Here is a 288,358-nt window from a genome sequence, read left to right on the forward strand (position 1 = left end):
CACACACACACTGTTCTTAATTTACAAAAATGAAATGACAAGTTTTAAAAAGACATTAAGACATGTAAAAACCAAACAAGCTTTGACTGTATATGAAAATTTAAATTTGTTGATTCCTGATTAGACCTCTGACTTTTTTTTGATAATTATTTTATTTTATTTTATTTTATTTTATTTTATTTTATGATGTTCTTTATTAATATTGTTCTCTTAAGTTTGAAAATGTTGCTCAGTCTGGAGAAAATAAGAATTTTTGTATGAAAATGGTGGAAAGGTTTAACCAGAGTTTGATTAATAAAGTTGGGAAAAAAAAAACAAAAAAAAAAAAAACTTGGTCTGGACAGGGACATAAAATCCAAGAACAGACCTTTGTCAGTTTAAGAGCTAAAGATACATTTGGTGTCTCCTCTTTTCCCAAGCATGTAAAAAAATATTGATATTTTTCCATGATACTGATTTTTACTGCTATAAAATCACTGCACACAGCATCTATACTACTTTATGCTTCTTTTACTACATTTCATTTCATTTTGACATTTTCACCACTACACTCTCAAAAATAGAGGTACCAGCTTGTACTTAAAAGAGTACAAATGCTTGTTGCTGGGGGTATACTTTTTTCAGAGACATTTCTGTACCCTTTCAAAATGGTCCATTTTTGTACCTTAAGTACTTTACATAGAAAGAAAACTCATGTAGTTGATAATGCCATGATGTTTGAAGTTTGAACCGGTGGCCTAATTGAGACAAAAAACAAAAAAAAACAAACAAAAAAAAAAAACAGCATAGGCAAGCTACGACATCAAGACATGGAGGTGTGAATGAAAACCTGATAAAACAGAGATTATGGCAATAATCAAAGGTTCTAATAAGCTAAATAAATTATTAGGCTATTATCATTGAGCTAATTGGGCTTTTAAATTAAAACACAAATTATTATTAAATATAATATAGAGTAATTACAGTATGATATATAATAAATAATGCGCTAAGCCTAATGTGTTAACTATAATTAGTCCTACAGTTCAGTTCTCCTAGCCTATAGCCTATTCTCATGGTCTACACACATTTTTTTAATGCTGCAGGGTACCTTATAGTACAAATTTGTACTTTACATAACTTTGGACCCTTTTTCATAGTCTAAAGGTGCAATTCTGGCCTCCTAAAGACCAATATTGTACTTTTGAGAGAATATTCTTAAAAAATGTACTTATAGGTACATAAATGTTCTGATCTTGTACCTCTATTTTTGAGAGTACATTTATTCAATGAAAACATTTTTTTTTTTTTTTTTTAAGGAGTTCTATAGAAATGATCAAAGACTCCACATGGACACTACAACATTAACACACCCTTATATGCACTTGATAGTCATAAAACTACTACTTTTTTTTTTTTTTAATAATTTTATTTATGGATTTTCAACAGCATAACATGGATGCATCATACAGTGTGTACATTTTTGCTGTCCTTCTTAACATAAGTCCCCACCCCCAACTTAGATATAAACATAAACATGTAAATATATCTACCAAAAGACATCAGGGATATGAACAGGAGGGACACAGCATTCACACAAATTCCAGATGTGAAGACATAGCAAAAGCATAAATAAATAAATCAAATAACATTAAAGAAATAACAATTACAAAAAACAAAATTAAAAAAGAAGAGAAAAAAGAAGACATAACAATAAAAGACTTAAAATATGTACAATACCTACAGTTATCCAGGTGATGAGTGGCGATTTGATGTTAAAGTCTTGATAAAGTGCACATTCTGTAAGTTTCTGTTTATATATATATTTTTTTAAAGTTGCCATGCTTTATAGAACTTTGCAGTTGGTCCTGCTAATGTACATCTCATCTTCTCCATATGTAAAAACCTCATGTCTGCAATCCACGGATCATGTGTGGGAGGGGTTTTCTGTTTCCACCTCAAAAGTATAAGTGCAAGTAGAGATACAAAAGCAATAGCATTTGAATAATATTTTAAAAAAAATATGAATGTTTGGAGGAATCACTCCAAAAAGTGCTGTCAGGGCTGATGGTGTAAAGTTAATGCCATATACTTTTGAAAATGTAGTAAATATAGATGTCCAATAGTTATGAAGATTAGGACATGTCCAAAAGATGCATAAAACTACTTTTATTATATTTCATTTCTTCTGTCATATCAGCCACTGCGTTTGCATCAGTCAACAAGACAAATTACTCTCTACTGTACCTGGGGATAAAAATTGTTCTGATTCTGATTCCAAAGTACTAGGTATAAACACACTAGTTTGACTACTGAAACTTGCCTTTTCATGTCCATTCAAAATCTGTGAAATACCTGAACATGGGAGCTGTAGATTCTCAAAAAAAGAATAAAGATCTGCAGATAGATTTAACAGTAAATTCTAATGTTGTTGGAATTTTGCTGAAATCGCTCTGCATTTTTAATTGAGAAATATTTTGAGTTCAGGACTTACTTGTTTATCTGTATACATAATGTGGTGTTTTTGCTTGTAATTTAGTAAGAGTTTCAGTGCTGAAGAACACACCTGGGAGTGGGTGCTTCAGTGGGTCAAAATACACAATACAGAATAAATGTGTATAAATGAATCAAGGGAGAGATGGGGGGGAAGGCATGAAAACAAAAGGCAAATCTAGCTGATTCCAGTCATTAGACACAGCAGGTCTAGTTTAGCAAATAAAATTATATGGTTTACATTTGGTAAAATTAATTTCCCGGCAAATATGATGAATGCTTGCTCAGATAATTTTTAACTGCTATGCTAATACAGCAGCCAAACAATGACTGACAGAGTTTAGGATGGTTGTAAAGTGTTAGAAGCCTCCCCCTCCAATGAACTAACTCAGTGGTTCCCAACCTTTTTTGGCTCGTGCCCCCTTTTTAACATCACAAATTTCTGGTGACCCCAGACATTCAAAACGGAGACTTTTTTTTTTTTTTTTTTTTGCTAAAATTAATTTGTTTTTGATCATGTAATAGTTTGCTATACTAGGTTGCAAATAAACATTAATTTTAGACAACATTCAGTCTATATAATGTATATTATTATGGACGGAGGCAGAAAAGCCAGGTGTAGATTACTGCACAAAGTGAGAATTTTATTTTCCTTGGTCAGGATATGTACAGTCAGTCCAGCTTGGATTTACAAGGCTGACAATTAATACTGAACAAACAATAACTCAAACTATGAATTATGAAAGAGCTGCAGCATCTGAAACTGACCACAATGAACATTTGAAACATAAATAGTACCACAGTGCTTCAGTTTCAGCTTCACAGTTTGTCATGTCTTTTATAGATTAGGATTATCTCTCTGAACTCACCATATATTTTCTATTAGTAAGCTTTATTTATTTTTTTATCAATTACTAGAAATTTCAGGCAACCCCATTTGAATTTCAGGCAACCCCACGTGAGGTCCTGACCCCAAGGTTGAAAAACACTGAACTAACTACTTTTTTTATTTGGATCATTTTACTGAGTACAACCTCACAGAGACACACAAATGAATGTTTTATGATTCATATCATTTTGTATTTTATATCTCTTTAATCTTTTACTCAGCATGATTGCATATGAGGGTCAGTACTCAAGGATGTTCAAGTTTGCACGTTTATTAAATTGTGTTTTTTACACAGATAAGCCCCTTTTACACAGCACTTCTGTTATGGGAATCTTTCACCTTTATTCCGAAACGACGTCTGTGTAAATGAAATGGTGGCTCATTTGGCCCCACCTCTGTCACGGCTTTGTAACGCCTCTGGAGGTAGTAACAGAGCTGTGATAAAGGTGGAATTATGATTCTAGAAGGCTATGTATAAGGAACACCTCTTGTTCTGCAACCAAGGTGTGATGTTTTGATGACGTAATGCGAGTGCGACCCCTGTGCTGGAGAGATTTAAAAATGAGCGCGGGCCATGTACAGTAAACAAACATATCAACATGACCAGAAAGATGTTGAACTGGGGAGACGTCAAGATCCGCGAGCTGTTGTCACTATGAGCGGAGGACTCTATCCATGCTAACATTTGTGGAACAGTGAAAGACTCTGGAGAGGTTAGCAACACTGCTATGCTCGGGGTATTTACACCCAAGTTATACAGTATGTCACACTATATGCTGCGCTGCATCACCGCCCCTTTGATTCCAGAACGCAGGTCCGATGTGTAAAAGTCCAGCCTGTCTCACCTCTGTTCCTCCTTTGTTTTGGCTGTGGAAATTGGTCAGTGGTGGAAAAAAGGTGGGATCATCATCTCTCCTTTTTTCCGGGATCTCTGTGTAAAAGTGGCTGTATACTGTAGGGCTGAACAGTTAACTCTTTAAAACCTGATGCATCATTTCTGACACACCCATCTTGCAGAATTGGTGCCATTGTTGTTGTAGACAAAATATACAGTCGCGGAAAAAAATATTAGACCACCCCTTGTTGTCTTCTATTTTCTTGGTTCTTTTAATGCCTGTTACAACTAAAGGTACATTTGTTTGGACAAATATTATGATAACAACAAAAATAGTTCATAAGAGTTTAATTTAAGAGCTGATATCTAGTCATTTTCCACGGTTTTCTTGATAATAACCAAAACCACTTAAGTTCTTACATCAATAGCTATGGCATCGTACTGCCAAAAACAGTGCTTTTAGACATTCCATGTTTTCTTTTCTGTCCGTTTTAGACACATGATCCCCATGTACACCCTGAATTACATGTTTTTAGCCAAGTACCCCCATCTCTCGCTTCAGCATTTTTGACTGAAAAAAAAAAAAAAAAAAAAAAGAAAAGCAAAACGGACAAAATTTGTTCCTGAGCCAAAGGTGTCCGTTTATATTTTCAAAACTTTGTAAACAAACAACATATATTTAACTGCAATATACTGTGTATAAAATAACACATTTTTTAAAGTACATTTTGTGTGCAAAATATAAACTGAAAAGTGCCATTGTTCATTGACAAGAAAAATAAATAAATTGGTCAATAAAAGAACCTTTCATAAAAAAAAAAAAAGAAAGAAAAAAAACAAACAAACACTTAGCTACTCAGTTAAACTCATTTTAAATAATATAAAATAGAAATGTTCTTAAAATGTCACCAAAGCTTAAACCAGGTGATTGACAATAAAACTATTATATGAATGTATTTATTGTGTTTTATATTTCAGCATTAATTCTCATTATTTGTTTTGTATTCGGTACATGATGACTTCTTTAATGTATTTTTTCCAAAAAATGTGAAGTACCCCTGGGGGTATGTGTACCTCACTTTGGGAACCCCTGGCCTAGAGCATGTTGTGTAACCTTTTGTCTTTTATTTTGCTTTTATCAGCTGGCTTTGTCTAATGAATTCTATTTTGCACATATATTTTCCTGTGTTATTTCTACAACGTAGGGACTAAGTGTTCCTAAAAGGACAGGTGATGATGCAACAACATGACCAGAACAGAAGAAGGAGATGACTGTGAGGGAATAATGTACCAGTATGAGTCTGCATCTTCTGCAGACAAAGGCCTGTTCATCAAAGGAGACATTGCAGCTTTGTATGTACATAATACTGTGAGAGATTTGTGTAACAAGTGACACATGAGTGAGCTTTCAACCACCTTGCAACAGGCGCCACCATAAGCACTTATTATGTTAGTGGAGAAGAGCAAAACCGCTAAAAACCCTTCACCTACTGGCTCCCCCTGGGGTCGCCTGAAGAAAATGCAGCTGAATGCAGTTCTAGTGTGGAAAACATGACACAGCATCCACATCTTGTCATTATGTGTTACAATTACGGTCAATTCCTTGTGTGATTGTAAATAATTGTGATTCTACACAGAGAATATTAGTTGAAATAGTAACCAAATATTCATTAATACCACTTTATTCCTGTTAGTACATGCATTAGCCTCTATTTGGAGCCATATCAAGGTATTTTTTATTGTAATGTTTCAGCATATTCACATATACTAAATATTTTGGCTATTTTTTCAGTTCTATGTTCATGTCATATCACTGCAGACTTTGGGGGTTATGCTCATCAACATCTGTCTAAGGGGCCCTGGGTCATATTTCTGAGTCATAGACTGTATGATCTAAATAAAACAGCCTTTTATGACGTTGATCACTAACAAAGGGTATCTATCTGAAATCCCTGTACATATACATACATATATATCTCCATTTTCAATCCCAACATAGAGATTGGTTTAATGTTTTTGCTAGTGGAGGTTTGTTTCAGCTTTCCTTGTTGAAGCCCAGCTGCTCAGTCCTGCTGAAGGCGCTGCAGTAATGCTGCTTTCAAAGAACCCAAAAATGTGGGATATTTCAACGAGTCTCCAAGAGTAGCTTGAAAGATGCATGAACAATATGTACCAGAATGAGAAGCTTGATGTTATACACAATCTACAGCAGATATATAGAGGCACATAGGTAAAAATATAATATATAGTAGATGTAAAAACAAGAGAAGCATGTATGCGTTAGATGTCAGATAGATAGATAGATAGATAGATAGATAGATAGATAGATAGATAGATAGATAGATAGATAGATAGATAGATAGATAGATAGACAGATAGATTTAAAATATTCAACACAATAAACATTCATGTAGGCAACAGAAAATACAATGTCAATGAGAAATGGCAAAAAGAGCAAAGAACTGCCCCTGACAAACAAACAAATAAATAAATTTACAACAGAATCATATTTCATACAACATTATTTCAGTAGAGTAACATGATATCCAAGCTGTTATTATCAAGTAGATGCAATAATGTAAACCACAGAACGCAAAAGCACATGTTAACGCAACACTCCTTCACTTTCATTGTAGAAACGGTGGAATCCGTGGGAGTCACTCGCGTATTAAGATTTCCGAGCTTACAGACAGCACTTGAATGCGTCATAAGCCTGCCCTTCTGAGCAGCAGTCCGTGATGTGTTTACTTGCTTTGTCAGCGGTGTCTGCGCAGTAGATAGCATATGTATCTCACCTGCTGCTGATCACAACCTTGGACTTTTATCTTAAGGTGATTTATCACATCCTCAGGACCCCTTATCAGCAGTTTTCTCCTTCGCAGCAGTTTTTTTTTTTTTTTTTTTTTTTTTTTGTCCAGCCTCTTGTGGACTTTGAGCGGGGGCACATCGGGCTCACAGGGTTTTTTTTTTTTAAGCTAACAGGCAAAGATGACGTTAAAATCCAATAAAAACGAACCCGCTGTCATACTGGAGCCTGTCAACAGTGTCCGGACAGCCCTCTCCGATCTGTACCTGGAGCAGCTTCTTCAAAACAAACCAAAGTCTGAAAAGGTACAGTACACTTCTACCTTCTTTCCCCCCTTTATATTTTGGTGTAGCCTATACATTTGCTTCCGGGAAGTAGAGAGGGGGCACATGACTGTTGTTTATTCTTCTACAAGACTTCTAAAAATAACTGTGCAGTGATTAAATGTGTGGATTTGTCAAAGAAAGACAAAGGACATGGAGTTCTCTTTGTAAATCAGGGCTTGGAACTCCTCTGAATGGAACTGCATTGCACAGTCAGCCTTTGGAAACCTGAAGACACTGCACTGGCAGATTCACTTCTGCAATATTTGGACATTTAGAGAAGCAAGACCCACAGCATGAGATCTATGTATGAGTCAGGAGACAGCTGACACTGCACACACCTATAATGTTATCATGTCAACAGTAAGAGATAGAAATAGAGTTAAAAGAAGCCCAACCTGTAAACAGTGTAATGCAGTTTGACTCTTGCAGAATGCAGGGCCTCAGTGGGATTAGTTAACAGTCAGCTGAGGATGGTAATGGTAAGGTTGTTTACTACATGTTTTTGTTTTTTTTTGTACTGATCTGCCACTTGTTGTTCCAGGATTTCACACAGTGTGTTTGGAAATATGTTATGAAACTGGGACAGAACAGTGTTGCCTACAAAGAAGCTCAACAGCCTCTTATTCAACAATCTTTTCTGTTGTCAGTAATAGTGGAAGAACTCTTTGTACTGCTCTTCTTTTAATGTGATAAGTCAGCACTGAGCCACTGGGGGGAAACAGTGAAGGGAGGAAACTCCATTCCTGACCTCAGCATTTTTTGCAGTTTCGTAGCCTCCAGCAGGAATCTTGCCAGACTGTTCTCCTGTTCAGTGGATCTTAAGTGGGGGCTCACGTGGTTCTTTATCATACTGTGGATGTCCATGTGTTTTTATGTGCGTGCACACTTTAGTATATGGGTGATAATGGGTGATTAACTGTACTTTATGGATTTATTACACTGGGTTACAAAAAAATGTTTTTTTGAAAGTTGTCTAGGGTTTTTCAACTGAATTAGGACCATTTTACACCACTAAATCCAAAAATAACATTTGTTTTTCTCAATCAGGTGACGTTTTTTTGCTAATTTGATTTTGAAAAATTTGATCTTCTCACAAAATTGATTACATTTTTGTGACTTTATCAGTTGATGTTTTATGTAGTTCTCACCCAAAATAGGTTTTAAGAGAAAAAAAAATCATTTGATCACTTGATTCCTGTTAGGTACAGTGGTGTATTCACCGCAGATGTAGCAGAATACGTCAGGCTTATTTTTGCAAGATCTTCTAGTCGAAGCCATTTCATTCCCCTGTAATATTGAAAAAAACAATTATAAATTGGCAAAAGTAAAATCTTCAGAACTCGTTTATTGCAAGAAATATGAAAGAATTTTCTATCATATGATGTGAAAATGCCCATAAATGTAAGCAAAAATGTTAAAAAGCCAATATGTAGCATAGTTCAGAAAGTTGACCTGATTGAGCAAAGTTAATGTGATTTTTGGATTCAGCACACCAAAATTATCCTAAATCAGCTCATAAAACTTAAACAATAAATTTGTTGTTGACCAGTGTTATCATAAGTGATTACAGGCAGTGGTAGTTTGACTCTGTGTGTTCCAGCTCAGTTTTAATGGAAGATCTTGACTAACTCTGGCAACACAAATCCACATGTATCCCTCTGTGCAGCTTTTTTCATATTTCACCCATATCTCTTTACTCCCTTAACTCTTTTCTTTCATACTAACCCAAATTTCACACGCAAAGCAGGTTCAGGCAAGTATGGCTTCAGGGATTTTAAGCCTAGCACGAAATACAGAGTCTGGGTTTCTCTTCAGGCACATAGCTGCTGTCATTAGCCCTTCTCGCAGCCCCTGGATCATCTATTTAATCTGATTTACAGTTTGTGTTCTAAGTAGTTTGTGATTGCCTAACAATGCTTCTGTTTTCTCTTTTTCCTTCTTAAAAGACAGAGTCCAGTAAAGGCAAAACATTGATTCCTCCTTTTGTGCTGTGTTTCAGAGATCAATAACTTTTGTTTTTGGCAGTGCACCCACCCAAATCCCTGCAAAGACAGTATTAATAATTAACGTGCCTTGGCCTGAAAGGTCAATCACATTTATTTCACAGAGAAGAGGCACATTGTAGTGTATTCTAATGTAATCACAGCAGATCATGTTGTGTTAAATGTATTATCTTATCCACAGGTTATTCTTTTACATACAGTCAGCATATCCTGTTGATCGACTTAAAGTGCCTATCTCCAGAAAAGGAAACAATCAACTCTTTCCTGGATATGTTTTCCTTTTCAGACAAGCTGTTTGTTTATCCCGCTGCTTCCCCACACCCAAAACTTCCCTTGGAGTTGAAAGGGTTTCCTGCCTCCCACTGATAGAAACATGGGTGGCTTTCTCACAGAAGGCCAGGAAATTTGATTAAAACAAAGTGACAAGCAAGACGTAAACCCTAAAAATACAGACCTTTTGGCTCGCCTTACCTTTAATCATGTTGCACCTTGATATCTTGAGGAACACAGTGTTATAATCTATTGTGAAAACGATGAAGAGATATGTTGAATTACAAAAAGCCTTAAATCTTATCATGCAAATGTTTCTGGCACTGAGTGGTGGGAAAGTTCTTCTGTTGATGCATTCTAATGACCTCAGTAGTTATGTGTAAAGCAGATCATTCCACTGATAATCTAATCAGATATTAATCTAATTAATATCTGACCTTTTGAGTTAACCTTTGTTACTGTCATTCAGACTGAATCCAATGTTTTGCAGCTCAAGGGGAAAAAAACAGATCTCTTGACGGAGAACAAACTAATGATTGTGCATATATCTATCTATCTATCTATCTATCTATCTATCTAATGTCTGCATATGATCATTGCCTCCTCTAATGGTCTGATTGTTTTTGCATAATTTCTACCACAATTTCAGCATCCATAAAATCAATTCCTGGTTGTCCCTGAAAGACCCTCAGACTCAAAGGTTTCTTTTTTCTCTGGAGGTCACAGATAAATATCTGTGTGTGTCAGAGTAGATCCTATGATGCTGTTTTATCATCTGTAGTCAGATTGTTGGATTGCTGAACAGACTCCTTTTCTAACAAGTTGTAATATCATCTGTTTACCATGGGAGCCCTTGTCAAATAGTCCCTCTGGGTGCAGCCTCACAGTCTGGTAAATAAGTGTCATGTTACAAAGAATAAGCAAGTGGTTAGCTTTCACGACCCCTGCATTCAGCATTTGTCAACTAACCATGTAGACAGACTAAAATATGTTAGTTTGTAAGGTTCTTCAGAAGTCAGGCAAGCTAAAATGATATGTACAAAAAAACCTCAGTCATTTTCAGTAAAGAAGACATGGGTCAAAACTCTTATGGGAAGTGACTTTTGAATCTAAATGTCTCTTTGCATTTCATTCATAGTCACTGTCATATTGGATAGAAATTACATTTATTGGTTCATTGTAGTGCTGATGCTGGAAAACGTTCTTTTTTTTTTGGCCGAGGCAGTGCTGATGTGTCATTTTCACACACAAACTTTGTGCTGATGCTGGGAATCTTTTCTGTGAAGTCAGTGTAGTGACTAATTTATGAACTTTTTGTTATTACGCATTTATTGTTCTGTCTTACACAAGAGCGCTCCTGCCCAGAATGCCAATTTAAAGGATATCTTATCTTGGACAGTTGTACTGCGTGACTGGTGTTCTTTATTTAGTCATCAATGACCTTCTTGACATTAGTTAGAAAGTGCAGATCTCCTGTTTGAGTTGTTCTACAGACTGCAACACTAAGGTCAGCTTTGTTGACACTATAGCAGTAACGTGGACATTTCATGGAAATAGGGATTTCCTATTTTAAACACTTAATTTGGGTCATTTTAGCTGAACCCACAGAACACAAATCATCAAAATCTGCCTTAGGCCTCTTATTTGTTTGTTGACTAGTATCACAAACTCCTGCAAAATCAACAATATGACTTTCTGCAAGATTGTCCAAGAACTAGTTTCCTCACATCTATGCTGTTCTTTGATGACACTGGTGGTATCCATGACCACATTAACCTGGTCGACCAGATCACTGAACGTGGTTAATCAGGTGTTACAACACGGGGTTAATTTTTAACCTTAAACATATGTTGAAACTGCAAATTTAACATAGCTGTTGGCATCAGTGAAAAGCTTTTACTGCTGCTATTGGAAAACCAAATTAGAATATGATCTGAACTGAAGAAATGAACTGATAGTAATTCTTTGTATCTGTTTATTTCATTATTTCCAGATTCTGTATTTTCCTTAGGTATATGATCTAGTAATATATCTTAATGTTTCTTTCTTTTTTAACAGGTAGATATGCAAACCTACGAAAACAAGGGGGCTGAGGTTTACACCAATGGCAGTGCTGGACATATGAATGGTACAGAGCTGACCAGGATGAAAGAAGTAGCATTTCAAAAAAATCCCTCAGAGCCGATGGTATGTTTCTGCATTTACACACACACGAAAATGCTTAACTTGCAGATTCAGATTGGTCATTTCCTTCTAATTCGGTCTTTGTCTGCAGGGGGTCACTCTGAAACTGAACGACAAACAAAAATGCACTGTGGCCAGAATATTGCACGGGGGAATGATCCACAGACAAGGTAATTCTGTACATATTTATTGGATTTAAATGGTGCTGAGTCGTATGCTTCCGTGGCAGGGATAAGACAAGTCCTGAGCCTGATGTGGTCTTTAAACGTACCCGCCACTGAGCACCTGTGGAGGAAAACAGATTAGAAACTATAGGATAAGAGCATCAATAAAGTGTCTCAAATGAATTCAGTCAGCAAATATTTTATCAGTCCAAAGTCCAGCTGTGGTGTCTAATAGTAAGTTATCTAAGTTCATTAGTTATAAACTAGATTTCTTGTATAGTGTACAATATACATATACATGAGACTAAAGTTTTTGTCATTTTAAGTTGTAATCTGTATTAAAACAATTTCCTTTGTATATTGAATCAGAATCAGCTTTATTGGCCAAGTATGTGAACACATACAAGGAATTTGGCTTTAGTTTTTCTTTGCCCATGATGTACAATTTTAACATCAACCCAAACACACTTAAACATAGACCTAATATAATCAAACATTCGACTAGAGACAAAGACAACAATGGGTTGAGATTTACAGTGGATTTGTAATATGTACAGAGTGCAAATTGGAGTTTTATACAGTGAGTGGATGTGTACAGGGATCCTGTTTATTAGAAATATATGTTTCTGTATATATTACTATAGTGTATTGATGCCCAATTGCATTTTATTTCTTGTTTTTGAATGCTTCTCTTGCCTTAAATTATGACATTATTTGCTAGTACTTTATAATATAATATAAGTACACATTTGAGGAGGTAACTTCATGTCTTCTGATTTCCTCTTTCTATAGGATCTTTACAAGAAGGCGATGAAATAGCTGAGATCAACGGAAAGAGTGTGACAAACCATACTGTAGATCAGCTGCAAAAGATCCTGGTATGATCATAACTAGTAGTTGTTTTTCAAGGAACACAGATATTGATTGCTCATTTTTCAAGATAAATAAGTCTTTGTCATCTTAACATACAGAAAGAAACAAATGGAGTCGTCACGATGAAGATTATTCCCAACCTGCAGAGTCGATCTCGAGCTTGTGAGGTAATGCCATGACTAACTGACTAACTGTATAGCCTACGGCTGTTTGCAGTTTGGTTTCTGTGTTTTTCTTTCCTGTCTGATTTGTCTTGAATTTGCATGTGTAAACAGAAAAGAAGCTGTTTTTTTTCAAACCAGATTCTAGTGTTAAACTTTTTAAACAATATTTTGTTTTTTATTAGGTGAATCTTCTGTTAATCAATGACCAAACAAGGTGACTATAAATTAGTATGAATGTAAAGAATATCACATACTCTATATTAGGTTGAGTTTTTAGAGGTGAAACACTTGGGTAGTGTGTTTCATTCTGCCATCCATTGGCCACAACACATCATATTTTGCAGCAAGCAGCCATTTTTGGGACTTGAAAATGGCTGTCGGCAACTCCCAAAACAATACACAATTACTATATGCATGCATTACTATATAATAAATTATCCAACAGAGTGTTTGGCTGCATTAACCACATGGATCAGTATTATAAAGTATGCTCTGTCTATGCTGTGGTCACTGATGGCAGGCTATTTTAAAGCTTGTAGTCCATTAAGATGTAGGTCTAGTTAAAATGCTTTAAGTAGTTTAATACCAAGGAACATTTTGGTCCCCCAGATCAGCCCACTGGGTTTACTTACTGGTGTATTGTTGGAATACACCAACAGGATGATTTGGGAAAACCACAAATGTTCATGAATGCATTACTAACTATATGTTAATTTACCCAGAGGAGAATATACACATGATCAAAGTTTGTACCAAAACTAAATTGTTCTAATAGTAAATGAAAGACATAATGATATAGTACAGTATAGTATAAGCAGAATGTACTTTATGCACCAAATTTGGTGTTTTAATATGTTTTGTATTTTCTTTATGAAGGACTTGGGCTTAAGTTATAAATACTTTGGCCTGTTGCAACAATCGATTCTACATACTTGCCCATATAAAAATAAACTCTAAAATGAAACATAATTAATGTAATTTCAACTGAATAAAACTTCAGCTTCAGGAAATCATTTCAACCTTTTTCAAAACATCTTTACATAATTAATTTAGCTTCACAATATCATATCATATTATGACTGTGTATATTCTTTGTAATGGGTAACTTACTCAGTTAACATTTGCAGAATGTGAATGCACTCTGCAAGTGTCAAATTGAATATTTGTTCTTGTGAGTGTACTTTTCTCATAGATCTGTTGGCTTTCTGATGATGGTCAGTGGTGCTCTGAGACACTGGGATGTGGAGTTTACGATATACAATAAATAACTAAGCCTAATAATTTTTTGTTGGTTTCAGATATTCCAGAAATTAAAGGTTAACTCAGGAAACTCAGTCTATGCATTTGACACATCCTAATACACACACAGCACCTAGCACTAGTATTAGCGTAGCACATAGCATACACATTAGGAGCAGTGAGCAAGGCACAGCATTAACCTACATATATGCACTTATTTGTGATGTTTTCTTATTATTAGACATTAAAGCAACCTCAAACAATGCAAATGCACAGTCTAGCTACATTCTACATATTAGTAGTAGTAGTAGTTTATTTCAAGCACATAGAATCATCAGATAACAAAGAATCATACAACATGGTCCAAAAAAAAAAAATAAAAAAAATAAAAATAAATGAATACAATTTTTCTGCGCTCGAAAAGGAGTGGGAAGAAGTAAAACTTATCGACTCCCACCCCCTTTTTTACAAACTAATTATCAAATTAGATCCGCTTCCTTTGCTTTGTTAACACACATTTTCCTCTGTATATTTTTTACAATAACACAAAACATCCATATAAACCATTCATATACACTTTTTTTGTCACCTCATACACAATCCGATTTGCATAATCAACCGTTTTTAATATAAACTATAATATTTATATGCACTTTAAATATTTTCTCCAAATACAATGATCAATAAATATGATAGCATCTTCTTATCATGATAACAAATGAACTACAATAATATCTTATTTTGTGCGTACTTCTATAATGTTCTAAACTTTGTTATCATAGTGAATTTATGCATCCTTTTAAATGCACAAACTGAAGAAGACATTTTTAAGTTTTGCTCCACATTATTCCGCAGATGTGCCCCTCTAACAGAGATACACTGGCTTTTTATGTTTGTTCTACACTTAATTTTCTTGTAGATTTCAGTTCCCCTTAAATTATAATTACTTTGCCTGGGCTCAAACATCTCCTGTAGACTGTAGGGGAGCATATGGTCATGGGCTTTATACGTTATAATAAGAGTATTAAGGTCAACCAGATCGTGTAGTTTTAGAGCATTTAATTTGATATATGGTAAGTTTGCATGTTTGTTAAACTGGACTCGTAAAATCATAGATACCAGACAGTGTTTTCCAATTTCTCCAAGAATTGTGGAATTATTTATTAGCTGTAAAGGTTATTAATGTTCATATTAAGAATACGTATTAGCTCTTTTACAATAACAAGGGAATTTACAGCATGTCCTTTACCTGTAGATGTACATGAGGGCCCAGTTTGAGTATGACCCGACTAAGGATGAGCTGATCCCGTGTAAAGAGGCAGGCCTGACGTTTAAAACTGGAGACATCATTCAGATCATCAATAAGCAGGATCCAAACTGGTGGCAAGGTAGAGTGGAGAGCAGCGCTGCAGACTTCGCCGGACTCATACCCTCCCCAGAGCTGCAAGAATGGTAAACAGTTCAGTCATATTGTTCCTGCCGATACTTCATGTGGTGTGAATCCACGCTCACAGTGAAACATGTTACATCAGCTTAGTCAGAAACTGTTTTGAGCTCAGCCAGAACTTCTGTTTCCAATGCAGGAGGGTGGCAAGTAAAAGTAAGGCCAGAGAGGGAACTCCATCCTGCAGCCCCTTTGGAAAGAAAAAGAAGTGCAAAGACAAGTACTTGGCTAAACACAGCTCCGGTGAGTATAACACTGCATCCATGCGTTGTGGATGTTACCTGAATAATGACGCCTCATGTTTTGTTACCCTGCCCCCCAAAGGAGAGGCAAGGGGTATTGGTTTTTGGTTCGATTTGTTTGTTTCTTTGTTTGGGGTTTGTTGTGCCTGGGACCACTTGTTTTATTTATTTATTTATTTATTTATTTATTTATTTCAGTTTTTGATCAGCTTGATGTCATTTCATATGAGGAGGTTGTCCGGCTCCCTGCTTTCAACAGAAAAACATTGGTGCTGATTGGTAAGTTCCCTACTTACATCTTTTTTCTCTGATATCACCTTTTTAAAAGCATTATGAATCTTATGCTCAACTACACATATTCATATATAGAGTGTGCCTTGGCCATGGAAAGGTTTCTGCTTGAGTAACATGAAAAAAATCTAAAAATCTGTCCATTTAGGTGCACCTGGTGTAGGAAGGAGCCATATCAAAAATGCTTTATTGACCAAATACCCTGAGAAATTTTGCTACCCTGCACCACGTGAGTAAAACCACCTTCATTTTCAAAGGAGTATCTCACATCTCACATGAAAGCGTCCACTGACTCAGTCTGGATCTTTGATTCTTTACAGATACCACAAGACCCAAACGCAAGGATGAGGAAGACGGACAAGAGTACTATTTCATCTCCAATGAAGCCATGACCAAGTGCATCTCTGGGAATGAGCTCCTGGAGTACGGCAGTTTCCAAGGAAATATGTTTGGTACCAAAACTGAGACCATTCATAAGATCCATGAGCAAGGCAAGATCGCGGTGCTGGATATAGAGCCACAGGTTGGTTTTTCTACCTACTCTAAAAACCATAATTCTGTTGTTCAGACAGTGCAGGCTGGACACAAAACAAAAAAAGACCTGTATGTCCGTGTCAGACTCTGCATAATTAGATGGAAAACTTAAAGCTGCGTATGACTTCCATCACCAATTTTACATCAAATCTGTAAACCCCAGTCATAGCCTAAGTATCACAAATCTGTAAGTCTTTCCGTGATTACGCACCTGAATCTCTTCCCTTGTGGTGAACAATTTCAAAGTACACTCCACCATAAACAATGAACAATAAACATTATGGCCGCAGCGGCAACAAACATGGAAACGGTTTCATTGCCTCTTGCTACTGCAGCTGCGTGGAACTCCATTTCCCACAGTGCACATCGCGACAAATATCCAAAATGCCTGAGTGACCTCCTGGCTCTGTTTGTAAACTAATGGATTGTTTATGGTGGAGTGCACTTCGAAATTGTTTGCCATGAGGGAAGAGATTCAGGTGCGTAATCACAAAAAGACTTATGGATTCATGATACTTAGGCTATGACTTGGGTTTTACAGATCTGATGAAAAATTGGTGACGAAAGTCATATGCAGTTTTGAAGACTTCATTCAGTCATGTTATAGGACTTAAAATAAAATACTGCATTAAAGCTGTAGGAAACACCAGAATGTGAAAATACACACTTCCCCTCTGCAGCTCTCAGTCCAAAGCTAAAAACGTATTATAAGTACAGATGATCTGGCTGCATTTCATGCTGTTATGGAAAAATGAAGCCACTTTTCTAAGCTTCCATATTAAGATATTGAATTATAGGACCATGTCCAGGCTGCATCTGACAGAATCTGATGAGCAACTTGTAATTACAACTATAAGTCACATATTAAACCTTCCGACCTGCCTGAAAAAATGTGTGATTAGACAGAAACCTGAAGAAACCAGAGTAGATGCTAAAGCTTCATGTCCTCAGAATACTTGAAAGACGATATGCTGTAAGGTATTTATGGACTTTGTTTTTGCTTTGTGATGCAAAAAAAAAAGTCAAGCACCACAGCTTTAAATACCAGTTTGAATTCAATACAGTTTTCAAAGGTTCAAGAATGTCATTAAAAAATGTGCTTTATTACCCCCCACATTCACTGAATTTCTATAAATAAATGTGGACCTTGTTTATTTTTTAAATTTATCTGGTCATGAATATTTTCTGCTTCCCTAAAAGTCAACTTTAAATCTGTTAAACACTGACAAGTTTAGATTTTCATGCAAGATCAGATTTGGATCCAAAATGTCTGTGCTGCAATAAATGCTGCTTTATGATGAGCACAAAGAAACAGTCTCTCTTTAGCAGAATGTGAATGTGAAAGCATTATCAGACAACTTTCCACAGATTCAAAATCAAAGTTTGCATTATATGAAAATAAAAAAAAACAAAAAACCTGCTTTTGACTATATAAGGATGGCATTAATTCCCCTTCATTATTTTGCCCCCGGAAGGGGAGGCAAGGGGTATTGTTTTTGGTTTGGTATATTTGTTTGTTAACAGTCTAGCAGCAAAACTGTTTGTTGAATTCATACCAAATTGGGTTTATAGATTGCCAGTGACCCAGAATAGATCTGATTACATTTTTGGAACAGTAGGTCAAAGTTAAAATTTTTTATGAATTTTTTAAAATCTTTTTTTCTCCCATTTACTTATAATGGGCGAAATTTCAACTGTCTATAAAAACATCCATTTTGTTTCAATTTACTTGGAACTTGGAAACATATATAGAGGCAGTTGATATGCTGACATCACCACATGCATGATGACGTCAGCTGGATCGATGCCAAAATAAGCTACAATATGTGCGAGGGGCAGAGTTTGTTGTGCCTGGCACCACTTGTTTATTAATGTATTTAATTCCCAAAATCAATGTTTATCAATCACAGATTCTGTTTTTGTTTTTTTTTCTTGCATGCAGACGTTGAAAGTAGTGCGGACTGCTGATTTTGCACCTCTTGTGGTGTTCATCGCTCCCACCACCACGGCTCCCCAGGTGAATATTCTCTGTATGAATATTAAACATGTTACAACCACAAACTCTACATTTCGATAACTGCTAATGCTGGCTACTGTTTCTTAGACGGAGTCCCTGCTGATGATCCAGAAAGAGTCTGAGGCCATTTTGACCACGTACGGACACTTCTTCGATGTGGTTCTCGTCAACAATGACGTAGATGAAAGTGTGAAAGGTGTGGAAGAGGCCATGGAGAGTGCCACCTCCTCCCCTCAGTGGGTTCCAGTATCATGGGTGTACTGACACATGTCTGACTCCAACATAATACCTTTTGTTTGCCGAAAAGCAGCGCAATATCACTCCTTACACAAAACCTCTCAGTTAGTGATGTCCCAGATGTGTATGCGTTTACTTTTAGTAAATGTCATTGTCATTGAGATTCTTTGCACAAATGTAACCTGTATATGTGTATGTATCTGAAAAAAAAAGCAATATGTAGAAAGGTTTATTTCAGAAAGTAAAAAGCCTCACCAGGGATGTTTCATTTGGTTCTTTTGACATGTGTGCTTCAGGCTTTTAGGTGATTATGGAATGCTTTTGGTGCCACACACTTTTGTGGTTGTTTGAATGTGAGAAAATGCAAAACAGGACCACAACTGTGAATGAAATCCACATTTTTAAATGTAAGGATTTCATCATGCACAACACTGATTCTGGGTTCATCGTTGTTTTTCTGTTCTCATTTGACTGTGCCATGCATCTGAGACTCTGTTCATGTGTGTTATTTCCATGGAATGATAATGTCATATTCACAAAAACAGTCACTGGCAACCTCTATTGTCTTGTTTTACCAAAATTGTATACCTCATGGGATACTGTAAAGGCACTTTTAAACAAAAATTAAATTCCCTTGCTCTGTTGTGGCCTTCTGTCATTACTTTGCATTCACTTGTGATATTTTATACAGATCTACATGACAGGCCCATAGGTTACCAACCTGAATTGAGAAACTTTACCTTAAAGAGAAGCAGCAGTTTTGGAATTTTGACATGTGACAATAATGAAGAGTAACGAAAGCATGACGCAAAGACATTTTATTTTCATCGGTTGGCTCTACTAACACCCAAATATGTAAGCATTTTGGACTTTTACTGTGGAGCAGAGTAATTGTGAGTGCAGAGTGTTCATGTACATTTAAATTTTTCAGAGTGAAAGACTTTGATCAATTATAGATAAAGAAATGTCTACATGGTACGGTGCAAGTAATGTATCTACATCTCCAGCATTTCTATTCTTTCTTCATCCACAGGGTGGGAGTAATTGGCACAGGTTATACGTGACGATGCATTTGTTCACATTCTCAATGAACAAAACAGGTCATTGGACTCTGTAGGAAGTGATGAGTTCACAATATATCCTCCTCACTATAATATTTTAAAGTGTTATTTTAGTTAAGGGTTGAATATATTTTCTCCCAAATATCTGAGATTGTTCATTGTATATAACTTAATCATATCAAAATACATTACCATATTTTGTAAAACTTGAAAACTAACTATCAGACGCAGGGGAAGACAAACTACACATTTCTGCCACCCATGGAGATGTAAAATATTCGGAATCAGAACAACAGTAGCAAGGCACAAAAGCACAGAGTGATAATCCTTTAATAATCCCTTTTTTGTTCTTTTTTTCATTCTGTAAAAATAACATCATCATGACCAGAGGACTGAACATGATTTACATGTTTGCTGCATGTAAACACCAGCTCTGTTTCTAAACAATAAGGCAAAGAGAGACCTGATCAAAATAAAAGCTAAATCTTGAAACTGAATAAAATTTAAATTATCTTGCTAAGAGGGGTGTTGGCAACAAAACAAAGTGGTCCTTTGGCACCATCATGTGGTGCAGGTAACACACAGAAAAGTAGCAGTTATGAACATTTTATTTAAATTGTGGTTAAAACATATTGGTATGATTATCACCCTATGGTTATGAACAATGAAAACAAAGAGAAAGAAATAAAAAATTCCACGTATATTAAGTGATCATGATATAAGTTCTTCAGCGTGTGTTGAATGTGTGGAATATTTTTTACACAAGAAACAATTTTTTGTCTATTCTATTCTATTCTATTCTATTCTATTCTATTCTATTCTATTCTATTCTATTCACAAACAATTTAACAACATACTCTTTATTTATGTCCTCAACAGTCATCAGTAGAGAGTATGAGACATTCTAATCCAATAGCATCGGTTTTAAGAGACTGTGCATAATCAAGGAAATCATGTAAAACACATTGCATGTTTTTGTAAAAAGGCAGGGCAAGTATATTTGTACATTTGTATAGCATATGTCATGTACAAAACAATTCAAAATGATTTACATAAAACATTAAAAGCATTACAGCAAAATGTGAAAGAGAAGTTCATTTAAAAATAAAATTAAAGCAAACAGGACATAGGACATGAACATAGGAGCAGGTAAAATACACATTTTTTCAACTCTACATTTAAAAAGCTCAGAATAAATTAAAAGGCTATTACATCAAAACAGAGAAAAACTGAAGAAAAAAGGACTTTTAACAAAAAATAAAAATAAAAACAAGCATCTACAACCACAATCACTTGTCAAACAACATGTTTTATTGATGAATCAATGTTAAAGAATATGATGGTGTTTGCATGTTCACTACAGAGCCTCTGATCATCCAAAGAGGTCATATCTGATGATGATGAAAACATGACAAACTGCATTTTATCCAAATTATTTACATGTATTAATAGGATAAGTGGATCAACAGATATTAAACATTTTAGATCAGTAAATGCATTTTGTCAGGGGTGTATATTTAGATTTTTCCTGTTTGAATATGATAAGTGTTTCTCCTCCTTATTTGGAAATCTCATATTATTCTTTTCCACCCACAGATTCAAATGACATAACATTTTCCCACTTTATCCTGACAAACCCCTCTTGAAACACTAGTGGGCCCCATGTCCCAGGGGCCATCTTGAGAACACACTCCTTAAAAAAAGGTTCATTTTTTCAGCCATCCAACAAAAGTGTTAGAATTTACAGGAAAAACCTCAAACATAAAATCTTGACACTAGTTGAGCTCAGTTTATCTTTACTACAGCCCATATTTACTATGATAACTAGGCATTTAATACGCGGCTGGCCACACCCCCTTCCGACAAACGCCATTTTGTTGACATACAGACTTACTATCAAAATAAGGTTCTTTACAGGCGCTTTAGACCAAAACGTGCTCATGACATTCAGCGTCTGTGAAGACAAACACTCTCAGAGCCCTTATGAACATATTTGCAGACACAACCACACCATCTTGACCCTTAAAACGATGCTTTTGTGATGTTTGGCCACCCATTCCAACATGAAACTCTGCGATTGACGTCACCGAGCCATCTTTGTCCGTCTAATCCAGGCTGGTTATTACACCTTCATTACTGTAGGGACTCTGACAGCGCCGGGCTCTTGTCATAGCCTGCAGGTGCCGCATCGCCGTAGAAATAGGAAGAAGAGGGGGGTAGAAAATACAAAAAAGAAAAAAAAAAAAAAAAAAAAAAAAAAAAAAAGCTTTTATAGCGACTGGACAGATTGAAGCCAGTGCTCCTCCTAGGATATATAGGCAGGGAAACGCCACAATAACCAACGCAAGGGTGCCAGAGGGTAGAGAGGAGCGCACAAGGCAATCCACATCCATCTGCCAGCCACTTACACGCGCTAACATTTCCAGTCCGGATTTCGGCACAGCTGTCCAGCCAATACAACCAGGAAAATGTGAGTACAGCATCTATTTCGTTCTGTATGTGTAGATCTTTTATTTATTCACATATATATTTTTTTCAAATAAATATACTCGGTCCTGTCTGACTATAAGCTCCCTGAATGGATTCGTGCGTTTCGTTGCTGTTAAATTCTAACATCCTAGTTCTGATCATCTGGTCGTCAACACCCACAACATATCTCAATTATATATATTCCTTATATTTCATCTTATTTATTTATATATTTTTAAATTCTGATAGATAATAAATAACCCAGGCTGTGGAGGCTAACATGTCGGCCTAACCTTGGAGCAGAAAGAAGCGTCGGATTTATCTCATATTAAAGTCATTATTAGCTGTATTTGTGCGTTTACACGATAAAGAAGCACCGTTTTTCACCTCCTGTCTTTCATTTTTGTCTCTGGGTTTTTCACTGAAGCAGACACGCACGCATTTTTCCAGTTTGGACTGGTTTGAGAAGGACATCCACTCTCTGTGCTATCACCTAAAGGCTAATTATAATGTATTTAAGAGGAAAACATACATGAGAAATAAAAAATACAAAGGATGTAATGGTGTTATTTAACGTTTCCAGGTTCCGGGTTATTTTTACGCAGCCTAACCTCAGGTGACGATTAGGCTAATTCATTCAGCAAGGGCATGCTGCACAAATCATAAGCACTTTTACAAATGCAAGGCTGTATATGCGCATAGCCTGTTGAATTGAGGAAACATCCACATTATTCGATGAATGCTGCGTAAACCTGCTCATACACGGTGGTATTATTAGCTCTGACTAAGGCTCAGGCCTAGTTTACGTGATATTTGCAACCTACAGCGGGGGGTGGGGATAGCCTAGCCTCCTACTGTATGTCGTCGATTGTCGTGCGAGGGCGGACAGCTATATATCTGACTATATTTCAGGCCGCCCGCTCCTCCAGGGCCGGTTTAATGGCGTAAAATGTCTCCTATCCAGTCCCCGACTCGCCCACCTTGTGTTTCATGCAGATCTGTGAAAGGTATTCTAAAGGAAGATGGCCGTGACAACCTCGTCTGTCTTGGTTTAAAACGTTGAAATGGCCTGTCCCCAAAACACGCAGCCCATCTAGAAGCTCTCCTCTGTGGCTTATAACAAGGATTAGTCTGTAAAATATGTTCTGATTGTTCATCCAAGTGATTAAAATCCCTCCTCAGTCCGGAACCTCCCCACCCTCGACGTATATGCTTCCACTGTTGTTTTTTTACAGGCCTGCCGTGCTAGCTCTGAAACGTGATGTTTTTTTTTTCTTCTTTATGGTACCACAAGAGGCTTTGTGTGGTCAGAAAATGAAAGAATGAGTCATGTGGACTACGTTTCAGTTCAGTAACATCAAACAGACTGTGACAGTGAGACTAGGATCACACGGATTCTGGCCCAGGCTGGTGTGGCGCTGTCCGGTACTGAAATGTCGCTGTCCAGTGCTGAAAGTCAGACAGGCTGCTTTACTATGACAGTGACCACCCAAAAAGACACGTGCCTGCCTGCCTATCTATCTATCTATCTATCTATCTATCTATCTATCTATCTATCTATCTATCTATCTATCTATCTATCTATCTATCTATCTATCTATCTATCTATCTATCTATCTACTTCGCCAACTTTGAGTCACTAATTGAGAAAAATTCAGTCAAAAAAGCCTAGAGTTTCCAAAATGCAGTCTTGGGTCAAAATCTGAAATTGTGGGGGTTAATGAGAACATTGTTTTTACCTAAAAGGAATGTTTGTCTGAAAGCTACCAGATCTACATCTCTCTCTGTTTCCTTTTATTTATTTCTTTTTGCTGCCTTATAACCCACTATGCTTACACCTGTCACCAAGATAAATTCCTTGCACTGTAAAAGTGCTCTTTACTGTACCTAGCAATAAAAACTATTCTCATTCTGATTCTAATTCTGACAAAACATTTGCTTTCAGGTTCTTTCTAGTAAGGGATTTATAAATCTATTGTTTTTTTTTTTTTTTCATTCATTCATTTATTTGTTTCGACCAGAAGAAAAAACAAAACATTTGTATGTGTACAAGGAACTAATATCAGAGCAAATACATTAATAAATAAAGGTGATCAAGACAATATAGCAATTGCCATGTACACTAGTAATAACATAAAGTATATCTGTATTGCTCTAAAAGAGTGGGTATAAGTGTATATAAACCAATATATATGTTTAATAACACTTTATCATATACATAGAAAACATCAGCTGATCAGCACTTTTGTCAGTTGTTTCCCAGTATGTAAGAAATCATATGTATGTAAGATTTAGCACATTTAATCTCCGAGGCAGATAATTTCTTCAAAATGGTAGCCCAGTCCAGGAAGGTGGTGAGAAATCAGTCTCTTTGGAAGGAGGCTCGAAGCTCAGTTTAGTAGTGTGAACCTCTTGCATATAATACACACTGTGATGCTCTGATTTTCCTTGTTAGCAAATACACTGTATATGAGCCAGTTAATGCGGGTAGTTCCTCCCTAATATAGAAATCACTCCAGTCATAACAAGTGAAGTATACCAGCAGTGCCATCAGGCCTACTATTTCAAAAGGATTTGTTGTTGTTAGAGGATTAGTTATGTGTGAGCGTGTAAAGGTGACCTTTATACAGAGTTTTGTCCCCCACTTGTAGAGTAGATCAGTCACATGGAGTACTACCATTCAACTTATCACGGAATGTTGATTATGTCATATAAACTTATGGTTGTTTTCCTTAAATATCTTTGTTTTAGTATGAATAAGTAAGTATTAGTAAAGATCAGTCTATTAATGGACACACAGAGCCCAAAACAAGTATCATAATGTAATTTTCCAGCCTAAAATCTATAGAAACAAGCTCAAGTTTTTTGGTTAGCCTTAGAAATGTATAATGTTGTAAAGATACTTTTTGCAAATGCTAAATTCTCTGCATGTTTTGATATTTATGGGGTATAACTGTCTTTCTTGTTGCAAAGAGCCCAAGTACCAGTAGATGTATACATGACAGCGAGGCATTTTTCATGGACTGTTCATTTTTCAGTGTAAATGACATGCTCAGTTAAACACTCTGTCACTCACTGAGGTTGTTATTGCTGCATGGAGCAGCTAAAAGAAAAGGCAGCATGGAAGAAACATTATAACATGACATGAGAAACAACTAGATTTTTTGTCATCACTGCAAATCTGTGAACTTGTGTTACAAGAACTGGATGATTGAGGAAAGAGTAAAAATGACAAGAAAAAAAAGAGAGAGAAAAAAAAAACCCACCTAATTGCTTGGAATCTTCTACAACATCTGGCTGCACAGTATTATTTCTGAAAAATCCTGTCCTGTACAAAATACATTTGTATTCCTGTGATTAAGGAGTGTTATCTGCCTGCCACAGTGTTAACCATTGGTGTTAAAATCTTGTTATAAATAGAGGAGATTACAACAAGTTAAATTAGCGTTCCTGTCAGAAATTAGCATGCATTGCACATTTAAAACTAACTGAAACTGAAAGCAAATTAACTTTATGTGTTAAAATGACTGTGATTAGTCTAATGTATGGAGGCTTTCTTACATTTACAATTACAGCTTTCGACGTATGCAGTACTATATCTCAACCAGTGAATGTTTTCACCCTTAGGTCTGCCCCAGCTGCTGGAGCCCCCGCACCAGAGGGAGGGAATCAGCCCCCTCCCAACCTCACCAGCAACCGTCGTCTGCAGCAGACACAGGCACAGGTGGATGAGGTGAGTAAAGCTTCCCCTACAAACCCAATGACTTTGTGAGGCTTAAGTGTTACGACTGTTTTTGGTGAATGTCTTGTAAGCGAGTCTCTTTTGCATTTACTTTCCATCTAAGTGAGACTAAAGACAGCTGAACTTTATCCTAATGGGCGTCCGCAGACAGTCATCCTGCGTCCACAGCTGAAACAAAACTCCAACTGCTTTGTGTGTCCCTCCCCAGGTGGTTGATATCATGCGTGTAAACGTGGATAAGGTTCTGGAGCGTGATCAGAAGCTGTCAGAACTGGACGATAGGGCTGATGCCCTGCAGGCTGGAGCCTCTCAGTTTGAGACCAGTGCTGCAAAACTGAAGAATAAATACTGGTGGAAGAATGCTAAGGTGAGAATACAGACTTGACTTGTACATATGCATTTGGATGTGTATAAAAGGGAGGCCGTTGATGCTCCAATTTACTGAAAACTGAATATAAAAAAGATTCTGTGATCTTTACCTTTTGAAGCTGTACTCAAATCACAACTGGCTCTTTCAGGTTTTGTCTTTGTAGACGTACCTGCTTTTTGAACCACTTTGTTATTAGTCGGCCTTTGTTGTATACACAGATTTCTTGTGTTTGTGTTTCTAGAATCTTACATGTATTATAAACCTGTCGCATGTATTGTTCACAAAATGACATGCTGTCTCAACACCCATTATGCTCCCACTGCTCTGTATAAATATATGTAAAGAGAGTTTTAAGATGATTGGGCTGTTGTTTGTGGCTAACCGTTCTTTGTTCAGAAGGTTGTTATTTTCTAAATTCCTGTTTGTTTGCTTCAGTCATGGTTAAAAGTGTCAAACCTGTTGTATTTGGGCTTTTAAAAGTTGGTTTTACAATGTTAGCACAGATGGAGTGAATTGAATATGGATCTTAAACCAGGATGTTCTGTAATGCTTTGTTTTTCTAATGATTTTTTTTCTTTCTGTCTTTTTTTAATCTGACCACAGATGATGATTATCCTGGGTGTGATATGTGTGATTGTCCTCATCGTCATTATTGGTAAGAATCCACTCTTGTTACTCTACTTGAAGGTGCACTATGTTAAAAGTTAAAATTATTTCTTATGGCAAATGTCTCTTATCAGTGATATTGTCACTGTCACTTCTGCTCCCACTGACTATAGCATAAAAATCATATATCATTGCATTTCATGTCCTCTTTTCTCTCTGTTTCCAGTGTACTTCAGCACCTAAGAAGAGTTGCTCCTACCCCAGTCTGATCCCAACTTCCTTGCTACAGAAAAACCCTCAAATTGATGATGAATTGATCACTGATAGTTAATTTATTATATATCTCCCCCTGGTTAGCCTCGATATAACACCCCTAAACCCTTCAGGGCCCCATGGCTCCCCCACTTCCACCACCTCGCCTCTGGACCCCTGTCAATATTTGTCCTGTGAGTCTGTGGCCCTGTCTCCTTTCTGGGTACTCTTGGCTTTTCTAACATGCCATACTGAGAACCAAACACTTGTGACGATGCAACAACAGAAAAGGAAACAACGATTGGCGATAATTGTTACATAACTGATATATATATATAGTTCTTTGTAGACTTTTATTCTGATATATACTGTTTTTGTAGGTGTGTGTGCGTGTGCGTGTGTGCATTTTGTATTTTTTAATTTTTGTATTAATTTCACGTATGCTTCAGCGTTAACTACTGCCTATTATTCAAAGTGTGTATCTTGCATGTTCTCATCATTTGTCTGTCCCCAGCTTACTCTCTATTTTTGGTGTATTTGCACAGTGGAGTAAGTCATTTAACTAAGGAAACAATGATTGATTTTACCTGTGACATTTCTGCCTCTTAAGTCAGTCTAAATTTAGCCAGCGAATTAAAACCTTAACTGAAAGTATCGCAGCTTAAAAGTGGAGCTGACTCAGACAAAAACTGCCCGTAAAATTCCCCAAAGTTAGTCTATCCATCAGGTCTTTCAGCTCCGTATTTTTATAGTGTGATATTATCAGGAGTTTTAGTTACTTGCTGGCTTACTGAGAGATTAGATTCTCACTGATGTTGATCAACATACAAATAATGCATGAATTTTTAAATTAATCTCTAGTTGTCATCCTTCCCAGTCCTTTCTATTTGATTCAGGACTTGTTTCTATTTTAACATTTCTGCCCTCGAATAACTCTCAGCTGTAGTCTCTTGTAAAAGCTCTAAACTCTTCTGCCTCTCAGCATGCTTGAACACCTCAATAACTTCTGATAATTTAAAACTGCCATAGTACAGTTGGACCAATGTCTGTAGATGTTTATTTTTTTGTTGAAATATTACGTAGTGTCTTATTTCGAAAACATTCCTTCATTGCAGTGTAGTGCAAAAGCTCTTACTGTAGCACATGTAAGTGTAAGTATCTTTTAAAAAAAGACATGCTATGAAACTTGTGTCGAAAATGTTGGTCTTACATACCATAAGAGAAAATAGTGATACTTAAATATCTGTAAGGGTAAGTTTAGGATAGACAGGATTAGAATTTGACTCTGTCCAAATGATTTTATTTTGTAATCTCAGTGATGTTATCTTAACAAACACTTACAGTATACTGTGGCGATGTCACTGTGGACGAGGGTTTGATAAGTAACTAATGCTAGGGGATCAATGGTATTGTTGCATTAATTATGATACATCTGTTTCCATAACAAAAAGGTAAATTCTCACCGGCCTACATGGACACAAAAAGCCTTAGTATCCAGTTACACTCCTGTTCGATAACGTAGATTACTTCCAGTTAAACACACCCTTACACTTTCAATTTGTGTAGGGAGAGTGGCTGACTGCAGACAAGGAATCTGTTTAAAATGCACAAACAACCTTGTTTTTGATGGCGCTGTCTGGCTGGTCAATAGCCTGGCCAAAGGAGATCCTCGTGCAGCAAACACTCTCCGCATAAAGAGCACATATGTGAACGGAAGATTCCGCCTTATTTTGCAAATCCAGGACCAGGGACAGAGGCTGATGAGGAAAATGAGAAATTCACAGCTTTCTGGGGTTTAGTTAAGCTGTCCACGAAATTTCAGCTAGTTCGAAATTTACACCTAAAGACAAGAGGCGATTGCTCTAAAACTAGTAGCAAACTAACAAACTAGTGTTTAGCTAGCGCAGTGGTTCTGTCTCAGTGTTTCTCCCTCTAGTTAAGGCCTTTTTCTTTTTTAAATATGATAGAATATATTTTTTATTATAGTATATTTTTGTGTCAAACAGACAGGTGAAGAGGAAGGGTACAGTCAGTACCTTTTGCTGCCAACAGCAGTCAGCTCCTCTTTACCTCTGTCTGCTGTGTTTTTTGTAATTCCGCTCTATGCGTTATACACTGCCAAGCAACAAGGGAGAGGCTGTTATTGCGGTTGTTTCTTTCATTGGTGTCCTCGCTGGTTTGATCTTGAACTATTCGACTATACTTTTCCACATCTTTTCCTGTGTCTACTAAACTTTTAGCTGCGTCTATCAGCGAAGCAATGCACTTGATTTATGGACTCTCAAATGCTCTGTCGCACTAAGGCCTTGTGCACACAAGCTGATAATATTGACTATACAAACAGGTCTGGCTTTTATTAAACTGAAGTATGTAGGCCTGCATTGCTGCATAATTATCAACTCAGCTCAAGATTACTATTTATAATCCTGCGATGTTAAAATTTAGCTTCTAGATCTTGTTAGAGTGTAGGCTACAGTTTCTGAAAAGCACTAGAGACCACTTACAGTATTTTAATATAAGTGTGTGTAAAGCCTTAGTAGCCTTGTCTTCTTTCAACATGACTTTTTATTCTCCCCACCAGCTGAATAGACCAGCCTGCCCCCTTTTGCTCAACTCACTGATACAGAATCCTACAGTGTGTGTGTGTGTGTGATTGTGTGTGCTCAGGTGTGTGTTTATGTGTGTGTTAGAATAGCTCTGTCTTGGGAATATCCCCAGTTTATCCCAACAGATTAGGTCGCTTAAATCTCAGAGTGCGGGCACGTTGTTTCCTTGACCACTGAATTACACAAGCAGAGAGGTTACAGATCTGCCGGTCAGTTCTCTTTGGAAGATCCCCAATTGTAACAAACCTAATCCTACAACCTACTCCCACGAGTTCTTCTTCAAAAGTAAACTGCAGAAGATTACCAAAGACCAGATTTTAATGCTTAAGCTGCCAATTGCCATCAAAAACAAGCGAGTAGAAACAGGTTGTCCAAACAGTCCTAGTCTGTTGAAAATATCTTCTACCCTTACCCTGTCTGTCACCGAGTACAGGACCTTTGAACTCTTACACACTGTTTGTGAGTGTGCCATTCTAACATATGCAAGTTAAACCAAAACATGAGGACCGCATGCTTCAAGAGTCAAAAACGGTTCCCCCCAACACATCTATCCAGGTCCTGAGAATTTCTTTAATCTGCAATGACTTTGTAGACACATGATCCTATAACTAATAAATAGCACAACTCTTCTTTTTCTGTCTCCATAGAGCTGCCAAGTTTTAAAATCAAAACACGTATAAACTAGGTAATAGACATAAACTAAGAAAAACGCTTTAAAAAAAAAATCTGCATTGTTTGGTGTTGTAATATGGGGGTGTTTTGGGGGTTAGGGGGTCCTATATCCTCAGATTTAAGGTATTAGCAATTTACCAAAATATAGGACAAATATGATCAAACTGTAAAATTGGGTTTTATGGCAATATCAAATAATCCTAGGGTTACAAATCTTGTCCTTTTAGCCATCCTGCAGGAGTTAACCACACAGTGGACTGAAGTGACATAACACTACTGATTGGGGTAGGACTTCTGTGTTCTCCATAAATCCAACTGTTGTCCTGTGAGTGCTCAGCCAATTGGTCACAATGGTGAAAATGAAGTGAGTGCTCTCTTTTTTCTGTTGCTTTATTGTCTGTATGAAAAGAAGTGCGCCTATATTTTACCACCGTGGCACTTTTTCTGTTGTGATTTGTTAATTTGGTGGGATGGGAACATGAATTGGTAGAGAATATTGTCTTATGTCAACCTTAAGAATTGTTCAGGGATCTCAACTTAATGCTATGTTCAAGTCATTTGGGGGTGAATGAATATTTTCAGAACCTCTTCCACGTTTCAGTTACAACTTAAGAACTTGTAATTAAGACTTGGAGTGAATAAGCCAGAATGAAATGGACTATCAGCGGGTGAAATCAATAGTCAATCTAAAACTTATACAAAGAATTAAATATGATGCAAAGTGGGGTACATACTCCCCATATTTTATTTTTACCCCCAAATGGGCTGAATGCAGCCACAGGAGGGAACCCTTTGAGTCTCTGAATGTTCACTGGATGATGATAATTATACAATATTCTTCGTAATATATGTTAACATGTTTTATTTGAACCAAATATTGTGTTTTTTTTCCTTTTGCATCAATTTAGTAATAACTCCAGATGTCACAGAAATGTTTATGTGTAAGCACTGATGGGTAAAGGTAAAGAAAATGGGATGTTAATGGAAAAAAGTATTTTTACCTTAAATTGTCCAGAATGCTTAGAATGATTCTGCGGTTTACATCAGATTGCCGTTTGTATCTACAAGATATATTTTTTTGTTTAAATCTGTTTATTTTTGAGGAAAGATTTTCATTTCTCTTCGGGACTGGGGTTTCTGGGATGAAGGCCCATATTGCCCCTGTTCTTCTGGCCTTACAGGAGGGACGGGACTGGAGGATCATGGGCAATGTGCTCAGTTTTCTTTTCTTTTGTTCTTTTTGTTTGCTTTTATTTATTGATAGATTTATTGTGCTGTCATTTGGTATGGGATTAGAAATTACACAAGGTTGACTCAACTTAAAGGAGAGGAAACTGAATGAAAAACCGAAGTACATAAAATAATTGTAGTGTAAATCTATCAATGTCTTATTATATTGATGAACATCATGAAATATATGTATATTGGAAAAACAGTCTCTACTCAGTCTTGTACTTTTGTGTGTACTTTTGTGTGTTTGTGGGTGTGCGACAATGGGCAGATTACAAATATGGGATCTTAAATAACAAGTATGAAATATGCAGACATTATTTACAAAACAAAGACCTGAAGCTACACTTATGGACATTTATGGATATATGGACATAAAAACAACAAAATAACGTGTGCACTTAATCCCCTCTGTATGGCATGCAAACTGCTAATCCATGATACATTGCAGGTCACGACAGCAAAACTTTTAAGTGCATCACATCTCAGTAAAATATTATCTATCAGTAATGTTACCACCAGTTTAATATTGTTATATACATGTGTAAGGAGTTAAACTTGATTGTGTAATGGTGTAGATCGAACAAAAACACTGTACTGTACCTCTAATGCAGCTCCAACTGTAAGTATGGGTTAAAAGTAGACAACAGGGTTAATTTATTCTTACTTTGGTGGATGCAAGGACTTCATTTAACAGTGATTTTGATTAAGTCTTCTACAATTGCAAAGATTAAATAATTTGATCTTGGGTACATTATCATAAGAATGCATAAATCCACTGTCACGCAAAGTGATGAAAAGCTTCAGCCATCACACAGCACATTACATGTAAAAAGAGACATGCCCCATCAGGTATAGATGTAGTTCTAAAAATCACCAGTAGGTGTCACTGCAGGTGACTTTAACCCATAATGAACCAAACCAGGTACTGATCTAAACTGTTTAATACCTGTGGATCCACTAATCCTATTCAATACATGTTACAATGTTAATGTACATGTTAATACAACTGAGGTAAAAATGCAGTTTCTCAGATTTAAATTATAATCAGATATGACCCACTTTGATGTTCAGAGGCTCTGTAGAGAACGTGGAAACACCGTCATCTTCTACAACACAGGTGTCAAACATGCGGCCCGGGGGCCAAAACCGGCCCGCCAAAGGTTCCAATCTGGCTTGTGAGATGAATTTGCAAAGTGCAGAAGATATTGACAGTCAAGGGTGTCAAAGTCGAAAATACTAGCATAATAATCTAGAAATAATGACTCCAAATGTTCTTCTTGGTTTAATAAGAAAAAATAATGGCACTATGCCTATAAATAATGGCAACATCAGTTCTTTCTCTTTGATTTATTGCAAAGAACATTGAATTCTGATATCCTTTAATAATAAAACGTCGATAACCTGAACAAATATGAACAACCTGAAATGTCTAAAGAAAAATAAGTGCAATTTTAACAATATTCTGCCTGTTTTGTGTCTTGGTAGATCTGATCTGTAATGTACATGTATTAATCATAAGTTGAGGCATAATATGGATCAAATTTTTCTTATTATTTCTTTTTATTTTTCTTCAGAAATGTCAGTTTTTTCAGGTTATTCACATCTTTTTTGGTTTTGATAGTTTGTAAAATGTTAATGTTTTCCTAATTTAATGTTATTTTTTGCTTATAAAAATTTGGAGTTGTCATTATTTTAGGCTATTAAATTATTTGACCAGTCCGGCCCTCTGGAGGTCAAATTGGGCTGAATGTGGCCCCTGAAAGAAAATGAGTTTGACACCACTGTTCTACAACATTGATTCACCACTAAAACCCATGGAGTTGGGTTAATGACAGTGGATGGAGACACTTGTTTTTACATTCAGTTGTTGATATCTTTGCTGAAAAGTTTACTTTTTTTCTTTTTCTGATATAATAACCTTTGGAGTTTTCATGAACATATCCATGATCAGTGAATTAAATATAGAGAAATACATGATTTACTTGGAAAAATACAAAATACAGAGGATAATATTACCACAAATGGTGATAAATCACTTAAAAATGGTTGAATATAGAGAAAAATTTATTTGGAAACAGTCACAAAGGTAGCACTGGGTCTTTAAGGGTTAATACTTGACCCTTAACAAGAACTTCTTCCTTAACTTATTCTTTTAGACTGAAACAAAACTTATACTATCAAACATGCAGTTTAACACAAAAGTAAGATTTTTTTTAAGGTGACTTTGTCACTGTGGTACCGTATCCTTACTATATTTTTTTCATTCCTCTTTTCACTCACTGCTGAACTGATCACTCAATATGCAAAATAAACATGTCTACACCACTATGACAATATGTAAAGATTAATTTCAATTAAGATTTGTCAGTGTTAACAAACATGACAGCAGAGAACTGAAGGTACCATGCCTACAGCTCTACACCAAAGAATATAGTTCCACATTCCTCCACCAGATGTCGCCATGATATTGTGGGCACTAATCCATTTACACTATGAACCTACTAACAGAGGAATATATCAGACTTCAAAGAGCAAGACTCTGATAGATGACATGATGTCCATTCTCCATGCCTGTCAGAGGTTAAAAGTGAAGAGGAGTGAAGAAGCCAAATCGCACTGAAATAAATGTTACTGTTATGTAATATAACTGCAATGACTAGTGAGTATCATTTCATTCATTAAATATAACATGATATATATATTTTTTATCATTCTCACAAGGGGAAATTCCAAATTTACAGCAGCAAGAATGGAGTACAAACACAGCACACAAGAGCAAAAATAGAGCAAAATAAAAAAAACCAAAAAACTCTAAATACTATTTACCTCCGCCAAGGAGGTTATGTTTTTGCCAGGGTTTGTTTGTTTGTTTGTTTGTTTGTTTGTCTGTCTGTCCGTTAGTGTGCAACATAACTCAAAAAGTTATGGACAGATTTGGATGAAATTTTCAGGGTTTGTTGGAAATGGGATAAGGAAGAAATGATTAAATTTTGGTGGTGATCGGGGGTGGGGGGGCCCACGGGGGGGGCCACTGATCAGCCTTGGCGGAGGTCTGCGCTTTTCGAGTGCTTCTAGTTACAGCTGTGCACATGCTGAACATGCCACAGGTTGGATAACGGAGATACTCATACATACACCTATATGCACACATATCTACACACATAATTATATATATATAGTCATGTGTACAGATTATACGTATGAGTTTGATATATTGCACAGATTATTTGGAGCAGTATCTGTAATTTCCATATGAATCTTATACATGACGCCAATGTATGCAGCTCATACACTATGATGTTATTCAGATAATGCCATTTTTCTGTGTGTAGTATTAAAGGGCTGACTTCTTGAAATACTATCTTATTGAAAAATTATGAGATGTTTCTTGGGCAATTGCCACAAAAAAGTTATATATTTTTTTGTATTTTCTCTGCTTGATGCAATTGTGTTTTAGAAATATAAATTTGCAGTGTCTAAACTTCTGTTATTCCAAGACTAAGCTTATTTTTGTTTTTATTAATATCTGGTGATAATGGTAAGATAATATGTAAATGGGTATTATTATATTAGTGTATATAGGAATAAGGATGTGTATTATTATTATTATTATTATTATTATTATTATTATTAAATAATTGTTATTATTTATATAGCGATCACTGGGGGTAGGTGTAAATAAGTTTTTACTTTTTCCTGCTCCTTTTGTGCATTTTTATTTTTATTTTTTATTTTATTTTATTTTATTTTATTTTATTTTATTTATTATTTTATTTTATTTTATTTTATTTTAATTTTAATTTTAATTTTAATTTTAATATTTTTTATTTTTTCTCTTTTCCCTTTTGTTCACTTGTCAGTCTTTTATGTATCATTACGACATTTTGTTGGTTGGTTTTGTTTTGTTTTCACCGTCTACATGTTCAAAATAAAGATTTCAAATCAATTCAAGTCAAATCAAAAAGCTGAAGTGTGATCTCTACTGAACGCCATGATGTGTTTTCAACTTTTTACTCACTCCTTAAAATCTATAACATCAGTTGAATATTGAACTATCTTTCACATTTGCTGCTGTTGTGTCAGCCAGACATGAATTTAAGTCAACATTACTCTTCATACTCATTGTTTAGAGTTTTTCTAGTGCCTGGTTTCATCTGTAATGCCTTGTAGGAGTATATGGTGATTAAAAGCACATTACAGCTATTTGAAGTGAAATCCTTATATTTGCGCATGTGTTTCTGTTTATTCCTGAGGTAATGTGTAATTTGGCTAAATGTGCTCTACTGCATGATTGGAAGACAGATCTTTCTTTTAGACTGAGAGAAACCACAATTACAGAGGACAGATGGATTTACAATTGTTATGAAAACATCAGATTCGGTCTGTTACCTTCACAGGCGGATTGACTTAACTGCAGGCATTAATTTTCTCTCTGTTTTTCACCTCCTTTAACTCCCTTTATAGTGTTTGCACGAGCCATATTTAATTGTATTATTGTAAATCTTTGATATTAACTTGAACGTAACAGGGGGTTCATTTACTAAAGGAATGTGTGGAGCGATAATATAATCGTGTGTTGGTCTGACTGCAGGGTGCATTTAAAAACAACTTTTCACCTTGTTAAACTGTCCCACTGTCAGATCAATTTAAGTTTATTTTCCATTTTTCTGTCCTCCCCTCTTTTCTTACTGATGTATATCTCCCCCTTTCACTAGTTGTATCCTCCCCCACTACTCCCCTTTGACTCAACAAAAGGAATGTACGTTCAACTTGATGGATTCGTAAGGAGTTATTGCAGAAACCTACACCCTTGGCTTGGATTCCTGCTAAGCGAAAAGGTCACTGTTACTCCCACACTGCGGTTGCACAGTTGTACACAGACTTTCACCCCCAGCAGATGCTGCGCGTCACCGCATTCCTGTTTCTGCTGCCTCTTATCTGGACACAAACGCAGCGCAGCAGGACTGTGAAATGCTCCCTTCTGCAGCTCACCATGTCAAAGTTCTCATATCCTTACCTGTGGCACCAAAACAATTTAAAACAGGCCGTAAAAATAAGTGTCAGAGGAAAAAGCTCAGCTGAAGTCATCACACACATGTAAGCTGAGACTGTGGAAAGTCTGCTTTGTGCTTTTACAGGCTGTCCATCCTGCTCATTCCAGACTTTGATCAAGGTGTTGCACGTCTGTGGTCCAAAAGAGTGGCAGTTTTTCTAGTATTACAGAAACAGTGTCCCCTCCATAGGCCTCAGTAATCTAGGCCAGAGAGTTGGCTCTTCAGCAAATGTCAAAAAGAAGAAAGAACACTCCCCCCTCTATGTGTTATTCTTGCTTTAGGAGATTCACAAGGGGGGGGCAAATAGACATTCTGGGGCTCAGATGTCACGGAGCCAAAGGAGCCCATGAGACAAAGGGAGAAATGGTAAAAGGACAGAAATCCTTAGTTTTTTGTGTTAATGTTTTTTGAAGCTCTTTGTAGGTTTGTTTTTGGCTTCAGATCATTTCATTAAGACAGCAGTCTCACAGATTACAGGTGTCACATCTGGCCTGCTGTGGAATGTGAAGATTTATGGCCGGACTTGTTGAGTGCTTGAACGTATGATGCCTCAGGCTCTTCCTTCACCTGTGTAACCTGTGTAATAATCAGCCAGACCTGAATGGATGTAAAACATGTAGAGCCAATGACTATCCTGTTAAGATTTTATGATCCTTTTACCTTTAAGTTGCAACCAAATGAAAAACAACTTTACACTGCTGTTTAAAGAAACAACTTCCAGTGAATCAGCCACAACTACTCCTGACTCACCCCTTATTCTTTTTCCTAGATACCATGTCTGCTGTATTGAAACCAGCATTATTATGGAGAAAACATCTGGCTCTAATTAAAGCCTTCAGCTCACGTCATCCCCCTCATGGCTCTTTCTCACCGTTGTTGCCCTTTCAGCATCCGTCCCCATGTCTTTACCATTCTCAAACTCTCTCTCCCCCTCTCCAAAACCTCCCCAGTCGTTCACTCTCTCCGCCCATCCTTTGCGAGAAGCCTCCTCCCCACAGTCTTTCACCTCTTGCCTCCTGCTACCATTTCCCCTCTCTCCAATAGTCTGTAGCCTTGTGTATACACTGCATCATGATGCACGTCGACAGCATTTGGGGTTTCTGCTTGTTTTTGTGTCTACATTTAGGATGGACGTGGGCTCAGCAGACAGAAAACACCAAGTAAGTTTATAACGCATGGAGAAGAAGTTTTAAAAGCTGTCATGGAATTGTGAGATGAATGGCAATCAATCATCTGTTATTATAGGTTAGGATACCAGCGTTAATGAAGGCTTTGAAAATGAGCAAATTGGGTTAAAAAAACAATTTTTTGCAACGTCAGAGAAAAAAAATGCATGGTCGAAATTCTTTCCTGTCCCTGTAAGTAAATTCTTTCCACTGTGCTGTTTGACTGGGCACAGTGTTGTCTTGATGGTTTTTGTGAAGCTGAATGTGCAGTGGCTGAGCTGTGCAGATGTTAATGCTTTTGGTTCTGCGTGTGGGGTTGAATCAGAGTTACTTGGCGCCAACTCTGGACATTTTGGCTCTAACGAACAGGCGTCTGACTTTGCTGGGGTTATGCTGTCTGGACATTCCTTTCCTAGTTTGGGCGCCCTGTTTTGCAGCTTCATTCATCCATCCAGCAATGTTTTTCCCTCCACAGAATGGATGATGAAGAACAAATGTTTTGTTTATGTTCTCTTGAGCATGGATTTTTGGCAAACATTATTTTCCCTGCTTTCCATAAACAAATTATTTTTGACACTCTACATAACTAAACAGACTATAAAACAGCAACAAAACAAAAACTTTAAAATGATAGGCACATTCTTTTTGGTCAACATGAACCTTATCCCATCTCATCAGAACTGCATGTGAAACAAGTTTTGACATTAAACAATCTCTGAAGATGTTTGTTTGGAAAGAAACGCACCCGCTGTACGTTATGACACAATAAGGCCTGGCAGCTATGAAATGTGCTGTCAGATCCTTTGGAAAATTAGTAGCAACAACTAAATCTCTTATTTGTTTTTGAGAATTCAAATTTTATGCCCCAGTTTTTTTGCTTCAGAATCCTCAGCTTATCAGTCAATAACCATCAGATTTCATATATTTTGTCTTACATCTGTTTTTTTTAATTCTAAATCAATTCCAGCTCAGTAGGCAATTGTCTGTTTTACCATCTGCAAAAGAAATTGACTCAAAGATGCTTTTTCTAGTCTTTAGTCACAGCAGTCACAGCTCATATTCCCCACCCTCTCACTATAGTCGCAGACCTGTGTTTAACTGTGGAGGAGACCTGGTTGCAGACTCAGGCTTTGTTGGGAGTGAGGGGTTTCCCAGCTTCTACAAACCCAACAGCAAATGCACCTGGCGCATCACAGTGAGTCACTCACGCCGCCACATATCCAAATGTTGACTCCTTTAGTCTCTGCCTGTTTGACTCATATGACCTCTGTGGTTTTGCAGGTCCCAGAGGGGAATGTAGTCACGCTTTCCTTCCGCATTTTTGACCTGGAAGCTGATTCACAATGTCGCTACGACTATCTGGATGTTTATAACGGCCATTCCATCTTGGCGCAGAAGCTGGGTCGCTTTTGTGGAACTTTCCGGCCTGGCAGTCTTATTTCTACCACTAATACAATGATGCTGGAGATGGCGGCGGATGAAGGGACGCAGGGCAGAGGGTTTGTGGCCTATTTCAGTGGCACCAAGCCATATGTAGAGGGTATGTGTTTTGTATTTGCTCTTGATGACAAATCTTTTTTTTTTTTTTTTTTTAACAACATCTAATAAATTGCAAAAAAAAAAAAAAAAAATGAATGTGATCACTGAAATATTTTAGGAATAAAAAAGACTCCAGACACACTTCCTCCAGTGTCTGTTTCCCTGCTGGATGAATCCGAATCTGCCAAAACATAATAACAAGGGAAGGATAAACTGTCCTTTGTTATGTGTGATTTGAGATGTTCAACTTCTGGACAAACTGGTGGAATTTCTTTTTCATCCTCTGACGTCAGTTGAGCAATAACATATCTTCACCTTCCTAAAATAAATGTCTATGTCATTTTTTCAGATTTTTCATGAAAGACACACAAAAATTTAGTCTTTGATGACACATGAAAAAAAAAAAATATTTGGGCAATTATTTTAAGAAGGTGATGATATGGTAATGAATTCTGTTTTAACATTGCAGTTTAAAAGTTTTAGAGTAAATGTCTTTGGCCTATTTTTTTAATAAAGCAATAAAGAGTTAATTGAAGTCACACCGGTCCAGGTATCCACACATGACAAAAATCCTCGTATCCCTGGTGTATCATTAAATATACAGGGTGGGGAAGCAAAATTTACAATATTTTGAGGCAGGGATTGAAAGACAGTGTATGACCAATTAGTTTATTGAAAGTCATGAGAATTTATTTGCCACAAGAAAATTTACATAATAGAAAATATTTTTATTCTATGTGTCCTCCTTCTTTCTCAATAACTGCCTTCACACACTTCCTGAAACTTGCGCAAGTGTTCCTCAAATATTCGGGTGACAACTTCTCCCATTCTTCTTTAATAGTATCTTCCAGACTTTCTCGTAATAGTTTTGCTCATAGTCATTCTCTTCTTTCCATTATAAACAGTCTTTATGGACACTCCAACTATTTTTGAAATCTCCTTTGGTGTGACGAGTGCATTCAGCAAATCACACACTCTTTGACGTTTGCTTTCCTGATTACTCATATGGGCAAAAGTTTCTGAAAAGGTATGAATAATAGTGTTAGGTATGATTATGACATCAATATATGTTTGGTTTCAAAACAATTGATGTAGTGCCTGCTGAGAAAAAACAACTAAATGTTCATTGTAAATTTTGCTTCCCCACCCTGTAGGAGAAACACATGCTTCCTAAAGTTGTACATATGGTGATTACCCAGGTGTTAGAAAGAATTTGATGTGAGTTAAGATCCCTCCCAGCAGAATCAGCAAAGGCTTGCATGTCGTGAACACACCCAGGGGAAAAAAATGGCGTGAAGGTCCAAGTTCTTGTATAAAAACATGCAGTACTTTTTACTCTTCAGTCTGTCAGCTGTTATTTTCATTAATCATCCTTACTGAGCATGCCTGTGTTTCAGATCAGCAGTCCTGTGGGGGGAAGATCACAAAGTCCCAGGGAGAGATCAAGACACCCAACTGGCCTGACAACAAATACCCACCAGGAACCAGCTGCTCCTGGCTTATTACTGTGGAGCCTGATATGGTTGGTGGCACTCTCCCCATCTCTGCATGTAGGCTTGTTATTTTGCAAGCTGTTTTCATGTCCAGGGAGGAGAATAAAGCAGCTCCTGGTTTATTTTAATGAAAATGTCTGTTTGTCTTTGGGTACCAGGTGATTCAGGTCAACTTTGACAAATTCTCCTTGGAGTCTGACATGTACTGTCGGTTTGACTATGTGGCGTTCTTCAACGGTGGGGAGAAAGATGATTCACGTCTGATTGGGAAATACTGCGGTGATGAAGCTCCACAGTAAGTCATGAAGGTTTTTATTTTCCTCTGGAGGTCTTTAAAATGCTCTCACTGTAACTCTACTGTCTTGTGGTGGTTCCTTAGGCCCATTATCAGCAACGGCAATGAGCTACTGGTCCAGTTCATATCTGACCTCAGTGTGACGTCTGATGGGTTCCTGGCCTACTACACCAGTGTCCCACGTGGGTCCCAGATCCCATTAGTAGACTCAGGGGCCGGAGCAAGATCAGTCCCCTCAAAACCTGCAGTCCAACCTGTTGTGCCTGAAGTTATAGCCACCACTGCACCACCACCTGTCCCCACAACCAGATATGTGCCACCTCCTCCACCTGAGCCCACTGAGAGACCAAAACCAGTCAAACCCACAAGAGGCCGTGGATCAGGCACCACAGGCCAGGACAGAGTGGTGCCTGTCACAAGGCCAAATGGAAGGAGACCAGGTGAGACATAATTTCCATTTGTATGTACTAGTGCAGGGGTGTCAAACTCATTTGAGTTCAGTTCCACATTCAGCTAAATCTGATCTGAAGTGGGCCAAAGCAGTAAAATAACATAACATATATAATAATATAACATAATAATATATAAATAATGTAAACTCCAAACTTTTCTCTATGTTTCAGAACGAAAAAAGTAAATTCACATTATGAAAAAGTTTATATCTACAAACTATCCTTTCAAACAATGTGAATAACATGAACAAACTGAAAAAATAAGTGTAATTTTAACAATATTTATGCCTTAGTTTATCATTTACACATATACATTATAACTTACAGATCACTGTGGATCAACAAATACACAAAACATTTAATAACAGACAGAATATTGTTAAAATTGTATTTACTTCTCTTAAGACATTTCAGGTTGTTCATATTTGTTCAGATTATTCACATTTTTTGCAAAATTGTACTTTGTTTTAGTGTAAATACATGAAAATATTTACATTTCGAAAGAGAAAAATTTGGAGTTGTCATTATTATATGCTATTATGATCATATTTTACTGGTCCTTCCCACTGGAGATTGAATTGGTCTGAATGTGGAACCTGAACTAAAAGGATCGTTAATATCTTCAGTGTAATTTTTGCATTTCACAAATTCATCCCAAGGGCCAGACTGGACCCTTTGGTGGGCCAGATTTGGCCCCTGGGCTGCATGTTTGACACCTGTGTGCCGGCGGCATTGTACCCATGGTGCCATTGTACAATAGTGCAGCAGCGGCATTGCACCCGTACGCCCTTCCGTGCTGCAACATCAGGACATGCGTCGGACACGTGTCCGACAAAGACGCGCCGGACACAGAATGTCCATTTTAGTAGGATGCTCATGTTGTTTATATTGAAGGTCTGATGTGTATAAATCGTGTGTTTTCAGTTCCTCAGAATCCACTGTGTGCCAAAGCTTGTAGAAGAGATGGAGCAATCAAGCCCAGTTTCTGTGCCAGTGAATTTGGTACGACTGATAAACAAAAAGCAACATTTTTAGTCCAACCAATCCAATGTTGAGGTCTGATTGAGCTGTCTTTTTTCTAGTGTTAACTGGAAAGGTGACCTCCATGACCCCTGGGCCCCGTGGAGTTGTCAACATTGGCGTGTCCCTCATTAAAACCTACAAAGCAGGCCGCCTGATCATCACACAAGTAGGAGAGACCATGTCAGTGAAGCTGGTGTCACAGTGTAAGAAGTGCCCACTGCTCCGCAAAGGTAATGCTGTCTTGGATTACACATCACATCTTTTTGTGTTCTGAGACTGTGAAGCACAACATGCTGATCATTTAATCTCTGTCTGACAGGTGTCAACTACATCATCATGGGTCAAGTGGATGAAGACGGACGTGGCACCCTGGCACCTGGTGCATTCACAGCTCTATACAAAGCCCAGCATCACAAATTATTAATGAACATCAACAACCAACCCTGCTAACCTCACACATCATGCACATAAAGCTGGGAAACCCACACAACACAACATATCAATGTGAACTCTATTAAAAGCACAATATTACCATAAAACAGCAATTTTACCCATCACATTAAGTGAATATTCAAGCACCTCCAAAACCTTATATTTGTAAGTTATATATAAATAAAGGCTTTTATATCTCTTTCAGATGTAATGTCTTATTGTCTGTAAATGTGGTTCTGCAGTTGTTACACTCAAACATGGATGTGTCTTCGGTACCATCCAGTGGTTATACAAGGTAATAACACTCACACTTAAGCCGACAATGCATCTGTTAATAGAAGGCTCAGCAATGAACTGCTGAAGTACATACAAGTGCTAATTTTGACACTATTTGACAACTGTTTTGATTTTACTTGAATATACATACTTTGGGTCTCACAGCATAGTACCAGTGTTATAATTAACATCAAGCACCAAGGATGCTACTGCCTGCCTGATTTTACTATATGTATAACTTAACATTAGAATACTGAATATGAAATTTGCAAAAACAATTTATTGTAAACATTTGTCCTTTGAACCACATGATTTTTAGAGAAAAACTGTGTTACTGCAGTTCCTATGAGTCACCAGTAGAGGTAGATAAAGGTTAAAATGGATTTTACAAACCAGTTATGCCATCTGGTTTTCCTTTCTTCTTCTTCTTCTTCTTCTTCTTCTTCTTCTTCTTCTTCTTCTAAACTCAGATCATTGACATCTTTATATATCTTGGTACTAACAATTTACAGTTCAGAGTAATGGTACCAGAGAGATGAAAACAACACATTCATCTATGTGTTAAACCAGTGCCTTTCAACCTTGGGGTCAGGACCCCATATGGGGTCACCTGGAATTCAAATGGGGTCGCCTGAAGTTTCTAGTAACTGATACAATATTGATATTGAACAAGTAACTTACTAATAAAAAATATATGGTGAGTTGAGAGAGAAATCCTAATCCATAAAAGACATGATTAACTCTGAAGCTGAAACTGAAGCACTGTGGTACTGTTTATCTTTCGAATGTTCATTGTGGTCGGTTTCAGATGCTGCAGCTCTTTTATAATTCGTAGTCTGAGTTCTTGTTTGTTCAGTATTAATTGTCAGCCTTGTAAATCCAAGCTGGACTGACTGTACATATCCTGACCAAGGAAAATAAAATTCTCACTCTGTGCAGTAATCTACACCTGGCTTTACTGCCTCTGTCCATGATGATATACATTATATAGACTAAATGTCATCTAAAATTAATGTTTATTTGCAACATAGTATAGAAAACTATTACATGATCAAAAACAAATTAATTTTAGCAAAAAAAAAAAAAGTCTCTGTTTTGAATGTCTGGGGTCACCAGAAATTTGTGATGTTAAAATGGGGTCACGAGCCAAAAAGGGCTGGAAAGCACTGGATTAAACAGTGTTAGAAACAGTTGGCAACTTGGTTTGGTAGCTGAATTTGGTTCAGTCCACACATTTCTGAAGAAGAATCACTTAATTTTATAGTTCATTCCTGTTCCTCTGGCTCAAAACACAAAGTTCGGGTTTCAATGTGAGATATACTTTATTATAAAAAAAATAAACAAAATACATCTGACTTGTATACAAACAGTATGACAATAATCAGTATAAAAGATAATGTAAGGTTTATAAAATGAAAATATGATTTTTACAATGGCTTCAGAAAAGAAATACGATACAATGTTTGGAATGCAGTCTAAAAAAAAAAAAAGAGCCAGACAAATGTCCCTGGTGAGTCGTCAGGAGTATTATAATCATTTGATCTTCTACACCCAGACGCTGCCTTTCCCCTCCCGTTCTGAGGGTCCCTGCTGGCTGCAGCAGCCTCCACCCCTTCGGCGAGAGGCAGGCAGGTTCTTATACACCGCCCGGCTGTAGGGAATGAAACACATGCCCAGCTGGAGGTGTCGGGCCAAACGGCAGTAGGCAGCAAGTGCCAGAACCAGCAGAGGGGTGAGCAGCAGAAAGCCCACGACCAGCAGAGCCACACAGCCGGCATCTTTCAGAATGTCTGAACAATACAGAGACGTTCCATGAGGCCGCACCTGGAGAGAGAGAGGGAGGGAGAAAGAGAGGGAGAGATAGAGAGGGAGTCAATAATGGCCCTGGTTCTAGTTTAAAGTAAATCATCAAATCACAAAAACCAACCAAAAAAATGACAAAATTCAGTATAATTTGCAAAAATGCTGGGATTTTTTTGTATTTTTTTGGTGTAAGCTCTTGTCCTACAATGGCCTGCAGAAAGGATGCAGGCCAGTGCTGTCACAGCTGCAAAACATTAAGATAAAGCTCCAGGAAAATCCAATAAGATCTTTGAAAACAGTGTCAAATGTTAGGAAAAACATTTGCCTTTCTCTTTGTGTAGTTAACTGAGACTAACATTCCAAAGCAGCAGTTTAATTAACACTCAGCTGCACAGGCGTTACATCAGTTCATACAATATAGTTAATGTAGGATGATTTCTACTATGTCAGTTATACAATTCTACAGAAAAATAATTATAACAGTAACAGTTTCCCAGATATGGATGAAGAGCTCCATTGAGGTTCTTGTGTGTAGTCTTAGTCTGTGGGCTTAATCTATGTCTGGGCAGCTGGACCTCTAAGTGTATGAGTGTGATTCTACAAAGGGACTCACTGTGGAGTGGCAGAGGAAGCCAAATAGGATCATGGCAAGAGCAGGGGTGAGGATGATGCCGAACACAACACTGGCCAGGATGGAGTTGATCAGTGCTATAACCATATTTTGAGCCGTGACCAACACTGAGCACGCCCAGCAGTCCAGAGAGCCCCTCAACTCCAGGGGGGTGTCAGCGGCTTCACTGCCTCCTAGAGAGTAAGGAGGCGGCACCACGACCCCTGACCCCGCTCTGGAAGGGGATCTATGCTCAGAGTGGCCATGCTCAGATATCGTCTTCTCCAGGGTCCCGCTCCTTGACAGACTCATCTTACTGAGCCTGAAATAAAGCATAAAAATAGTGAAATTCCATGAGTGAGTTTGTGCTCCACATGAAGTTTATGTTTATTTCCTTTCATCAGAGGGCAAAATATTGTTCAGAAAGGACAATGAGATCTAATTAGTGTATGGGTACATGCACTAAAATCATCGAAAGCTTAATCTATCGAGTAATGATTTTCCTTAAATAGTGTGGTGAAAGGTGTGGAAAGTTGCCACAGATAAATGCACTGCTCTAAGTGGAAGGAAATGGGCTCCACTGACCCCACCTCCAAAGTCCAGGATAACCACCAGCCAGAACAATGAGCTAGAAACAGATGGAAAATTCTGAAAAAAATTCCCGTAATCACTTATGACATTGATAGACAAAACGTCACACCACAAGTTTTGCCCTCAATAGTGATGGAAGACACAGTGGGAACCTGTTATCCATGCCACATTTTCTAATTATTTTATTCCTATGTAGCTAAACATTCCCGTACAGTATCTAATAATAACATAATGAGAAAACAGACTGAGAAAAGTATTACTGGTTATCTCTGATGTTGGATGAGTAAGCATCTACTGTATTGTTGTTTAATGTGCTTTTACAAGTGAACACATGATTTTCATCTGGTATGTCTTTTACTTTCTTTTTATTTATTTATTACCGACATTAGGAGGAAATTACAGTACAGTTATGTCATCAGATATTTAATTGCGATGCTGTTTAAGTGAAAACCAACATAAAAACAGACTCATATGTAGACACAGTCCACTATGGAACAGTAAAGGATGGATAAAAGTCTATAAAAATCTTCAATACCTAGGCTGTGTTGTCAAAGCTGCGGCTTTTTGGTTTTATTGTTTGGTCTTCAGAGGGTATGAATAGAACTACATAGCTTCTGGTTATGATTATCTTCTGTAATATCTTAGCTAAAGTCTTTACATTTACGTCTTTGGGTTTTAGAGTGAATATCAGCCATTTACATTGTTGCCCATAAAGTTGGAATAAAATATTTCTCCTTTCTTATGAAATTATTGTGACAATGTGATTTATTCTTGATAGATAAAGTGTAACTGGGACTCCGTATGTAATCATTGCACCTAGTTAAAGGTGATTACTGATGTGTATAAATAGGAATAAAAAGACGAATGTGTCTGAAAACTAAATTATTCTAACTTTATGGATAACAGTGTATGTCCATCTCTTCAGCACCGACAGCATCAGTACAGTGGTTACTTTTTTCCCCATCAGACTGGACTTGATCAAGCTCATAAATCAAATTCAGTTTCCAGAATAACAGCAGAAACATGTACGGAGTGTCTTTAAGTAAGTGCAGTTTTGAGAAGTTAGAATTTACATTGTAGGTGTTATATTAAAAAAATGATAACTTGTGTTTTTACTCACTTTGTGTGCTGATTCGTCCTCTTGCGTGGTGGTGGTGGTGGTGGCGGCAGATGATGGGACTCTAAAAGACCTGAAGAGCGGTGAGTGGTCAGAGACAAAGGGAATGTCAAGAATTCGTCTCTGTTTCAAAGTCCTGATCTGAGGGTTAAGCTGGTCCTCCTGAGCAGAATCTGGAACCTTCTCCTTGATGTGTTCTAGTCTGTAAGATCATCAGATACTTGTGTGGCTCTCTGTGTGGATCTAGACCTCTACCTCAGACCTGTGAGAGTGAGTCACAGAAGGGCTTTGCAGACTTCAGGCAAATACTGCTTTCCTACTGGCTTCAGCGCTTCCTTCCCTGACATTCTGTTTCCTCACTCTGACTCCACTTTGAGATATGACGGAGTGTGTGAGTAGTTATAAGTGTGTGTATGTGTGTGTGTGTGAGAGTGAGTGTGTATCCTGTGTGCTGCTAATGCAAATGCTGGCTGGGCTGCAGTCTGAGCAGGGGAGCAGTAGAGGGTTTCTCTGATAACCCTCAAGCCTGGTGTGGAACCAGGGGGAGGGAGGAAGAGTGTTTATTTGGACAGATTAGAAGAGGCAGGGTGTGCTGCTCAATCCCCTACACTTTACACCCGCACTGACCACTTTCTCTATTTCAAATACTGATAACAAGGTAGGTTTCAGAATCAAAACAATTGCGCCAGCTCTATTTTGAAACCAGTTCTCCAAGAAATCATAAACTACTAATAAAATGCATTTCAGGGCTTTTGAATATACTGTTACATACGATACAGGCCATGCTACATCCATCACTGTAGTGTAGGTAATAAGTCTATGAACAATTGGACAGACTCCAGCAAAAAATCGAAAGTGCTGAAGTAAGAAGTTAAAGGGCATACCAGAGTTTGAGATTTGTTTTAGAGGCAGAGTTGGCAGAGGATTGACCCTTGACCTTTTGATGAAAAGCAGAGCTCAACTCTCAGAAAACATAAGGAAATGAGGATGGGGGAACGCTGACTAATTTGGCAGGGAAAAGAGGCTATCATGGGACTGATAAGAAACCAAAGGGGCTCAGTTCAAAGAGTGAAATTAGTATTTTGATATGAAGTCTCATTTTTTCATCTCTCTCTGGGTAACTTTGTTTATTTGTTTCTTTCACAGGACAGATACATACTCTCCCATGAGAATAGGTGGCACAGAGAATAGCCATGTGTGATCAAAGAGCTCGGCGTCAGAGTTGTTGATTGGGATGGCCGTAGGACGTTGGAAAAAAAAAAAATCACAAAAATGCCATTAGACTTTGTTTTTTTTTTTGCGTGTCATTCTGCAGCTATCCCACACTAAGTTCTGCTTATACGTCAGTTTGTCCGTATGTCACTGTCTTGGGGGGTTGGTAGAGGAAGAGCAGTCTTCCTGTCCTTGGAACCGGGATATCCGCTGCTGTGTCCCCGGTATACGATGAGATGTCCCTGTATACGCAGTTTTGACCAGCTTGTGTCCTCTCACCCCTGACCTGATGTAGAAATACATGTTAAGAATAGCAACCAGAAAGGAAAGCAGTTGGCTTTGAGTATTCAAAATAATACGAAGCAGTCTGATTGCCTGTTGCGTCCTGAAGAGTTTTTCCCAAGCTGCCATTCACTACTCTATTCTATTATGACACAATATACACAACAGAGCAGGACCACAGTGATCTAAACAAGTCCAGGCCCCACTTGTGTTACTTTAGTCTAAGAATTCAGGAACCAGTAGGAAAATTAATTGTGTGTTTGAGAGATTTCTGTTATTGTTGAATTGCTTTGCCTCTAAATGGAGCAGCTGCAGCCTACAGCTTTGACAAGATGGTATCAGGAAAATGTCAGAGGGGGAGGAAAATGAGAAATGCCCCCTTTCCTCCCTCAGCATTTACTCTCAAGTGTTTCAGGACAAACTGGTCCAATGGTGCCACTTAGTGGCCATCATCTATAACCTGCAGCTGACAAGTAGTGAGTTGAAACTGGGAAGGTGCCAAAACAGAAGAGTGAGTGTGTACTAAGTGTTACTTCAGTCTAGCTCTGTACGTATAGTAGTGTTGAATCACAACTTCACAACCATATGAGCCACACCTCTGTGTAGTCACACCTTAGATTATATGAAACTCCAAAGCCCTTTCCCTCCAAACCAAGAGCAAAGAGGAAATTGAGAGCAAAGAACAAAATGGAACTTGTAGCTTAATGCCCTATTTGTGCTATATTTAATGACTTAATATTCATTTGTTTTTTGATTGTGCCCTGCTATGATCTGGTGGCATGTCCAGGGTGTACAGTGCCTTCACACGTTAGTTGCCAGCATCAGTTCATGACAGATAGATGGATAGCTGGGTGTTTTGGTGTTTGTGTACCTACAGTTTTTTTCTGAGTTTAATTCGTATCTAACATTAGATTTAACTATATTTCTTCTGAGTTTGTCGTTTTGGTTTTTGTGTTCCTTTTCTGAATTTAACAATAAACCTTTGAAGTGAACAGTAAATGTGCATAAAACATTAGACATTCAATGTTTGAGCCAAATTCACCCCCACAGGTATAGTTTTTTCCAGTACTCTATATTTAGCTCATCTCATCACTCTGCTAGTAATACATTTAATTACCTGCCGCAAGTGTCATACATTGCACGTTTCATTACTAACATGTTTAAATGAATAGTTTCTAAAAACACTGCCAACATTTGTTCCAGCTGGAGAAACTGGGAGCTTGTTTAAGAAACAGTGTGCTAAACATTAATAATAATAATGCAGAACAAGTTTTACAATGAAACTGCTCATGTGAGAACCAAAGTGAATACATTTAGCATTTTTGGTTTGAAAGGTACGGTAGGACTCCTCACACTAGAGAAAAATAATGAAAAGGCAAAGACTTATTGCGGCATAATTTATCAAAACATTTTATTTTCTTGAACAACAGTACAATATGTCACAGAAAAATCACAGAGGGATTTAAGACAGGTCTGGCTCAGGTTTTCTTCTATGTGAGTTCTTTTTGAAACAATAAGTGCAGCATGAATCAAACAAGTAAAGAGGAAAAAGAGCATTATTACATCAGTCAAATAATACTAATGAGGACGAGACACGAAAAGAAACAAAACCTTGACGCCATTACAAGTCACATCCCTAAAAGTCTCTGCAAAAGTGTCAAGAATTACAACTACTGCTAATGTTCATCATGAAACCACTAATGCCTCACAACTTTATGAATATCATACAATGGAAAAAAGTTGAAAAATCATCTCATCTGTTTGATACAGTACAAAGACATCATTCCATTTCTGTAACTAGTAAACTGTATTGAAATGGTTCTAAGCACCAACCGGTTGGTTTGAGTTGTATCACTTCTTTCCATACATCATTATATGCTGTTTAATGAGGGGCACTGAGGCAAGGAGGGGTCTAGCACCATGAAAATTAAACCACCCCCTGATTGCACTTCCCCTATCCACACTTTATGACCAGAGCACATTTTTAAAATACCTTGTAGCCCCATTATCAAGTGAAGTACCTTTGATATGCAATAAATATATAAGAAAACAACCATGTACAGTATAAATAATGTCACAATTTACAATTTCTCATTTTCTCTGTAATCCAAAAAACAGGAATTGACAACAAAAAGAGGTATAAAAGTGGGAAGAAATTCCCATTGCGGTAATTTAAACTCGAGTGAAACAGGATATTTTAGGGTGTATTATATCATAGCAACAAGAAAAGCAAATGACTGAGGTGTACTAATTTGACCATGTATAAATTAGACTTTTGATTGAGAACAAAACTACATAGGTTCTTCTAGTAAACCTGAAACAAATACATTATGTACATTACATGGTGTGCACCGAGTAACGGTGGCAGGGGGAAGATCTGAATTGAGATTTAGGGATTTCATTCGAACAGTTATACACACATGAACCTATAAATATGGAATAATTACATCTTCTGAGTGTAGTTTGAATCAGTGTAATGTTTGCTGCCCTTGCACTGTGTGCTACATAAGAGGTAAAAAATGTAGAATTCAAAGTATAGATAAAAACATTACATGATATATATATATATATATATGTATAATAAAAAAAAAACAAACAAACTGCTAAACAACAGTAGATGAATGTGTTCAGTACTCCGTTCGGATCACAGTAAATTAACACAGTGAAATAAAAAAAGATAAAAATGTTGGCTTCTGGGTTTAAATATCTTTAAAAAAGCTGCTTTCATAAATGAGAAAACAAATTTACTGGGCTTTACTTGTGATGTTTTGAGTCACGCACTGAAGTAAAATATGTAAAAATATGTTAAAATTTGGGGCAGTGCACAGAACTGACTTTGGGAGAAAACAATTAGACATTGAGGTGCCCTGCAGTCTGCTCATTTGTTTGCTCTCGATGGCATTATATGATTGTTTGTCTCTTTGGACATTATTACTTAATCAGACCTAAATGAGCACCGCATCAACCCAGTCATCGAAGATTCCCCCTTCTGTACCCTCTCCATGCACACCAGTGTGTATCCTATAAATTAATTCACAATTTACAATTATTTATTTTCTCTGTCATCTAGAAACAAGAACATAGCAACAAAAGAGGTATAAAATTGGGAAAATACTCCCATTCCAAAAATAAAAACTGACACTTTTTTTTTCTGGGTGTATTAAAGAAACTACACCAACCACATTTTAGTTCATTTTAAGAAAAAAATCTAGTTTTCCATTTATATACTGAATTTCCAACTAAGAATGAAACCATATTAGTCCTCTAGCAAACCCGTATTTTAGAGAAACTGTTAAAATTTTTTGATTTGTTTTTACAGTTACATAAAACCTTATTCGTTCGTGTTTGATCCTCTAATTACCTCTCCTCTAAATACAGTTCACAAGGCCAATGTGGTGTACTTCTAGGCTGGTTAAACTTTTTAAGTATCTAAGCAGAATAAATAAGATTGGAATAGCACCTCAAAGAGTATACAGACAGGAATTACAAATGTCAGAGTTTTACCTGAATACCAAACAAAAACAGGAACCAATACAATGCCAAATGTGACAATCAGCTACTTCTCCTTTGAAGCGATTCCCCTGCTGGTACAATAGAATCACAGCAAATTCATGGACATATAGAATAACTAGATTGGTGTAAAAAAGTTCTACTGAATTTGCATAAAAGTACCTGAATTAATACACAAAAACCGGCTACTTGACGCTTTTGAATCACAGCAGTGTCCGTTGAAAACATATAACCTGATTTTCAGTGCTAGCAGAGTTCACTTTTTTTTTTTTTTCTTTTTTGTGAAATGTTTTTCATGAGAATATACCAGTCTAGTCATTCTATTTCAAAACACAAAGTCCAATCAGCAGTTGGGGAAGACAGTGAGCTATTGTTGGATTGGCTGAGTATCCATATCTTATTTGTGTGATGTAAACAATACCGAGTAAACGTGATTGGCTGATTTAGAAACCGTTTGCAGGAATAGATTGCCTTGAGGACAACATTTGTGCTGCCATTAGAGTTTTGGTTATGGCTGAAAGACACCAGGGAGGAGTTCTCACTTTGAAAGTGATGGCGCCTGCGAGTGAGAAAAGACAATGAGTTAGTAAAGCAGATGAATATAAACAGAAATAAACCTTTTGACATGAATCCCTCTGAACTATTAGTTTGATATGAATGCAAAATGGCTTAAAAATTACAGTGAAGGTACAAGGCTCTCAGATATCAGATGCCTCAGTAGAAAACACAGTGCATTACATACTTTGTTACTGCCAGTTACAAGAAAGTACCATTACATTAAAACAACCAAAGCTTTTAAGTTTAAAATTCATTTTGACTTTAAAACCATGTACCTCAACAATTTAGAAGAACTCAAGTGTGTAAAGAGAGATAAATGTTTATTGAGACTACTGCTAGTAGCAAGCAAGAAGGCTCTGTCTGACCAGAAAATGGCTGAAAAGAGACTATAAATGACTGGACTGATGTTGTTTACAGTATAAACATTATAGAGAGAATCACATTTAAACTGACATGTAAAATTGATATTTTTGCTGAAAATTGGTTAAAATGGCTCACTTATGTTTCAACTGTAAGGCCTGATTTTGCATATTAACAATGTGCCTCTATGGGGAGCATATCCTCAAACTTTCTAGCAAAAAAGAAAATGAATATGAGTATATGAACATCATAATGTGTGAGTGGACTAAATGTTAATTGAATGTTGGATTCTCCCCCTGCTGTTTGTTCTATTACTGTTTATATTTGTGTTATGTTTCCTCAAAAAAAAAAAAGTATATTAAAAAAACAAAAAAAAACAAACAAAGCTTACATTATTAATATTGACTTTGAAATTGATATTGACCCTGAAGTTGCCTGAGAGAGTTGCCTCGGACAATTTTCATCAGAAAACACAAGTATTTACTTTTTAAAGTGGATGACCTTCCAACCACTAAACTAAGGGCATTTTCACACAGCGTACTCAAGTCCATATCTGAGTACGCTGGACCCCAAAAGTCCGCTTAATTTTATCCATGTGAATGCAAACGTTCCGTGCTCGAGTACCATGCCCAAGTCCAGTTGAGAAGGTAGTCCTGGGTATGGGCTACCCGTACTCCAGCACAGTATGCTGCCCTGTGAATGCAATCTATGCCAGAGACCGGAAGTGACCTAATCACCATTCCGACAACAGAAGTGGGTTAAGTACTATGAGATCATAGACAGCGCTCCTGTTGTCTCCTGAAAAAGCCTCAGATCCGTGTGGCCCAGGCTCGCCTTATCAACCGAACCACTCGGTGATATATCAGGGACAATGAAGGTCGCTCTGCTTCTGTTTGACCTCAAACAGGCTAACAGATAGGTAAAGGTTTGTCTTCTGACTTCCGTGTTTGTAGGATAGTGACAGAATTCCCTCCACACCGCCACCTACACAACATCTGCAGGAAAGGTGTGAGCATACCCAAGTACGGTACGGACTCGAGTATGCTGTGTGAAAATGCCCTAAATGCCATGCCTGAAGTGTGATTTGTGATTCATTTCTCACTTTATTTTGAGTATTTATATTGTGATTACCAGTTCTAACCTAAGGAACTTTCACATTGATGTTTAAGTGACATAACATTTTAAGTATTACTTCAGGAAGTACACTTATGTGAGATTTAACCAGTTCTTACTGAATGGCACACATTAGCGTGCAGTGGTGACTCTGCTTGAGTAATGCCCTGAAACAATCTGAACATGCATGACACAGATGGTCACTGAGATCACAAACCCCTGAGCAAACCCTGAGATTCACATAATTTGGATGAATGTATACATTATGAGCAAATAAAGCCATTTAGCTAATGCAGGAGGAGGTGATTTGTGGATCTCTACTAGAGAGTGCAGCAGAGGCTGACTGAATGACTACAGCCTCAGTTATAAAGCATGTTAATTGGAGTGGGACAGACTGAATGACTGGACAGAAAAGGGTTTCTGACTAGATCTCACTCTGGTCCGGCACGAACGACCGCAAAGCACTAAGAAACTCTCTCAAATTGGACTGACCAGTGTGAAGCTGTCGTAAGTTCTCATGAGCTCCTCTATCCGATACTGTTCCAGCACCACGACTCCTGCCAGAGTCGGGTTCTTAGCTCGGGCGCAGTCCTCACAGTGCACCACATAGGTCTTCTTACTGCTGTTTTCACTGGTCACAAACAGCAGGTCAAACACCTCCACCTGCACAAACACACAATTTGTACAGATGGTTTAGAACATGCGTGTAATGCATCGAGGCAATGCATGTGAACAAATAACAAATTCACATCAGTACTAGTCCAAACAGACAGCTCACATCACACTCATTGCAGTAATAAGCCGGCTCGTCCTTCACACGACTCTGGTAACAGATCTTCTTCCCTGCAGCCACCAGCTGGTCTCTGAGAATCTGGATGTGCTTGATGGACTGCATGAGGCAGTGTCTGAAAAAAGGGAACAGTCATAAATACAAACATGCAAAAACACACACTGATTCTTGCTACTGGTAAACAAGCATCTTACTTAATCAACTTGAATGTATCCCGGTCGGTGATTTTGATGGTACGAGCCACATTCCAGGAAACATGGATCATGGGGACAATTGACTTAACCTTCTTCACCTCGTTCCACTCAAAGCGCTCGAGAGCGAGTTGGTATTGGTATGCTAGGAGAGAAAAAAACACACACAAATGCAGAGAGACTGTAGGAACATACCGGCAGCAAGTTAAAAATCATATTATAGTTTTAATCTGAGATGAAAAATAATGCTTGGCTTTTTCACTAACTTACAGTTGAGTGGTCCCACATTCCAGGCGATGTTGTTGCACCAGCCCACTGCCTGAACCCAGTGTACAGTCCCTGCATTAATCCACACCAGGTCACCCGGCCTCTGTATGAAGCGGTAAACAGGAATATTGGAGCTATAGAGGTCTTCAAGGACAGGCCACCAGGACCCTGTCAGGTAGTCCACACCGTGCCTGAAGGGAAACAAGTTACATAAATAATGTAATTGAGGGGTTAAAGAGCTAACAGGGTTACTTCACATTAGAGGCATTCACACTCACTTCTCACAGAATTTGTTGATGTCCTCCCAGTAATTTTCATGGACAGCAAACCACTCACAGTCACCAGGCCCAATGTTGATGTTAACTGAACAGAAATTGTTGTTTTCTTGATGACCTGATGTGAAAAATAAACTTGATTAATTCAAAATGCCAAAACCCCCAGGGGTCTAGTTGTGCTTTTGGTCAAACACTGACCTGGTGTTCGGCTGCCTGGCACCTTCATGTAGAGCTGGACGGTGTTCATGCCCAAGATGGTGTGGCCAACGTGACTGAGCATGTTGTTGCTGGATTCCACTCGCATAAAAGCTGGCAGCTTCAGCAGTTCCTGCAGTTGGGGTTTCCATCTGATAGAAAACACAACAGATACAGTGAGTTCTATTGGACAAGGCAGAAGTTCATTATTACAGGTAAATATTGAAGTAAAATCCCACCTTTTAGGATCAGAGAGGTCAATGTTGGTCCCGAATTTAATTATCTTTCCTACAATTTTCTGGTCTGAGCTGAGAGAAACAATGAAGTCTCAAGTCAGTATTGTTACAATAAGAGACAGAACAGTAAATAATTCATACATGCATTAAAGTTCTGGCCAACCTGAGGGAGTTGGTGACATGAGTAGGATGGCCTTTACTGGAGACAGAGGCTGAGTTGGCTTTGGTTGGACCAGCTTTTGCGGTGGCTGATGTTTCTGAGGGCTTGTCTTGCTCTCCTTCCTCTTCATTCTCGCTCTCCTTCTCATCCTATAACACATCTACATGAGCTTAGCTGACGGTTTGGCCAAGAGCTGAGAAACAATTAATTGTTACATAAAGCATTTGGGAAAATATGGCTGTATAAGAGGAATTCTGAAGGACTAGCATTAGATAGGTGTTCAGTGTGAAAATGTGTGCCATATGGGAAAATGTCTACCTGCAGGCTCTCCTGGAAACTGGAGGCTTGGTATTGAGCGTATTTGGCAATGGTGGTGTGTGAACGGCTGCTTTCACAGGGCCACGTCTGCGAGGAGCCGCTGGGATCCCAGTTCTCATCAGCAGGCTGTTGAACCTGAGTCCTCACTTCCACTGCATGGTCTGCATTAGCCTCCACCAGGGATTTGGTGGAGAACAGACCAAGATCTGACACAGGAGAAAAAGAATAGAACACAAATAATTATCATACAATTAAAGTCCTATGAGATCATCCAGTAAAATTATAGATTCACAACAAACTCCTTATCATTATTTTAATCACATCTCTCCAGTCATTGGAGTTTTTATCCCAATTGAAATGCCTTAATTTACCTGAACTCAATCAACAAACTATGATACAGAACGAATTGGATCAGGAACAGAAATAAAATGTAAGCTTATCTTCAAACAAAAAATAAGTGCAATATGAAAAAGCCCTGTGGTGAGAAAAATTGTGACCAGATGAATACTACACAGTATGTGACTTATTTTCCTTTTCCTTTTATGTTTTTCAGTGGCATTTATCACTAAACAACAAAGCCAACAAGAAGTTTGCAGTTTCATTACTAACCAGGCATGTACTTAAGAATGAATAAAAACAGCTAGCTTGGCCAATTAGGATAACTAAGAGTGAATAATTATTATAAATGTGTATGCAAACTTACTAAGGCGGAGGGAGCCAGCAAGGCCTCTGATGACAGTAACAGCATTCTTGGGATCAGTGCAGAACTGAAGTAGAACCGGAGAGAAGGCATCTCTCTTGCTCTCTAACTGCAGGAACCAAACAATATAATTAAAACCGTTTTTCCAAAAGGAAACAAGCTAGAAATTTGTCTCAAAAGTAGGTGGGATATCTTGAATTAAGTTTACTAGTTAAAAAACCTGAATATTATGTTCGAGGTTGTTTACGGTTCTTTTGTTTGTGTGCACTCACATAAATACTTGGTGTTGGAGGGTTAAGTTTTTCCCGAGGAATGGGGGTCTTCATTCCAATATTGGGTTTGACAGAAAATGCAGGGAGCAGGTAAGACTCCTTGAATTTCCCTTTCACCCGAGTTCCCCTAAAAAAAGACATAAAAACAGAAATAAAAGACCTGGCTCATCTAGAGATGCAAAGATTTATCATTTCCTCTGAAATCTTGCCAACTGTTTTTTTTTTAAATTCATGTATCTATTTTTTACAGTACTTACTTGCAAGCTCTGATCACTTCCGTGGATGAGTTTTGAATGTTGATCACGGACAGTGGGATTCTTTGCTCCTGCACTTCTGATATGTTGAACGTTTGTCGTCCATCACTCTGCACTTTAATCAAGAGGATCTTCAGCTCCTTAGACAGGCCCATGGACAGTGCTTTCAGTTTCAGAGGGTCCATTGGAGGTAATGAGCAGGGGGCTTTACTTGCTGGTGGAGATACACATAATTTAGATGTGTTGATTGTTATAGATGACCTTGAGTTCGAGGTCTTGTTTCCAGCTGCCGGGGATTTCTTAATCTCAGACTCACTTTCGTGTTCCTTTTTCACTGTTTCTACTTTTACTTCAGTGTTACCAGCGGGTACCTTTTCAGCCTGGGTATCTTTCCCATTTGAAGTTTGATTTTCCTGAGGAATCTGGCCCTTCATACTTTCTTTGAGCAGGTTTCTGCAGATGACTGGTACTGAGAATGAAACAGAGGTTTTACATTCATGTTTTTCTTCCAAATCCCTAATTTCATTTGCTTTGTTTTTATGGCAGACAACTTTGCTTTCTTCTTCCTTCTTTCTCTTAGCCTTGACTTCTTCTTGTTTTCCATCCTCAACATTACATTTCCTTTTTCTTTCTGTGCCAGGGCATCCTAACTCTTCACTGTTTGCTATTTCGGTCTTGGTAGGGACAGATAGGAGGCTTTCCAATGCGGCTGTATGTGTGGTGGTCAATCTCAGCTCAGCGCTCAGAGATTCATCCAAAAGAGAGGACTCTATTCTCTCAGAGTCACTAGTCTGTATGTCTTTAACCTCTTGTTCCAATTTTATGCCTTTCTCCTTCTCTTTCTGCTTATTCTGCATCAGGGTGTCAGTGAAAGGCTGACTCAGATCTGTGAAATTTGGAGATTTCAAAACAGTGTCTGAGGTAGTATGAGTTGATAACTGGGTACTGGGTGTAAGGGGTGGAGTGGGATGTGTTTGGGGAGAGGGATCCTGATGGTCAAGACAGTGGATCTCTGGTTCCAGTGCGAGAGACGAGGAGTATTTGACCCCTTTGGTGTCGATGGCAGGAGGTCTGCCGAATGGACCGCCCCGACACGTGATTCTCTGGCCTCCGAGGAAGGTGGCCAAGCTCTTGAAGACGTCATCCATGCCTGTTTTATGATGCTGAATCTCATGACTGGGCAAAACTGATGTGTCGTTCCTGCTGTCTGCTTCTTCTTCTTCCTTTTCTTCCTCATCAGCTGTAGCTGGACAGGGACGATCAGACACGCTTGTGCTGCATAAATCAACCAGTCTTTCCTCACAGGGTTCTTTAATGATTTCATCGACAATTTCACTGTCTCCGGGAGAAGGAGAAAAGCACTGGGTAGGGCTGGGCTGCAGGACTGGTCTACTTAGCACTCCTTTCTCGAGCTCATCCTCATCTTCAACTGACACCGGAGAGCCCTGCCAGCTGAGGACAGGTGGGCTGTTTGCAGGATTGTCCCCCGCATCTCTCAAACTTCCCATCACTGCCACGGGCTGTAGATCTGGGGCGCTGAGAACCCCTCCGTGCCCACTTTCTTTGCCATGTACAGGCAGCTCTAAGCTAAGTGAGCACGCTGTACTTAGTGGTGCTAAGGCTTTATACAAAAGTGAAGGGAGTGTTTCATCAGAATTCGCCTTTGGCTCGTCGTCTGATGGAGATGAAAAAACAGTGGGCTTCCCACTGGTTTTGTTGGGGTTGCTGTTTGAGGGGAAATGTGGCTTTACTTTTTTCTTGACATGGAGTTTTGCTGGGTTGCCATTCTTTTTGAGGATTTTGTGATCGTCAGTTTTAGAGGATGGCTTTGGTGAGGTGTATCTAGTTTTACCCGACGGAGGGTGAATCTCTGAAGCACTTTGAGCATTTATGGAGGTTCTGCGTGGTGTCTTCTCAGCTCGGTCTCTTCTCTCCCTGTGCTTGTGTTTTGGTAGGCTGGTTGGAGGCTGGGTGTGATTCTCCGGCATCACATTTACTGTCTCTGATTTATTCATTTTGGCCTCTCCTGAAGAACTGAGTCTGGAGACAGAAGCTACCACTTCCTTTTCCGTGACTTTACTGTTTGAATGTAACTTACACTCCTTCTTTAATCCTTTATCCCTTTTCTTTTTTCTCTCACCCACTATTTTTTCTTCTTTTTTCTTCCTCCTTTTTCTTTCCTCACCTTTTCTGTTTGTCTTTTGTACTTCACCCTTTCTCTCCTTTTTGACAGGCTTTTCTTTTTGCTTGCACTCAGTTTTTCTATGTTCTTCCAGCTCCTTCTCAGGCTTGTTTTCTCTTGATCTGTGGGTCGATTGTTGAGAGGAGAGAGGCTGAGTGGTTTTTCTGTATTTGACATCTGAAAACCTGCATTTGGGGCCTGCATAAGAGGCAAGAGCTGTGCTAGATGTCGGACTAGATCTTGGGGTGTGATTGGGACTTCCCTGGAGTTTCTGGTGTCCACTTTGGCCTGGACTGCTCAGGTAAATGACTGGTGAATCTTTTTTACTGCTATGTGAAGGGGGACTAGAAGGAACAGATGGACTGCTGGCAGTGGAAGTGCCGTCTTGAGGACTGTAGTGGAGGGATGAATAGGGAGGAGAAACTGCAGCAGAGGTCTTAGAGGGAGCTGGATTTCCTCTTTGATGATTGCGCTGAGGTTCCTGTGGAGTTAACAAAATGTTTGTCAAGACATTAGTCCAGGAATAACAGTTACAAATTACATGGAACAACTTCCACATACACAGAAAATGCTGTAAAAGCAAGTTCAGTTCTTGTAAATTTACAAAAAAAAAAAAGGGATTTTCATTCCTAATCTCTTAATGTATTTGATTAAAACTCTCAAAGACCTAATCAGCCACAAGCATCTACTGATCTAAAATGTTTAATAACTTTTGAACCACGGATCCTGTCACTGCATTAATCTAATTCATGTAACATGCAATTTCTCAGCTTTTCACCAGCCTCAGATATGACTCATTTGAACGTTCAGTGGCTTTGTAGTGAACGTGGAAGCACTGTCATTTTGTACAACACAGATTCAACAGATAAACCCATTTAGTTTGACAAATGTCAAATGTTTTGTCTGCTCTGATATTTAAAAAAAAATCTCTGAATTTACACTACATCTACATGATCAGTAAATTAAATATAGGAAAATATTAGCTTTTGACAATGATAATAGTTTTAGGTTTTTAAAAGTTAACTAGTGCATGAAGAATAAGCAACAGGTTCTACTTATTAATTAATTAGATGCACATTGCAGATGTATGACTCTTAAATGTTTTGCCTCTTACTGTGCTTTGTTTGTGGTGATGACTCCGGGAGTCTTTTTCATCTGGAGAGTGTGACGAGGGGTTGTGCTGAAGGGCCCTGGGGTGGCCAGTGTGCCGCTGATGGTGGTAATGATGGTTTTGGTGGCTGTAAGGCACACGGGTGTGATCTGCTGGTGAAGAGGGGATCTTCCGGTCAACCTTCCCTCTGCTTCCGTGATGGGGTGGTCTGCTGCCACAGTTCTGGTTCAGAGCTGTAGGGTTGCTATTAGAGAAGCTGTGTCCTCCAGCACGTAGTTTAGAGGTTTCCTGAAAAATTTTAAAGCATTAAGGGAAATATTGAAGTTTAGTAGTAATATCTGTTTAGTAGTACATATATGAGTAAGAACATGTTCATACCTGTTGCTGTGTAGATGAGGTCCTGTAGTCAGAGTGTTGGCAAGGACCTGCCCTGTCATTAAGAGGCTTCCAGTCATCTTGGTTGGTACGGTGGTGGCGAGGAGGTGATGGAGGATGGGCAAGTAAAGGTAAATGTCTTGATCCAGGATGAGATGACTGAAAGGAAATAGATGAATACATCTGCTTATAGAACTAAATGGAATTACACAGTAAGGTATACAGATATGAAAGTGCAGAATAAGTTTAACTCTTTAACCCCTGAGACATTATTTCAGGTAAATTTGCAACTGTGAATTTGTGTCTATTTCAGTGTCATAAAAGCTGCTGTGAGTATGTGTTTGTGTTCCTTTAGTGGTTTTGTTTTACTGTGTGTTTTAGGTTCAAAACGTGGTGGAATAACAGAAAAAGACAGAGAGGAACTGAAGTTTGACGGGTTTTTACTAAGTAAGGCACTCAGAATGTACATCAGTAAGAGATTTAGGATGTTGAACATGAACTGTGAACTGGAACACACTGAACAGCAACAAGTATTTGCATTTTAGTTCAGTAGTTTTTGTTTTGGGGCTCTTTTTTTACAAATCAGTGCAGCTGCTTTTTGGCACCTGGCTAAACTCCAAAAAGCAGTTACGTGGTCAAAACTCAGTAAAAAACACAGTAAAAAAAAAAATGAAGGAAAATCACCACAACACTGAAAACAACAGTAAAAACCAAAGAAGAAAAGGAAAACTGTAAAAAAAAAAAAAAAAAGAAGAGCCAAAACCATCTATTTTTATAGCGAGCCATCTCACTCACTGCTGTGTTTTGCCCCCCATTCCACAGGGAGTGGGGGGTGCACTGAGCATGCTCAGATGTCTATGCAAAGCACAAGGTCTATTCTATCAGCACATTTTGAATGTTTTCTTATTGAACAAATGGTTTAATTGTTTATGAATGTTTTAAAATAAATCATACATTCAGAATGCTCACCAAAGACACATCAGGGGTTAAAGGGTTAAAAAATAAATAAATAAATTGTAATGCTACCTGATCAGAGTCCCTTCTCCTCTTGACTGGACACTCTTCTCTAGGGGATAAAGGGTGTTGTAGAGGTGGACTGTGCTGGTGCAACTGGTCTCTCCGCTGGTAGGGGGCTGGTCGTTTCCAAGGCCCTGGTCTGTTGTCTATCATTCTACCTGGGAAGCTCCTTCGACAGTCGGATGGGGCCCATCTCTCCGGTAGGGATTGGAGTTCTCTGCTGCGATGAGCCCGAGGACCTCCATGCTAACAGTCATGATTTAAAAAAAGAGAAGTACAATCATTAACATCTAATGATGATGCACTTTTACCCTGTTTCAACAAAAATATGCTTTTTCTTGGACCAGACTTGCAGGTCTCACCACAGAGTTGTTGACATTGTTGTCCCAGTTTGCGTAGCGCTCTCCTGGTCCTGTTAGATAACCACTGCTGCTGCCAGCTCGATTTTGGAATGAGCGTGTGGAGTTGTGATGCCAGTTCTGGGTTTCAAATGGCTGCTCTTTACCATCCCAGAGATGTACAGACTGTCTGTGCCCCTTCGAGAGACCCTTGTCCTGGACATGGCTGACTGGTCTGTCCTCCCTGTGCAACGAAAGAAAAGACAAAACAGAGCAACAAGTGTCACCGTGGAGATAACGATCAGAAAAAACGATGACATGGTACAATGTCAGGATGTTTTACTCACCTGTCATAAAGACGACTCGATGGTGGGTGATGTGACTGGTTGCGCCCCCCTTGGCATCTGTAGTACAGAGAATGTTGCAACTATTATCAACAAAAACATACAAAACTTACTCAAGAGGGTGAAAGAGCTGAGAGATGCATAGTGTAATTTTAAAGCCATATTTCCTTGTCTTTCCTGAATTAACCGGGAATCAGTTTCTACTTCAGTACTCTAAATGGATGTTGCACCACAATTACAATAGTGAACATATTCAGTATTCGCTGTTTTCAGTGCAACAACTGAAGCAGTGAGGACCAAAATGTCTTAGTCAAAGACAATGAATTGCTGACACCCAAACTTGGGATTTTAACTAAACAATATTTTTTCGTAACAGCCCAATAAACCATTAAGACATTACTGAGGAAAGAATTTGAGTCTTACATTTTGCACCTACATAACCTCTTATAGTGACTTTATTTACTTTACACCTAGATTACTGGCATCCTTTTCTATTTTCCAACTTTGCCGCAGAGTTACAATGCTGCATATGCAGAGCCACCGGCATTACCACTGTTCCCTCCTGCAGTTCTCTCACTCTGTTTTCTCCCATGTAGGCTGGCGAAAGGTACAGGAGCCTCCACACAAGAACCACCAGGTTACTAAACACATTTCCCCCAGGTGGTTAGCAACCACTATGTTCCAACCTCCCCTCCAAACACTCACACTCTTCTTATTAACCCCCTTCGAGAACCACACTTTTTTTTTTCCCACTGTACTCTCACAACTAATGTTATGTTCTAGTTTTATCATTATGCTCATTTTCATTACCAGTAAAAGATTCATGATTTAATTAAATGTTGAAGTTTCCCTTTTTTTTTTTTTTTTGCATAATTTTCATTTGGCTTTGGGAGGAAAGATATTTAAGTTTTTTGTAAATACAGAAAAAATACATCAATGGCAATGTGAAAGAGGGATTTACATTTTTTGGCTTTTAATAACTGACTGTAATCCATAATCTGCATTTTTCTGAGGTTTATGAACATGTTATGACCTTAATTTTTCATTTCTACAGCCCACTAATGCAGCTCATTATACTTCAGTATTTCATGTTTTATTTGATAGAGTTCAGATATATGCATACTTAGCAGTCAACTTTTCTTACAAAGTATGTCATTTTGGCCATCAAAGAGTAAATATGGCTCTAAATTCTGATTTGGACTGTATTATATTCTGATACAAACATTTTTTTTTTTTTACGTTATAAGTCACACTTTTTTTTTTTTTTTTAGTATCAGCATCACAACTGTTACTATTGCCAAGAGCTACAACCAGACACACATAGCTCCAGTCCAAATCATATTCATTACAGCCACAATCAACTTCTTCATTCACCAGAGACTTGCTTGTTTAAACTGCAGATGGATTCAAGTTCACAGCTGCAGCCAAAGTAAGAGCTTTTCATGAATATGCTCATTTCAGTTGTAGTTAATCAGTCAGCCTATAAAGTGGTACTTATCCTTAATCAACCCAGACAACAATGGCTGCTGTCCCACCTGCTGGAATGACCTTAGTTAGGGGAGTTCAAGCCTCAAGTTCTTCCACTATCCACTCCCACTGCCTTTAAATTCTCTTCAGGAATGTGTTTGCCACTACTTCAAGCCCTTTGGGTGCGAGAAATGTTTATTGTGTCTGCTGTCTTAACTATTACATGCTAAAATGCCCTTTAATTCCACTAAAACTTACTGTGGTTTAATGAGAGGTTTTCTTTGGTCCCGACTACTGAAAACATGAACTTGATATTCATTTTCCTAGACTATATCAGCAGTAAACAGTCTCAAGATTAAATAAAACTAATGCCGGTATTGCTGACCTTTGTGTGTGGCTCCAGGGGCGACTGTTTACCGGAGCCCACTTTCCTCTGTTAGGTCCTCCAGCTGGATGGGAGTCCCATGTGTTACGGCCTGAGTACAGCTCTGCTGGGTGATACATGCAGCCTGAAACAGAGGGATTTCATACATATGGAGTGGGTATAGTGAATAAGTATATGAGCAAATGAATAAATGATAACCCACGGATTACAGTGTGTAGAAAAAAAAGCATATTGTGGAATTGCAGAAGCCACTTTCAACCAGAATAACGTCAACATATGCGATTACAAAGAGGATTTATTATAAGAGCTGATGACATTTTGCATCCATCTACAATGTTTGATGTTTGCAGTAACTGCTAAGAAATGACCCAGCAAAAACCTATATATTAACAGAAGTGCACAACTGTGATGTATTAATGCTTTACTACGTACTACAGTTCTGTGTGCCCTACTTATCATCCTGATTTTAAATAGTCAAACACACAGTACAGAAACAAAACAAATCATTTCTAATTACCAGTCTTGGTCTGTATTGGGGAGGCCCTCCACTTCACACCTGAGAGTACAAGGGATAAATTTAATGTACGACTAGAAAGACGAATCTGGCTTAATATCAAAAAAGCTTTTTAACTTCAGTGCTCTCTGATTAACTACATGATCAAACTGTCATTTTGTGTATCTGTGGCAGATATAATGTTCTCATGCTGCATTTTCCGCTGCACTGTATCTGTTCAGTGGACATATCATCAGTCAGCTAGAGCTGCACTGTGCATTCAGCCTCTCTCTAATCACTACTTCCCAGCAGCCACCACAGCCAGTGGCCATCCAGTGACAGAAACATGGCACTAAGACGAAAGACCACAGCAACCTGACTATAAGAACAAAGAAATGGGAGGGGGGGTCACAGCAGGTAGTGTTGCTGTTAGTTCTGCTAGTCCTGAGTCCTTTTTTCCCCACATAACTGGTGTTGATTTTAAGTTAAATCAACAGCATCTATCTTCTAAAGGGGTCTTAGTATTTAGACCTTAACATCTGGTAATTCATGGAGCACTTCCTCCCTTTGTCTGTTTTCTGTGTAAACTATAAAACCTGTTCAGGTAGTTGTAATGACTCTTCCAGAACATATCACTTTATGATCTTTTTATTGCCACTGTCAACATTTTAACACTGAGTACATTGTGTTGAAATGAGCTCACACAGATCAACTTTGCATGTTGAAGAAGACATATCTTTACATCAAAGCAGACGGCGGTTGACATATCAAGTTGTTCATGCAGATCAATTACTTTCTCACAGCTGTTTAGAATAGAATAAAGACACATAATGCAACATTTTACCACTTCCTTATTAGTATGGTTTGTATAAATTTGTTCCACATAGAGGTTTGTTTGTGGTAAAACAGATGCAGCTGTGCTATAATAACCTCACTGAGAGCAATGAATGAGCTAAGTGAACAACTTCTTCAAAAGTGCATTTCCCCCTTTGTTGAGCTGAGCAACTGAAGCCAGACAGTACTTTCTTCTGTGACTTCAGGCTTTTTACAGTCAACAGCAATTCAATTTTATCATTACAGTAGAAAGAGGACACAAAGGGCTCTTGTGCACTTACAATGTTACACTGTAAATATAGGATTTCCTAACATGCAGCCGTTGCTACACCAAGCTGTGCAACTTGTGTGGCAACATCCACTCCTGCTGTACATTATGTCCTTTTTTATTGAAATGCAGCTTTGGAAGGTCAGCATCTCACAAGCTGATCTTCAACACTTCTCTACTAATGCTAAAATGACCTCACTATCTGTATTTGTTTGTACAATAATGTACTGTTTAGATAGCTTCACATATTTAAACACTGTGTTGCAATTGCTTTGTTTATCTGACAAGAAAAATGCCTATTCCTGCTTTTAACCCTAAGCATGCTACATGAGGAAGATTATAACAACATCAGGGAGACCATCTGTTTTAGACCCTCCCTGTTGCTCAGTGGAATTCACTCTTTTTTTAACAGTGTTGTAGGGGGAGCTGCCAATCAACAGCAGTATGAATTTGACTCTGCCTAACAATGGCTCTGTGCTTTCACTATTAAATCCATCTGTGCAGGGTTCATTCAAGACATCTGGAATTGAGCTCTGAAACCAAATGATGTCATGTGCAAAGGGGTTAAGTTGCTGTTGGGCAAAAGCCTTGCTTTACAATAAGGTGGCCTTAAGAAAAGAATGTGCAGTGCAAGCACACGTGCAGCAATTAAGAATGAATTGTGTTAAAATGCTAACTGCCAAAAACTGTGGTAATACTTCTGCAACATTCAACCTTCCCTCTTGTCACCAAGGAAGCCCTGGTCATCTTTCTGTCAGCACAGACGAATAGCCATCCATTCATTCATGTCTCTGCAGAAACCCCCATTTGGCTGCTGAACCCTCCTTGACAATTTTGCTACACAAGTGAAAATTAAAGACATAAAAATACATACTACTGACTGTGTGTGAGTGTATGTTCAAAAACATTTATGGAAGCAATTTTACCTTAAAATGAATGTTGAGAGAAAAAAGGGGGGCAGGCTTTCTGGTCCAAATTCAATGATGCTGTCAGTCAGGGATAGCAAGACAGCAGACCTGTGCAGGCTCAGATCCCTTTAAATAGACATGCTCTCTCCCGCTGGCTGGTAAACACACACAGGGACACACAGCAGATAGAGTGAGGAAATACCCCAGTCAGTTGGTGCACAGATGTACGAGACAGAAAGGATTTATTGTAGCTAATCAAGTTCAGAATCTCTCCTCCCTTCCCCAGGTATTCCTGTCATCTCTGACACTCTCTGCTTGTTTTTTAATTTCCTACAACATATGCCTTCAATGCACATTTACACTGTATTCTAGACAAAGAAAGACAATGAAATGTGAAGTGAGAAAGAGAGGGGGAGAGGAAAGACAGGCTAATATCCTTTGACAAGCTTGGCTTTCTTTTCCTTTGCCTTTCCTCTTCATGACCCTCCCTTAGTGCCTCTGCTACCTTTGCTATCTTTGCTACTTTTTCCAAAAGGTTCCTTTATTTTCTTGATACCCAATATCCTAGCCTCTTCCTTTCTCTTTCAGGCTATGTGTATGCCTCTGCCTTTGCCTCACCCTCCCTTTTTCTCTACACGCTGTGTCCTTGTATCCGTGGCAACCGATGATATCATTTAGTCCAGAGCTGAGAGCAAGGCCTCAAGCAAGGAGGGGAGTGTTTGCATTTGTGTGTGACAGAGAGTGGGGGGAGACAGGGAGAGTTAAAAAATGTATAGACATATTTTTTGAAGTGTCAGGCTTGTGTGCAGCTGTTTTTATCAATTGATCAGGAATATTCAGTAGCAGAGAATTTCCATAGTGAAATAAAAGGTTCTCTAAAGACTCCAGTTTTAGCTGGGCAATCTGTCACTTTCTTACATGTCTATCTGGTGCTTCTTGTGAGCTGCAATGAACCACTGCAGATATGCATCTCTTGTTGAGATTGTATGTGTGCATGTGTGTATGTACTGCAGGAAGGATACTGATCCTATACCATAAAAGGAAGGATGGGCTGCACCAGACCAGTCTTGTCTCTGGTGGCTTCTACAACCAGGCTAACTAACATGAGGAACAGAGACATGGAGGAAACAGATGGATGGACTGTGCAGGCAGACAGCAGCTGGACAGACAACCCACCCTACATGCATGGACATCATACTGTATATGATTTCATTGGACACAGGACTGAAATAGCGTCACAATCAGAGAGAAGAAACATACAGTATCACATTTCTAAAAATAACATCCCCGCAGCCCCGCTTCCCTAAGCTCCATCCCCTTCTCCCTTTCCATAATAGCGGCTTCGCCCGGTGTATGCTCCATAAAGCACAGCCCTCTGAGGGGTACTGGAATGTACCAAGGCAAGGTCAAGAACAAGAAAGAGGGGTGTCTTTCACCAGACAATGCCTCATATACAGAATTTTATTAACAAAAGCAGTGGATCAGGTTAACAAGTTCAAAGAAGGCAATGGATGTTGGTGTATGTGTATGCGTGAGTGCTAGACAGCTGCCTTGTGTGGAAAATGATAACCTAGAATCATATATCCAGGTGTTTGCCTAGGCTGAAGATAATATCAATGGATTCTCTTGATAATATACAGTAGGTGCATATTATATGTTAGTCACAGCAACCATTTGCTCTATTTCAATTTCAAATTACTCAAGAATGAGAAAGTCTCCGTGTAAAATGTGTCAGATAAACTGAGCTGAACTTTCAGGCATCCAAGTACAGTATGTGACATAGTCTAGACATGATTCTAAATAAAGATTCATCATTTCACTCTAGCTGCTTACTACTGTCCACCCCCAAACACACATAGGCTGGTATTCAACAGTTAAATGGTCCAGACGAGCACAGTTGTAACCACAACAGAAGCGTAACCGCAACAGTTCCCCTTCACTACATTCATCATTTCAAATTCCTGCTCTTACACTTTGTGTCTGCACGTGAGCATTGCATATGTGCTTGTGTGTCTGTGTGCTTCATGCATGAATGTGCAGCACAGTCTGCAGACACATACTGCAGTATGTTCAACCAAGACACAAGAGAACAATGACACAAAGAAAAGACAGAAATATACAGAAAAGCAAAACACAACCTCACACACATACACACACACGCACACACACACACATACTACCACACTGTATGTGTATGCAGTACATTTCCATTTAGCCATTCAGTTAAAAGCCAACAGCAAATCAGTCAGATTATCTGCAGCGTGTTTTACCTTATTTGTCTCTGCTCTTTGGACCACACGCCCCTCTGCTCCCCTTTTCCCCTTTTCCTCCCTTTCACTCCACACCACCTTGTCTCTCCCGATCCTCTCCTCTGTCTCCTTTCTTCCCCCTTTCCTCCTCTTCCTGTTTCCACTCCACTCTCTGATGCTTAGGCTCTCACATCAGACTGATCCATGTGAAGAGAAAGAAGGGGCGGGCCAGCCTGCTGCCAATCACAAGCCAAGAGCCAATGAGAGAAGAGAATATCTTATCTATTACATTTAGCAGTGAATAGGAGAGGAAAGAGGAGGGGAATAATAGCAGACAGGCATGGAGGGGCTCTTTCTTCTTCTCTCTTCCTGTGTGTGTGCATACAGTATGGATGTGTGTGTGTGTGTGTGTGTGTGTGTGTGTGTGTGTGTGTGTGTGTGTGTGTGTGTGTGTGTGTGTGTGTGTGTTGAGAGTAAGTGAGAGTTGGAGCATTGCCAATACAGTAGAGAAAATATTTTACATCTCTCCACAGCTGCACAAGAAACTTTTTTTCCCCCCTGAAGCTTCATGAATATAACTGGCATATTCACTTTGGATTACTACTGTTAAGTGTTTTGTTTATCTTTACAACATACCTAAATATCACCATTGTACACTTTCTAAATATAGCACGGTGTTTCCTAAAGTACAGAAAGGGGAAACAGAAAAAAAAAAATTACATGTGGGTTAAAGAACTAATAAGTAAACATGAGGAATAATGAACCATTTCTGCATCTTAAATCAAATATCCATTTAGACATCAAAGAATATATAGGAACAATAGAGTTTCTTTCTTTCTTTCTTTTTTTTGTTGATCTGGGAACCGTAAAGCTGAATATCCAGGTGTCTTTCTGTATAAAGTGAGAAGAAAGGCAGGGTGTTATGGTGACAGACTGCCTGCGAGTGTTGGCTGAGCTCAAATGTCAAGTGGCAGGATAACCAGGGGAGGAGGAGCTACGGGGCCTGGTTCATGAGGGAGGGCCCAGTCTTTTGTGGCTTAAAAATGCAAAACCACCAGTCACTCCTCTGCTCTTTCCCCCCCATCATGGGCCAATAAAAAGCAGGCAGAGCTGATAGATGAACCTGAGTGCACAGAGAGGAGGTGAGAGCTAATGAAGGGCCCACACAAGTAAGCAGGAGGGCTGGAGTGAAATGGTGGAAAGCAGACAGCTGACAGCTCTTTACCTCCAAAGTGCCTTAGCAACAGCCCTGATCAGGCGAATCTCTATTGGTCACTGCTCAAGCCCATGTGGTTATTTAGACCAATCAGCAGGCTTTGGTGCAGAACTAAGAGAGGACAGCTTCATGGGCCAGAAAATCTGCTAAATTATGCCCCCTGGTGGTATAGTGTAGGCTCTGGAAGCAGGCTCCTGTAGTTTACACAGAGGGGTTTGTGGTGTAAGGCATCTGTTCTCTTTCAACAGTTCCAAAAAAAAAAAAAAAAAAGCGTCCATGTTTAACATTTCATAGTACAGCAATGCAACCGTAAATGTTTAACCACCATACCCCTGAACTTCAAAAGTATTTATAACTGTTCTCATGTAAAATTTAGCCAAAAAAAATGTCAGCTAATCTAATACTTTACATTCCATTTATTATTAACCATAACAAGACTGTTTAGTGATCTAAAGCAGAGGCAACATATAACATCAAACTCCAGCTTTTTCTTTACTTATTTATTTATTTTAATCCAAGATGAAGTAAGCCGTGTGAGGGAAAGCAAAACATAATGAGAACTTTTATGAATACAAATGCATACGCATAAATAGAAAAAATATGGTAGAAGACCTTTAACTGAAAAAAAAACAAAAAACAAAAAAAAACTGATTCAGTATATCAGGAAAGTAAAACTGTCAGAACAATATAATGCCCAAAGCTTAACACTGTGTCTGTGAAGAGTTTGTCTCTCATAAAACATTAACACAAGTGAATTATTTAATGCACAGTACTGGATTAATGCTTAATGGGAAGAGAAGATTATTTCTAAAATGAAATTGACAATGATTGATAGAAATAGTAACATTAAAAGTAGTGTTGCAGTAGTGTTTTGATGGGTTTGTAAAACTTTTAATGTGGGGGTATTATGCATTCTTCCTCATAGTTTTACACTGGATATTATAAGCAGGATGGATGTCAAACAACAAACAAGCCTGCATTGCCTCCAAGTGGGTGATATGTCTTACTACACAATGATTTACTGGATGCTAGGAACGTGCAGAAAGTCATGTAAGCCTGCCAGGGACAGGGACAGGGGGGCGTATGTATACAGCACTGTATATATTACTTTTGCAAGAACTGTGTCTGTGCATAAATCTCTTAACATGGCGGCACATACCGCACATATCTTACTCACAGGCTGCTGAGCTGAAGCAGATGTGAGTTTTGAATGTATTTTCTTGGAATTACGCTTTGACAACACATTGTTTTTGTGTGAAGCATTGTAACTGAACGGTGGCATTTATAATCATTTCTTATGTAAATGAAACAATGACCCAGACAGATGGAGAGTGATGAAAATGTCATCTTTGTTTTAAGGATGCTCCTGAGGAAAACAATTTTGGGCTCAGATAGCTCCCTGTCAAATGAAATAACTGTAAGGATTTGTCATGTCTGAAAATCATTAAGATGCCTCAAAATGCTGCTCTGAATAAATCAAACTGATAATTTAACTTTCAAATAGTATCATAATATGAACACCGCCGTAACATCAGGGATCTTTTCTCTAAGCGGGTATGTACTCTATTATAGAATTGAAACTTAACAGTTGTAAAATATTCTTCTTCTTTTGCAGAAAATGAAGCAGGAAGGGGCAGCTGCAGGGTTGATTTAGATTAGGCATCATTTTAATTGGCATAAATGCTGACAGCTAGCTAAAATAAATGCCCGTTCACATAATTGTGTCATCAGCCTCAGCCACATAAGTTATGATTGTCATAGCTCAAGATTACATCAGAGCGGCGAGCTGGTCCATCGATGAGTCACAACAACACTCACTCACCACAATTGACTTATTAGGTCAGTGAGGGATTGCTGCTCAGGACTGTATGACAAACCATTTGCATAAGAGATGACCAGCATTTGTCTTTACAGCTCATCCACTGAGTGAAAACTACCCTCTGCTGTAACTGTAACAATACGTCAGGACTTTGACAGAATAAATGGTTGTTGTGGGAACCGATCTGTGGCCTTTTTGTCATGTTGTAGGATGGTGACTAAAACCATCAGGCCACCCTGGCTCCTTTTAAAGTGGACTTAACTGCCTAGTGAACAATGTTTCTGGAGAGCATGGAAGAGAATTTTAAATTGATTTATTTTTGCTCTCAACATAATGAGCTGCCAGAAATAGGTCAAGCACCCATTTTGGCAGAACAGTGAGCCATTTTTCATGAAATGCATCCAATTCATGTCAAATAATCTTCCTCAGTTGCCATGATGTACTTGTGCTCACTTTTTTTTTTTTTAGCATGCAGCTTCATATTATTATCTAGTCATAATTTTGCATACAGTAAAACAGTTGGTTTCCTCAAATAATCTACTTTGACCTTTCACTTTCCTTTTTTTTTGTTGTCCGAAAAATCAAGCTTTAACAACAACAACTATTACTTTTACATGATTTTAAGGGTAACCATGTGAACGACTGTGCACATAAGCAGACATGTTATGACTTGTCCACCACGCTGTGTCAGCAGCTCATCTTTCATTCTTTATCTTCAGGCTTATACTTATCCACCATTCAAAACGAGTACCATAATACCTCTGATCAGCACTTGTCTCTTTGAGCCTTTTGTTCCTTAATGGTGACAGATTAGAAAGTTTTGCATTTTACTATTTCACACTACATTGATAGCATACTCATAATATCCCATTCTCTACATTTAATATTTGCATGTAGCAGAGGGCTTATAGGTCTTTCCACATTGTGAAAAATAGCGTTTAAAAACAAGCAAGTAACTAACATGCACATATCAGATAAGAAAGAAGACCTTGATGACCAGAATAAAGCCTCTTCAATTGGTTAACTTCAATGTTTTTATGATGGGGATCTCCAGAAAAGGTGTATTGGTTGGTATTAATGATGTGAAAGTGAAGCATAATGACATGTTTTACTTTTAATGTCAGCATTATTTCTTTAATTGTGATCTCATGTGGCATGTGATACTATATATCAGGGGTGTCTAACTCATTTTAGTTCAGGGGCCACATACAGCCTGGTATGATATAAAATGGGCCAGACCAGTAAAATAAAATAAATAATAGGATAAGAACTTTTGAGTGAAAAAAAGTAAAATTCCGTAATGAAAATGTTTACATCTACGAATTGTACTCAAACATAACATGAACAAATACACTACAAACAAAAAGTTAAGGATATTTCTTTTTTTTGGGGTCTTTTTTTTGGTCATTTTTGCCATTTGTAAATAAAACTATGGTCATTAAAAAAATGTGTTTCAATTCAGTTCACACAAAAAAGTAAGAAGCGCTGTGCAAGAGTCCCAACTGGAAAAAAATTGCCCAAAAATTAAAAATATCCCTAACTTTTTTTCTGTAGTGTATGAACAACCTGAAAATTCCTAACAAAAATAATGTTAACAATATTACGCCTTAGTTTATCTTTTATACATGTAAATCACAACACACAGATCACAGTGGATCTACAAATGCATAAAATATTTAATGACAGGAAGAATATTATTAAAATTTCACATACTTCTCTTTAGACATTTCAGATATTCACATTTTTTATTAAAGGCTAGTCTGTAAATGTAAAGATTCTTGTGTAATGTAACTTTATTCACACTTAAACAAAGAGAAAAATTTGCAGTTTTCATAATTTATAGGTTATTATGATAGTATTTTACTGGTCTGATCATTTTTAGATTGAAATGACCTAAATTGATTTTAACATCCTTGATTGTTCATACCTTCAGTGTAATTTTTGCATTTCACAAATTTATCCCAGGGGCTGGATTGAACCCTTTGGCGGGCCGGATTTGGCCCTTGGGCCACATGTTTGACACCTGTGCTATATATGAAATCTTGGTGCTGGTCCATTTGGTTGCAGCATCAGTATATAGTCGTGGAAAAAATTATTAGACCATCAAAAGTCATCAAAAATCACAATTATGCAATCAAGTACTAACTCCTGTGTGTATCATGTGACTAAAACAGACTGAAAAGAAAACATGGAATGTCTAAAAGCACTGTTTTTGGCAGTACAATGCCATATAAGAACTTAAGTGATTTTGGTTATTATCAAGAAAACCAAGAAAAATGGATAGATATCAGCTCTGAAATTAAACTCTTATGAGCTAATTTTGTTGTTATCATTATATTTGTCCAAACAAATGTACCTTTAATTGTACCAGGGATTAACCCTTTCATGCATGAACTATGACAAGTTTAATCAATATTTTTTTCCTTAGTGTTTTTATTCCTCTTTAGGCATTAAAAAAATCAATGGAATTGAAAAAAAAAAAAAATTATGAACCTATTTGTCATGGAGTTACAAAAATGTCCACTCAGCTGGACACCATGCATTTAATTTTTGAAGCAAAGAAACATATATTTACTGATATACTGTGTGAAAACTATGAAATAAAAACATGTTTAATCCTGTTAATCTGATATTTTGTCACATTTTAACATGCTCTAATGCTAATTATTACTTACTTCATGTAGATAATATGCAAAAAACCCCACATTTAAAAAAAAAAAAAAAAAAAAAAAAAAAAAGTTAATTACAGTCTAATAACAATAACAAACAATTGATTTACACTTAAGCATGTCACTGCAGATCAAGTTTATCTAGAACAGTAAATTTACAATAACGGTATGAATGTCAGTGAATGGGAAGATGCATAAGCGTCCACTGTGTTGGCTGATATGGAACTAAAACGAAAAAATCCATGAACATATAAGAGAACAGCTGTAGAATAACTGTCCACTGGGGTGACCACTATGCATGAAAGGGTTAAAATGGCCAAGAAATTGAAGAAAACAAGGGGTGGTCAAATGTTTTTTCCACGACTGTAATTAAGATGACACACTTCAGAAAGGTCAAGCCATAAATTCACAGAGGCAGAGGGTCATAGTAATTGCTAAGATCATTGTGTGACCAAACTACAACACATTTGTCACTTGTTTAGCAGTAGCTTTACCTCCAAAAAAATAATATAAGATGAAAAATATATTGTGAGCCAGTGCAAGAGCATGACCTGCACAGCCACACCCACACTAACTGTGAAGCCTTGTCTTTTGGTCTGGGTTCATCTTGCTTTGCATATCTACTCTGCAATATTTAAATCGTTAACTGCTACATTTCTTTCAGTGTTGTACTGAACAGTACAACAGCAGCAAAGGAGGTTTTAACAATGAGCATGTCAGGGCTTTCAGCTTTTTCTCTTAACCTGCTTGTCTATTTTTTGCCTATAACTTCGGCAATCGTTGTTCTAGATTTTAACCGCGTGGAGACATGCAAGGATTCCCTGTACATGGGAACTCCACCACGGGGGATCATTGACACCAAACTGAAGAAGATCTGCCAGTGGTACGCAGACAAACCTCGCTATGTGACCCTGTACGACCCCGTAAAGAGGATCCCAGTGTATTCAGCCTACACATTCAAGAAAACCGAGGCGGACAGACGTGTTGACTATCCCTGGATGTATGAACCACAGGTCAGGAAAATACTGTTTGTCTATTTTTTTGATCATGGTCAATATTACATATCAAATGCACTTTTAACTATTATGTAGCAATCTGTTATTACACTAAACTTTAGCCCATATAGACCCAAACAGCCCCTGGCAACCAAAAGCAACTACTGATCTAAACTGTGAATAATTTCTGAACCACTAAACCTATCAATACATTGAAACTATTTCAGTAAAATGCAGTTTGTCGTCTTTTCACGATCATCAGATATAACCCATATGGACGTCCAGAGGCTCCATAGTAAACATGGAAACACTGTTGTCTTCTACAACACTGATTCACTAGTAAAACCCACGGAGTTGGATCAATGACAGTGGGTAGAGACACTTGTTTTATGTTCAGTTAATGATATCTTTGCTGAAAAAGTCACTTTTCTTAAGTTTTCTGTTTTTTCAATAATAACCCTCAAGTTTAGTCTGAGTTTTTATGAACATCTACATCAGGGGTATCAAACTCATTTCAGTTCAGGGGCCAGATTCAGCTAAATTTGATCTGAAATGGGCCGGACCAGTAAAATAATAACATAATAATATATAAATAATGTCAACTCCAAACTTTTCTCTATGTTTTAGAGCAAAAAAAGTTAATTTACATTATGAACAGGTTGACATCTACAAACTATCCTTTCAAAAGATGTGAATAACATGAACAAACTGTAAAATAAGTATAATTTTAACAATATTCTGCCTCAGTTTATCATTTACACATGTGCATTATAACTTACAGATCACAGTGGATCTATAAATACACAAAACATTTAATAACAGGCAGAATATTGTTAAAATTATACTTGCTTCCCTTAAAACACTTCGGGTTATTCGCATTTTTTGCAAAATTATACTTTGTTTTAGTGTAAAGACATGAAAAATATTTACATTTACAAAGAGAAACATTTGGAGTTGTCATTATTTTTATATTATCATGATAGTATTTTACTGATTCCTGCCCATTTGAGATTGACTTGGTCTGAATGTGGAACCTGAACTAAAAGGATTGTTAATATCTAAGAGTAATTTTCTCATTTCACAAATTTATCCCCAGGGCCGGACTGGACCCTTTGGCGGGCCAGATTTGGCCCCTGAGCAGAATGTTTGACACATGTGATCTACATGATCAGTAAATTAAATATAGGAAAATACTTGAAAAGCTGCAAAATACACAGGATAATATTATAGTAAACGGTGATCAATCTTGTAAGAAAAGTTAAATATAGAGAAAAAAATTACCACAAAGGTAGCACTGGATCTTTATGGGTTAAAGTCTGAATACCTAACAGTACCTGAAGTAAGCAATGGTTCTACTGATTAAGATTGAGGATTAGTTGATGCACACTGAAGAGGCGTCAAAGAAAAGACAGGCTCTGTGGTATTTCACAGATTTTCTGTAAATGCTCTTCCATGTCTCCCCAGTTGGCTGAAAATGATGGAAATGGAAATATGCAGCCCTTCCCTACTGGGTACCTGCACATGAAGTTTGAGGACAGCCAGGCAGTGCTGGACGACTACTCTGACGTGGTTCTCTATGAAAGAGGTCATTTAAACCCAGACCAACACCAGTCCACCCCACAAGACCGTGCAGCAACATACACCCTGACCAACGTGGTTCCTGAGATACGCGAGTTCAACATTGGGCCTTGGCGTGAGTACGAAGAGCGAATTCGAATTCGCCTCAACAACTTCTGCCGTGGTACTGCCTACATAGTCACTGGAGTGACCACCAGAGGCAACATGATCCGTCGCAACAACCAGGACCGTGTGGCCATCCCTGAAGATGTGTGGTCCGCCTACTGCTGCACTGAATATGACCGCAACTCACCACATAATGTTCGGATCCGCTTCCCATCTCATGCTGCTTTGGCCAAAAATGCTAAAGATGGAAACAGTGTCCATGAGATGTCACTCCAGGAGCTGGAGATCTATCTGAAAAATCATATGGAAGTCGACCAAAACTTTCAGATCTTCTATGACAACTGCATCTCACCGTCACCACTTCCTATTTACCTGCATCACATCATCTGAGAGCTTACCATCCCTCCTGTGAGGATGCAGGCGTCTGTTTAAAATTAAGTAGTATTTTCTTGGCCAGAAATGAAATAAAGTAAAAGTTTAATCACTGACATTATGTATGATTTACCGTGTATGGTTTTGCATCTTATTTTATTAATCATCAATTGTCTTTTTTTTTCAGCTGCTTGCCTTTTGCAAAACAAATTGATAAATTAAAGAACTGTCTGAAAAGTTATAAGAACTGGCTATTTGGTGGATAAAATATCTTTTTACTGGCCAAAATATTGTCTGTTTAACATGTTATTTACACTCATATTACACTCACTTTTGGTTTGTTTTTTCTCTCATTTTTTTCTTTAGTCTTTGACAATATTTACTAATGCATGTTTACAAATAATTTCTGTGATATAACTGCAACCATACATGTAAAAGTGAAACTGGGGTGGGAGTAAATAGGTTTTACTTCTTCTCACTCCCTTTCAGGCTACTAGGGGCAGTGCTTGAGTTGAGGGGGAATAAGGGGAGATGCCATCTCCCCTGAAATATAAATGGTCCAAATCATCCTCCTTCTAAAACTGCCATCTCCACTTTCCATCCCTTATGTCATGAACGTGGTGTTACTGCTGTTTCAGCATTTAGGGTGATTTGCGCATATGGGTTTAAACACTGGGTGAGAGGGCACGCACACATGCAATGACAAAACAGGATTTCTTATTTTCTTCCTATTATTATTCTTTGATCGATATTAGCAATCATCATACCAAGGTTATAATCGTTAACGAAAACTAACGAAATGATGAAAACTACAATTGTAAAAACATTTTCGTTAACTGAAATAAATAAAAACTATAATTAAAAGAAAAAAAATGATAACTAACTGAAACTGTATTGTGTGTTTGCAAAACTAACTAAAACATAAAAAAATTATGGATAAAATTCCTTTCATTTTCGTCTTAGTCAGTGTCGGATTGATATAAAATTGATTTATATCCCTCAAGCAATTTTAGCCGCCGGCACCATATGATATTTAACGGTCCGTCACTTGTGGTCACTTGTGGTTCCCAGTCGTCTTCTGGTCCCCACTCTACCTGGAAACATGGAAACTAAAGTTGGGAGACAGTAACTGTCTCCCAACAGAGTCCTGTCTGGGATTTATTTGAATACAACGGAGAAGAAAAGATATTAAAAAAACTAAACTAAAACTAAGCATTTAGAAAATAACAAAAACTAATAAAAACTAGCAAACCTGCTCTAAAAATGAATTAAAACTGAATTAGAGAAAAAAAAGTCAAAACTAAATAAAACTAAACTAGAATGAAAAATCCAAAGCTATTAGAACTTTGCCTCATACCAACACGTGCAGGTGCAGTTTCAGCGCCATGGCTAAATGACCAGGAGGACAAAGCCCTCTGAGGGACTTCTGGTTTTCAAAAAAGTCAAAGGATAATGTTACAGGTAAGTCAAAAGTCAGGAATCCCAGTCATTCCTTTTATTAGCCTTATGGCAGTCGCCAAAGGTAGAATCTCGTGATACAACAACACAGCTAATGTTTATGTTTGTAGCTTACATTTTCTGTCATGTTAACTAATCTTAGCTAGCTAACAACTTCATTAGCATTGATGTAATGTTAGGCTAGGCTTGACGTTTAGGGGCTGTTTACACGCAGCTATCTGGCAAAATAGATTTTTCTCTGCATTTGCTCCTATCATTTAACGACAAAAATGGCCGCACACGCCAAAAACGAAGGTTTCTGAAAACTCCAGCCAAAGTTTTCCTGTTTGGGTGTATTCAGGTGGAAACAGATTGACAGGCCTTGAGCAGAGCCCTTGTATAACAGTATTCTACGGCTCTGGCTGCTCACTGTGAGAAGGAAAGCTCATTAGTTTTTTGTCTTGCATTTTGTATTGTGATTGGCTAACCAGGCCGAAGTTTCTTGTTTCCCTGCCTTCCTGGTTGCATGTAAAAGAAGATTTTTGTATGAAGGGGGGAGGTCGTCTAAACATGAGACTGGGCTGCTCAGCAAACTAGATAACGTCAGTTGAGTCTTGATTTTTTTTTTTTTTTTTTTTTTTTTTTAATTTTTTACAACTTGAGTACTGACTAAGGGTGGATATTATAGTGAATTATTATATATACTTATGTATATAATATGTGGATGTTATATTATCTCTGTCTTATTGTGAAACTGAAACAACATTGTACATAGAAGTACACAAGCTTAAAATGACCAATAAAAAAAAAAAAAAATCAGAAGGTTGACACTTTTAACCCTGTCCCTAAAATATTATAATACAATATGACATTTCAATATAATCAAGATAAGTAATGAGGTGCAGAAATATTGTAATTTTATAGTAATAATATACTAAAGTTTCTCTTTTCTCTGTTCTTGAGTGAATGTGAACTCAAATGCTTGATCAACTCTAAAAACTAAATATGACTTTCAGGGATGTCAGATACTATTAATGTCTTTTAAAATTGTGCTAATTTGTCTAATAAATGAAGTCTTTTCCCTAAATGTAAGGACAAACATGCAGCCGGATATTTTACAAAATTTTCCAGACTTCATGTATCATGAAGCTCAGTGGCCATCCTTTAGTTTGGGAAATTTTTACCATCGGTTAATTGGCAATAAAAACCCAGCAAAAAGCTTTCAAACCTTTTATGAATGATTTTTTAAAAAACATTCATTTTTACAAGTATCATAAATTTTAAAAATATTTTCTGGATTTATGTAGCACTGATTATCACATCAACATCAACCATAAATCTTAAAATGTGACTGTAAGGGATGGTCCATTTGGGATAAAAGTGCTCAGCCATCTCAGTGAGTTTTCTAATGCATCTACTTTTGCAGACTGTGCCCCGCACTGCCATCTAGTGGCAAATGTGAAGAATTTCCTTTAACTGGTCCTTGCAGGGAAAGGGAATGGGAAAAACACTATATACTCTAGAAACCTAATGGAAATCTTGCCTCCTTCCCTTAGCAACCTGTTGTCTGCCTATTGCAATGCTTTATCTTTATTGCTTTGCCAAAGTAATTATCTGTAGCTTATGTGTGATATTTAAAATATCTAAAATGTCATCAGTAAAAGCATGATAAATAGATTTCAAGGATAAAATATGACTTAAGGGAAAGGAAGATGCAAAATTTGTTTAGAGGAGCTTATTTTCCAGTGATAACACAAAGGCACATTTATATGAGGCATAAAAAGTATTCAACAGCGCTGACATGAGCAATGGGGCATGTATTAGTAACAACTGGTTTATCCAGCAAGGCCAGTGAATTAGTCTTTTCAATATATTTGGTGTACTATTGATTTAATGCGAACAACAGCTGAATACACATTGCAATCAGAGGATGGTTCATTTGCTTATGCGGCGTGCAGCCAAGAATTATAGGCTTGAAATGAATGTCCTGTAAATAACCTACTGTAAAAAAGCTTGTGTAATGAAAGTCAGAGCTCAGTTCGTGTGGCTGTGGCAAAAGAAAACAAAGCTGATCATTATGCAGAGTTGGATAAAAAAAAAACAAACAAACAAAAAAAAAACGTGTTCAGTAACGTCCTGTTCCCTTGACATCAGGCAAGATGACACACAAATCCTCAAATACCATCCTGGATTAATGTCAGTGGTCATGAACATAAATTGTTAAGATAATGCATTTGTTTTTATAAAAATCTTTCTGTGTTGCCCTGCTGAACTCTCTTTGAATCACATCATCTTTTGATTAATTCTTGAAAGAAAGAAACTTAAAGGTTCAGTGAGTCATATGGAGGCATGAAACATGGAGTCGCAGATTAACCCATAAAGACCCGGTGCTACTTTTGTGGTGGTTCCCAAATGACTTTTTCTCTATTTATAACTTTTCCCAAGTGATTTGTTATTCTTTATTGTAATATTATGCTCTGTATTTTGCTTTTTTTTGTGTGAAAATTGCCTATTTCCCCAAATTTATTGTACTGATCATGTAGATGTTCATAAAAGCTTAGTTTACAGTTGAGGGTTATTATATCAGAAACAAAGAAAACTGATGAAAAAGTGACTTTTTCAGTAATTCTGTCATTAACTGAACATAAATCAAGTGTCTCCACCCACTGTCATTGATCCAACTCCATGAGTTTTACTCGTAAATCAATGTTGTAGAAGATGATGGTGTTTCCACGTTCACTACGGAGCCTCTGAACGTCCAAATGGGTCATATCTGATGACCATAAAAAGACAACAAACTGCATTTTACAACCATTATTGACATGTATTGATAGGATTAGTGGATCAACAGGTATTAAACAGCTTAGATCAGTAAATGATTTTTGTCGCCAATGGATGTTTGGGTCTTTATGGATTAAAGCTGCAAACACTAACATTAAATCTAATGCTAAAAACACAAAAGGTCCTTCTTACAAATACCTGCTCAAATGGCAAAAAAGGACTTATTCACCAGAAACATAGCAGTGCAACACCCTACAGCTGATTATACACAAATCAAGACACAGTCATGAATATTATATGTCATTTCTGCAGGTCTGTAATCACACACACTGAACCTTTAAATTAAATTTATAAAATTTGCATGAAACCATAAACAGTTTAAATCTCCAATTGTATTTCTGCCCTCACACAAATGACTTTGGAAAAAACTGTTTTTGTATTTCCACATACTGTAATTTGCAACTACTAGAGCACATGGAACACTATGGGGGTCAATTTGTTTTTGTTAATTTACAATAAAATGGAAAAAAAAAAAAAAAAAACTGTATTAAATGAAAGAAGTATTTACTTCTGGTTCATTGTTTCCTACTGGCGTCTTGTCTATTTTGACCAATCCCTTCTGGTCATGTGGCAGTGGCATCATCAACCAGACAGTATCCCTCTTGATGGTAAATGATGGAAAATTAACAAATAGACTGTGGTTGCTTAGATTTAAAGGCCGGTGACCTGTTATGAAAACAAACCAGTCCCCACTGGGCACCACTGAAGACCTGGTCTTACAGAAGTCCACATGCTTTCCTTCCACTGACTGAACAATGCAATTTAGCAGCAAGTCTGCACTCCAACGTTTCATGTCAGAAACTAAAAATGAATTTTCCCATAAGTAAATGTAACAGTTCATTCTGCCATAGTCACAAAAACATAATGTTGAGCTGAAATGGGGGCCAATCTGGAAGTAACTGACACCAAGTGACTGTCACTGTAGCCATAATAGGTTATTACTGACAGAATGTAACACTAAAGCTGTAATAATAATGTCTGGTGTAGTTACTGAGTATTGTTGTAGAGTAACTATATTAATATCACTGATGATTCAAGTTCTGGATGTCAAACAGGTAAACATGCATCATGGTTGTTAGGTTAGAAAAAATGGGAAAAAAATTATAAAACCAACAAAAAACAAAGACCAACAACCTGGCTGTCTCTGCTACACCACAAGAAAAATCATATCTTCTCCTCAGCTTCATCTCCTTAGTCTAACACCAATCAAAATCACACTCTGCCACATTATTTTGCTATGCAATACAGAAGACCATTTCTGCTGCTATGTATTATGGCCAGATGTTTAGGTTAAATTTACCTTTAACTTTTTCTAGTGGTTACACCAGTCATAACTGATAAATAGGAGGTTCTTGGTAGGACTTTCTTACTTTTTGTCATACTGTAATTAACTGCAAATTATGATTAAAAAATACAAATGATATGCTCCATTGTTTTAATCTGCTTTGACTGGGTAGAGATTTCTTGCTTGCAGTACCAAGGTTTCATCTTATTCGATTGCATCTTAAAAAATGAATAAATAAATTGACCCCCACACATGTTGCCCAAGGTCTACAGTGTATACAGGAAATTGCCTGCTAACAAAAGCCAAATTAACTTTGAAAGGTGTGGTGACAATTTCCTCTATTATTTCTGTCAGGTTGCTGGGGTGTTGTTGTGCCCCTATGGATGAAATTCATTAAGCTTTAATTTTAATTTCAGATTATGTGACAAAATTGAAAAGAATAATTGGGAAAGCAGTAGGAGGATTTGTTTAAGAATGTCTTTTAATGTTTTCCAGTTCAGATACACAACATACAGTGTGTAATAGCCTCTATTTGAAATAGAAATATTAACTTTAATTCTTTCAACCCCTCCTAGTCATTATGCTCTCTCACAGTATCTTGAGCTTTAAGCAGATTACTGAAACAGACTAAATGAAACAGACAAACAGGTGCAAGCCTTCACTTTACCAGCCAGCATTTGTAATAAGAAGATATTTGGATCCTTGTAATGCTTTTTTTTTTTTAATTATATATATATATATATATATATATATATATATATATATATATATATATATATATATATATATATATATATTCAAGTTTTTCCTTACCTTAGCCTAAGCCAACATCAAAACTGCAGTGTAAACATGTAAACTTGTGAGTGTGCTTCCATTATCTGTTGGCTGACCAAAACCTTGATTCACCAAAAAAAAGAAAAAAAAAAAAAGAAAAAAAAATGTCTTTGTAATGCTGTGTTTTAAAAGCATGGGCAACTCAAATTCACATCAAACAGCTGGGTCAATAATCCCAGAAACAGAATGCGCAGACAGAATTGCAAAAGGGAGCAAAACAACCACCATGATTAGTGTTTGAAATAAGACTACAAAAGTACAAAGGATTTCACAACCTCCCAATTACAGATTATACTGTATGACAATGCTCAAGACAATGTGAGACACTAACAATTAAATCCAAAAGCATCACAGGTAAAACTCCTTGATTTGTGGTTTGCTTTGAGGCCATTTTTTTTTTTTTTATACCTCGGTTCTCTATCTCTCTTTTTCCTGCCTCGTTTTTCAAATCATTCCTGTTTTCCCTGTCTTTGTCTGTTGTCTTTGCTGCTGTTCTTTGGCTTTTTCACCAATGAAAGGACTCATTTCAAAAGCTGCCTTCATGATTAATGGGCTAGTGTCAGGTGTGTTATGCTTCTGACAGCCATATATGCAGCAAGAGCATTTATATCACCACAATATCTAGGCTAACCTGAGCCGTAAGCATTCCTTTCCGTGTTTATGCTGACCTTAACCATGCTGTGATTTTTTTTTTTTAATTAAAAGATTATTCATGTATGTATACATGTGCCCATAACCTACTCGAATTTGCCCTTGAGATCAAGGAAAAGAAAGAGAATTAAACATACGCATGAGTGCTAAAATCATGTAAATCATCTAAACTTGCACCTGTTGTCACAAAGAAAAGATCTGGCCAATCACTCAAACCAAACAACAAACAGAATATTTACAAATTTCCAGGTTGTTCTCTTACACTTAAAAAATGTACAGTTTGTTTTTGTGTGTTGGTTTTGTTCTTTTGTCCTCTTAGCTCTCCCAGTCCAGTGTGAGGGATGGCAGTCTGGCTCCAGAGTGTCGGTATCATAAGAGGACAGGATACAGAACATAATTGATCCCGCGTGTCTTGGTTTTGTGGTATATGGTGTATGAGTAATGTCTGTCATTAAGGATTTTTTTTTTACTCATGTTTTTTAGAATGCATCCTCTGTGCACTGACAGATCAAAGTTGACGATCTACTTTATCACCACCACTGAACCACTGTCTGCATTTGTCCAGTTTTGTCCTAATGTCACTGGGTTGTTTCATAAATGTCCAGAGTGCGGCCCGTCTCTGTTCAATTGTGCGAAAGATGTGAAACGCGCATACCAGGCTTTCTCACCTTTTGGCCATGATAAATATATCTCATCCTTTCTTCCACTGTGTAGAAAGGAGAATAATAAAACAACAAAAGAGCAGACAAGAAAAGATAACTGTCAGGCAGTCTTCAAACACTTGAAGCATGTGGGTAATGTCAGTCACAGACAAAAACCTTATTTAGACTATTCATGTAAAGTAGTCGTTTTCTTTTTTGTAACTTAAAAAAGTGCTTTCTTCCGGTGAGATTGAGAGATGGTGACTGTGCAAAAGATAAGAGAAACAGCAAAAAAGAGGGGGAAGAAAAAAAGGCTTTCATCAGTCTTTCTGGTAATTTGTGGCACAGCCTCAGTGTTAGGAAATGAAAAAAATAAAGAGGAAATATTTACTCTCTTTGTTATCATAGTTTTACACAATATTCATCTCTTAATACTTTTTATACCATTTGAAGTACCACAAAGTGCAGCTGATTTTAAAATAGGAAATGAAATGATACTCAAAAAAGAAAAAAAAAAATTAACAAGGCAAAACATGAAAAATCAAAATGACAAACGTCTCTGTCCACACAGTTAAAGAAACATGCAAATATCCCAGACAGCAAAGTAGTTAATAAAACGCTATATTTATTTTTTTAAAACAAGGATATATTGAATCTGATTTCCCTTAAAGAAGAGACCAGCCACAGTGCAACACTGAGTGTAATTAAAAAATTAAAAAAACAAAAAACAAGAAAAACGTGTGGATCGAACAGAAAAATGAAGGGGTTGGCACTTTTTATGATGGTAATTCCTTTTGTAAGATACAGTCAGGATGCACCTCTCCAGGCAGTCCACTGGACGCCAGTGGGAGAGGAACTTTATCACAGTACTTGGCACCAAGAATGCTGGTAAAAACGAGATATCAGAATATCTTTTTTTTTTCATTCATATCCTTACAATTTATTAATAATACATCATTTACATTTGTGTTTTTGTATAAAAGACTCCAAAAGGAAAAAAGAGTCTAGAAGTGATTGCGAGAGAGAGAGGAAAGAAGTGAAGATGGAAATGGATTATGCCAATGGTTTAATAAAAAGAGCTACAAGGGCAGATGTACAGAGAAAATACTATGAGGCAGCAAATGGAGAAGCAGTTAAATGGACTGAGATGAGGACACAGACAGAGAGATAATGAGTGAGAAACAAATAAAGTAATGGACATGATTAGCGCCTGTGTGGCCAAGATGCAGCAAGATCTAATGGGCAACCTGGATTCCAGGTTGCATCTCACAGACTGAGTATGATTCAGTTATTTCCTGTAACGCCCAGTAGTAGAAGCCCCAATCTGGAAATGGTCTAAGACATTTGGTTATGAGGATACATATTTTTATGAAGCTAACTTCTCTGATTTGAATATCATTTACACTAACATCTTAATAGAAAAATACATTTTATAATTAAGGGAAAACTCTTGCTTATCTCTCAGATTCTTGTACTGCAAACCAGACAATACATTTCTGACTTCAAAAGTTTCCAAATCAGACACAGAGACAGCTGTAGGGACATAGTGCTCAACACAGGGTGCCAAATTTCACTTCCAGATTGGGCCTTTAAAGCTGCAATTTGTAAGTTTCAAGAAATCACCGCTTTATGACAGACAGCTTGTTGGGGCATATGCTGCCTCATTCAAAGCTGCTTGCTACTGTATTATCTTTTTACTAAATGATAAATGAAAATGAATATTTGTATTCTATGTTAAACATAGTTTTACACTGACACAACAACACATGCGCAAAACAACCAAGCTACACAGTAGATGCCTGATTGACTGTGATTGGCTCTATACCTCTCTGAGAGTGAGCTACAAGCTTAAAGCTGCATTTTTGGTGTCTCATCAAAGCACCAAATACTGAAAGCACTTTAATGAGGCAAAGCACTATGTACCAATGATGACAAGCTGTTGGCAAAGGAGCTATTTTAATCAACTCCCCTTGATTTATGATTACATTTTAGAGGTATTTCACTGCTTAAAAGCTTACAAACTGCAGCTTTAATTGAGGGCTTAATGAGAAAAGACAAAGATACAGAGAAGAACAGTAAAGAATAGACGGTTGTGATAGTGAGAGAAAGTTTGTATGGAGCAGTTTGTGTGGTGTGTCTCTGTAAGCCCATAGTGGGTAGCAGAGGTTGTGCCTGGTCCTATACACGGGTGGTGGAGTGTTGGTGTGGCAGGGCATTGTTGCTGTGGCTGGGGACAGGTGTAGTGGAGGGGGCCGGGACTGGGGGGTAAGTGTTGAAGGGATGGAGGGGCTGCATGCTGCTGATGGTGCTGGGGATCATGGTGATGGTATTGGCTGTCATCAGTGGCACATCTTCCGGTGCCCGCCGCAGGGCCAACGTGTAGTCAGGTGGACACACGGGAGGCCGAAGAGGTTCCAGGTCACCATGGACGCCACGGGACGGGAGGGGCGTGCCGTGCTCCAGCTCCACTCTTTGCTGCTTCATCTGCAGTGACATCAATTCCTCCTCCTGACTCAGTGCCAGGTCATTGTGCGGTGGTGATCCCACGACTCCCATGCCAACTCCCATGCCCATTGTGGTGCCACGTTGAGGGGACAGTCGGCGGTGGCGTCTCTGCATAAGTTCATGGCGCTTATCCCGTTTATAGTAAAGCGCTGCAAAAGCCAGCACATTCAGGAAAAGGAGTGACGCACCCACAGCTACGGTCACACTCAGCTCGGTGGAGTAGTCCCGGGTCTCGCTGGGAAAGGGATTATACCGGGGTCTCTCTGAACCGTCAGGCCCCAGATCGATTGGAGAGGGGGACGTAACAGGGCGCCGTGTAGAGGGGGTGCCAGGGACGTGAGTGATCTTGTGTTTGGGCCCGGGCGGATGTCGAGTTGTAATGGAGCTAATGATTTCCTCATGGAGGCTGTGGAGATGTGGTACCAGCTCCAGCCAGAAGGCCACCTTGTTGGCCCGATAGTTATCTCTGACACGAGGCTTGAGGCCAATATGCAAGTACTGTTTGTCTTTGGAGCTGAACTTGGTCCAGACGACCTCCTCAAAGCGATTAGGCTTGGTGTGGATGAAAGTGGTGTCCTGAGGAACAGGAAAGTTAGGATCTCTGAAAGAAAGAAAAACACCAGAATAGAATGATTTTAATGTAAACAATGTCTTATTAGCACAAACGGCCAGGAGCAAAAACTGTGTTTTGGCCTTTAAAAAATGGACCATCTAAAAACAATCAATATTTGTTCAAGTGTATGTTACATTACTATCATTATTCTTATTTTCACTGCTTTACTTCCAATCAGACAGACCGGTTTATTCAGTTTAGTCAGTTTGTGAGTTCCTCCAATATGGAACAGACTGACTAAAGATAAGTACAACGGACAACCTCACTGCAAAAAATCTGAACTATCCTTTTAAATTCACAGTATACAGCATTTATCTAAAAATGACTGGGCCTATGTTACATATACTTTGGCTCATGCAGTCACATCAAGTGTTTCCAATGATTCCTAATTCACTGTAACGGTTTGTGGAGTGGATGTGTGAAGAAATCTTTGTATTTTAGAATAAAAGACGAGTGCACTACAAACAGAAGGGAGACGCCTCCAGGCTTCCTACAAGGCACCTGTACTTTGGCCATATTTGCCAAAAATCTCTCTTAACTTCAACAGTGTAGACATAAGAGACGGAAATACAAAACTTCATATTCTCTTATTAAGAATAATCCTTACCATACCTTACAATTGTTCCATTTAAAAAAAAAAAAAAAGAAAAAACACTAAACGCACCCTGTCTTGGCGAAGTTGGTCCAGTATGTCATGACTACAGCGCTGAGCATTACATCATTCTTGCTGAAGTTACATGGAAAGAGGTCAGTGGCTCCCACCATGGGGATCCCAAACACGTAGGGGATTTCATCTCCGTGGGCTGCGTCTGCCCAGTCTGGCCTCGCTTCAGTCTGACAGTGGTGGTGGAACGTGTAGAAATAGACAGGTGACTGGAACTCAGCGTGCAGTTTGGCAGTGGCAACAGCTGGGGCCACCCACTGATGGTCTGTGAACAGAGCCAGGAGGGTCTTCCTACGCATGTCACTGTTGTCCCTGTCAGCCCAGTCTGTGTACATGAACTTTATAGTTTCCCGTAGGATATCTTTACCTTGGAAGAGACACCAAAGTAATGTGAGTACAAATATTTAAAAGTAACATTTTTTTAAATGTATTTCTTAAACAATAAAATGCAACAAAAATAATTAATCTTCAACCATCAATTTTCAGCTATGCTTAAAATGACTTTTGAAAGTAAAATAGGGTTTTGCCTGACCGTCAGGGTATCCGTACAGATTATCCACAAAGTTGGAGATGGTATAGTCAAATGAGGCTGCTGATATTCCGTCCTCTCCTTCGCTGTCATCAACAAACTTCAGGCCCTCTCCTTGGTTTACACCCAGCAATATATCGTAGTTGAGGAATTCGCCCTGGTGACACAAAACAGAAAGCATGACAGGAAGAAATGCAGCATTGCTTATCTATTCAAACACCAAAGACAGGCTATTAAAGTGGATTTATATACAGTATATGTAGACAGTGAGAGAGAGAGAGCTATTATAAAGGGGATATACGGTGAAAAATAAGGTTTTCGTTTCTTTTTCCATTATGAAACAGATCTAGCTATAAATATATTATATACAACCCCTAATAAGAAAAAGTTGGAGTAGTAAGAAAAATGCACATTAAAAAAGAATGCAGTGATATTAAAATTTATTTTGACTCATATTTCATTGTCGACAGTGTTAACACATTTTCAGTTCTACTTCATTTAAAATACATATAAATATACATCCTTTTTTTAAGTCAGGCCTGCAACACATAGAAGAAAAAAAATCAAGAGAGAGTGACCTCAACAGGGTACATTATGTCACCTTTAAACATTCAGTAATATTTTGGTAGACTTATGGGGAACCTCACTGCACATATTGGAATGCAATTTTCATAATTTGTCTCATCACCTAAGATTAAGAATTGTCATGTTTTCAATATGTGTCAAATGAGCTGGTTAAATCTCCAGCGGGTATACTCCACCAAGTGGTTTGTGGGTATGTCTTCCCTTGAGAATCAGCTGGTTCTATGTCCACTTTTTGCAGAAATGGAGTTATGCATATCAGGACATTATAAAATCATTAAAGTTTATGTCCCAAAGTGCTTGGCTCCAAGCTAAACATCTACACACACTCACACCTAGAAACATTTAGTTCTATGTCCTGAGTGAACCTCGTTTCAAATCAGGTAGTTCTATGTCCAAGGACCCAATCAGGGGCCATACCTGGATCATGTGACATTCGCTCAAAATGGCCATGGAGCACATGTAAAGCACAAAATGAGAACTCCTCAGAAAAAAACATTCTATTTTGATCCCTTCTGAAAGACTTGAGGATTATTTTAATGGGTAAATTGTTCAGTGATAATGTACAGATATTGTAAATCTTTATTTTGTCGTGTTAGGGGGCTATCATGTAAATAGTTTTGTTTAATGTTTGTTCAAAGTAGTTCAGTGTTCAAATTTGGCATTTTTAGACGGGCAAGGCTGTCCCAGAGTCAGGTCTGAGAGGGTGGCTCATTGATAAACTTGTGTATTTGATAGTCATTTTATATTTGAGTGTATGAGGCATTTTGACACAAAATTTGGCATTTCTGGATAAGTTTTATTTTTCATACTTTCATTCTTTCATACTAGATTTTGGTCAAGTGGCCAATATTGTCCTGGCCTCAGGTTCAAATGAGAATTTGACTCATTTACAGACTTGTCACTGATTTGATATAATCGTTTTATCTGTGAATGTATATTTAATTTTGATGCAATTTTTGCATTTTATACAGTTTTTCTCATTTTTATTTTTTATGTTATAGATTCTGGTCAAGTGGGCAATGTTGTCCGGTGTCAGGTTCAAACGAGAATGTGGCTCATTCATCGACTTTTATCTATGAATGTATGAAGAATTTTCAATACTCATCAATCCTCAGTCTTAAAAAGGTCGTTCATTGTGTTACACATCATTTGCCTACATTCCACAGCTAATTCTCCTGCCTTTGAGGATTGAAGTATGGCTGGAAAATGGTTGTTTGCCATGAAAACTGAGTTAACACAATTTGCTCAGGTACTCCAGGTGTCCTAACACGTTTATTCACCATTGTATCTTTAATGAAAAAGGATAGAGGTGCTCATTTTAGTTGTCAACCTTAAATACATGTGGATTGGAAAACACTCGCAAAGGATGGTTTTAATGTTGCATTTTGTGACATCAGTATAAAATACATGTAATCACTGACTAAAATATTCTTAGTTTGTTCATAACTTTTTTAAAAACAACTCTGGTGGACATAGAACTTCCTGATTTCAATCATAAGTGACACCTGTAAAGGCACCAGGTCCTATGTTGGACATAGAACTTGCTGACCAGGGGCAACTTACATACCTTGGAATCAGAAAGTTCTATGTCCATTTTTGACTTCTTATATCTCTAAGCCTATGGAGATTTAGAACATGCTAACAATATGTTTAGGGTACCTTCCACAGTCAACACTATTCCACACAAAAGATGATTGATAACTCTCCAAATATCAGAGATCAGACAGGTGAAATTTTCAAACTCCGTTTTCTCAAAGTGAGGAAAAGTGGACATAGAACCAGCTGATTCTCAAGGGACGACGTGGTATTGTATGTTAAAGGTGAATTACCTGGTATGTTTGAGTTTGGATTACGTTTGCATGTTCCCTAACCATACCTAACCAAACACTGGGTCTAATGAAAGCTTCTTCTTTTAGTTAGATGCCAATAAACATTTTACATGGAGCCTTTAAACAAGTGGAGTCCAGTGCTGTTTCAAAGAACAACGAACATCTGGGTGAGCGGTAGGCGCTGACCTGCTGCATGAGGATCTCAGGATCATCCGGAACCACGTCCCCATCTACGACAGGGCCAAAAGCGATATGGTAGCGTGCAGGCTGGATGTCCTGGTCCACCAGCTCGCGGAAACTCTTCCTCCTCAGGCAATCCACCAGCTCAGCCATATCCCCCAGAGAGCAGCCAACTTTCCTGGCCAAGATCTTGGTGTACATCAGTGGTCGGTAGTTGACTGACCAGCTGGAGATAGCGGAGCCACTCTGAGCAATGGCTCTGTGGAACAGGCCTAGGAACAGAGCATATACAGTATTAGCAGAGCATGAGTGCAGGTACAGATAACATACAATCACTTATTCTCTCTCAGTTTAGCACAATTTTCCCTCTGACACACTTACAGTGCCTTAGAGGGCCTTAGAGTGTGAGTGCTTTAAATAATGCATATGTTGGAGGAGGAGCAATTGTAGAGTATTACATACGAAGCAAGATGAAGAAGACACCCTGCTGCGTTGCATAGCTGAGAAAAATTTTAGCGAACATTTGGATGGGAAAAAGAAATACTTCTAACACATACAATGAGAGACAGCAGGAAGAAAAATGGTGACAACTCTACACACAGCAGTGGGCTTGATGACCAAGGTGGATAACACAAGCGAAGACAGAAAAAGACAGAGGGAGATAGATGAAGAGACACAGAGAAAAATAGAAATCTGCTTGCACTGTTGCACCACTGCACTGTTATGTAAAGTGGCTTGCTGTCCCTCTGTTTTATCTGCAGATTCTGTCATTAATAATTAAGCCCCCCCATATTCTGCATGTGCCCCACCCCCGCTCCTCTCCCTGTGAAATCAATTAAGAAGCTTCTCAGCTGCAGCTCCAGCTCATCTCCTCATCTCATCTCTCATCTACACATACAGTACCTTTAGAAACTGTTCATCCTCCAACTTTCTCGGCACTTTGTGGTGTTATAGCCTGGCTTCAAAATGGAGGGGATTTCTGACACTAATTCATATGTATGTAGTTGAGGGGCCTTCAACTGAGTGCACACCTCTGCCATGGTACGTACAATTCTAGAAAAAGTGAGGAAATGATTGCATCCACCTAAAAAGTATAATGGTTTCTTCACTGGACCATGCCCGACCCTTTCACCAATTCCATGAACCAACATCGATGTCGCCATGTTGAATTTATAGAGACAAGTGGATGGAGTTGGAGAAGAATGAAGGATGAACCCAGAACTTGCTGAAAACTCTGACTACATCAACTAGCCTAACAGTGTAAAAATAAACACCATCAAGTAATTTTAGCTACTTAATAAACTAGAAAAGCACTCGGAGAGCGCAGACCTCCACCAAGGCAGATCCGTAGGCCCCCGTGGCCCCCCCACCCCCGATTACCACCAAAATGTTATAATTTGTTCCTTGTGCCACTATCAACATTTCCCGAAATTTTCATCCAAATCCATCCATCACTTTTTGAGTTATCTTGCACACAGACAGACAAACAGACAAACCAATGCTGGCAAAAACATAACCTCCTTGGCGGAGGTAATTACAACCCATACACTTGCGTTTCATAACAGTAACATTAAAGTGAGGGAATGTAAAAACTCTAATTATTGCTGCCTAAGCTAATTAGCAGGCTAGCTAGCAGACTATATAATTCAACCCATATTCATGCTAACATCAGCTACCGCAGCTAAGTTACATTAATTATTGTAATGATGTATCATTAAACTTCATGACTGAGTCCTCGAATGGCCTTGTTTGTATAATCTCTTAAATACAACAACAGCAGATCTTATATATCCTTTATTTAACCAGGTAAAAAAAAGCCTCATTAAGATTACAAATCTCTTTTTCATGAGTGACCTGGCCAAGAAAAGCAGCATAACACACAGTTTCTGACAAGACAAGACATTATCAACACATAATACAAAAACTTACAATCAATAGTTACAAAACAATAATTTGTGGAAGTTTAAAAACAGTTACATTGACCTAGCTCATTGATTTCACGCTCCTTTAAAACAGCTTTGAATTCACCTATAGTAACAAGTTCAAATAGATTTAGGCTGTTTTGCAGGGCTTTCCATGCAGGGGGGGCAGCATATTGAAATGCAGTTTTACCCAACTCTGTTCTGGCTCTAGGAACCACCATCAGTATGTTTTTTTTTTTTTTTGCAAACGCAGAGCATACTATTGTTGGTTTTTCCACATATAAGTACAGAGGTAAGATAGGAGGAGCCCGAGAATACATTTGTATGTGAAAATTAACAATCAATCAATTTATTCAGTAAGCAAGAGTTTCAAATGTTCACCTCAACTGATAACACTTACCAATCAATCACGATGGCCGTTTCCTAATAATATATAAGTTTTGGCTTTAGATTATTATTATTAAATGGGTGGGTTATATAACCCCCCCCTCCGCCATACAGTTGTTATTGAGGGGGTAAATTAACTATCAAGTCCAAAACAGCTTATAAACATGTTTACTTCTGCTGTAAAGTCAGTCATTATAACATGGGGATCTATGGGGATTGATTGGCCTTTGGAACCAGCCCCCCAGTGGACGTTCAGCTTGCTGCTGATTATTACCCCTGCGGAGGTTGCTGCTGGGGCCAAATCTTAATCATGTTATTGACTAAAATAACCATACCGAAACCAAAAACTGGAACCAGAAGCTGCAAACTAGGTCTACATTTTCACATCGTATAATACATTTTTACCACGACTGTGTATTACATGTCCCCGCTTCCACTGACGCAGACCCACACTGCATGTGTGGATGCAGATCTGGGGAGCCTGGACAAAAGTAATGCTGTTCAAATATGTGCATGTTTGTTATACGGCTTTGTAACTCATGCAATTTGGTGTGCTATCACATCGATTGCAGTTGTATGCATTTATTTATGTCTGTTGAAAGCATGAAATTCACCTAACATTACATGACAACTCGAGACCATCTCGGCCACTACTATTAAATAATTCAGTGTTTTTTCATGTCTACCTGAATATTTGCTGACAAATAACCAACACAAGACAAAGATGTGTTTGTTAGCGTGCAAAGTTAGGCTTCTGTGGTTCATGCATTTAAATTATCATCTGCTCAAAGTCAATTCAAAAGTGTCGAGGTTAACAGTTTAATACTAGCATAATCTGAATTCTTGGTAAAGTATAAAGTGCCATTCACCTTTTGGGCTTTACAAAGGAAGATCACATCAAAAGGATTAGTGAGCAAACATCTGGTGACTACTTTAGAAACCTCCCTAAATATATTAACATTGTGATATCATACTGTATGTATTAATGCCTAAACTATAACAACCAAAGCAAGGTGATGTTTTTTTTATACTTTTTTAATGAGATTTTAGGATTTTTGTGTTTTGTTTGTGACGTGAATCTCACTGTAATTTATAAAGAGAGCTGAGAGAATAGAACATTTCAACTGGCTGTCTACAGAAACAATTTTAAAATACTACTCATACAGAACATGGTTTTCAGTTTTAGAGCTCTACAGTACGAGCACACCAAACAATAACACATGTGCAAAATCCTTATAACATTCCATTTCAGTTCACTGCATTTTGTTAAGCCTAAGTCAAAGATATGAAAGTTAGTATCATATATATATTGTATCTATTTCTAATGCCTTGTCCAGACGGGATTAGTTTTATTGGAGAAAGACTATTTTATCTGTGCAGTTCAGTGATTTTAGCTCCACGTGGAATGACTTTATTTGGGATTATTATGGGGCATGTGTCCCAAGGTGAGTAATGGTTTTGTGGTAAATAACCTACTGTTTTCATCCATCTGTCAACTCACACAGTCCAGACTGACAATCTGGTTTTCTTTCAATTTACTGAATCATTTTATGTTGTTTTTAGGATACATACATTTTCCATATATATTTACACACATAAGCAAATGACTCATTCCTGACTGTTGCCTCTTTTAGGGAAATAAGATATCCCAATAGATCTATCTTTATCTCTGCTCTTGGGGGGGGAGGGGGGACCTACCCACCCTGTCCTGAAATGTTAATCCCTTTTGTGGAGGCTACGTGACATTGACAGTGAAATCCTTACCCTCAGAGTGGTGCGAGAGGATGAGAAGGTTCACACAGGCGGCACCAGCTCCAGAGCCAAAGATGGTGATTCTCTCTGGGTCCCCTCCAAAGTGGCCAATGTTTTCATTGAGCCAGCGCAGGGCCTGGATCTGGTCCAACAAGCCATAGTTCCCCTTAGCAGACTGGTCCCCTGTGCTCAGAAACCCTGCAGGGTAAATTAGAACAAATGCAGAAAGGAAAAGAGAGGGAAAGTACAGATTATGCGTATGCGAACAGAGGGTAGGAACCTAAGGGCATAGGATACCATTAAAAGCATTTCTTTTGTAAATATCCCACCACAAACAGAAGATGGCATCCTGTCATTGTCAGGAACTTCTCGGCCTCCAACTCATAGCACATCTGATGAGATTTCACACGGAAAGCTTGCCAAATTACTCATTTTAAAATACCCACGCTGGAAATACAACACAGTAAAGACAACTTGTCAGCAGAGAGAGGAGGAGAGCAACAGAAGGCATGTTTCACCTACTTCCAGGACACACATTTACACAGTAGGTGCACACCCACAACAAGATAAAATAAACTGAACAAAATGTCACACATACACATGCTCACACACGCAGAATATTTTGTTCTTACAGTATTTAATCACAGCGCAGTAGGCTTGTACAAAGTAGCACATATTTCACAAAGTTTTCATTTGCACCTCCATTCTGGGAAAACATTCCAACTTTATTCTAGTATTTTATTTGGCCTTCTATGTCAGGGCCCTTGTTTCTTTTCTTCCACACCAATGCGAGAAATTACTAGTTACGAGACAGTAAGACAGGTAGAAGGACATGGTAAAATGGTGGCCTTTCACAAAGTCACTTGGTGCACTTTATTTCACAGTTGAAAAGTATAGATTGTTAATGAATAATAAATGTATGTACAGTACTAGTGTCTATATTTATCACTAACTGTCTGTATATATTGAGTAGTACTAGTATCAAGTCCAAATGTGATTCCCCCAATTTTTTTTTTTTCCACTAAGTATTTGTACGTATGTTTACATAGAAAAATATGTGCATAACTAAGTATTGCTTATTTCATAACACTGTTTGAAAGAAGCAAACAGACAAAAAGAACAGTATAAGAAGATGGCAGGGGCAGATGGTAGAAGAGGAGAGTCAGCAAGCTTGTGAAGTGTGTTGAAAAGCAAATTAAATTTTATTGTTAGTGATTATAATGTGAATGATGGTGGTGGTGATGCTGGAAACAGCAGTGCTGATGGTGATGCTGATGGTAGTGATTACCATCACCACTACACTGAACAGCAACAAAAAGTTGGAGTAGTGGGGAGAAAACATCCTGGCTTTACTATTAATCATATTAAATACTGCTGTATGTATTTCATATAAAATATATTTAGCAGGACATTTTTGGAAATTTTCTAAGGGATGACAATAACTGAAGCACACAATGAAAATGATGATGATGATGATGATGATGATAATTGTCATTAGTGGTGTTGTTGTTGTTGATCTTTTTTTTTTTTTTTTTTACTAGTGTTAAAAAGTCATTTTTGGAACATTTTAAAACTAGAAAAACATTACATTTATTTTTGAGCTCTGCAGTTCCTTAGTGCAGTGGACTACAGAAACTAAAAGGTAGCCAACTTTGCTAATGCTCATTAGATTCATTTCAGAACCACATCGGTAAAAGTTTCTCTAATAAGCCATAGTCTTGCATAACAAACGTATGAAAAATTATGATTTGATTGTGATCTGGAATTAAAAGGAAAACTACAGTCTCCATGGTGCTAGTTATTAAATGAATATGAATAACTTGGTGTATTTTAAATTTGGTTGTATTTGTATTCCTCAACTTCCTTTGATAGAATTACTTCAGGTATTAAAGGTATCCTACTATAAGTATGGATGTGCAGGTATAACTGTATGATCCTTAATTCATCCCACCAGTTGACTGGGTCTTATCCTGATGTGACTCTGACCTGGTACCATATCAGCTCTAACCTGTGCTGCCTATCAAAACTATAGGCATGAGGAAGTGTGTGCTTCATGGCTGCCCAGCCGAGTGCTGAACTGCCTGACAGTGCCACGGTTGCCTGGCAACTGTCCAGAGCTTCAAGCAAAATGATATGGACAGACACTCACAAAACCACTTGCATACACACATTCAAGCCCTTACATATTCAAGTACACAAACTGATTCATGCAGACGCACATAAACACACACAAAATAAAGTCAGTGTTCTCTCAGGTGTGCATGTGATGCTAGCATCATACCGGCCTGAGCTGTCAGTCTCTCTGCAAGGGCATCATGAAGGAACGAGAAAATTTGGTTTATCTTTCTCCATAGAAGATAAATCAAACACGGTCCTTCTTCTCCTCTCTGTCTCTTTCAGTAAGTTTTCTTTCTGATTCTCCCCATCTGCTGAGTTGGGCTTCCTACTGACTTTAGCGCTGAGAGCAGCAGTTTATGAGGCTGAACTCATGCATATTCAACACTTGCTTTAGGTAACAGCCAAGGAAGTGTGAGGAGATTCTTCCACCTCTAAGTAAAGATGTAGTCTGGAGACAATGGAGTAAATGGATGAAAGACAACAAGGAGGGGTTAGCAAGCGATGGAGGGAAACTTCAAATAGTAATATTTAGAATAGCACTGTAAATATGATGGAAAAAGAGATTTCATTTACAGAAGAGGACACAATTTATACCATGTCAACACATAATAAGTGCAACAAGTTAATCATAGCAGTGGACAGTGTTATGAAGCCGGCGTATTTTATTTCTCTGGAAAATCCCAGACCAATTCCTGAATTCACATTTCACAACTGAAGCCTGGTCAGTCATCAGAGTGTTTGACTGCTGAGATGGGAGCAATCATCAGTACAGGGATTTTTAAGACTGAACAGAATGACTGCAGTGGGTCACTGAACATATTTCTGTGAACAGAGTAGAAAGAACAAAACTAGAGGGGGGTGGGGTTAAAAACAAAAACAAAAAAACATTAGACAGGTATTAAACTGAATATTGCCCAAAGCTACTGCCAGATCAAAAATGACAAAGTGGTGAAAGGAATATACTGAAGGACATATTATATAATGTCAATGCTACGTCACATAAAAGATGATGAGAGGCGCTGAAAAAACAAGATATTACCTTCAAATGTACACGGCGAAGGTGATTAAAAACAGGTAGAGAGACAATAAATGTTCCTGTATGAGTCAGTATATTAATAAAGCAAAAGCAGAGGCTCTAATTGAAAAAAAATAAATAGAAAATAAAAAGAATGGAAAAGAAAAAAAAAGGTGAAATGTTTAATGACTTCTGCATAATAAACACTGAAGGATTGACTCATATTTTGAATAAATTGTATAAAGTATATTTGATGATTCAGTACTGTACTTAACCTTGAGGATTATTAACAGAAAATAAATGTGATTATGTTTGAAAATGACAACACAACAACCCTGCTTCCTTTGTGTCATTTGCAGAAGATGTACTGAAAATGCCACTCCAGATACAAGAGTTTTCACATCATTACAGAGACACTGATTTATGTTTATTTTGGCAAATCTTTTAATCTGCAGCAGAACACACCTAACAATGTCACATTTATTAAATGCCCGGAAATTTGAAATTACAATTTGTCACAACAGTAAGTCGTAACTGCTTGAAAAAAACTCAATAATGAACATAATCCTTCTCTTGTGTGAGAGTATAAGATGAGAGAAGTTCTAAAATAACCTTTTTCATGCTTTTTCTTACAGCCTTAAGAAGAAAATATACTTTTTCTTGCTTTGGGGAGGGGGAAGGCTGCTTAATGTAGTTTGTCCAGATGATATGGGTAATAACATCTCAATAATTCAATAATATCACTTTAGGCTCCACCACTTCAATGCCACAAACCCTAAAATCACACTGTGCAGGCATGGATCAATATTCTGCTTACAATAGGTTTTACAAGGTTTTGTGCAAGATTGATAAGAAAGGTGCAGGCCATATTTTACAATTTAATAATATTTTTAATGATAACAGTATTTTTTTTTTTTTTTTACACTGATGTACAAATACAAATAAAATTTAGATTTACTTTTGGATGAAAGAGGCTGCTTGGATTTCATTCTTTTTTTCTGCCAAGAACAAAGCAAATCTAATGCATAGAACAAATATAATTATTAGCATTTTGTGACACCGATCTTCTTTTATAGTGTATAGGTTAATAATTTTTTGAAAAACAAGTGAAAAAGTAAGCAGCGCCTGGTCACACAACACTTTGGCCCTCCTGCAGAGTGACACCCTGCCTACCCATGAATTTATTTTGAGCCTTAACTTTCAATCTTACGTGTAAATCTTGAAAATAATCAGGTGAATAGTGTCCAAGAAATCGGTTGGACAATCATTAGGGGTGTGTATCGGCAAGAATCTGGTGATACAATACAAATCACAATACTAGGATCACGATACGATTTATCCCGATAGATCCCAATATAACATGATACTGTTAAAAAGGCAATTTTTTGTTTGTTTCTTTTTTTTAAATGATTATTTCCTTGAAGAACTGAATTACACCAAAAATATGCACAAATACTAAACACATTATTATTTGATCAGAACAGGATCTAATGCTATATCACAAAATGTTCCTGCGTTCAAACTTAAATGATGTTTTACAGACATTACAGTTTAAGATTCTGTTCAAATGTTCATATTCTGTTAGTTCAGAACTAACATCAGAAAGGAAGGAACAAACATTATTTAATAAAGCAGTGTTAAATTATAATAAATGAAAGAAAAAAAAAAGAAAAATGAACCTCCACAATATCTGCATTTGAACTAATATTTTCTTACACCCTCACACCCTTTCAACCTTATAAGTTGAAATTTGACTTTTTTCTCATAATAATAATAAAAATAAAAAAAAAATAGAATTTTTTTTTTTTTCAATGGCCCGAATCCTCTTCCATAGGACTGCACCTCACCTAGTGGTAAAGAATATGTGTGTCAAATTTGAAAAGTTTCAGGTGAATAGTGTCTGAGAAATTGGTTGGACAAATTGTCTAAGTTGAAAATTTCAAAAATGTGTAAAAAAAAAAAATCCAACAATTTTAATTCAGCCATCAAACTGTGGACTGCACCTCTCCTAGTGGTAAAAAAAAACACGTGTCAGATTTGAAAAGCATCAGATGAACAGTCTTTGAGAAATGGGATGCACAAAAATGTCAGATGGACGACCAGAAGGACAGACAGAATTCTTTCATTTTAAATTCTTTCCTCCTATAAAAAATGACTAATGTTCTTATAATCATTATCATTTTCTCTCCCTTAAGGCACCCAAGCATACAGGAGTAGCATTGCCCATGAACTTCTGGTAATTTTTAATAATTCAAGAGGTCATCTGCGATCATAATCTCTGTGAATCAGCCACGTCATGTCATTTGTAAAGTAAAAATTCCATATAAAATTAACACCTACCCAATTTTAACAAAAACAGAGCTCCTGTGATAATATAAGTGTCGATGTGCAAATTCATTCAGCCTATCTTCTAGTTGAAGATGATGGAGGCTGTGCTGGTGATGATGAAGTCAAGTTTAAAAAGTATTTTGGGTGGAAATTCAGGAGGCTCATGTCACTATAGGATGGATATTCACTTAAAGAGCAAATGAAAGACATCTTGAAATATGATGAGATGGATGATATGCATGACAGCTATAATACAGAATGTTTTCCTGTTTCAATAGTTTTCTGTAAGTGAACCTGCCCTTGAGATCAATAGTGAGGAATAAAGCCAGTACATTTGAATAAAAAAAAAACAGACTTTTTCCATGTGAATGTACTGACGAAACACAGACATTAGGGGTTAATTTCCAAATCACCAGAGGTCCACTGGACATGTGGGTCTTGTGAGAATTGGGCTAAAAGTACAGACAAACATTACTTCAGATTTCATTATTTAAGCCCTATTTGCATTAAATTAGCATTACCTGTAGAACTGTGGTCATTTGTAAAAATTGCAAAAGTCATCCATGAGCTTAATCCCATGTGAATTGGTCATGTCCGTAATTTGTAAAGTAAAAATACTAATGCAAACTGCTAACCCTATTTGAACCTTTTTTTTTTTTTTGTTACTGTTGTACATTTATTCTGCCTATTTTCTGGTCATGTAGTATGGAGGCTGTAATAGGGATGATGAAAAGAAATCCAAATTTCAGAAGTTTGTTGGAAAGAAATTCAAGAAGCTCATGACCTAATATCCTTTTGAGACCCAGCAATGCATTTTTGTCCTCTGTACAGGACAAAATAAAATAAAATAAAACAGAAGAAAAGAAAAGAAAACAAAACAAAACAAAAGAAAAAAAAATGCTGTCCACTGCAACAGACATTCCATAAAAAAATGAAAAATGTATCTGGAAAAGACAATTATTATCATTTAATATTGAAAAAAAACCCCAAACTTTTGCTTTCCTAGGTCTCGGGAAGATATGGCATGAACATTAAGGCACGATGAGATGGATAACATGTACGATAACATGTACAACAGCTATTTCTATATTTCTACAGTTATCAATGCGTGGGGAGCCTGTCCTTGACATCTGAATTGTGGAATAAAAAATAGATTGTGTTCATCACTTGTAACATGGGGGATGATTATAGACTATACTAGTATTGTGCATATAAGGTTGAAGAGGGTGGAAAAATAGTCCTTTCTATTAGTTTTTTTGTACAAACTCATCATCTAATCATCATGCCAATTGTAAGGTTTATCTATTATGTTCAATTCAAACTACACATCATGCGTGAAGGTCATACTACAACACAGTTTTTGTATTCTTTCAATGTAAAGATCTGACATACAGTTCAATTACCAGCATTATTATATCAGTGTGTTAAGTTGCCAAGCTGGAGCTATAAGTTCACTCTGAAGCCTCGCTGACAGGTCAGTTTCAATTATGTATCACTCCATATGTCAAGTATACCCAGAAATGAAATTATACTGTAATTGGGCTTCCTCCTGCTGAACTAATGTGATTTTAGTACACCGCCCATAGGCTTCCAATGACATTGTATTTATTACCTTACTTATCTCACTCAATTTTTACTCTCAAAGGTCCATTCAGCCAGGGCCAAGCTGGGCAATAAAACCAGGCTGTCATGCAAATTTGAAAAGCAATGCTTCAAATGTCACATTGACACAAAGATGTTTTAGAGCTTTTCAAAGGGAGTTCAATTTCAGATGCAACTGATCCCAGATCAAAACCAACAGCAAAATCAACAACTGTCAAATTTAATGGGGTCATATTTTGCTAAACCCACTTTTATTAGTCTTTGGTACATTTATTTGTGTATTTGTGGACCCTAATAGTTCATAAAGTTTGAATTTGAACCCTCCTGGTGCCGCAAAGCTATCTTTATATTCATTTTGAAAAAAACTGAATGCATTTCTACAACATGTTTTAAGTTTCTTAATTTGTTATGTTTTATAAGTAGTTACATCATGACGTTTGCACATATAAGGTCAAGACTTCCGACCAACATTTCTCAGAGTGCGCCATAATTGTTTGGCAGCAGCAGCAGTTGTAGTCCACACTGAAAATATGTACAAACTTCGAGCCGATTACCTAAAATGTTCAGTTGCTGCTTGAACAGGACAAAGCAGCACAGTCAACAACCCGGAAGGGGGTGGAGTCATGTGCATTTAAAGGGCCAGTGCTCAAAACAACCTTTTTCGTGTCATTACTCAAAAATAGGATTGAAGATGGACCTGTGGAGTTGAATTAATGAAGAATTCAGACCCAAGCATAGCATTTACAGTTTATGTAGACCACAGGGAAATGTTTTAAAATGCGTAATTCCATTTAAAAAAGGAAGGAAAAAAATGAATTAAAATAACATAGACAAATAACACCTACAGAAGTAATATGTGTTTTCACATTTGTTATTATACCAATCGCCAATTCATTGCAGGGCGGTCATATACAGACCAACAACTACTTACTCTTACATTCACACCTACGGCTGATTTAGACTGACCAACTCTTAGGTGCATGTCTTTGGATGGTGGGAGGAAACTGGAATACCCAGAGAGAACCCACACAGACAAACTGTGCACTGAAAAGCCCCCTTTCTGCACTGAGACCAAAATATTTTACTGTAGTGTCTTACTGTGCATTTCAACACTGACACTGTAGTGACTCCTACACTCACTGGTAAAATAAAAGCAGAGGTTTGTAGTTTCTGAATGTTAGCAAGATAAACAATATAGTATTTAAAAAGATTTGGTTACAGTTATCATAACCTAAAATAAGGATAATAATATTATAGCTAGAGCTGTCAAAATTAACGCATTAAAGCGGATTAATCCATCATCATGATTAATCTGATTAAAAATTTTAACACAATTTACCAATCTGCAGTGCAAAATGACTCTGAACGTCTCTGCCAACACATTTCGGGCAGTTTGTCCCAGTGGAGTTAGTGTCATGCATGGGCAAATGGGCAGTTAATCCAGTAGTGACAGGCAGCAGAACCAACCGATAAAGACTGAAGATGCTAAACAGAAATTTGAGTAAAAAAAAAAAAAAAAAAAACAAGACGGAACAGTCGACCAACATATAGTATTATGCACACTCTGCAGGAAGGAGTTTCTTTTCATCAAAGCACTTCCATCTTAAAATACCACATTAACGCGAAGCATACGTTTGTCGGAGATTCTGCCAGCACTTCAGCTAACATGTCGACCAGTTTGCGACAAAAACATTAAGTGTATAATATTCCCTTCTTCCTTGAGTTTGTTTGCTCATACAAAATGAAACACGATGAATACAGATTAAAAATGAATGATATTTAATCTTAATCCACCACAACCCTGTGATTAATCTGATTTAACATTTTAATTGTTTCACAGCACTAATTATAACACAAACTTTATTGAACATCAGGGGAAATTCAATCATTCATCAGTTAAACAACTAAACAAAAACACAATTAAACAAGTCACTTTCCACATATTAGTCATCAGACCCAGGTACTATAGAGTCTGTTGGCAGTGGGGCTGAAAGATCTTCTGTACAAACAAATACAGTTGCCTAAAAAACACGGTAGATCCTGTATTATTGTTCCGACTGGACTGGAGGAAAAACATTAAGCTGTATTTGATTAATGTTGTAGAAACCAGACATCCAGTATGACTTGCTTTGGCATGCATTAATCGTCTTCCTTGCATTTAATTGGTCCGGCTGTGCCTCTGGCTGTTAGCCTGGGAGTCAGGTCGGTGCCAGTTTCAGTCAATATACCTATAAGTCATTAGTGTTCAATGTGAACTCTGCCTGTGTGAGGAAAGCAACTGTCCTTGGCATTGCAGTGTTTATGCCAAGACCCTCAAAAACCTCATTACATTCTTTACACTACTGATTAAACTGGTTGTGTGACAGGACAAACTCATTCTAATATTTACATCTTAAACAGCACATGAACAAGTCACAATCATGACACTAGAGTAAAAATATTTTGGCTCTCAGTGCAGGCATCCCAGGCGATGGGGTGGGGGGTGGTGGCGGTGGTGGTGGTGGGGGTTCACTTTCACTTGGAAGGAATGGGAGGTGTGTTTCATTTGTATTTAGGGACGGCCAAGTTGAGAGGAGGCAGCAGGCTAAAATCAAGTGACAGCAAAATCAGTGCTGGGCGTCTTTGTGTCACATTTAAAGAACAACAGGAAACACAATCTGAACTGACTCCCAAGGCTGGTTCACTTAAATAGCAGAGTCGTAAATGTGCTGACACTCCAGTTCATAATTAGACCCGTTTTTTAGTGAGTAACATGTTGCTTAGGTTTGTGGTGTACATTCTGAACAATATACCTTTATCCACAATTAATCAATAAAAACCAATAAGAATAGAAAACTAGGAAATATATCACAGTAGTGTTAGTAGTTATAGTTGTTGTATTTAAGGTTGCATTTTTTATGTTTAAAGGGATTATATGTAGTACTAATATTTCAAACTATTAAAAGCAGGAGGAAGTTGTGTACCAGAACACACTTATGACTAGTAATGTCTCGATCTGGATTTTCTTTTGCTTCCGATTCGATCCTATTTTTTTAGGATTAGTTTTGCCGATACCAGTCTGATACCGATCCGATACCAATCCGATACTGAGTTTTTACAATGAAATTTTGATTTAAATTTGGAGTCATTATTTATAAGTTATTATGCAATTATTTTACTTGAGATCACAATTGGGCTGACAGTGGAACCTGAACTAAAACAACTGTGACACCTTTGACTCTTAATAACTTTTGTAGAATTTTTGCACTTTCCAGATTCATACTGTGGGCTTTGTATGTTTGCCACTGCTGTAGCGCATCTATGGACAGGTGCGTCCGGGTATTATATGGGGGTGCATTTAGTGCTGTACGTTAGTGATGGGCGAATCAGCGGATTACTCGTGGGTTGGGTTGGGGCGGGTCATAAGAATGTCAGTATATTTGTGGGGCAGGTAAGGTCAGGTCAAATAATTCCACAAGAGCCCCGCGGGTTGAAAAAAGTCGAACTTGCGCATCACGTAAGTACCTCACAATGAGTACACGCAGACCATAAAGTTTAAGTGAAACTTATAGACACTTTACTAATTCTTCTGAGCTTCATGCTGTTGTTGTGCAGCTCATGTTCCTTTTCCCTAGCTTCGGAAACTTTAATTTGAGGGGGGAAGACATTTGTTTATCCCCCCTCCCAGACCGGCCCGATATCGTGACTAAATCCAATCCAATCTTCTAAAAAAGGTCAGATCAGCAGCTGATACCGATCTTTAGATTGGATTGGGATATCCCTGCTTATGGCGATCAAAAACATCAACAAATCAACACTATCACTGAATAAAGTATGAAGCTAATTGTTTAGACAAATCTGTATTACGATATCATCAAGTTTTCTTCAAAATACAAAAAAAAAATATCTCACCGTTGGTTATTTTAGCAGCTGATCACACTGTTAAAGGTTAGTATGAGCTGTAGATCACCAAGCAAAGATAATAACATTACATAATAACTTTATAGCTTCATAAGCCTCATAACCAAACTTACCTGTGTTGAACAAATGCTGCGATTTCATTGTCAAACTCCATTCTTTTCATTTTCGAGTTGTGTTCAGTGAAAACACCATTGCTTTCTTTGAATCTATAAGTGTTTTCTTAATGGTTCTCATCCTGTTTAATCACTTTCTGACACTCTACTAAAAGGGCCATGAGGTGTTAGTTTTCCTGATCATATGACTCACTACTCCCTCTAGTGGTCACATAAATCCCCTGAACCATGTGTATGAAAAGATTCAGTTCATATCTGTACAATACCCGGGCATCTCTGGCATAAATTCATAGCTCTTTATACTATACACGCTAATGATATAGTAAGGTGTTTTTTTTTAAATGTGAAAGTAGAAATAGTACATGAAGCCCCTTTAACGAGAAAAAACTTGGAAACAACAAAAAATGCATACTTATCATCACAAACATTCTTTTGTGCGTCAGTCATTCTGAAAATAATTTCCCATACCTTCAGACATTTCAATTTATGTTCTTCCTACAATTATTTAGAAGTCACACACCAATAATATAGCCTTTTTATGTTAAAAGTGGTATTTCTATACATTATGTTTCTGAATTACATTACATATTAATTTCTAAAGGCTTAAGCATCTGAAGTGTAAATATAGCCTCTCCTGTATTCAAACCAATCTTATGTGTAGAGCTGTTTTTTTTCTTCTAAGCCAGATCTATAGTTATCAAATGATAGGGTTCAATTACACAAGGAGGTAGTTACAGCTAAATAGGTTGCCTTTATTTACAAGAAAAAAAAATGCTAGAAAGTGCAGTGCAGAAACGTTTCCAGGAGAAGCGTTTCATCTCTCTTCCTGAGGTGAAAAATGTTCTCTCTCTCCGAGCCCATGACGGTGGGCCTTTCCCCAGAGTTCATTAATTAGTTAATTAGTTAATTAGTCAGAACAGATGGCTATGCAACACAAATCAGAAGGCTCTCTGGGCCTGGAGCAGGAGGAAGGTGGGAGAAGGTGAGCCGAGCAGCAATCTAAAATCTCAACTGTCACCGAACCTCTGAACCAAACTGTGTGCAGCAGACATTTTCTCCTCATTCACCCATTTTATTCCACAACGACAGGGCATATAATAAATTAATAAGAGAACCCAGAAAGTATAGAATTTGCTGGGAATGTACATATGTATGTGTCGCGCTGGGGTGAAAGCATCAGCCGTAAACCCATATGTAAGGGCGCTGTGGTCACACCGCAGGAGTATTTATTTGAATGAATACTTTGCATCACTGCAGATTTAAAAAAGCATTTCTGACGGTTTATTTTTAGCCTGTTCCCATCTCCCCCTTCTGTTTCTTTTTTCCCCTCACTGTCTCTCTATGATTCTCCCTCGCTCATCTGTCTCTATTCCCTGCTCTCTCGTCTTCCCTTATTCCTGACTCCCTATCATTCTCTTAAAGGCGCAGGCATTGTATGAAATGAGGTTGGCATGTGCAAAATTCTGTGTGTGTAAGTACGGCATAATACTAAAAATTTAGAGCATAAAACTGTTAAAAAAAAAAACCACGGCACTCTTATGTTTCTTATTTTGAGTCAAATTCACAGTGTCAGAGAGGACCGCTATTAAAAATTCAGATGGATAGTGCATTATTCATATATATATTTTACACACGGCACACAACCGTGCAGAACACGCACAGTCTTTACACACTGTACTGTATATGCACAAGTGGAAATTAGCGCACACATGGAAACATGCATGTTGATGCCACACAGACATACTAAACACACATACTCACACACACAAGGATAATCGCCTTAGTACAGTAACCCATTTAAAGCATATCTGAACAAGAGAGTGAGAGAGAGAGAGAGAGAGAGAAAGAGAGAGAGAATGAGAGAGAGAGAGAATTCGCCCACATACCAAAATTTTAACAATGTTAAAGGAATCGAGGACACTGCGTCATCCCTCTTAATCACTCAGCGGGATCGCTCTCTCACACCTCTATTTATATGTATTTTGACACTTTAGTATATACGTGGTGCAATATAGATCCTGTACAATGCATGAGTGCTCTTCAGTTATTTCAAACATCAACCCCAGCAACTGTGTGAGTGTGTAAATTGGCAATCTCTAGCTTTGAAGAAACATCTTTAAAAGAAGCAGACAAAGGTACTAGGGAAAAGCCTTTAGATTAGCATGTAATTTGGTAGTGTATGTAACAAACCAGATTGCGAGCTGAACCTCACACTCCACTCTCTAATGGTCACGATTTGTCTGACAGCTGTGAAGACCACATAACAAGCTCAAATTGAGCCGTATAAAGCTGCAGGTTAAGGTCCTTCTTTTACAAACTCTCAGTCTGTCCTTGTGCCTGTGCCTCTCCACTGGCACTGTCAATAGTGGTCTGGATCATGTTACCCTCTATTGCAACTCTTGGACAGCATCCTAAACTACTCCCATTTCTCTGTTTATCATTATTCTGATATGTTGAAACAGGCATGGTGCAATAAACAAGATTTGATTACCCACCCTGGCAACCGCAATGACTGACAAAGATAGCCTGTATGCAAACACCTCCAAAAGTTGACAGTGAATGTAAATACTTGACTCTACAGATTTCCAGCAGTAGTATAAGTTCTGTATGTATACACACACATGCACACACACAACTCGGCCCACACTCACAGGCCATGCAAGCACTGCAAAGCCCCAACAGAATGGACAAATAGAATACCCCTTAATCCAAAAATACACTGAAAGCAACAGACACATTTCAGTTTTGCTTTCAATGGCTGAATGTACACCAAAAGCACTCAGTGCTCTATGGAACCTCTGAAGAAGTGAATCAAACCCTTGCAGCTTTCTTTACAGACGCATTTATTATTACGACAGAAAATAATCTCAGATATTACATTTTCGGCTAAGTGAACACAGTAACTATAAAGGGTACCACTTTGTGCTTAAACATACAATCCCAGCTGCATAGGAATAACTCAACATAGTGTAACAGCATAAATTAGTCACAATGCAACCCCGCTCTATGTCTTTTTAAGTGTTCTCAGTTTCTATATTATCTGGTTATGCCAAATGTACAGGATGCATTCATGTATGTCATGTGCTGCAGCTGTATTCAGTCCCTAATGGGGATAAAAAAAAAGTCCATCACATTAGCCTGGAAAGCAAATCATTCAATGTTAAATAGGCTGTACGTCTGTACTAGATACTAATGGTTTAACACACTGAGGTTTCTTTCATTTTTGTATGGAAAACTATACTATACTATACTATACTATACTATACTATACTGTACTATACTATACTATACTATACTATCATTAACATTATTTGGTTGGAAGATAATTTGCCTTTGTACATATTTTACTTTGGTATATATTACATGTACTGCACATGTACTGTAATCATATACAGTACATGTGTTGTTAACTGAATGTATTTGTTCACTTTCTGAACCCCTAAATCCTCATGAGGGTCTTGGGGTTCACTACTGACATATACAGACGAATGACCATGCACTTGTATATTCAAACCTTTGGGTGATTTTAGGAGGTTTTTTTTTTTTTACTTATTAGGGTGCATGTTTTTGGATGGTGGGAGAAAGCTGGAGTACCTGGCGAGAACCCATGCAGACATGGGGAGAACACGCAAGCATAACACAGAAAGGCACATGTTGACAAACCCAGGACCTTCTTGCTGTGATGTGACAGTGCTGACCCCTGTGCATGGCACCACCATTCCACCCAATAACTGAATAAATTGTCTAAATATAGATTGGTTAGTTTTATGCCTCATCCCTACTAATATGAATATTTTCATGAGCAGATATTTTTTTCCTCAGTATTTTAAAAGAAAATTCTGTCCATATGATAGTTATTTTACAAAATCTCTGTCCAAACACTGCAGAAATGACTATAAACTGATACAAATGCTCAGACAAACCATTGGACTTTACAGTGTAAATACTGTCGATAATATTAGATGTAGCAGACTCAGAGAGTATTCTTGTGTGTTCTTTACATAATGTTAATTTGTCCCTAATGTCAGTTTGATCTGTAGTGCATGGGAAACCTCAGTCATCAGGTTTGATCTACTGCAGGTCATACACTGATTTATAAACCTGGATTTCATGTTTCAGGTGAAGATTTATTACTCAAAGGAATAATAGATGAACAGACATGTGCAAAATGGAGTCTATGTGATTTTCTGTCCACATGGATGAGGCGCCCAAGCATCAAGAAAAATACCCATTTTGCAAAACATCTGCATTAATGTGGATGGGGAATTAATGTTACCCTCAGGCAAATGTGAACCACAGTAGAAAACCCCATTGGGATTAAATGTACAAAAAACAGCCTGCAGATTTAAGCCATCTTTACATTAAAAACCTTCATCACCAAGCTGCAAAACTACATAAAAAAGGACAGTTCTACTCCATCGTTTCCTCTTCTCTGTTAGATTTGGATGTGTGTTTTCTGCTGTATGTTTGTCTTTACCACTATGGTACATGTCTGTGTCCTTGGTAATGTCTCTGGGTCGATATGAAGTTGACAAAGCAGTTTTTTTCAGCAGTGAAGTACAGGTGAGGTGAACTGAATGCACTGTATCTGTAAAGTCAATGTATTTACCCCAACTCTATCACATACAGGTCAATGTAAATGTTGTGATGTACAGATGCTGATGGAACTGCCCTTACAAGTTTTAACTGTTAATAATTAAGGAGCAGCATGTTTAGTTGAACTGGTGTGGACGTCTCCTCCAGAAATTTAAGGAAATATTACTGGACGAGGCTCATGTCTGTGAACATTGAAATCATGCTTATTTGCACGCTAATGTTTGGTACTCTGGATATCACTCAACAAACTTACCGAGCACACCAAGGCGATAGTTCATGGTGACCACGATGACATTTCCATAGGCAGCAAGAACGCTGCCATCGAACATGTTCCCTGAGCCCTCCATGTATGAGCCTCCATGGATGAACAGCATCACTGGCTTCTTACGACGGTCTCGAATATCTACATAAAACAGACAGACCACAATGTTAATCTACAGTAAGAAAACAGTATTTATTTTTTTCATATACATGCCATGCTTTGGTGATAGTTCTAGATTTGTTGTAAAGGTTACTGCAGCAGACTTTGGAGAGAAAAGACCCATGTGTTACACTCTGCACCTCCTGCAGCCAGTGAATCACGAATAAAAGGAAGATACTAAGTATGAAGTATTTTCAGTAGACTGCCTTTAAGTCAGTAACAAGGACTTCATGTCTGCCCCACTGGGCTTATCCTTTATATTTCCCTCTGTGATGTTAGTTTCCCCATCCTGTGTAGTGATGGTACCTTCCCAAACTCTTATTCCCCTCGTATGTGGAGCAAATGGTGCAGCCAGTTCGTATACCCTCCCTGTTATCGTCGTCTTTGTGCCCATCAGTGTGTTGCTATGGTTCACTCTGTCAGCCTGTGGCCCCCCCCGCAACACACACAGTCTCCTGAAACCTCCCCCCCACGCAACGTCTGTGGTATGGTCGAAGTGTCTGAGCGTGGATAAGGCTGAGAGAGCTGCCAGTGCAGCCCAGTTAGGCCGAGCGTCTGCACTGTGCAGGGCCTGTGGATAATTTGTATGAAAGCCAGACCAAGTGGAAACATAAATAACAGCCACAGCATCTGTTTACCCTGATGAGCTTCAGCACTCAGAGATGGAGGAGACAGAGATAGGGGGAGAGAAAGAGAGATAAAAAGGGTAAGACAGAGAGGTAGGGGATGAAAATAGGACAGCATGAGAGAACCGACAGGGGTAGAGACATGGATGGGAGGTTCAAACAAAAAAATATGATAGCAAGGATGAAAAAATATGAAATGTTACAAAGCAAGTCATACATAGCAAGGTACGCTAATGAACACTCAGTTCACACAGGATTCACACCGTATTCGTACAGACACACACACATACACACACACACAAACTCTTGCATAGGCAGCTGCGATGTTGAGTCGCTATGGAAACTGCTTCTCGCTAATAGAACTGCACCAGCCATTCCATTGCACCGACTCACTGAATGCCTGTTGCCTTGGTAACAAATTCTACTCACGTATTTGCACACCCGCCTGCATCACCACCTGAATCTCAGGTTACACATGCACTTGGGTGCGTCACTCACAGTCGCACATACACTCAAGTGAACAGAACGGAAGAATGGCACACATGTAGCCACCGTTTGTGGATCAGACAGACGACATATGTTTAAAAAGAACCTTTTTTCTATCATACACTCAAACACACGTCTCCTTTTTGCCCCTTCTCTGGTGTGTTGTGAACCTCTGCTGATTTCCCAGAGGATATGTAAACAAGTTTAATTATCCCAGCATTACCAGGACAGTATAGAGGAGTGACATATCAGCAGGCAGCCATGAGCCACATTCACAGTGTACTCATGCTGTAAAATGAATCCTCAGAGAAAAGGATCTTCAACATTTTGTCTAATAACCGCCTAGCTCTGAAAGTGACACTCAATGCCTATTTAAATGGGTTAAATAAGATGCTCATTGTTAAATTACCATCAAGTGTAAACATCTGATCTATATTAGATAAAAAGTAAATCCATTAATCATCTGTCATGTAGCAATGTTAACAAAAAGTTGAATTGAAAAAGTCAAAGGCAGGCGCATTTATTTTAGAAGTGTAGAATGCACCTTTTAGGTTTCAAAGATAAATGGGCCTATGTGTCTGTACAGGACAGTAAAATTGTAACAGTTTGCTATTTTTATGATAAAACAGTTGTATTTTTAACATTTAACAGCTTCACTAAGGGTTTGGGAGGATGCCAATTGTTAAAACACAATGTTTTTAAATTGTTTTACCTCAGAGAATAGCTCACAGTGAGATACACCAGGGTTTTAACTATACTTCACAGAAATATATCTAAAAAAAATATGTCAATAAAAGAATTTATTTGAACTGAGGCAAAACAAACTATAATCCTACACTACTATGTGTAAATTAGTGAATGAAAAGTTAAAGTATTAGTCGTATTTTTTATTTTTTTTTTTAAGTTCAGGTTTAGTGATAATGTTACATTGTGAATGAAAGGACAAAAGCCACCAAAAACTCTGAAATATTTGTAGAGCTCAATAAAGGGTTAGGAGAAACCCTTAAAAACTAAATGGACATAAAATTCCATTTGCTTTGGAATGGAAGAGAAAAAGCTCATGCATGCCTACAATGCCTTAATGAAAGGTGGGTGGCAAAAGGTCCAAGTGGGCTAAAACAAAAATGTCCTGCATTCCATTTTGTCACTTAAGACTTCATTCTAATATTTAGAGACTTTCATTAGACAAGGCCAAAAAGGACTTATATCAGTAATATTCTGATGCAAATATGATGTGCACTACCATAAAGCTGCATTCATGGCAGATTGAAAATGCATGCAAGTAGTGTTTAGTGGTATTACAGATATTCTATCCTCTAATAATAACATGATATAACATTATCACCATTGAGATGATTACACCTTTCTATGAACCATAATTTAATGACCTGAAAGCAACAGAAATGAATGTACACTAATGTGAGGTTAAGGTACCTAGAGGTAAATTTATTTCACATGCATTCTGTCACCTTTTTTATACTGTGTGCATCTCCATGGTCCCCCCTACAATGGTGACCATGATTGGAGGGGCCTCTGCTCTAACAGAGAGGTGATAGGGTTGAGGGGTCGCAGGGTGAAACCGGTTCTCTCAGCCCAAATCCAAGTCCTATATGGCTAACAAGGAGCTCACTGTCTGCCTCCAAAACACTGGCACATTATTCACTCCTCTTCGTTCTACCTAATTTAATACTTTCTCCTCAGTATTCTCCTCTCCTAACACCCCATCTTAATGTAATATCCTACCACCCAATAGGAGCTACCTCCTTTCTACTTTTCCATTCCTCTGGTCGTCTCTCATTCATTCTCTTATGGAAATAGAGATTGATTTGGGCGTAAAAGTTTTAACCTGACTCAGCTGAATATTCCCGTACCCAAACCCACATTCGAGCAATGCAGTTTTTCTCCAAGCCAACTTGCAAATAACTTTCAAAAATAAGATGCTAATAATAGTATTTTTCCACAGCGTTTTAGTACTTGTGTCCGATCCATACCTGAGCAATTACATGAGGAATTCAGCCCTACCCCGGCCCTTCTGATCCAGTCGAGATCCATCAGGTGTCGGCATAAATGTCAAGCTCTACCAGTCTTCTACTCATCCGCCCTCTCACTCTGTCTTTCTCCACATCTCTCTCACTTTCAAAGCTCTATAAATGTCATTTCATCATGCACTTGTCTTCATTATGACTATTTTTCCCTTCTCTCCCCCTCATTGCCCTCCCCGGTACTCTCTCTGAGCTCAGCTTTTTCCTTTCTTTCATCTCTATTCTATCATTCTGCTGCTCTCCTCGACAATCCTGCATGAATCCTTCCTTCTGTTTTCACCGTTAAGAAACCACACAATTGGATTAGCTACATCTGTCTCTTTTTAAACCATAGCAATTAGAGATGCAAGGAAGAGAGAATTCAATACTCAAATAGCACAGAACCTAAAAACACACACACACTGGCACAAATTAGAGCACATGCACTCAAGACACAGATTTGCACATTCTCGAGTAGACACATGCTCAAATGGAAATGTAATACATGGGGCTACAGTATGTAATATACAGTAAGTCTGGGTACAGAAGCCTGCATGGATTTTAGCTGCATTGGTGAAGAATATTAGAAGCATCTCCATTTGACTGCAGTGGACTTGAGAATATTCAGTAATGGCAGGTATTAAACTCAGCACTATCTGAGTGTTTTTTACCTTTAAGAATGAAGGATCAGAGAGAAGGCCAATAAAATCAGAAAGTGCAATTTGGCAGCCCATTTCATTTATGTGAGGGGGGAAAAAGACTTAAGTGTAAGAATAAAAGTGAAGGTGAAAAAAGAAAATTGATTTTTAGCGATGCATTACATTTGATATTCAGGCTAACAGTGAATGGTTGATCAACCACCCAGCGAGTCAAGTCAAATACAGTAGCTTCCTGTACAAGGACTCAAAAAAACATAGGTTGGAGTGAATGGGTATTTCATACGCATTTGAGTTCAGTGGGAACATGTGAGAATGAGTGTCAAATATGTCATTAACGTCAAGCACAAAGGATCTGAAAAGTAAGAGATTGAACATGCAATTAAAATACCTTCATCCCTTGGTCTGTTCAGTGAAGACTCGTCTTGCTTTTTTGTAAGCGGACCTATGATTCAGAAAAAAAATGACAAAATTCAAGAGATGTCATTAGCAGAGAACAGAAAAAAAAGGGAAAAAAAAAGCCTGAAAGATTGTGAGATATTTTGTGAAGCTGAAGACAAAATGTTTACAAGGACTGAACATTGTTTCCTGGAAAGATAACCTCCAACTCATCTGTTTTAACTGCTTAAGATCTAGTCACGGACTGCCTTGTAAATGACCCCAGAGGCCACTTCTCTTCAACCCTTCTACCAATCAGCTCTGACACACTGCTGCTTTGTAAAGAAAAATCAATGAGCAGAATCAAGCCATCACTCTGTTTGGTCAGGTAAAGGGAAGGAATAGCAAGATACCGCTTCCAACTCAGGACATCGTTGCAGTCCTAAAGTAAGAGTGTCTGCACAGTTTGGAGAGAAAACAACTCAGATCCACATCCACAACCCAGATCCCATGATAACACAGGTATACAAAACCTGTGAGTATTCAGGCTTTTTCCTACCAAATTAGCAGAGACAAAGCTGTTTGCGATATTTACGCTGCCTGCAAAAGCTTGTGACAGAATTCCCCTCACCAAGGTCAAAGAGGAGCCCCGCATTAAGCTTTAATGGTAACGCCAGTTAAACGCTCCATAGGGCACAGCCAATAAAAAGCATTTATCACAGTGACCAAGCAACGCCCTGGTGTGTCAACCTCTGTACGTCTTAACTGATAAGGATCCCATTAATTTGTTTTTTCTTGGTTTCTGTCAGTGAAGCTTTCCATCAGCCTGCAATTACCTCTACGTTTTGTGTCTTTCTCAGTCACTGTCTACTGTCAAGGAAGTCATTAAAACATGCTCACGTTCACATGCACTCACAGCCTCACACACATTTAACAAACACACGCCACGCAAAGCATGTTAACAGCATCCTTATCATCTGTTGCTGTCTTTCTCATACCCACCCAGCAGCATATTCTCGGCTCTGCGGTGGGGAGGCATTGCAGGCTCCTGTTTTAAAGAATACTCTACATTAGGTTGCCAAGGGGTTTATCACTCTGCAAGTGTGCTGCTGACATGCCTGTTTCTCACATTCTACTGGAAACCTCACAGTGAAGTAATGCCACGTAGCTCATTACACAGTGCACTGCGTCTATTGACAAAGAAGACACCATGGTGTTGTAATGGTGCATTTCACCCATGTCTCTGTATGAATATGGGTTCCCGATATAAAACGTTTATCTTCCATCTAAATGGAAAAGGGTCGATGCTGAATAGATTTGCTGCATCCTCCCAGTACCACCATGCAGACGCCTGATCCAGAGAGCACTTCCTGCCATAGTGGTAGATGGTGCAATAGTTGATGTTGGGCTGGGTGGGTAATACAGACCAGACAGGTAGACAGACCGGTAATGGACAGAAAGGCACATTAGTCCTCCGCCTGCTCAGCAATTCCCCATTACTTAGCACCGCTCTAAAACCACACCTCGCTGCCTAATGGAGACTTCTCTGATTTCATTTGCGCTCTATTGTCTAATAAAGAGCTGAAACTATATGCATTGTAACGGACTTCCAGACTTCCACTAAAGGATCTACAAGAGCACTGTACCAAAACAGGCAATAAGATACAAATGTGATAGAAAAATGAAACTGAGATGATAACTCTAGGCCCACACAGTCATCACAATTTCTGGGGGCCCAAGGTGACATATTGTTTTGTCAAACTAATGGTCCAAAAAACAGAAATACTTAATTTACTTAACGATATATAAAATGGAACACTGTGTTAGATAATGCAGAGCAAGTCACGCTTGCAAAGTTGGAAGGCACGAGGTATTTTAATTTATGCTTCACATTCACTTGCTCATTCAGCAGCTGTGTGGCTACGGCTGAATTGTCCAATCATTCTAATGCAGGTATAAGGAGGTTGGCTATTAGAACGTGAAACTAGGGCTGTGTGCATATGCCAAAGCAGCTAAATATCTATTCTTTTTTTCAGTGTTATGGATTTTTTTCTTTCTTCAAGCCAAGACAAAACATGTCTGAAAAACTGTTTTGCTAAATGGAACCATACACTGTGAAGTCTATGAGCCATATCCACAAAGAACAACAATACAACAGCTGAGTGTCAATGCACATTATTAAATAATACAACAAATGAAACAAAATAAATTACCACTGTTAGGAAATAAATGGGGAAGCATATTCACAAATAATGTGTCATGACAAACAGGTACTATTGAGTGAATAGGCACCAGTCTTATTTTTGTGATTTAAGCATTTTTTAAATTGTTAACAATACAAAAAAAAACCTTGATTCTTTCAGTGAATGTTATATATTGGTGAGTCTTATCTGAAATATATCACAAATTGTTGATATAGTCATGCTAAATCTCTTTACTGCCCCCCACTTTTAAATATTTCTGTTATTGCTGACTGAGTTAGTATTATAAATATGAAGTTGTTCAAGGAATCATTGCTAAAAGCTATCTTTGAAAGGTCCACCAAAGAGAAAAAGAATATATCTGCAAAATGTGACGATGTGACTATCTGCTATAAATGGTAAACTCCTTCACAAAAGTGTCTCAGTCTAAAATGCTGAAGAGTAAGATCAAACATGGCTGTATTTAGGTCTCTTCTTTTAACATTAATACAAAATTAGTTTCCTTTTCAGTATTTGTCTTTAAAGAGACACTTTACTCAACAAAAAAAATGAGGACATTGCCAAATGAGGACATGTGCCAAGACTCCTGCTGGTGGGACATCATGTGATGTAATGGGGCAGTGGTCAATGAAAATCACTGGCCTATACGGGAACATTTAACTTGGGCTGTCCCAGTCCTGTTTGACCTAATGCAGCTCTATCTCTCACTCAACAGCATTTCTGTTCGGTTCACTGAGCTAGTGGCCAGAGCGCAAGCTGTCTCACGTCCCTCTCCATTTCCTCAGTGCAGTAAACGGAATAAAGCTGCAGTATGTCATGTCTGTGGCGGCTTGTCTGCTTGACAAGGTGTCAGACACAGCTTCGGTTGAACCCCCTACACCCAGGCAGCAGCTTCCAGCACATGCATGGCTATCCCTCTGCTCTCCATCTCTTCCACTGTGCCCCCAGCCTCTAGCTCCATCCTTGCCTCCACTATCCTGCCTCCTGAAATATGGTTTTTAATAAAGAGCACAGTAAATGGCTGCTCCAGCTGCAATAAAAATGAAGGATCTTGGGCCCTTAGCCGAGGAGTGTCTTGAGGAAAAAGGAATGCAGTCTTCTTGCCTTGCAGCCTGGTCACACAGGAGAATCGAACAGTAAAGAAGGAAAAAGGGAGCATGAGAGAGATAAAGGGGGAGTGTAAAACTCACAGTTCAATCTAGGGGACATTTGTTTTATTTACTTTATTCTATGTAGTTATTTGAATTTCATTTGAGCTGAAGAAGTAGCGGGATACATCGTGGCCTGGTAAGGAAGGGCACTGAGCTCATTTGCATTCACAACAGTGACCCCTTCTACCACCATCTGCATAAAGATGGAGGAGAGAGGAGAGGAGAAGAGGCAGGAAGGGATTCACTGAGGAGGGGTGAACAGATGCAGGGAGAAAAGAGAACTGTGACGTTTCTTTGTCTAAAGAATAACGCAAAGAACATGTTCTATGAGAGCAGTTGTCAGTCAAAAATAGTATAGCAGATAGGGACATGACTTAATGTGGAGTAAAAAAAGATAATACATGACATTGTATTCTGTGGATTAAATGTGTCAAAATCAAGTCCTGTAAGCCAGAGACTGTGATCCCGGATACTTATACTATATCTGTGCTACTGATTCATTTTTTGCTCACCTATCTATATACATCCACTGTGAGTGGGAAAGCAACTCCCCCACTGCAAAACTCAGCAGAACACCACACTAACACAAAAATACTTGACCAACACTTGGTGAGTTCACAAGCAAACATTTGAGCGAAAAACCTTTTGTTTAACTGAAAAAAAAAAGAAAACATATTGATGCTGAGCAGTACACTCTTGAAGATATTTTAGAAAATTACAAATTGGATCTCAGGCAACAGAAATGTCCTGAGGTTTAATATGTGTGTGCATTTGGGATGAGAAAAGACCCGTGGTGATGCAAACCCTCCACACAAAGCTGCAGCTATGGGAGATATACAGCTATTCAAAGCAGGTACAATCTGACATTATTACACTTCTAGTGCCATGTAAACAATCTGGGGGGCTGTAACAAGTTATATATGAAAAATGTAGTGTTTGGATTCAGAGGCGCTTTTGCAATCCTTCAGTCTGTATTTCTCTCTCATACACAAGGCAAAACACATCCTTAGGGACAGTATCAGCCTTGTATAAGCAGTGACCCCTGACAATAAGTGACAGATTCTGACAAGCAGACAGGCTACATGTGAAATCAGTCTCACTCATTTGCACACATTTTCCCCTGAGAATAACACAGGACACTCTACACCATCCTAGTGAGTATGTGGCACATCTACTGTAATGCACACCGACATAGATCTTTACATGTATCTTCCTGTTTCCTGTGTCACAAGTAGATAAACCCCCTGGCCAGAGGTGTTTTTCAAGAGATTACCTTCTCTTTTAAACATACTAAACACTTAACATTCAGCAGATGTTATACATGTATATTATATATAAATAATTCTCTCATGACCTAGAATATTTTTTTACTGTTTTCTAGAAATTTGTTAATCCAACTAAGTGGATTACAGCTTTAGAGTCGGTGCTAAACTCATACAGCATCTGCAACAATGGTGTTTGTTTGGAAGATTGCACACCACTCTACACTAATCTAGAGTTAGATGTAATTTATGGGCAGTAGTAATGTGTTGGCTCCGTAGGCAACTCTCAGGTGAGCCTATTAATTATAGTTTTCAACATTTTTTTTTTTTTTTTATCATTAGCCTTGCTTACTATCATCAGTAGCATATGTTTTGCGTCCACAGTTCGACTTTGATGCTGTGTTCTTTTACCTGCCCATCTGCCTTCTCAAATGCTCTCCACATGATCATTAATGCAAGAAGTATACCAAAATAGCTCTTGAAGAGATGGAGGTTTTGCCTTATAGTGATCTTCATTTTTTTTTTTTACTAATTTCAACCCTAGAGACAGGGATGTCCTTGGCAGTATATTGTATTTTGCTAGTTCCCAATAAAGATGCCAAACTAACATTAGTCTCCTTCGCCTATCCACAGTAACTAAGAAATGCACAGTAACATCTATATCACACAATATAAAAGTCATCTTTCCACATAAAGCTGGAAAAAGGCATGTCCTCTTTTCAAAAGTTAAGTAAAAACATGCTAGTGACAGTTCTATTATGTAGTTTAACACAAAAATCTAGATCTGAAGCCTTGATAAAGTAAGAAGTAGCATGGAGGTTTTATAAATATTGTGTTAACACCAGTGTTTCTCTCACAAGTCATTAACAGTCCAGTGTGTAGGGGATTCATTTGGTGAAATGGAATATAATCTTCATAATTATAGTTTCATTGGTGTATCATCGCTTGAAAATAAGAATTGTTTTGTTTTTATCACCTCAAAATGAACACTTATCTGCTTGCATCTCAGAGTTGCATCACCATGTTTCTACAGAAGCTCACAATGTGAAAACCAAACAGTGACTCTAGAAAACACTTTTGTGTTTTTAAGAAATTTAGCTTCATGCACGGAAGGGGAGGGTTATTTAGCTGGTAGCAACTTACAACCTTTGATGTCATTAAATGCTACACTTTTGATTTTAAAATGGTAACAGTATGCATTAGTTTAGTTTTCTGTAAAGATTAAAACTATGGTGTTCTTCATACATGTACGAAATGAATTCACAGAAGCAGATCATGGTTTTTCAAACAATAGTCTGTTAATAAAAATATAATACTCAAAGCAGGGATGTAAGGATTAGACAGTTTGGTGCTACAATTATCATCAGAGAAATAATCTTGGTTTGACGATTACGATTATTTTGCAGGGGTTTTATATGTGGGGGTGTGGTCGATGTTGTGCATACCTCACAATGTATACACGCAGACCCTGGGGTCTAGATAAGGGGGGATAAACATGACAAATTCGTGGGGCCCAACATTTGTGGGGGACCCATAGAGCAGTGGAGAGGGTCCAGTGCATACAGGCTAGAAGTTGTGAAAATTTTGTGCAAGATCTGCTGTGTAAGAGAAGTATAGAAGTCGGGAGTTGAAAGAATGTTAAGTTTCAGTTTTGTTTCACACTAGCATAAGTGATGTTACATACACAACATTTACCTTTCATGGGGCCCACAATTAGTAGCGGCGCCCCTGTGCAGACCATATGACTGTACGTCCCTTTGCAAAATGAATCTTAACAAGCGTTAGTAATTCCTCTACGTCTCCCGCTGTTGTGAAGCTCATTTACCTTTTCCCTTCCATGTGAAACTTTGCAAACTTTCATTTGAGGGGGCAGGATGTCTGTTTGAGGGGGCAGTTCCCCCTCTTGCCCCCTCCCAGAACCGAGCCCGCTCTACATGCACATCAGACTATTTTATGCAATTTGCCTTGTGATCAAACAGAGCGTGTTTACTACATTAATTCACAAGTTAACCCTCCTGAATCTTGTATGATGGTCTGAACTGCTGGAGAAGAACCGCCTTACTCTACCAAAGCTATGCAGCCAGATTGTTGTGAATGGAATGCGCAATGGTAGCCTGAAGCTGCGTAAATGACGGTAGTGAATGCAAATTCTATGGAAATGAAAGTGAGTCCACATCGAAAATATATTTGCGGTCAAGACAATTCATAAATATGTCCGCCCCCTGAGACAGATGGTCAGCTTGTTCCGTCTCTGTCAGTTTCACTCATGGAATGTTGAATGCAATGCTTCTGTAACGTTGCTTTCGTTCCCTGCGGGAAGTGCATATTGGCGTGTCTTTGGTTCCACTCTTAATTTACTGTACTTTATTAGTGGGTTTTTGGCAGCTTTGACAATTAATTTACCATTACGTTTAAAACAGTGGTGTAGTCCAGGGTATACAGCAGTATACCAAGTATACCTACTTATTTTTCAGTCAATATTGAGTATACCCACTTCTAAACCCCCCTAATGTGCACCATTCAGTAGTATCTGAGCCAAGTTGCTCACTTTTTCTCCTAGGATGGTGAAGCCATGACCCGCCCTACTCTTCCTCTAATTGGCTAGTACTTGGTACCTTCACTAATCAGACTGGTTAACTTTAGGCATAAGGTCTGATGAGCCAATCAGAAGCAGAGTAGGACAGGTCATGCCGAGAACAATATTGCTAACTTAGCGCCAGAGCTAGGGTTCTGCTTAGTGCTGGCCACTTCTGGAACCTGATTGGACACCTCAGGGGCCAGTGCTACCCCAGTTGATTGACAGGTCACCGCTCGTCTCGTTGAAAGATGCGCGATTATTGGAAATGCGAATGAGAAAGGCAGAATAAATGTCTTTGAAGTGAGTGACACATCGAGAGAACCTATGTTCATGGAATACATAATTCTGAGGTAAGTTTTAAGGTGGTTTCAGAATGAGTCACTGTTTTAAACTACTGTCCGTGTGACTGCACATTTAGAGGAGAGATTTTGTCACCAATAGTTCAACTGTGTGAGTAAGCTAACGTTATGAAAGGCTAATGTTATGAAAGGCTAATGTTATCCTATGTTTGCCTCATGTTGAATACATTTACAGTCATGCAGCTGCTTGTGTGACCAGTAAAACCTACAAACTGCTCCTGATCAAGTCATGATAATTTTATAATAGTGAGCAAATACTATTGATGGTTTTTTGGGTAAACTAAATAGAGCAGTCTTATATATCAGTTTCTAAAACGGCATTTTTCTGGACTACTTAAAAAAAAAAGGGCAAAAATTGAGAGTATACCCACTTCTCCAGGGACCACTACACCACTGGTTTAAAATCGAGATTAATCATAACACCATGACATCGTTACAACCCTAGCTCAAAGTAGAGTGTAATGAGACAATAAGTAAAATTACAGTAAGAGCAGTCACAGTACAGTACTTAATTGCAGAATGAAGAACGTGAATAGTTTTTAGATGAATGATGAGTGATAAGTTTCAAGGCTTGTCCACATGCCAGCCTGAAACCATATGCCAATCAGTCACTCAGAGACATTCACTGTCATCACACTGGCTGTGTGCTCTACCTAAAATAACAGCTATAAATCTGTTGCTCAGATGTCTGCTGTTTACATCAGTGGGTCACTGCAGTCCCACACTATGTATTTTCTAAAGACATGGTGTAAGTTTTATTTATGGCTTGAACCAATTATGTTAAGTGAGGTAGCATTTAGCACAGTGTTGTGGCTGGCCTCTTATTAGCTAACAGTGGCTAATTAATTAAACGTGTTCTGTTAAGGCTTTAAGTATTTAATAAAATGTTAACATAGGTAATAAAAACCCTCAGTGCTTTACATAGTATTAGCACAGAAAGGATTGCAACAGTAACTATGTACGTCAATAAAACCATTAAACTAATGCTAAATTGGAATGCAATAATAATTAAAGGTTATTACATCATATATGTCTGATCTCCTGGAGGTCATTTAGCTCACAACAGGTACTCTTCTTCCTCTGAACATAATCCTGATCCAAAACTATTTAGCGATGAAGAATTCTCTGCCAATTATACTCACCATCTTCAGTGGGTACATAAATATTGAGGTAAAGGCAATCCTCGCTCTGGTTCTGAACATAAGTTGCTGCAGCATCCAGATTGTCTGTGAACCACACCGGCAGCATGATCTCAGGTAACACCCCATGGACATTCTGGGGACACACAGGTGCAAAATTGGTAGCGTTTCGTGTCTCTTGCCAAGAGCCAGGAGCTTCCGGAGGCTGGAAGCGGCGCTCGCCGATTGGCGCCGTAGCATATGGCACACCTAAGTACTGCTCCACCGGGCCCAGGATGTCATTGCTAAGCTCCTTCCTGATACCACGAATCTTTCCATAGCCTGTGGTCACTATGGGGTGTTTCAGGTCAACCCGCTGACATGAGGAAAGGGTCAGGTGAAGGACTAGTCCCAAGAGCCACACCAGACATTGATTGGCAACCTGTTGAGAAGTATGGTGACGCTTCCCACCATAGCCTTGGTGGCTGGCAGCATTCAGAGGAAAAAACAACATGTCCAAAATAAAGGCTCTTTTAGTCATATCAATAAGACTACAGATGGGTGAAGAGAAGGATCATTAATTCAGTGACTTATAGGGGTAAAAGAAGACAAAAAGAGGATTTGTGGCAGGGGACAGGTGAACTGTTTCCCTATTGTGACATGGTGAGGCTGTAGGATAGGTCGCATTCTCAGGTAGACTGTGTGGTCTCATCCGTCTTCTTCTTCTTCGGAACTCCTGATGGGCCCGCGGCTGCAGTCAGGAATCCAATTACACCTGGAAGATACAGACAGGTTGCAGGTTTGAGTCTTTGTTATGTGACAAGATGGGCTCTTTAGGTGCAGTCAGTGTGTTTAAAAAGACACAAGAGGATAAAGTGGGTAAACTGCCCACAGTGGGCCTCAGATGTCAGACGTTATGCTGCATGTACTGTAAATGACTGGGGATGCGCCAATTTAACTTTTTTTTTTTTTTTACCAATAACAACAGTAGTGTTTAATCAACACGTCCACATGGGTAATATTTCCAGAGTAGAACTAGTGAAATCTTAATAAAGGTGAATCACTAATGAAAAAAAAAACAAAAACAAAAACAAAAAAAAAAAAAAAAAATATATATATATATATATATATATATATATATATATATATATATATATATATATATATATATATATATGTTAAAAGAACTAGTTGGCTTTAGTTTCCATGATACAGTATTTGGTCAAAAATCATGAATTAATGAGGGAATGGGTATTACTCATGAAACATAAAACATAAAATAAATAAATAAATGTAAATATGCGTATGTATTTATGTAATGAAGCTTTATAATAGGCCTATATCTCAAAAACATTAGCCAACCAACACTTTTGTCATTTGTTTTCCTATTCATTTTATCAAAGTATGCGATTTTTAGCACATTTTTTTTCTGATGAAAAAATTGTAGACCACTGCAATCTGCATATCTCACTGTATGGAAGATCTGAGTCCTTTTATGTGAGAAGCAATATTCATTTGAGGAATTGCTTTCTAATATTGTTGAACAAAATGTAAAACAATCACACACCAGAAACTAAAGTGTAGTGTGTGACTTTATTTCTTTAGGATTTATTTTGTACCATGCTGAAGTAATTTAAGAAGCTCTTTAATTCCTGGTCATTAGATTTTATATGTTGGAATGTTGTTGTTTTTTTTTTTTTTTCCTGTATGTAGAATAACAGAACTGAAATGAATAGATTGACACCTAGATGTGAAACACTCTCGCTCAGATCTGATCCAGCTGTTTGGGTCAGAAACAGACTGATATCCAGCTTTTACCTATTATACTGTAGCTATAATTTGATGTATACCACAACAGCTCCCATTAAGAAACAATAGCATTTTCATGGGGTAGACATATTATTGAAAATGACACTTTGAAAACAGGACAGGGAAGCATATTATATGTATGAATGATCAAGTGATGACCTATTTAAAATTAAGTATAGAATGTTCGCATACAAGTTTTTGTAAACCTGAAATAATTAGATTGACTGAAGTGTTATGTGCAACAGCTGATTTAAGAGACATATGGATGGATGCCCCCCCGTGCCCCCCACCCTACTGCATCTTTACAGACTGGAACTACATCTGCAAATGGACATCCATCAGTCCTGGTGCATCTATAGCCTGTCCGTCCATGGGAGTGGATCTCTCCTTCACTGTGGTTCTCTCTGAGGTTTCTCTTTTCCCACTTGGTTTTTTGGAGTTTTTCCTTACCGAGAAGGAAGGTCTAAGGACGACGGATGCCCAGGACATTAATCCATTCCCTTCTTCAACTGTTTTTCTGACTGTTGTTTGTTTTCATATCCAACTAATTCTGTAAAGCCCTGTTTTTGTTTTTTTTTTGTTTGTTTGTTTTTTTTATGTTTTTATGTTATATACCTGTTGTGAAGCACATTGAGTATGCCTTGTGCATGAAATGTGCTCTATAAATAAAGTTGAATTGAATTGAATATGGACTTATCATATACATAGATGTATCTGTTTATAGTCTGTAGTTGTTTATTGTAACTATATGTTCACATAAAATTTCCTTGTGCGGTAGGCTTTTTTTTAATAATTGAAATGCATTAACATTTTTCTATTTTTCTATACTATCTACTCACTTAAATTGATATAAATAAATGTGTTCATCTTTTTTTTTTTTTTTTTTCAATTCACTTGTGCCAAGCTCCAAAAATATCAATAACTTGCAAGTAATAGAGAAAAGAACAAGTGACCAAGGTTACGGTGAGTAATCTCAACCCTCACGTGTACAATTCAAAATACGACACATGTTCTCGCCATTCATTTTTTTATGTTTTGGATAATTATACTTGGATTTTTATCAAAAGAACACTTGTCTTTTCATTAACATCACTCCAAAGAAAACACAAAACGCATAAAAGCAAGTACGCATATCATTCTGAGGAGGAGTGAACAAGCAAAACCCCATGGCCCTGCACCCTTTTCAGTGTCAGAGTTAGCCTTTCCCTCTCAACTCAGTTCAGTTGGTTCCTGCTTCCACATCATTACAGATGAATGGGCAGTGCTTATCTCGCCCTGGCTTTGGGAGACGGAGCCGTTTAGGTGTGATAAAGGCTTTATGTGGCGCTAACTGTTGGGTGAATGCCACCTCATCCCTCCACCCTCAACCCCGCAATATCCATACTCCACTGCCAGCCACCAGACACAAGCAATGACAGAAAAATACAGCAGAAAGATGGCATGCCACATTACAGGGTGCTCAAAGTTACTGATGTGAAGGGGTATTCTAGTTCATAAGGGTAAAATAGGAACAAGCTGTCTGGAAAAATATTCAGTTCATTAAAGCCTTCTGACTGACTCCATCTTATGAGAGCTCTACACATTACACGGAGGTGGTGAAATGTGTCAGGATACCAGAATCCTCGTCAAAAAAAGTTAGTCCGCATAAATACTCAAGCTGAAAATCCAACTTAGAAAAAGATTAACGTGAATTATACACAGTACATGACTCAAGACTCATTGTGAGGGGGTAAGATGGCGTGATTTAGAGAAAGCTACTGGTCTTATGTGGGTTAGGAGACAAAAAAAAGGGGGAAAAAATGGAAGTAACATTTTAATCTGGATCAGTTATTTAACCAGTCACATGCTTTCAGCAAAGACATTTCTGCCTATCTATTCTAACCTACTTCAAGATTCTTTTATCTTATTTTCTCTCTCTCCATCCCCAGGCTAATGGGTTAATCACCACTAAGGCTCTCAAAATGTATATAGATTGGGTAATTTTATTTTACAATCAATATATAAACATCACTTAAGTATAATACAAAGAGTATAAAGAGGAGCAGGAGTGCGGTTCTGTGATTTGCACAATTCAAAAACAACCGTGCGCTCGACAAATGAGAACGAACACATAGAACAAGCCCAAGGTCAATATGCACAGTATTTCAGGGGAGGCTCATATGTCCTCACTGACTAGCATAGCATACGTTTGGGTCAAGAGCATGTAGCCTGTCAGGTTGTTCTCGTATCTCTCGCCTCGCTGCACCTACAAACGTTGACGTACGAGCACTTGCATAAAATCAAATGAGGCGTCAGATGTTCCATGCGAGTGCAGAGTCTGCAGTAAGCTCAAATTGGTCTGTTCTCAACCTCTCACATGTGATTTCCAAATGGTAGTACCCTAACATCCCTAACATCTGTTCATGTCAACCATCCGTGAGCTGAAACGGCATGGAGTGTGTATCTTCACACATAAAACGGGATAAATTGACACACAAATCACCAGGCTGATGCAAGCTGTTTTGTGTTCTGTTTTATATAATAGATAGTCTTGTCAGCTGGAGCTGTCTGAGAAGGTAATGTCTCACTGTCAGTGGGACACGTTTATGGGTACGGTTAAATGGAACGGCCAAAGTGGTCTGTGAAAACTTTGCAGAACAGTGTTGTGTGAGGAGGATGTTTGTCTTGGGATTTTATATCGCTTTATTTCCACTTTGAGTGCTAAAACTACATGCACTACTTCAGCTGTCAAGCCACTCTCCTCTGCTAGTCAACATCTGTGGATGACAAGCGGCGCAGCCAGCCAAAAAAACACAGAGTTGAGTTTTTGACGAAACCTGTGTGTTTCCCATCTACTGTCACCGAACTAAGACAAGGAACCTTTAATTTTACAAATAAAACGTGATGGGTGTAGGTAAATGTTGTAGTCTACAAACAGTTATTCACAGTGTTAATTCAACATCTACTGTTTTCCTGGAGACAAGTTTATATGTATGTATTAGACTGGGCAGGCACTGGTATCTGTGTTTAACATTTAGCTGAAACAACACCTAACTACATCAAACCCTAACAATAACCCAGACCAGATTACTTGAAGGAGTGATATTTTGCTTTTTTAAAATGGAATTATACATTTTAAAACCTTTCCCTGTGGTCTACATAAACTGTAAATGCTATGCTTGAGTCTGAATTCTTCATTACTTAAACTCCACAGGTCCATCTTCAAACCTATTTCTGAGTAATGACACTAGAAAGGTCATTTTGAACGCCGGCCCTTTAAATGTAAATGAGCCACTTCACGTCCCACCCCCTTCAGGCTGTTTACTGTGCTGCTCCGTCCCATTCAACCAACAACTGAACATTTTAGGTAATCAGCTTGAAGTTTGGACATATTGTCAGTATGGACTACAACTAAGGAGGACTGAACCTGCCATATTAAAAAATATATACAGAAATATAAAAATGACTTGATAAATTCATTTCTGTACCATTTGTTTATCTATTTTGTCCTTATTTGTATTTTTCCTTATTTAATTAACTACAACCGCTGCTGCTGACAAACAATTATGTCGTACTTGGAGAAATGTCTGTCGGAAGTCTTAACCTTATATGTGCAAATGTGACGTAAATAGTTATAGACGTAAAAAATTTAGCAGGAGTTAAAACAGGTTGTAGAAATCCACTCGATTTTTGCCAAAATGAATATAAAGATAGCTTTGCAGGACCTGGAGGGTTCAAATCCAAACCTTTTGAACTATTAAACCCCAAATGCATAAATAAATGTACCAAAGACTAATAAAAGTGGGTTTAGCAAAATATGACCCCTTTAATAGATTTGTGGAAAACAGAACTAAAATGTACGGTTGTACCTGGTAGGTTGTCACTAACAAAAATGTGCTTTAATTATGCTACTTTGAATGTGCTAACTTGCAGCAAATGAACAACAAGGAAATGATCTTTTCACCCAACACTCTGTGGCGAGACAATTTTATTTATTTATTTATTTATCTATTTTTTCTGTTTTTCATTAAGAGATGTTTACAGAGCTTAATGTGGCTCTAAACCTTTAATGGTCCGGGCAAGATGAATAAGTTGTCTTGTTGATGAAGTAAGAGACTAACAGATAAGGGACTCCTGAACTGGAGATTAGACTTGTCAGCCTGCATATGTAGGTTTAGCCAAAGGGCCTCATCTTCTTTTCACACTTTAACACTGAAGTTATGCAGGATCCACACCAATGCCTCCCTGTGCAGACTGCAAGGCTGCACTGGGTGATACAGGAGAAAAAGATGGGGATAGACATGGCTGCCAGTCCTGAAAAGTGCAGCAGGATATCAGAATGCATTTACTCGAAAGCCACTACTCAAACAGTCTGACAGTCTACCGTCTACACTGTACTCTGTGGAGACGGCAATGTGGAAACAGGGCATACACACGGATTTGACGAATTCTAAAACATGAAACTGATGGAGCACTTTCAGCCTATTATTGTCAATTAGCATCATGTGTGATCTGTTTGCTTTGAGCCTCAATAAGTCAATCCAAATGAAGTACATCTAAACTAATTTTAGGTCACAATTAGTGGTGTTTTTTTTTTTTTTTCTGGGAACAAATAATATTATTAACTTTCAGACTGATTTTAAAAAAGTGTCTTTCAATTAAATGGAAAAGTTAAGCCCCTGAAATCCTAAAATATTTTGTCCTCAAGTATATGACGTGTCGCATAATGAAGACTGAAGCCTCTGGAGACAAGGGGAGGGCTGCAGAGGGTAACAGGCAGAGATTCAACAGACTTTATGCCAATCGAGCTTAAACCATATAAGGATTATTGTAATAGGATCACTGTTACATATTTCCTTTGTCATATATTCACTGCATCATATCACAGATGATTCTGTACATGAGCAATGTCACAGAGAATATATCATCATCCAATGCATTGAGATTTTTGGTCAAATGCAGGAGGATGTATTCCCTGTCATAGAATTCATACATTTTTATGTGTTGTTGGAAACTCCATGGGTGAATCCTGTATAAGAAATCAATAATTACTGACTAAACTACTATTAAATTTAGTGCATTATTTGGACATTCATTGTCCTCAGAGGAAGTTAATAATCACCTGACCACAATCCCACAGGTCAGTATTTATTTTACACTTTATTGCACAAAGAGGAGATACAGTTTTAATCAATTCATAATAGGGGTGTAACAGTGCACTCATTTGTACCAAACCATTTCAGTTTGGGGCCTTCGATACAATACGAAGGTGTACCAAACAAATACATGTAGCCTATGTGAAGAATGTGAACACTCGGGAAGCAGGGCGGCCGCAAGCAGAACTGATATGCAGGGTTTTCCTGTATACAATCCTCAAAAAAAAACAACTTTATTCTGAAGCTGGGGCACTGATAAACATGACAACAGAGAGTATAACAGAGGCGCAGAAGCCAGGTTAGACGTTCGAAGCGTGTTAGCCTGTGTTTCACTTTCAGTTTTCGGTAGTTATGGAGCACACCTCCATATACCGCCTGTACCGAAAATGTACCAAACCAAAATTTTCTGTTCCGTTACACCCCTAATTCATAACGATTTACGCAATGTGTCCCTGTTGATGTGAATGACAGTGAATATTTGTATTTATATGTCCACAGTGCACCTTGCTTTCACCTTTTGCCAGCTGTATAGACTCCCATCCCCTGTGACCCTACAGAGAAGCAACATATTACAGAAAATGAAACAATGAATGAATAAAACTATCAGTATTGACAGAATTTGGCTTTGGTAGTGGCTGGTGGCTGATATCAAGCTTCTAGAATTACAACTCTGAGGGAAAATAATAGATCAAAAACAAAAAATGTGCTACCACCTAGAGTTTTTTTTTTTTTTTTTCACAGTTAGGTTCATGTTCAGTTCCAAAAATAACAAATTACTCTGAGTTTGATGTTCAGTGATCCAGATTTATTATCATTATCATTTTTTTTTTATCAGCGTATCTTTTGTCTTAGATGTTCAATCCAGTTATAGTTTATCCCGTTTGTAACTAGACAGAGATTGCAGGCCCTCAACCTCTTAGATCATATCCATCTGAATAATCCAACTATGTTGTGAATACACTCAAAGAAACTAAATAAAATCCTTCACCCTTAAAACACACTCCCAGGATCTGATTCATGCTTCTATCATTTCAACTTCCTTGTGGTGGAGTGGATTTCACATTATTAGATAGAATATGAAAAATGAACAAATAATGTAAAAGGAATAAATAATAGGGAAGCACAGATTGCACAATTAGCCGATAAAAGTTCTGTTTATTTTGTTTTTGTTGGTATTTATCCCCCCTTAACAAAGAAATATTCATCATACAGTATAAATATAAATATAGTTACTATGTTAAAGTTTTTCAGGCCTTCATACTGTTGTCTTTGAATGAACACAGACAGAAACATACAAATTCATGAAAAAAAAGATAACATAACATGGCAGAATCTGAAAGTATCTTCCACTGCCATCAGTGAAAAGATATTTTATATGCCAAAATAAATATCTCAGAATATCTGCAAATATCGTTCGATACCAATGTCTGACCAATATATCGGTGCATCCCTAATTAACAATGAATGTAAATACTAAATATGAAGTTACTATGTTCAAAACTGAAAATGAATTGAAAATATGCTCTTAGGTCAGGATCATCTTCTGGATCAGCAAGAAAACACTCATCAGCTGCCTTAATATATAAGAAAATAACAAAAACATCAAAAAGTAGCCTATTTATCAGTGGAGAGGAACACTTAACCATTTGTAGAGTCCAGATCAGGATCTGAAGCTGGGCCATCTTCTAGAAGGGCTGACATACAGGAGAAACCTGCCTTGTCTGAAATTTTCAATGTGAAATTTGCTATAGTTTTTGAGTTATAGACAGACAAACAGACAGATGGATATGATTGCACTACTTCTGCAGGACTCAGGTAATATCAAAGACGGTTAATTTCAGTCATGGTTAATGTGTTTTCAGTGTTGGAATTTGTTTGGGGGAGGTCTGATATGAGCTGGTTAATGGGTTTTATTTGTCCTGCTCTAAATTATCCTTATTAAATTGGCCTTTAAAAATCCACAAATGGCCAACCTTTAATAACAGGTATCCGGAATAAATAATTGGCTGACCTCCATAATGTTGTGAGTTGCTGGATTTCTAATCTGTGTTTTGTAGAGTGTGAGCCTTACAGTCAAAGGTATTGGGTTTACCCTTGTGTTTACAACCATAACCCCTCCTTGTGCTACTGTAGTCTACATTTCTGTGGAATATCAAGCAGTTAAGCTACATATCTATATGAGACAATACTGTCTGCATCAATATATGAAGAATAATATTTAGTTCGATGGTGCATTACATGTAGGTTTCATCACAAGTGCTAGTGATTGCATAGCCTGCCACAGTTTCTTAAAGAACCAAGAGCATTTTCACTCTTCCTATAGTAACATAAAAGATCTACAACTTATTTGGTGCCATGTGTCAAAACATTTGTCTAAAAACATATTTACATCCTGGTCAGATGTTTGCACCCACAAGCAGCTGGAGTCACTGTGGTGATGTGATCTGAATTAATGTATTAGCTAACATGGCTGCATTGGAAACTAGAAAAACACTTGTAGAGCGCAGACCTCGGCCAAGGCAGATCAGTCGTTCACCCCCAATCACCACCAAAATCTAATCATTTGTTCCTTGTGCCAGTATCATTTCCTGAAAATTTCATCAAAATCATCAAATTCTAAAGTATCACTACATGATATATATTAATATTCTGGCCACTGGAAGAGATACAAGCCACTGACATCAAGACAAGAAAGCTCCTTACCATGCATGGAGGGTTTCACCCTAAATCCAGCATCCTGAGGCTGTACACAAAGCAAAAGGAGGGGGACCGAGAACTAGTAAGTGTCAGAGCTACTGTCCAGGAGGAAACAACAAACCTCAAGGAATATATCAAGAAGATGGCCCCCAAAGACCAACTGCTAAGTGAATGCCTTGGGCAAAAAAAAGCCCAGAAAGGAGGAGGAGCCTGAGGGGCTATCATGGAAGGACAAGCCCCTGCATGGCATGGACCACCGGCGAATTGAGGAAGTGGCTGATATCGAGAAAACATACCAGTGGCTGGAAAAGGCTGGACTGAAAGACAGCAGAGGCACTACTCATGGCTGCACAAGAACAGGCCCTGAACACCAGAGCAATAGATGTCGGGGTCTACTGCACCAGACAAGACCCCAGCCTACACCTGAGACAGTCCAGCCCATCACAGCAGGGTGGTAGGGAAGGCATACATGGAGCAGCACAACCAGGTAGTGGGCATAGTGTACAGCAATATCTGTACTGAGTATGGACTGGAGGTCCCAGGGTCAAGATGGGAGACACCCCCAAAGGTGACAGAGAACAAACAGGTAAAGATCCTGTGGGACTTCCAGATCCAGACCAACAAGATGGTGATGATCAGCCTGACATAGTGGTGGTGGATAAACATCAGAAGACAGCGGTAGTGATAGATGTTGCAATCCCAAATGATAGCAACATCAGAAAGAAAGAACACAAGAAGCTCGAGAAATACCAAGGGTTGAAAGAAGTGATAGATAAAATGTGGGGTGTGAAGGCAACAGTGGTCCCAGTAGTGATCGGGGCACTAGGGGCAGTGACCCCCAAACTGAGTGGATGGCTCCAGCAGATACCAGGAACAACATCAGGGACCTCTGTCCAAAAGAGTGCAGTCCTAGGAACAGCTAAGATCCTGCGCAGAACCCTCAGGCTCCCAGGCCTCTGGTAGAGGACCCGAGTCTGAAGGAGATAAAATATCATGCTACCCATGTACGATGTACGGTGCTATTGTTTTGCTTATATTTAATGACATGATCAGTAAGTTTCCTCTAAAACACAGATATCATGAGACATTAAGACCATAAACAACAAACGAGCTACACTATATGGACAAAAGTAATGGGAAATATAGAATTCGGGTATATCATTGCTAAAAAAGTTCAAGTTAGAAAATGATAAAGACAAATATCATACAATGTTGTAGTGAGATGAATATAATTGCAATACATTTTTTAATCATGTGATTAAGGTTCATTTGTTTTGCAGTGTCATATATGTGTACAAAATACTTGAGAGTTGTTTTTTCTTTAATTTTACTAGAGTTGTAATTTTTTAATCATTATAATAGTATATGATTTCTGAAATATTTGTCAAGTAACATTTGTTATGTATTTTTTCCCATTTAGATGTTTTGAAGCAGTGCATTTTCACACAGGGAAAAAAAGACAATATCCTTCTGAGACCCACCAATGCATTTTTGTCCTCTGTAGGGGACAAAAGTTTGACAGTTTTACTTAAAAAAAAAAAAAAAAAAATGCTGTCCATTGCGAAAGACATCCCATTAAAAAATAAATAAATAAATAAAAATAATCTTAAAAATGCTTCATTATGCAGTTTCCAATCAAGACAATTGTTTAATGTAAAAAAGCTAAAATTTTCACTTTCCTGGGTCTCAGGAGGATATCTTTGTATTTTATTTTGATTAGTCTGTGCTAATAACAGTTGTTGTGGCAACTAACATATAGCCTAAAATATCAACTTTTACGATTTTTATGATGATACAGCCAGGACAATGTAGTGACACACACAAGAAAATGCCACTTTAAAATGACAATAATTCTAATTTTCCCAAGGTCAGACACTATCCAGTGGAATGAATGCGTGTGTTAGATCCTAAACTGAGCAATAAAAGTAAAGCCTTAGGTCAAAACAAATGTCACTATTTCCCTTCAGTGCTACAATAATTACCAAACACATGAAAACACAAGATAAAGAAAAAGTTTAAGTGGAGTCAATTAAAGCGGGCTTAATGAAACATTAATGCAGGTTATTAAAGCAACAGCAGGGATCATCCAACAACCGACGAGATGTTAGAAAAAAGGCCTCTGTCACTGCTAGACAACAAAATCAATACATTGCTATTGGTGAACGCTGCAGTCTGTCTAACACCTGTAGATAACATGAAAATGATTTTATCTTGCAACCAAAACACAAGCAAGGAAAAACACACACACACACACACACACACACACACACACACAAGGCAAAATTATCTTATTTACGCATGCTTCTCCAATGAAGGTCACAGGATACACATTCGTACTTGAAGATGACTGAGTGAGATTGACAGCTACTGGTCTGATGCTGTAAAAAAAATTTGGTGTGGGGAACCGCTGCCGCCTCTAGCAGGTCAGTCTAGAGGGATATCTGTTTCTAAGTGTGTTTGGTAATTGTGAGCGGTAAAATGTGTCATAGCAGTGCCAAGCAGTGTGTACAATCTGGGAACGCACTAATTAGTGATGATCTAGGTGAAATACTAGCTGTGTTAGCGTGTGTATAGGTGTCTGTAGGCGATACACACAGTTTGAGGGAGAGGTCTGACAGCTGCTTTGCCTCAAGCTTAGTCTAATTTAAGAATAGAATAGAATAAATAGAGATGCCTGCTTAACCATATTAACATGACCGGCTCACTCATATACAGCTATTAAAAAAACACTCATATAAACAGTCAATGATAATGCTTTTTTTTAATAAGGGGCTAACAAAAGATGTTGCAAAGATGAAGACATTACTTAAAAGTAAGTCTTGAGGGGTGGTTTTTAAAAGGAGATTTACGGGATAACATTGAATTAACTAGCTTATGTTCCTCGGGCAGGCACGTTCCATGTCTAAGCCTCCTGGTTAAGTTGCAATCACCTTTTTTTTTTCTTACTCTAGATTGAGGGAAAGTCAAAAGAGCCCAAGGATTTCAGGATGTGCTGTGGCTGACAGGAAACGCACTGTAGCCATGGGCCAGCCGTTGCTGTATCCTACTTTAAATGTGATCACTGAAATGTGACGACACCAAAGCCTGAGGACCAAAATATCCCACAGGTTTACATCATGCTTTGCCTCTAGTTTAAAGGGGATGCACCAGCACACAGGCATTTACTAAGTATCCCATTAATCTCAGGACAGGTAATATACTGTTGTTGTGTGTATCATGTTTCTGAAATGGGTATGTGACAAACAATAAGCTCACACTGTGCAAGGTTAACAGATTCATCATAGCACACCCGTGTTTTATTTTGAGTGTATTTTACTCACTACTACTAGCTTTTGCGTGTGTGTATTTCTTCTGCTTACAAATAACCATTAGAGGACTCCTGTATCATGTGGAAAATGGAAAAAAATATAAAATGGTGAGAGCAAAAAACAGCAAAAGGGTGAGGTAAAAAGGAGTAAGGAGGAGATGCAAAAGGAAAAAGGTGAGGAGGAGAAGAAACCAGTAGCAGGGAACAGAGAAAAGAGAAGTGTCATGGCTAAAATACAGGCAGGTGAAGTGAAGAAGGTTGACATCCATGGTTAAGTGCTTTGCTGAATGTCAAGTTACAGCTCATCCTGTAATCCCCTTTCTTAGAATCCACTGTACTGATGGTAGGAGATAATACATTTAGCTGCAGATGAACCCAACTGAAATCTTCAGTCTTGTACGACAATATATGCATTTTTTAGACTACAGCAGATTGAAATGCATTAATGCTTCCTCGGATGTGCAAAGAGTGCATGCAAAACAGATGGCTTAATTAAAAAGACATAAAATGAAGGACTTTTCCATGACTGACCTTAGTTTTACTGCATGGGAACAATAACACAGCAACAGCACTTAATATTAGGTAATATGTCACATATAAAGTGGGGTTAAAATATCGATTTTCAGCTTTTATTACTCACATCAAATGAAAAAATGAAAGCAGTGCAACATTAAGACTTAAAAAGAAAGACTGCATCTAAAGAAAAAGCTTTACACATCACATCTCCTGCAAGTGGTGTGCTAATGAAGCTATCTTGAGTCAATTAATCATCCACATTTATTTAAGGGGGAGTTGACATCGCTAAAGAACAGAGGGTTAATATACTCTATGTCTTCACTAATAGCCTTGTTTAATAAGTAAGGCAGTAATCCAGTTGTTGCTGCTGTGAATGGCACGAAAGAAAGAAACTCTACCTAAGAGCCTGATGTTCCTCAGTCACTCCATATGCAAAATCGTTCTGTATGTAAACTACCAGAGATTTAAGTAAACATACCTATGCTGCGTGAAATTGCTTTAATTTGAAGTGTTCATGTGCTTAATTGAGCTATCACTAAAATCTCTTTTGGCAAGCATATTCCTGAAATGTTCCTTCAGAACTATAACTAAGCTTGCCAGTTGTGTTCTGAGAAACAAAATCATCCAAAATGTGTTGGTTTTTTTTTTTACATTTTCCTTGGCATTAACAATGTCATTAGTATCCACTTACATTTGGATGTTTACAGTCTGTAAAGCATTTAAGCGTTTTGTTAACTGCCTCCCACTGTGCAATCGCAACACATTTTAGGATCACCCTGAGAGCCAGTGACTGAGAGACACATGTCAGCCACACCTGCTCCATTCTTACATAAGATCATGTGAGTACAAGGAAAATACAGGGCTGGAAAGAGCACACACACGAGTGACAGTGTACGGCACATTAACACAATAATAGTCACTGGTACAGAAGTGTGGGCATTCATTTGGTAAGGAGTGGAGTACGGAGGAGCAGCTGCAGTGTGGATACTGTACCACTGCAGGGAAAGGAGGCCTATGTTGGAGAGGTGGTGTGAGATTTAAGTTGAAATGACATGGAGTGAAACAGAAAGGTGGAAACATAGTGTTGCATTCGTGGCATTCAATCATATGAAGATGTAATGAGATGTAAGACTGCAGTGTACTTCTGAGTGTATCTGTTTAAGTGTCACCATGACAGGACAGATAAGGAATCAGAGTGAAAAATAGCGGTCTACCCAGAGACATAATATTATATCATGATACAGCAAATTTTGAAAAAAAGGAAAAAGGTTAGGTTAGCAAAAAATTTTACTTAAAAAATGATCACCATTACGAACAAAAACAATTAATTGTGTGACTACTTCATGAAAACCACAAATATGAGAGGCTAATATTAGCTTTTCTCTGTTGATCAGAAGTAAAATGACAAATAAAACAGAGATTCCACCCCAGAGTAGCCGAAAACATCTATCATTTTGCTAAATGTCTCCATGTAAAACTGCATTTTCCTGCTCCAGTATATTTTATACTTAAGCTAAAATGTTTAATTGTCCAATGCAAAGGATATCATGCATGACAGGGTTAAGAGGTATGATGAGTGGGCTCCACTGGGTTGAAAAAATTGTTAGGGGAAGTGGAAAGTTGAATGTGATTAATTTTAGCCGCTGGACTGCAGATGCTTTGAGTTATCTCTGATATGATTACATCAACATGTTACTGTCTCAGTTTGTCCGACACAATTCTTGTCCTGCTTTAAGAATCTGGCAACTGTTAGAATTGTGAGCGTCTGTTTGTTTAACTTGTTTGTCCTTGTCGCTGCTGAAACCCAGCTACCGAACTGTTGTGTTAATGCACTGTAGTCCAGCTGTGTTCTGAGTATCCAAACAAATTAATAATTAAAATGTTTTGAGAAAGGCTGGGATAACCTGCATAGTGTTTTTTTTCCTCTTTGCCAATACATGGCCCCTTTTTTCTGAAAATAAAGCCCTCTGTCTATATATAGCCTATATACATATATTTATATATATGTGTGTGTGTGTTTGTGTGTGCACTGCAAAAAGGGGCATCTAAAAACAAGATAAAAACACTAAATCTGAGGGAAAAAGGTACTCAAAACACGTGAACTATCTGTCCATGCGGCAAGATAATTTCTCTTCACAAGATTCTTGAATTAAGATTATTGAATCTAGAAATAAACATGTCTACAGATGTATGAACACTTAAAATAAGAATTTAATTTTTAAAACAAGATAAATTATCCAACAGTTCTAAATCTAAGTTTGTTTTTCTTTTTTATCTTAGTAAGAACTGAATAATTTACAGAGTGTGTGTGCAAATGCAGTTTCTCTGACTGTATTGACAGGCATCCAGAAAATAACAAATTAACTCTTTGATTTGTTTTCTTTTTCTCTTATCATTGTTTTATCATTATTTGTTCCATAAAAGGGCAAATGGCATTGCTGATTTATAGTCATCCAAATACCATTAAGATCAACTGGGCCAAAAATACTTACAGACTTATAGCACTGATCTGAGCTACTGAATTTGTGTCTGCACCAACAGTGACCTTATTAGGGAGTGCATGCATCTTCCAAATATTATTTCAGATAAGTCATGTACTGTTATCCAACCCTGTATTCTCAGGAATTACATGGTTATTGGATTATTCTGCACCAAACTACTGCAAAGCCTGGAGCAGGAGGTAATGTAGCTTTTATGAAGGACACTAAAAAAAAAACAGTAATGCTGCATTCAATTCATATCAGTCCAAGGTGAAAACCCCCAAATCCAAAATCATTGCGTTTCCCAACTCATGACACCAAATACCACAAGAAATGTGTCTCCTGGAGGCTAAACAATATATTGATTGGTTTTGGAAGAAGAAAACCATCTGTAGGATATCACAATGGATAAAGGGAATGATTTCTTTTCTTGGTTTGGAAAAAAAAATAAGGCACACAACAATAAATAAGTTTTGAGAAATACAGAACATTTTTTAAAACTTCCTGTACAATTATTGCACAAGAGGATGGACAGAATGATGATGAAACAAACTGAATAGACAAGCTTTTCTATTTCTTTTTAAAGTGGTAAATATCACTTTTACCCTTGATTCTTTGCATTTTATCTTTTTTTTAATTATTATTTTGTGCTTTTCATAAAATGCAATAAAGAGATGTTTCACAAGGGGGGGGGGGGGGGGGGGCTACATTCATGGTGTTGAACCCCATGTTCCCTCATGTGGACGATGCCATATTGAGTGATGTCAGAGCATCTGCTTCTGGGTCAGAGTGCATGGAATTGGTCCAGGTGTCCTCAGTTGGAGCTTATACTTTGAACTTTGCCTCATGCTATGTTCTGTAATTACCCCTCACCTTTTATAAACTCCAATTCACCCCCTAAACTTTAATAATTTCACAGTTTTATGTATAGATGTTTAACAAAACTCAAAAACATGTAAAGCTCTTTGCATATGTATCAGGGCTTTGCAGAATCTTTAAGTATAGACTGGCAGCTGGAAATAGACTTGTGGAATGTTTATTGAGAGAGAATAAACTCAGATCTGTGCATCTCTTTTGTATTGTCAATGTACCTAACTTTAGAGCTGTGATTAAGTATTATTGTATGCTATTTCTGATGCAAATTGAATTGAAACTGCTGGCTGAAAGGAGCTGGGGAAATGTGAAATACTGTTTGAGATGCAACACATAAACCATGCTTTATTACACATAAATCAATGGATACACAACGCCAATCAATATTATAATAGTTTGTCTACAGCTATAATGAGGGTCCTTTAACCTCATATACAGAAGAGATATTATTATTACTGTTATGCTGGAATCTTGGGAGACTAAAAACAAACGGGCATACAGAAAGCGTATGTTACGTGCATTTAAGATAGCAGATGCAAAATCTGTGACCACAGATAATAGTAGTAATGGGCAACCCAATCGTTGACAAGTCATGCAGCTGGTCCTATAGCTGCACGCTGTTCATCTGTTCAGCAAACAGACGGGTTCAGCGACATACGCCTGCATTATTGTCTCACACTGGGGGTGTATTGACTTAGGATCATCATTCATTGCAGTAAATACATACAGTTTGCTTTGCTATGCTATCCAAGCTGCCACAACACAAACAGCTGCTGAAATTTAAATGTTGCCTTAAGAGGACTGTCACGTTCAGTGGAAAGTGTACCTTGACAGATGGGCTGGCTGCATTGATGATGTGTAAGTTAGCTTAAGTAGAACACTGAGATTTACTGAATGTGATGTATTCTGCTGAGATTAGTATGATTTGTATGCCCAGAAGTGCTCAGAGATTTCCTGTACTCCAAAGCTACTGATCTGAGGTCATCTTGAAATCTATCAGGGCTTCAAATTGGTTACTTTCACTCAGAGCAGAGCTAGCTCACAAAACTGACATGACATTGTGGCTTACTCAATTTCTGATGATGGTTTTTTACTTTACATTTTACCCGGTTAGATCATTTAGATCCAATACAATGTTGTGATTGAATCATCCATAAAGTCAAGTCATGTGTTAAGGAAACTATTTAATGATTAACTAAAGACTATTATTTTCGCAGCACTAGATACACTTATCACTGAATCCACATGTAAAATTAGACATCCTATTGATAACAGAAAATAATCGCGCCTAAATTACTAAATTACGGTAAAATACTGAGGAAAGGATTGCTAATAGATTGTCAGGATGGTAATTGCTGCACCTTTGTGTTTAGGATTTTTAATAATGGACATTTATTCTTATTTGTTGAAATGGAACATTCTGACGGTTCAGGTAGGACACTGAGTTCATGCAAGTTATCAGCTCATCAGTATCACCTGAATCTTACAATCACATCAGATTAAAACAAGGCAATTAGGTGGCTCTGATAATCTGTCAAGCTCACCCTCTCACTCCTGTGATTATTCATGTCGCTGCAGGTTTTACACACACACTGTTTAGATTTATCTGGAAGCACCATTTGGTGGGTTGTTGTATATAATGAAACATAACTGGAATACACTGTGAAGATATATTTACACACTGAAGAGACAAATCGTTTTTTCTGAATACACAGTGTCTGTGCAGCTGCATAATGAGAATGTAAAAATAAGCTTTTAACTTTCCCTGAAAGCAATCGACAGACACTGTTCAGGATAAGCATTCTAAACATGAATGTTACAGGCAGCATTTACACTACATGTGAGATAGTTTATCAGTAGTAGATGATAAAAAAGAAAAAAAGATGATAAAATGCTATAAACAATAACTATCCAAGTGCACTGATGGAAAGTAATAAATCATGTGCATAGAAACCGCAAACTGCAAAGTCACTGCTTTTATGAAAATAGGTTAACTGTATTTGCTGGAATAAAACAAGACAATGTATGTAAATGAAACTCAATGGATTAATTAAGCCTCAGACATTTTTTACTTAAAATTTCTGCAAGTTTTTCATTCACTCATTGATGTTTCAAACTGCTTAGTCCTCAAAAAAGACACAAGGGGGCTGGAGCCTATCCAAGCTACCCACAGGTGAAGGTGGGGTTCACCCTGGATGTGTCACCACTTCATCATAGGGGTGGCATATACAGAAGTACAACCATCCACTCTCACATACACACCTAGAGTGACCATTTAACATGTTTACATGTGTGTGTTTGGATGTTGGGAGGAAACAGTAAGAACCCATGCAGATACGAGGGAAAAACAAGCAAACTCCGCACAAGAAGGCCCACACCGGCTGATACTGGACTGCATTGTTTAGTTGATTTTTTTTAAACTGAGATAAAAATCTGATCTGATTTTCTTTTTTTTTCTCAAAGGAGTTAAATTTTACTGCCATCGAGGGAATGTTATGAAAACGACTGTGCCACTTGCTATTTTACATTAACAGAGCCAAACTTCTTGGTTTATATTATTAGAATTTGTATGAAAACATTTTTCATGCGGTCCCCATTATTCTAAAACAAACTCATGCTGAATCATAATTTCTTATGCAAAAGAAAATTGATAAACATTGGCAAAGGAAGCCATGCAAATGAGCCATCTTTTAGGAGGAGGAGGAGGAGGATAGGAAAAAAAGTATATTTGTATGTAAATTCAGACATGGTATTATTTCCCAGAAAAATTAGATTAAGTCTGCATTAAAGTTTCTGGACCTGATTCTTATTCAGTCTCACATTTTAGTCCACTCCCACCAGCCAACCAACTGCCACTGTCTATAAAACCTGCAGTCCAGCCCTTGCACTACTGATAACCATTAAGGTTTACTGCCTTCCAATAGAGATGTTCCCCTTAATAAAACAGCATAGCCCCTGTGTTAGAGAGTTGTTTTTGTTGTCATTAGTTTTGAATGAACAATTTACTGTGGCATATACAAGCATATTTGTATGTCATGAATCTGGAAATGAGAAATTAACTGAAAGATGCCATACACTCTCTTAAATTTTGCCAAACAGTAAAGTGTACAGGTAATGGTTCTACCTACCAGTGACCTTGAGTATCAAGAAAGGTCCCCATAAATGAAATGTATTATTATTAAAGGGAATGCAGTCTTAAAGGGATCTCCCAAATCAGATGATAGGTCAATTCAACATCTGTCCGTTGTTGAAAAATATGTTTAATTTCTAAGCTTTTATCATTGTTCATATCTGACCAAAACATGACTGCAATAGTTTTCAAGCTTGATGTCAAACATAATACTGTAAGTGGATCATAAACCCCTGGAGAATGAAAATAAATAAAATGGATTCAGTATGACCCACATTGTACAAATATCATGACAACACATGACTTTCTGATTTGATTGGAAACCACCATCCACCAACAGCCCAACAAGGCCAAACATATCCCAGATATTTCCATTAACAATACAGATACTGATGCCCTGTCATAGATTATTTTTCTCCACCACAGTCTTGCACAAATGAACAAAATGAAAAATATTGTGGTGAGCAGAGTCTCACTTAACCATGTTACTAACATCAACATTAATTTTGGAAATAACTTTTGGGAAAAGCGCTGAAAACATTAAAATACACTATAATAAAAATGAAAAAAATAAATAAAACAAAAACACATAAACACTCAATTTTTCAGCCCCTGTAACCATGATAGCTGGAGAAATCAACTGACTAAATAAGATAAGCTAACTATAATTGTTAATGGTACTGTCATTTGTGATTTATTTGTTAATTAATTAGTGCTTTTCACTGTTCAATTGTTAGTTTTACCGTGAATTGAGCAGCTCCTTAACAGCTAGTAAACAAACCCAGTGACAATAATAATGTTTGTCTTTTGAAAAATAAAAATGCTATTTCCACAGACAATTTTTACATCAGATAATCACCAAGTCAACGGGTGCTCTGTGTATTTCTGTGTTATTAAAATGACAAAAAAATGAGCAGTGCTTACTTTGATTGTTGTTAACTCTTACAGCAAACATCCATTTTTTCATGGGGTGAAAAATAACTTCAGGTAAAATAACTTGGCAAAAAGATGACACTGACAGAACACAATACACAGATGATATGAAACAGCAAAAGAGATAAATCAGAACCTCAAACTTTATAATTCGAAACTAATTCCAACTTTAATTTGTAATTACACAGAGGTTGTTTTATTAAGACCTTGTAATCTTTTTATTTAATAGAAAACATTTCCTATCCTATAATTAATAGCTATATATATATATATATATATATATATATATATATATATATATATATATATATATATATATATTATTATTATTATTATTTTTTTTTTTTTTTTTTTTTTAATTCCATTTAAGCCTTTACTCTCTTGCAAGTAGACATTTTTGACATTGTTGAACACATTGTCTGAGAAGACTTGGATTTAGTCTAATTTAACCATTTAATTAAATATTTTTTGGGGAAAATCTGAAATGTGTGTATAGCTAGGGATTCAAAACATGTTCAACGAATGCATTCTATTATTTTCCCTGTCAGGTAGAATTTGAAAAGTCTTTTCCACTGCTAGTTTTTATTCACAGTATTCCGTAGTTATTCTCCCTAGTGCTTGTCAGTGTTTGCCTTAGATCATAGCTATGTTTTAAAATGTCTGTGGATCATGTTTTCTAATGTCTCACTTCCAGTCTAGCTACTTTGCTTTTGGTCTGATCTGTCTTGAGTAATGATTTAGACACATCTCACAACCAGTGACAGCACTACACACAGAGTCTCTTTTTGTTTTCAGTCAATATATGTCAATCTCCACTCATTATTTGTCCCTAATCATGCCTTTGGCTTTATTCTAGTGTCCCTGAATGGCAAGAAGCACACTCGCAGTATCCCCAGGCGATGAAACTAGTGCTAGCTATGAGCAACATTAGACAGCAATTATGGTCCAATCTTAACATGCAGGAAATATAGCATTTAATTAATGAAATATGGGGCTATCTCCTTAATATATCACAGAGTACATTTCAAACTGCCAGTTCTTATTGAAACTGCCCACACCTCCGAAAAGAGCACCAACTGCCTAATGGGTGTGCTGTGTCATAAGCACAGTGAATTATAATTAGTGTACTTCACTGATTCACTACCACTGCTTGAAAGAATATTTTTCAAAATAATAATAAAAAAACATGCTGCGTTTTAATGCCAGCTTGAGCAGTATGCATCACTGCCCAAAAAATACCAGAGAATAAAATGTTACATGATCAGCTGTTCCACTTAATGGATCGTGTCTGATGAATTGAAGTGTGGAACTTCATGATTTAGGAAAGGTCACATGCCCAGTTCTAATGGGTTTGCATCTCTGTTGCTAACAAAAGGACACATTACATTTCTACATAATTAAATGAGGTTTGGTGTGATATTCTTCTCATACTGTCTAAGACAGACTGGTACTTGCCAGGACTTATCTCATGGATGATTGTTACGTGATATTCTTAAAAGGGGGTTACACAAAATGGTTACCATGGCATTTGCGCAGGCCTTTCTAAAGCTTTACTCTGCTCAAAGATAATGGGTCGGGTCAAGTTTTTTTCTCCTGCTTTTCTCCTCCTTGATCCAAACATGACTGAGAGCTGGGTCATTTTAACCTCCCTTCTCTCTAACTTGACATCCTCACATACAAATTATGATCTGCTGCACACCTCCATTACAGCAGCTACTCCATGTTCCCATTCTCCAGTAGACGTTTTTTTTTTTTTCTTTCTAAGATTCTGTGGCCATATGAAAAGTACGCTGGGGAATGTATGTATAATAACACTACTGTTCATATGAGCTGAAAACCATAGTTGTACTTGTGCTTTGGCTGTATGCTCTGCTTAATGTATTAATTCAAGCAGATCAGTAAAAAGTTTGTTGTTCACTGTCATCCCAATTCCACCAAGCAAAATAAATCTAATGCAAAACACTACCTAAACTGCCATGAATAAAAAATAAATAATTTTAAAAAAATCACTGGCTAATCAGACGAAGCCCCAAATAGCCATCGGCTACTCACAGTTTACTTGGTGTCAATTAGATTCTCAACACACATGTGATTAAATGCTGATGATCTAAATCTGAAAACACCAGTAATGTCAGCCTGTGTGCAGTATGAAGACCTCTACAGTTTTAAACTGCAGATTCCAACTCAGTTTCACAAAACTTGAGGCTATAGCTCATGTTCTCAACTTGTTTGCAGCTGACACGGTTCAAAAAGGCTACCTTAAAAACTCACACACCAAACTCACAGGCAAGAGACAACCGATCAACATGCATGAAACACACAACTCTAGTTCACTCAAGTATAGGTAGCTCTAAAGTGGCTATGCTAATTTGAGCACAGATACACAGCATGGTAGTGCAACGCACTGGTGGAGCAGTGGCACTACAGGCTAGGCCCCAATCCTAACATTGAACCTCTCACACCTGGAGAAATGACAGATTTTGACAAATATTCTTGATACATCTCTGAGAGCTCAGGGCTGTCCCACTGTAAAATTGGCAAACGCGCAAGGACCCTCTAGCAGACTTTTTTGGGTCCTTGATACACACTTTCTGTAAGTGCACAATCTCGCTTTCCTTAAGGGACTGACCCACAACTCTTAGTGTAGAGGTATTAAAAACAGGTAGGGAAAACCCCAAGAGAACATAGGCCATAAAACAAAAAAGCATCGGTCTTGGATCAGGTTGACAAGTTAGCATTGTGACAGAGCTAACAGTCATCCTTTGTTAATTATCAAAACACCTTTTGCCACTTGCCTTATTGGCTGATAGCATGCCTCTGGCTGTGGTCATGTCATTTTACACAACAGAAATGGTATATGCCACAAAACAGTAATTATTAATTGTTCTGTAAATTCAACATTAAATATTCATACACATGTGATTAATTCATCTTTTACTTTGAACTTTTGTACAGAACTGGCGTACCCCACCTTCCCCCCAATGGTAGCTGGGATAGGCTCCAGCATCCCCATGACTCTCTTGAGGATTAAGCAGTTCAGAAAATGAATGAATGAATGAATGAATGAACCAACCAACCGATCTTTGGTATTGCCTTTATGCAAAACCCCTGCTCATATCTGCCTTGTGGAGGAGGGCAAAGCTCCCAAAAAACAAAAAACAATGTAAATTATGGAGTATAATAGGAAACAATATGCATTTTTCTATTATCATATTGCACAGACTTACAACCAAATGGCATCAATTAAATTCTTTGGAACCCAGTGCTTTGGTCATACACATGGCCAATGGTAACACTGATTAATAAGACTATATCTGAATAGTTTTCAGTGAGAATGTAACCATAGTGTTCAGTCTAAATGGCCTCATGTCCTCTGGCTTAAAATAATTGATACTCTGCAGACCTTCTCTGAGAGAATCAGGCCGGATCCTCTGTTCTTTCTTTACATGTATGAAAAAGGGAGATCCACTGCAACTGTATAAAGTGAGAATATTTTAAACCCTTATACTAATGAGCTTTTCAAAGTGTGAATGTGAATGTGTCATTGCTAGGAGACCACTGATTTCTTTTAACTTTTTTTTTTTTTTTTCAATTAGTCTCTGATGTAATGGCTGTATTATAATGCTGTACAGCTTGTGATGTTTTTTGGCATGAGGGGTATTTATACACTTGGGCACAGCTTGTTGTAAAGCTGAAGACAAGATTCTCCATGGCATCATAATTTGCAAAGACACATTAGTAACGTCTAGTTATGTTCCTCTATAGTGTCTTTGTCAGGTTAAGCAGATGACGGTACATAATTAAAACATGGATTTGTTTTTTTTGACAACTACTGTATAATTAAAGGATGATTTTTGCATCGAAATGGGTTAAAATATGGCAGAGGAGCGAACCGTTAAAAATATATGGGCGGAAACATGTAAACAAGGTAACACAAGCCATGTGTGCAAGAAAAAAATCTACGGTATCTGTACAGTAGCTGGTTTTAACACAGCAAATAAATATACATTTTTACCCATGCCTTTTTCCTGTGCACATTATTCTATCCCTGTAACAAATACTAAACAACTTTTGATTAGTGCTGTCATTATAGTGAATCAAATAACGATGTCACATGGTAACTTTTGAGGTTATTGTGCTTTAATGCTCAATGCTGTACACATTTCATTTAATGTAAGCAGTGGATCAGGGGAAAAGGATAGGCAAAAAATAAGCTTTTGCTTCTAGCTTATTCCTGTTTTGGTTTTTATGTTTATTATAATTATTGTACTAAGTGCAATGATTAATGTACAAACCAAAACTAATTTCATTCATTCATGCTAACAAGTCTTTTGTTCATAATAGTATACTTTGTACAATGTACACTTTGATCAATAACCACAGAATCCAAATGATACCTCTGAGATAACGCTGAGCTGTTGTCTATGTATTTGCAGGGCCTTGCTTAAGGAAAATAAGCATTTAAGCATTTTCAAACATTTACATCTACAAATCAAATTAGAAAGACTGCTCAGAAATTCTGTCCCACTTCACAAATAAAAGCATTTGTCATTGCAGTATATGTATGGAAGAGTACCTCATGGACCCGCACAAAAAAACTTAATCAAAACTCAACACATGTAATTCTGTTTTTAAGATTGACACTTCCTGTTAACCTGAACCCTGATGCAGGTATTCACAGGTTTCCATTTCTCTACTATTTTCTCTTTGTTAAAATAAATGACACTGTCCTCACCATAATATTTAGTTTGGTGGCCATGGATTTTATCAGATTTCCCATTCTCATAATAGTAACATCGGTAATAAATCTTTTCCTTGGAGCCTGTCAACCCTTTTATTGAAGTTATATAGATACATGTCATTCCGCTACATCTTTATTATTAAGAATGTTCATTTTCATATAATTTGCCACAAAATCATATATCACTTGAGGACAATCCATGGGGACAAAGTGGATGAGTGACCTTTGAATTACTTTATTGTCAGGGTGAAATACTTAAATGATTGACTTTTTAAGCTTCAAAAGAAAAATTTGCTTTCACGTACATTCACATATTTTTTCTGTCAAATTTGGCCTCCACAGTACACATATGATGTTCTCTTAAGCACAACATCAGACTTTCCCAATGTACTGTATATGGCAAGTAAGTACTGTATGTACTCTTATGAGGCTGTTGATAGATTGTTTCAGAATCTGTCTTCTCACATCCGTCACTGCCCAAAATGCCAGTAAGAAGACTGACATGATGCCGGGAAAAGAAAGCAATCACAGCTATTTCAAGAGTACATGAACAAGAGTAATACTAAATTCTGCAAAAGTCTGCAAAACCACTTTATTACTTTTCTGATGGATTTTAAATGTCACTCCTTCATTGCTACAGGCAGTGTATCTGTTGCAAAAAAAAAAAAAAAAGTATTTATTTCCTAAAAATGAAAATATACCATTTCTCATCCATGACCTGTCAGAACAGAGGTCCTGTTGTCTACCATTAACTGAGCACTGCCCAACCACCACTGAATATTAATGGCGCCTTCCCTGGATCATCAGAGTGTGTGCATTTAATTCACAATCCTATCTGCATCTTCTAGGGCACAGTGTGTGTGCCTGTGTGATTGTGTGTTCGTGCATATTATGTGTGTCTGTATGTAAGAACTGTTGTGGGTTTGTCCATTAGAGAGGACATCTTCTGAGTTGGAAGGCCTTTAAGAGACTGTGGTTGAGATTAGTTATCTGTGCAGCACAGCAGCATGGATGTCTAATTGAGAAGTAACGTAGTCAGTCATAAAAGCAACCAAAGCATTAATAAAATAATCAATACCTTCACAATCAAAGGAAGCAGCACTAATAGACACTTAAGGAGCTAAATTGAGAGGAGCAGTCAGCCTGATGGGCAGTCCATATGATAAGCTGAATCCAATTAAATCACATGAATATCATCTCATTAGCAGCATGCTTAAAACGATGGAATACTTCTGCTGAATGCACAAAGTAGGCTGATCATGTTAAGATGTGACAGCTCATCAACAGGCAAGGCCAATCGAAGGCTCCTACTGAAAGGAAGAAAATATGTGCTATAGCAACAAACTGGCATGAGCATTTACATTGAAATCTCATTCTCCAATTGTGACAGTGCGTCAAGATGGATAACGTGCGCAATGTGCGAAGTCACCAAAGCAAACAGATTGCGCACACATAAAACCCAGGACAGACAGAAAAACCTCTGATCACGTTTAGAAGGTGGTGGTTAACATATGGCTTACCTAAAAAGACTCGATGCCAGCACCGGAATTACGATGATGACGATGATGATGGCCCGTCCATCCAAATGAGACTCTTTTCTATCCTCTGTGGCTGTGTCGATGATGTTTTAACTAGGCCATTTCTTCCATGATCGCAATTATTTCTCAGGAGGGTAACGCGTCGCAGGCTTTCGCACATCAGTACACCTTCTCGGTGTCCGTCTTTCTCCGGCTTTTCCAAAAAAAGCACACCTCATACTGCCCCCTCCTCCTCTCATCCCTCTCTGACAACACCCTGCTCTGTTCTTTATCCACAGATATTTGACTTTTACAATGTTGACCTCACACACACACAGAAAAAAATTAGACCAGAAAAAGCACTCACAGTAAAATTAATGCGTAACGCTATAGCGTCAAGTCTGTGCACGTTGCCTCAAAAGTCAACGCAGTGATCTGTCCTCTTTTCCCCATTTGTCCATGCTGATAGTAATCCACGATATTTGTCTTACTGCAACGTGAATGCCGAGTAAAAATACGGATTGTTGGACTTAAAATGTGAAATAGCTCTGTAAAGACACCCCACAAAATCAGGTGTCCAATCTCTTCTTTACGCGCTTGCGTGGTGCTCTCTCTCTTGGATTCACTTGGTATCTGATGCTCTTATCAGAGAATTAGAGCTCAGTCTGAGACACAACGCACTGTTCTTCCCTTCAAATGTGCAAAAATACCAACATAGATCTGCTTTTTTTTTAAATATTCAGATACAATGAGGATATTATTTTGCAGTCCGATGGATGCGCTGAGCAGCATCCTGAGGCTTTCGCTTCAGAGGTCTCTCTCTCTCTCTCTCTCTCTCTCTCTCTCTCTCTCTCTCTCTCTCTCAGTGCGGTTTCATCGACTCTCTGAGCAATAGGACACCACTTGCAATATTTCAATCTCACAGCTAGTTGTCATGACGAGGAGCCACGACGCATAACTCAATAAACAGGATCTCGTTTTGCGTAAATCTTCATGTACATAGATATATATATATAAAAAACAACACCCCGCAGTTGTGAACACACACACAAGATTTTGCTGGGATTGTGTTAAGATGAGGATCTGCAAAAGAGTGACGTCAGATTTTTACGTTTCCCCCCCAACCTTGTTTATCTGTTTGTTTTACTTCATCATCATTAAGAGGCAACAATTCTGAAAATCAAATTACCATATGTAGCTGAAGGCTGCAAAAAATAATGTATACAATTCAGTTATTTCTACAGTGTTCCTCTCTTTCCAGTCAACAACTCTCATTGTCATTCTATCATGCATTTCCCATAATTCAAATATGCTACAACTGGGTTCCTACATCACCTGAAGCCCACACCCACTCACACACCTGCCTCTCTTAGTGCACCAGCCATTTTCCAATTATTTATTGAACCACCTAGTGTTCCATCTCATTTACCTGTTTCTCTCTTAAATTAAAAATTTTCTGTCTTTTAATCCAGAGCTAATGATGGTGTTTGACAGCACAATGCATCTGAAACCAGTTCGAAAGCCACTAAGCATTTCAGATTCAGGATTTTTGCTGAATTTCAACCATCTTGGAACTCATTCAAACTCTAACCTGTCTGGTTTTATTTTCCCTGTCTCCTTATGTTTCTCAGGACAACTTTGCAGACAGCACAGTGAGGATACACAAAGCCAAAACATGAATCCTTTTCAAAATGTTTGCTTCATCTGCAGAAACAAACCGAAAAGCTGAGACATGTATGGAAAGAGCTGAGTTTCATGAATGGAGTCTGTTGAAGTGGTTCAGCCATCTGATTAGGTGTCCCTCTGGACACGTCGCTTCAGGTTTTCTGGGCACATGACTTTGAAGAGATGCCAAGATAGAACAAGACAACACTAGAAGAATGAAAATACAGGCCTGAGGAAAATCATTTAAACCTGTGGCAGATCATGTCTGTCAATATAACGAGTAAACTGTAAACTATAGCTTGTCTCAGTGTGTGAAATCCCATGAATAATACCTAGATGTTGAAAATCAGGCCTAATTAACATCATCCCTGATGTTTGCCATGTGCAGTGATGTTTATTAAGTGAGTGTATATTTACCCAGATTTAACTGAATTTAAATATAAATAGAGACAAAATACTTTAATTTCACTGTCGAAAGAAAATTGAGTAGTAATTTATCTGTAAAAATAAAATTAAAATTACACTTACCTGATAAGGATGCCACACATTAAATTACATATACTAAGCATCCATTTGTTGCATTTCCAACTGATTACCTTATTTACCATACTTTTTTTCTTATTTTCAATCACAAACAAACTAAATTGTTGAATTATATTCAGAAAATATAGCATCCATTATTCCATCCATCCATTTTCTAAATCAGTTAGTCCTCGAGAGGGTCACAGAAAAGAATGTTGGATTTGTTAGTTTTAATGGGTCATATTCCTAAGTCGTTTTGTCAGAATGCCAACTACTTTAAAGTCACTGCTGTGTGTGAATTGTGTTTATCTATGTATTGTTTATTTAGCAGGGACAGTACACAGTACATATATTATGCTAGAAATAGCTGACAGCTAATTTGCCTCTGCTGTCCCTGGATGGGGGCCAGGTGATAAGACATCACTTTATAGGAAATCAAAACCTTATATGTTAAGATAAATGCAACAAAATAAATTACCATCCAACTACTATGATCTCATTTAACAATTATATGGTATGAATTATAACTACACTATAACAAATTTCCTGTAGAATTTACAGGAAATACCAGACAAAAAAGTTGCCAATAAAGTGCTGTAAAATTGTTTAATAATTACTGTAAAAATACATTCAGTATACAGGGTGGGGAAGCAAAATTTACAATATTTTGAGGCAGGGATTGAAAGACAGTGTATGACCAATTAGTTTATTGAAAGTCATGAGAATTTATTTGTCACAAGAAAATTTACAAAATAGAAAATGTTTTTATTCTATGTGTCCTCCTTCTTTCTCAATAACTGCCTTCACACGCTTCCTGAAACTTGCGCAAGTGTTCCTCAAACATTCGGGTGACAACTTCTCCCATTCTTCTTTAATAGTATCTTCCAGACTTTCTCATAATAGTTTTGCTCATAGTCATTCTCTTCTTTACATTATAAACAGTCTTTATGGACACTCCAACTATTTTTGAAATCTCCTTTGGTGTGACGAGTGCATTCAGTAAATCACACACTCTTTGACGTTTGCTTTCCTGATTACTCATATGGGCAAAAGTTTCTGAAAAGGTATGGATAATAGTGTTAGGTATGATTATGACATCAATATATGTTTGGTTTCAAAACAATTGATGTAGTGCCTGCTGAGAAAAAACAACTAAATGTTCATTGTAAATTTTGCTTCCCCACCCTGTAGGCTATTACCAGATACTTTTTACAGGTTTTTGCTATATATAAAAAATTATAGCAATGTATTGTTGTTTTATATTAGAAACAACCATTAATTGTATTTTAGGTTTTTTTTTTTTTTTTAGTTTTGACTGCTCCAGTTCAACTGTAGCCGTGCTAATGGTGCTAACGGAGCCTTGACTATTGGAGGCATTTCCAAATGGGGCTAATGCACGCAGCTAGCATTAGCTTAACTTAGCCAGTTTTTCACCAGCTAACATTTGCAAAAAATGAGTGTCACACCCCGTATATTCCGTATGAAACATGACTAAGATAAATAAAATAATGTGAAATACAGTCACTCACACAAGTAAAGAAACATTATTCTTTCAAAAATGCTGGTTTTGACATGTCTACATTACACGTCAAGTTAAAATAGACATCTACATGGTGAAATTATATTGCATGAAGTTACTACTTCAATCACATTTTACTTTTGTGGGCTAATAATGTCTTACTTACACCTTGAGTGGATGGATGTCGGGTTCTTTGCGCCTTCTAATACTAACAATCTGTAATAGTAATTTGTATCGTTTACAGTCAGGACTGAGTGAAAACACAACTATCCTGTAATTTTACAGTATGATACTGTGAACAAATGCTTGAAGTTACAGCAAATATATATTTTTTACCCATAAAGCATTGCAATATACACCTTGCAAAATGTTAGAAGAAGACACTATTGTATTTTTTTTACTGTAGAAATTACAGAAATTTGTTACAGTGAGGTTTACAAATAGGAAACACACCATTGGCAATTAATAAAATCACATTATTTTTCAGTAATGTACTATTGTAACTACTGACCACATTCAGAAACTCTAAGTTCAGTGACTACATGCCAAAGCATCCTGGAACCCATTTTTCAGACTACATTTATATGTTTAAGAGAACTACTTTCTCTCATACTTAGTGGTAAAGTATCCCACATTCCCACAGCCTTAACTGAGAAGCAGTTTTGTCCAAATGTTGTGAACTGAAATTTAACATTACAATCCCCTCTGGTGAAGGCTTATGTTGACCTGGAGCCGACTGCACTGCATGTTAACGGTTTAAGGGCTTGTAGTGTTAAATTATTAATAACCTTGTGCTGTAAAGTAACAGCCATGAACATAAAAACGTCAGATGTAAACAGGTTATTTTAGGTGATAAGATTTTTTCCTCATTATCTTCATTGGTTGCATTGTTGTTTTATTTGTCTGAACACAGGTTGTGATAAATTATGACAAATATTCAATATTGTTATTGGTTTATTTAACAGGGATCATGCATATTTATAAACATCGTTGTATAAAAAAATACACCCATGTAAATATGCCAGGATTAGTATCAGTATTAATATTATTTCTAGTACAAACCTTAAAAAAGCATAGCATTGATACTTTTTAAAAAGGTCATTTAAGGGCTGATGGCCGTTACTAGCAGTTTAAAGTTATTATTTTAGAGCTTAGTATGGATGAATACTAAAGGGAACATTCCTGAGCACTCCCTGCGTGGAGGGTAAATCTCAGGCACCGGGGAGGGCAAATTTTATAGGCGCTGAGGTCCCTGGAGCTCTGACCACTTATCATTGGTCAGGCAGGAGATTAAAGAGTAAACAGCTGCAGGAGTATCATCTGCTTACTGAATTTTATTAACTGCAACAACCAAGCAGAATCTGTCCAGACTCACCCTGGATATTCTCCTAAAAATCTATGAGTGGGAGAGTGTATGTGCGTGTTTTTTTTTTTTTTTTTTGAAGTTTAGTTTTAGTTTGTGTCACAAGTTCAAGCTTTTCATCATCGCCTGATTTGACAACAGCAACGTCTAACTTTGCACCAAGGAATTAAAGTCTATGATGCCTTGACTTGTACTCAGCAGGGTGATAAGATCAATGTCTCCCAAATCAAGGTTGTACATGCTGCACCTGTGCCCTTGAGATGGCAAAGTTAAAATGCAGTGGGATGTTGGATGTGATGGAAAGAAGACAGAGTGGTGGAGGCAGAGTGATTGGTTGAATGCCTTCAATGTGCATTCAAGCAGGAATGCTGTGCTGAAGTTTGCCATACCTTAGTGCTGTCCCATTAAAGTGCATCAGTTAATTTTAGATCCAGGGTCACTTTTTTTTTCTTTCTGCATTTCTAATGACATGTCAGGTTCTGGACTGTTAGTTACTGTGGGTCAGATAATACTACTGAGGTGCAATGATAAATCCTGCAAATCAGTGTTATTGAACACTAAAAATTCTTATATTCACCCTGTTATTTGGTATATAGATAGACATTAATAAATAACAATGACACAAAAATAGAAAGCAAGAAATCCCTGCATCTACAGCAAAACAACAGGAACCCAGTAGAACCACTGAATTCCATTCAAAGCTGCATCAGTAAATACACAGCATGTCTCTTGTACTCTGTTGTAGTAGAACAGCTCACTCTGCTGGATTTAAGTTGTTGTTGCATCTCTGTGCATTCACAACAGAACAGATGTTGTTTCAGATGGTTTCATATTTTTTCTATTCATGTGCATCTTTCTTCATCTGAAGCCTAAAGTTACAGTTGCATAACCTTGGTCCCTTAAAAAATGTTTAAAAAAGGACACAATTCAAGTCGACATTTGCTGTTTTTCTTGTGAATAAAAGACTGTAACCTTTAAAGGTCATGGGTATGAATTGAATGCATAATGTCGCTGTAATGCTTCCTGAGGTTGACAACCCAAATCTGAGCTCAGCATTTAGTGAGGCTGCTCACCATTTCTGCATTTTCCCATGTGGAAGACTATGTAGATTTAATAGTCTCTTCTTTTCTATTAAGAGGATGTTGTACACAAGGTGTGAGAGGACAGTCTTTTATATTACTTATCATGTGAACAAGCTACTGGTATGCTTCAAGGTTATTATCATTACCGAAAACTAACAAAATGATGAAAACTAGAATTGTAAAAACATTCTCATTAACTGAAATAAATAAAAACTATAATTAAAAGAAAAAAACGATAACCGAAACTGTATTGTGCGCTTACAAAACTAACTAAAATGGATAAAAATTATGGATAAAATTTCCTTCGTTTTCATCCATGTCAATGTCGGATTGATATGAAATCGATTTATTTCCCTCGAGCAATTTTAGCTGCTGACACCATATGATATTTAACGGTCCGTCACTTCTCGTCACTTGTGGTTTAGAGTCGTCTTCTCAGCCCCACTCTACCTGGAACATGGAGACTAAAGTTGGGAGAAAGCAGCAGAGTCCTGTCTGGGATTTATGTGAATTCGACGGCAAAGAAGATAGAAGATATAAAAAACCCCTAAAACTAAACTAAACATTTAGAAAATAATAAAAACTGATAAAAACTAGCAAACCTACTTTAAGAACTAATTAAAACTAACTGAATTAGAGAAATAAAAGTCAAAACTAAATGAAACTAAACTATAATGAAAAATCCAAAACTATTATAACCTTGGTATGCTTGTGAGGTTTAGTGGGTACTATGATGAAGTTACACTGGAGTCGGGTTAATCAAGACTTAAATCACAAGATCATATATGAGACATTGTTTTCTGGCCAATATCTTTATTGAGTTTTTAATATAACAAAAACAAACAAAAAGCAAAAAAAGGATAAATACAAATAAAAAGCAAGAGGCTGGAGAGACATGAATGGAATGTTCTGCCATGTGTAACAAAAATAAAGTACAGTTTCTGTTCCTTCACATTTACAACATGTCATTATGAACAGCTAAATATACAGTACATAGAAAAGTAAGTTAGTAAAGTTTATTTATAAAGTGCTTTTCACAGATAAAAATCACAAAGTGGTGCAATAAAACAACGTAAGAATAATTTCATAAAATCATACACACAAACCAGCATAGAAAAACACATAAACAAACAAACAGTGCTGTATAAGACATATTATTGATAACAAGAACTCAAACATCTCCTTCTGATGTGAAACAGTGGCTAACATCATGAATCCCACTAAGAATCAACACCTGTGTTCTTATTTTGTGGTCTATTTTGTCAAATCCCATTGCTCAAAACAGCAATTCCATGTAAAACTGTGCTTAGATTGCAGATTTTAAGCAACAAGTAAAGAGGAAAAAGTCAAATAGACCAGAGGTTAAGTGTATACATTGTGTGTATACATTTGCAGAGAAACTTATATAGAAATAGGGCATCTTTTCTGCTTTATGTCAAATTATTCAGTCTCCTGCGGCGTAGATGTGTTATACCAAAGTAAGACCATTGTCAGTCATAGTTTGGTGCAAGGACAGAGAGGACATGGCTGAAAGAAGATGACTCTGTTAAACTATGTACTATTATCTGTAGTACATCCTATTATTTAGAAACATGAAGAGTGGACACTTGAACTCAGTATTTTGTTGCTACTCCATCATTCAGTGTGGCAGTACTTTTCATTGTTGTTTGTATTTGGTACTGGATTTTCCAGAACATGTACTGATGCATTAACTGCTCAGATCTGGTCTCCAGTTCATAATATCATAGTACTGATATCTTAGCATGTCAGTCAATGTTGAGAGGATAACCTCGTTGAGATAATTTATTGATTAATCAGGCAAAAATGCATGTTGATTTGTCCAAAAACAACCACAATGTAATTACTTTATTTTAGTTTTGAGTTATAGGAAGATTGGGAGTTTCTTTTTAGACTGTATTTCCATTTGATCATGAAAGATATGAACATAACAACCATGTGGGGAGAAGAAACTCAATTCACATCAAGCAATTATCACTAATGTTCTTCCATAATTCAAAAAATAAATAAATAAATAAAATCACAATTTAAGCATAAGTTAAGATATGAAACTTCTGCATCTACTCCTTGTATTTTCAAATCTACCTCATAGCACAGGAAAGGACGGAGGATTAATTGATTTTAAAAAATAGAATTAGATCCCAGATAATCTGAAAACACATCTAAATTTCTGTCTGTTTTCTTGTCAGGCTAAAAAAAATGCATTTTAAGACCCGGGCATTGCTAACATTAGTTGGACAAACTATTTTATTACTCTACCATCCCGCAATTTAAGTTATGCTGATGAGGTCTGGGAGGTGACTGTAGAAAATGTGATTGTTTTATGTGATTGTATACAGGGGTTTGCAGTTGGGGGGGGGGGGGGGGCATGGTGTGGTGAGGCTTATGTGTGTGATTGCCTCCCAAATGTTTTTACCTCTCTGGATATGTGAATGTTTTGTATGTGTCCTCACCTATCTAGGGACCACAGTTGGAAATTATCTGATTAAATGCATGTTTTCTTCCAGAGATTAATATTTTTCTACACAGTTCCTGTTAAATAGAACAAACCAAACTAAACCTAAAATAAATATGTGATAGGTGACAGCTGTGGTTTCTGATTGCTGATCAGATTCTGTCAGATACGACCCAGACATGATTTCTCTAGTTCATGTCTCAACATGGTAGATTGATAAAGTAGCTTCACTTTTCCATGTCATCTGTATTTTTTATTTTTTTTTTTATGTTTATGTTTATGCATTTGGCAGATGCTTTTTTCCAAAGCGACTTACAGGGGAAAACCAATCAAATCACTCAATCAATCAAATTTTATTTATATAGCGCCAGATCACAACAACAAAAAAGTTATCTCATGACACGTTATATATAGAGTTGGTCAAAACCAGACTCTAAGCCAATTTACAGAAACCCAACAGAATCCTCTAGGTGCAAACACTTGTGACTGGTGACAGTGGCGAGGAAAAACTTCCCTTTAACAGCAGAAACCTTGAGCAGACCCAGACTCCTGGAGGATGGCCGTCTGCCTTGACCAGTTGGGGTTAAAGAGAGAGAGTAAAGAAAGAGAAAAAGAGAGAGCGATAGAGATAGAAACTGGGGGAGAAGGGGGGAGTAGGGGGAGACACATGGAGGCAGGAGAGAGGCAGGACCACCGCAGCAGGTTCAGAGATAATCCTGGGAAAGTCTGTGATAATCCTGGGAAAAATCGTATTAGAATATTTTAAATGGAATGTCTGACAGTGCTAGTGCTATTTTATATTTCAGCTTTTGATTTGGACTGAGAGGAGAGAGCTGCCTGGGGATAGTTGTTTTCGCATTCTGGTATTTTCCCCTAAGGATTTCAGCTTCTGTAATGTTAAAGGGGTCGTATTTTTGCTAAACCCACTTTTATTAGTGTTTGGTACATTTATTTGTGTATTTGGAAACTAATAGTTCATAAAGTTTGAATTTGAACCCTCCAGGTGCTGCAAAGCTATTTTTATATTCATTTTGGCAAAAATGGAGTGGATTTCTACAACCTGTTTTAATTTCTTCTTTATATGTTACGTTTTATAACTAGTTACATCACGACATTTGCACATATAAGGTCAACGGACATTTCTCCAAGTTCGACATAATTGTTTTTCAGCAGCAGCGGTTGTAGTCCATACTGAAAATATGTCTATACTTTGAGCCGATTACCTAAAATATTCAGCTGTTGGTTGAACAGGACAGAGCAGTACGATTAACAACCTGGAGGGGGTGGGTCGTGAAGTGGCTCATTTGCATTTAAAGGGCCAGTGCTCAAAACGACCTTTCCAGTGTCATTACTCAGAAATAGGGTTGAAAATGGACCTGTGGAGTTGAGTTAATGAAGAATTCAGACCCAAGCAAAGCATTTACAGTTTATGTAGACTAAAGGGAAATGTTTTAAAATGCATAATTCCACTTAAAAAAGCAAAGTATCACTCCTGTAAGTGGACTGAGACAGAATAAGACTGCTGCATTTACTCCTTGCCTGTTTTTTTTTTTCATGCTGTAGAATATCTACCACCCAGATTTGGTAGAGGATTATGTTGATGCCCACATTTTGTCTAATAACAGGCATTAACAAAATATCACTCCTTTAATGTTCAGTGAATCCACTGCTGTTGGTAGTAGCTAAAATTGACATGGATCACCAAGCCACAGTTGAAGGATATGACTTTTCTTGGCATATTTTTAGTATATTGTACTGTAGCCTGAAGCCTCAAGTTACAATTTATCTTGGCAAAGTAGGTAATGATCAAATATGACTACTAGAGTGCACTATACTGTAGTGAGTGTTATTACTAATGATTTTTATTGGTTTGCACTAATAAAATAACAATCGTGATGCCTCCACAGTTAAGTTTTGACATATCGGTCACGCTCTGTGAAGAACATGAATTGCATTTTACTCAGAACAATAAAGTTTCCCTGATGCTCATGTGACGTAAAAGACAAATTTTAATTAAGGAGGGAATATAATGAAAGGTCATCCAATTCCATCTCCAGGAGATGATAAAAGAAACATTTAAAAGCCTGATTGCAGATAGAAATGGGGCTGGAATAATGATTTGTTCCCTATATTTAACATCCATTTAATCTCACTCTCTCTCTTGCTTTCGCCTTTTTCTCTCTTTCTCACTCATTCCCCCTCCCTCCTGCATGTAACACTTTACTGTCTCCCGATCCATAGCTATGTCTTTAATAGGATGAGGGAAATCATGTTAAAGGATTTAAAACCTCTGCGGTGAAACGCTGTAGCTTTGCCAAGCTCACTCTCTGTTGATTCAGTTTCACATTCTCTGTCTCTCCTCAAACAATCTCTGCTCTGTGAATTACTTTAGCACTGGCTCGATCCTGCAGACTCCCAGCTAATAGCAGAGGTCCAACAAGGACGCTGCAAAAAAAAAAAAAAAAAAAGAAAAGAAAAGAAAGAACAAGACTAATCATGTGAATATGCCAGTATGATTCCACACTTGATGTAGACAAAATCTCATGCCATCATTTGTAATGAGAGACTGCAGAGACTATCTAGTGTTGTCTCAAATTCTGAATGAAGGATACTTTCACTGTGTAGTTTTTAGCAGCGTGACTTCAGGCTGAATTACTAACGTGCTACACTGAGGCTTCTGCATGTGCTGCCGTGTCCCAGTTTTTTCATTGTATCCAAATTTACCAAAGACCTTTAATTCATCTGAAATCCATTCTGACTGGATTAAACACGGATGCTGGAATGATGTTACAACATAATGTTCTGGGAAGAAGCAATGTGTTACATTAAATAGTTTAACGCAGGCAAACAGGCCATGTGGGTCATCCTCTATCCGGTAACAGATTTGATTACAATATTGTGTTTTCTATCTTACAGTTCATATAAAGTGACGTGTGAAATTCTGTATTGAAGGGATTAAGTGGTATGATGTTAGAGCCACCATTTGTCCTTTATTTGCCTTCTTAAATAATAAAAAAAAAACCCATCTTATTACACAGTTTGGTCAACAGCTAAGCTTTAACACATTAGATTCAGCAGAAAAAATAGCTTGCACTGAACATTATAACACTGAATAATCCCATGATTCCATTTATTAGTGTGTATTAAAGCTGCGGGTTCCTCCAATTCCAACTGAGAATTACATTAGAAAAATATTGTTTTTGTCATAATGCAGATTTGAACTTAATTGCACACAGTAAATAACCATCTTTTTAAAGCTGCAGTACTAAAATAGTGTTTCTACTTCCTCTGTTATGCGCTTCAAGTGGCCTGAGATCTGCGGTATGATATGCACATAGATTGAATTTTTTATTTTTTTTGCATAATGTAAACACTATAGGTAAATCAAAACGCAGGCTAGTGTCTGAGATAAGGAATGCCCTTGCTGTGATTTTCAAGGATGCAGCAGACCTACGAGTCAGTAACATTTCATGTACAGCAGGAGGTGCTGGCTCACTGCTCTCAGCTCTCTTTGCCTTTTTCTAATCCTGTAGCGACTCTGTCAGTGGGAGATAGTCACGGTGTGTGAGTAAGACTATCAAGGAGGAGAGAAACCAGGATCGAAAAGAAGATGGGAGGATGCACAGCCGGCAAGGGAAATGGTGCTTTAGTAAGGTGTTAAGATGAAAAGTGGGAGTATAGGTGGCTACAAGTGCTGTGTGTATGTACACAGGTGTGTGTGTATATGTGTGTGTGTGTGTGTGTGTGTGTGTGTGAGGCAGCTTGAGTGCATTTGTACTAAACCTGGATGGGTGATCCTTAAGGACGTGGTTTGGTTTAGTATAGAACCACTTTACTTCTCAGTGGCTGCCTCTCTTCTTTCTGTCCTCTTTCTCTGTCGTCCCTCACTGGCTTCAGACCAAACCTTGTTCTAGTGTTACACCCTCCCTCATACCCCCTCTGTCCATCTTCTCTCCTTCCTCCACTCCCCCCTCACTCTCTCTCTCTCTCTGTTTTCTCCTTATCACTCTGTGAAATACTTCCTTATCCTATTCTCTCCCTAAGGCCTTTGTCTCTTGGAGTTGCAGGTGAAATTAGAGGGTATAATTTCCTACAATCAGCAGAATCTCGTCCACAGCACCCCACCCCCACCCCCTCTCCTCTCGCCCTTCCGCCCCCCACCCCCACCACCACCTCCATCTGAATACCCACCATGGCCAGGGGCAGAGGAACATCAGCAGTCTCAGTGAGAAACCTCCTCTCATTCTGCCTTCTACGTGGGGTCACTTTCATCTTGTGATCACAGAGAAAGAACAAACTGAAACAAACAGAGAAAAACAGGAGCTAATACGGACAGAAAGCAGATGAAGGGATCTCGATCTGGAGTGCGCAGTGAAATACAGAGACATGTAGAGCACAGGAAAGGGCAGGTTAGGGTCAAACGCATGCAAGACAGGAAGCACGTGAAGGACGAAGAAGACGAAGATTGATGTGAAGTAGGATAAACAAACCTCTCACACATGGACTCATGCACCCACGTAGACATGCACATGCAAACTCTGCACGTCACACACTGAACCAATCTGCCATGGATAAGAAGATTATGCCTCTGAGTTTCCTGGAATGTTCTCTTCTGTACCCCCTCATCTACTACCACCCATCCCCCAACCACACAAAACACTGTCTGTGTCTCTTCTCCAAGCTGTGGTGTGGACTCAGGCTTGGATGCCCCCATCTTCCACAGCTCAAGTTATATAAGCGCAGCCCCATCCTTGCCTGCATCTGTCCCCAAAAGCTGCCCACCGAGCACACCAACTCGGCCCCTGTCACTCACACTCTGCTTCGACTGGAGTGATAGTGTCCAGCTAATAGACCGGTTCCGGTTTGAAAGCAATTATCCTGGCAAAGCATCTTATTTGACTCCAGTGGAGACAGTTCAAAACCCCCAAAGAATACCACAAAATGAATTACCATTTGCATACTGTACTGTAACTTTTGCTTTATTTGTTAACTGTAATTATTTGGAGAACACCTTGCTGTAAGGGAGGAGTACCTTTTTATAGGCATATGAAGGTGTTTTTCACCTCAGAAGTTAGTGTTTCCTTTTCTCTGCTTAATGAAATCTATCCATCATTCAGTCCGTCCTTGTTTTACCCAACACACAATGTGCCCCACCCCCTCTACCATCCCTAATGACGGTTTTCTTTTTGCTCTTCTATGTCTGTTTGTTGCCCACGCCCATTAATCTCCATTAACACAGTGAGAGTATTAATAGTTTCTGGGGCGAAAATGAAAAGGGAGAGATAGTGGGGTTTAAGGGGCAGATTAGAATGGTCACTGAAAGGTTCATTAACATTTCTTTTTCTAATACATACATATGTGATCCCTGTCTTCTTTTACATATTATTCTGCCACACGAAATGTTTCTTGAGCGAGCATTAGCCGTATTCAGAGTAAAAATAAATGTTCTGAACCACAGAAATTACTTGCTGTGAAAAGACCCATGCTGACTATCAGAATGTAATTTAATGCAAAAGGGATAAAACATGCAAAACCATTCATTCGGTCCTTTAAGTGAGAAGTGGCTTGTTGGGCAAAGCTAAAGCATGTATCTTTAAAGTGGTAATGGCAATTATGTGCAGGGAAATTGTCAACAGGCTGGATCTACTTTCCTAGAATGATGCTGAGTGGCACATGTTCAGGTTCAGAAACCAGCTAAAAGATTTACTTTCTGGCTCTGACTTGATATTAATTAGTATTCTCTTTGACTGTTTTTTTTTTTTTTCTTCATTTCAGAAAGGAAGTCTTGGATGCAACATAATTGGCCATGGCTCAAAACCTTTGAAGTAAAATTGCATGGGTGAAGTGACTATTGTAAACTGGATTAAGAGTCAAGGGGGTAATAAGAAATCAGTTTTCCATTCTCTATCAACTTTCACTCTCTTGCTCTTTTCAGACATCCCCTCTCCTTTTCTCTGTTAGTATTATCTCTCTCATTCTGTCCTGTTTCTTTACCAATCCTTCTAAGTTTCTGCCCCATTTTTACTATTATTCCTATGTGAGCCTGCTCTAGCAAGCAAACATCAGCACCTCATATGATGCAACATTTCTTCCTACAAAGTGAAGAAAAATTTAGGCCACTCTCCTAGTCCAGTGCTGTAAAAACTATTTGATCCTTGCCTGTGGTCATGCAATTGTAACTTGACTGCACATTTGAGCTTTTCTATAGATTCAGAATGAAATGAATCAAGAAACTAATCCGAAGCAATGCAATTTCAGACAGAGATTAATACTATGCAAGACAAAAAAAGGAAACAAAAAGAAAAGAAAATGTGGTATACCTGCTGGGTGATGTAAAGACAGATAGAAGAAAGAAAGACTTCTACTGGGGTGTGAAATTATTCCTTAAGCCAAGACTCACTAGCCAAAAACAAGGGCAGTAATTAGACCGGGCAGGAGACTCCGGCCTGCATGTTTCCACACAAACCAATTTAGCAGAAATTGTGAAGCAAGTTAAAATAAAACCTGAGGACACGTCTGAGAGCACAAATATATTTTTCATGTATCTTTTAAATGGGTCTCACTGATATGTGGGACTAGAAAAAAGTAACGTATATCTGAAACAGACACAGTAAGACATTTTGTTAATTAATAAAAAGTGTAGATACAGTATTTGACAATGTTTAAGAGATTTTTCCATTTAAGTGTGAACAGGGTGTATGGTTAATGTTAAATATTACTGTAAGCATTGTGTTTAATTATGAGCAGAAATTATACATTTTTTGCATGACACAATTAATAACATACAATACTGCTGTTGCCTCTGCTTCTTAAGGAGTGTCCTACTTTCCATATAATGAGAAATGCAGCACACCGTGATACATGGTCATCTAGTTACCATATGGTCACTAAATGTCTATGCTTATTGGATAGGAAAAAAACAGGGTTTTAATTGACCTTCAATTTTATCTGGAAGTGGATTTTATCTCTTAGTAAGGTAGACTGTAAAGCAGGCTTTAAAAGTTAAAAGTTTAAAAGTCTATATAAGCATTTTATGGCGTCTCTGTCCAATAGTCTGTAACTTAAAATCCATCTTAATTTATTATGCATACTGTCAAAGCTTATGGAGTTGCCTCTACAGACACCATCAGTGGGCTGTTAAACCCCCATTTTAACAGGATGTAAATTTTAACAGCTGAATTTTAAAGCAAAATACACAATATGTCCAGTTTCTTTCATAAAAGCTTTTATTTCACACATAAAGGGATTGAATTGCAAGAGTTATAATGCCAGTCTTATTAATACCATGAACACAAATAGAAGGATTTCATTCATTACATGTCCTCTGAACAGATATCTACATTTCTGAATCAGATTTTAATGAAGCTTCAATCTTTTTTGTTATATTTTTGTCAAATATTGTCATATTTCTGAAATAGCTGTTTTTAATAATAATAATGATAGTGGCTCTGTAAACACCGATGGCAACACACCATGAATGACTTGATATTGTGTGTTGAAAGGCTCATGAAAACACTTAAATATAATTATATGAACTCGGAATTTATAGTGTACAGTTTATAGTGTTTGCTCTTATGTTATATTTCTCTTTATTCATGTTTGCTGTGGTTTTATTCCTTCATTCATTTTCTGAACCTGCTTTATCCTCACTAGGGTCACAGGGGTCACTTGGAGCCTATCCCAGCTACTTACAGGCGAAGGCGGGGTACACCCTGGACATTTCACCAGTTCATCACAAGGCTGACATATAGAGACAAACAATCACTCTCACATTCACACCTATGGGCAATTGAGATTAAACAATTAACCTATCAGTGCATGTCTTTGGATGGTGGGAGGAAGCCAGAGCACCTGGAGAGAACCCACGCAGACATGGAGAGAACATGCAAACTCCACACAGAAAGGTCCCACCTCACCAACTGGTGTTGGAATCAAACCCAGGACCTTCTTGCTGTGAGGCACGAATGCTATCCACTGCACCACTGTGTCGCCAGCTGTGGTTTTATATTGTTTTATATTGTTACTGAATGTATGTCATGCTGTTACTACACTGTAATTTCCCAGTTTTGGATAAATAAAGTACATCTATCTATCTATCTATCTATCTATCTATCTATCTATCTATCTATCTATCTATCTATCTATCTATCTATCTATCTATCTATCTATCTATCTATCTATCTATCTATCTATCTATCTATCTATCTATCTATCTATCTATCTATCTATCTATCTATCTATCTATCTATCTATCTATCTATCTATCTATCTATCTATCTATCTATCTATCTAAAACTAGAACAGGCTAAAAATGCACTAAGAAGATATTCTCAAAATAAAACAAAGGTATTTTAAGCAAGTGCATTTAAATTACAGCAAAGATAGATAGAGGAAGTGTCATTCAAAGGCTGATATTTATATTTAAGTATAATCTGATAATATTAAAGTTGAGCTACAGTATGTCTGGAATAACCCTTTCTTTCTGACGTTTGCATTCTCTTGTAAGACATATATTATTTTGTGTGTGCTTTGTACTTCTAATTGCATAATGTAAATTACGGTTAATTTACTAAATATTAATTGCAAGCATTGATTGTCACATGCAGTCACATTATCTCTACACACAGCGAATTCAAGTGTCAATAAGAGACAATTGAGAGTCTCACATCCACACTTTCCATTTGTCCCGTATCCACTTGGTCTGTATGTGAGTATGCCTGTGTATCAGGGCACATCTGCACTCTGTGCACTCACATAACCATTTATGCCAGTGTGAAGCAGAAGCATCTGTGGGGATATTTCTGTGTATCTAATGGTGAGAGTAAAAGGTATCATATTAATATTTTAATTGCAAGCAGTGTCAGGCTTCTGTTGAGAGACAGGCTTAATGTGGTGACAGATGAGGGTTAGGGGTAAACAAGGATTTGGCTGTCCTCCACAGGAATTGAATGGACAGAGTTGGTGGATTAAACTGCAGTTTTGGCTGAAAGGCACCTAGCCTGTGGTGGCATGGGTGGAAATCCAAGGCTGATTACTGAGGGCAGGGGTATTAGATACTGCAAAACATACCAGTTGACGACATGATCTCCAAATGTCAAATTTTAGCCACACACATACCTAACATGTGATTAACTCAGAATGAATGGAGGGGAAATGCAACTACAAGAAGCACATTTAATACATTTAAGTGGAATAGTTACTTGTAAAGTAACTTTACTTATGTTTCCATCTGAATAGAATAGAATAGATCTTTATTGTCACTGTCACTGAAACAATCAAAATCAGTTTAGCAGCTCAGTTCAATTTAGCAGCAAAACACAAGGGACTGAATAAAAAACTGGATATCACACAGAATGTTAAGAAAATGTAGGAATGTGCAATGGCTCCAGAATAAAATATTAATACACATATGCTATTGAGGTACTACTGGAACTACTGAAATATACAACAATATACAAAAAAATATACAAAAGCTAACTCTATACTACAGATGAGAAGTATCTACAACAAACATGATACATACAGGTAGTAAGGTGCATATGTTGTGGCTATTGCACTGCGGTAGGGTGAGTATTGCACTGTCCATTACTCTGGCAGTGGTGATTGTTCAGTTTGTACTGTACCTTATTGTACTTCAACTGCAAAATTAACTGCAAAAATGTCAACTATGTTTTGTTGGACATTTTGTTATGTTAGACAACAGAGAGCGGAGTCTGCATAAAAGCACTTTGGTCTAGGTTAGAAAAAAGTCATGGTTAGGTTTAGACATTAATGAATAAATTGTAGACTTTTCTGTATTAAACCAAACACTGGTATCTTTTCCTAATCTAAACAAATAGCTTTCAGTGAATAAATCCTAAAGCATGAAGTGAATTATCCCTGGCACAACCAGTGGATATTGTAAATCAAGCTGGAAGTTCAGCTGATAGAAAACAAACAAAATACTTTGTTAATGTTCAGATGACAATTCTGGCTACATAGAAATTACATTACTTAACATTTATTAATTGTATTAAAATGAAATATAATGACAATGGCACTGCATTTATAACCAAATGTAACTGAAGTTGTGATTTGGTTACCTACAAAACAGTGGAAATATCACAAGAGTTGTTACTGGTTACTTTCTGTGGAAGCTGTTTCTACAGCTGCCGAAAAAATTATTAGACCATCAAAAGTCATCAAAGCAAATGGTTATGAAATCAAGTACTACCTCCTGTGTGTATCATGTGACTAAAACGGACAAAAACAAAGTATGGAATGCTTAAAAGCACTGTTTTGGCAGCATATTGCCATAGTTACTGATGTAAGAACTGAAGTAATTTTGGTTATTATCAAGAAAACATGAAAAATGGCTAGATATCGGCTCTGAAATTAAACTCTTGTGAGCTATTTTTATTGTTATCATTATATTTGTCCAAACAAACGGACCTTTAGTTGTACCAGGCATTAAAATGAACAAGAAATGGAAGAAAACAAGGGGTGGTCTAATAATTTTTTCTGCGACTGTAGGTGTTTATACTGTTTATAAAAATATGTTTCAGTGGTTCTGTGTATATAAAGAGAGGATGCCTAAAATGTCTATTCTTAAAAAAAACAAAAAAAAAAACAAAGGGGAGATGGGGAATATCAAAGTAAAAACCAGAACTCTTGCAACTTAAGCTTTATAAGAGAAAAGTTATTTGGTTATTTTGTCCACTTTGCTCTTCTGCAATGGGCTCTAACTTCAGCTTGTTTTACATAATGTGCCAGCTTCTTTTTTAGGATTACAGGGTAAAAATAAAAGCCAAACTTTATCCTGCAGCATGCATCAAATCTGTTGAAAATGGAAGAAAACTGTTTTAGAGATTAGGCTTTGTTGCTTTATTTACAGTTTTGCTCACAGGAATTATACAATCCCATTTGTTCAACAGTCACTGGATTAGTATAGATACTAAGAAAAAGTCAGTGACAGTGAATCAAATGATTATGACCATAATTCAAGCAAAACCAAGCAGACCTTTAAAAATATGAGCATTTCTCCTAAATTTGCCTGTACGCCACTATAAATAATAACTTACAGTCTATTGTTTATGACTGTGTCAGCTGAAAGGTGAGAAAGTATGGAGATGAATATTAATAAAAACAATGAGACATCTTCATCAGAAGAAAGTGTTTTTGTTGTAATTTTACATCAAATCTAATTACATTATGGAACATGAGTCAAAAGAAGCCTGTGTATATGCAGGAAATTCAGCATGGCTGTAACATGCTAAGGTGTTAATTGAGTGGCCTTTTTACAACAATCTAACACATCATGGAGGGGTCAGCAAATATCTCTATCACCTCACAGCATGACAAGACTGCTTTCCTTCAGAGGTGAGAATGAGACTGTACAAGTGTCTTCTGACCTACCGTTCATGCTGGAATAAGCTCTTGTCCTTTGTATGTTAATATTAAATGCCATGAACGTGTTTACATTGCAGTACAAAACTAAAAACAATATTGGATCAGAGGTTTAAAGAAATCTGCTGTAGCTGTTTTCTTTCTTAGCACAGAATTGTGTATTTTGCCCTCACTTAGCCTCCTCTGGAGACCTGGTACTAAATAATCCATTATGTATGCCCATAGTTCAACTTGGCATGTACATCAATGCACCTAAAGCTGGATTTAAAAGTTGGCTCGTGTGAGATAAACAGACTGCTCTGACCACAAAATTAAAGCTACCCAACACTAGTTTGTCGAGCAGATATCTGAATGCAACACTCACTGTGAAGCATGAAGTGTTGACAGAATTTTTTTTATTAAATAAACCAGGTGGTTATTTTATGATATATTCCAAACTAATCCCAAACCATACAGGCTTAAGGCATTTACAAATCGAAAGAACCAAGTATAAAAACTCTGCAACTCTCGACTCAGGATTCTGTGCTGTCTTAAACTGTACAAGTGCTTATGTATTCTTGCATGCAGTTTAATTGTGCAGCACAGGTGGGAGAGTGCTTCTTCACTGACCTGTGAGGTGGATCTAACACAGCACACACAAATCTATTTTTATAATTGTTTGGACCTCAATGCATGTGTGTGTGTGTGTGTGTGTGTGTGTGTCTTCAAATCACAGCAGGCAGTAAATTATCATGTTGTGTTTGAACAGTCATGGTTGCCCCCATGTGTCTGAGTGTTTTTCCTGCAAAACTAGCACTGCACTCTCAGTTTGCCTAATGTAGCAGCAAAATCCATGAAATTAGAGTTTATTGGCTGAGAGGGAGTATGTCTCAAATGGTTATTTTCCAGTCAACTGAAGGGAAAATAAACTTGAAGTTAAAAAGGGCCTTTCCTTATAACAGCTTTTTTTGGAATCTTTTTTTATATCTTCATTGCTTCGCTGGAGTCTGAAACATGCTTGACTTCCTGTTTACAAATGTCCTGGTCACGCTCAGAACAATCCCTCTCTGAAAAACAAACATAAGATCCCATGATGTGGCCACACACTGGACAACATGCAGGACATGCATTCTGGTGGGTTGATAATAACAAAGATCTGCATAGGCTGCTCACAATAGCCCTTGCGAGCCTCCAGCAAGAGACTTGACTGCAATATCCATTAATCCACTGCAGTTTCCCACTGGTTCAAAGGCTGTCTTGCAGCGGAGCTCTACAACATCAAAGAGTACTCTCTTATGAAGGCTAGCAGTGAAATGTGGAACTCTCAGCTCAGCTATCTACCATGCTGCAGAGAAGTCTTTCTGATCCACCAAGAGATGCAATTAAGACTGGTTACATTGCAATGACCTCTGCATTGATGACTAAGGGTGAAGAATAACAGATAGTTAGTTGGTTTGGCTTCTAGCCACTAATGATCTGCCCCTATGCTTCAAAAGCTCAAATGGTAATTTAATTTTAAATTTAATATGATAAATGGATGGCTGTCATTTCATTTATTATTCACCATCTTTGTAGTGTCTTAGTGTAATGTCATCTGAAGACAAAGTATCCAGTATGTCAAATCTAAGAGCCTATATGGCTGCATATTTTAAAGCACTGACATCTGGGCCTTTCAAGAAATTTGTTCCATGTTGTTCCATGTATATTGCAATATTTGGGAAAAAAGAGCTGCTCAAATATGTAAGTTCACAGAGGAGATGAAGAGATAGATGACATTGTGTTTCAACCTTTACTAAAGTCAATTTAAGTCTTTAAGAATGGATAATGTTAATTATCGAAATCTAGAGTCCATTATTTCAGCAAGCAAAATCACCTATATTTGTATTTGAATAAAAGACGAAATAAAGATTCAAGAGTTTTATTTGTCATACACTCATTGCATGAACAGTGAAATGCAAGAACTGTCCTCAAAGGTGGTGAAACGGAACTCAGACCTCCAAATTATACACAAAAAATGTACTCTTTAGGATTGAAGTCATAAAAAAATACAAAATATTAAAGTCACTACCAACAAACAAATTCTTATATTTACATAGTGCCAAAACTACAGAATGTGCATTATGTAATATGTATGTTGTGCAATGTGCAAATGTTACATATGCATGTGTGTGTCTGTGTACATGTTTACATTTCAGTGCAGTCAAGTGTTAATCCTGGTAATGGTTCGAGTGCATATGAGTTCACAGTCCAGACAGCGTGAGGAAAAAAACTCTTCCTTAGTCTCTCTGTGTTGGCCTTGATGCAGCGCAGGCACTGACCAGAGCAAACAACTGTAACAATCCTCTAGTTATGCAATAGTTTATTACCATACTAAACGCAAGCACTTAAATGTAATGTTTGTCTATTGTTTTCTTCATCTACCAATAATGTCACATGGGCACAATAATTGATGTGACTTTTCCCCTTAAAACAAATAACAATTATGTGCTTACTTGCACACAATAAACATAAACCCCCCACTATAAATGCTGCATTCAGGTTTCATTCCTCCCCTAATGCTGATAAATCCACAAATATGTATACGTTGCAAAAACTGGACACCTGATAATTATGCTGCTGAGTTCAATAAAATGTTCATACTGTTCATTTTCCAGGTAACTATCTTGTCTTTAAAAAGGTCGCTTACACTCATTTTCCTCTCAGTTTTATGCCTTCCTTTCATGGCTTCATCCTATAGCTCTGTTCATCTGCGAAGGTCATGTTAGTACCTGGAATTTGTTCAGCTTTCAATCTGTTTACGGCGCTCAGCTGTACCATAATCCCTCATGTGCTGTCTCACTGTGAACACATTGTGTCTCCATCAATAATCTGACTAAAATATCCTATGTTAAGCCACTAAATACTTTTATATAAAGCCCTTGATATATATTTAATTAAAAAAAAAAAAAGCGGACTTTGGAACTATGGTTTCTAATAATACAATCCATAAACTGCTGACACTTTACAAGGACACAGAGTACAGATGAGGACATATACCAGGGTTCCCACTCTTTCCCTGAAATTATTTTCCAGGACTTTTCCCGGACATCTTCAGCTGCTACAGAGACAAGTTATCACATCATACACTAATCCATTCCCCCTCAGTCTTTGGAAGGGTTCTTTTCTGCAGTTGTAACGTCCAGTTACTCAGATTGTTTCTATGTTTATTACTCAGATGTTTGATGTGCAGTCTATGGCTATAATTTATCTATGAAAAATAATTATGACAAATGTATCATAGAATAATGCAAACACACCCACAGATTACAGCGTAGCGCTTCATTAGCATTAGACAAACTGGAATTACAATGTTCATCTGGACAATTCCCAGCTCAACTTTCTCTTCTCTCTTACTTTCTCTCCTGCACTTTCTCTAAAAATATTTGTATATTTTCAATAAATCACTGAAAAACTATTTCCTTTGTTTCATCTCAGTTTAAGCACACAAGGTCACAAGGCAGGGGGAGGATACATAATTTTCCTGGATAACTTAACCGTTTCCAGGACATTTTACCTTTTTTTTCTCATTTTCCATATGTTTTCCATGACTGGAAAATTGGTCAATCATGTTCCAGGTTTTCCAGGATGCATGGGAACCCTGATATACAGTACATATACAGACACGTTTTAAGCAGAAAAATAGAAAAGATAATCTACCTTTAGATCAGAGAAGATAGATGGATTGACAACTGCATCACAGACTATGGGACATAAACAACCTGACCATTAACTGACCATAATTTTTCTCCATTTCCACCTTTAGGACTTCAAAAGTACTGGATGTAATTATTTAAGTAAATGAGAGGATTTTCCTGGATTCATCTGTTTTTTGCTGTGACTGCTGACATGTACATCAACAGAAACAGAACAGTCAACAGAAAGTCTATAAATGATCAGAAAAATATATTGACTATATTGTGTTGAATATGGACAATGTTGGAGTTAACTGTTATAATCACATTCTGTCAAACAATTATGTCAGAATCTGCCTACAGGTATGTTCTGCTTACCTACTTAAAAATCCAGATTCTGTAAAAAATTGTGAAATACTATTTATTTATTTATACCAAGATGAAACAACTTTTAAGTTGGTTTCCTTGACTGATTTCCAATGAACTTCAGCGTAAATTTGTTAAACATTTGCTAATGAGTACCATACTCTTCCAACTCTCAGTACAGAACAGGTCACAAGTCATTTCATTTGAGAAGAAATTAGCATAAATAAAGTTAAAGAAGTAAAACGCTGCTTTTAATACAGCTATGAACCAACAAATGATGCAAAGAAAAGTCAAACAGCGTATCTGACACTAAATTGTCACAGGATTATTAAAATAATAGTGCAATTGCATGACAAAAATACTTAGTGTTGAGAGCAGGTGGGAGGTTTTGTTGCTGAAAATGAGTTTTAAGCCTTCAAGAGGTGTTATGATCCTAATTCAGCTCAACATCTGTGATGGGAGGTGCCCGTCTGATAACCCTAAGGACAGCTAGCTCTTACCTACTGTACTACTTCTGCATGTCTACATCACACTCTGAACCTCAAATGCAAAAATCATCTGTTACATCAGATTCTATTTACTAAAGGAAAGCAGCATATTTAAATGTTTATGGAACAAGTTAAATTAGAAGAAATGAAGATAAGACTGTACGCTGGCCACTGTATTCTGCTTCTTAAACCAAGGAAAACATGAGCAAATGCATGCTCTAAATTCTAAAGGATTTATCCCTAAAGCGGTATTCTTATACTCAGCATTATGTGTCAAGTAATGAAATCCCAGACATAATGATGGGACACTTGAACATCCTCCAGAAAGACAGAATCAATATTCATATTAAATACACAGCCAATCCTAAAACCCACGTTATGCGACCTAATTTTGTTGGCTTACAACTACCTTGTTTCAGATCTTTTTGATTCTCAGTGGATCCTCCATCTACGCTGTATACATGAATACATCATGAAAAAATAACTACAGTATTACCATACATTTGTGTATGCTGACAGCACACAACACACAAACATGCTTTGATTTTCCCACCTCTACATTGTTTGTGTGCAGAGCTTCCGAAAAGATGATTTGCTCATAGTGAGATGAGATCCCAAAACTGAGGCGACCATTGAAATTTCCTGACCCAAACTGACATTGAAAGGTCAGCCTCATTTAACAAGAGCCTTTTTTTCCCCTGTTTTTACACAGTTTTACAGAAACAAGGGACAAAGTTGTGAGAAAATTAAATTGAGGTTTGAATACATAGCTTGCAGTAATCCGAATGAAACATTACTGACCGTATGAGTTTTTATTTAACCCATAAAGACCCAAACATCCACCACTGAACAAAATTATCGACTGTAGTTAAATGTTTAATACCTGCTGATCCACTAATCCTATCAATGCATGTAAATAATTGGTGTAAAATGCAGTTTATCATCTTTTCATGGTCATCAGCTATTACTCATTTGGATGTTCCGAGGCTCCGTAGTGAACGTGGAAACACCGTCATCTTCTACAACACTGATTCACCAGTAAAACCCATGGAGTTGGATCAATGACAGTAGACGAAGACAGTTGTTTTATATTCAGTTAATGATATATTTTGATGAAAAAGTCACTTTTCCTTCAGTTTTTGATTTAATAACTGTCAATTTTACTCTGATTGACATTTGTATGATCAGTGAATTAAATATGGGAAATTACATGATTTACACTGAAGAAATTGCTAAATACAGAGGATAACATTACAATAAATGGTGATAAATCACTCAAGAAAGGTTAATTATAGAGAAAAATTCATTTGGGAACGTCATAAAAGTAGCTCTAGGTCTTTACGGGTTAAGGTAGCCTTCTACATTCTGAAAAAAATATACAGTGTATGTATAAATCAAACCAATGATAATAAAAGAGAGTAGTAACAATATATTTGATAGTATATTTGGATATTAAGATAGAGTAGAATAAGATGAGATAATCCTTAGCTTTATATCTTTGAACTGACTTGGCTTCTATTGTCATAAATCCCCAAAATTATGCACATCAAGACTTGAAAATGAATATAGTGGATTAAGACATAAATCAATAGAGATAAATCAATTACTGAAACACTTCCATGAGCTAATATTTGCTCAAGGTTCTAGCTGGCAGGCACATAGAGGTCATTTAGTGAAGTAAAGAAAATTTGACATTTGATATGTTTGACCCTAGATAAATACACACGAACTGAAAAAGTATCCTGTCTTCCTCCACACGTGTAATGTCAGTCATCACAGCAGTAACTGTCAGTAGGAAATGAGATCACAGAGTCAAAGAGTTTAGGGCGCTGACAGAACCAGCTGTGATGCTGAGGTTTAATAGAAACTCAGTGAGGACATCCAAAATCTGCATTCAACAAGAAATGTGTACTTACCCTTAAAAAGGCAAGTTTAGCTCATCAGACTTACCTGCTGAGAATTTACCTCAGGCAACGGTAAAGATGAAGGTACAGAGAGAATTTGTCCCACTTACAAAGAGAATGTAAAAGAGCTGCATAGTAAAGGAAGAGTACGTAGTACAATAGAACATTCTGAACCCACTCACAGTCTGCTGGAGGGATGTAAAGAGAGATACCACTATGTACATATGAGAGCTGCAAGAACTAACAAATTAATCAGTTACATTATATTGAAAACATAAAACAGAACATGTAAATGTGGAACACTTGCTGGTTTCAGCCCCTCGAAGGTTAGTGTTTGAACTTAATGAAAACAAAGACTACAGGTGATATATCAAGTCTTTTTTTTTTTTTTTTCACTTTTCATCTTGTAGCTTAACTATTAAGAATTTCATCAAGAAGATAATCATTAGATGAATTGATCATGAAAATAGTTTTTAGCTGATGCCTGACATACTAGTGTACACACAAAGACTGGAAACAGAAACACAGCAAAGCTGGTAATAATAAAAACACTTATAATTTTGCTGACATGAGAATGCAAAAATAAAATGTTTTTGCTCCGGCTGTTGAGTGTGAAAGGTGACAGGAAGTTAAACCACTGTTTGACTGTGACACTGAAAAAAATCTAGAAGTGGTAATTGTAAATAGTGTGTTAACCCTGTGCAGCCTGAATCATTAAATCATTGACAGAAATTTCCAGTTCCTTGAAACTGGAGCCTTTATTGGTCCTTCTGAACAACCCAATTTTTAATTTTTTTTTCGAATATCAATTTCCACATATGAGTTTCAATTTTATATCGTATTTGATACATTGGGTCTCAATGCTCAAATATTATTATTTTTGAACAAATTAAAACATAATATAACACAAACCTGTCTAACAAATTGGTCATTCCTTTTCAAAAGTTCTGCCTCCTTCCTCCTTGATTTAATCTTGTAGTGTCACTGGAAAGGCCTCTGGAGAATGAATTCCTCCTCCCTGGTGGAATATCTGTGTATTGCATGTATCTAATTGTATACATCAGGATTTTCAAGAAAAAAATATCACACTGATCATGTAAAGGGCTTCAAAATTCATGTATCAAATATGATACATTTGGTGCTATAGGGTTAAAAAACTACCAGCAGTAAGGGCGTTTTCAGACTGGGTATCCAGATCCATGCTGTACCTGGATACGATCACAACTTTCCTGCGGATGTTGCGTTCACAGGCACGTCCCGCGGCCCCTGCCTGAGAACGAGTGGGTTTAACAGGGCTAAAACAGAAGGTGGCATTGTGGAAGGAATTCTGTCGATATCCAACAAACGCAGAAGTGACAAACCTTTACGTCATCAACCGAGCGACTGTTATGTTCATTCGTCTACAATGGAGGAAAGACAGGCAATATTCTACCTGTTAGCCTGTTTGAGGCAAAAAGAAGAAGAGTGACCTTCATTGTCCCTGATATATCACCGAGCGGTTTGGTCAATAAGGTGAGCCCATGCCGCACAGATCCGAGGCTGACATGGTGATTAGGTCACTTCCAGTCTCGGGTACAGATTACTTTCACACTGCAATGTTCCATACTGGAACCCACACAGTCCGTACCCAGGACTACCTTCTCAACTGGGCCGTTTTCAGACTGGACATCTGAGTCCATATCTGAGTACACTGGACCCCAAAGTCCACTTAATTTTATCAGTGTGAATGCAAATGTTCCATGTGCGAGTACTGTACCCAAGTCTGGCTGAGAAGGTAGTCCTGGGTATGGACTGAGTGGATTTCAGTACGGAATGTTGCAGTGTGAAAGCAATCTGTACCCGAGACTGGATGTCACGTAATCACCATACCAGCCTTGGATCTGCGCGGCAGGGGCTGGCCTTATCGACTGAACCACTCGGTGATATATCAGGGACAACAAAGGTCAGTCTTCTTCTCTTTGCCTCCAACTAACAGATGGAAAAGTATTGCCTGTCTTGCCATCATTGTTGACAAATGAACAGAACAGTCGCTCAGTTGATGACGTAAGAGTTCGTCACTTCCACGTTCGTTGGATAGCGACAGAATTCCTTTCACACTGCCACCTACTGTTTCAGCCCTATAACACCCACTTGTTCTTGGGCATGGGCCATGATACGTGCTTGTGAATGCAACATCTACGGGAAAGGTGTGATCATATGGAGGTACAACACGGATCCACACACGCAGTCTGAAAACGCCCATCTGGACTCGGGTACCGTACTCGCGCATGGAAAGTTTTCATTCACATTGATAAAATTAAGTGGACTTTGGTGTCCAATGTACTCGGATACAGACTCGGATACCCAGTCTGAAAACACCCTAAAATAATATAATGTGAAAAAAAAAGTCTCTTAACAGTAACATTTCACACAAAGGTGACATTGCTTCTACGTATATGCAGATGACACAACACTTTCTAATGTACCTTATTTCCTTGTAAGCGAAGCAACATCAAAGCAGTGAAATGTACATATAATTTACTCCATTTACACAATTTAGCAATTACACTAGTGTCTGGGTTTTATCAAAACCAAGAAATGTTGATGGTGACTGTAAGGAATTATAAAAGTCCACTTCTATCTAAAATAAATCACAAGCAAATTACAATTTCTACCTTTTCATGTATATAAGAAAATCATTGGTACTATATTTCTGTTTGTGATTAACTTTGTAACTAAGTAGAGCAATATAAATCAATTCTAAAAATATTTACCCCCCTATTAATTTGCCAAAAAGCTCTATTGGGCACCATTTTACCAATGCATTACCCAAGATTAACTCGCAGTGAGTCAGGAACTGCTGTACCCAGATAATAAATAAATAAATAAATAAACAAAAAGAATCTGCATCTGTCTCCCGCACAGTAATTCTCATGATTAGGAACTAATTACGAGAGACTGATCTGAAAAGGCCTAAATAAAGAATAAAACTGAGAATGATATGTGCTGCTCAAAGCTAATGAGCAGCTCACCCAGGGGTCATGGACATTGGAAATATTATTTCGGTATGCAAGAAGTAGGCCTCAGATTCCACATGGTCGCATAATGAAGGGGGATTACCGAAGAATACCTCCTGTCATCTGTGGACAGCGCGATGAGCTGAGAGGGGATTGAAGGAGCGAGAGAGTGAGAAAGACAGGAGGGAAAAAGAGACAGAACTAGGCCAATTGTTTTGATGTGCTTAACTCTTTCTGGTTGTGTGTGTGTGTTTGTGCATATGCATCCGAGTGTTTATATAAACATGACTGTTGCTGTCGAAATGTAGACTCCTCAGTATGGAGCTACTGTAAATACTCAGACTTTTATCACTATTAAAAACCCAAGGCTTGTTTTGCATTTCCAATGTAAAATGGTAAAAAAAAAAGAAAAGAAAAGAAAGATTTTCTTAAAGTTGGGGGTGATTCATCATTTCAATCAATGTTTCACAACCTGGAAAACATAAATAGGACTTAAGTGAGTATATATTTATGCTTAGGGGGATTAGTTTAGGGAATTTCTCATATGCTGGTGTAGATGAAAATGCCAGATGTTCTGATCTTAACACTCTAAGACCTAAACCACCAAACAGCATCTACTGATCGAAGATGTTTAATACCTTCTGAACCACTAATCATTTCATTTCATTTCATTCATTTGTTTGTTTTGAGATGAGGAAAAAATCAAACATCTTTTGTGCACAAGTAACTAATGGCAGAATAAATACATTAATAAACAAAAGTGACCGAGACAAAATAGTAATTGCCATATACACTGGTAATAACAAAATAAATTTAGTATGTAACCACTAATCCAATCAGTAGATTTAAATATGCATTTTCTCAGCAGACATTCAGAGGTTCTATAGTGAACGTGGAAAAACTGTCATCCTCTACAACATAAAATCAACATATTACTATTGCAGTTACTTTTTTCCCTAAATTTTTCTCTGTTATGACATAATATCCTTTGAATTTACACAGAGCTTTTAAGAACATCTACATGGTCAGAAAATTAAATATAAGAAAATACCTGAATTTCACTGAAAACTGCAGAAGATAAAATTATAAATAGGTATAGGACACTTACAAAAGGTTAGATGCAGTGAAAAATTTATTTGGAAGTCACTGCAAAAATAGGTCCAGATCTTTAAGGGTTAAATAATCACTCTTTTTGTAGAGAAAAAATAACTTGCAAATTACACTAATTTCACTGTACTTGTTTTCTGAAAATATTACATTTACTAAGGGTTACAAGCTGTATTCCAGTGACGGGGCTTCACCTCTTGTAAAATGAAACAGAAGCTCATAATAAAACATATCCTCTATGAATGAAAGAACTGTTTTTCTATACGCATTATTAAAACCACAGAAATTGCAGTGCTCTAATTAATTAATATATCACTCATTTTAAATAGCAAACATCAGCATGTGAACATTTCCATTTTAGGACTCAACTGCTGTTTATTCATGGATTATTGACATGTGATTAACTCATCCTTTAATCTAATAATCTAATATTGGGGCAGAGATCACTGACTGCACATAATGTTGGATAAGCTAGTAACGTACTCGGGTAACATAAATCTGATTTGGACCTCCTTCCCCCAACATAAACCTATAATTAGTGCTTTTGGGGATGTACTTTGATATAGACTGTAGGAATGAGCTAATGAAGCAGTATGTTTGAGAGTTTCTTCAGACAGCAGGAGGGGAGGAGTACATGTTATCTTCAGTAACTTACCATCATATACTCAATCAGAGTTAGCACACTATATTACGGCTATGTCTGTTTAGGAATATATAATCCAGACTTTCACCCTTTTAAAGGTTAACAAATGCAGAATTTGCACTAAATTCACATTGAAGAATACCCGCTTGATAAGCAACAAATAATGACAATTTCAGCGTTATGCCAGTGCGTTAATTAAAACAACACAACAGCAACAAACAGCTCTACTATGCCAGACATTTCTATACTTTAACTCGACAATAAAACGAACTGTCTATTTGCATGCAAATAACCACAAGGCAGCTATTTGACAATTTAAACCCACAAACACTGACACACACACAAAAAATGCGTAATATAATATGTAATGTAAGCCTCCAAGGGAACAAGGGTGTGGTGGGTGAATGAAACTGACACAGGACTTTCACCCAGGATATTGGGGCTCAATTCCTCTCTGAGACTTCAGATTTTTCTTTTAGTAATTCACAATTTTTTTGAGTATATCTAAGGTTTTAGTTCCCTTTTGTTTTGATGTAGGCACCATACCTACTTGATTAGGTTTAGGGAAAGTTTTGCATAAAAAAGAGAGTAGTCATTTGTTCATTACATGACAACTTTTCTGCAAGAGTAGGCAACAGTACATACCTTCAGTATACATACACCGCCTGGTCAAAGTCACACACAATAATATTTTGTCAGATGAACTTTAGCTTTGATTGATTATGATATGCAATTCAGCATGATATTGTTTATGCTATGGAATGTTTATGTGTATTACAATAAATATTACAAAATTTATTTTTATCCAGAGTAGCATACGTGTTTTGCCAAGATCTTGTATTGATGATAGGAGAATTGGATTAATGTGTAAATCCCAAAGATTCACAATGGAGTTCTAGTCTGGACTCTGTGTTGATCAATCCATAGGTGAAAATTATGTTTTCATGATCCATGAACATACAATATGAGCCTGATGAATCAGGGAAGAAAAATTCAGTCATTCAGTATATTCAGGTTCTCAGATGACCTTGAATCAACCCCAGATCATAACACTGCCCCCACAGGCTTGTACTGAAGGCAACAGGTATGATGGGTAATCACTTCATCTGCCTTTCTTCTCACCCTCATGCATCCATCACTCTGAACCCCCAAGTGGTCCACGGCAGGATGTAATACAAATTTATATTTATGTATGTGTTTCTCAAACCATCCTCATCTGACTTACAAAGCAAAGTTACGAGTATACATAAATGTTTTCTAAATTAAAAGCGAATCAATTATAGCCTAAATAGGCCTAAGAGTAAACTTTTATTGAATTTCTTTATGCAAACCCACGTTTTGCGTCACAGAGTGAGACGAAACAAAATGAAGAGTGACTTGAACAGTTCTAAAACACAACAATGACTGACAACAGTGACTGAAGAGAAAAGCTGGAGAAATGATGACCCATGTTAGCAACAAGGTGCAAAGTCATTCTGTTAGCATCAAGCTGTTAGCACCATCTGTAATATACTGCAGATTTAATTTGTAATATACAAAATATGATAATATTGTAATATAGGGTGTTTAAAAAGTTTTTTTTTAGGGTGGGAGTGGGAAACTGGCCGGATGGTTTGTTGGTCCATTAACTTTTTATTTTTTTATTTTTTTATTTTTTTAATGATAAAGTGGTCCTTGGTGTGAAAAAGTTTGAGAACCCCAGATTTAAACTGATGGTTGTTCAAGAAATGAGAAGCTACTCACTGCATCAGCTGCTGAAACATTTAATCACTGCCATAATTATCCACTGAAAGGCTCTTATCTATTGCTTAGGTTAAATGTAAATGGATTTTCTTCTTTTTTTCCCCTTTTTTTGGCCTGGACAGCGAATATTGAAATAAAATGGTTGGCAACTGCATGCAAATAGTAAAAAAAAAAAAAAAAAGTTACCTAATATGTGTTTTCAAGTCAATTTAGTCCACTCTACTCAGTTAAATAAATCTTGGACAGTGATTGGAGATCTGAGCTGACCTCCTCCATCTCTCATTGGCTGCTTTGATGGCATATTGCAGCGTTGTGCCAGGTTGACCGAGTAGGTCACCCCATCCATCTAGTAAAGATTATCAAAGTGTTGGATGGATGTTAGGTAACATGGGATGCACAAAAACACATTATTCTGAGAATGACATGTTGACATAAAACCTTCCATCTGCAAAAGAGGATATGCTGTTAATACTCTTGGCTTGCATGTGCTGATATGCATTCAGGGTTTGTAGCCTGGATTGTTTTTGCTAAAACATCTGCATTTAATCCCCTTTTTACAATATTAACAGGCTGGTAGTTTATATGTCAAAACATGTTAGGATTCATTTTTAGTATTATAATTTTCATTTAGACATATGAAAGATTCAATTCCTTCACTTTATAAAAAAGAAAATGACATTATGCCTCAATGGAAAACTGGACAATAAATTCTGAATGTGATAAAATGGTAAGTTTCACAGTTTTGTATAGTAACTCGTGGATATTTCGTACTGTGTAGATATTGTATTTGACCAAGACAAAAGGCTGATATGCTAAAAGTGGAAATAATTAATGATTCTAGCACAGAGCACTGACTTAATGGGTATTTAGTTGTTAACTGGGGTACTTTATTCAGATGATAGCTCTTAGCAAGAAATGAAAAGTGATCTTAATGATTATACTTAATTTTTGGCCTAAAATCTAATTATAATGATTGAAACATTTCCTAACCTTGAGACTGAGTAATGTCCCGGGAATCTGCACTTAGCTTTCCTTTGCTACAACTTGGCATGTACTTGTGACTGGAGAAAAGGAAAAAGTAGAACAACCTTTGGCAAAGTGGGTAATGCGATGTCCATTAGGAGATTGATTCGTATCCCGGGATATGGAGATGAATGCATGGCTCAGGATGGTGGAGAATGCATGGCACAGAAACATTAGAAAAGGAGAAAAATACAGTTTCTGTTTTCTCATCGATACAAATTACATTATCTCATCTGCATTTCCTCCACCCCTGCGGGCCCACATCCCTCCTTGGAGACCAAACATTCCCTGTCACCTGTCAATCAAGTCCTGACAGATAGTGACCTTGCTCGGCATTGTTAGAAGCATTTTGAATCGACCTTGCATTTTCAAGCTGTTTCCACTGCTGCTTTCCCTAGCAATTGGCTCGTAAAGGAGGTGCAATGCCAAATAAAATTGGATTGATTGGCTCTAATATTGGTTGATTTATTGGGTTTGAGTCTGAGGGGTGGGGCCACAGATGTTCATAGTTTTTCTGTGCTCACTTGGATTACAAATTCAAAGCATGCAATGATGAAATTATGGACAGGCAGTGAGTGTTTGACATGATGACCCCGATTTATTAAGCTAATCTGGAAGAAAGTTGCACACTTTTCCATTTATTTCTACCAAATTGTATTTATAATACAATTTCTATTGAAAACATTTTGATAAGTGTATCAAAATGAACAGGTTGACTTTGATTATGTTATATCCGGCAAAATGAAAATAGCTTTTTGCTGTGAGAAATACTTGACTGCAGGCCACTGTCATTTAGAAGTACCCACTGTGTAAAGTAAAAGTATGTCAGCATGATTTGTGTCCTTAGATGATACTTCAGGAAGTTTGTTTTGTCCTAAATTACTGCAGAAATTGCAGTCTTTAAATAAGAGGGAGGACGCTAACACGTAAATTAATCTGTAATATTCACGCTTGTTTTTGCGTGGATATTATGCAGGTGGAGGAGCTGGGGTAGAGCAAGACTGATATGAGTGAGCCTGTGTGTGTGTGTGTGTGTGTGGGTGTGTGTGTGTGTCTGTGCGTGTGTTGGCTGGGTTAGCTGTCTAACTCAATCTGTCCAAGCTCATGTTTCTGTCAGGGTTAGCGTAAGCCAGCAGTCAGCTATGTCAGACACTAAATGCCAGTTTCAGGGAACAAAGTCGCTTTATTTTTGCCTCCATTTCATATAGAGCTCAAGGAAAGAAAATCACAGAGAGACGGACGATGATGTTGAGACAGGGGTTACAACTGCATGTGTGGGTGTCAGGAATGAAGATGAAGCAGAGTATTGACGAGAGAAGAACAGTTATACAGCTTTTTTTTTTTTTTTCTCCTTCTACTCAGGGAACACACCACAAAATGTGCTGATGTGCTGTGTTTGAGGATGTGTGGGTGCATGTGACGGGAAGGCTGCACATGTGAGGTTGTTCCTATCAAAGAGACAGAGAACTGTCACAATCTGCACCTTAAGCACTCTCTCTTTCTCCTGCTTTATTCCTGTGCCACTGTCTCTCTGTTTCACCGGGACAGTCAAGATGAGGGAGGTTTTTTTTTTTTTTTTTTTATTTGGGAGGGGGGCTGAACAATAACAAAATTATAGCCCTCGGTGAGCTGTGATTTTGTGAAGTGTCAGTTGCCAATCTCTCTTCCCTCTTCTACATTTTTCTGCTTTTTTTTCAGTCAAGCTCATTCTCGCACATCACAGCCCCTACCTCCACCCCCCCCCCCCACCCCCCGTCTCCCTCACTCCCTTTCGCTCTCTCTCTCTCTCTCTCTCATGAATGTCACCTCTACTGATGGTGGCTGCTGGAATTCACGCACACATACTCTCACAACCACTCGCTGACTTTGGATGGGAGGAGGAGGAAGAGGAGGAGGAGGGAGGAGGGGGGGTTCGGTGAGGACTGTGGGAAAAGAGCATGCCATCGGAGGCAGAAGAGGAATCTCTCTCTGTCTGTGTCCATGTCTCTGCTCTGTTCCCGGCTTCATTCCTACACAGACGCTTGCTGTTCTACCTCTGGATTTAAATCAGCTGGATTACCGCTTGGAATCTCTGCTCATTATTCCATGCTGCCACATTTAGATGGGGGGCAAAGTTGGACCTCCATGGACTGCACAAATGGTGACAAACAGTTTTGCATTTTTAAGAGCTTCCTAGCATTCAAAATGATTTCACTTTACTTCAGTAAAAGTGTTTTTATATGTAAAATACTTTAAATTCCATTACTTTGGTATTGTCTTTTCCAAGTAGGTTACAGTAGATATTTTGCAATTTTTAGAACTTGACAGTTAAGGCACGTTTTAATTTGAAACATGAGTGGGGAAGAAGGGTAGAAATGTCTCCCTCTTCACCTTTTTAAAGTCAGTCTAACCTTGGTCTGTGTCTGTTTTTAAAACTGAAGATGTAACTGCAGAACTTTTTGTGTTCTGTTGGTATCAGTGATTTTCATTTTTTAGCCAGAGTGGAGTCTTTACATTGGACTGCAGGTGAACTTACATTTCTTCCAGTTCTTCCCTCTCCAAGGGAACCCTCAAACTAAACTCTTCCCTGTTAACCCATTTAGCCTCCCGATCTCCCCTGTGGGGGCTTCTCTAAAACGTCCTCTCTACTCTAGTTTTTTTAAGGAAAGCAAAAGCCAAACCACAAAAAAAGGGGGTACTGGGAAGGAAGCCACCCCCCTCCCAAAGGTGAGAGGGGGGGAAGATGGCAGCTCTCGCCAGCTCTCTCATTAGACAGAAACGGGCAGTCAAGGACGACCAAACCAACCGACCGGTAGCCAACAAGCGCAAGCCCTGTCCTAAGAGCAACAAGTCCTTGTGCCAGAAACAGATCCTAGTCTTGATCTCCAAAGTACGGCTATGTGGGGGTCGAAAAGGTCGAAACGACAAAAGACCAGGTGAGTCACTGCTATCACTTACATCCCACCACTTGTTTTTTAACCATTCAGGATATTTTGACATGACAGAAAGCTGAACAAATGTAGAATGTGGTGACTGAAAATGGATAAATAACTTTCAACAGTTTTAATATAGTCTTATATCTTGCAAAACTGACCATTGGGAGTATTTTGTTGATTTTTGTTCATGTTATTTATGTCAGAAGTGAGTGGCCCACTGAAAAATATTATCTGATCACTTAGCTATCACAGTGTTTACCCCCTTTTATCTCAACCTAAACTGGAATTCTCTTAATCTGCATTGCATTCACATCAACCTCATACTGACCCAAAGCTATTTGGTATTAGATGGACAAGTTGTTTGTAGATTTCATAGGTGGTTGTGATAATTGGCACTAATTCACCGACAATCAAAGGTGTATGATCAGATGGTGAACGTCTAAAAGCTGATGTTAAATTGTACAGTAATGCTGTCTTGGTGTCTACTACTGCAACCTCACCAAATGTTGCTGGCAAACTCGTGGGCTGGGTAACTGTTACTGTCAGATTCTCTGCTGCACATTCTCTTTGAGGTCTCATTTGACAATTTTTGTGATGAGGTGCGAACATCACCTCTGGTTTCACCAATGTGTGACTTATCAATGGGAAAGAAAAATGAGAAAAAAATCCTTTTGATATGGTTGGCAGGTGCAGTGTGTGCTGTTCTTTCTGCTTACACATCATATTCTCAGATTCTACAATGTCTTTCTTTCTTTAACTTTTAACTATAGCTCTCATATGGCTGCATTCAGTATTATGTGAAGCTTAAGGTGAAAACAATGTAGTATATTTTCCTTACGTGTCATTGCTGAGTTCTTTAATTCATGAGTGACAAATGTTTCGCTTTATTTTTTGCACAATTAGTGTAGTATGCTTAAGCTAAATTATGCATACTACAGAAATGTCGCTGAACAAACATCCTTCATAAAGAGGCCACATACTTTCATGGCTGATTGGATAAGAAACAGTGAATTTAGAAAGCACCCCCCCCACCCCCTCCCCCTGCAGCTAAAGACTGCATATAAGCAGATTGAACGTGAGAATGATGAGCGATGAGCAACTGTGAGCGAAGCTTTGTGCATGATGAGGACTTTCATTTCATTCTGCACCACTCCATTCACGTAACGTATATCTGCTGTGCTTCAAACATTGTAATTCAGAAACTTTGAAGTCAACCGCATGGCCTGAAGATTGATGTACAGAAGATAAGACAACGTTTTGTATGTAGTGTGAAAATTGCAGAAGGCTTTACATTTCAAAGCTTGATCACCAGACATTTGTTTGGTTTGAGATGTGTAGGTCTAAGTGCCTGTTTATGGCAATGCACCGCATGAAAATGACTTCCTGTGTTGGCTACCGAAAAATTACATATTTTCATTAACATCACATCCACAAATATACATACACCTGCATATCTCAGTCGCTAACATAAAAACTAACAAAAAAAAAAAAATAGACTTATGGCAAAACAAAAACAGTTAATGCTGTAATTTTTATGTTTTTCCCTAATGAATTTAAGAAAATCCACTTTTTTCATATAGTTTATAGTTTCATATAATTTGTCTTGCATAGCAAAACCAGATGAAAACTACTGTGACTCAAGTGCTGACCTGAAATTAAATGCTTGGTGCTAATAATGATGATAATAATAATAATAATAATAATAATAATAATAATAATAATAATAATAATAATGATAATAATAATAATAATAATAATAATAATAATAATAATAATAATAATAAAAGTCTTTTCAGTTCATTATACTAGAGTCTCCATTTTCCAGACTTTTGCTATTGGATATACAGGCTGGGGGAGTGCAGACGTGCACTAGCTTCAGGCATTTGTTTTCAAACTAAATAAAATATATTATATATAATATTAAATAATTTTTTGCATGCACCTGTTGCCTTTACAGAGAAAGGTGGAGCAACAGGTGAACAATGGTAATTATGGCTGAGGTATGATTCTTTATCATTTATTTACCTGTTTTTAAATCTCTTCTTAAAACCCTCCTATTCTCCTTGGCCTTTTAACACTTGTGCAATGTCGACATTTTGTTTCTGTTTTTATATTTTAACTTGTTTTATTTATCTATTTTTATTTGATTTTAATGTTTTTAATGCTTTATTAATTTTTATTGGGCTTTTAGTCTTCTATACAGCACTTTGGTCCACTGTGGTTGTTTTAAAGAGCTTTATAAATAAAGTTGGATTGGATTTTCTAATTATTATTGTTTTATTAATTTTACACATTCAATGGGTGATTAGTTAAATTCTCTTCAGGACCATGATCAATCTGCTGAACCCAGGTCCATTCCATAACATTTTTCAATGGTCTGTTGCCCCCCTGCAGACCTTTAGAGGATTTAAACTATTCTCAGCAAAGCTATGCAGATGTATTTATGGGAAAATACTAGAGGATTAGTGATAAATGTGGAGAAATTCTTAGAAACAAGCTGGGAACCATATTAGGACAAAGTCAGTGTTTAGTAATATCCAAAAGGCAAACCAACACATTTGTTAGATGCAAAGTACAGAATTAGACAGCATAACTAACACACATAATCACATTTATTTATGTTTATCTAGCTACAGTTTCAGGGGGAGATTTCCATCTGTTCTATGTTCCTGGTATTACAGAGGTTTAGGGCTCCAACAATTAACCACAATGTTTTCAGTTCAACCCCAGATCCATGTGAGCTTAGTGCATGTCATTGCCTGTCTCTCTACCCTTGTTTCCTCTCCTCTGTGCTGTGTACTTTTAAATCACTGAACAAAACACCTCTGTTCTGCAATATATCCTAACATGCACCAGCTGTGTGGACTTCTATTGACTCTGCCTTGCAGAAAATGCAATCATATGCAACTAAACTGTAACCACAATTGTTTTTTTTTTTTTTTTCATAAATATAATGCCAAACCATCCCACATTGATTCCATGTAAGAATTAAATGTTGAATTGACAAAATGTTTATCCTAAACATGCAAGTGTTCACATTATTCTGCCAAAGGAGCCACTAGTCACTTTTCCATTGACCATCAAATTGCATGAATATAACTTGCGCATAAAAATTTGCCTAATGGAAAAAACGACAATTTTGCCAAAACTCTAATTTTTTTGTGCTGGAAAGAGGTGGTTTTTCTGGCGTAGCGAAATTGGTATATCATGCAAAACTGCAATGGAAAGACCTTTTTCCGCAACTAGAGTCACACGAATTAAAAAAATACAGATGTTGTTGACAGATGTTATAACAAGTGAAGAAGAAGAGTTTTAAAAGAAACATGATGCGATATGTGTGGACACACCAGGAAACTGAATCATTTTAAAATTTAGTATGGGATAGAGGGGTAATATATAATAATAATGACTATATCTGTAAATCAACATGATATTTATGTTCGTTGTCATGTTTATGGAATGACTTCTCATGTCATCTTGCGATAATAAGTAAACAAATCATCGCATTTGTGATTTAATGGAAAAACCGTCATTAGGCACTTCTGTTATTTCGACATTTAGTAAATATCGATAAAGTTTTGTACATATGTCCAATGGAAAAGCCACTGCTGATGTGATTAGCCATATCAGCTGATTTTTACAAAACCTGTATTACACTTTTTTTTATTTTTATTGTTAGGTTTCGTCACTGGAATCACTTGGTTAGAGAAACCAGGGACTTGCTGATACAGACACCATATGAAGGTGTCGTGTATTTATTTAATCAATTCCACAATGTTTTCCTACAGCACTTTTATTGCCAAACTGTGATATTAAACTTTTAAGTTAGTCTTAACTAGATGTACTTCTTTATGTCTATATTCACATTTAAAGCAAAACATAATCTTTTCCTAATCCTAAAAAGTATTTTTATTCCTTAATCCTAAATATTTACAGGAGTCAGGATGCAAACTTCAGTGTCTGGTGACAATGTTGTGGATTTTGTATATCTGACATCTACCCCATCTAAGGTCCTGCACATTGTGGAAAGACAAAAACAATTTACAGATGCTTCTGTGACAAATTACTTTTTCTTGCAATAAAGTCAAGTTGCTGATTACATTTGTAATAAATGCAATATGGGTGACATTATGTTTATTACAAAACATAATTGGATTTGCGATTTAGCATCATTTCTGTTGCCTGTAGACATAGATGTCAGTGTTGCCATCTAAAGGCAGAGGAAATAATGTGCCATTTTAGCTCTTGCACCACCCACAGATAATGGGTCATCAAGTTCTTTGAATCTGAACCAAGCTTATTGATAGGAGATTAAGCTTGTGCTTTTATGCAGTAGAAGTACATGTCTTTTATAACATGTGCATCATTTGAACAAGATAATAACTTGCTACCATGAAATATGTTTACCCCACACTAGGCAGCCATGGCTGTGCTCTGCATATTATTTTCCTGTTTTGCTTTGTGAAAATTGGAGACTTTTCCAGAGCTGTCATATTAGCATCAGACCAACACATGTAAGCTATATTTATTACTGCCATAAAGCAATGGGCTACTGGAATAATAAGGATGGACATAAACCCTGACGCTCATGCATATGGTTGTCATAAACCTCACACAAAATGAAATCCATGACTTTACCTTCTCCCATTTCTTGATCATACTCCTCTAGCTGTCCTACAAACACTTTACAAGGCTGCCTTTCAAGTCAGAGTTAACCACAAAAAAAAAAAAAAAAAAAAAAAAAAAAAATCTCCCTCTGCTACTGTCGATGATCTGTACTGTTGCCCTCGTTTCGGATCAATTTGGCTCATTAATGTATAGCGATTAATCAATAATCACCCTCTTAGTTTGTTCAAGGTTAAATCTGACTTGCAAAGAGGAGGGGTGGTATTGAACAGCCCTCCCCCGTGTATCACACTTAGCACCTTTCTCTTAGATCAAATGAAAAAACAATCTTAGATATTTACACATACCCCTGAGCGAAGGAAAATACCACTGCGCTTTGCAATAAAATAAATGCACATATGCATTCAAAATAGCAACTCGGCCTCTAATCACCGCTGCACAAATGCATGCAAATATAGTGCAGACCTAGACATCTTGAGGCATTGAGTGGGCTGTTTGGCATGGTGCTACAATGTAGTATGTTGTCAGAGTAAGCATCCAAGGGGCCAGTCGACAGTTGGAGCACAAATCTAGGCCCCGGCTGGCAAGCAGCAGACCGGGTTACAAGGAGAGATTCAGCAGAGGATAGCATTAAGCTGACCCCAAGAGATCAGGGCTGCAAACTCGCTTACTCAACAACACCTGATCAGACAATGCAGTGTTAGGTAGCTTCTCATCAGAACTTTACTGACTGTGACAGGGGTCAGAGAGAGACAGAGAGAGAGAGAGAGAGAGAGGGAGAGAGAGAATGGGAGGGTGTTCTGAGGTAAACAGACGCTAAAAGGGAAAAGTAAAGATATGAATGATTACAGAGCAAATTGTGTCAAAAGGTGGAGGTGGAGGATGATGATGATGATGATGATGATGATGGGGGAGCACGTACAGTTCATAAAGAGGTAATCAAAAACAGAGGAAGGGAAGTAAGTAGAAATAGCAGTGAAGATTAAAGTAAAGGTGGGTGGGACTGAAAAGAGGCTGTGAATCAGCCTGTCATAGAGGCAGCATGTGGAGAAGCAGATGAGATGGGAAGTCATGGGGCTGGATATTAACTGTCTTTGCAAAGCTTCCTCCAGACACGAAGCTCTTCTCTTGTTTAATAATCTGTCTAGAAAGTGGGTTGCCTGTAATTGAAAGCTTTTCTCTTATTATTTAATGCTTATGTGTTGTTTTGTTTGGTTCAATTTGAGTGGGTGGGTCGGTCTGTATGTGCCACTTCAACGGTTTCTCTGTTGTCCTGTAACTCATGCATTAACAGAGTTTGGAAAGTTCTCACTTGGAAGGGGCATATGTTTTTAATTAATTCATATAGGTTAATTAGCACGTAGGTGTGAATGTGAGAGTGAATGGTTGTTTGTCTATATACAAACTAAAGACATGTCCAGAGTGTACCATAGGTAGCCGGGTTAAGCTCCTGCACCCAGTGAACCTCATGAGGAATAAGCGGTTCACAAAAATGGATGGATGTATATATTTAATCTGTTAGCATGTTGGATGTCTGAATTAAACGTGGTTGAATTTCGAACTGTGAGATCAACGGTTGTTACTAATCCCTGTGTGTTAAAAGCTCAGGCTTCAGCTGGGTCTTCCTGTAAGACACTGTGGAAGGTTATTCATGCTTTCCTCGCTTATATTCAGGGTGAAATTCAGGTTCAAACATGAACAAAGTTACAATATCGATTTGTTTTGATAGCCTATGGAACTGGTGAAGGACAGTGTGGTTCTGACGCATAGACGGTATATTGTTTGAGGACAGAGGAACTGTTTCTGAACTTCAGTTACGACACCAATGCGATTTGGCTGACACCATATTGACTTTTTGGAGAGAGAAGAGTCTGAATTTGAACAAGAGAGGCAAAGCTATGGCAGTCCAAGGGGTAAGGGGTGAGCTAATGCTAAGTGCCTCACCTTAATGACTTTGTAAAATGTTAAACTTCATTAAACAAAGTCATTTCTGAGCCCTGTCAGTGGAACTGATTGACCACAAGTACAGTCGAGTTGTCTGTCATTGAAAAAAATGTGTTTTATTAAAGAGATGGAAACACAAAACGTCTGACCCAGCAGCTGAGTCATATCAACCTGTCAACTGAAGTCAGACAGGAAAGACATAAAAACCTGCCATTTATCCTGCAGCCTTATTAACCCATAAAGACACAGTGGTACATTTGTGGCAGTTCCAAAATATTTTTTTCTGTATATTCTCTCTATTATTATTACTATATTTATCACAATTTATTATGACATAATGCTCAGTATTTTGCATTTTTCAGTGAACACTAGGTATTTTTCTACATTTATTTTACTGATCATGTAGATGTTTGTAAAAGTTCAGATAAAAATTGAGGGTTATTATACCAGAAACAGAGAAAACTGAAGACAAAGTGACTTTTCCTGTAAAATCTATCATTAACTGAACATAAACCCAGTGAGTCCATCCACTGTCATTGATCCAACTCCACGGGTTTTACTGGTGAATCAATGTTGTAGAAGATGACGGTGTTTCCACGGTAACTATGGAGCCTCTGAACATCCAAACGGGTCATATCTGATTACCATGAAAAGATGACAAACTGCATTTTACACTAATTATTTACATGTATTGATAGAATTAGTGGTTCAGAGGTTATTAAACATTTTAGATCAGTAGATGGTTTTGGTCGTTAGTGGCTGTTTGGGTCTTTATGGGTTAATGGAGAAAAATTTAAAGATGGAACAGATCACTAATTAGAATAAAAAATAAAACAGATGAGACTGGAATGACTCATGTAGAAAAAAATTACTAACACAGTATTGTTAGAGAGAAGTTCAACGTAAGTCTAAGAAATCAAGGTTTTTTGCAGCCAACCCTAGTGGCCGAATGTGGTATTACAACGTTAAAGATACTTTTGCATTGGCTTCATTTTCCAGCTCAGGTCCTTGCATTGTGTTCTAACCTATTAGAAAGGTTAAAAGGTTAACATTCTTTATTATCCCCATAGGGCATAGGTGTCAAACATGTGGCCCGGGGCCAAAACCGGCCCGCAAAAGGTTCCAATCTGGCCCGTGGGATGAATTTGCAAGTAAAATAATGGCATAATAACCTAAAAATAATGACTCCAAATATTCATTTTGGTTTAATATGAAAAATAATATTATATTATACCTATAAATAATGACAACTTCAATTTTTTTTATTTGTTGTAGTACAATAAATAATATTAAATTAAGAAAATGTGTACATTTACAAACTATCTGATGATGAAATGTGAATAACTTGAACAAATATGAACAACCTGAATTGTCTAAAGAAAATTAAGTGTAATTTTAACAATACTTTGCCTGTTACTAAATGTTTAGTGTCTTTGTAAATCTGATCTGTAACACACATGTATAAATGAGAAGTTGAAGCAGAATATTGTGAAAATTGCACATATTTTTCTTTAGAAATTTCCATTTTTTCAGGGTATTCAAGTCTTTTTTGTTCAGATAGTTTGTAATTGTAAAAATATTTTCATTATTTAATGTGTTTTTTTTGCACTAAAACAAACAGAAAAGTTCGGAGTTGTCATTATTTATTGGCTATCATGCTATTATTTTACTGGTCTGGCCCACTTCAGATCAAATTTGGCTTAATGTGGCCCCTGAACAAAAATGAGTTTGACACCTCTGCCATAGGGAAATTTGGTCTCTGCATTTTTCCCACTGTAACACATACACACACAGTATCTAGCTTTAGCATTAATACAGTAGAAACAGTGAGCTGCACTGAGGGTGCTTAGGGACTAATCCCAGATCTTCATCAGCACTGACAAAACTAACAAATCTACCTATATGTACATGCTTTGTTTTTGTTTTTTTGCACACATTTCCCATATGCTGGACCAAGGAAGGTTTTGTAGAAACTGGCTGATCAAAACATAGTTGGCTTTTTCTGGAGAGGTTCAGAATGAAGAGGTGCAATACATGCTAGGACAAGAAAAATAAAGAAATGTGTCTAATCTATTGCAGTACAGGTTTGCATTTAAAATACAGACAAGAAAATATGCATGATGGGTTCTTTTGTAAACTTCTTCGCCACTCAACAACATGTCCCCATACCAAAACAGTCACTCATAAAATGACAACACAATACCATGAAATATGTTAAAACAGGATTCCTACAGGTTTCTACAAATTAAATGTAAGACTTTTTAAGACTACTTAGAACAAAATTCAATATCCATTTCATGGCCAAACTGGCAAAAAGTCCTGACTCCTGGAATTAAGAAAAATGTATTTATTTACTCCAATGCCTTGATTCCCATCGTTCAGTCATTTCTCACCAGGGGCTGCAAAGTTAGCGATAACTGGTTCCTAATTTCAGCATAAATTGTCAGGTTGGAACAGATGGAACTGAGTCGACTAACGTTACTGTCTTTGCAGCTTGGACATTTCCCAGACATATTTAAACACAATACAGTGAACAAGTTTATGGCAACATAACTTAAGACCTACCATATCAAATTTAATACCTATTAAAGATTTTTTTAAGGTATTAAATGCAGATTTGGAAATCTAAGACTTTTAAGACTTGTTAAGACCCTGTGGGAACTCTGTAAAAACATGACATTTACATACTTGAGGCATTTTGGCTTTAACAGTACCTCCATGGTTAAGGTTTAGATGCAAAAATAACTTGAATAACACTTACTTTTTACATAACAAACATTGCCTCATGTAATAAATTTTTTCCTACATGCATCCCCTACAAAAACTGATCAGTATGGTAGCATTTCTGGTGAGCTTTAGTGGGTTCGTCTTTGCATGTAAAATTGCCACGCACTTATGTGATATTTTACAAAGCTCTATTTTTGTGTGTGAGTTTTGAGGTAAATGTATTCCTTTGCTAACCTTAGTAAAACCTGAGTATCTAACAATAATAATAATACATATACTCAAGCAAGACTAATGTTCAGAAGCTTTACACTATAAACAAGAGTTGGTGATTGGTGGCTTTTGAGGTCAGTTCTGGAGATTTTCAGCTTTGAGCAACCCTCGTTTCATCAAATGGATCTAAATATCTGGTACCAAATGATAAAGGGTACAGCTGTCTATGTGTACGAGTAGGTGATCCGGGTCATCCCTTTAACTCTGCACAAGATCAAGACACCAGATTACACCACAGTGAAACAAGACTTTGGGCTGTAATCTTACTGACTTTCTCATGTAGAGTAAAAGCCCACCAGAGATTAAGGGATTTATTTAATTTATTTTAATTTTAGGAGTTTATCTAACTGTGTCTCTGGGCTGCAGAAGCTTCTTGACACCCAACAAATAAAGTCACAGTAGGGGGATCAGTGTCTTTTTATTTAGAGTTCAAGATCAGGCCTGGTTGGTGAAGAGGAGAGAAGATATTTGGCTGGAGAGAAGCTGTTGACAGTGGCACTGAGGCAGCAGATGGATGTGTATGCAATAAAACACCCCTTTGTTGCCTGTTGTCCTGAAGATACCACCTTAACCTCCCACACATATCTGCTAAATTAAATCTGTGGATGCCTTGATTAAACCTGACAAGGACAGATTGAATTTAACCTCTAACAACAGAAAGACAGTGAGGATGGAGGACACCTATAGAGGCAATGATGAGGAGAAAGGAGAGGGACTGTAGAGAATATGAATGGGTGACGTACTCCATGAGACACAGGTGCTTAAAGTCTGCTAATCAGACAACAACAATATGGGTGCTTCTATGAAAACGGGTTCATTTTGGTACCTGGTCCAATAATAAAAGAGAAATGTAGACATATTTCCCCCAGGATGCACCTAAGGATAAATAAAAAAAAAACAAAAACCCACATACATATATATATATATATATATATATATATATATATATATATATATATATATATATATATATATATATATATATATATTATATATATACATATATATATATATATATATATATATATATATACACACACACACACACACACACACACATATATATATATATATATATATATATATATATATATATATATATATATATATATATATATATATATATATATATATATACAGTACAGGCCAAAAGTTTGGACACACCTTCTCATTCTTCGCATTTTCTTTATTTTCATGACTGTTTTCATTGTAGATCCTCACTGAAGGCATCAAAACTATGAATGAACACATATGGAATTATGTACTTAACAAAAAAGTGTGAAATAACTGAAAACATCTCTTATATTCTAGTCTCTTCAAAGTAGCCACCCTTAGCTCTGATGACTGCTTTGCACACTCTTGGCATTCTCTTGATGAGCTTCCAGAGGTAGTCACCTGAAATGGTTTCCCAACAGTCTTGAAGAAGTTCCCAGAGATGCTTAGCACTTGTTGGTCCTTTTGCCTTCACTCTGCGGTCCAGCTCAACCAAACCATCTCGGCTGGGTTCAAGTCTGGTGACTGTGGAGGCCAGGTCATCTGGCGCAGCACTCCATCACTCTCCTTCCTGGTCAGATATCCCTTACACAGCCTGGAGGTGTGTTTGGGGTCATTGTCCTGTTGAAAAATAAATGATGGTCCAACTAAACGCAGACCGAATGGAATGGCATGTCACTTCAGGATGCTGTGGTAGCCATGCTGCTTCACGTTGCCTTTAATCTTGAATAAATCCCCAACAGTGTCACCAGCAAAGCACCCCCACACCATCACACCTCCTCCTCCATGCTTCACGGTGGGAACCAGGCATGTAGCATCCATCCGTTCACCTTTTCTGCGTCGCACAAAGACATGGCGGTTGGATCCAAAGATCTGAAATTTGGACTCATCAGACCAAAGCACAGATTTCCACTGGTCTAATGTCCATTCCTTGTGTTTCTTGGCCCAAATAAATCTCTTGTGTTTGTTGCCTCTCCTTAGCAGTGGTTTCCTAGCAGCTGTTTGACCATGAAGACCTGATTGGCGCAGTCTCCTCTTAACAGTTGTTGTAGAGATGTGTCTGCTGCTAGAGCTCTGTGTGGTATTCATCTGGTCTCTGATCTGAGCTGCTGTTAATTTGCGATTTCTGAGGCTGGTGACTCGCATGAACTTATCTTCAGCATCAGAGGTGACTCTTGGTCTTCCTTTCCTGGGGCGGTCCTCATGTGAGCCAGTTTCGTTGGAGCACTTGATGGTTTTTGCGACTGCACTTGGGGACACATTCAAAGTTTTTGCAATTTTCCGGACTGACTGACCTTCATTTCTTAAAGTAATGATGGCCACTTGTTTCTCTTTACTTAGCTGATTGGTTCTCGCCATAATATGTATTCTAACAGTTGTCTAGTAGGGCTGTCAGCTGTGCATCAACCTGACTTCTGTACAACACAACTGATGGTCCCAACCCCATCAATAAGGCAAGAAATTCCACTAAGTAACCCTGATGAGGCACACCTGTGAAGTGGAAACCATTTCAGGTGACTACCTCTGGAAGCTCATCAAGAGAATGCCAAGAGTGTGCAAAGCAGTCATCAGAGCTAAGGGTGGCTACTTTGAAGAAACTAGAATATAAGAGATGTTGTCAGTTATTTCACACTTTTTTGGTAAGTACATAATTCCACATGTGTTCATTCATAGTTTTGATGCCTTCAGTGAGGCTCTACAATGAAAATAGTCATGAAAATAAAGAAAATGCGAAGAATGAGAAGGTGTGTCCAAACTTTTGGCCTGTACTGTATATATATATATATATATATATATATATATATATATATATATATATATATATATATATATATTCTTGCTCTGAGCCATCCCAAAATTTATGAATTTTTAATAAAATATTGGGGCCAAAAATAGGACCAAAATTAGGACAGGAAAAACTACCTAGGTGTCAGTGCATTTGAGCTGGAAAACATGGCTTGAAATGGTCTTATATACTGCTATAAATAAAGACACTGTGTTAAATTTGATGATCCAAGTGGTTTTTCTAACCCAGACATGTGGGTTTTTCATGAATCAGCAGTCTCATTCCAGGTTTCATGTGTAACCCATCGTGTCCACTCACATTACACGCAGAACCTGCCCATTTAAACACAGATAAATCATGAATTATTTTACAACATTTTTGTGAAACACTCTGTCTTGCATAATTAATTCAATTCCCAAAATGTACCTGTGAGAGAATAAAGAGATATTCAAAAAAATAGTAGTGCATATTTTTTGTATCCTGTTGACTGTGTTACAAGTGGATTTTTGTATAAAAATAATATAAAAACGGGTTTTATCTGAAAAAATGTTTCTCTTTTATCTCAGTAAGTATTTATTTTTTAAAACAGACCCAAAGTGCTTCCAAACTTGCTTCAAAACATTAGTCTACATCTTGTTTGAATTTTTAGCCCCATGTCCTGTTTTTAGGGACCAGTTTCATAGAAGCACCCTTATATACACAAGTATTTACTGTAGCAAGAATAGGATACCAAATTATTTATTAATTGAGTGTTGATTTATTGATTAATTTAATTATAGATTTATAACCAAACTTAAACTTAAATCAACTCAAAACAATAATTTGGAAATCTTGCATAGGTTGATAGTTCGTTGACTGCACAGATGAACCCATGTGTGAATAATAGTACACAAAGCACAACTGAGGCAATGGATTTATATACATATAAATACTTTATTAACTAAACTAAGACACACAAATAACCTAAAGACAAGAGACAAATACAACCAAAGGAGCAGGAGATTATGGACAGGAGAATATGTAGATTAAGCTGGCAGACAGCTATATTCAAGATATTATAATGTTAGTGAGGTTACGTTGAGGTAAACCTACTTAAATTGGAATAACACCAACTCAGATAAATCAGGAGCAAGTTTTCTTACAAGTTGTTGCGGTGCGGATGCAGCAACTGGCATGGCCTTGACGGCGGATGGATGAAGTCTTCTGACGTAGTTCGAAGCAGGAACAGGCTGTGAAGCGACGTGCTTGCGCTGGAGGCCTGAAGGTCTGGAGTTCTGAAGTTCTGAAGCTCTGAAGTTCTGAAGTTCTGCTGGCTGGAGGAGGTTCACAGCTGGCTCTGGCGGCTGGTTCTGGAAAGCTCACCAGGAGAAGTGGAGAACAGCGAAGATGATAAAGCTCTTTGGAGAGCTTAGAGGATAGAACAGCTCTGAGAGCCAAGGAGATGGTCAAGACTCCTTGGAGAAAGCTCTCTGCTCTTAGGTGAGAGCCCAGAAGATGGTGGAGATAGCTCTTTGCGTAGGTGAGAGCAGCGAGGGTGGAAAAAGCTCTTCTCTTTGCGTAGGTGAGAGCAGCGAGGGTGGAAAAAGCTCTTTGCGTAGGTGAGAGCAGCGAGGGTGGAAAAAGCTCTGCTGAAAAGTTGGTTTCATTTACTTTTATAGTTTGTCCAAAAACCAGCTTGCCACGCCTTCCTCGTGCATATAGATGAGTTATCGATGCCTTGGGGCGTTGCCTTCTTTGTCTGTTTTCGGCGGGAAAACGCCTCCTTTTGCCGGTCATTTACATATTTCAGAGTATCATCTCTCTCTCCCCCCCTTAGGAGAGGGAGAGAGGACCTCATGCAGACTTGTAAGAAAACTTCTCCCAACCTTAAATAAGATCCTGAAATAAGATCCTTAAACTTTGTACATCACCTGTAACCTCACTTAAGCATCAGTAAAATAATAGCATGATTATTCAGACATGCTATAAGCAGTGATACTCTTACTTTCACATAATTTACCGTGAACATGATCAGGACACACATATGTGAAACCACAGGTCAGGCAAATGGCTTAAGTATTACATGCATAAAAGAGTTAACGTGCTGAGTTAATCAACATTAACACATAATGTAATACATTATTAACATGGCACATATAGGGATTTTATCATTCAGTCCTTTGTTCGTTTCTGGGTTCATCTTCACCTCTGGATGAGCACATAATGAAACACAGATGTTGAGAGGACAACAGTCACTAAGTGTAAGCAAGTTCCATTAGGCTCATTCCTTAAGATCATCTGTCTTCGTAAATGTCATTTGCAAAGGATGTCCGGGCATTGACCTGCTAAACAACCAATCAGCATGGTTGTTCAGGAATTTGGTTTGACACGGAGAGGAAGATAATATAATTTATAATTCTGTTTTTGAGTCTGTTCACTCACTCCACCGTCATCCGGCTACATTACGTTACATTGATCACTACATGGAATCTGGAGTGTATGCGTGTATATTTCTGAAAACCCTATAGAAATAAGTGGCTGCAGCATTTCCTGTAAAATTACAGTGTTTAAACTAGTGAAAACCTGTTTAACAATGCAAACACCTACAGTAGAACCACTGAAAACAGTCCAATTCAAGGTATACAGTTTGTTTTTGTTTATCTTTCCACATTTCCACATCTTTTTGGCAAACAAATAGTGTATGTTTAGAACCAGGCTTTAGATATTTTTGCTGTGGCATTTATTTTCAGAATGCAGATTAGCACTTCACAATAAGGATTCTATCAAACCACCTAGTTGATAAAACCCCTATTCTGTGCTTTGCTCGCTGTGCATGTTTGCATATGCAAATTGTACATATTTGTGTCTGCACATTTCCATTTGTATTCATATTTTATACAGTATTTGGATGAAATATACGATAGATTCCCTACTCAGCTGCCAAGACCCTCTTAGGCATCTGTACTGATTATTTGCTACTTCTGTGTAGGAAGAAGGCAGTTTGTGAAGTGTTTCAACAAGGAAATCAATCCAAGCTTAAGTTCTGAAGGCTTTGTTGTCCTTCACTATACTATTCATCTTAGCTCTTTGTTTACTTGCGTGATCATCACACAATCTGACTGGTCTGGACCCCTGTGGGAGTGCAGAGGAATGTTTGTGTTTGTTTGTTCTGCATATATTAATGTGCCTATTTGTGTTCTTGCTGGAGGGTGCACGGGAAAGAGGATAGGTGAGGTATGTGGGGATGCTATTAGAGTCAGTGGTCTTCCTTGCGTGGCTCTATAACTTATTCCTCTATCTGCCAGTGCAAAATGGTGCTATGATTATGCTATTGATAAAGCAATGAGGCTGTAGTACGCTGCAGTGCTCATTCCGACTCCCCTAACTGTCACTGATATGCGCCTGTCATAATGCTAATGAAGCACATATGTGCATATTGAATGTGTGTCACAGAAGCAGTGTGGGTCCTATTTGCTCCTGCTCGTGTTTGACATGCTCTTGTCAGCACCATTAATAAGCGACAGTAACTCTACATCAGTTGTGTCAACTGCTGCCATTGTCATGTAAAAACATTTATGAAACCAAATTAAGAGGCCACTGTTGGAACTGCAGGTGACTTGACGAATCATTCTTTAATCTGATCCTTGTATTCCTTCTTCATCCAGAATACGATCATTTTGATGTCTTCTCCATCCCTTTCTCAAGTCTCAGTCTGTATCTTTATATGTCTCTAAGCTTCCATCAATAGCCTTTTACTTTACTCTTCTGTGCATTCATGTTTTTCTCTAGTTTTACACAAATGCCTCGTCTTTCTCAGTTTTGCTTCTACGTTGTAAGTGCCTTGCTTTATCGTCCCTTGCTTCTCTTCTCTTCTCTCTCTCTATCTTCCCATAAGGTTGATAATTACTAGCAGCACTGTAGCACATGGCCCAGTTTAGAAATGAAAAAAGGAGGAACCATGTTCTCCTTTTATTAGACGCAGAATCAAACACTACACTAGAGACACCCTGCTTCTTTTCTCTTACATATGCAGTTCACATGCATGTCTGCATAAAACGACATGGGGCTGCATACAAACTCAGTGAGAGGCTGAGGTAAAGAGGGCGGCTAGAAACGAAAGAAAGCTTGATAAAAAGGGAGGGGAGAGTCAGGGAGTCCTGAAAATATAAGTCAAGGAAAACCCCTGTTGTTTGGTTCGGTCAGAGTAGAAGAAGAAGTGCCCTTGGCCGCTCAGTGAAGCGGGCCCCCAGTAATTACCTCCAACCTTATCAAGAGGAGCTCGGCTACAGGGAGATCAGCAAGCGACACACTGGGCACAAATCAAGCCAGATAAGTACATTAGTGTAATGATAACCAACATCAAGCCATACACTACACTGATTAGTGATAAACCTCAACCACTGCTTATTTTTCAGAGCAATTACACTGCAGCAAAGGATTTAAGTGTCCTTGATGGCAGTCATGATACATGAAGCGATTACCTTGGGTTCTTATGTGCATTGACCTCATTTATACAGACACACACATAACTGCTGTGTGTATGGTTGTAGGATTAAGCTCCAGTGTCCCCCAGGTGATTTTCAGAATGATTATCAGTGTTGAATGTAAATTGATGAGGGGCATCCCTGTGTGGACCACGCAGAAGTGAGTGCTAGAATTAGCGGCGAACCCAATTTAATAAACAGAACGTCTCCTATGATCAGATTCTCATGCATCTACAAAAATAGTTTGCCTTTGTCAGTGAAAATCACAAATATAAATACATGCCTAGCAAAACAGAGGCTCAACAATATCTCACATCAGGATGAATGTGCATAAGAATTGTGTGACCTAAACATTCACATACACAAATCTAAAGAGTGCAGTGCAGTGGAAATTCACTTTATCTTACAGCGCACATGGTCTGTCTGTCAATTGCACATCACATAAACAACGCTGTTGTCCCTATAGTTGCTTTTTCCCTTGTCAACCACAAGTCTGTTGATGTGTGGAGAGGTCACTTGAAAATGGGCCTGATGATGAGTCAACATGTTGTCGAGTGCACTGACAACACCTGTGCGCTGATGTACATAAACAGACTGAGAGCTCTCTTTGACCCACACTCTACTGACCTGGATCAGCGAATGTTTTCTGTCACTCAAGCCCACACGTGTCCCTGGAGTGACGAATGTAGTCACACACATCCTCTCTGCAGGAAATACCCAGGGCGTTTGAGGCTGCAGGTTGTGCTTCTGGTAATATAAGTGACGATGCAGCAGGGCAGATGTAGATATGGTCACCCCAAAACATATCCTGCAGTCTCTGCTGTTCTTTTAACTACAGGGCATGGACGTGTTATTATGTGCATTACCCCCCACCCCCACCCCACACACACACACACCCCACCACCACCACACACACACACACACACACACACACACCTGATCTACAAGTATACTGGGATTAATCACAGACTGTCTTAGTTGCCTCAAGAGAGGAGTTTTTCCCTAAGTGCTGATTCATCATTCACTGTGTGGTCATGGAACATCTGAGCAACACTTCCAACACTTTGCTCAAAGTAGATAACATGAGCTGGGACTCCAAGCTGAGTTGACACATTTCCGTCCCATTTTCATTGTCAACCTACTCCAGTTTGGTCAAAACTTCTCAGAAAATATGCTTTCTCAACGTTCAAGCCTTTTTCAATCAAAGTTTGGGGGCCAAGCTTATTTATTCATAGACTGCTATGAATATGCTGATGCACTGTGCCTTAAAGCAACTAATGTGGACATTCTGGCTTTCTGTCAGTCTCTCATACAGACCATCTTTAATCATAGATTTGTTTTAACCCGTGGGGGAGATTCAATCATCACTTCTCTGTGTACATGGATGTTGACGGCAAATCTCTGGGGCTTGATCTATATTGTTTACCATTTAATATAAAGCACACAATGAATTACGGTACAAGGGTACTATAAACTATTCAGACACTGCATTCCTTTAGTAATGGTCTTTTAAAACTTTAATTACTTTTGGCCCCTGCCATATGAAATTTCCTCTGATTGTATGAATAAGTATGCCCCAACAGACCCACATCACTAAACATGACCTTTGAGTCAGTAACTTTCTGAGTTATCATCTTCTCTGTTTACCCCTGTGGAGCAGTAGAGACTACATGTGCACACTATGCACCCTCATGACACAAACACAGGCTTTTTGCTCATGTAAACAACTCTGCGTGTTTTCCTAATCCTACCAGAGGTAAACTGCTGTCACAATTTGTCACTATCTGCCAGTGTACTTCTCTCGGGCTTGTAACGGGAAAAAGTTGACTTGCCTAGTAACATGCAGTCCTTTATGGCTTGGACATACCCTTCAGTTCAATCCAAATTAAACTTCAATGAATTTAGCATGCACAAGTAATTCCTTAATATCTATAACATACTATTTTCGATACTAAATTTCATTGGTAATTTATATAATTTTTTTTTTTTTTTTTTCAGCATCACCCTTCAAAAAACCAATTTCACATTGGCAGGTGTGTTTGTGTTCCGTGAATGAGCTCAATTTTACCCTGTATTATGATTAGAAAGGGTCTGTAACTCAGGCGTGACAATGTGACAGATTTGTTAGAGGCTTGCTGTATTCAGCTCTAATGCCAGCACATTGCAGCATTAACTACAATGGGCCAAAGTGTGTGCATGCATTACACAGACACAGATGCTGTCAATACTGTTGGCAGAATACACATGGGACCGCAGTGCTTCTCTGCTATTTGATGACATCGAGCAGAGTCACCGTTATGCACTGTTTTGTTCATTTACATGTGATTAAAAGTTGTGTTGCTGAACTGAACCAACAAAGCCAAAAGTAATTGTGGACATTTACAGCAAAATCAAACAGTCTGGGTAATGGTTAGCACTAGGGTTCATGTTTGATTCCTAGTTGAACCAGAAGCTTTCTGGGTTTAGTTTGCCATTTCTCTCCATATGTAGGTTTTGTCTGGGTCCTTCAATTTCCCCCATCATTAAAAAGGGGAACATAGAGGTGAATTCTATAAAAGTCAGTGCCGTCAACCAATGAACTGACAAAGACCTGGAGTTAGTCCCTTGTTCCTATAAAGGCACTGCTCCTAACATGCAAATCACTAATTGTTAATGCTAAATTCTAGGTGTATTACAATACAATACAATACAGAGACTAAATTTCCCAGTGGGTAAAATAAATAGTTCTCTGTACTAGAAATAAAGGGAAAATAAACCCTTAGCCCAAACAAGACTCAGCTTGTAAACACTCTGTTACTCTGTGGAAACAAAACCCATAAACTCAAATCAAAGTGATCATTTGCAATTCACTGAATAATAAAATGAAGGTGCTAATGTAAGATATTATCATTAATGGAGTGTAGAAAATCAATATAGAATGTCAGACTAGACCAGAGGAGCTAAAATTCCTTTCCTATGAAGCTCCAAAATAATCTGCGTCAAAGACTGTTGAATACAAACAGATATGACACCTTTTATTGTCATGAAAAGTACTGAAACAAACATCAACAATGAAATACAGAGCAGGTGACAGAGGATATACTCCTAATTTAGAAGTACAGAACTTAATAGGGAAGGTTAATATGACTGTGTACATTTTAACTGCATTGCTGCAGTTGAGATTTACATTTCTACATCAATACTGTTTGAATTTACTATCTCTACCTTTACTACCAAACTAACAATAATAAAAATAATAATAAGTATAAGCAACGTAATAAGCATGAGATTTTCAGATTCCACGGTGGACCAAAACAAAGAGGCCAGATGTGGCCCGCAAGACTCATACTGGGAGACCTTGTACTATAGCTTTAATTCCATTCAAATAAGTATGTCATTTGCAACACACTAAAGGTGCTTCTGTGCCTATTAATTTAGCTAAAGCTTCTCATGAACTACCTCCTGAATAGGTATGAGTAGCTGCAATATACCATTATGAGTTGGTAATAATCATATTATTTTTTACCTTGTAAAGCTAAGGTACAGCACTTACATTTTGTTTTTCTTTTTGTTTGAAGCATACCTTCATGTACTGAGTCACAATTTTCTGTGCATTGCTACCGAGACAGCCAGTTCCACTAAGTAAAGCATTAGTTTTAATGTTCTTGACATTTGACATAAAAATTTTGATTGTTCCTGTATTGCATGAGCAGTCTATTGAATCTCTGAACGTGCTTTTTCTTGGGCACATACAGCCGTCATTCTTAATGAAATGACAGTGTCATCTTATTGGCTCTGTTCCCTCACTGTCCCTGTGCTTACTGCTCTCCTCCCTGATCCTCCCATTTCCCTTTCTCTCCCTCTCATCTCTCGCTTTTGCATCTGGGGACGTGTAATGAACGGCTTCCCTGCTCTGATTGGATGATGTATGATGTTATTAGATGGGATGAAAGCGTACATAACTCAAAAGGATATGGAATGGAGAAAGGAGAGAAAGAAAAAGAAAGATTCAGAGGTGTTTTGGTAAGCAGCTTTGAAGGGGAGAGAAAGGGGGAAGTGTTGCAGATACATGCGTGTTACAATGGGAGTAGGTCACAGTTTCATGTTTCTACTCAGGCAGAGTACCTGTGGGAAATAGTTCTACAGATCTCATCCCTGCATCCTCTCTATGCAAGGCTGAAGAAGACAGGCAGATTGCGCAGTGCCCTAGGTGCCTCCTGGGGGAGTGAATGAGAGGGCATGGGCGGAGTTTAACGCAGGGGAACTCCCAGATGACCACCCGTCCTCCAGGGGGTCTGTCATAAACTGCTCCTCATCCATGTTTCATTTCCCTCATTAAAGCTGCATGAGAAAAGAGTGGTCAGTCCACAAGGTCTGATCGCACTATTTTCTAAAGGGAAAGTGACTGAGCTTCAAGGGACCAGCAGGGTTCTCCTCGCTGTCAGAGTATTCTGGCCATGAGGTTGAGGTCCTGAGCTCAGGAGACAACTTAGATCTCTACAAGACAGAGAGTGCTTCATGTAATTGATGGGGGCACTGGTGACGTCTGAGTGCTGCTGCAAAGATTCTGTTTTTTAAATGAACGCAAAGTACGCTGCAGGGACTCTGCTCATGAAACATTCAACCACTTTATTCACCCTCCATCTTCTCCTCTACTACCCTGCCCTCTCGATTATATATCTCGTGTTTAGCCTGAGACAGACTAACTCTCTCACTTGACTCCAACCTCTGATGACCTGGGCTTTGCTAAAAAATATCAGTGATAACAAGAGATGATGATATTTTCCTGTTAAATTTACAATACTTAAAATGAAAATTAAGATAATTAAAATTGGTGCAATTAGATTCCCATAGTGTTTGGATCTTTCAAAATTTTAGTCCTCTGAAAAGGCTTGGCAGGCAGCACACAATGTTATGACTCGTGTTTGTCCTTTTCTTGTTTCATTTTATTTTTTTTTTACCACAGGTCATAAACCTCCAAATAGAAATGGACACATAGAAATACATGATTACAACATAGTTTTTACACATATGAAACAAATAAGAAGCAAACAAGAAAAGGACAAACACAAGTCATAACATTGTGTGCTGCCTGCCTAGCCTTTTCGGAAGGCTAAAATTTTGAAAGATCTGAACAGTCATAAACCAATGGGCTGTGTGTTCCTGTCGATGGTGAACAGATCAATGAACAGATTAACTAGAATAGGTCACAGCCGCAGATATATTAAATGAGGCAGCCCCGCCTGCTCATAAATGTAATTTGCCAAACTTATTTAACCATAGCAGAAACACTACTGCTATCAATGAATTAAACAAGAAATATGTAAACATTGAAAGAAACTTAAAGGTAGGGTAGGAGATTCTGGAAAAACAGTTCTAGCAAGCCACATTTTGAAAATAAACAATTCAAAAGTCCAAACCCCTTTCTTCAGACACACACCCCCCCCCCGAAGCCAGAGTATCTGATTGTACTTGCAGAGGGAAGAGGGAGGAGGGACAAATGACAGTTGAGTTTGATAGACATATCACCATTCAATCATTTCGATGGCCCGGTTAAAATGATTGGATGGTGTTTTTTCAGTCCTGTCTGTTCCACAGGTGACTAAAATTTTTTAATTTTTTGGTTAGAGCATTTAATTAATTGGTTGCAATCAGGGTGTGAAGGGGATTTTAAGCAATATAGTAACAAATGCTCCAGGAAAACACCTCCTACCCTGCCTTTAAAGAAACCAAACAGTTCCTATTTCTAGCAGTGAAGTTATTTGGACCCATTAACTTGTCTTAGCAGTTTTAAAAACACAACCTGGAAGTCTTGACACATAGTCATTTTTTTTTTAAGTTTACATAAAATGTGTATTAAATAGATGCTTAATTTATCACATTACATCTAGATCAATCGTCTGCTCTGCAAGACTTTTTCATTCATATCAACACCAATAGAAACCTATTTCATACTAGATTAAATCATCACTTCACTAGTACAATGAACTAAGATGTGAGGAAATGTTAGATGTTTAGTGTACAGCCAAACATTTTTTAAAATATGTTCACATAACCTTAAACTTTTGTTCATTCAGTTTTCCTGGAAAAGTATATGCCAGTCATCCCTTATTTCAGTCTGCAACATCATTAATAATATGCTGTTGTTTTCTGTTTCAGAGCCTCAGCTAAAAGGTATCGTTACGCGATTGTACAGCCAACATGGATACTACCTGCAGATGCAGCCTGATGGCACCATGGACAGCACAAGGGATGAAAGCAGTTCATTCTGTGAGTGCTTCTACAGAACTGATGTTCTGCTTTCTGTTTTCATTAAATGTGTGTACATGCTTTTACGTCTCCCCTATTATTTACATACATATATATATATATATATATATATATATATATATATATATATATATATATATATATATACAGGGTGGGGAAGCAAAATTTACAATGAACATTTAGTTGTTTTTTCTCAGCAGGCACTACGTCAATTGTTTTGAAACCAAACATATATTGATGTCATAATCATACCTAACACTATTATCCATACCTTTTCAGAAACTTTTGCCCATATGAGTAATCAGGAAAGCAAACGTCAAAGAGTGTGTGATTTGCTGAATGCACTCGTCACACCAAAGGAGATTTCAAAAATAGTTGGAGTGTCCATAAAGACTGTTTATAATGGAAAGAAGAGAATGACTATGAGCAAAACTATTACGAGAAAGTCTGGAAGATACTATTAAAGAAGAATGGGAGAAGTTGTCACCTGAATATTTGAGGAACACTTGCGCAAGTTTCAGGAAGCGTGTGAAGGCAGTTATTGAGAAAGAAGGAGGACACATAGAATACAAACATTTTCTATTATGTAAATTTTCTTGTGGCAAATAAATTCTCATGACTTTCAATAAACTAATTGGTCATACACTGTCTTTCAATCCCTGCCTCAAAATATTGTAAATTTTGCTTCCCCACCCTGTATATATATATATGTAAAAGGAGCAAAAAAACACTGTATCCGTGGGCACCAAGCCAGTAAAGTTTCAGGAACAGTTCATTCCACCTGTTAGTTTTGTTGAGAGTTTTTGCTTTTGTCATGTTACTGAGGTAGAACATCACCTCAGTTTGCAGAACAGTTCTGGAAATTCACTTCTGGAGTTAACTTGCAGAAATGTTTTCCACGTGCATTTATCTGCTATGAATCCTGTGTTAAAGTAGTAATTTAAACTGAATCTCCACAATACCAGTTTTCTACATGTGCTTTTGCCCATTGAGTAAAAAAAAAAAAATTCCAGGATAATTTTTTCCATGCTGTACCGATAGATAATAAAATGTTATACAAATAGAGAGCCAAAGTCCTGCCTCTTCTGGTCAGTAGTGAGAGACACATAAATTGTTGATTCTATCTAAATTGTGCCACATTTACACATATTTTAGCCTGGCCAGCCATCCAGTTTTCTAAGTGTATTCAGTACTGAGAAAACAGTCTGGAATTGGGCCAGTCACTGTGAAATGTGCACAATCCATTTTATACCGGACCAATCACAAATCTGGGGGGCGGGTGTTTCGCAATAGGCACTGACTTCTTTTTGTCACAAGTCAAAGTCAGTTCCAAGTCCACAAATCTCCTTAAAACTGTTATTGGTTGTTTGATTCAGAAATAAGGATTGAATTACAGATTACACCCTGTATCCTTAAATTTCTCTGACAAAAGTGTCACATCCATGTTATCTGTGATTGGTTTACTCGGCACCTGTTAGTCCTGCCTTCATATGTGGATTCAAGCCCCACAGATTTCTCATTGAGAAAGACAGATGGCTGGCAGGGATAATGATATGTATTTTTCAAAATATAATTTTATGAGTCAAAAAAGCTGCAATTTGTGGTAAACATGGTAAAGAAAAATCCACTTTGTGTGAATGGTTCAGTGGACTGCATCTCTTGTTGCATGAGTTACCATTGCCAAAAATGGCTATGACCTTAGCTATTTCACCAAGTTCTTTAAAAATTAGGTCAAAAATTATTAAAAGACATGAAATCCACCACATATCTGTGTAATGGTGCTAGTACAAACACAGAATCCAAATGCAGAACTCAAACGCCAAAAATATAGTTCAAAAGGTTTATTTGTCACACACAGGTGAAAAATAATGATCAATGACAGAATCTTGAGGATAATAGTTGGTGATATCCTCCTCTGATTCGTCCTCCGGATCGAGGGCGACAGCCCGTCTCCCCGAGCAGTGTTAGGGGGGTTTTTCCCCCGACTAGGGAAAAGCAAAGGGAGGTCAGGGACGGAAACAGGTCATACACAGGTAGGCAAAAACTCAGGCAACAGGACATAAGGACAAGGCTAAAACTCACGTACCGGTAGTCAGGGCGAGAAGGTCAAAACCAGGTTTCAGATGAGGCAGACAAAACCGACAGGGAGCAGGCAGAAGACAAAAAACCGAGGAATCCAAAACAGGTCAAAAACAGGCAGACAAACGAGGTCAAGACGCTGGTAAGAACTACAAGAGTTACAAACTGGCGACTGACAGGGGGAAGAGACAGGGTTTAAATACACAAAAGGGAGGGAAGACAACTAGACACAGGTGGAGCAAATCAGGGCGGAGACAGGTAATCAGTACAGAGGTCAGGATGAACGGGGAACAGGAAGTAAAGACGACAGACAAGACACATGAGGGAAAACTTAACAAAATAAAACAGGAAGTGACAAACAAAAACACAAAGAACAGACAAAACCAGACTAGCGTCTGGCAGCAGGTGTGACAATCTGGTCATCCTCACTGACTCAGATTAGATCTTGGAGAGAAACAGTTGTGATGATGTCATTTCCACAACTTTCTGGTGTGTAGTGTTTAAATTTGTGGATTTTCACATAATCTAACACTGCAACAGTTTTACAATAAACTGCAACTTTCTTGACTTGTAAAATTAGCTTTTCTGACAAACGTGTAAATTATGGATTTCTTCTATCGCTATTAATTGCAATTTTTTTTTGTAAAGGTACTGGAGGGTCTTTTACAATAGACAGGGTGGTCTGGTTAATATTTATTTCTAGCATTTCTGACAATGTATAGTTTCTAAATTGAGAGGGAGTATTCTTCATTGGCTTCCTTTTTTCTGTAAAGGCAAAAAATCCTATGTAGGTAGCACCATTTGATCCTGTACTGTATAATAGGCCAAACTGAGACTAAACTTAACAGGAAGTGCTTTATAAGCCAAGATGAGTCCACACTCAGAAAGAACACATCAAATAAAAGTGAGAGAGGATTCAAATTGTGCTACCAACACACTTTATTTTATCACATTTGACTTGACTGAGAGAATTTGACACCCATTCAGTCATCCGCAGATGAAAAGCTCATTGCAGAATTGTGGAATACTTTTCTGAAAACTGTCTGAAATTCTATGCCTAAAAACATTAATCTGCAACTCAGTTTTTGAAACTTAATTACCGCATCTAATTCCAAGGTCAGCTCAATATATGGCATTTTTTTTCCCGTGAAGGAGTGTGGAGAGCAATATACTTCTGAAAAAAGCAAAGCCGTTAGAGTTTAAAGTGCTTCTAAGTGACACAGTCCCACTGTTGAGATGATGTGAATGTTCCTCCTGACCTTTAGCAATCTAAATTTGGTTTCAGCCCAGAAGCTATGTAGAAAGTGTCTTCTTCCCGTCTTTACCTTCCAGTCTCACTATGGATTCAATATGGTGACACACTTTTAAGTTTATGTGCTCAGGAGGGTGTAACATTTGCTGACCAAAACCCAGATCTCTACTAATCCAGTTTAACTGTCTTGTCTCTGTGTTAGTGAGGCAGAACACTGTCATTGTTTTACAGTTTTAGAGGCAATGAAAAATAGGGAAGGTGACATGGTGTTGTGTTTACTGCACCATAAATTCAAGGAGGTCACAACATTTTGTTTTAAGTAAATTCTAGAATGCAGCGGTGACACAGCAACCATTCTGCCTGCTACTATAAGTACAGGACAGAAGACTCTGTAGTACAGTATTGTAGCTGAATTTCTACTTGTCTCTCTCTCTTACCCTCTGTGACTCTGCTTCGCTCCCTCCAACTTCACTCCCAATTTAGCACAGTTCAACTTAATTCCTGTGGGACTACGAATCGTGGCAATCCAGGGTGCAAAGACAGGGCTGTACCTCGCCATGAATAGCGAAGGCTACCTCTATACCTCTGTAAGTATGCCCTACAGATCAGTAATGTGCATATGAAAGAAACTAATTTCCATTTCATCATACTTCCTAGGCACTCTATTACAAATCTGCTGGTGTTTCAATACAATTCAATATTCAGCTTGGGATGTAAGGGCCATCACTTGTTGGTAGTCATCCTGATCTCTGCCTTATAGAAAAGCTATTAGCTGCCTACAGTACTGACAAGGAATTCAATGAGCAAATATGTAGTGTGGGTGGAAAAGTCAACTGCTGTCATTTTGGATTTAGAGGTTCTGCTGGCTGTCAGTTGGTTTTAGAGGTCTACTATCATTTGATTTTCACTTTTATGGATAATCTGAGGACCGAGTATGAATCAGTTATAAAAGCTATATATTATAGTGGCAAATGCATATCATCACATAAGGCAATACATTCTCTGTACTGTCAAATACAGTATGTGTGTACAAGTGGGTATGAGTGTCTGAGAGACACTGGGATGAAATGAGCCCACCTGCATCAGAAGGCTATGCCAATAAGGGCTGGAAATCAGTGGGTGTAAAGCTTTAAAATGATGGATGCTGTTGGGGAAGTAGAGGTAAAGTTATAGATGACCTCTGCTAACTATGTATGTTCAATGTCCAGTTGTGGAAAAAATTATTAAACCACCCCTTGTTTTCTTCAATTTCTTGTTCATTTTAATGCCTGGTACAACTAAAGGTACATTTGTTTGGACAAATATAATGATAACAATAAAAATAGCTCATAAGAGTTTAATTTCAGAGCTGATATCTAGCCATGTTCCGTGTTTTCTTGATAATAACCAAAATCTCTTCAGTTCTTACATCAATAGCAACGGCACTGTACTGACAAAAACAGTGCTTCTAGGTGTTCCATGTTTTCTTTTCTGTCTGTTTTAGTCACATGAGACACACAGGAGTTAGTACTTGATTGCATAACCATTGTTTTTGATGATTTCTGATGGTTTAGTAATTTTTTCGACAACTGTTTATCTGTATATTTTGTGTTATTTTGTTCAGATACATATTTTCACTGTTAAAAATCCACATAATATCTTTACATTTTTAAATGATGTTCTAATTCAATGCTGAATCTACAATATCATATCAATTATGCCTAGTTAAGCATCTGAACAGAATCTGCCAATTAGCCATCAGTCAGTATAAGTAGTAAATTGGATTTAGTCATTAAATAAGTATTGAATAAAATCTCTGTTTTGAGAAATAGAGCTGTAAGGTCTTTAGCTCTCATAGATAAACCATGAAGGAGGAATGCGTGTTGAGACCCCTGCACATTCCCTGTACAAAGCTAGTGTGTATGATCAATAGGCCCAGTATCAGATAATTTAAAACAGCAGGAACTGAAATTAAAAAAATATCGTGGAAAATACACGTTCTTTCTGCAGCTTTCTCCTCTAGCTCCAAATCAAAAGATTAAACATAAATGCAGATGAACCTGACCAATCCCTGCAGTTATGGAAAAACTAAGCCACTTGTCCACGTTTCCATGTTGAGACACAGAGTAGAGCAGAAGAATTGTGTCCAGGTTGATAGATTTGGATAAGTGATTGGTAATTACAGCTTTCACTGACATATTTAACCCTCCTACCTGTATGTAAATGACTGTTATTAGACAAAATGTGGGCATCAACATAATCCTCTACCAAATCTGGGTGGTAGATTTTCTACAGCTTGAAAAAAAACAAAACAAAACAGGCAAGTAGTAAATGCAGCAGTCTTATTCTGTCTCAGTCCACTTAACCTCCTAAGACCCAGGAAATGTCAGCAAAGTACAAGCTTTTTTTTGTTTTTTATTAAATAAGTGCCTATATTGGAAACATCATGATGCAACAGTTTTTTCAGATGCAGTTTTTAAAATTTTTATGAAACGTCCTTTGTCGTGGACAGTTTTCTTTTCTTTTTTTTGTATAAAGTTGTGAAACTCTTGTCTACAAATGTGGACAGAAAACCCATAGCTGGGTCTTAGGAGGTTAAAGGAGTGATATTTTGCAGTATGGATTACAACCGCTGCAGCTGACAAACAATTATGGCATACATGGAGAAATGTTCATCTGAAGTTTTGACCTTATATGTGCAAATGTTGTGATGTAACTAGTTATAGATGTAACAAATTAAGCAGATTATAACAAATTTTAATAAACGGGTTGTAGAAATCCACTCGATTTTTGCCAAAATGAATATAAAGATAGCTTTGCAGGACCTGGAGGGTTCAAATTCAAACTTGTTGAACTATTAGGGTCCAAATTCACAAATAAATGTACCAAAAATTAATAAAACTGGGTTTAGCAAAATTTGACCCCTTTCGCCCACTGACACTAAAAAATAAAAAAAAAAAAAAAAATACTGCAGCTTCAACTGTGTTTTGTGGCTAAAACATAGATTTCCAAACATATTGGCCTGCTCACATTATTTTATGTCTGCCACAGCTGACTGTCCAGTTCTGCATATAAGTAGCAGAACAAGACAACTGATGAGTTAAATATGTTGTTAAAATAAACTGTAATAAAAGCCCCTGCATTACCATTTGAATATAGCATAATATATGCAATCACTCACAGATACATTTGTAGAACTGAAATGTTCTTACTGTGGAATAAATGTATTTTTTACAGGATTATTTTCTAACTATTCCTTAAATGCATGGGATGGACATTATGTTGTGTTCAAAAGCATTTAATGCAATAGTGGAGTTTTATATTATAAATGTAAAGGGGAGGGCATCATCTTTAAAGGTGGAAGTTAAGTCTTGAATAATTGGAACTATGCCACCTCATATTATCTTCTGAGCCCTTTATTAGCATGCATTAGACTGTGATGCCTTTACACCGTGAACAGGGAGGAGAAGGGATTTCCTAAGAAACAGTCAATAGCTATACTGCAGCCCACACTGACCTCTTTCAGAGATTTTCCTCTTTTTCACAGACACACACATTGGTACAGGCATGAGTGGATCTACGTGTTGTACACCACAACAGCTACCTTCTTGTGTTATATTGCACGTATAATTTTATGACCCCATATTATTCTCTGTTGTGTGTCTAATGGACTAATTTGCTGGTGTGAGAGGAAGTGCAGGTGGCATGGTATGGCACTTCATGCATATTTTTGTGCTTTGGGAACATATGCACATTTGCTTTTACATTTAACAGCATGCCAAGGGAGTGCGTGACAATGCCAAAGACTGTTTTCGTTTATGATAAATGAGCTCATCACTGTCACTCTGGAATAGTTGAGATGATTGACAGAATGACGAGCAGCTTCCCTCCAGCTATTTTCTCATCTTCTTGCATAAAAAACCCCTTTGCTGCTTATAGAGGGTTGTTATGCTGTTGTTCCCTCCGAAATTACTTGCATAGTTTCCTTGTACACCTCTGTCATGACCCCCTCAGCCCCCCACCCACACTCCCGTTCACACTCACACATTCATATAGCGGTCAAGTTGTTGTACTAAACTCTGTTACTAGCTAAGGAAGTCTGTTGTGCTACCTTGTCTAAGGCATAAATCTCAGCCTCACTACCTGTAGGTGACAATAGCTGATCCTGATACAAAAATAGAGCTTGGCTCATTCCTGCCCCATTTTATAATCTATGTGCTCCGGAAAACTCCCCCTAGACAAAATAGAGGGAGAGAGAGAGAGGGAACAGGGTTTGCTCTGAAGGAGACTAACATGACTGTTGACAGGTAAATTTTACTCAAGGAGATTTTCTAGAACCACTATGTTACACTGGCAGGCAAAGTTTCACCAGTTTTCTGTCACAGTTGTCATCCTTGGTTGTAATTGCATGTAATTTCTTAAAGAAAAAGAAACACTTGTGCTATTTTTAGACACCTAAGTATTTTAGACCTGTCAAGTTACTTGTGATAGACAGAGCAAGAAAGACACCACAACACATGAAAGTAAAAGACCAGAGCCCTACTGATGAAAAGCAATGTCCTTTCTATACTTTGCAAGAGATGAATGCATTGAGATGCAGAACAGCACCAGCAGCCAGATAGTATCGCTTTTAGCACAAGACAAGAGAAAATGTGGACATTAGACAAAGTGGCAGAGAGACTAATTGGCCCAAGCAAGGAAAAGGATTATGGTAAGGAAATGCAATGATAAAGACAAACATTTGGTCAAGCAGCTAATTTAGAGCACTTAAGGGAAGTGATTCTTCCTGATTAAGTCATGATATGCTTCATGGTCTTAGAGATTTATTAGAATATAAGTAAGGTCTCAACATAGCTGTAGCGATATCCCAAAATATGTAAAACTAATGACTGAAATCACCTCTTATTTTATTCCACCATGCCACATAATGTAGGCAAACAGTGTGAAGCTAGTTACCCCTGTCACTGAGAGTGGGAGAGGAGATGTCAGCTATCATTCTCCTCTCAGCTCCATTATATTGACAGGGGTCTTCCAGCTGCCAATCAACTTTACAGAGGCACGAGTCCCTGCGCATTATCATCTATTCTGTTGTTGTCATGCAAACATCATGCCTATCCGGGCTATCATAAAGCATTAGAGACCGACCTTACGTGTGTTGTGGTAGACAGTATTAACTGCTAGTCTCATCCTCTCTAAGCCCCTCTTAATAAGCATCCATGCCCTATTGACTTACGTAACCCAGCTTGTCATAAAACATCTACATCTGATTCAACAGCAACATCAGCAGCATGCCCTGCTGGTGACTTTGAGCTGCACATACAGCCACACATAAATTATGTGCATGTGCCTGAGTGACAGTGAAGAGTTGTGGATGAACTTCACATTATGACAGTGCATTAATGCAGCTGTATAGTGAGTCTGCTGCAGCTTGGATGTTGAAGCTGGGCAGCCTCCCCATAGATTACTCTGAGAGTTGATTTGACACTCTGTAGATACAGGAAGTTTGAATGACATAATGACCCCTGCTGTCTAAACAGGGCATTGCAAATAATTACACAAAAATGCTATAACATGTTCTACATTGCAGAAGTAGAGCTACATTTTACAAGAATTAGTTCCAATTTCATGCTTTGGAGCGCATGATGAAATTGAAGTAAACACGATATTAAATATTCTTCAAGCATTTACTATCATTTTCGTCACCACTTTCATCCCCCGTTCATATTTCCAAATTATATGCAGGGAATGATGTTTTTTTGGATTTAGGGAACTCTCCCCGACCAGTACTGGGATGTGGTTTATTGGTACTTCACTGCTCTTATTTGGCAGTAAGAGCAATCACAGTGTACGGTGGTATGGAAACTTAAGCATCCTGAAGTAGGTAGAATAGATGTAATCAGACATGAGGGATAAAGAAGGAGGTGGTGTGTGGGCAGAGGGGAAGGTCGGGTTGCTGCTGTGCATCATAAAAAGGCCCTTCCCATCTTCTTGATTCTATGCACGGATGCTACATATTACCTTTTGTGTCTTTCATTTGAATTAATTTTGGCTTGGGACACATGGAAGTGATGCTACACAAGTGTCTCAATGAGTCACAGTGGAAAATGGCTCTTATTTCATTTCTAGTCCAAGCATCCTCCACTGAGATGGAAAAATCATCACACTTTAAAATGTTCTCCTTTTAATGCACCACTTAACACATTTGTAGCAAAAAAAAAAAAAAAAAAAAGTCATGTCCATGTGGGTAACTCCGGCAGTTCAGTCCTCAGTCCTTAGGAGGTTTGCAGGTCACCTCAAGGTTGGTTGCATAGATGGGGTTAATTACCAGAACATATTTGTTTACAGCGCACAGGCACATAAGAGCTGTGACAGGTTTAATGAAAAATCCATTTATAGGGTTGTCGGTGACATTTATGTCATTATCTTACATGTTCACTCGATGTAATTGTTTCGTACATGAAGACATCTACAGAAGCTTTAATGAAGAATATGTAGATTCTAACATTAGGCTAATTTCATGGGACTGATTATGACGGGTAATTATAGTATGACTTGGAAGAGGGGTTATCGGGGGTGTCCTTTCAGAGGTTGAGCTGAAGGGTATTTTGGTGGACTGATGGGTTCTCTTTCCAGAGGGAGGTGAGTGTCAGAGTGTGGGGTGCAGGCAACTAAAGCACAGCGTTCCAGCTTTGGTCCTCAGGGGAAAAGCACAAGAGCAGGATCTACTTTATTACCCACAACTCCTCTGTCCTCTCCAAGTGATCTTCTGCTCTCTTTCCTGTCTCTCCTACCTTTCCCCTTCTGCCCACCCCCACACCGCACTTCCCACCCCTCTTGCCTCCTGATTAATAATGAATGAAGCGGATCATCTATCGATCCCATCCTCTTTGTGTTAGCACAGCAGAAGATATCAAACCTGTCAGAGAATCTTAAAATAGCCATGTGATGTGTTGGTGATGGTAGTGGGAGAGTTTGTTAAGGATATAGGATTGTTTTTTTTTATGGTGCAAAGACAGGCATTAATTGGGCATGACTGTAGTAAAGCAGCAGGAGAGGAGTGGCCTAAGAAAGGACATAATGGCTTGAATTGCTGTCTCAGCTAAAGGATAATGCCTAACTGTGAAGGAGAAAGGTGATGATCTGTGATAAGTGTGAAACCGGGGGTCTCTTACACTTACGCCGTCTACTTTTAGCCATTTTATTAAAGCTTATGCCAAGTTGTGATCTTTTAGCCCTCTTCTGCTGTCCTGAGTCTGAGAATTTCTCCACTCAGCCATTTCTGCCCTGCTGCTCTCACTTAATCAATCCAGTAGATTGGCTTTGCTCTCTGACAGGGGAAGGACCCTGTCGAGACTCTGATGAAGACTGAGAGAGATGTATATCTGTCGCTCTTGGTTAATATCACCAGTCAACATTATGCAGGGTTCAGTAGTCCTTATGTTGAGGACAGAGACGAAGGGAAAGCACCGCTGGAACATGATCATTTACATTGTCTAGCAGAACTGTTGGCTGTGATCCAGGTTTTATTAATTAATCTGATTCTGTAATGCGTATTAAGATGTAGGCAGTCAGAGACAATTGACATTACAAGAAAGCAGCATATTGAAGAGATTATTCTTTGTCTTTTTTCTGTACCCAGAGACACAAAATCAAACTATCTTAATGTACAGATATAATATAGTATTATTTACTATTTGTAATAAATCTACTGTACTACACTATTTACTTACCCATTTGGCATGTGGGTAAAACATAGACAAAAAATATGTCTATTGTTTACTTATACAACATTTGATAGATAGAGAAAGAGAGAGAAAGACATCATAAATATTGCAAGACATATTCATTTGTAACAGATTTGCCTGATAGATAGCTAGATAGATAGCTAGATAGATAGATAGATAGATAGATAGATAGATATTGCAGAAGAGTGATACTGCACAAGAGTAGTACTTTTGAGAAAAGTAATATTAATTTTTAAAACAAGACAGTGCAAATGTTCTAATTTTGGAAGTGCTTAGAAATCATATTCAGTGGAATATATATGGTTTTCAAAGCTTCCATGCTCCCTGGCATGCTCTCCACATGTCTTTTACTTCACTGCTTGCTGCTCCTGGCACAAATATTAAAGCAGCTCAGCTTTGTTTATTATAAATATTAATGCTGATATATGAATATTGTGTATTGCAATAATAGTGTTGGAACAATTCAGTGTTGTGCTGTGATAATGGGTCAGCATATGAAGATCTGATTAGACTTCATCTTGAATGAATGTTCATGGAAATTTTCATCAGAATCAGTCCAAGTGGTAGTATATATTTCAACAAAAACAAGATTGGTGGCTATCAATCGGTCATTAATGTTGTGTGCTGTGCAGCTATTAAGCTCAGATTCTAAGTTTGTAAAGTGAAGTGTTTGTAATAAAAGCAGCCTCATTTCCTTGACATATTTTTTTTTTGAAAGTTCAAGATTAGTCCCTTCCCCTCTAGATCTTGATCCCAGTGCCTTTAGAGAGATTCCTCCCTTGATAACATTATGTATTAACTTAATGTCATTCAAACAACATAAACTTGAAAAATTGAAGAAAAAGAGAGAGATAGAGAGCAGGTGAGTGAGGAGTGACTGTGTGGAAATGTTAATTGCATCAGTCTAGTTAAGGCTCATTTACCTCCAATAGCACAGGTGCACAGTGACACTATTTACTTGGCAGTGCAGATTGTGGTTAATCCCACCTTTTTATGGATATGGTCCCATCACTTTAACAAAAAGCTAAATTTAGGATGACTGAAAGAGTTACTGTTGTCTGTTTTGCTGTCAAAATGCCATTTACAACATGTATGTGTAAATTTAATTAGTTATTGTACTAGTGTAGGTATCAGTGTTGCAGGCTTTTCATCTTCTCCTTAGGGAAAGTGTTATGTTTAACAGAGATGTTAGCGCTATTTTTCACATGTGCATTCTTGTCTTGCCATTCCCCCAGGATCAGAATATTCATGCTTTCAAAGAAACACAGGTCCAGATTTATCCCATCATTATTTCCCTTAGGAAACAGCCACCTAATTAATGGGTTTTACTGTTTATGTTCATGTATTTTTTTCATGTTCAAAGAGAAATGTTATAGTTTTCTCATGACACTTGCTGGTCTTGCTTTGTTTGCTAATCAGAGTGAACCCTTCCCCTATATTTCTTTTCAGGAGCACTTCACTCCTGAGTGCAAGTTCAAGGAGAGTGTCTTTGAGAACTACTACGTGACATACTCGTCCATGCTCTATCGTCAGACCCAGTCGGGCCGCTCCTGGTATATCGGCATCAATCGTGATGGCCAGATCATGAAGGGCAACCGGGTAAAGAAAACCAAAGGAGCGGCACACTTCCTGCCTAAAGTCATAGAGGGTTTGTGTCTATTTTTATTCAGCAGTGGTTCATAAGTATATCATAAATTAAGATTAAAACAATCCCAGTTTATTCCATGTGGGTCATTTAGCAGTACTTTTGTCTTCTATTCTAACAATCACCATAGCAACTACTGAGATTTGGGAACACGACAACACTGGTACAGCAAAGTCACAGAAAGGAAGAAAAGAGATAATCAGACAGGTCGTAAGCATGTTAACAGCAAAACCAGATTACATCTGGCTATGTCGGCTTTATCTGTAATTAAAATGAGAAATGAGGACTCACAAAATATTGGTAATAATCCCTCATCACCTAAAAAAATCTAGTCACATCTGCGGCAAGTATAATAGGTCAACATTGCAAAAGAACAGTGCAACCTTCAATGCCATTTTTTCCTAATTATTTCTTTTCAGGTAAAACCATCTCACTGATATTAACCAACAGCTTTTATCTCATATTACACAGTTGCGATGTATAAGGAGCCGTCACTACATGAACTCGCCAGTGAGCCAGTGAGTCCGCCTCGGAAGACAGTGAAGACCTCAGATTCACTGTCTCTCAAGAATGGACGGAAAGAAGCTCCCAAGGCTGATGCCTCATAGCACAGGAAACTGAGGGTGGGGCATAGGGCAGAAGTAATACTGGGAACACAGTCACCCATTATGCACTGAGGGTGGCTGAGGGAATGGCTCTCGAGGGCCACCACATTCCAGAAATGCACTACACTGCACATGGGACAAAGGGTCAGTAGCCCATCAGCAGGCAAGAAGACCTGAGAGAGGAGACCCCCCCCGCCTATGTCACCTGTCACCATAGAAAGAAAGACCAGGGCCCGGGACAAAACTGTAACCGCCTCCCCCTCCTTCTGTTTGTCTCTCTCTCCGCCCCCTGTGACTTCCTGATGTGCAGTCTCCTTCATTTCTCCGCCATTGTGAAGCTTCTTCGTCCCACCTGACAATTTTTTTCTCACATAGCCTCTATCTGCTCTTTTGTGCATTCCCCACTCACGCATTTTGAGTGCTGACTTGTCATAATAATCCTCACCCATGGGCCCCCTCTTGAGCTCTTGAGCCCTAAAGTTGGTGACAGTGTGGCTCAGCCAGCTTTCCACCCAACATCTCCTGGCCAGCTAAGCTAATCACCAAGGTCAACTAAAGCTCAAAGTAAGATGAAACAGCTCAGTACAGATATCTGCTGGTTTTCTCGGTCAGGTCAGTCCAGCCAAGGAAGACAATTATGAAAAAAAGTGTACGAACAAAATGAAAGATAGATTTCAAAAGCTAATTTTCGTCAGTTTATCCATTTTTATTCGTACTGTAATAACAAATTCCACCATCAGAGGAGTCCAATCAATATTAAAAAATTCAACACCTCTGCAAGAGGTGATACAGAAACCTTAAAAACTTAACAGATATGTGTTTGATGACCATGTTAAATCACTGTTGAAGCTCAAGATGATGGCAATTACTTAATCATAATATATAAAATTGACAAAAATAAATGTACAAAGAAAATTCTTTTGGAACAACTATAACTGTTCCATCTGGAAAAATGAGCCATAAACAGCTTAAATTACTACATGACTGCTTATGTACTCGAATGAATGAAAAATACAAGCAATATTTGTACAAATAAGCAAGAAAATAATTCACAGTGAGATAAGAAAAAAAACAGTGGGTGAATGAGTGAGTGAATGTTTGGGTGATAGTGAACAAAATTTAGCCTCTTTTCTCTACCAGGTGAAAACTTATTGCACTAGCTTGTTAAAGGCACCACATTAACAACTGGGTCACATTTTATATCCAGAGAATTTCTGAACCCAATCACCTGAAAAAGAGTGGTTGTAGCCTCTTAGTGTGTACTTCACTCAGCATCTGCTGTCAGCATAAAGCAGGTTTGAAGTCAACATCAAAGCCAGAAGAGCCTCTGAGCTGGAGCACTTGTTATTCGGAGGATGTCAGGCAGCTTATCCACTCACTCGCTTTATCAAATCACCTTGGAAGAATCACCCCCCCACCCCCCAAATAAAAAGCAGCTGTTGAGTGAATGCGTTTGTATGATTGCATTTCAGCTCCTGTGTTTGTATGTTTGCATGGCAGGACTGTAAGTGTGAATGAGTGTTCATACAGTGGCTGGATGGAGATACTGCAGGTAACCTCCTCTACGCCCTTCAAACCACGCACAACCCTGTGTCTTTGATATGTCTGTGTCGGCAAGTAGGTGATACTTGGGGAACATCCTGCTTGTGTACCATTTTCACTGACTTTAAAGAGTCGTCTGCATTTTGGAACAGCTGGGAAGAGGATATCTAGGCGACCTTATGAGAAATAAACCCACAGAGGGCACTTTGTTGATTAAATATTTATTTAGCTGCAAACGGCTAATGTTCTCATGTGCAATAAGATTCTCAAACAGAGATAAATCTGAAAATAATGCAATGACCTGAAAGAAATTAAAGTCTTCTATGTAGGAATGTTACAGCATTAGCTGTTGCCATGTAAGTACTAGCCATTCTTAACTACTTTACTAAATCACACAGGGAGAGAATTTCACCACGCTGTTTAGTCTAAATGTGTGATTACCATCAGTGACGTTAAGGAGAGCAATGTCTGCAGACTTTGAAGGTAAAGCTATACAAATTGCAAAGCACTGCAAGATGATGTCTAATTTTAATCACGAGAAAATGTAAAGAAGGGTTACAGAATGTGAAAAGGAGGCTTTATGAATGTGCTGTATTGAGGGTGAAAGTAAGTCTGAAACTGTGTGTTGAATTGTAAGGAGGTCAGCTCATGCAGGCAGTTAGAAAGAGTGAAGGATTAGCAGGTGTATTCTTGAGGAATGTTGATAAGGAATTTCTGCAGTAAAGTAAGCAAGATTGTTGGCAGGGTTTTGTGCAGCATGTGGATATGATAATGAATGTAAGACAAAGAAGCACGTAAGACACTGTGCGCTATTTATGAAAGGGGGTCTATGGAGGAAATTAGTTGGAGGGCTTTGCATTTTTTCATTACGTTTTTAATTTTCTGGGCTTTTCCAGTGGGAGTATCATTCAGTCCAAATTTGGATATTTTGTCCTTGCAGCAAGTTTTGCATTGTAGATGTACAAATCTGTATCTTTCCCATGGTAAAACTGCTTTCCCCTCATGAATTCAATACAGTCTTGTAGGTATATTTTTAAAATATGCACTGTTAACAACTATGTTATCAAACCAAGTTATATTGCAAATAAATATAGAGAATTATCTAATTTTGTGACAGTAACAATGAAAGCTCATGTCTCAAACAGCTTAAAATTAAGTTCATCTATGAATGGAAATAATTTTGCATTATCCAGTCAAAAACAGACATGATGGCATTTGCATCTTTAATAAGCATGTAAGCCGACACAAAATAAGTTAATATGTGGGTATAATCATCACAATAACTCATCATCACAAGCATGAAATTCCTCCATAGATACTCGCATCAGAAAAAGCAACAGGTCTTTGATATTTTGATACTAAAGAACAGTAACAGTAAGTGTGTTTTGATTGTGATACTGCATGTAGACGGAGTCCATTGTCAGGTGAAGAATGACTTTAATGTTGAGTACACAAAAACAATGCAAGTGCAATGAAGGTAGAAATTAAGATTGTCATGTGGATGTGAACATATAGTTTTGATCTTGAATGTTATATACAGAAGCTGTATTTTCCAGAGAGTCTAAAGTAGTGATGGTTTTAATAGAATGTTGGAGTTTACAGAGAGAGTCAATTTATGAGACAACAGGTCTTAAAAGGCTAACAGCGAGGCGGTGACTTGAAAAAAACAAAAACAGAAAAAAAAATAAATAAATACACTTTGTCTGCCCACACATGAGATTTTAAGTCGTAATCCGTTCCCTAAATCCCAACCTACAGTATCTACAACTCATTAACTTTTATTTTCAGCATTTTGTAGTCTGTGTAGGTGTATTCTTAAAGGGTGCATGTGTTCTTAAACTGTGTGTCTGTGTGTGTGCATTTATGGATAAGAGTGGAGTAAGACAAGACAGAGAGGCAAGGAGAGAAAAAAGGAGAGGGCATGTGACTGAAACAATGATCGATAGACTCAATAAAAAACAAATGCAAGTACAGCCAGTCCAAGATAGGTGCAAAAATTTCCCCAAGGTCCACCAGAGACAGGAAAATCTATTTGTTCATAATAAACTCAGAGGGCTCTTGTTTAATCTGTACCTATAAACCAAACAAAACAAGGAAGCCTAGTGGATGACAACAGAAAAAAAAAAAAAAGAATTTACCTCATTTCCTCTGGTCTTTGCACTGGGTCTCATAAAACTAAAACAGGAAGAACCTCAATATCATACTTTCAGTCAGAAGTCTAGAGGCATTAACAATCTTAACACACAAATACAGTACACAACTGGAATCCAGTGAACATGATGCACCTTAGAAGCCCTTGGCATTTGTGGAAACTTAACTCTCTTAAGAGGCTTTGATTAAAATTAAGATAAAAAAACAGGGAATCCCTCTATTTTAACACAGAAGTGAGGGTATGAGGCAATATTAAATCAACTGCAGCTAAGTCATCACAGGTTTTGGTGCGGTAACGTTTTTCATTGCACTGTGCAACTTCCAGGGAACATTTCTGAAGCAAATCTTGATAATATCGACTTCAAGTGTGCTCTGAATTACCAACAAGGCATTTTAATCACACTGAGAACGGTAAATGTCATATACAGTCACGGAAAAAAAATTATTAGACCACCGTTGTTTTCTTCAATTTTTTGTTAATTTTAATGCCTGGTACAACTAAAGGTGCATTTGTTAGGACAAATATAATGATAACAACAAAAATAGCTCATAAGAGTTTAATTTCAAAGCTGATATTTAGTCATTTTCCATGTTTTCTTGATAATAACCAAAATCACTTAACTTCTTACATCAACAGCTATGACAAAAACAGTGTTTTTAGGCATTGCATGTTTTCTTTTCTGTCTGTTTTAGTCACATGATACACACAGGAGTTAGTAATTGATTGCATAACCATTGTTTTTGATGACTTTTGATGGTCTAATAATTTTTTCCGTGACTGTACACGTTACTTCTCTCTTTATGTGTTCTTATTTTTTTACTTAATGTATCCCATATGTAAATTTATACAACATCTGCAGCCAAATCCTCACATTTGCAGTGGAGAACATATCACAATCTTTTCACAATGGTAGAATTTCATCGCTTTCCCACTCATAGAACTAATCCTTATCGCTGTCCAAAAATTCGGCTCATACCTGTGCCACATTCTCATGCTCCAGTTATTGGCAGCCAGTGTGATAATCATAATAACTGTTATGTAATGCTCTAACTGAAGCATGCAGTTTATCAAATTAAAGGGAGGCTCGGTGTGTTACTGGCTCCCTCTGATGGAAGTACTCAGTTGCAAAAAGGTAACACTCATAATGAAGGGCAGATGAACTTTATGTTTGATTTCCCAAATGATGCAAAATAAACTGTTCCCACTGTGCTGTAATGTGGCCGCAATGCAGTCATGATGCCTCTCTTAATGTGGTTACAATATCTCATGTACAACACTTCAGTCTGCCACTGGTGCTCTCCTCTGAACGTGTTTTTATTAATTCCCACAAAAATTTCCATTGTTCTTGACAGTATTCCGTACAGACGAGATTTCTCCATAAACTGAAAAACTAATGCTGTAAAATGAAATGCCTTTGGCTTTATTTATTGCAAAAATGTTGTGTCTGTTTATAACTTTGTCCTTAAATTAACAGTACAATCAACTGGTATCACACACTGTTCATAAATACTGAGAGGCCGCTGCTCTTCAGTGTTTGGCCTTTGCTGAAACACTGTGTTGAAGTAATCCAAATGAAAAAGTCTTTTGTTCTAAAAGGGCCCATTTCTTTTTTATAAAGAGGTTTTTTGTTTCTTTTTTTTTTTTTTTTTTTATCATTTTGTGAGTTTGGAAAATGGAAAAAATAATTAAAATGTGTGTTTAAGTCTGAATGGTCTACATGTACGGAATACTGATGGCTTAAAGGTACTTTCAATAACTCATATATTGTATATCTAATGTACTATGTCAAGTTTTTTTCTTTTTACAGATGTGTGTAAATTATTGGTGATTTTTATCGTCTTTCAGTTGTCAGTCAGTGCATTTTTGTCTTTGATCAGCATTGTTGTATCCATACTGATGTGTCCCCTGTGTGAATTTCTCCCATCCTGAATCCCACTGTGCAACTGAGTTGTGTTTCTGTAAAAGATGAGATATATCCTTAAGTGACAGCAGCAGGATTACAGCTCTTAACACTAATCACCATGTCTCACCATACCCAGCAACGACCATGGTGATCTCAGAGTTATGGTCACACAAGTCTTCCAGAAAGTTTCCACGGCTTGTTCCCTACTCGTATGAACTTGCAATGTCTCTCAGTCCAATGGTTTTGTCTTCCGAAAGCTGATGGTCCCCCCCCTAAAAATGTAATGTACCAAAAAAACAAAAAACAAAAAAAAAAAAAAAAAAAAGCCATAAACTCTTACTGGCTACAGAAGGCCGGAATCCTCAGACACCTCCTGAGAGTTTCCAGGTATTTAGATGCACGTTGGACTCCTTTCATCAAGAGCCAAAGGACGCAACTATACGGAAGTGGCATTTTTTTTCCCAGCCACCCCAGTAAACAGCCATGCGGGAATGAAGACCAGCAATATGCAATGAGAACTACCAGCCTGCACTCCAGGAAAGGGAATATTTTCAACAGACTAATAAACAACAATCAGGATCTGCAGGCTATAAAGGCAATCAGCAGTCTGCAATACTAATTACTTTGTGTCTAAACAGACATGGGAACTTTTTTGCAAAGCATGCATAAGTCACTTCACTGTTGTTCAGCTCATTAGGGATGACTCCCTCTCAGTATCTAAAGACACAAGCCCTGAATTCACCCTCTCTCCATGTTTGTCATCAGACCTGTGTACATTTCTACAATAACTCCTACCTGAATAGAAAGGAGATGTCTTATTCTAAAAATATTATTCAATAAATCACATATATTTGTATGATTGTAAGCAGTGCCTTTCGTGTAATTTTTCCATCTTCCTTCCAACTAATAAGAAAAAGGTTTTGACTGTGATACAAGTGATGGTTTGCAGTGAAATTAGAGAAAAAGTCACAGTTTGACTCAGTATCTTCATTCCAAATACTTCTCAAACTCCCTGCTTTGATCTCGTTCTTAAATTAAGAAATGAATCCATAATCTTCTACAGAACATGTTGCTTCTTTCAGTGCAGATGTGTTGCTGGGACTACGTCTTCAGTTACTCCTCTGAAGTTTTATCCTGATTCTCAACACTGTAGCTATTTCTTAAGATGTGCAGTGTATGAAATCTAAATGCTTTTCAATTAATAATCAGATCAAATCAGTGAAATAAGTATAGAAATAAATATAGAATTGCGTTTTTCAGTTGTGCTTCAGAAAGGTCTGCTTTTACACACAAGTTTAGCCCAAAAACCTCATATTTCAAGTGTTCCTCTTAATGTTGGACAATTAAATTACCTTCAGAAAATCTACTTTTACACACAGGTGGGTTTTCTCTAATACTAAAGGATCTTAAGTGGAATTAATCTCTGCTACAGGAGAAAAGTGAGGAAGTTCTTACTTAACATACTGTACTTATACAGGGTGGGGATGCAAAATTTACAATGAACATTTAGTTGTTTTTTTCTCAGCAGGCACTACATCAATTGTTTTGAAACCAAGCATATACTGATGTCATAATCATACCTAACACTATTATCCATACCTTTTCAGACACTTTTGCCCATATGAGTAATCAGGAAAGCAAACGTCAAAGAGTGTGTGATTTGCTGAATGCACTCGTCACACCAAAGGAGATTTCAAAAATAGTTGGAGTGTCCATAAAGACTGTTTATAATGGAAAGAAGAGAATGACTATGAGCAAAACTATTACGAGAAAGTCTGGAAGATACTATTAAAGAAGAATGGGAGAAGTTGTCACCTGAATATTTGAGGAACACTTGCGCAAGTTTCAGGAAGCGTGTGAAGGCAGTTATTGAGAAAGAAGGAGGACACATAGAATAAAAACATTTTCTATTATGTCAATTTTCTTGTGGCAAATAAATTCTCATGACTTTCAATAAACTAATTGGTCATACACTGTCTTTCAATCCCAGCCTCAAAATATTGTAAATTTTGCTTCCCCACCCTGTATATGACATTATGGGCTTTTTCCATCTATGGATACATACATACATACGTCCATCTGTTCGTTCGTCTGTCCGTCCATCCATCCATCGACTGCTAAAGGAGAAAAATGAGAAAGTTATTGTTTAACAAATTTGGGTCTGCAGTTTGCCATTGCATCCAACATGCAAGCATTATTTTTGTACTGGAAACAGTCATATTATCAATATTATATTTTATATCAATATACTATACTTTTTAAAATATAGGGTTACATCCATCTGTCCGATTGTCCATCTGTCCATCCATGCATCACTATCATTAAACATTACTCTACATAAAATCTGCAGGTGGTTGTTTTTAATCTACATTTTTGTTTTGTTAACGTTTTACCCATAGGTTTTCTGTGTAGTACATGATGGTACTACACATCAGTGTTTGTAAAACCAACTTTTCATGGATGAGCTTAGTAATAAAGTAACTTCCTTGACTAAACTTTCCCAAATTAAACAGGCTTGAGCTGGCATATCAAAAGTGCTGTAATAGCCAGACCATGAATGCAATAATTACCAGACCGTATTTATATTACGAAATACGGTCATGGACAAAAAACAAATGCGAACTTCATTAACGTCTGGCCGAGTTGAGATAGTTCCCGTCTGGGATTAAAAAGAAGCTAACATCTGTCTCATCTACTGACGAGTCATCTGTCTTTTCAAAGAGCAAGGATTATTTAACCAAAATGTCTCTGATGGATGAATTGCTGCAATTACTTCCCCAGCAGTCAATTAGATATTACAATATCTCAGTGATAACCATGGTAAATGGATGTTAGATCACGTCCCACAGATTATGATAATTAGGCTACAGCTCATATTCTAGAACAAGTTAAAATTGATCTGGCAGATTATTGTGTGCTCTGGGTAGTCAACTTCTTTCCCTTTGAGATGTGACCTCAGTCAGGGTTACACATCCCTCTTCCATACTCTGATCCTTCCTATGCATTACTGGGGCATCTCAAATCTCATGGAAGCATGCCTTGTGCATTTATAGAAGATTATTCTCAGTAAACCCGCAGTCTGCACTCAGACTGAATAGAGCTTTATATTTCTTAATGCAGCAAATAAGGATTAAAGCATTAAACCAAATATAGTTCTCACGATTGCTGGAGGAACCAATTACCGTCAGTATGCTCATGTTTTCCATTATAGGCATCTACATGCTGGATTTGGACAAATGTGGGAAAATCACAACCTTGGAGGTTTTATGTATTTGTGTTGCATTGTTTTCCAATGCGCTGAATACTAATGTTGGTCTGACACACATAATACACCAGTGTTTCAATAGTGCATCAATAACACAGCATTAGATGGATAGAAACAGTTAACAAAGCCATGAACAGTGAAGTTGATTCAAGAAGTGCTTTTCTGTGCCACTTTAACCTTATCTAACTTATTAATATCTACATTTGGAAATGTCATACACACTTGGTATTTGAAAATGGTGCAAAACAGGAACTAAAATGTCTGCGTAAAGGTCTAACTAAAGGTCCTCCACTGTTATTACTTCATAGCAGTGCCAAAACTTATATATAGCTCCGTGGCACAACTCATTTTAAGGTTCCACTAGTTTATAGGTCTATTTATTTTGACTTGAAAACCCAACTTTGAGCTACATATTACATAAATTCTGTAACTGAACTACACTGACAGATCATCCAGGATCAATATAGCTGTCATTTTACATGATTTCTGAAAAGCTGATGATGTAGCATTAATGTGTTTATTATGTTGTTCTTGGTTACTTTGCTATTTAAAAATATTCCCAATGGAGCAACAACATATTCCGTTAAATATTCATACATTCATTCATTATCTGAACCCACTTTATCCTCACTAGGGTCACAGGGCCAGTTAAATATGTGAAACACAATATTATGTAGCTTATTGTGAGTCGAAATAAATTTTCAGTATTTACTGTAATAAATACCTTTCAACAAGAGTTTGGTCTTTTTGCAGAGAGTGAATGTAAGGCACAACTGGAGGTACCTGGTTAGTTGTAATGTGTGATGGAGCTGCTGTGTTTTTAGAGTTATTGTGTCTTATTCACCTGAAACACCAGATGGCAGTGTTATACTTCAGCTTTAACTTCACCTTGCCTCCTGTAACTCTTATTTGTGAAGGCCTGCTCTGACAGTAAGCCCTACACCAGTGCTTTTCAACCTTGGAGTTGGGACCCCACATGGGGTCACCTAGAATTCAAATGGGGTTGCCTGAAATTTCTAGTAATTGATAAAAATAAAAAATAAAAACTTACTAGTAAAAAATATATGGTGAGTTGACAGAGACAATCACAATACATAAAAGACATGATAAACTCTGAAGCCAAAACTGAAGCACTGTGGTACTGTTTATCTTTCAAATGTTCATTGTGGTCGGTTTCAGATGCTGCAGCTCTTTCATAATTCATAGTTTGAGTTATTGTTTGTTCAGTATTAACTGTCAGCCTTGTAAATACAAGCTGGACTGACTGTATATACTGTATCCTGATCAAGGAAAATCAAATTCTCACTTTGTGCAGAAGCCTAATCTCAACCTGGCTTTTCTACCTCCGTCCATAATAATATACATTATATAGACTAAATGTTGCCTAAAATTAATGTTTATTTGCAATGTAGTATAGCAAACTATGATATGATAAAGACACATTTATTTTAGCAAAAAAAAAAAAAAAAAAAGTCTCCACTTTGAACGTCTGAGGTCGCCAGAAATTTGTGATGTTAAAATGGGGTCGAGAGCCACAAAAAGGTTGGGAACCACTGCCTTACACACTGCAGGTAACAGATTACAATGAGTCATTTTGGTGACATGAGGGTCAGGGAGGTTAAATCCTTAGTCAAAAACATCTAATCAGAGAGGAAGAGAGCAGTTAATTTCCCCAAACTAATGAGTCAATGCATAAAAGTAATTCAGGGAAATGTAATAACCTTGTCCAGTGAAATTACATTTTAATGTACAAGCTCCTGGGCAGAATGTAATTTTGGGAATCATTTTAGGGAATGACATTGCCTCCACATATACATGATCTAACAGAATTACTTCAATGATAAAGTACCTAACTAGTTTCTTTACTTTCTTTTTTTTTATAATCAAAGTTTTTATTGATTTTTGTTTTTGACAAGAAACACACAACATACATATAATTTCAACAGCTAACACTTTACACTATACACACCCACTACACAGCCAAGGCAATAAAGCAGAAAACCAGTAATGTTTCTTTACTCTCTGAGGTTTGATACAACTGATCCAGCAAAAGCCACGCCCTGGGAAGGAACACAGTCACATAGACAACGTACAGACTCATGTGCTTCACTTGATGACTCATGTAAAATAGTCAAAAACTCTGTGACAAGAGAAAAATATTTACTCCTGTCTTGCCTACAGGATGACTCACAGAATGGCTGTGGGTATCAATTTATAAACTCTCAGTATTGTGCAATAATCAAACATCGAAACCTTGCAGCCAGTGAATATATTTAGAACTAGAATAAAGTAAAAGTGTGGTGTGAGACATCTGCATGCCTGTACTTGTAAAGCAAAGACTTATAAATATTTTTTCTTTGTCATATTGTATGTTCCTTGTGAAGTAGTAGCCTATACCAGCAGCGCTAAAACCTGTTTGTCTGGTACAGGAAGGCCTCTGAAGAAGCTGTTAGTGGATAATAGCAGTAACACATACAATAATATCAACAGGAAAAGTCAACACCATTAAGTCATTCACACAATTTTAAGTTACAAATCAAATTCTCAAGAAAATGTCAACATACAGCAAAAAATAAGACATGGAACCGACAACTAACACTCATCCACAGAGTTTCTAGTGTTCTCTCAGAGTGACAAAGTGAACTGGTCAGAACGTAGCTACTCATAAACAGTCCTCTTCAGGTGCTCCTAAAAATAAAACTCCTACAGTTAAAGTGTGTCAAGAAGAAGCAATTTACTCTGATAAAGATAAAGGTGATAGAGGTTTCACTGTGGTGGGGGCATATGGTTGAACAAGTGCTCAAACAGATAGAAAATAAGTAAAGACAGGGTATAAACTACTGGAAAAACCCAGGTTACGGTGACAACGACCCATACAAAACAAATAATCACTGGACATAAACAGAAAAATAACTTCTCTTTTTTTTTTCCAGAAAAGGGCTGAAAAGGGAAGTTTGGGTTACAGATAATCCATGGCCATAAAGCAGAGGTATTGATGTGTTTTGATCTGTTAACTATAAAGTCTACCTACTGAAACAACTTGAATGAAGACACAGTGGACTGTTTCATCTACTACCAGAAGTGAGTGTTTCAGGCAAACTTTGAACTCTAACAGTGAGACATAATAGTAATACTAGACCATGCAGAAGGAAAGCCTGACTCATACTCATGGTGGTTTCATTTGCAAAATAGGCCTCCCTATTTTGATGTGGATAAAAATAAACTATAGAAGGATTTAACCAAAAAACCAAAATAGATAAATAAGATAAGATAAGAAATCCTTTATTTGTCCCACAATGGGGAAATTCCAGTGTTGCAACACTCATTATAGGACAGTGCAGAAAAAGTTCACACAGAAGGTTTTAAAAAATAAATAAAGATGTGCATGCATTAAAAAAAAAATATGTACAATATGGATACAAATAAATATAAGTGTCCGTTTTGTGTATTGCAAATGGGATTATTGCACCAGGTTAAAAGTGTTCATTGTAGAGTCTAACAGCAGCAGGAAGGAAAGATCTGCGAAACCTCTCTTTCACACAGCGAGGGTGGATCAGTCTGTCACTGAAGCTGCTCTCCAGAGCTGACAGAGTCTCCTGCAGGGGGTGGGACATTATTTGTCCCATATATAGACATAGACATCATTTTTTAAAAACAACTATAATTCAAGTCATTGAAAGCTTCATGATAGTTTTCTCACCATATGAAATTGTATTATCTGACCAATTAATGAATCCACTAATTACACTATATTATATTTTCTCTAATGTAGGCTATTTACAACTTACATAATATTAGTAATGAGATCTTTTTAACTTTGTTCAACGAATTATGAATTCAAAAATCCATGTCTCAATTCAGTTTAGTTGTAGAGGTTTACAGAGACAATCCTTTAGAGGCAGTTATTTTATCATACACTTCAGGTTCCAAGACATTACAAAAGTCCTAAGCTACAAAACACAAACCTAAAGTCAAAATAGGCCTAGTTATGTAAAACTATTAATAAATGTATGTTAAAAATAGGGTGTGACAGCAGTACATTAGCACAGTACAGTGCACAGTATAAATCCAACACATCCCTTTTGTTATACCATAATATGACAATAGGCTAATAAGACAAAACCAAACGCACACTGATATTTGCATGTCAATTGTGAATTAAGATACAGTCAAAACTTTTGCCTAGTTCTGCAAAAAATGAATAAATGTATCTTAGAAATAGATGGTAAGAGTATGTTCCACAGTACAACATTCCGTGTATTAAACTAGGCTACTGAGAATTATTAATATTAACAATATTAAAGGTCATTTAAAACAAGTCACTTAAACATCATCTCATTATTTTCCTGTTACAGTTTAGTTTAGTTTAGTTTATTTCAGACACGAACATAATACCAAAAACATATGGAAGAAAAAAAAAAAACACAAATAAAAAATCAAATAATAGGGAAAAAAAAAAACAAAAACAAAACTGTTGTGCCTGAAAGTGAGTAGGAAGAAGCCACTGCTTATCCAGTCCTACCCCCGATTCCAGTCCTCAGACTGTAAGTGCTTTATCACTTGATATTCAACATAAGATTGTGATTATCTATAAACACATCCCTCCAAACCAGTACACACATACACATACAGTCACTTACACATACACACCAATTTATCCCTACATCTGTACACTAACAGTGATTCATGTTCCCAAACCAGGTGACATATACTTCATCTGTAGCTAAATATGGTTCATAGTAAGCTAACCTATTATTCCAAGTTATAAATAAATCAGTTCTAGAACTTAAAGTACTGCTGTTTTATAGATACAGAATGAAGATTAAACTTTTAGAAGGTAATGTAATGTAATGTACAAAAATATTTTTTATATAGCCTATAATTATTACAATTTAGATATCATTACTTATATAAAATGTGCAGACAGTCGTTTTTCATCTTCCTGTTTTCATGTGTTGTACATAGTGTGAGCTTTAGTAATGTAGAAAATTATCCGAAAACATAAATGTTCGTGTGTGAACATTGACTTTTTCAGATACTGTTCCATAAATCCATGAATTACCTGAATTACACAGAAACAGTGCGGAGGGTGGGCATGACGATTCCAAACAAATCCGTCGTGTGTGTTTGTTTCCGGAAAGCCTGACATCATGAAACCTCAGGTGTCTTCCCCTGATACGACTCACGAGCCGAAACTACGTGCGCGTCCCCGCCCACCTGTTGAAACCGCCTAAAAAAGCGCGTCCCCGCTTCTCCGTCCTCAGTTAAGGTGCGGCAGAGGAACAGGTGCGCGAGGATTCATCGACAGACATTTACTATTTTATAAACACTTTTTTTTAGACAACTTTCTTTTAAAACAAGCCAAAGGAATACATAATTTAATATAAACAACTAATCAGATTAAAGAAAAGTTTTTTTTTTAAAAGAGAAAAGGATTTTCACCTTTACGTCAGGTGGACGCCGCCTTTTGTTGATTCGAGGTCAGAACAGGTGGACATGGCTAACTCGGGTTTGCAGATTCTGGGTTTTGCCCTGGCTCTTCTGGGCTTAATAGGACTGGTAATTGGCACCATTTTGCCCCAGTGGAAGATGTCTGCATATGTGGGGGACAACATCATCACAGCCGTGGCCATGTATGAAGGACTGTGGATGTCCTGCGCGTTCCAGAGCACAGGCCAAATCCAGTGTAAAGTCTATGACTCCATCCTACAGCTCAACAGTAAGTAACATAATGTAAAGGAAAACTGTCCAACTAAAACTTTATTTTTATTTTTATTTTGGGTGGATCAACTTTGTCTAAAGCTGCTTTGAAGGTGATAAAATGTTGCCTTTCAGGTTTCTATCAGATAAATAACTTTAACAGGGACACATAATAGCCTTTCTCCAAGGCCTAGATACGGTTACCTCTAAAGAAAACCTATTTTTTCCTTCTATGACGGTAACACTGGTTTTAAGCACAATCTAAGCTGGAAAACCTTATGATATATCATGTACTCTATTATAATACCAAAGCCAATCCTCTTGTTCTGTTGGACAGTCCTGAGCTACATTCTTCCAACTCCATACTGTTAAACTATTGCTAGATATTAGTGGTTTAGGTCTAACCGGTTCTGTCAATCATTACCTCCTTTTTATTAACTCTGAGTGTCACTTTGGTTTTGAAGGCCTCACCTGCAGTGTGCCATAGAGGAGGCATGATAGTTAATGGCCAGAAAATAAAGGAAGAAAAAAAAAAAGTCTTCTTTACTTCAAGAAGGAAGGTGTGCATTGGCAACTATTCACCATGTAGCCTTTGTCCCCACCCCCACCTCACTGAAGAGTAGGATTTGCATTGGGCAGCTTAGTTACAGGTTAAACAACACCTGTTTTGCCCTCTGTTTAGTCAACACATCTAAACACCAGCTCAACAGATTTTTAAGTTATGTTGCCTTGACTTATAGGGCATTAAATTATCATTAGATCCTTTTTTTTTTAGCCCCTAGAAATGTTGACTTCCCCGATAAATGTGGCGTTGAGTTTCAGTTTTTCTAAAGGCCTAACAATGGACTAAAGTAACACCCTGCTTCCGGGATGCAGTGGGAGTGTTCTGGGAAACTAATTCATTATTTACCTGTTTCATCCATAATTATTAACAGAGAAAAGTGACTGTAAATAAATGGAAAAATGTGAGATGAATATTAACATAATACAAATACTATAAGATTTAATACATGCATTTTAATCCTAAGTGTGTTGAACGAGGTTGAATTTTGCTCTCACTGTTGCTTGTATATTGTTTTTTTTATGACTCTTATCTGTGAGAAGTAGCTAAATGGGTCAACTGTAGAGCAACAAATGGCTGTTGGATTCATAACTATGCATGTTTTAAATTCACTGACGTAGATTTCCCCTCAGGCCAGTGACCCACCTGAATGTGGCTCTGAGAAAATATCTTATTGAACTGCTTATTTTTCCAGTTTGATATTAACTCACATCCACATTTAACTTAAAGTTTGTTGTTGCAAGGCAAGCTAGAGGTTCATGAAGTGGTTGTTTCCACTTTCTGGATTATTTATTTATATATTTTAGTTTTTCTTTAACTTATCGTGGTGCTTGATAAAATATCTGCTACACAATGTGTCTTATCGTATTCATGTTTGAACACAAACACGCACACAACCTAGCTCAGATAAATTGTGTGTGACTTAAAACTGTGGTCAGATATGAAGTGATTGAACAAATAATAGCTCAATATTCACAAATACCTACTTAGAATCAACAATGACACCTAAACTTAAGGATGTGTGGGTTCTAAAAATTTGTCTTAAGAGATTTAATCACATTTTTTTGCAGCCACTGATTAGAAACACAGGGGAGTTTGTGTGTCACTGAATGGCACTTTGAAGCAGCGGAATGTCCACCTGTTGAGAGCAGGTAGTAGTAGACGAAATCGGGGAGTGTCGTCCTCATGATGAAACCTGAAACCTGGTCAGACCAGTTCCTGACTTGCATGCAAGTCCCCCCCCCCGTCTCTACCGGTTTCTGTGGCGCGTTGTTATAGGGAGCGGCAGTGACACACAAGAGACAGAAGCCGCTCTGTTGTACATTAACAAGTGTTTTTCTATTCCAAATGGTGGCTAGTAAACACAAAATCAGAAACACTCATTTTAACAGCACTATTATCCAAATAGGAGCTTGTTTTCAATGCCGTTATGTAATTTTTTGTTTTCTGAAGTCTAGTTTTGCCCCACCCTTGATCCTACAGTATGTACTAAGTGAATAAACATTACCTTGTCAGTTAAACTAATGGATAACCTCATCTTGTCCTTTCTCCCAGGTGCCCTCCAGGCAACCCGTGCTCTCATGATTGTGAGTATTATTGTAACTGTAGCAGGACTGGGTGTAGCATGCATGGGAATGAAGTGCACCACCTGTGGAGGAGATGACAAAACACGCAAGTCCCGCATTGCCATGACAGGCGGCATCATCCTTCTGATTGGATGTAAGGAATCATTTTAAGTTTGAGGTTTTCTTCCTTGAATTCTTAGGTGATTAGATTGAATAGACTTTAATGGTTTTCATCTTTTTTCCCCCACAGCTTTGTGTGCCATCGTCGCCTGCTCTTGGTATGCTCATGACATCATCCAGGCCTTCTACAACCCCTTCACCCCCGTCAATACTAAGTAAGAACCTGCTGAGTTTAACTGTTCTTTTTCTCTTGTCTTACTCTCAAAGGCCAGCTAAATTGCATTCACCTATATCTGACTGACGGATAAACTGATTCTAAATGGGTTTTTTTCTTATGTGAAGTTAAAGTTCTCCTTGGTGTGGCTTATCTTCTAATTTAATGCAACTTGTCTTTCTGAAGGTATGAGTTTGGGTCTGCCATCTTCATCGCCTGGGCCGGCGCATTCCTGGTTATTATCGGGGGTGGTATGCTAGCAGCATCCTGCCCAAGAGGAAAATCTGCACCAAAGTACCCCAGAGCTCCCAGCACTAGCAAGGAATATGTTTAAGCAGGATAAGATCTGGCCTGAAGAGGCTGAAGGAACATTTTAACAAACTAGTCCAACTCAGATGTTGAAAGGTTGTGCACCAGAAGGTGGTCATCTGCCTGGTTTTTATTTTGTATTTGTCTTCAGGGTTTCCCTGTGTTGTTACTGTAATATTATTTTTAACAAACTCATTAAAGTCTTTAATAATGGCTGTTTACTTCAAGAAAAGAACTCATTGACCATTATCCCCCTGAAACCATAGCCTGTGCTTGCTTCTCTGTATACTATATGTATACTTTCCATTTAGTTGACATGTGTAAAGCACTAAGTTACATGTAGGTGACACACCCAGTGACATTGTAGAAGTTGGTATGTTTTACGTGCTGCATACTACAGTTTGTAGTGCATTGGAATGTACTGTGTGTCTGGTGAAATTGTCGCACATCTGACTGGACAACTCTATCAGTGTGTAGGCTGAATGCAGAGAAGACTCCTCACCTGAGAATCAATTTGCTACCATTTCTTTGTGTTTTGTGCCTTATTTATATGGAAAATGACAAATCACTCAGTACCACTGTAGACTGTTCTGTTTAATCAAATGCTGGAATGAAATTATGACCATAAAATGCAATATAGTGATCTTTGTGTATACTCAAGTTGCCAATCTTTGGCTGTCATGCTGCATATGAACGTGGTAGTCAACTTTGTTTTGTAATGACTGTGTGAATGGGTTTGGCTTATTCTGTGCTATTGCTGCACTCATCAAATTTGCATTTTTTTAAGTTTTCAAATTGTGATTTGTGAAGTTGTGTTGTATATAAAATAAATCTTAAAATTTTTGGCTTGTTGTGGACTGGTTTGTTGTAAATTTGTAGGACATGGCACCATGTTCAAAAAAAAAAAAGGAGCTGTGAAATAACTGTGCATGTAGGATAAGTAGTTATCTGAATGAATACACTGCCCTCAAAGTGTTAGCATTGACTAAAGTATATAAACTGACATGACTGACTCAGGTGGCAGATGATTTTCCCATTACAAATATGCAGGAGCCCACCAGGGGCACACTCATCTGGCTGGAAGCCATCTTCCTATGAGTCACAGCATCATAATGGCTTACAAAACTAATGTAGCTTTGGTGTGACTGCCACCTAGTGGCCTTTAAGCTAAATGTTTTCCGTTGGCAAAGAAACTGGCGGTTATTGTGCACTGATGGATGTGACTTACTTGGATGAATACCTTCATTTGGTGCCAGGGAACATTGGGTGGTTAAACTCACTGTCAAGAACACTTTATACTTTGAATCAGTAAATGTTCAGCAGTAACACACTAGAACCTGTCCACATTTATATGGATGGGTGTTAGATTTGATGTCAAATGTGGGGTTTGTGATCCCATTAAATTTGCCTATTTGACAATGTAAATGCTCCAGTAAGGACTTATACCCCTAAACCTGACACAGAATATTATGGTTCTAAGGCCAGAAATTTCTATTAACAGCCTAAGAGGGAGTTGTGTCAACCTTATCTTTACAGTCTGAAGTAGAAACCTGTGCATCCTGTCTATAACATTGTACTTTGTGTAGTTTCCATCTTGGAATTAAAACAGTTCAAAAGGGTGCAAACGATTTGTTTCTCAGAAAAATTGGACAACACACACACAAAAAAAGTGATGTATATTAGTTTTTATTTAATCAACGTATTCCTTCCAAATCCACATTAAATCTGAATCATACAAACTTGCACTTGGGTTTTCAGAACATGGAATGATCTCCATTAAGGCCTCATGCATGAACTTTACATGATAAAACGTGTTATGAGCAGAATATGCAGCTTTGTAAAACATAGTGACTGCCATTTCTAAAAGGGTGTTACAATGCAGAAGATTTCTGTAGCAGTTTGGAATGAAAATGCTCATTTGATGACTAATTCCTTCATGCATTCAGTCACAAAGGTTCAATACTAGGTCAGTGAAGCAGATCATTCACTCTCCACTTTGGTCAGTACAGCTGAAATGTAGAGGGTGCTCCACATCTAACAGTCTTCTACTGTAGATACAACTGCTTCATTTAATTTCTGGACGGTAAATATTAAAAAGGTACAGGAAACATTTTAAGAAGGGTAGAGATGAATGTCATGGATCTTTACCTGGAATCTAACACTGGCATACACATTCAAACGAACTGAAGTAGCAGTTTCCAAAAGTGCTGAGCATTCTTACGTAATGGATGAAAACTATTATTGGCGACACATGAAAGGGTAGGGTGTTATGACTGCAGATATTTTTTTTTACTGGCTGTTAAATGGAACTAAATGCATTGCTACTCGTCTAACATACTTTAAGTCTGTAATTATCCAGTCTGTGCATTTTTATGACTGCATGAGGCCAATTCAACCTTAACTGTATATATTAAAATAAAATAAAAAAAAAAAAACCTGAAGGTATTCCCCACACTACGTGTCAACAATCTTGCAAGAATTTTTATTTACACATTTACAAAGATGCAAATAGTAACCTGCCTTTTTAAAGGGGTGATCAGAGGTGGAAAAAACACCATCACAGTCCACATCACCAGCTCTGCAGTCATAACGGGCAGGTGGAGGTGATGTCAGACACAGAATGAATTTATGACAAGTGTGAGGCACCGAGTTTGGTTTCAGAGGATTGGGCAGGTGGTAAGGGTATAAACAAGCCATAAAAAGAAATAAAACTATCCTGATGGCTATTTTGCCTCCTTCAGCGACTGTTTCCATTTCCACAGTTCCGCAATGACCTACAAGAAAACAGAATCAAATTAGCAGGTAATGTGACGTTAAAATGCAACAGGATGAGAAAAAGTAAAGGAACACATGTAGTTTAATATTTTAGCTAAAACTAGACTATAGTAGGAGATAGGCGAGTGTTTTCAAACATTTTGTAGGTTAATGCTGGTACCGAGATGACAATGAAAACAGTCAATGCTGCATTCCAGAGTGCTGGGAGGTAAAATATATCTCACTTTAACTACATCCCACCTCATAGTATTCCATGCAATCCATGTTGAACATAAACAACAAATTTATTTGTTTGTCTCAAACTTTAAAATAAAAAAGAACTAAAAACAATAAAATCAAGAAGTCAATTATATATACACCCAGCAATGGTCATTAATCACAGAAGAAGTAATGAAATACAGTAAGTTTAACATAAGTGTACAAATGAATCAACTCAAACAAAGTTTGAGAAGGGACAGAAAGAAGCAAAGGCTTATCTAGTCCTGCCCTTGCCTTACTTTTAGTGCCAAATTCATAACCAAATATATTTCCTTCATTGGCTATTTATCACATTAAATAAGAGAACAGGGAATAACTAGTCATAGCACTTTTATATTGGTTGTATCACCATTGTGCAACCATTCTGCCAGAAATAAACAAACAAATGGAGACTAAAGTATACAGAGTACAATATGTAAGCCCCAGACTACATATAAACCAAATCAACAATATCTCCCATTACACATTTCATGAAGATTGTAAATCTAAACTCCTGTTTGCTTTGTTACAGTAAAGGCATTTTGACTGTCGACTGTACAGTTTTCTCATATACGCAAACGAGATGGAAGAGGCAAAATGACGGATGAGCCAATTCAACAATGTAAAGTTTTTTTTTTTCATTGTGAACTTGCAAACTATGAGCTGCCATTGTTGTGTTGACATCACGTTGTAGTTGGTGCTGAGGTTGGGGTACTTCGATCTAGCCCCACTTTGCAACCAGGACCTCTGGCTTCAACAGGTGTTCCAATGCATTTTACCGAGTTGGACGTCAGAAACTTCCCACCTCCCAGCACTTTGAAATGCAGCATAAGATGCAGACAAATCCAGTGGAAATCAGAGGTTGGGTTTCTAAGACGTTTTTTGGATGAGTTAGCAACTGTATCAGAGGACCCTCAGAATGTTTGAATACAGCCACTGTTTTTTACACTTGCAAAAAAACTACGAAACCTACAAATTGAAATTTCTAATTCATCCTTTATCAAATTAATAAACTATTGTTTACCTTGCCATCTTTGACCCTGTAACTGTTCTTCACAAAGTTCTCAAACTTGGGCTGAAGTTTAGGTAACGATATTCCCTGTAAAAACAGAAACACAAGAACATGCACCGTCTGTTTGCTTTGAATATGTTTTATCATAATGGTACATCTGACTCAAGAATGCTCCAGACCACCAACCTTCTTCATGGCTTCCATCATCTTTTCTTTAATTTCAGGAAGTGTTAGAGCTTCTTTGGGAGTTGGTGGGGTTTTAGGTGATTTCTCGCCCTTGCCTTTAGGAGTTTTTTCCTGTAATAAACACCATTTCTTGGGTATTAAGAGAGACCCTTACACACAAAAGCATAAAAAACAAATGACATAACTGAAGACAAATTGAGTATTTAAAGTACTCGTTACCTCTTTTTTGGCGGGAGTGGTTGCTTTAGGACTTTTTCCATTCTGAGCAGCAGCTTTTGGCTTCGATGGCATAGGCTTGGCCTGTAGCAAATACCAAACTGTTAGACTGACTGCAAGCTCAGGTGGCAGGAACAGCCAAACTTAAATGAAACACATGCTCACCTTAACAGGTGTCTCCTCCTCTTCACTCTCTTCCTCATCTTCCTCATCATCATCTTCCCTAATAGAAAATATAGGGGAAAAAAAACAAAATATTGAACATAAAATAAAGTCGGATAATAAGAAAACAGTTCCATTAATATCTAAAGGTTCTTGAACAGAACCGTTTAGCCTAGTGGGTACCTGTTTAGTTTATTTTGGATATGCAAACAAAGTCATGTGGTTGCCTCAATACACAAACTACCAGTGATGAAACACTTTCACAATTTACAGGTGGTTTTAACACATTCACAAACACATGCAGTAACACGTTAAAGACACAAGGAGAAAGAAGCCTAATGAACTGAGAGAATGAAATGAGAGATGAATTATAAGAATGTTATGTAACTATGTTTTTTTTCTCTGTTTTGTGAATGTAGAAATTGCAACATATTTATATTGATAAGTAATAATATTGTTTTTAAGACAAATCTTAAGAAATCTGTAATCAACAATGAAACAATGCTAAATTAATGTACAACTGTTTTTTTTCCTGTCTATGTGCTTCGTAAATGTATAAATTGTAATGCTTTAATATTGGGAACGGACCCCTGGAAGAAGAGTCTCAACTTCTGTAGAGACCAACGGGAATCCTTAAATAAAGAAAGAATGAATGAAAAGAGTTTAACTACTTAGAAAATGGATTGCCATCACCATGCAATAAGGATATACATGGTGCATTTCGGTGAGTAAAACATTATGGATGATTTGTGCATGTTTGAAGTTTGTGTTGCAAGTAGTTGTTCGGGGACCTGGTTGGCTGACATTATCTCACTAGTCCCGAGTTAAATTTACCCAGTGATAAAAAGAAAATAAAGAACTCAGGCGTTAGCTTGAGGATTTAGTGGGAACACCTGACAACTCCCAAAGAAAGTAGTGCACTGTAACTAGGGCTGGGTGATATGGAAAAAAATCAAATCATGATAGCTTTTTTCATATCAGACGATATCGATATGCATCACGATATAAATCAAATCACCATTGTTTGTCAAGCTTAAATTTTCCACTACTCATAAGTTAGTTGTGAAGACATCAGAGAGTGAAAGAAATAGATAGTGGTACTTATGAAGAAATCCCTACCTCCGCTCTTAGAATTATCCCCCCTCTGTTGTTACATATTATTCCCCTGCTTTATTCATCTCCCCCCAGCCCACCATCTTAACATTTATTGACCCCCATCTTATAAGTGTCTTAACTTTCAGTTATACAGCCTACGGTGTGTGTATTAGTATTGCGGTGCGCAAGGACCGCAACCCCCCCCCCCACACACACACAAAGCAAAATATGTTGGTTCACTTTGGGTTTACGCCAGTTATGGCATGTACCTCCATGCCATAACTGGCGTAAACCCAAAGTGAACCAACATGTTTTGAACGTCCGACTCCCAGCATTTATGCCTCTGTTGTACACCAGAATGGCAACTGTTCGCAACCTACTTTTCAGTAACCCGGTCGCCCGAGTTCTCGGTCACATTTTCTCCCGTGGGAACACTCAATACCTCCCGCTGCAGCCCAAACATTAGCGTGTGTGCTGCGGTGGCCCTTACGCCTGTGCAGTGTGCGTCAACCTAACATGACGTGGCTCTAGCGCGATTGGTTCGGTGTGGCACTACTTAATTGTGATTGGCTGTTCTCACGTCTGTCAAAACATGAACTAATGAATTCTATCGAAACTGTATCGAGCATGTCTCATATTTCTATCAAGGAAAGGTTGTATCACGATATATAGCATTATTGTTTTATCGCTCAGCCCTAACTGTAGCCATCGTGTGTAATCAGTTAAGACAGTTGTGAGCTCATATATGAACTAATGACCGGATCCCACCACAACTTGAAGTACATAAGCACATGCCAGTCTTTTATATTAACTTCAACCTCAAATAACCCTCCATTTACTATGATCTTAGAACACTGAAAATGTCTCTACTGAGGTTATGCAAATTTCACTCTTCAGTAATCAGTGCTGGGGTCACAGTCGGTATGTTTTCAATACAGCAGAGAAAACTTTTATTGAATTAATTAAAGCATGTTTCACTCACTTCGACCACAGGTGTCAAACACTGGTCCTCGAGGGCCAGTATCCTGCATGTTTTAGATACTTCCCTCTTCCAGCACACCTGGTTCAATTAATGATCAGCTCATCATCCAGCTCTGCAGAAACCTGATCACGATGTAATGGCTTCCAAGTGTGATGGAAGAGGGAAATATCTAAAACATGCAGGATACCAGCCCTCAAGGACCAGAGTTTAACACCCCTGACTTTGACTGATGTGTGTTGAGCAATACATCCACTAGATGGCAGCCAGGAGTAAAAAGTATCTCAATTTGCTACACCAGTAATTCACATGATGGAGGTCTTTTGAGTTGCTTCTTTGTTGTCTTGTCAAAAATCATGGTTCTATCCACTACTGGCTACACTGGTCCTGTGTTTCCCAGTGGTACAGAAACGAATACATAGTATGAGAGAAAGCCAAACCTTCATCTATATTTTACATTGACCATAAATGAGCAGCTGTTAAAATGACTGATGCTCACTGACAGCTGAAACACTGCTCTAGAATAAATGCACTACTAATCAGTTTAACAGTGTTTAAATATGATAAATTATGCTTTTCATTTTAAAGACAAGAGTCTTCCATCTCGACTAACAGCCATTTCAAAACACCTTTAGTGACAAGCTGTGTACCAGTTCCATCTAAAGTTACTATCTGAAGGCAGTCAAACATTTACATCAACTACTGTCATACACATGAAATCATCTTTGAGCAGAATAAAAAATATTTTGGTTTGATAAACAGTTAAAAGTGTTGATGGTTGAGAAGCCGCTGACACTCACATGTCCTCATCGTCGTCCTCCTCCTCCTCATCTTCATCGTCGTCACCCTCCTCCTCCACCTCTTCCATTTTCATCTTTTTCTGCAAAGACATCCAAAGTAAATCATGGTCATCTGATTCTCAAATTGATAAACTTTTTTTTTTTTTTTTTTTACAAATTAAATAAAACAAACCTGTGATTTGACAGCAGGAGAGGAAGCAGGTCTTTTCTTTGAATTTTTCACTTCTTCCTCCTCTCCTTCCACATCTTCGTCATCTTCATCAAAATCATGATCAGCTTCCATCACTTTAAAGAAGTTTAAGAATGTTAGAAGGACATAACTAAATAACTGTTATACCATAATCCAACTAAATAAATTACTTAATTTGGCATCATCCTTAGCATCTCCTAAGATTCAAGAAGCATTTTCCTGCTCATTTCAGATACTGATACTTACTGACAAGGTGTTGTCCACTGATATGAATTGGACCAGAGCCTGCCTTCAGACGAAAAACTGCTGGGGGTGTGATTGTAAAACCACCAAGACATACCTGCAAAATAAAGCTCAAATTAGAATCATTGTTCTTGGTGTTAACTGGATGCTGCTGTTTATAATCAATCACACTGAAAACTAGAATAAAGAACATGGACAAAACAGATTACTACTTACACTAGGCAGAGTGGAAGGTTTTAGTGAAACCAAGGCTGCCTTAATTTTCTGACCCTCCATGTCCTGTCCTTCCACTTCCACTGTGTGCATTTCATCTTTGGTGCTGGGGTCCACACAGGCCTGACAAAAAACAAACAAACAAACGAACAAAAAATAAAAAAAAACATGAAATCAGTACAGCAGCTGACCATTAAGCCTACAATCATGCAAAGTGAGATTTAGGGTGATTAAGTTCAGTATGCTCTGACAGTTTAGAAATAACACTAGTTTTAGACAATTATGTAGCTTACTATTACTCACTGTTCCCAGATATAATGCAGGGAACTCTGATGGCTAGACATTTTCCACAGCAACACAACGCTAACTCACGCAGCAACATTCTAAGGCCTACATAGTTTTTTTTTTTCCCTGGCAGAAAAGCAGAAGTGCACTGAGGAATTTTGGCATGAAGCATTTTTGCAGTGTTGGGAAAAAAATGCATGCAGTTTCGTATCCAAACTTTGATACGACACTTGGATTTAATATTTCATCAGGGCTCCCACTCTTTCCCTGAAATAATTTTCCAGAACATTTTCAACCGCTATCGAGACAATTTATCACATCCTACACAAATCCATTCCCCCTCATTCTTTGGAAGTGTTCTTTTCTACAGTTGTAACTTGCATTTACCCAGATTGTTTCTATGTTTATTACTCAGACATTTGATGTGAAGTCTATGGCTATAATTTATCTATGAAAATTAATTATGACAAATGTATTAGAATAATACAAACACAACCACAGATTACAGCGTAGCACTTCATTAGCCTGACAAACTGGAGTGAGGCAATTCCCAACTCAACCTTCTCTTCTCTCTTAGGCCTACTTCTACAGGGCAGAGGGAGGATAAACAAATTTCCAGGATAATTTAACCATTTCCAGGACTTTTGACCTTTTTTCTTATTTTCCATATATTTTCCACAACTGAAAAATTGATCAATCATTTGCCAGGTTTTCGAGGACACATGGTTATCATGATTATCTTTTTGAACAATTGTTATGCAAAGTGCTTATTTTCTCAACACAGGCATGAAAACAAACAAAAAAAAAAACTATACGGATGCAGGCCCTCAAAGAAACTAATGAAGCCTAGAGAGGCTAAGCTGAATCTCTAATACTCTACAAAGGTTGTACTCTGTAGAACTCACCATTCTTATGTCTAGCTGATGTTCAAAGTCATCATCCTCAGGATTGAACACCACCTCCTTACCAGATTCCAGCACACAACCTGACAGAAAAGCATTAATATAGTGATCAGACAGAAAACAGTGCATTTAAACAGGACATACACCAAGTTTTATAGTTTTGATTGACAATGAAAGTGTCTTCACTGCAGGTAAAGTGAAAGTTATGGGAAAGCCCCTTTGAACACATGCCATCTGCTCTGTGATCATTTAGTGTAAAATGTCGTTTGTTGCCTGCACACAAGGGGGAGCTCCAGAGACTACTCGTGTGAAAATTTCCACATGGCTCTCGACACATTATAAAGAGACAGAATGAAAATGAAAAAAGAAAAAAAAAAAATCACTACTACAACAAATGATGAACTTTTAGTAAGTAACGTACTTGCACAACTTTAATCACTAGCAATTGAGTTTAACTTTGAGCTCCTGATTTTTAATTAAATAGATCTAGAATAATGGAAATATGTAAAAGTTTTTCAGCTCTAACCAATGACATTTCTCACAGATGTTAATATTTGACAGTCTTCTAGGGAACCCTTTGTATATTCACTGTCTCGGGTTCATTTGGGATTATGCTTCATTAATCTAAACATACCAAAAATCTCTAAATTCTGGGTTAAATCTCAAAAAGGGTTCTTTACTTCTTCTGAATGATCATACATGAAATGATTAACACTGATTCAATAATAGAGGGATACAAGAGGGATTTCACCATTTTTTCTTCATTGCCCTACATATTACGGGGTCACCTGAGGTTCATTTTTACACATGAGATGTATTTATAGGTTGGATTGGGTGATATATCCAAAAAAAGAAGCTGAACACATAAATGCTGCTTTAATGTTTCTCAGTGTTTCCATCAGAAATATATAAATCGTAGGTGACAGTAAGCAGAAAGAAACTGGTCTGAAAACGAGGAAGACACATCAGCTAGCATCAACTTATGCCCGCGTGCGTCTGACTGAACCCACGTTGTGTTAGCGACCTAGCATTAAACTACAACACACAGGTACGACAAAGTTCAGCTTTAACAGAACAGTTCCAACCATTCGAGAGTATATTAAGCTACGGGGGAATTTCTTATCCCCTCGTCGATAAAGTGCATAAATACTACCTATGTTAAAAAAAAATATGGGCGCCGCCATATTGATACGAAAACACGTGTTAAGCAAATTGAGCTCGCGCTGCTAATTCTCTTAACAATGTCACCACAGACTAATAATACACAGTTATACACTTTAAATACTTCAGATACAATAAGTATTACTCTGCCTTAGTGAAGCCAATGTGTCGCTAATTTATAGCATGTCTGGTTCTGACTTCTGCTGAGGTGCGAAAGGTGAAACATGTCGATTGTAGTTTACATCCAAAATGTTGACGTTAACTCACCGTAAAGAAAGGTCTGTGGCGCCATTGGTTCTTCCACTAAACCGTTCATTTTTTAAGATTAAAACGATGACAGACACCCTCTTGTTGGACTGCAGTGGAAGAATAACCAGCTATTGATACCAGACACTCTTGAACTAACGTGGTTCTCCGCCTTCTCTTCTTCTTCTTCTTCGCTGGCTCAGGCAGAATAAAATGATGAACACCGCCCCCTGCTGGACGAAGGCAGGTACTGTATCACAACAATTTTTTTTCTTTTTTTCTTTTTTTCTTTCTTCTTCTTTTTTTTCTTTTTGTCTTTTCTTTTTATTTATTTTTTAAAATCTTTTTCAACAATTTAATGACCAGAAAAAATACCTGTTTTTACATTAATGAGACATGATGATTCACAATATGAAATCAAAACTTCCTCAGCGTGTCAGGAGTAATATAGTCAATATATTACCATCACCAGAAGTAATGAGATAAAAGTTCTACATTCCACACAAAAACATATGATTTATAACAATAAATACATACAGTAAAAAAAAAAAAAAAAAAAAAGTGTATTAGTCAGTTTAAACCACAGGTGACAAACATGCGGCCCGGGGGCCAAATCCGGCCCACTGAAGGGTCCAGTCCGGCTCTTGAGATGAATTTGTGAAATGCAAAAATTACACTAAGAAATGAACAATCCTTTTAGTTCAGGTTCCACATTCGGACCAATTCAGTCTCAAGTGAGCAGGATTCAGTAAAATACTATCATAATAACATATAAATAATGACAACTCCAAATGTTTTTCTTTGTAAATGTAAATATTTTCATGTGTTTACACTAAAACAAAGTATAATTTTGCAAAAAATGTGAATAAGCTGAACAAATATGAACAACCTGAAATGTCTTAAGAGAAGTAAGTTCAATTTTAACAATATTCTGTCTGTTATTAAATGTTTTGTGTGTTTGTAGATCCGCTGTGATCTGTAAATTGTAATGTACATGTGGAAATGATAAACTGAGGCATAATATTGTTAAAATTACACTTATTTTTTTTTTATTTGTTCATGTTATTCACATCTTTTGAAAGGGTAGTTTGTAGATGTAAAGCTTTTCATAATGTAAATTTACTTTTTTTGCTCTAAAACAGAGAAAAGTTTGGAGTTGACATTATTTATATATTATTATGTTATTATTTTACTGGTTCAGCCCACTTCAGATCAAATTTAGCTGAATGTGGCCCCTGAACTAAAATGAGTTTGACACCCCTGGTTTAAACCGTTTTAAAAAGTGGGCTGGGGTGTAACTGTACAGTGGGGAAAAAAAAGTTTTTGCATGCATTTGTGATATATTATATTATGAATCACTCTTAAATCATTGATATGCCAGGTATTATTCTGTTCCTCCAACCCTCATGCTTCTTTCTGCACATGCTCAGTACTGTCAAGGTCAAAACTGAATGTTTCATCCAGATAATGAAACATATCCCAGATATGACATGTTGAAACTGTCAAGAATTTCATTACCTTGCCCCCCCCCCAAAAGAGTGGCAAGGGGTATTGTTTAGGTTTGGTTTGGTTTGTTTGTTTGTTTGTTTGGTTCTTTCTTTCTTACTTTTTTTCTTTCTTTCTTTCTTTGTTAACACTCCAGTAACAAAACTGTTGGTCAAATTCGTACCAAATTGGGTTTATAGATTGCCAGTGACCCGGAATAGATCTGATTACATTTTGGGAAAAGTAGATCAATGTTACTTTTTTTTTTAATGAATTTTCAAAATCTTTTTTTTTTCCATTTACTTATAATGGGTGAAATTTCAAATGTCTATAAAAATATCAATTTTGTTTCAATTTACTCTAAACTTGGCATATATATATAGAGGCAATTGATATGCTGACATCACCACATGCATAGACATGATGACATCAGCTGGATCGATGCCAAAATAAGCTACAATACGTGTGAGGGTGGGGTTTGTTGTACCTGGCACCACTTGTTTGGGTTTTTTTTTTTTTTCTTGTTAACAATGAACAAAACAAAAAAAGGCATTTGTTTATGTCTATCTCATTCAGCTGTACCTTTTGAATCACCTCCCTGAGGTCAGGGGGTCAAGCATGTAGTGACTGGGATGAGAAAGGTCCTTTACCATGTTCTTTGCTCTGGAGAGGTAGTGCATATCAGAAATGTCCTTGAATGAAGGAAGATTTTTTGCGCTACCTTCATGATCCTCAGCAGAGTTTTTTGTCCACTGCTGAACACCCCCACTATGGTAGAGTGGTTTCCATTTCAGATACTGATGTATACTTTTCACAAATGCCTTCTTCACAACAGCCATGGTGTTCGGTGACCAGGACAGGTTGTTGGATTTAAAAACTGTTGCAATAAATTTTAAGAGATCGAAAATCAGATGTCTTTCAGCACCTGAAAGAATTTTTTTTTTTTTTTTTTTTTTTTTACAGTCATCAGGTCTTAGATCCGACAGCTCATTGGTTGTACTGAATCCCCCTCAAAACTCAGCTCTCTAAAACTGAAAGTTTGAGGTTAATTTGTGCAGTGTTGCAAAATTTTGTGTGCAACCACAGAGCCTCAAATTATGATCAGCTAAAGACATGCATATGATATGCTTTCTCCATTAGGGACTGTTAACTCTGGGCTATACTGCAAACTGAAACTAAATTCACTCCACATATAAAACTGTTTACAACAAAGGTTAAGTGCAGACAAAAAGAAAACAAAGCTGTACCCAGTAACTCTTCATGCCTCAATGGAGGTTATATTTGACTGGTAAGGTGGTCCTTTATACATGTTGCTGGTTCTGTGCATTTTTGGGTACTGTGTATTGTAGTTTTAGTATGTTTGTCATTTAATCCTTAAAGCCCCACTGCTACTTTTGTGTCAATTCCAAAATATCTTTTTCTCTATACTTAACTTTTCTTAAGTGATTGATCATTATGTATTATAATATTGTCTTCTGTGTTTTGCGTTTTTTCAGCAAAAATCAGGTATTTTCCAAAATTCAATTTACTGATCATGTAGATGTTCATAAAGTCTCAGATTAAACTTGAGGGTTATTATATCAGAAGCAAAGAAAACTGATGAAAAACTGACTTTTTCAATAAAATATATCATTAGCTGAACATAAACCCAGTGTGTCCATGCACTGTAATTGATCCAACTCCATTTTACAGGTGAATCAATGTTGTAGAAGATGACAGTGTTTCCATGGTAACTATGGAGCCTCTGAACGTCCAAATGGGTCATATCTGATGACCACGAAAAGATGAATAACTGTATTTTACACCAGTTATTTACATGAATTGATCAGATTAGTGGATCAGCAGGTATTATACAGTTCAGATCACTAAATCATTTTGGTCGCTGCCGGATGTTTCGGTCTTTATGGGTTAAAGGCTTGTGGGCTGCAGAATGTTGCTTACAACTCAGTTCCTCTATTCACACTTTGATTTTTTCCTCCCATTTTGGGCAATGTCAGTGATGAGCATGGTCAATGATAACATCAAAATATTTCTGGAATAGATAGCAGTTACCAAGGGGCTTCAGTCCAAACATGATGGGGATTAGGCTTCTGCTGATTCCAACAGCAGGAAACTGTCACAACCTTCACACACAAGAGCAAGTGCATGAACCATTTCTGAGTGATTTCAAGCTGAGCCGATGAGCTCTGGTACTCAGGTTTATCCCTCATAGGGCTTGATGCGCATATGTATAAGTATATTTGACCAATTTATCACATATTATCCTCATATTTTGAAGATAAAATAAAAATTATGATTGCAAGATAGGAAATAAGTCTTTTTTTGCATGTTCTCATGGCTCAAAATCTAAAAACAATGGAGAAATTTGTGGTTCAGGTTTGAGATCAGCATTCCTGATTTAGTCAAGATCACATGTTTTTCTTCCAATGAGAGACAGTGTTTTTGTTGTTGTGGTCCAGAAGCTCCCACTGACTGTTCATGTTATGCAAATGATAGGAGATGCAGTCATGTAATGCTCAGACAGTATGTAAATACAATACAGATGATCTCTGATGCACTCCAATCACATCATATAGTCAGATGTAAAGTCAGAATTAAAAAGATGCTGTGGTGAAAGAAAAAAAAAAAGACATCTCATAGCCTGTATTGTCTAATATTTTCCTCCTCAACCCATTTTTTTTTAGCCCTGATGTTTTTATTTTAAGAATATGATGGATGGTAGCTGTACAGCACTGTCCTTATACCACCTAAAGAAAGATCAGAGCCTGAAATAGGCTACAGAGTAATCATAAAACCAGAAAATACAACAAAGAGTATATTAGAGCCTATTGATGAGCAACCATTTTTCACTTTGGTGCTTCATTTCATCTCAAACTGTAAGTCTTGTGTTATTATGCTCGGCGTATTAGCTTCTTTTTGAGTTTTTTTTTTTTTCTGAATTGAAATGTGGTCTAAAATAACAGGAAAAACAACATGAATTGTCGAAAGCTGTTATCCAACCAGCACCATGACACCATGTGATTCATATTATTTTCATACCATGACACATCTGCACCTGCTTTTCCATCAGATATTACTCTTTCATCTTTCCATTCATCTCCTGTTTGTGTGTAGTATAGGGGTAAAGGTGGAAATAAGTAAAGAACCAGTCAATTTAAAAATCTGAATATTTATTTCATGGCTTCAAATATGTTGAATTTTCTGTTTGTGACATTAAACAACTCTGATCCAAACCAAAATATCCAAGACAGAGAACCCAGGCTGTAATGTCACGCTGATGTACTACGCAGCAAAGAGCAGGTCCAGCAAAAAACATCAAGTAAAAAAATACAGTCGAAAGAAAAGTGATAAATATTTCAGTGCATGGACTTCTGCTTCCTTTTGAGGTTTCTATTATGGTGGTGCTTTGAGACACACCCTTGAACATGGAATGAAAGTGGGAAACAGCATGAGTCACCCTTATTTTGTCCTATATCTGTTCATCAGAGTGACATCACAGATTAGGTTTGGATAAAGGAGGCAGTGCCAAATGTTCACCAATACACATGGAGCTGTCCTCAGTGGCATCAAAATAACACATTCCAAAGGTTACATTCAGCAATATTTCTTATTATTATCACACCCGGAGTCATCACAATGTGTGTTTCCTGGCAAATACTACCTGAATGTTTCTTGCAGTTACATGCCTACAAACGAAATCAATGCACCTTTGTTATAAGTTTCTATTCTCACGATTGCTAACTCCACTTTTCACCTGTGCAAATACAGATTTTAGATTCACTGCAACAAGACACTTTCTAATTAATTTGTCAACTATGTGTGGCACTTCATGAAATTTAACTTTTCTGCACATTTTATTTTTTTTTTACCAATACATGTTTAAGGTTTGTCAACACACCAATTTAACCACAAGAAGCTAAGCTGCAGGTGAAAATATAAACAACAGATTCAGTTTCCTCTTTATTCATACTAAAACTTTTCACATAGACAGAAAGACGGACCATACCCACACACAGATGTACAATATAAGACCTATGAAAGGGTTCTGATTTGTTTGACTTTCCAAATACAATCATCAGACAGACTAACGACAAGCTTCAGGTCAATTCAGCAAGCAAGCAACAGCCAGGCCCACACAGAAACACAGGGATCGAAAATGACACATGACTCATATTTGTCAACCACTAGACGCATGAAATATGCGACTCCTTATGGCCAAATTCCTCTGATATATCTAACGAAATGGTTTGAGAAAAATTAAAAGCTCTTGCAAAAAGCATGCAGTTTGATTCTGGCAATAAATAACATCTTCCGGCAAAAAATAAATAGATCTGCTGGTTGAACGGTAGCTCTTCGCTGGTCAGAAGACGCCTTGTAATGTAGGAACATCTTTATCAGGCAAACCTTTTAGAAAGGGTAGAGAGTGATGTGTTCATGTCCACGTCAGTCATAAAAGTCACTCCAAATGACTGCTAAAAGCATAATCTGAGGTTTTAAAATAGGAATCAGTCATTCTCTCAGTGTAGTCTCTTCATTCGAGTCACTGTGGGCATTCTGGTTGAATCCAGACTGATGCTGGATAACGTAAGAACAGCAGGAGAGACCGGATGTATTGCACATACGTACTCAAACACATACACTTAAAGCCCTCTTATTTTCTGGTCTTACTCTCCCCATCATTGTCCTCTTGTTCTACATCACATTTTCAAAGAGCTGCATGGATCTCATCATGGTTTCATCCTGGAGAGAGAGAAAAAGACATCATAAATATTACAAGACATATTCATTTGTAGCAGATTTGCCATACAGACAGACAGACAGACAGACAGACAGACAGATAGATAGATAGATAGATAGATGTAAACTGGGAAATTGTGTTGTAAAATTGAAATTATGTTGTAAATTAAAAAATATATATTACATACAAAGCTACTATACTCTATATTCCTTAATGGTGAGTGTTTTCTCATCTTTAAACATTGCTCTATCCTTTTTTTTTTTTTTTCTTTTACAGCAAATTGCTGGTAGAGCTGAGATTTGCCCAAAATGTACACAATGTGTACACAATCATGAGCCTGTCTTTTTTTTATCGCACTGTAAATCTTCATTAATTATTACTGCTATGTAAAGTCTGGTGGATTGTACATTCTTTGAATTTTTTTATATAGATTTTATAAAGTTCTGTTTTTAAATCATGCTTCTCTAGTACTGTCTTATGTATTTATGTACTCCCCCTATTTTTTTTTTTTTTTTTTATATATAATTTTTTGATCTTTTATTATGTAAAAACCTTTTTATTTCCCTCTGGATGTGCCCTTTATTTATTAAAACACATTGCATTGTATATGAAATGCATTATATATTACATCTACAAACCTATATTCAAAACCTCAGTTCCACAGTATATTTATTTATTAATAAGCAGTGGCGGCACCGGGGGGGGGGGCATGGGGGGGCAAATGCCCCCCCAGTCACAACCTTTGCGCCCCCCCCCCCAGATTTGGGCAAATCTTTGGGAAAATGCGAGCAACGAAGAAATATTAAAAATCGGTCAATGAAAGCGTACATAACACATTTTGATACACTTATAATACAACCAGGCAGACAGTCCCCCCCCCTTCCATGCACGCATCTATAGCGAGTTCTCTCAAAGGCCAGCTGGTCACTGTCCAAAGCGCCACCAGAGAAATATGTGAAAGCAGATTGTACCTATTAAAAAATCATAACAGAAAGTCTGAGTTGTTCATGCTGTAGTTTTTAACAAATACCTTGAATAAATTAAATATTACCTGATTTTACCTAAAATTGCCCTCTATTTAAAGTGTAACAGATAGGCTATACATTATATATATATATATATATATATATATATATATATATATATATATATATATATATATATATATATATTTTTTTTTTTTTTTTTTTTTTTTGGCAGCCACTAAAGCGCAAAACGTTAATTTCACGCTATGCGCAATTTTTCTTTTGTCCGCCCCCCCCAACATTTTCTTTGCCCTCCAGTTGCCCCCCCCCACTTTTAAAATCCTGGTGCCGCCACTGTTAGTAAGGTACTTCTAGCACTAGATTGAGTTCAATGATCTTAGACATTATATTTTAGTTATTTGAGTATATTTTGGTTTATTTATATGGGTATGGTTATGAATTGGACATAGTTTATTTTTGATAAGTATATTATTGCTGAGAAATGACAGATTTTTTTTGTGTTTGGAAATGGATCGTGCACTTTTGTTTCTGATATATGTATTATTGTCATGAAATGAACAGTTTATTTTTGTTTTGATATGTGCACTATTACTGCTATGAAAAGGACAGAGTTTATTTTATGTGAAATTCTACTGCAAAATGGACAGTCTATCCTTGATATATACAGCAATTTTGTGTTTTGTACATTGTCAGGATTTAGTCTGATATTTGATGATTTTGTGTTACTTAAGGAATCTGACATAGGAATTTAGGGTAGGTGAAGGATGGGGTAAGGGGGCGGAAGATTATAAGTTAAACTTCATCCTGCTCCCTTTCGAATGTTTGACATTCTTTTATATAATTCTTTGTTGATTGATTCTAATGCAATATTAAAAATAAATACATAAACAAACAAACATTTATGTGACTCTAACCTCATTAATGACCATCTCCAAGCAAAACAGACAAAGTTGTGTTAAAGTTTATGTGAATCACTGAACTTTATTTTTTTTCATGAAGTTAATTGGTTATGATTAATTGGTTACCAGCCTTTTCCTGCGTCAGACTATTATTCTAATGCAGGCCTTCAGACACCAAATCAAGTCTAGACTCGAGCTCTATCACTTGTATGTTGTTGTGTGCCTATTACTGGGCCATTAGATGTGGTTCACTACTTTGAAAGTTAGTGAATGGATCTTTGAGTTCAGATTACACTGACTGGCAGAAGATTCATATGTACAATATGACTTAGTATCATTAGATATAGATACACTAATACATACCTCTTGACAGGCGACAATAAATTCCTCCAAAGTCACCACACCATCTTTGTTTTTGTCCATTTTCTGCGATAAAACAGGTGGCATAAGAGGACATGTGTTTTTAATATCAAAATCAATAGAAAATACAACAATAACAGAACAGAACTGCAGTTATGAAGCATAAGGAATGCATAAGGTATAAAAAGTCACAAATCTGTTAATTTACACGGATAACACAAGTGAGCTTTATTATTTGGGACAATGCTGGTATGGATGTCAGTTTTCCTATCTTTCTTATGTGTAAACCCTGTCCTCTGTCTGTGTTGTTAATAAAAGCTGACTATATCATCTGTTACAGCCACAGAAAAAAGTATTAGACCATCAAAAGTCAACAAAAACAATGGTTATGCAATCAAGTACTAACTCCTGTGTGTATCATGTGACTAAAACAGACAGAAAAGAAAACATGTCAGTACAATGCCACACCTACTGATGTGAGAACTGAAGTGATTTTGGTTATTATTAGGAAAACCATAAAAAATGGATGGATATCAGCTCTTAAATTGAACTCTTTTGAGCTATTTTTCTTATTATCATTATATTTGTCTAAACAAATGTACCCTTAGTTGTACCAGGCATTAAAATGAACGAGAAACTGAAGAAAACAATGGGTGGTCTAATAATTTTTTCAGCAACTGTATATGCCGCACCTGAAAAAAGGCATCCACATGCTGCTGTGGGACGTCTCCCTTTAGCGCTGGGTAGGTGTATTTGCCCATCATGTCATAAATGGCCCTCACAATCTCAGTCATTTCCTGAAAGAAAAGAACATTTACTTTTCATCAGGAAGCAGGCTTCGGATGGCCAACGAAACACATCAGAACATTCTTACCTCTCTGTTTATGTATCCGTCTCGATTGATGTCATATAGGTGAAAAGTCCACTCCAGCTTTTCCCTCAGTGTTCCCCGCAGCAGTATGGACAATCCCATTACAAAGTCCTGTCAGAAAGAGAAGTGGATGGAAGAAAGAAGAAAATGAATGTATGCACTATACATGCAGTAACCATGATCATAAAACTAAATTATACAAAGTGTTTTTGCTTTACCTTAAACTTAATGGAGCCATTGTTTGTGGTATCAAATGCATTAAAAAGATAATGCGCATACATACTTGCATCTGCAATACAAAGGAGAAACTAGTTGGAAGTCCACTTCTTGATGTCAACAGATCAATAAAAGACAATCTCAAGAATTGCATTTTACCTCCATGAGGGAAAAACTGTGCATAAATATGTTTAAAAGTCTCCTCATTTACAACTCCACTTGGACATTCCTGAAAAAAAAAAAACAAAAAAAAAAAACAGGATACACCATTAAGTTTCACATCTTTTTCTCCTTCTATTTGTTAGAATTATTTAATAGAAACTTGTAGTTACTATCATATCTGTCAGTGGAGTATTGAATAGATAGATAATTCTCAAGGCAAGTTCTTTAGATTTGATGGATTTCACTTCTAAGGAGTCCAAAATGTGTCAAGGTAGTTGATCTAAATGTGAAAACAAAAAGTGTGAGCTTACATTTTTGAAGCCGCGGTAAAGGATTTGTAGTTCCTGTTTGGTGAAATTAGTCTGGGCTTCCAATTGCTCAAGACCTTCAGGTCTGTGGCACACCATAGTCATCTCAAGCTCATCATCTGTTTTATCTGTGTTTGGAAGGAGAGAGAGACTTTACAGAGATTTATTTTTGTATGGAATTATTGCAAGACATCTGTAATCCTTGCTTACATGACATGATTGTAACACAAAGGAAACAGACAAGTCAGCGAGCACAAAAATATGATTCGCCAGCAGAAAAGAAAGCGTAGAGGAGTACCGAGTTTAGCAGCAGGGAAAATAAGGAAAGACGAAGATCAAAAGATGAGGAGGAGAGGGGAAAGAAGTGTTGGAAAAGAACTTGACAAATTAAATTTTGCCTTAGGAGTCAGAGGGTTTTATTAACAGCAGTGTGGTTCTCTGGAAATGGATGGTGGTTAATGATGTGAGGTAGGGAAGTGTTTGTCACTGTGGATGTCTGCGGCTTTGGAGCAATATACTGACATCCAGTAATCTCAGTGGATACGGTGGATACGGTCCACCCACGAATGACTTCGTAAACAACATGAACAAACATCCATGAGAAAACAAGCTCACAAAAAGCTCTCTGGAATTATTTATTGTATACCTACGCTTGTAGACTCTGGAAAAACACACTGGGCTGGAACTGGGAAAACAGGTCATAAACACAGGACTCATACAGTAACAGAAGCACTCTCATAGGGGACACACACTCTGGTAAACTCTAAATCACAGATGCCAAACATGAGGCCCAGGGGCCAAATCCGGCCTGCCAAAGGGTCCAATCTGGCCTGTAAGATGAATTTGTGAAATGCAAAAATTTCACTGACGATATTATCAATCAATGGTGTAAAAATAATTTAAATTCAGGTTCCACATAACAACCAATTAGATGTCAAATGGGTCAGACCAGTAAAATATTATCATAATAACCTACAAATGATGACAACTGCAGATTTTATCTTTGTTTTAGTGTAAAAAATAAATAAATACATAAAATTACATGGAAATGTTTATATTAACAAACTATCCTTTTACAAAAAATGTGAATAACCTGAACTAATATGAACAACCTGAAATGTCTTAAGAGAAGTAAATGCAATTTGTTGCTAAATGTTTTGTATATTTGTAAATGTGATGTAAGTTGTAATGCACATGTGTAAATGAAAAACTGATAAACTGAGTCAGAATATCGTTAAAATTGCACTTGTTTTTCTTAAGACATTTAAAGTTGTTCATGTTATTCAGATTTTTAAGTAAACATTGTAGATGTGAACATTATCATTACGTAATTGTACTTTTTTCATTGTTCTTATTTTACTGGTTCAGCCCACTTTAGATCATATTGGGGTGAACGTGGCCCCTGAACTAAAATGACTTCGACACCCCTGCTCTAAATGGACCCTGACGTGTAGTGATTTCAAAGAGCAATTCTACTTTCACTTTATACTGGCATAAAACACTAAAATTGATCCCTTATGAGGCCAATAAATGCCACGAGGCACAGATCCACATACATGAATGTGAGCTGTGCTGTGTCAGCACCAGTAGGTTCAGTAAGACTCACAATAAGGTTTTCAGAATAAGCTCTCCTGCTTTTTGGATCGCAGTGACTCATTCATTGCATATCATTAATCTTGGCAGCTCTTCTACGGTTTCCGTCATGCTTTATGTGCTTTAGCCGATTACAGATTAAATTAGTATCTTTATATCAAACACCCCGCTGGTCATTCAGGTTTCCAGAAGCATAAACTGTGTGTGATAATACGCTTTGAGGGTAAGCGCTAATTAACTGCTTTTTTTTGTCTACCATGATAATTAATTATGCTTCAGTCATTGAATCATGTTCGTTTGAATTTTGGGTTTTACATAAAAGTTAAGCTGAAATAATAAATCAGCTTTTAACAGGTCATTTGATCTCTCTTTTGTCTATATAAAAATACAAGTGACTCTGTTTGAATAAAAACGCTGTCTCCCAGTCTGTGATGTTTCCTCAAAGTGTGTCATGCGTCATTTTATGCATTTTGAAATAAAAGAGAGAGAAAAAAAAACAAGTGCTTTTACCTATAACTGTCATGAGGTTCTTTTGACATCCATTACACTTAAATAAATAGTATAAATAGTAAATAGGCTACATTTATATAGCCATACACATTATACAGTCAGCCAGGCACAGTTAAAAACATAACAATATGTGTAATAGAATCAGAATTGTTATTTTTGTAATATTCAATATTAACTGTTTGATAGGTCTCTCATATTTTATTACAAGTATTTTTTTAAAGTTTTTTTTTTTTTTTTTAATTATTATTGATTTATTCCAAATATTGGTGTGGTACAAGTTTCCTGATTGCTACTAATTGACTTTTTTGCACAACATAATATAGAAATGAAAATTCAATGAAGCAAAAAACAATAATACACACAAAAAAAGAAAAAAAAGAACATTTTTTCTATTGATAGCTTATCTGAAGCAAATATTGCTATTTTGTTAAAATAAAGAAATCCTAACATGGCAAAATTCATAAAATTTTGATGTTATGTTGTTTCATCCATCTTAACATGGTATTTTGAGTAAAATGAAACATTATTCCAGTAACAGACTTATAATTTACAATTATAAAACCTGCTGTGATGAACCGCCAGCAAGGTATAATTGGTGGTACTAGTGTTAAGAGCAGTATTATTAATATATAAAAAACACTGTATGGAGAAAGTCCTGGAAATGAGATATCAACTCACCTAAATTAACTGTTTTAAGCATATTATTACATCCTGTCCCTTCAATAAGTGTTTGCTTTGCTGAGATGTTTGATATGTGTTACAGTAGTGTATCAGCTGATAACTGACTGTAGATATAGGTGGTTGGGCGTAATGTAACACTTTATCTCAATCTTCCCTCCATCTTCCTCGGAGCTTCTGGTGCAATCTCGCTCACTCGCGTTGTCATGGAGATAGACAGCCATGATAAATGTGATCCATATAGCAGATGAACTGAATAATAATAATGAAAAAAAATGTGTTGAACACAATTTGTACTCCCCTTTTCAACAACAACAAAAAAAAACCTTCATTGATTTATGATTTTTTCTATGCCGCTAGAGAGGTGATATTCTTTTGCAACCTGTATACACTGTATGTATTATTTATCATTTCTATTGGGGTGTTTCTATGGTCCTCAAAGTGTAATAGCGTGATCATAAACAGATGACAAAGTGAGAAGAGGAAACAAGCTGAGGTGTTGATAAGGGGAGGGGAGAACTGAGAGTGAGAAATGTGAAGGGAGGAAAACGAAGTGTGAAAAAAAAGCTGAGATTTACAGATGGCTGATGTGTAAGACAAACATGAAGCTATATTGATCTCAGATGCATGATGAAACGATGGACTTTATTGATTTTAAACATAGGCTTTTACATGTCAGTATCGAACTATAAAGCGTCTAATTGCCCATGGGACATAAATCCTTTATTTTTATTTCACTCCAACAGATGGAAACAAACCTCCCTATTTGTTACAGTACTAAGAATATGCTGCAGACGTGTACCCTCACTGGTGCTGAATGTGTTTTGCAAGACGTCCTGAATGTAAATGTGGCTGTGTATATGAGAACAAGCACGTAGACACATCCACCTTTACTAGGACATAAGTCTTACATGATCAAGACGTGGAGATAATTAATGTCAGGCGCTGTCGTGATGTTTATGTTTATTATTACAACAGCTCCAGATGCTTCTGCAGCTTCAGCTCAGCCTCCTCACAGAAACAGTAGTAGTGATTGGTTAAGTGCAACAAGTCAAAGTGTAGATTTTTGCTGTCCACAACACATTAGATTTGCTTTTATGCTGTCCATTGTGGAAGTATCAGATAAGTCTTATCTCTGTCGTCTCACGCCGCACGACTGGCACCACATGACACACTTTAATGGATCTGAGAGTGAACAGATTGACCTCTACACATTTTCCCATTTGTTTCCGGCGCAGTCGTTTTAACAGTTTATACAGATTTCATTCACGAACGTTGATTCTGTGTGATCTTTAAGACAACAAAGCTTCATCGCTCTCTAACAGCAATTCATATTTACTTTAGTCACATATCACACTGCCATAAATTCATCATTCATCCAACAGGCAGGGCTCAGTATTGTTCGTAATCTCTCTTTTTATGCCCCTTCAACCCGGTCTCCATGACAACTGGGTTCTCAAGCATAAGGCCAGGGAGAGGTATGATATGTGAGCTGCGTGTTAATTCACATGCTCCCGCCTGAGCCCCCCCCAGTCGTTCTCCCCCTTTCTGTTTCATTCTCTCACTCACTTACACATCTAGTTGGCATGCACACACACACAACACACCACACATAATCATAGAGTCAGGGGCAGTGATTTGGCTCTCCAGGCTTTTTCAAGGGCATTTTTACTTCATTGCACATGGTAATCTCTCCATCATGTCCACAGTACATACATTGTGCCCCACATTTCCGCATCAGTGGAATATTTGCATCGCCTGGTGTATTAAAAATTCAATCTCTGCCTCACATCTTACCAGATTTCTTGATTTCGATTTACCGTTTAGGCTTTTAAAACAAGTCAGCATTAACAGTTTTTTTAATAAATGTACTTTATGTTTGTATATTGTAGTGTTAAATCTGTTTTAATGCATCAGTTGGTCTATTTCAGCAGTTCCCTGACTTTGCTGTTAAATAATTCAAAATCACTCCATATGAACAGAGCAAGTACAATACAGTTATATTAAATGGAAACACACAAATATTCTGAGTTAACACTGGTGCAATGAATGTTTTTGTCATTTCTGTCTTTTGACTGTTAAGCTGATTTTTCTCTCTCTCTCCCTATTTGGTCTAGTTTTCTGTAGCTCTTTTGTCTTCTCTCCATCTCTTTCAGAGTAATGTTGACGTACCTCTGGATGGTCTCCTCTGCTTGGTTTGCATGGTCAAAGTGCCCACCACTGCACCCATGTTGTCACCGTGGAAACCAGTCTGGTCAAACAACCCTGAGAGTATAGTCCTCTTTTTTTATTTCTCGATTTTTGTCAGCCTTTCGGTCTGTCTCTATCTCCTTTCAGAGCTCTGTATCTTAAAGGGGCTTTACCCCCGTTATTTCTCTTCTCTGCTTTCAGTCCTGTTACTGATGGACGACTGTCTTCTTTGAGCTGATTCTTCTGAATTTCTGATCTGTTTTTTCCAAACACACAGTCAAGCTGCTCCTTCCTTTCTGCGCCACTCCCTCCGGTCTGTGCCTCACTCTACTCATCTGTCAGCCTTTCCCCTCGTTCTAACTCCCTGCCTCCTCATGCTTTCATGTTGTTGTACAGACCTGGTAACTGATGTTGTATTCAGTGACAGCACTACTAACAAGAAAAGGGGAGCAGGTGAAGGACACACAAACACTTACATACACACACATACAAATCAACCTTCAAGTTAATGATCACTGCCCAATAACACTTCAGCTTCAACAAATTAGTCCTCTCCCCCCTGAAGCATGCTTAGTAGCATAATGAGCATGTTGGTATACACCATATTTTCCCAGTGTGTTGATTCACTCTGCTCTGTGTGTGGAAAGCTAAAGGTCTTGTTTTAATGTGATGTGTTTTATGTTGTATATTCTCACAAACAAGAACATTAGTATGTTTAGTGCTACCAGTGAATATTGGAGCAGCTTCATTGTAAGAAAATTAGACCGGGTGCTGTGGGGAAGGAAAGCCACAGGAGAGAGTAATGGTTATTTTCCTTCCAGTACTCCATACCAGTCCTAGTTCTGCTCTGAAAATAACACGGTTGGTTTATAAAGGCAGCAAAGTCTGTTTAGATTTTTTTTTTTCTTAGACATGATTGACAGTTATGAAAATGCACAATTATGTGACAATATATGTCAGATGAAGTAACTGAGCTGTTATGTGACATAAATTCAATGAAGAGGGACTGGATCACTACTGTGCTCAACTGACAATCTTAATATATCTGTATTTAATATAAGCAAAGGCAAAGAGTAGAACAACCAACAGAGTAAAAAAGTGAAGGTTATTTTAAACATTCTACTGGCTGCACACCAGATCCCCTCCCTCTATGTGCCTGCTTCAGAAAAACCTTTCTTAGCTTAAAAAATTCATGGACTGCCATTTTTTTTTCAATGCAGATACAGCTTCCTCATTTACTTGAAAGTTACTGTGTGTTACTCTGAGTGAGATGAGGAAGAGGAAAAGTCATGTGAATGAAGTAGGTTGGCATTAATTTTAAAAAATGCAGCAAATCAGACTAGTTCAGAATGTTACATCATATATTTCGAAGTCTTTACTGTGTCATTCATAAATTGAATATTTATTGCCTCAAGTGTTACATAAGCACTGCAACTTGCTTTATCATCACTGTGCTTGTGTATGCTGCAGAAAGCTGCATAAAAGTATGTACGGTGTCTTACTTTTATTCAGTCCTGCTCTTTCGTGTGGGAGCATGGCCATGTGAAGTCCTGTGATTGGTGGAGCTGAGATAAAAAGTGAACATGCACTGATTAATTAAACATGAATCCATGCATAATTCTGTTAAACATACACCTCACACACGCTAGGTGTCTTACATTTACCGTACAGATATCTTTGACTTTGAATATCCTTTCAAAGTCTCTCATTCAGAATAAAAACCCCTTTTTTTAATTGAATAAATTAATTTTCTAATGTTTCCAATTTTTTGCATATTGGAAACGCCAAACCCTTTGTAAAACTTTTCAAGTTTCACATGGTTTTCTGTATCACTGAGCCACTTCATAGAATAAAATGGGATTAATCTTTTGTTTGCTTTTAAAGCACGCATAACAAGGATTAGTAAAAGGTTTAAGATGGCATCTGCTTACTGAAGGAAACCTGAAGACTGACTGTTCTACTCCCCCATGTCTGATTGGAATGTTCTTTAATTGCAGATGTATAATGGCAGAATGAAGATCTCATTTCCATATTCTTGCTTCTGGCATGAGATAATGTTATTCAAGACAGTCTATTTATTTTGCTGGGTTTAGGGCTAGATGATACAAGCATTGCATTATATTTTACTCCTTAAACACAGAAATAGAATATATGTACATGTAAGAGGGTAATTTCTCTTCAATAAAACAATGTTTCTATTGTATAAAGAATATTTAAATATATTGGAATAGTGAGCATCTTTAAAACAACACAGATTTTGAGTTCAAGAGTCCAGAGTTTACAATATAAAAGCAGTTCAGTGTGCAACAGCATGGTGAATGAAACCTACTCATTATTTAAGCTTTTTATGGTGTTTGTAAACAGATTTAAGTGGTTATACACTCTAAATATGTGAAAAATACTTCAGCACAGTCACACAGACACATATTCCTATCTATAGATGTTTTTTTGTGGATGTTAGTAGACTTAGACTTCACCCAGTTTTTGTGTTGTTGTAGTGCTGCATTCTGAACAACAGGTGGCAGCAGAGTACAACCATTGTTGAGAGGGACAGCAGCATCTGTCGCCATTGAGATCCTGTTTTGCTGTTGACTGTGGACAACATCAGCACAAAACAAGATGATAACACAAAAAGGCGCATGTTGTCAGAAGCTGCCGCGCATTAGCATTTCACATGCGCTGCATCACTGATCTATCGGTGAGCACGTTCTGCATGTGAAAGGAAAAACAATGAAGAACAGACAGAATAAATGTAGAGAACGAAACACACAGAGAGGAAGCAAGAGATAAAAATAAATCTAGAAGAAGGTGGTTACATAAAAGTGTAGTGAGGTGATTTAAAAAATTAAAAGCAGAGACACACACTGTCAGCTCCAATCCACTGTTTTTATAGCCACAGAAAAAGAGAAAGAACATAAGAGGGGAAAAAGATGAGAGGGACATTTTTGGGGGTGGAAGATGTGTATAAATGCAGAGCTAATCTGTCACAGTTGTGGTCATAGTAGAGGTGTGTGGGCCATAAATCTGTCTCTGCAGTGTGGGATGTTGCACCTGCAAGGTTATTCATTTAGAGGACACATGCGATTTGTAATACAGAAAGACAGGTGCAGCATGAAGGCAGACAAGCTGCTTTATCTCTTCAGTGGCACTCCTTTTATCTGACGGACTACAGAGGAGAGTGTAACCCAAGATAATACATTATGGTATGGAGCCAAACTTTTATTCACAAATAGCCTACTTTACTGTCAGGCATTAAATGAGTTTCCATCACTTGAATCTTCAGGCCAAAACCAAACACAGACTAACTTTTTTGTTTTTACTTTTACTTTTTTTTTTTCATTGCAGCAGCTGCTATCTTAGATTTCCCACTACATTGACGGCCTGATCCCAATCAAGGGTATCAGAAAGGGTGCACACATAGATAAAAAATAATAATGCTCTATCAAAAAATCAGACAGGCCATTTTATTTGGCTGATATTTCTCTTTTAAAGTCCAAAATATTTTTGTATTATGGTGTCTACTAAAAATTTCACAGGCTTGTACCCCTGTCAAATCAGAAATTATTGGGTGTACAGATACTACAGCCTAATAGCCTCCATATTTAATGCCTACAAAGATATACAAATGTTTCAGCACTCAGGAGAATCATGCATTGTTTATTGCATAGATGTCGTTTCCAAAGCATGTGTGCTAAAAAATTCCATATATTGACAGAAACAATAAAATTAGACCCACATATTTTCAATATGGTGTATGGACACAACAAGATTGGAATGGAAATCTGGCTTACACATGGTCGCATCTCTGTTAGATCTTTAACTAAGTCTTCCTCATACATGAGTAAACAAACATTTGTGAACAAGTTATAACAATATATCTATAAGGCATATTATTGATATTATTGATGGAAGTATATTGGTGTACGGACACTAACAGGAATTTTGGTGAACAACACGCAATTGAAAACATGCGGTTCGACATAAACATCTGTTTGCCACATTGTTACCAAATTTTCTGCAGCCAGGGAGCATACCAAAATCTGTCTAGTTGTGCATATTTAGTCATAATAATACTTAAATAACAGGTTCCCATTCTATTATTACAATTAAAGGACTGTAAAAGAAGGGTTTTCAGAACAAAATGGTTGATTGTCTTAATACTGGAAATAAGAATTGATATTCAAACAGCTGTTCAACAAAAATGATCAATAAATGAAAGGTGATGTGTGTATTTTATAATAAAAAAGACACAGGAGTTGAGTAGTAATTATTTATTGTGTTACAAAACATTGTGTATAATAATTTTGCTCTCTTATAACAATAAAATTGTGCACGTTTTCACGCTCATTGGGTTGCCATTTTATCAGTTTTTATCTGATTTTCTTCAAATTTGGAGGATTGCAAGATCTAGTAATAAGATGGCCAAAGAAACATTTTGGGAATGGTTTTGGGGGTATCTTTTTGCAATACTAATTAATAACTGATACAGATATACTTGTGCACCTTGATTGTGATCGGGCCATTCATCAAGTTCTATTTTATATATTAGCACTAGACTTACTGTTAGAGGACAAAGTATAATAAGATTGTAAAATATATAACCTAAAACTTGAGGCTCTGCTGTTGGGTGCCTAAGAATAACACAAATAATTTCAAGGAGTGTCACTCAACTAAAGGCCCAAGGCATATAAACCAAACCTGTTTCCCCATCCCTGACTCTATGTAGCGTTTAAAGGTCTTAAGATGAATATACATGCGGCTGCATTTCTAAGTAGAGCACTTTAAAGGTGAATGAGCAGTGTTTTACGGTTCATGTCTTTACACAGTATATACTGTATATAAAGTATGTGCAAGCAAATAAGCATAACAAATCAGATTACAGCAGATACATGGTGGTTTCAGTGAGGGGCTTTTTCACTCTGACTAACAAGCTTGCGTGTCTGAAGCTGTGTGTGCAACTTTTTCAGTCTTCTTCCATGCATATGATAGGACATGTTGATACGGTGCAACTTAGACACACACAGAGCCTTATTTCAGCCGTAATGGTTCATGATGGTTTTGCATGATCCTTTCTTCAGAATGCATTGCAAGTAAGTCTGTGTTTTGAAATGAACTTTAAAATAAATGTTTCGTTTGATCCAGTTATTTTAAAATACAAATATGGGTGCTTCTATGAAACTGGATATATTTTGGTACCCGGCACTTTACCAGCTTTTTAGATCCAATAATAAAAGAGAAATTTAGACATGTTTCCCCCCAGGAGGTACCTAATGATGACCTCAGATAAATACAAAAAATTTATACTCATACTCATATAGCCATTGCAAAATTAATGCATTTTTAATAAAGTATTAGGGCCAAAAATTAGACCAAAAGTGTGACATGAATAGCTACCTAGGTGTCAGTACATATGATCTGAAAACATGACTTGAAATGGTCTTATATACCGCTATAAATAAAGACACTGTTAAATTTGAAGATACTAGTGGTTTTTCTAATCCGGGCATGTAGGTTTTTCATGAATCAGCAGTCTCATTCCAGGTTTTGTATGTAACCCATCATGTCCACTCGCGTTACATGCTGAACCTGCCCAGTTAAACGCATGTAAATTGCAAATTATTTTGCAACAGCCTTCATTTTTGTGAAACACTCTGTCTTGCATAATTAGTTCAATCCCCAAAATGTACCCGTGAGAGACTAAAAATATATATAGATATTCGAAGAAATAGTAGCACATAATTTTTGTGTCCTTTTTACCGTGTTACATGTATATTTTTGTGTTAAAAAATGAAGTAAAATAATATAAAAATGTGTTTTATCTGACATATAGTATCTCTTTTATCTCAAAAAGTATTTATTTTTTAAAATAGACCCAAAATGCTTCCAAACTTGCTCCATAACATTAGTCTAAATCCTGTTTGAATTTTTAGCCCCTCTGTCCTGTTTTTAGGAACCAGTTTCATGATGTGTTCAACTTGTAGGAACTGATTAATTTTTGCAGGGAGGTGGGTTTTTATTTAATTTAAGTGTTGCTATTGTGCCTGCATGTTGAATGTGTTCATTCTAAGACATTCTAGTGAGGAAAGTGTGCACAAATCACACTTTAAATAACACATAAGCTGCCCATACATCCTCTCACATTCTTACAAGTCTCTCAGCTCACTGCTCACCCCCCCCCCTTCTTTTGAGTCTACATAATCAATGGTAACATTACAGATAATTTATCTCTTAGTATTTTAACTGGAGGCACTTCATTAAACTGCCAACATTCAATTATGGAATTAAATGAGTACATGCCCCTGTGCTGCCTCCTGCACAAGCATCTTAACCTGTTTCAACTGTACAACAGCGATCATAAAGCAGAAAACGACGTTGGTGAAGAAGCCGCGAGCAAATACAGGAGCGAAACGGTGAAAAGGTTCAACAGCAATCACACTTTATTGCTTTTAGATGGCAGAGGTCAAGATTATTGACCTTGGAAAAGAATGAAAGACCACTTTTAACGGTTTTTCTTTTTTCTTCTCAACATGTTCATCCCTAGTTTCATTATTTGTGTAACTGACTTTTTAATTAATAAATAGAATTAGATAGTACCCACCCTATTACAAAGAGATACCTCAGTAGGATGAATACTGCATCATGTTTTAGTTATTTAGACAGCACAGATACACAACTGCATAGGATGACCTAGATTGTCAGTCCATGCAGTTATGAGTAGGTTGTATTATTCCTGGAGTAGAACAGTAGATGACTAAGCCACTGGTTAAGTACACATAGTTTTGCCCTCAGGTGAAAATCCACTTTTTATATCCAAGGAATAGATATCTTGGCGTGTTTTCATTTTAACCATGAATATTGAACACCCTGTGGAAAGAAACATCCCAGCTAATGTGACATGAGTGGTCCTGTACCAAGAGAGAGCTTGAGAGATTGAATATCAGAGGACACTGTGAGGCTGGTATTATATATTATAAAAGATAGTGTTGCTTCAGTTCTTTACTCACAAAAATCTACTTTTGAAAGAGAAAACTAAATTACAAGGTTTATACTTTTAGGGAGTTGTGATGCCACATAGATATACACACAGTACATAGTTAGAAATTAGTCCCCTTGTGTTGTTATTCTTTGGGTCACTGTTCTGGATTTCAGTAACAGCATCCAAATAGTCCAAATGCAGATATGAATGCCCTATATTTATCTATATTTTATGATGTTAGCACATTGCCTTTTCATTTAACCCATAAAGACCCAGCGCAAATTTTGTGACAGTTCCCAAATTATTATTTTTTCTCCATTGAACCTTTTTTCAGTGATTTATCATCATTTATTATAATATTATCCTCTATATCATAGGTGTCAAACATGTGGCCCGGGGGCCAAAACCAGCCCGCCAAAGTTTCCAATCTGGCCCGTGGGATGAATTGGCAAAGTGCAAGTTAGGGCATCAAACTCAAAAATAATATCATAATAACCTATAAATAATGACAACACCATTTTTTTCTCTTTGATTTAGTGCAAAAAACATGAAATTACGAAAATATTCACATTAAGAAACTATTCCTTAACAATAAAATGTGAATAACCTGAACAAATAGGAACTATCTAAAATATCTAAAGAAAATGAAGTGCAATTTTAACAATATTCTGCATGTTACTAAATGTTTTGTGCCTTCGTAGATCTGATCTGTAATGTACATATAGCCTATAAATGATAAGTCAAGGCATAATATTGATAAAATTGCACTTACATTTCTTAACAAATTTCATTTTTCAGGTTATTCACATCCTTTTCGTTTGGATAGTTTGTAAATGTAAATATTGGCATAACTGAATGATATTTTTTTGCACTAAAACAATTTGAAGTTGTCATTATTTATTGGTTATCATGCTATTATTTTACTGGTCTGGCCCACATCAGATTAAATTGGGCTGAATGTGGCCCCCGGAAGAAAATGAGTTCGGCACCCCTGCTCTATATTTTACTCTTTTCACTGTAAATTATATATTTTTTCCATATTTAATTTCCTATGCTTAATTTAGATGCTCATGAAAACTCAAGAAATTCAAAGTTTATTATATTAAAACAGAGAAAACTACAGAAAAAGTGACCTTTTCAGCAAATATTTCAACAACTGAATGCAAAAACAAGCATTTTCAAACACTGTTACTTGTCAAACTCTATGGGTTTTGCTGGTGAATCATTGTTGTTCCATGTTCACTACGGCACCTCTGAACGTCCAAATGGGTCATATCTGATGACCATGAAAACATGACAAACTGTATTTTACACCAGTTATTTACATGCATTAATAGGATTAGTGGATGAACAGGTATTAAACACATTAGATCAGTAGATGCTTTTGGTTGCCAGTGGATGTTTGGGTCTTTATGGGTTAAATGAGAGCAGATCAGTGTTTGTCACGTCTGACTCACTTGCATCTGTATACTGACTCTGCATGGCTCAGCTATCTCTACGCGAGACATCACCTAAACTATGACTATATAAAATACAGAAAATGATAAAAAAGTAAATGCATACTTTAAAGAAATAATCTATTACAAAAAATAATCATATATGTTTTTATGTGTGGTGACAATGATATGAAGGAGTTAGTGTTACGTAGTTAAGTTCAGCATGTGAGGCATGTTAGATGTAGGTCAAAGCTATTATGATGAAAAATGAGCAAGATTATATTTAATGTATTTGCAAATAGTATAGGAATAGAACATATTAAATGGCCTGTTTCATGTTTTGTGGCAAGGTAACTGATGTTTAAAGGCTGGGAGCTCCAACTTCCCTACAAAGACACTTTATAAATAATCATTCAATCAGTGTGGATCAGATGGATCAGATGGATCATATGGATTCAGTTGAACGGGGAATGAAAACCAGAAGTTGATCACATGCCCACACCACTGTGAAAAAATGTATTAAAAATTAGGATTATTACAAAGCTGTGATTTGTGGAGTTCAAGTCCTTCATATAAGCATACTTCGTCACTCGAAATCCAACTACACTGTTTCCAAAAAAGCTTGGAATAAAATATTTTTATCTCTTCTCATGAAATGATTGTGACAGTGTGATTTATTCTTGTTTGATAACATGTAAATAGGATTTAGTATGTAATCAGTGCACCTGGTTAAAGGTTATTACTCACATGTATAAATACAAAGAGGAATGTGTCTGAAAACAAAATGATACCAACTTTATGGGAAACATTGTCATAGGTATATCATCAAGTGCATGAAAATAAACTCAGCTAGGCATCTGAAAGTCTTTAATTAATGAGACATCCACATTACCTTTCGTGAGGGTTCCTGAGACCAATCTCTGCAGGGACTGGATTAATTTGAGCACCCCCTGTCTGCAGCGGCTGGTACAGCCAGCCATCCTGAAATAGAGGCAGGGGCAGATGGGGGCTAGGACTTCACCAGGACAGATGTTGTATCCTCCAACGTCCAACAAGATTAGAAAAGGTTTTAATCTTCCAGGTCTTTCCACAGTAAAGGCGTGCTGTTTAGAAGATGATACTTTAGTGTAGATACTTGTTTGTTGAAAAGGAGAATCCGTTTCAGTGGTATCTGTGATCTGACATCTTGAGAGCCTTAAAGGGAATCAATGTGGAAAAAAGAAAAAAAAAAAAAAATATATATATATATATATATATTTATATATGATAAGATATATGTGATACATATATATTGCAGTTCAAGACAAATGTTCAAACACACAAATAATGTTCAGTGCAGTTGCATCTGAATGCCTGTTAATTCAGCCAATAGTCGCCTCAGGTAATTTTTACTCAGTGAGTCACAAAAAAAGCTTACACACCCAAAGAAACACAAATACACACACTTGAGTGAAGTTTAGTTACAGGGAGTGAAATGGTAGAGCAGCCAGGAGTGTGAGATAAGATGAAGAGCTAAAGGAAAAGAAGGATGCAAACCTGTGTAAGAAACTTTTAAATAGCAAAGTTGTCTTCTCGGGACCAAAATGAGGCAGAAGATAAATTATTTAATGAACTCCAGAATTTGAAAAGCGGTGCATGGTAGAGGTTCCATTCATCCAAAAAAAAAAAAAAAACAAAATCAAAAAACCTCTTTTGCTTCCTCTCACCTCCTCCTTTTAATCTCCCCGATCACTTTTTCTCTTTCTTGTCTTGTTGTCTGCCTTATGGTCTCATGTGAGGAGGCAGTTCCTCTTCTGGTCTATATTTCTGTGTGAGGTTTTCCTCTGATCTGCAGTGGGAGCCCTGTGGCTGTGGTCTGTGGAGGAGCTGTGCTCTGGAGCTCTCAGCAGATCTGTACTGCAGAGAGCGCCAGCAGCCCACTACCGTACCCGCCCTCCCTCCTCTACACTCCCTCCTCCTGTCTTGCATTTGTGCTTTCTCACTCTTAGCTCAAGCTCTTTCTTTCGCCTTTTATTTAAGCATACACCTACATGAGTCAGTAAATTGTTTTAACTTTAAAGAGTTATGGATTTCAGCTTCCATCTCAGAGAAAAGCAATAAATGAGGATCTCAAATACTTGTTAACTACTTCACTACATCTTTTATACACATAGCAGAGACTTAAAATTGGAATAAGTCATACATGTTAATAAATATACAGATGTATATTATTTTTTATAATGTACGAATGGATTGTAACATACCACCATAAATTAGCACTGTCCTCAAATGTGCACAAAGTTGCCTACGTCCACAATAACAGCTGTAGGGATTTCTGTGTTAACTCATAAGGCTCCAGTGTAACGTTTGTGGCAGTTCCCAAATGAATTTTTCTCGGTATTCAACCATCCTTAACTGATTTATCACCATTTATTGTAACATTATCTTCTGTATTTTGAGGGTTTTTTTCAGTGAAAAAATGGTATTTTCCTACATTTAATTCACTGATCATGTAGATGGTCATAAAAGATGAGATTAAATTTGAGGGTAATTATAACAAAAAAAGAGAAAACTGAAGAAAAAGTGACTTTTTCAGCAAAATCTATCATTAACCGAACATAAAATAAGTGTCTCTATCCACTGTCATTGATTCAATTCCATGGGTTTTACTGGGGAATCAATGTCGTAGAAGATGATGATGTTTCCATGTTCACTATGGAGCACCTGAACGTCCAAATGGGTCATATCTGATGACCATGAAAAGGTGACAAACTGCCTTTTACACCAAATATTTACATGGATTGATAGGATTAGTGGATCAACAATGATTTAACTTTTTATATCAGTAAATACTTTGGTTATCATTGGATGTTTGGATCTTTATGGGTTAAGGGACTTGGATCAGCTTTATTCTGTAGAAATCACTTCTTAGCCAGTGCCCCATTTCAAATCCTCAAGGGCCAACACTTTAGAAGACCCAAAGCAACGATCGACTGACTAGTCCCAGCACATCACAAACCTCAAGGGCAGACTTAACGTGTGAATGTTACATGCTGCCTGTTCAAAGTGGATGATGTGTGGATGATTTAGAGTGATTAACGGTGTTCTATTTGCACAAATTAGATGGGATACTCTGATTACTTTTTCATAATCATTAAAAGATTATGATGGCATCCAGTGTTAAGATACAAAACTGTACAGAGAAAAACAGTGACTATTTTCTGTGATGATGGCTTTGTTTTTACACTCAGCTTTTATGCTGATATTACACACTCAGTAGCCACTTTGTTAGGCAGACATTACTGGTATCAGATGTACCTAATAAAGTGGCCCGTCTGATTCCAGGTTTGACGGGTGATTATATGCTCACTGACTCAGTGTTGAAACTCTTTAAGTGTTAAATATTCACGGCCAGTTTTACTCTGCACTCTTCCCTGACCTTTAAGCCCAGAGAACTACCCCCCACCGCATATTTTCTCTTTTAACAGACATTCTTTCTAAAACGTAGCGATAGTTACACATGAAAACCCTAGTGGATCAGTAATTTCTAAAATGCTCAGACCAGCGTTTCCAGCTCCAACAAACATGTCACATTTAAAGTGTCATGAAGCACATTTCTTCTTTACTCTAATACTTGGTTTGTACTTTATTGGACTGTTGTGACCTGACCAAAATGCCAAATGCATTGAATTGGTGCCATGTGATAGACTTATGAGATATGTATGTTAGTGAGCAGCTTAACCTAACACAGGCGTACCTAATAAAGTGTCAGGCGACTGTATATCTTATTTTGTAAAATCAAGCTCTGCAAGAAATCTGAAGTATCCACTGCTGTATTCTTCCACATTTCTTTTTCTTTACTAATTAAACCCCTTAATTTAAGTAATTAACTTCAACTTAAACACCTAATATGACAATATAACCTGGCCTTATTCTTTATCAGTATAGCAGTTTATCCAGCTACCAAAACAATCTAAACCTCAGAAAGGCTCTCAGACCAATGAGGTAGAGGTTTTCTTCAAGTTTAATGAGAAAAGCAAAAAAAACACAAAAGTGTACATGAATATACTTTAAGTAAATGTGTACAGATGCAGCAAAAAACGTTTTTACCCCACCCCCCTGAAGGGGAGGCAAGGGGTATAGTTTTTGGTTTGGTTTGTTTCTTTCTTTGTTTGATTATTAACTCTCTAGCAGCAAAACTGTTGGTTGAATTCATACCAAATTGGGTTTGTAGATTGCCAGTGACCCAGAATAGACGTGGTTACATTTTGGGAACAAAAGGTCAAAGTTTAAATTTTTTATGAATTTTTAAAATCTTTTTTTTCCTCCCATTTACTTATAATGAGAGAAATTTCAAATGTCTATAAACACATCAGTTTTGTTTCAGTTTACTTCAAACTTGGCACATATATAGAGGCAATTGCAATTGCTGACATCAGCACACGCATAGACATGATGAGATCAGCTGGATCCATACCAGAATAACCTACAATATGTGCGAAGGGTGGGGTTTGTTGTGCCTGATACCACTTGTTTAATTGTAGTTAGATAGGCTAAGTAGCTCATCTGAACAATTTCCCCATGCTACCTGACAAAAATAAGGTTAGAGTAAAGTGCAAAATAAACAAAATGCATGTCCTATAATTCTAATACATACAAAAGGTAGGAAAAGTTACATATATTGCAACAACTTGTAAATATCTCTGCAGACCTTGTTGAGATCACATTAGCCAAGTCACCGTTCTTTATTATTTTCTGTTGCGAAAACACCAGAAACACAACAACAAATTGAAATCTATTGTGTATTAATGCCTATTCACCATATGATAGGGTTTGTCAGTAGATTATTGGAGTTAATGGTGGAACAGAGAATACCCTGGAAGAACATCTACAATAATCACCATCATCATTAGTGCTGAAGCAGCAAAGTACACCCTTAACCTTAAATAAAACATTTTGTCACTGTGGAAATAAGCCACTTTTCAGATGAGCAATGCTGAATCAGAAACAAAAAGTGCTCCAGACTGATCTATAGGCAAGAGATCACTCATAAATCCTTACTCTTTTCAGCCACACAACGAATACAAACTCGCTTAAAAAGGTTATGTAAGCCGGGCTGCAGTTTACTTGTAGAGACAGAGCTTTTGGTTTCTCACTCCACTGAACTGGGGAAATGCTTGGGGAGAGAATGACGCAGAGCATCCTCTGTCTATTTTCCTCTTTCATCCTCTGTCTTGTCTATATTTAATGCTTTTTGATTCTATTTATCCCCTCACAGCCACAGATTCACCGTAAAATTTACAGCGGCTCTATCTCTGTCCTTAATGTCACACCATAAAACTGCTAGAGGACAACCATGGCTTCCGTGACTTGAGGTGGTTGTTCGCACAATCCAGTTAATATCCCACGAGAGAAGCACTTTACTTACAGAGTGGCAAAGTAAAAATAGCTACGTATTGTATTGGTGACAAAAAGAATAAGCGGACGATTAGTAGTACAGTGGCTCTATACGACCTATATTTAGAGAAGACAACGGTGACACTAAACCTTTTATTTCTTTCCAGTTTGCTGACTCATAGATGTGATATATTTGCCAGATTTTTTAGAATTAACACATTGCATTAATGAAGCTTTTGTAGCCTATAAATGATAACCTATTGTTATAAGCATTGGAAATCTTTTTTGTTGTTTGTATGCAAACGTCAATCCTGAAAGTAACTCCAGCCCTCTCATTCATCTACCCACTCCATTTGCCTCCTAGAGGTTGTTTGAATACATAACAGTGCTACAAACAGAAATAACCTGGATCACTCCTGGCCTACTTTCAGCATCACATCTAAAGGATGCCTTGTGTTTTGACATGGTATAAGTTGTGTATTTCTTCACAAAATACATAGCCCAAAGCAGGAGCATTTACATAGTATTTCAGATAGCAATGCAGCAAATTAACTAAAAGTGATTATACCACCACGCTTCTGACAGGCAAATAAATTTGAGTTTGTGTACATGTCCTTGTTCGCCCTGGTATTTGTCTGTAGCTACCAACATATTGCTGACTCCATTGAAAAAAGAAAAAAGAAAAGCTCAGTTTCTTCTAAAAGTAAAATTAAACTGAGCTAAGCTCTGTTGCATGTGAAACACTGGTGTCCTTGGTGATATGGGGGAGGAGGATATTAAAAAATAAACTCACAGAAGCAAAGAAAATTACTTTGGACCTTGTTCAGGCATAAAATGTTACACTGAAGCATAAGATTTTCAGTTCCATAAGCAGAGGAAGCATTCACAAAAAACAGACATAGCTTAGAAGTTCATTAAACATTTACCTACACGTTCTTTATTTGAGGAAAAAAATCACATCCAGCATAATATCATTTCTTCTGTCATTTGTACATGCCTGTGTGCCAGATTTTCCATTTTACTTGTGTGTTGTCTGTTCAATAACTTCAGTATGAAAAGTGCTGTTGGGTGCAGGCTGACCTCTGCAGCAGCACTGCGTCACCTCCCACACTCAGATGTTAAGGCTGCCAAACCTCCACACTGAGCATGCTCAAACAAACCTGTTTCTGGATCTCCAGACAGGAGTTTAGCAGTCATCTGCTCATGGAATGATGAGAAGTGACAAGAACAGTGGGAGGCCAAGGAGCTGAGATATCCGGCTCTGCGAGGCAAGGCCAACAGCTGCTTTATCTCTACACACACACAAACTCACACCCACATGAGCAATTCACATACAATAAACATGCATACAGTTTCTTTTCTTCATAATTTATAAATGCACAAGTCAGATTTTCTGGTAAAATCTGTACAGAGCAGATACATATAATGACATAAAAAACTGTCAAATAAAAAGCATGTTATTGTTTTGTGGTTATATTCAACACCATACAGAGAATATGTTGAAAGCCAATAACTGGAAAAAAAAAAAGATTAGCTCCAGTTCTTTTACAACCATATGAATTAAGGCACTGGCTCAGTTGCAGGTGGGAACTGCAAACAGTAAAAAGTTGCTGACAAGGCAGCATCCCCGTAAAGAAGATGAGTGTTATTGGTTCTACACTTTACAGCAGTATAGGGCATAAACATAGGGTTATTTATGGGCAGAGCGCAATAACTAAATCTATGGATTAGAAAAGAGACTCATAACCAACATAGCTCTTGAATAAAAAAAAAATGAAGTCTGACCAGCTGGCAATCCTTCACATAATTCACTTGCAGTGCAGCCTGCAGAAGAAATTTGTTTAATTATCCATGGCAACTGCTGTCCTGTTCAGATCCACTGGGAATAATCTGGACGTGTGATTTAACAAACACCAGCCAGTGCTCGGACAAAATGCAACGACAAAATTCACACCCTCAGTATTTTGAGCTGGAAGAGCTGTAAAGAAACAAACAAACAAAAGAATATTGTTTTTCCCTTTTTTTAAGTCTTAGCACCTCACCACCCACATCCCCTCCTACTCAGTTACATAATGTGTGAAGTTATTTAAACACTAATCTCACATATCTCTGATAATAAATAAACAGAAAGAATCATGAATCAATAAAACTCAGTGGATAAAGATGTGCTGTCTGAGCTGACTCATTAGTGAACTACACCATTTAGGATTTTTTTTAATGAAATCACAACAACTACTTTGAAGAGTTTTAGAGAAGCTTGTTAAAAATCCCCAAATGATTAACTTCTTTCATAAACTGTGTTAATTAAGTCATCCCTCAGTTTTCTTTTATCAGTTATTTCCTGCATATTTCAACTTCTCTCTTGTGCTTTGTCTGATCTTTGTCCTGAAGATAGTCCTCATGGACTGAAACAACCCAGCCCTCACTTTGCAGTACTATACTCTTTAATTAAAATTGTTGTTAAATTGTTATTTAATAACTTGAAGAGTCTAGACCTTTAAAAGTCTCAGCCCTCTGAGGAAAGACTACTGCTTAAGTGGCTTAAGTGCAAACCTGGATGGCATGCCTTAACCCAAACGCTAACAGTGTTTCTGTTAAGGTGCAACAAAAGCAACACTTACTTTTTACCTGCATTAACTTTATTTTTTATTCTTATTTTTTTGAGACCATATGTCCTCAAGAAAAAACCTGGAGAAAGTTTAGAGTATGGTGCATAAACTACTTCATACTGCCATCTAGTGGAGATTCACTACATCGCCCAAACAACAATCACAACAAGCCTGTCTACATATTGAATAAACATGAAATATGTAAATCAACGTTTTTTTATTATTATAATTGAAATTAATTTACATACAGTCATTGAACTGATCTGTCTCCTTCTCATTTACTTTTATGCTTAGTTTTATTCATGAAATCAGTGGCTTACTGGAATTATTCTGGCTTATTCTTCCATCTTTACCCATTTCATCAATGTTACTCAGCAGCTGGAACAACTTTAATCACTTTTGTTTTATTTATTTATTTTCCTAACCTCACATTTATTATCCATATTCCATATTGTACAGTTAATGACCAAAAATAATTATCGGTCTTCATCATATAAAAGCACAAGAGGCTCATTTCAACAGTTTTCTCAATGCCTGACTTATTAATATGTCCAGTCTCTATTAACCTGAATAAATAACTTTCCACACATAGGCAAACAAATGACACATACCTAAAATACAAATGACACAGCTGTTAACATTGTGATAAAGGTGCTCTTTATGTAGCAGTTCTGATCTTTTATTTCATTGTTGTAGATGTAATACAGGAAATGATAACACAGAAATACCCAGAGATAACACAGATGAAAACAATGAAAATGAAAGGCTGAACATCTGAGATCACATAAGGTGGCCCTGTTACTGGGTCTTGTATAAATAATGGGACAAGAACGGTATTGAATTAGCATGGTTGACTCAGGAAAAGAGGACAGCAATGCATTCTCATCAAGCAGAGGATGACGCACACACACTGTTCAGCGAAGACCGTCTCAGTTAATGTTTGGGTTAAATATCAACAGAAGGCACATTTTAATCCTATTATGTATAATAGGCAACAATGATGGTGATACATTAGTACTGACTATTTTGCTCAATATTTTACACATTTCTAATTTTTCTAGCTGAAAAGCATTACATATATGTGTCTTTAAATAATCATGTCTTGTAAGTTGCACAATGTTAACCCTTTCATGCATAGTGGTCACTACAGTGGACAGTTATTCTATAGTTTTTCTCTTGTATATTCATGGTTTTGTTGTTTTAGTTCCATATCAACCAACACAGTGGACGCTTATGCATCATCCCATACACTGACATTCCTGTAACTTTCCTGTTCTTTTATCTAAATCAATTACTAATTGTTATTGGACTGTAATTAACAGAGGGGTTTTTTTTAAACAAAAAAGTTTTTGTTTTTTTTTGCATATTATCTGAGTGAGTAATAACTAGTATTATAGTATGTTAAAATGTGAGAAAACATCAGATTAGCAGCATTAACCCCCTGAGACCCAGGAGAATGAAAATTTCAGCTTTGTTCCATCAAATAATTGTCTTGATTGGAAACCGCATAATGCAACAGTTTTTTTTTTTGTTTGTTTGTTTGTTTGTTTTTCAGATACATTTTTAAAAATTATTTTTATTTATTTATTTTTTTAATGGAATGTTCTTTGCAATGGACAGCAAGTAAAACTGTCAAACTTTTGTCCCCTACAGATGACAAAAATGCATTGCTGGGTCTCAGGAGGGTAAAAATGTTTTTATTTCATAGTTTTCACACAGTATGTCAGTAAAT

At 37.5% G+C, this 288,358-nt stretch overlaps 11 protein-coding genes across 16 annotated transcripts; 6 read left to right on the forward strand and 5 right to left on the reverse strand.

Moving 5' to 3' along the window:
* The first annotated feature begins 6,925 nt into the window (after window positions 1–6,925).
* mpp1 (MAGUK p55 scaffold protein 1) lies at window positions 6,926–19,634 on the forward strand. 2 transcript variants are annotated; one of them, XM_030154338.1, is made up of 12 exons: window positions 6,926–7,307; window positions 11,657–11,788; window positions 11,877–11,955; window positions 12,742–12,827; window positions 12,921–12,989; window positions 15,481–15,677; window positions 15,809–15,912; window positions 16,110–16,190; window positions 16,351–16,431; window positions 16,523–16,725; window positions 18,679–18,753; window positions 18,841–19,634. In XM_030154338.1, exons 1-12 carry the CDS (start codon window positions 7,185–7,187, stop codon window positions 19,015–19,017), a joined length of 1,407 nt encoding a protein of 468 aa, XP_030010198.1. In that variant the 5' UTR covers window positions 6,926–7,184; the 3' UTR covers window positions 19,018–19,634. The 2 variants fall into 2 exon arrangements, with proteins under 2 accessions (XP_030010198.1, XP_030010200.1); XM_030154340.1 differs by having other exon boundaries at window positions 6,928–7,307; window positions 11,660–11,788.
* A 2,387-nt stretch (window positions 19,635–22,021) lies between these two features.
* vamp2 (vesicle-associated membrane protein 2) lies at window positions 22,022–32,203 on the forward strand. Its single transcript, XM_030154743.1, has 5 exons — window positions 22,022–22,521; window positions 26,148–26,253; window positions 26,471–26,629; window positions 27,236–27,287; window positions 27,465–32,203. Coding segments are annotated over exons 1-5 (336 nt in total). The 5' UTR covers window positions 22,022–22,519; the 3' UTR covers window positions 27,482–32,203.
* Window positions 32,204–37,476: 5,273 nt separating this feature from the next.
* Window positions 37,477–43,666, forward strand: pcolcea (procollagen C-endopeptidase enhancer a). Its single transcript, XM_030153929.1, has 9 exons — window positions 37,477–38,215; window positions 39,302–39,416; window positions 39,503–39,761; window positions 41,158–41,282; window positions 41,412–41,548; window positions 41,633–41,988; window positions 42,925–43,002; window positions 43,083–43,253; window positions 43,343–43,666. The coding sequence occupies exons 1-9, from the start codon at window positions 38,127–38,129 to the stop codon at window positions 43,471–43,473; spliced, it is 1,461 nt and encodes a 486-aa protein (XP_030009789.1). The 5' UTR covers window positions 37,477–38,126; the 3' UTR covers window positions 43,474–43,666.
* Window positions 43,667–45,034: 1,368 nt separating this feature from the next.
* On the reverse strand, window positions 45,035–48,365 carry tmem88a (transmembrane protein 88 a). Its single transcript, XM_030153930.1, has 3 exons — window positions 47,856–48,365; window positions 46,148–46,466; window positions 45,035–45,555 (listed from the first exon to the last, which is right to left on the reverse strand). Exons 2-3 carry the CDS (start codon window positions 46,454–46,456, stop codon window positions 45,277–45,279), a joined length of 588 nt encoding a protein of 195 aa, XP_030009790.1. The 5' UTR covers window positions 46,457–46,466; window positions 47,856–48,365; the 3' UTR covers window positions 45,035–45,276.
* Window positions 48,366–50,736: 2,371 nt separating this feature from the next.
* Window positions 50,737–70,696, reverse strand: LOC115432867 (lysine-specific demethylase 6B-like). 4 transcript variants are annotated; one of them, XM_030153924.1, is made up of 22 exons: window positions 70,538–70,694; window positions 68,286–68,422; window positions 66,282–66,320; window positions 65,765–65,888; window positions 63,916–63,972; window positions 63,593–63,812; window positions 63,240–63,476; window positions 62,217–62,372; window positions 61,842–62,126; window positions 58,549–61,208; window positions 58,292–58,418; window positions 58,023–58,128; window positions 57,320–57,525; window positions 57,005–57,150; window positions 56,845–56,913; window positions 56,609–56,757; window positions 56,414–56,528; window positions 56,139–56,326; window positions 55,872–56,013; window positions 55,666–55,792; window positions 55,380–55,550; window positions 50,737–53,415 (listed from the first exon to the last, which is right to left on the reverse strand). In XM_030153924.1, exons 4-22 carry the CDS (start codon window positions 65,881–65,883, stop codon window positions 53,395–53,397), a joined length of 5,301 nt encoding a protein of 1,766 aa, XP_030009784.1. In that variant the 5' UTR covers window positions 65,884–65,888; window positions 66,282–66,320; window positions 68,286–68,422; window positions 70,538–70,694; the 3' UTR covers window positions 50,737–53,394. The 4 variants fall into 4 exon arrangements, with proteins under 4 accessions (XP_030009784.1, XP_030009785.1, XP_030009786.1 ...); XM_030153925.1 differs by lacking the exon at window positions 66,282–66,320; XM_030153926.1 differs by lacking the exons at window positions 66,282–66,320; window positions 68,286–68,422.
* A 6,163-nt stretch (window positions 70,697–76,859) lies between these two features.
* Window positions 76,860–79,451, forward strand: LOC115433361 (endonuclease domain-containing 1 protein). Its single transcript, XM_030154728.1, has 2 exons — window positions 76,860–77,233; window positions 78,680–79,451. Exons 1-2 carry the CDS (start codon window positions 76,928–76,930, stop codon window positions 79,286–79,288), a joined length of 915 nt encoding a protein of 304 aa, XP_030010588.1. The 5' UTR covers window positions 76,860–76,927; the 3' UTR covers window positions 79,289–79,451.
* Window positions 79,452–85,296: 5,845 nt separating this feature from the next.
* Window positions 85,297–154,797, reverse strand: nlgn2b (neuroligin 2b). Its single transcript, XM_030154311.1, has 9 exons — window positions 153,996–154,797; window positions 126,879–127,629; window positions 118,199–118,252; window positions 113,851–114,000; window positions 97,938–98,123; window positions 93,871–94,136; window positions 91,274–91,427; window positions 90,742–91,108; window positions 85,297–90,065 (listed from the first exon to the last, which is right to left on the reverse strand). Exons 2-9 carry the CDS (start codon window positions 127,393–127,395, stop codon window positions 89,138–89,140), a joined length of 2,622 nt encoding a protein of 873 aa, XP_030010171.1. The 5' UTR covers window positions 127,396–127,629; window positions 153,996–154,797; the 3' UTR covers window positions 85,297–89,137.
* A 35,027-nt stretch (window positions 154,798–189,824) lies between these two features.
* Window positions 189,825–231,099, forward strand: fgf11b (fibroblast growth factor 11b). Its single transcript, XM_030154100.1, has 5 exons — window positions 189,825–190,836; window positions 213,784–213,894; window positions 217,709–217,812; window positions 226,399–226,597; window positions 227,066–231,099. Exons 1-5 carry the CDS (start codon window positions 190,644–190,646, stop codon window positions 227,200–227,202), a joined length of 744 nt encoding a protein of 247 aa, XP_030009960.1. The 5' UTR covers window positions 189,825–190,643; the 3' UTR covers window positions 227,203–231,099.
* A 10,230-nt stretch (window positions 231,100–241,329) lies between these two features.
* Window positions 241,330–245,375, forward strand: LOC115433307 (claudin-7-B-like). Its single transcript, XM_030154637.1, has 4 exons — window positions 241,330–241,780; window positions 243,878–244,042; window positions 244,139–244,223; window positions 244,409–245,375. Exons 1-4 carry the CDS (start codon window positions 241,558–241,560, stop codon window positions 244,554–244,556), a joined length of 621 nt encoding a protein of 206 aa, XP_030010497.1. The 5' UTR covers window positions 241,330–241,557; the 3' UTR covers window positions 244,557–245,375.
* An 826-nt stretch (window positions 245,376–246,201) lies between these two features.
* npm1a (nucleophosmin 1a) lies at window positions 246,202–255,416 on the reverse strand. The gene is given in 11 exon segments (XM_030154638.1): window positions 246,202–247,305; window positions 248,568–248,642; window positions 248,742–248,852; window positions 248,961–249,041; window positions 249,123–249,164; window positions 251,990–252,073; window positions 252,166–252,278; window positions 252,430–252,523; window positions 252,643–252,762; window positions 253,830–253,909; window positions 255,255–255,416. Coding segments are annotated over 11 exon segments (900 nt in total). The 5' UTR covers window positions 255,304–255,416; the 3' UTR covers window positions 246,202–247,254.
* Window positions 255,417–259,867: 4,451 nt separating this feature from the next.
* Window positions 259,868–280,541, reverse strand: kcnip1b (Kv channel interacting protein 1 b). 2 transcript variants are annotated; one of them, XM_030154792.1, is made up of 9 exons: window positions 280,348–280,541; window positions 279,534–279,835; window positions 265,262–265,386; window positions 264,948–265,017; window positions 264,791–264,861; window positions 264,576–264,683; window positions 264,394–264,498; window positions 263,705–263,767; window positions 259,868–261,458 (listed from the first exon to the last, which is right to left on the reverse strand). In XM_030154792.1, exons 2-9 carry the CDS (start codon window positions 279,619–279,621, stop codon window positions 261,411–261,413), a joined length of 678 nt encoding a protein of 225 aa, XP_030010652.1. In that variant the 5' UTR covers window positions 279,622–279,835; window positions 280,348–280,541; the 3' UTR covers window positions 259,868–261,410. The 2 variants fall into 2 exon arrangements, with proteins under 2 accessions (XP_030010652.1, XP_030010653.1); XM_030154793.1 differs by lacking the exons at window positions 279,534–279,835; window positions 280,348–280,541 and adding an exon at window positions 270,212–270,650.
* Window positions 280,542–288,358: the final 7,817 nt, after the last annotated feature.

Source organism: Sphaeramia orbicularis, chromosome 14 (assembly GCF_902148855.1).
Source record: "Sphaeramia orbicularis chromosome 14, fSphaOr1.1, whole genome shotgun sequence".
Classification (NCBI taxonomy): Eukaryota; Metazoa; Chordata; class Actinopteri; order Kurtiformes; family Apogonidae; genus Sphaeramia; species Sphaeramia orbicularis.

Bases quoted from the DNA above. Each gene is read 5' to 3' on its own strand.
- LOC115433307 (XM_030154637.1), top strand. From the start codon at position 241,558: ATGGCTAACTCGGGTTTGCAGATTCTGGGTTTTGCCCTGGCTCTTCTG. The intron at 244,043-244,138 runs GTAAGGAATCAT...TTTCCCCCACAG, and splicing joins CATCATCCTTCTGATTGGAT to CTTTGTGTGCCATCGTCGCC. The intron at 244,224-244,408 runs GTAAGAACCTGC...GTCTTTCTGAAG, and splicing joins TTCACCCCCGTCAATACTAA to GTATGAGTTTGGGTCTGCCA.
- fgf11b (XM_030154100.1), top strand. From the start codon at position 190,644: ATGGCAGCTCTCGCCAGCTCTCTCATTAGACAGAAACGGGCAGTCAAG. The intron at 213,895-217,708 runs GTGAGTGCTTCT...CTCCCAATTTAG, and splicing joins GGATGAAAGCAGTTCATTCT to CACAGTTCAACTTAATTCCT. The intron at 217,813-226,398 runs GTAAGTATGCCC...ATTTCTTTTCAG, and splicing joins AAGGCTACCTCTATACCTCT to GAGCACTTCACTCCTGAGTG.
- nlgn2b (XM_030154311.1), bottom strand. From the start codon at position 127,395: ATGACTAAAAGAGCCTTTATTTTGGACATGTTGTTTTTTCCTCTGAAT. The intron at 114,001-118,198 runs GTATTTTAATTG...TGTTTTATGTAG, and splicing joins GAACAGACCAAGGGATGAAG to ATATTCGAGACCGTCGTAAG. The intron at 94,137-97,937 runs GTAAGGATTTCA...CTCTGTTCCTAG, and splicing joins CCTCTCGCACCACTCTGAGG to GCCTGTTCCACAGAGCCATT.
- LOC115432867 (XM_030153926.1), bottom strand. From the start codon at position 65,883: ATGTATCACCCAGCAGAGCTGTACTCAGGCCGTAACACATGGGACTCC. The intron at 63,813-63,915 runs GTGAGTAAAACA...TTCGTTGCACAG, and splicing joins TCGAGTCGTCTTTATGACAG to GGAGGACAGACCAGTCAGCC. The intron at 55,793-55,871 runs GTAAGATGCTTG...CCCTTTTTTCAG, and splicing joins GATACATTCAAGTTGATTAA to ACACTGCCTCATGCAGTCCA.
- kcnip1b (XM_030154792.1), bottom strand. From the start codon at position 279,621: ATGGCTGGCTGTACCAGCCGCTGCAGACAGGGGGTGCTCAAATTAATC. The intron at 265,387-279,533 runs GTAATGTGGATG...TTCCAAACACAG, and splicing joins CTCAGGAACCCTCACGAAAG to ATAAAACAGATGATGAGCTT. The intron at 264,499-264,575 runs GTAAGAATGTTC...CTTTTCTTTCAG, and splicing joins ACGGATACATAAACAGAGAG to GAAATGACTGAGATTGTGAG.
- mpp1 (XM_030154338.1), top strand. From the start codon at position 7,185: ATGACGTTAAAATCCAATAAAAACGAACCCGCTGTCATACTGGAGCCT. The intron at 7,308-11,656 runs GTACAGTACACT...TTTCTTTTTTAA, and splicing joins ACAAACCAAAGTCTGAAAAG to CAGGTAGATATGCAAACCTA. The intron at 16,432-16,522 runs GTGAGTAAAACC...GATTCTTTACAG, and splicing joins ATTTTGCTACCCTGCACCAC to ATACCACAAGACCCAAACGC.
- pcolcea (XM_030153929.1), top strand. From the start codon at position 38,127: ATGATGCACGTCGACAGCATTTGGGGTTTCTGCTTGTTTTTGTGTCTA. The intron at 39,417-39,502 runs GTGAGTCACTCA...GTGGTTTTGCAG, and splicing joins AATGCACCTGGCGCATCACA to GTCCCAGAGGGGAATGTAGT. The intron at 41,549-41,632 runs GTAAGTCATGAA...GTGGTTCCTTAG, and splicing joins TGCGGTGATGAAGCTCCACA to GCCCATTATCAGCAACGGCA.
- vamp2 (XM_030154743.1), top strand. The intron at 26,254-26,470 runs GTGAGTAAAGCT...GTCCCTCCCCAG, and splicing joins CACAGGCACAGGTGGATGAG to GTGGTTGATATCATGCGTGT. The intron at 26,630-27,235 runs GTGAGAATACAG...ATCTGACCACAG, and splicing joins ACTGGTGGAAGAATGCTAAG to ATGATGATTATCCTGGGTGT.
- tmem88a (XM_030153930.1), bottom strand. From the start codon at position 46,456: ATGAGTCTGTCAAGGAGCGGGACCCTGGAGAAGACGATATCTGAGCAT. The intron at 45,556-46,147 runs GTGAGTCCCTTT...CTCTCTCTCCAG, and splicing joins GCTTCCTCTGCCACTCCACA to GTGCGGCCTCATGGAACGTC.
- LOC115433361 (XM_030154728.1), top strand. From the start codon at position 76,928: ATGAGCATGTCAGGGCTTTCAGCTTTTTCTCTTAACCTGCTTGTCTAT. The intron at 77,234-78,679 runs GTCAGGAAAATA...ATGTCTCCCCAG, and splicing joins CCTGGATGTATGAACCACAG to TTGGCTGAAAATGATGGAAA.